This window comes from Melozone crissalis, unplaced genomic scaffold, assembly GCF_028551555.1.
Source record: "Melozone crissalis strain CALT ecotype California unplaced genomic scaffold, PUWL_Pcris_2 ptg000013l_1, whole genome shotgun sequence".
In the NCBI taxonomy this organism is placed as follows: Eukaryota; Metazoa; Chordata; class Aves; order Passeriformes; family Passerellidae; genus Melozone; species Melozone crissalis.
This window is the reverse complement of record NW_026535791.1, coordinates 384309-672666: the sequence shown is the minus strand read 5'-3', so window position 1 is coordinate 672666 and position 288358 is coordinate 384309. Positions and strand designations below refer to the sequence as shown.

The 288358-nt window shown below is 39.6% G+C and overlaps 1 protein-coding gene across 4 annotated transcripts; it reads left to right on the top strand.

Moving 5' to 3' along the window:
• Nucleotides 1-143988: 143988 nt before the first annotated feature.
• On the top strand, nt 143989-279942 carry PDGFD (platelet derived growth factor D). 4 transcript variants are annotated; one of them, XM_054271776.1, is made up of 8 exons: nt 143989-144388; nt 223009-223195; nt 227168-227348; nt 228014-228055; nt 251392-251451; nt 256703-256904; nt 267257-267471; nt 278682-279942. In XM_054271776.1, the coding sequence occupies exons 1-8, from the start codon at nt 144259-144261 to the stop codon at nt 278814-278816; spliced, it is 1152 nt and encodes a 383-aa protein (XP_054127751.1). In that variant the 5' UTR covers nt 143989-144258; the 3' UTR covers nt 278817-279942. The 4 variants fall into 4 exon arrangements, with proteins under 4 accessions (XP_054127751.1, XP_054127750.1, XP_054127753.1 ...); XM_054271775.1 differs by having other exon boundaries at nt 222991-223195; XM_054271778.1 differs by lacking the exon at nt 228014-228055.
• The last annotated feature ends 8416 nt before the right edge of the window (nt 279943-288358 follow it).

The following is a 288358-nucleotide window of genomic DNA, read 5'->3' as shown; positions in this document are numbered from 1 at the left end:
TCAGGAGGACAGCAAGTACAGAGGGTCAGGCTGCAGCAGCCCAGTGGTGAGGAAGCTCAGCTAGGAGTGAGGAGATCAGGGCTCTTTCTGCAGCATTGTTGTTTTATCTCTGAGGGTCTTGCTTGGGCTTCATTTCACTGACAAAGGAAAACAAGAAACAAAATAATATATTTTTTCTTGTCAGAATGGATTGCTTCCTCAAAGGAATGGCACCACTTGTTGACAAACAGAAGCCAGGTGTATAATATATGAGGTTTTAATGTGTGCACTATCTCATGAAATTTTTTTATAGAGTCATATTGCCACTGACAGTAATATTGACATGCATGCTGAAAAGCAGTTGCTTGGTGGAAACAAGGCATAATGAATAATGATAAATATCTATCCTGAAGGCAGATGGTACATGTCAAGTGCTATGTGGGTCACCTTTCTGCTTAGACTTACTTAATATCTCATTGAACATATTGAGGAATGACATAAATAACATGGCAGGCAAATCTGCAGATGATAGCACACATGGTTTTTTAATGAGAAATAAGCATCTACAGTTCTGTGAAGGTCATGGCATGGTGAAATGCATTGTGAGGACAATGCAGGTGAAGCAGGAAAATATAAATGGATATTCATGGGGGGAGAGAAACCTAAAAAGTCGGTAATACAGAGAGATATAAATTCCCAGTTCAGATTTCCTCCAATGAAATATGTGGTGCCTATTCTCTTTCACTAAGCTTTACCACACGTCAGCTTCAAAATTATTCCTCCTTGCATTTACCTCTGCCAAATATTTTGCTGAAGTCATACTATCCTGCTTTCATGTCTATTCTTGCTTCTTTCCCTTTGGTTTCTTTTCTACCTAAATGCTTCACATTTCTAATGCCAAAGCTTTCATATGGCCAAAGAAATTATTTCTACACACCAATTCAGTGGCCAGCATCCTCTATAGTGCAGAACTGCGCAATGCTTCCTCTTCCCACTATCTCCTTTGTTTTATTTGTTAGGCTATGTTAGTCTGAAATGGAGGGAGAATAAAAGCATGTGGACAGAAAGAGCTCTCTCTCTCCAGGGGAAGATATTAAATCATCAAAGGGCCCTAACTGCAGCTCAGAGGCTTTAGATGAGGCAGTCCCATCTCTTCCTTTGGCATCTCTGACATGTTCAGTGTCTTGATTGCTTACGTAAGATTGAAGGCATCTGCTCCTCTCATTCTCCTTGTCCTTGCATAATGATGCTGTATCTGCAATCACACAGGCTATTTCTTTCATGCAGGTGGTCACTTTTCAAAGTGATTACCAGTGATAAATGGGGATTTCTCATTTAGTGCTACCAAGTACTGAGAGCTTACACCTTCTTTGCTTAATCCTAGAAAAACAAGGGCTAGATCAGGTTTTGACTTTGTTCCAAATGTTATTCATCAGGAAAAGCTGTTTTTATGACAGCAGTCATAAGATAAAATCAAGTGATTCCACAAAATAAACATGAAATAAAAATACATTATGTTAAATACCCTGAGCTCTGATAAGTTAAATTCCTCACAATGTGTACATTACTTTATGACTTGTTTTTCTTTCACAAGCATACATGTGGATCTGTGATCAGTGACAAATATACATTTTAGATTTGATAATTGTCTCAGTTTGTAGGCAAATTTCTGATATTTTCTGACCTATAATTTGCTCTTATTTGAAATTATTTCATATTTACTGTCTTAAAATCTTTTACAGATTGGAGGTACTATATTTTGATACACAAAAATGAAAGTCATAGGAGGGCCATTCTTTTCAAATCTGTATCAAAATATGTATTTCATCAGGTTGTTTCATATTTAAAGGGCTGCACTGAAGATATGATAACAGGAAGGGCAGTAGGAACATAGAAAAATTTCTAAACCATAACAGCAGGAATCCAGTTAATGCTTATGAAATTGATGAGATAATTATCACCATCCAGTACAATTTCCCATTAGGGAATAATTCTGTAGCATGTGTGGTGCCAGGGCTGTGAAGTTACCTGCATAGATCAGGAATGGCAAAACTGCAGAGGTGGCACTTCTATGGAACTTCTATGGAGTTGGGAGAGAGTGGGTGTAGAACAGTGCAATGCACTACAAGAACTTTACTTATCACTTACTAAAACCAGATCTGAGCAGTGTCATTCTGCTCACTGCCATGGGAGAGCAGCATTAGGGAAAGCAAGATCAAAACTTCAAAGTAAATAGTCATGGTTTATTTTTATTGTAAGTAATTTTGCATGAAGAATTACTTTGACACATTTTCACAGAGGCCAAAAAGAACTATGAAACTACCCAAATCTATCATTTCAGCTGTCATAGGACACTATCCTTATGTCAGTTATCCTATCCTGAGTCCAACAAACAAAGCATGTTTTGCTAGGAAGACCAATATGTTGTTTGCCCTGTAGACATAGCAGGGCAGCGTGAAATGCCACCAGAAAAACCAGGCAGTATCCTCAGATGTTCACAAGCACTAAACATTCAATTTAGAAGAGGAAGGCCTAGGTAATATTTTCTGATCTAATGCAAGAAAAACCCTCTCCTTCCTGGCCCCAAATCTGGCTATCAACACAGCAGTAAATTTGTCAGGCTGTCCAGCCAGAGCCATGAAAGAAATTTTGCTCTGCCTCATAGCACTGGTAAGTACCCTTCCAATGTCTTCCTTCTGGCTCCTGCCAGTCCTTAGCACTTTGAAGGACCACAGGAATTAATGAATTTGGCCCATACAGTGTATTTAAAAGCAATCCTTTTTGATGCTGGCAGTGGACATGACTGAATCCCTGGAGCATTTACTGCCTCAGTTCAGTGATGACAGTGTTCTGGGTGATGCAAGGCAAGGGCACAGCTTCCTCTCTTCCTTGGCCTGTGAAGGACAAGCAGAGCTCATTTGCCAAGTTGGAATGGTGTTTTGAATATGCATGTAGAAAAAAAATTATTCTGAATTTGTTTGCTTTCTTTAATAGTAAACTGCCCAGTCCCAATATTTTATTTTCATTTTCTTCTGTGGTTGTCATAACACTGAAATACTTAGGAAAATCTTTAAATAGAACTTCACAGAAATAAGAGAGATATTTTAGAGGTCAGTGATTGAGTAATTGTGTACCTTGAGAAAAATGGAAATGTGGCAGTAATAACTCTGATCAAATCCAAATTGATGATGTGGACAGTTAACTTTACAACAAGCAATATGGAATGCCAGGACTTTGTGCCTGGAGCAAAAGTCAGAGAACTCAAACAAATCAAAAACAGTCAAGGAAGAGATATGACGCTCTGTAAAGGGTTTGGAACTGGTTTTTTCCCCAAGTCTGACTCAGTTCAAAGGCCTGCCTTGTTCTTGTTCTTGTTCTTGTTCTTGTTCTTGTTCTTGTTCTTGTTCTTTTCTTCTTCCTCTTCCTCTTTATCTTCCTCTTCCTTTTCTTGCTCTTCTTTTGTGTTTTCCATGTCTCTCTCAGAAGATCACGTAAGTAATGTCTGATGTGAATTATGCTGTCTGCACCCAGAATGATGCAAATCTGACAGAATTCCCAGCACATTTCTGTCCAAGTAAAATATAAGAAGAGCAATCTGTGCTGGAATTCTAGTTCAGCTGATGTCATTTAGGAAAGACTTGCATTTTTCAATTTCTCATCTGACAATTGGGTAGTATCTCCCTAATGCTGTGAACTTCACCTTGTTCATTGAGAATATTGTTTAATGTCTAATTCATTTGTGCCCCAAATTTCAGCATTTTGGCATAGGAATTTGAGGGTTGAATGAAGTCCTCAACATCTCACTCCTTTTCTTTGGATTATGGCTATTTTCTGTCATCTCTCCTGCAGCCCCACTTCATATTTTCGATCTCATTTGTATGGGGCTTATCCCCAGTAGTATGCCATTATCTACTCCAAAATATACCACTTCTAGACTTTGCATAAGCCCTTCTCAGCTGTGATCTAGCACCATAATAATGAAGGGAAAAAAAAAAAAAAGGTGCAAGAACAAGCCAAATTTTCTGGAAATGAACATGACCACTGGTAAAGCAACACTGTCTTGTATCATGCAGCCTTGTTCTCCTTTCTCTCATTCTTCTTAGTACCCCATGCAACCTTTTGGTACGTATTGTTCCCTCTAGTTTGACCCTTCAATTCCAGCCTCTTTTGAATCATTTTGCCCTAAGCTCCCTGGGTTTTGGCAGGAGCTCTGTGCATTAGGTCAGGCTTCTTGGAAATGACCACAAATTGGGCAATCTGAGTTTTCTTGAGGGAAGAAGATCATTGCTTATCTGTATTTTACTTTTTCTATCCTTAGTATTTGAAAACTAAAGATATTATTAGCATTGAATTCCCACATGGGCATAGACAGTATGATTTCATATAACCATCAAATATAGAAGAGTGTTAAATGTTACTTTGAACTTTTTCAATAATATTGATTATTCAGCATCCTTCAGCACCTGCCTCCATTATCTAACCATTCTTAGGCTTGCAAGAATTTATTAATATTGAAACTATCTTTTTTTTCTCATACAAAGTAAGCCAATTATGTCTTTTTCTACTGTATTTGACAAGAAAGGAAGGTGAGGTATGTCTATATGTATTCACAGTGCACTTACAAAGGCCTTCTTTTCCTACTGCTCTCTTTTTATCTATTCTCCTGCTCTATTCTACAAAGATTTCTCCTTCCTCTTTCTCTCCCCGAATGTTGATAAAACAAAACATTCAAAGCCAGCATGTCATTCTCTGAACAATTTCTTGAATCCCAACTTTCTAATCCCCAATTTTAAAACTACTAGGCAAGCAGAGTTCACTGTGAAAGCAACAGGAAACCAAGAGGATGTTTAAGATCTAACTAAGAAAGTTGGAATCATAGTTTTGAAGTGTAAACCTTCCTGTTTCTAAAATAGCTTTTCTAGCAAGATGAAAAATGAAACAGTCTTATATCTGATAAAATTAAATCTTAAGCAATACAGGATCTTGCTAGGAATTTTCCACAAGAATCACTGAACTCTTTAATATATATATTCAATTTTGTGGAATGCCTCACATGATATTTTCTAATGAATGAGTTTTACATCATGAGGTAATAACATTTATCTCCAAAGTCTTGTGTGACTTAAGTAGTAGAAGGAGGTGCCAGAGTGAGACTTGGAAAATTAAATTCAGTTTATGTATAATGGAGCAGCAAAGATAACTTATAGATACTGTCCCATCGCCATGACTCAGCCCTGATATGTGGGAACAGACAAGCTCTACTAGTTTTCTTGGCCCATACAGTGCAATTTAAAAGAAAAGAAAAATCCAGCATGTTACTGTTCCAAGGAGTAAATCAGAACTGAGAGCTACCAAGCTCATTACATGCACGGGACAACAAATTGTAAAATAAGAAGAGTTTTTTTCCTCCTGGGGAAATTGTTAAGGCAGATGGACTGCATGTGCAAAGATGCATCGCAGAGAAGTGATTTCAATGGTTCTTTCCCGTTATCCTGACCAGTAACGTAGCTGGTGGCAGCTCGATGTACTGGACTCCTAGACTGCAAATAAAACTCATGGCAGTTTGTGGTGTGAATATTATTTTCAGCATTTTTTGGGACCTTGGCTTTTTTCTTCTTCCTTTTTTTTTCTTCCTTCTGGAAACAGTAAAGTAGGAAGCTCACATAACTCACAGACCTTGGCTGCAGCTGCACTCAGGATTCTTCTCATTCTAGAAACATCAAAAAAATCTTATCTACCTCCATTTCTCCTCATCACAAAATACTCTACTGTTTCACTCATCTGCACTTTGTCCTCCCCAAAGAAACTGTGATTGATGTTTTCTATCAGTTTATGCTAAACTACCTCCTAGGGTAATTTATTTTCTTAATAAAAGTTCAGAGCTGGTGGCTTGCTACTGCTTCCTTTGTGCTGCTAATCATCTTGATGAGTAGGCAGTCAAAAACAATTCTTTCCAAAAACAGGGGAAAGTGTAGAAAGCAGATACATAGACCTGCAGACAGGATGTTGGCAGACAATTTTTCTTTTTATTATTCTTATGATGACTCTAGAGAACTGCATTGAACTGAGAAGGACACAAAGGCTTTGAATGAACTTCATGGTTCACCCAATTTGTGAACTTCTGTCCTCCTAGAATATATTCAGTATCCTTGCTTAAATGCCTCTTAATAGATTTGAGTCACTTGAAAAAAACCATGGAAGAAAAAAGTAGTAGGTTGAATTCACAGAGAACGACTAATATTCAGCGTAACATTAATTTAGCCAACTGATATTTGAGAAATACAAACATCTCTGTAGGAGTGTTTCTAACAAGGAGCTCAGTTTTCTCAGTGACTCATGAGGTGGACCAACTAAAAAATAAATTAAATAATGGAAATTAAATGCCTGATGGAAAATTGGTGAAATTTGCTGATCAAGAAACTTTAGTTTATTAAATAAGTATGATGGCTGCCCCATTGGTAACATCTTAAAAAGGGGGAAAAGAAAAAGAAAATAATAAAAATATAGATAAGGAATGGACTTCGGGATATTCTAGGATTTTTTAATTATAGTTTTTATTTTTTTCCCAGCATGTCTCATAATGAGCTCATGAAACATTTTTATGCAAACTACAAATGACTATAGGATATGGAATTACTTGTGAATGGATGATCAAAAATCAAATAGCAAGAAAAGCAAGGACAGTTAAGTCCCTATAGGCCACATGTAACTTCCCTTAATTAGTTCTGTAAATCCTGCTATCCTGCTTGTACCAGAATAACCATTCAGAATTGTTTACTGGCAATGCAGACACAAGAAGTGGAATGGGAAGTGTTGTTTTTACTTTCAGGAAAGAGTTATATGAAATGTCATATAAAAGCACTTTTCATCACTTAATAATGAAGTTTGGATTTGTCGGAATCACTCTTCCTTAAATTGTGTATGTATAGATTATGATTAGTCATAAAACTGATATATTTTCAGGTTTCATAAGATAAGATTTCCTTCCTCTGGCAGTGTACACTAGATTAGGATTTTGAAATAAGTCTGCCCTTGACCAGGAGTTTAGAGGGTGAAAGGGTTATTTCCAGTTTAAATTTTTCAATGATTCCATGAAACATTGATCAATTTTTCAATGGAAACTTGGATATAGGTACAATTCATGTGTTCGTGTGTGTGTTTGTTTGGTTGGTTTTTTTGATTGTTTGTTTTAACACACACATATCTATGTCCAGAGGTAATGAGCAGACGCTCCTCCTTTGATTGTGTCAGAGTATGTTCTCAGTGCTGCCTTGGTGCTTCTGAAAAATGACTTTGAGATTTGCAGAGTGTGCAGATGGAACTCAGATAGTGATATATATTTTGTAGACTGTCTCCTTGCTACAGGGAATAATAACTAGTTGCATGCACTTTATGCATTCTGGATTGTAAAGGTGGCTCAAGAGAAAAAAGCTTCTGGTACAATTTTTCAGGATGTAATCCATCCTGCCTTAAAAATCAGCAATTCTTTCCTGAAGATTACACTATATTCTGCCAACAACATTCTTCAAGATATTTTCTGCCAGTCATTGAATGTACAAATAAGGTGTTTATACATAAAAGGCAAAATCCCCCATATTTTTAGTGTCTCCCTGATCATCTCATGCTAAAGTTACAAGCACTGAAAGTCATAAAATTAAATAAAATTACTTGCATGGGTCTGCCTCTACTATATTTCCCAGGAATATATCAGAAGGATGTAAACAGTATTTTCTAACCATTTAAGGCTCACAAATTCTGTCTCATAAAAGCTTTGTAAATAATTAATTAAAAAATCTGCTGTTCTCTACAAGCACTGTAGAAATAAATGTGCCTCATTCTGAAAGCAAAACATTTTCTTATGCTTTAAACAGTAATTCTTTGAAACAGCACAATGCTGAACTGTATAAAATTGTTATTTAGAGACCAATAGGAAGGATATGCCCTGTAAAACAAGGTTTACCCTTCAGTAAGCTAGTTTCTATATCTAAAATCTTAATGTGCAGTTGCAGTCTAAATTTAAGTCAGCGGTTTCTTCTATCTTGTTTACCCATCAAAATGAACTAGAAATGCAATCCACTGTCCATAGAATTTAATCTTTACCTCTTCATGCCCAGACTATGAGTGAAATAAAAGCTCAGCATTGACATTTCTGTTCGTAGTTTTTAATTGCTTTAAAAAATACATGTAGCTGTTCTGTTCAGTTAAAAAAATATAGTGGAATTTTATATACTGGCTGTAGTGTTTAAGCTTGCTGTTTCAGTTATTCAGTTCCCCTAGACCAGACAGCTGTGACATTGTATCATTTCCTAACAGCTGACTGAAAGAGAACTCAAAGGAATTTAAAAACAACATAGATGAGCCTATGCATTTAGCTACAGATGTGTGTATAGAGCTTTTTCCCAACCTGCAATCATCTCCAAGTAATTTTATGAACACTGAATACTAGGTCAGCCAAAGGGATTGTTGCCAAAAAAAAAAAAAAAGGTCCTTCCCTAAATAAAGAAAAGGTCTTCAAAACTTCTTTTTTTCAAATTATGTTTTGGTTAAACATTACTTCTTTAGTGTAAGAAAGACTGGTTTATATATGGATATGAGTAATCTATATCAAGTCAGAGGAGAGGATAAAGAGGATAAAGGTAATGAAATTCCAGATTGGCCCACGACTGAATAACAGATGGAACATAGAAGACAAAAATATTCTTTTTTCCTTGGTGTGCCTTTGTCTCTTATCTAATATGCAAGTTTAATCCAAAATAATCCCAATCCAGCAAATAATAGTACAGAGAGTGACAAAAGATATGAAGCGGAGTTGATTCAGGCACCAGGACACCGTAGGAGGGGGGACATTCAACATGTGATGCAAAACAGCCTCAAAAGCAATGCATAGACTGGGAAAGCCAAGGACAGGTTGATTATGCCACCCTCACTACAATAATTCAGAGGCATGAGTTGAAGCCAGCAGGTGACAGATTCAAATGAAATTAGAAGATATATTTTTATATGGTGCATAGTTACCTTTGTTGTAGGACCTGTATCTATATTTCTATGTGAGACCAAGAAGCAAAAAAAGAAAGCAAAGACTGGAATACACCAAGAAATGCTAAATGCATTATTCATGACAAATGCATAAATAAATTCCATATATGAAATCCCTCGTAGTGTCACCTGTGAACCATTAGCCCCCGGAGGAAGGAAGAGAGTTCAGATGAATTCCCACTTTATCAGTATCAGTATCAGTGTATTCTGTCCCTTTCCTGTGTTCTTCTTTAGGCATCTGCCACTTGTCACTGCTGGAAAAAGAGGACCAGCCTTCATAGTACTAACTAGACATCTGATCTCATCCAGTACAGCTTTCCTTGTGCTCGTACTCCTGGAACATACAGTTGTGTTCTAAATGTGTTTGTGCATTCCAAACTGAAAAATTAAATTTTAATGCACAGTAAACAAGCTGATCCACGAACTGCAAATTGGTGCAGCCGGGGTTGCTATGAGATTGCTTCCTTTTTCTCATCTACCTCTGGGATTAAATAGGAGGCAAAAGATGTTTTCAAGGGTTTAAATGCATACAAGTGCTGCACGCAGTAGGTGCAAAGCAATTTGACCTCCGGTCCTTCAAAGTAAATGAAAAGTGATGTATCAGCATGTGTAACCTGTGAGGACTCTTTCTATTACCCACACCAGCCTGATGCAATGTCACAGTTTTGATACCTTAAATCTTCTGTTAAATTTGTTTGAAATGGTCCTTTACTGCATAAGTGATTAGTGAGGCAACAAATAAATAGGCAAATGAAGATTAAACAAAAGGACAGACATCTTGACTCTGTAAGCTCTATTCCTTTTGTTTTTTTCAAAAGTTGCTGTGAAGTGGAATAACCCCTTTCCAGTGAGATCCATAGCTTTATTATGTAGTTTCTCTACTGATGTATTAGGAAGTACATTACATTCAGTCCCTGAATTACTATGCTTTTTAGATGCTAAGGAGAGTTGTAGAGAACAAAGTTAGCTGCCTCATTTGTCATGTCTTTCTTCCATTACCACCTGTTTGCTGCTACCCATCTTTCATCCACATGAAAAAGAAACTCCTTATTAGTCTCTTAAATCTGCCCTGAAACACCAAAAATGAGACCTGCAAGGACAAAAAGAAATTTACTATTGTGTATAATCTGGGATGCCAGAGAGTCTGGAAACTCCAGACTCAAGGTGTGCTCCCTTCCAAGGCCTGAATTTCCTCTCCTAGTCATAAACCTCCCAAGGTAACAGAAGACTTGACAATATCAGATGACAAAGTAGTTGTCCCTGGAAGGCCCGTGAGGAAGAGAAAACTGTATCAGAGAAAGGTAAGGCTGTTTCTGATTTTATGAAGAAGACAGACCTTCCTGTGGAAAGCAAGTAGTCTGTAAGCTGTTTCAGAGAGTAAGCAGTAAGCTGTTCTCTGAAACAGTGCCATGTGAGTTCAATAATGTCTATCTGTCCCCTCCATATTAGGATTCAAAACATTTCTCATACTGGTACAGTGATGCAGTTGTGAGTGAATGTCACAGTTTGACGCTGGCGCAATGCTAGTGCTCCCATGAAAATACATTCTCTCTGGTATCTGCTGTGAGATGTGACTAGGAATAGAGCAAAACAGGCTCCTACTTAGAAATAAAGAAGACAAAACTTTATTAACTTACAACTATATGTAAAAAGAAACACACAGAAAGAATGAAAACCTTCCAAAAAAAATTTTCTCCTCCCCCCACCAAATTTCCAATACATCCATCCCTCAGATCACCAACTCTCAGTCCATCACTACCCTTCAGATAAGCAATTCTCAGTTCATCAAGGAGTGAGGAGTTCTTCTTGTGCCATAGGCTTCTCCTGGAAACACAGTTGAGACCTCGTGTGTTTCCATGTCACACATGGCACCGTCCAGAGATCATCTGCCATCGAGACATCTTCCTTCCATGCCCAGTGCTCCCACTGCTGCACATGGACCAGAGCTGCTTCTAGGGCTTTCCTTTTAAAGATGCTTTGTCCAGTTACAAAAAAAAAAGCACAGTCTCTCATTTGGGGGTCCCCCCCAAATTTCACCCCCTGGGGCCAAGGGGTCTCAAAAAGAGAGATCTTCTCCTCTACTGAAGATCGAGGGCACCAGCCACCCTCGTCACCCGTCGTCTCTGTTCCCCACACTCCTTCACATAACAACACTGCACTCTCTTGGCTCCGAGCCATTGCCTCCCCCTAAATGCAGTCTCTGTGTCACAGGAAAAATGGTTCTGTCCATGGCTATACAAGAAAAGTCCAGCCAAAGGCCACTACATCACCTCCTCTCACCTAGGTTTCTTCTCCACTTCTCTCGTGGCCCATTTTCTCTTATCTCATCTCTATCTGTCTTCTCATTCAGCTCCAGGAGGATTAGCATCAGAAAGGTTTTCATCATCTAAGAAACGGGTTAAAAATCTCAGGCCCTGCCTGTCCAGAACTCCCATGGCCGCCCTGCCGGGCACCTTCTCATCACACCACCCGCTTCTTCTCAGCTGGCCACCGTGCTATCAAATTTTGAGGTGGCGCAGGCACAGACACCGGCTCTCTCTCTGTCTGTCTCCTGGGGGGAGCTGCTGGATGCCTCTTGGTGCTCCTCCACCCTTCTATCCTGCAAGGGCCTTCACCTCCCCTCTCTGTCCAAGGCCCAGGCCTACTGCACCCAGCTGCATGGCTTCCTCTGCCCTGCCCAGCCCACAGCAGCCGGGCAGGGGAGAGGTCTGTTTCCTCGCCGGAACCCAAGACAGTGAGGGATCTGTCCAACTGCAGAACAACAGAAATTTATCCTGTAGGAGTCAGGCAATGAGAGTCTCCTCCTTTAGGGGATATCACTTAAACTACGTGTAAGCAAACCCCACTTACTGCAGAATCACAGAATATTCTGGGTTGGAAAGGACCTACTAGGATCATCAAAATTCAATTCCTGGTCCTGAGCAGGGCCATTTCCAAGAGTCACAACATGTGCCTGAGGGTATTGTCCAAATGGTTCTTGAACTCTTGAATCCTGTCTCTTGCTGTACATGGAACCATCAGCACACACTTCATAAGGTCACAGGGGCAAAGCATGAACAGCAGCAGATTGTCTTACTCAAGAAATGTTAGGGGCATTTTTATACTTTCCTCTTGCTCCTTTCCCTTTTTTTTTTTTTTAATATCCTTTTTAATTCCATTCAGCATTTAGATGCTTGACAAGAGCCTGGTCCCAAGTGCTGGAAAAGGTTCTGTCCTGAGTATCTGAAATACATTAGCTAAAGTGGAGATTTCAGTAAATTAAGGTGTACAAGTGACAGCCTTAACATCCCTCCTATGGACATCATGCCAGTGCATATGTACACACTTATGCATATGTCTATTCCCTTGGAAAATAACCTCAGCCAATGCTGTGACCACAACAGTAGAAAATAAAGCTGCTGTGCTTAAGCCATAACCCTGCAATTAATGCAGCAGGGAGCAGATTCAGCATCATCTGTCATCTGTGCAGAGTTAAAAGGGGAAGAACATTTGCCTAACTAAAGTACTGGCTGAGCTCCTCTCATCAGACAACAGCAATTTCCTTTTAAATGTTCACAGGCAGGGTAAAATTATTTCCTCAGTTTTCATTTTTTAAATTTTTTTCCCAAAGGAAAGCATTTAAGCTGTAGTTTAAATAAATATGAATATGGTGAAAAATCTTTGCAGCATGCTCTAGCACTCTTGTTTCTACAGAGCTATCACTACCAGCTGAAATATCTCACCTCAGAAGGTAAAATTGTTTCATGAGATAACATTTTCCCTTCAGCCCCATGAAGGCCCAGTGGGCATATTTCTGGATGCACTTGAAAGCAGCAGAACCAGCTGTGCACCTCCATATGTGAAAGGTCTGATCAGAGCAGCCTCATTTTAAAACCAACAGAACTGACAGAAAGCTTGTTTTGCTACAACAGAGCGATTCACCGCTCCAGTACAGTTTAATGCCAAGTTTTTAAATGCTTTAATGAGTCGAGTCGGCTAGGAGTCAGAACATGATGTAGCTGTGTGGCTTTGCTGCAGAGCCTGACATCCCCAATCAGCCATAAATTAATTTTCACAAAGGGTAGAGGAAGATATTCAGAAAGGAGCAATGTGCCCCGATACTGTCAATCTTATCAGTGGGATATTGCATTGACATTCTAGCCATTAGCTGTGAACCTGGTGTAATGATTACAAATTAAGTAATAGAGTGAAACTAAGAAAAAATAAATTTTGGAATGAAGAGCTGAAAATCAGTGAGGTCTGCAAGACAGGAGCAATGTCAAAGACAACTGTGGGAAATCTGGTTTCCAGGACTACATTGGACAAAGAGCTAGTGAGTATCCTGAGATATAAACCCTACTGTGGCAAGCATTTGGCCTCTAGCTTTATGATTTGTAGAGTATTGCTATACGAGTGAGATTAGAATTTTTTTAGATAACAGTTTGGTTTGGTTGGGTTTTTGGGGGTTTTATTTGGATGTTTTTTTTTTTTTTTGAAAAGTCTGGATGATATAAACCAGAACTTTTTTCTATAGAAATGCAGTATTTTTTATGAAACATTTCCAGGGAATTGTTTCTCATGTTTAGAGCAGAATCGCAGATAAATACTTGAAATGGTTACCTACTCAACACAGGACATGGGCCCACTCTGTCTTTGATGAAGCCAGACTTCTACATAGAAGCAAATGAGTGAGGCTAGAAAGAAAACATGTGAAAGGGGGAGCCTGCACCTGTAGTCTCCCCACTTACAGGGCTGATCCTACTGGGACCAGAGGTCTCAGTGTCGGAGCCTTTTTTTTGACTGAATTTTATGTTTTCTGTAAAGGTGAGGTGTTGAAACAAGACCCTTCTCACCATCCAAGAGAGATTGAGGTTAAGCACCTCGAAAATATTTTCAACAAAACGGAGATATGGCTGTACTTCAGGACTTGGATTTAGGCAGCCCTGGACTATAGGGAGCTTAAACAGCATCCTGCCACATAAATACTGCATAGATCCTTAAAAAACACTGCAGTCTCGAGTGGCTTGAAACCAATTGTTTAGTTTTATGGACAGAAACAGTCATTAATTAATCACACTATTTGTCCTTCACCAAATTAAGCTGGTCTGTTAATGGTGCAGAATCAATATAACCCATATAGCAAATTAACTCTATTTTGTGCATTAGTTTCCCACATTTTCTAAAAGCAGGGGAGCAGTAACTTGTTTACTTCTAAAGGAATTAGTAGAAACAGGCGTTTCTTATAAAATCTTAACTCAAACACCCCCCAGTGAATGTGGGTGTGCTTATGAAATACTAAAACTATGAATCTTCCCAGAAAGTATAGGACATTGTCAGTGATTATTCTTTGCACAAAGACATGCTCATTGCTCCATGGTGGCATCTGGTACCTTACAGAACAGAGCCCATCTGCTTGTGAATCATGCCAGGCTGGTAGCCTGGGGATGTTTAACTTCTTGCTTATTCTTGCAGAAGTGCAAAAGCCCCAGGGACAACTGGGAGATCAATGGTCTGATCCATAAGGACCAGGCTCAAGAAGCAGCAAAACCCTGCCTAAGTCCTATCTCTCATTCAGCTGGAAGAGGGCTGGGAACAAAATAGTATTGGCTTTTTAGAGTCCACACACCAGCTGGGATCCCTACAGGGACAATAAAGGCGGCACCAGGTCTCAGGGGCACTAAAAGGTGTCCCAGCATTCAGTCTAAATATGGATTTGATACCAGTCCTTCTGGGTTTGCTGTGGTTCTTTAAATACCATGTTGCTCTGACACCCTTGAAGTCAGCATGCCTTTCAATGACAGTGTCTGCACCAAAGCAAGGCATTCGTGGGGCACCTCCAGCCAGAAAGTCAGTCATTCCTCTCAGCAACTTGTCTTTGTAAGAGTAAAGCCAGACACCTACGTAAGAATAGACTCCTAAACCTGATACTTTACTTGAATGTCCCTCCAGCGGAGAGGGGAACCCAACTTTCTTGTATGATACTTTCCTTCCTTAGGTTGCTTCCAGACCTTATACAACTCCTATTTATGAGACTCCATCCAGTTCAAATTCATAGGGCTGAACTTCTTTCAGAACTTTAATAAAGTTAAGAGTGCCATGGATACTGTAACCTCACAGACATCGTTTGAATGTGGGTTTTATGGAACCGAATAAATGTTTCTACTTGGGCCACCTTTAGCATTACTGAAGACATGACCCTTCATTATCCTGAACTGTAACTGCTAGTATAAATAATTTATGCATCCATTAAGAGAGTTTTCATAACAAAAATAGGTTTATAGTGCAATTCTATTATGTGCAGGCTATTTACAATTGAGACCATAGGGTCAATAGATATTTAGACTTTTTTATGAGCATCTCTTCAGCTAGTGCAGAAAGTTAATGTTTTTGTTGCCTTAATCTCTAATAATAATAATAAAAAAGGGTAAAGAAGAAAATTATTCTTACCGTGAGTTTCTAGAAGACAACTGATTTTTTTACTTTAATATTGCTGCAGAGAAAATCAAGATAAAAGAAATTCCCTGCTCTAACACATGTCTTTAAAAATGTGTGCTACTTACCAACATGTGCCATGTGTCATTAAAGCTCCTTCTGTCACCGGTTGTTTACACAGTTGCACTTCTACAAAACTTGAGTCACAAAAGAGAAGATAGAAATGAAAACTTCATTAAATTAGGGAAATAAAATGAAGTTCAATCCATCCCCAGCTGGATGTGTTTTTGTGTGTGTGTGCATGCAAGTGTGTGTGCATGTGCACATTTTTAGTGTGGCGTTTTTTCATGGCTCTTATCAGAATGTAGAGAACAGCTACTTCTGACACACTTCAGTAGGAGCATGGGAACATTCTGCCTTCTTTACTGGGATCTACAGTTCACAGTCACACAGAAAAAACACAGAAGATAATTTCCTTTTCAGTATACTAATGAGAAGAACTGCTTTGTACTATAATGCATAACACTATATGCACAGTGATTGTAAATTTAATTTTTAACTAACACACACAAAGCTGAGGTTTTGCTTAATTATTCTCTGCATGACCCTAAATAGAGCAACAGACAACTTTTTATCTTCTGCAGATGGTAGAGCAATGCCAATGGACCCACACAGCACACAAGCTCTGTCAGGGACACACAGGATGGACTTGCCCTCCTTGTCATGCACAGATGTCTGAAATACATTCAGGGCACCTGAGACACCTGCAAAGATCTGGCTGACAGAGCACCAGCAGGATCCATGCCTTGCTTCAGCAGCACCTAGACACCTTCTGAAATTGCAGTAAAATGATAGAACAGAGCTAAAGGAGGATTGGGATGGGAATCAGTTTAGGAATAAGTATGCTTAGGTAAGGTAGGTGACTGTATATCAGACATGTTTCTGTGGTCTCAGTGAGATCAGTTCAGCCAGTGCAGCTATGCTGCCCAGCCTTCAACTGCTGCCTCTGAGGCTGTGTCTCCCTAGAGATCCTGTGCCCCATCTGCCAGTCACCAACAGATATCCTGCTTGTCTTTTGGTGTCTCAGATACCCTGCTTGTCTTTTGGTATCTCAGATACCCTGCTTGTCTTTTGGTATCAGTAACCCTCTGTGTTAAGGAAGTTCTTTGCCAGCCATAGGGACAGCTTAGTTTTCTATTTGCACGGTCCCATGTAGACACCTAAAAGTAGGAGTCTGTGATCCAGCTGTGAACTCCTTACATCCTTCAAAGAGAAATCAGCTAGGCTTGCATGAAAAATATTCTGTGGATTCTGAAAATTTTACTTTTTATTATATACAGTTCCTCTAATGTATGCCAAGTTTGGATGTGTAAATCCTTTTCTATGATCGAAATCAGAAGAATGCCTTGCAATGCCAGTAAGCATGGACTCAAGGCTTAGTATCAAAATAATCATGGGATCTCTCCTGCAAAGCATATAACATGTTTCATTAGAGGAAAGGCATTGCTAAGACTGAAAAGAGACTGCAGAGGATTATCAACACTATTTAGGGCTTTCAGCTTCTGAGTCATGAGGCAAGATTAGCGGCACAAAAAGAACAGAGATTTCACAGAACTCCATCCCATCTGGAAAACAGCATAACAGACTCATGTTGAGAAACTCTTTGTTACTGTAACTAATTCAAAAAAACCATGATGCCTTGATGTTGGCTTACATTTGGGAAAGTGCTTTTAGCAGAAGTTCTGCAAATCTTCAAGTACCGCAATATATTCAGACAGAAAAGAGTCATCATTTTTTCAGTGAGGGAGAAAAAACTACAAGGAAAAAATGCCCTCTATTTGTCCTTTAAACCTTTTGATTTTGAATTCCATAAACCTAGGCTGGAGAGCTGACAGTTTTACAGGTAAAAGGGTTTTACTCTGAACTATAAGAAAGGTTTGGTTCTCTTCAGGAAGATTCCTCTACCAATACATTCCTTTGCCAGCATTATTTTTTTCCTTTCTCTCCTGTAGACAGTGTTTCTGCAACAGCATTGGCAGAAGATTTAATTTTTTTCTTCTTTGGCTTCTGGTTTTTTGTTTTTTTTTTTTTTTTCTTCTGTTTCTGGGAATCCTGTTCATAAGTGCAAGAAGAGACATAGACATAAGGAAGAAAAGTAAATGGAAAGAATCCAGAATAAAAGGGGACACGATACAAGAGGGAATGAAGTTTTCTTCCATTCTTCATGATTCTTTTTCTTTATGTCCACACTGAACAGTGATGTCCTTGGATGTCAAAGCTGGGTGGTAGGAGCTGTGCTGGAAGGAGCTAAGACATTAAGTAGTGTTTTCTCCTACTGTGGTTCTAATTGCCAAGCAAAAACAGCATAGAGCCACCAAAAATCACAAATGTAGGATTTGTGCAAAAAAAGATTGCTAGAACCTGTTCATTTTTGTGCAATTCTACTTTTTCAAGTTTTACAAATTCTCACTTAACTGGCTAAGTTGTCATGGGTTTTCTGTCAAAATTACCTTCATTGTCTTTTACCGGCTTCTCTAACAATGGAAAATGGAGACCAAGTCAAGAAATCCAACAAATATTTACAGAAGGCAGAAACTTTACAAATTGAGCATGACCTCTGAGACCCAAAAATAATTTATGAGTTGCTAAGATTGGAGGGCACCTCATGCATAAGAAAGCAAAAGAATAGTGATGTAAGGGTATAAAAAAGCTCTTAGATGTATTTTGGGAGATTGAGCAACACTAAATGCTTAGTTACTGCCTAATTATTTTTCTTTTTCTTTTTTTCTTTCCTTTTTTTTTTTTTTTTTTTTTTTTTTTTTGTTAAAGAAGAAGTCCATTCAAGAATAAAGAAAGAAAAAGAACGCAGGCTGAGGACAAAATCAAATAGCATAGATGAGGGTGACATTAACAAGTGGAAAACTGGCCTCTTGTTCCTTAAAACAACTTCTAAGGATCTAAACAAACATTTATAGGAACTCAGCAAAACTACATGAAATACTGACTTCTTTCTTGCTCTTTGCAAGTTAAGAGGTCCTCTGGTAAATGTCTTGGTTTGAGGAGTTTTGGTGCCATGCCTGACCAGCTGTAGCTGTCATTCTGTGTACCCCTGTGTACCTCTGAGCCATTAGCACAGCACAATTTCTCTTCTGGCACAGAATATTTTCACTGGAAACCTAATGGGAGGGATTAAGGTTAAAACATTCTAAAACCAAAACTCATGGTCATGGATCTGGGCATAATACATTGCCCTAAGAGCTGTGACTGTTACAAAAAGAACTTCTTCAGGACATAAATAGTTCACAACCATTTGTTTTAATGACGCACATTTTTCAAAGCTTGACTAAAGGAAAGAGGTTGCCAAATTTCAAACCACTTATAGACCAGAAGCAATTTTGAGGACTTCATTGAATATTGCAGATTTATTCTCCAAGATGAATTTATGCAGATTTCAATAATAACAACAATATTGGGTAATTGAGAGACTTGGAACAGACTTGATGGATTATCACCTTTTCCTGTCATTCTATGGCACACTACATAAATTTATAAAATTATTAAATTGAAGTAAGATGTGATGGAGAAAATTTCAAATTACAAACACAGCTCTTACTGAATGTTATTCAAAAGTGCAGTGCCACACTCCTGGGTCCCCAGACCTGAAGTGTGTTAGAATTATTGATAAACTCCAATACTGTTTACATAGCTCTTATGGATCTATCAGTGTGACATCTACTGAATGCATTAAAAATCTGAAGAGCTGTCTCATCTGTTTTCACCTCCAAAACAACGGCTTTCTTGAGAAAATTTAGGATTGTACTAGAACAACAACAAACTATACAGGAATGACAAGATACCTTTTAACCCCAACTCATTCTTTATAGCTCTGCTTTTCAGAGTTCTGTAGTACCCAAAGTTTAATTTCTATTCTGTGTACACTGAGAAAGCCATTGGTATGGTGTCCATTTCAAGTAGTCAGTGAGTGAAGAACCTCCCTTCTCTGATGGACTGTAATATCTTTCAATATTATCTTGACTGGAACTTAACAGAAGAGGTGCAGTCTCAGGAAACAAGGATTCTATAGCATCACATAATTGAAATGAAAGGAAAATGGGATTGAACACTCACCTCTAGTTTAAGACTGCTTAACACTTTATTTGGAAAAAAAAGAGAGACCTGAGTAACAATAATGAAGAAGGTTTAAGGAACTTGATCCCAAAATAATCAAGAATTTTACTTTGACCTTTCTTTACACCAAAAAAACCAAAATTCCATCTCTCAGTAGATCAGAATCACCTCAAAAATGGAGACTGTACTTAGGAATTTGTCCAAAAGAAAAGTTTTGGTGGCAATTCAGGCATAAAAAAGTCCCACTATAAAACCCATTATCTTATTCCAGCACTCCAGTTCTCTGTTTCTCCATCTGTACTGGCAAGGGTTCATATTTTGAGTGACATCAGGGAGCACCTCAAAGCACATAGCTAATGGGAAATATAAAACTTGTAATGAAAAAAGAAGGGGAGAGGAGAGGAGAGGAGAGGAGAGGAGAGGAGAGGAGAGGAGAGGAGAGGAGAGATAGGAAAATAAAGAATAAAAGTAATAGAAAGGGAAAAGATGAGTGCTGCTGCTGAACATGTTGTAGTATCAAACCAGAATTTCAGACAGTGATGCACAAATCTGTCAGAGACCAAACTGGTGCGAATAATCTCCATTTTTCCAGCATTCACCATTAAAGACTATCAGTATTCTGACTGAACCCAGAGCTCAAGTAACAAGAACAGCATGAGAACATCACATTACCTGTTCCTCACTGCACATGTGTTACTAGTGTAACACAGCCAGAAATCCTGCTGTTGCCATCACATTAAACCAGAGAAATGCATTTCTAGAAGGCTGTAAGGGAGACAAGGCCCTCTCTTCCTCATGTGCTTTGGCCTAAAGCAATACAAATAGTGGGTGCTGGATTTATGGAAACAGTGTAATCATCACTGGTTTTGTGACTCTCATGTAGAAGTCATAGCAATCAACTAGCACAAAAAATAATTCTTTTATTTTGGTTGCTCTCAGAGCAAAAGTGTTTTGGTGCACATAAGGTACTCTGCACAGAGGTTTGAGATATTGAGTTTAAATAAAAGTCATCATAACTACTTTGACTTCATTGAAACAACAGAAGGAAAATAATAAAATGTGCCATGTGGGAAAAAGAGAAAGAAGTCTGTACGGGGAAGTTATTTTCAGGTTTCTTTTAGGCCATATTCAGTGATAAAAAGCAAAAAACCCCAAACTTAAATTTATTTTAAAAAATCACTTGAGAACAAGCTTTCAAATTAAATTATTTAAATTCCTTTCATAATGAAAGTCTCGTAAAATTAAAATGCATTCATCTCTTCCAGTTGTATTCCACAAAGATTTCCTCTTGACTGATGAAATAGACTTCGCCTTGAAGGACTGTCACATTAACATCCTCATGCATTCTTTTTATGGGAACACGCTGCAGAAACAGTCAAACAGAAGCAGTTCTGTTGTCTAAGAAGATTTAACTAATGTACACAGAGCTTTAATAAGGCCCTGCTGATGTGAGTCCATACCAAGACTAATCAATTTAAGAGAAGCAGTAAGTATTTAGAAATGAGGAAACCCATGATGGCTCAATCATATGTGCTCTATTTTGCTTGGTGTATAAGTGTGTTCCTCATATAATCTCTATGTTTTGGTCTGGAAATTTGCAGAGGTTGCTGTGCCAGCTTGCACAGTTATTCTCCACATCACCCCACTGACAAGTCTGGGTTTGTGCAGGTTTTCCTGTTCTACACCAAGATATCCCTTCTGCAGTGATGCATACTTCAGTAAATAATTTCAAATTATTATTATTATTCAGTGAACCTTTTTCTTTGCTTTCTCTTTTAAACTAATATAAAAGTGCAGATACTATATTTTTCTAACTCTTATATTTTTCTTTCTGCATTGTTTTGCTACGGACCACGATGACTAGAACAAAATACTTTAATACAATTTAAGACTTTTTTTATCATTTTGACTTTTGTACACAGGCAAAACCCCCCACTTACACAATACATTCAGGAGGCGGTAAGTCTTTTGAAAATAATTAAATGCTCAGGTTGAAATTGTCAAAATTGTTTATACTCTATATTAGAAGGAAAGTAAGATATTTCAGTTAGTTTTGTTTATTAAAGCAGGATAAGATATGTCTTCAGAGTAACTCATCAACATAAATTTAAAGTGAAGGACTCTTTTGAGATCCAGAAAAGACAGTTCCAAGTCTGTTGGGAAACAGGGATTCCCAGTCAATGCCACTCACGGACTTGAACATGGGCATCCCCAAGGTGTGTCTCTGCTGTTGAGCTGCCAACATAGATGCTTGCAGGTGGAAAAAGTCACTTGTCAGCCAGCGCTAAATTCAAGGTCTGATAGGTGTTTCTGAAAGAGGCCACCAGTGTTGGGGAAAACTGTGACCTTATTTACACACAGCCCCTACACAGCTTGTTAATGTAATAATTTAGGAGGAGAGTAACCCTGTTATTTAATTCCAGTCATTGGACTTGGGGCCTTTAGGATACACGCACCTCATTGACAAGCAAAATAAATAAAGGACAAAGTAAAGCAGTCCCTGACTTCCAATACGAATCTTCTCCTGAAATTATACATGGACCCTGGCAGATTGGCTCTCCCTCTGGAAGCAGCACACACTTCTGCCTCCTCACAGTCAGATAGCTCAGGTGTTTACTTCAGCAGGATGGTTTCAGTGGCTAACTGATAAGTTAAAGCTGCCAGCTCAGCTGTCTGCTTGCCAGCTTAGGACCCTGGCTGGGGCACCTCAGTTCAGTGAGTAAATCTCAGAAGTAAGCAGACTGTGACATTAGTATCACTCATTCTTTTCCTCCATTATATCTTCTAGGTGAGAGCATTTTTTTCTTCATTTTCTAGTGAAAGCTTTTTTTTTTTTATACTCCTTGACATGTTCTTTGCCTTTTATCTAGTTTTTCTCTTGTCTTAAACATTATTTTCCCTCTTTCTGAAGGGCCATGTTAGATTTCTGCCTGGATATAAAGGCTTGATTTCAGCCATTTGATTAGTGGGCTATGATTTATGCTTGCATAGTGTTTTCAATCGTCAACTACCATAGGAATACTGATTAATGAATCTTTACAACTTGCCTGTGAGGTAAGTCTGGCAAATCTTATTACTGCATTATTTCCTTTTCTTTTTCTTGCTTACAAAGGAGAACAATATGTAAAATGAGACCCCGCACAACCCTTATTCTCAGTTTATTTAGGTTTTGTTATTTAACTTCATTATTAACACTCTTCTGCCTTCTGGTTTTCTAAAGCTTATTTGAATCTCCATCTTTATTTTAAATCTATTTATTTTCTAGTTGTCACATACAGAGGTGACTATTAGAGGTTTATTTTGATCAATTTAATATGCACCTGACTGACTCTGTGGTTGAAACCTACCTGTTATTATCCATAACCATTACAATATCTTTACTTGGCTGGAATTACAGTGTTTCAGAAATTGCTGGTATTCTGTCATTTTTATCAAAGGCACTTTTTCTTATTTCATTTTAAAATGCCAGTTCTTTTATCCTTTTCAACTTTCATGTCACCTTTTGAGCTGCAAGGCTTTTATAAATTGAGTTTGAAGTATCTCCTTAGAAGTCTGTTATTAGTCATAGAGCAGAGTCATCTCTGCTTTTTTGTCTTTAAAGAGAACAATATCTCTTCGCAGCGGTACTTGATAAACACTTCCTACAACAAATAAAACCATACTGCAGCACCATGGACCTTTAGTGATCGGCTTTGTTTTCCTTTGGATGAACCAGAAGAAGGACAGAGCCCAGTGCTGGCAGAGCCAGAAAAAGACACATGTAACACGTTAGGAATGTTGCATCGTGGAGTGTTTTCTTCATGTTATGCTTTTGTGGCTAAGAGAGCCAAGTCACACTTGCTCCCTATCTGCCAGAAATAACAGAAAGAAACTTCATTGTTGATTCTTTTAAAAGACAAACTGTGATAACAAGATGACTAAAGTTTTATTCGCGTTTTTAAAAATAAACAGGCTGGAGCACATGTGGATCATGTTGGTCTGAAACCATGCAATTTTGTGTAAAAAACACATTGTTTTACTATTTATTTTCTTTATTGCACCCATGATCAAGATAAAGTCCAATCCTAAGTTAGTCTGGAATATAAGAGAAGACAGACAAAGAAAGAGCAGAAAAAAATAATGCAAAAGTGAAGTGACTCGTCACACACAGGTCAATGAGTGCCTCTGATTTCAGCAGAAATACTCATTTTATATCCCAGCCTGACAATTTATTGTCAAAGCTAAGGCTGCTGAGGCCATGAAGTCCAAAGCTCTATATCTCCAATGTAGCTGATTTTCCTGCAGGTTGTGTGCAGGGATCATGACTGTGCAGACCTAGTCCTTACTATTTTGGGGGTCCAATTTAAAACACATCTAATTTTAGTTTACTTGTTTATTTTTTAATCAAAATTTTTATTTAGAATTACAGTATTTTTGTGATCAGGTTCTTTAACTTTATTAACAGTAAATCTCAGATGTGGCTCCACACTCCACAACCACTTTTTTTTTTTTTTTGGCTGCAAATGTGGATTCTTAATTATGTAACTAATAATTTTTTTAAGGTGCTTACCTAGGTTTTTCAATTAGGATGAAGGACTTCTGTTTTAGTCTTCTTTAATTTGGATAGAAAGGACAAAAGGATTCCCATGTCTGTGCTGGACTTCTCTTCCGTATGATATCTTTACATGCAAGAGTTGGAAAGCTTGAATAAATGAAGGTTTGTTTAAAAGAATAAGAGGGAGAGAAGGATATAATTTGGTATTTTCCACAGTCTCTTGCCACATTTGCAACACAGGATTAGAATTGAACAAGATATCATGGTTTTCAAGATATCAGATTTTCTGGGAACAAAATACTTACAAGGCACATCACCTGTTAGCTGGCCAAATGTTTTTGGAGTGAGAATGTGCGTGACTATCTGTATGAATGTTCTTTTATTTGCCTTCTTAAATTCCTTGTTTATAGTTCTAGTATGGAATTTTTTAAAAAAGAGAAAAACAGACAAACAAAAAAACAAATGAAAAATTCACAGGCACTCGCTACAAGTGCACACACTTTTGAGATAGGAATGATTGTAGGCATTGACAGAATAATTTCCACAGAAATCCGTGGAAATACAAGATACCAGGATTTTTTCCCAGAATGTCTTTTATGTTCATTGGAGGTTTTTCCTGAATGTCGGCTGGTCCCAGAAGCAGCTGCATTTGTGGCCAGTGAGCACATTAACTTCTTCCTTTAGGGGCTCCCAGCTGCACTCCTCAGCACCACTTCCTGAGTGTTCCCAAGCCCTCTCACTATAAATGCAGCTACACCAATCCTCCTCCTGTCCTGCCAAGACCAGTGCCTCATGACATTTTTGTATGAGCAACATCTTTTATAAATTTTATGAATACATCATTTGCAAATTGTTCAGATGCTACACTGAGGGGCACAGAAGTGTCTTTAAGAGAATTTGCAGCTTTTACTGAAGCAAAACACCATCTGGAATAAACTATATGCTTGCCTACACAAGCCCACTCTGCTTGCTTCTGTCTCCTTGCAAAACTTTGGTATCTCTGTCACAGGCATTTTTATTCCACCTACTATCTGTGGGACTATCTTGCTTCCCTTTAACTGCCAAAAAGTTTGGCATCCAGCCTGAGCTGGCAGGCTGAGCTCCCCTTGAATTCAGTGAAGAGTAAGGGGTCCTCTGGTTGAGGATGACTTGGAGGGGAGTCCCTTTCTGGAAAGATCTGTCACTCTGGCTCACAGAAGTAGCCTGAGCATCTAGCTCAAACACTGTGCCTGCATTAATGGATCCCATACAACATTGCTTTCCAGAGTATTTTACAGTTAAGAACACAGACTTTCCAGTGATAAATTGATGTGAAAATTACATTTACTTGTTATAGAAAATGGTGGCATAGGAAATCTTCACTCAGTTATATATGCTGTCATTTTTCATGTTTTCATAACCGCCACGGAGCAGCAGTTCCTTTGTCTAGCGGAAGAAATGACAAATATCTTAAAAGTCTTTCTCAGAGGCCCCTGGGTCTTCTGTCTCAGCAGACCATTTCTGCCAGGACACCTCAGGCTGAGTGGAGAGATGTGGCATGCTCCCCTTTTAGCACAGGCATGGCTCTTCTGCTGTTATCATCAATAGGATTTGTGAATGCCAACTTTTGCTTTATATCTTCTTCATTCTTTCTCTGCTGAGGCAAAACACCCAGTTGTAAAACACCATAGAGAGTTTTCTCTGGCATCTGCTACCTCTGGTTTCCAGGTGGAGTCAGACTGCACAAACCTCACCCCAATGTCATGCATAGTTGAAGGCACTTAGGAACACAGAGAGGGCTATCAGCCACGTGAATCTCACTGGATTATATTCCCCAGCATTAAAGTGTTAGATATTCATACCAAGGGCTAAAGAAAGAGCTAATTAGGAAACATTATCTTTTAAATATTCAAATTTTACTGAATAAAAAAGTCAGTCTGCTGAAAGATCAAAGGGTTACATTTATTTTATTGCTCTTTATGTTGACTTTGTTGTTCTTATTAACTATATATGTGTTGCTATTTTCTTTTTATCCTGAAATTGTAGTTCCTCTCTCCTTTGGAGAAAAATGTTTTATTTCCCATCCTCTTCTTCCTGGGTGATCATTTGGAAAAGATACCAGCTCACATACAGTGTTGGGGTACGCTGCATTCCCCTGGTCATTAAGCAATGAGAAGTTGTTCCCTTACACCTTAGAGAGTATAATCCAGGGGACACCATTCATACATACAATCAAGGAAGATTCATGTTGGCAGGACCCTTATCCATCGCCCTGAAGGTGGTGAGAAAGAGATCCCACACCCTACATCTCCAGCAGCTTTGCACCTTTGGTCCATCAGGGGTGAGATAACCTCCACGCACAGCCAAGTTACCCTGCCAGGGTGGTCGGGCTGGGGTCTGCCATGAGAGCCAGCACCTCTGGAGGAGAGAGGATCTGTTGGAGCTTAGTCCTGAAACATCTCCTCCCCTCTCCACCAACCCCTGCATCTGCCAGAGCCCAGGTCAGCCTTCTGGGATCCACCAGAGCAACACCATGTCTCCGAAAGCAGGACTTTGCTCCTGTAACACTGCGCTCTCTGCAGTCTTCAGCCATGGGGATTTCCCCCTAATTTCAGTAGGAATGATTCCAAGATTTGGTGCCACAGTGGAGGAACGTGAAAAAAAGAATAATTTTAAAATGCCCTAAATTTATGCATTGTGCTGTGCATTAAAGCATGTAATGACACTGAAGCGTTCCAAGGAATTTGATAACAAATAAGGACCAGTTGTGTAATAAAGGTGCAGTCATTCATATCAAGCCACTGGCAGATCTTGTCAAATATGTTTGAAGTCAACAGAAATGTTCCAGAATATTATGACTTCATTCAAATGCATGAATTTTAGATTTTTTGAAGTATATTCCTTAGAATTTTTCTATTCTGTGTGTTTTGGCTGTTCTACCCATGAGCTGTAAGACATTAAAAACATGGTCCTATACTTCAGAAAATATCTACCAATGAGGGAAAGAAAGAAAGAAAGAACAGCGTCTTGGCTTTCTTGACACAAATATTCTCATTACAATTTCTAGCTCAAGTTCTGAAGATCCAAAATATTTTGGCTCTCCTAACAACTAGAAGCAGAAAAAAATGCAGAAAAGGGATCAAATCAAAATATATGTGCCAGAAAACTAACTTTTAGTTTTGAACAACACTTCTTCAAAAAATCATAATAAAAGAGAAATTTAAGAAAGCATTTCTGTACATTACAGCTGCTGCCAAATAACTTCTCTTCCATGTGAGATATTTCTGTAAGTTTTCGATCTGAGGAGAAGCAGTAACCACAGCCATTACAAAGCTGAGTTACAAAATAATCGATGTCCAAAAGAATAGTAGCAATTGTTTCATAATTAACCACAAGTTAATTTCCATATAACATAATTTTAATGGGTTTAATCTTTAAATATTTAGCAATGGTGGATTATTTGGCATAGGGGTACTCATTGATTTATGTTACACATTTCCATTTTAAGTTTAGTATAGTTCTATATTTTTCTTTAAATTAGGAAATACATTTCTACATTTAAATATTATTTTTTCTTTAAAAAAATAAATAAAAGTGTATTTAATGTAATTATTACACAATTTTAAAAATCTATTTACCTGAATAAATAAATAATCTTCATCCTGCTCTAAGACCAGTTTAAACTTCAGGCAGAAATCATAAAGATTTAATATTCATGCTATGTATTTAATTCTTAATGCCTCAAATTCTTTTTATGATTGTTAAACAAGTTCAGTAACCAGATTGGTGTGGAATACTTGAATTTAAGATATAAAATTTTGTGTTAATTTTGCAGTGTCAGGCTCTACATTTAAACACAAATATGACGAAGAGAAAAACCTCATACAGTTATTTGAAACACCAGTACCTCAGGCAAACTGCCTACTGCACACATTTATATCTTGCTGGATCAAAATAGGAGTTGAACTTGATGATCCTTCAAATTCAGTATATTCTATTATTCCATATGCACTTACAAGTAATTTGTTTAAATTATAGGAGAACTTTTCATCAGTTCAGAAATGTTATTGGAGACTACTAGTCTACCCAGGTTAAACGCTCATGCTGAAGAATCACACCCACTAATATTTCCCCTCAGGTTTTTACATTCAATTTAAGATACAATAGGTCTTCTAAAACAGAGATCTAATCTTAATCTATAGATACAGAAGAGCAGAAGTCCCTGGTCATTCTCACCACTGAAATGTCTTCATTTCTATTATTGTGATGGTTTGTACAAAATAAATTTGGACTTTGTTAACATGAATATTCTTGGCCATAAGCCATTAATATTATAGGGCCATATTATTATTGGGCCATAAGCCTCAATGGCCCTATGAACAAGGATAAATCTCTGCTGTTATTGAAGTAGTATTTGCATGTAGTGAAAAGTCATAGGATAGCACATGAGAATCTGAGCTACTGAGCCCACAAGGGCAGCAGCCAGCCCTAATTACTGACTTGAGCTACTGGCCTTATTTCCTCTGCTCTGAGGGCTTCATATTGCATTAAGTATGAATGCTTCTGAAACACATTTCAAAGATGAAATAAAGCCAGTGATACTTTTGGACTGAAAAAATACAAGGATGATCATTATAAATTCTCAGCAGAGACTAATCACTTTTCAGTCCTGGTTTTTTCCAGGTTTTCCAGTGTCTCACTTTCACCACTGAATGTTTATCTGTCTTCTCTTTCAAAATTCATATTACCTGTCTCCCAGGTTTTAGTTTGCAGAATCACCCAGACTTCAAGCATTACTTTAATAACAATCATTTAGTAATTTTTAAAAGAAGTAAGAGGATACAGACCTAGAACTAGGTTAATAGAGTTCTGGTTTGATTTAATTTCCCCTACTGTACTTCATATGCAGTCCTAAAGTCATAAGATAAAAAGAAGAAATTCTACCAAAGCTAATTGTATAAAATTATTAAGTGTCTGGATTTATCAGTGTTAACTTTGATGTATTTGATAGATTCCCTGACTGACCTGAGCTAAGTCTCACAAGCAGCTGGAAGAACACATTACAAAAAATACGAGACTGGTATAAACCACAAAGCTTCTTCATGTCCTGTCAGATAAACAAAGGAAAAACAAAGGAATCCTGAGGTTTAATTAAACGCACAGCATATCTCCACAGACACACCACAAGCTGTAGAGGGAGGCTGCACATGATTTCTGGTTAAAAGCCAATTCCTATGATCTTCTTGCAGCAGAAATACTCCTTTCAGAAATAAAGAAATAAATGTTCTGGAATTGCCACATGAGAAGAGTCTATACATTACAGAGTTGATGCACTGCCAGGAGTGTTACAATTTCTGGCCACAAGTGACGGCGCTGTGAGAAAGGTCTGCTGGGGGATGAAGCCTCAGAGATGACCCCTTTCAATCCTGCTTTTCTTGTGAAAATGTGGTGACCTGGAGGGAGAGCAGAGCAGCTGTAAGTAGTTCTCTGCCTGCTGTGCTGCACAGAGAAATGCTGGATGTGCTGGCTTTCTACACAGAAAAATGCACTGTTTCGATTTAGACAGGTAAAAATAATAATTGACACATTTATCTGTACATTCTTACCATCTTGTGTTTTTCAAGCAAATCAAGACATTATGTGAGAATGCTTATGAAAAGCCTGTACACTGCTAGATTTCTACTGGTGTAGCTCAGATATTTAAAGCATGTAAAGGGCAATCTTAACAGAAATAATTCATAAAGAGATAATGGGTTGGAATATTTTTGCCTGGTTTCTAAGGAAATGAAGATTTTACAGTCCCTCTTCCCATTAGTTCCCCCACAGTCCCTATAACTTCTGGAGCTGTCAGGCAACTTCAACCACATTTGACAGGAACAGATGTCTCACATTTAAGAACATAAGAAATCCCTCTCAACTCACTGCAGTAGCACATCTACCCATCCCATAGTCCACTACTGCAGGAATGTTAGAGAGCTCATTCCTGCCTGCACCTCCTAGCAATTAATAAATAATTTCCTACATATTTTGATAAAACCAGCAGGAGGGCAGAAGAGAGACCTCAAAATTAATGCCCTCTCTGAAATCCTTTTTGCAATTAAGTTTGATTAGACCTTCCTGGCAGCAGCCAGCTAATCAATAGATGGGTATCATGAGCCAACTACTGAGTGTGCATTTTGTAAATGGTGCCTCTGTCAAGCTGTCAGGGCAGGGAAGGACAGCTTAAGGGAGGATGACTGCTGGACAGGAGCCAGGAGTAAGCATAACAGAGCTGGTGTACCTTGCCATGTTTGTTTGCTCATGCTTTCTGTGTTACTCTTTTAAAACATTTCTGGTGCTGACTGGCTTAATAACAAGGCAATGGCAGTGCTTTCAGAAACCAAGCTAGTTTGCAGTAGGTCATCTCATCCCCTCAACATTAAAAGCAGCACAGCACAGTGAAACATGTCTTCTAACCCATTTGTCTGAACACTTCCTCTCACCAAACCTCAGGAAAAGAAACCAAAGAAGGATTAAAACCAGCAAGTGTATATAACTTAACTGTGAGTTGACTAAGAAGAAGGGTAGACGAGAACAGTCTGGAAACTTGGGCAACAGAAAAAAATACTTGATATATATAAGATATATATAAGAAAGAAGGTAGAAATCTAATGAAGACAAATTAAATGGGTAGAAAGCTGGTTTGGGGGTTATAATCTTTGCTTTCTTGTGGAAAAGAAGAAACACCAAGGCTTCAGATGGATAATTAAAACAGCACAAAACATGGAAACCTGGACATTAGAGAAAACTTTCAGAAAGGTAAAGAGATGCTGTGGGTGTATGTGTTTCTATTTTCAATGAGGTTTTATCCACATGAATCTGCCTTTTTTTTTTTTCAGATCTAGCTTAGAGAAATCTTGTATTCACATAGAATTTGAGAAGAAGTCATCAAAATTTCAAAAGGACATCCTCTTAGACTTAAATCAAACTTTCTGTTAGTCAAGAGGAGGAGGGATTTTTCATCTGAATTGGAAAAATCAGTCATCATCTGGTCCCCTGTGTCATCTGCCATGACAGCTGGTGAGGGCATACACAGTAAGGGGTGCACAATGACAGATGTACCGCATCTGAGTGTGAGTCAAACCTGTTTCACAGACAGGCATCCATAACCAATCTCACTTCCCACCTGCCCCACACCACCCTCTCTGCATAGTCAGATGCTGCTGTGCCTCCTCAGTTTTCCTTTTCTTTCCTTTCCTGTCCTCTGCAAGACAACAGAGGCCCAGGAAAGGGGAGTGGGTAAAGCTACACTGGCCACAGATTCACCACAGTTCATGCTGATGCCTGTGATAGCTCAAACCTCAGACAGAAATAGCTCAAATATTTCAGTGAGGAGCAGTGCTTCTCCTTGTTTTCCAACTGTTTAAAAATATTGGTGGCATACATGTGACTGCATCTGGGCATGATCAGTGTTCTCAGAAAATTGTTAATTAAACACCAATTATTTATGTGAATAAGAGACTACAGGACTTGCAATTATTTGTTGTTCTTGCTATCTAAAAATGTCACCCAAAATTCAACACTTGAATTCCCTCCCCAAGGATACAGCTAAGTTCCCTGGTGTTTTTAATGAGCACACAGTTTAATTGATTTGGAGAATACTTTCCTATTCCCTGCCAAGATCTTTTTTTTTCCCCTTCAATGCAGTGCACCAATTGCTGGGTCAAGGCAAGAATCACATTGACTAGGTCTGTGAATCTATATTACATTATGCCAATACAGTAATTTTTATATACAGCAACCTTCAGAGCTGTTTAGAAGTGAGCACTAGCCAGGTGGGAGTGATGCAGCATTACTGTGGCATTCCTCACCATTACTGTGTGAAACAGTACTGTATTCTTAGCAGACAAAGCCCCTTCTTTTTTTAATAGGTACAGTTTGAGTGGCTGATTATGAACTTAGAGATCATGAGGATCATTGATTTAAGTGATTAATCCATATAGATATCAGTTATGAGAGGTGATGGGTGGAGGCATTGAAAGCACTGTCTTCTTGCTCCTAATGCCACTGTTTCTTTTTTTGCACCACCACAACAGCAGAGATTTTTGGCCCAAGGTGCAAAACTGACCTGAGAAACTGGGAACTGCCTGTGGGTTATTTACTGGGCAGAGGAAATCTCCCTCCACATGGATGGAAGCATATCGGCCCCAGACCACTCCAGTAACATCAGAATTGAATCCCAGCCTTAGGCTCTGAAAGAGACTTCTGAGATGCTTTTAGGAGAATTAGCATTTGTAAGTAAAATGAGGGGTTATGTTTTTATTATAGGCCTTTTACTATGTCTATGGGACCTGTGGAAAATTCTGCTTGTACTGCAGTGGAAATACATATGAAGAAATATAATTGTATTTTGACATGTTACAGGCAGTTAGATATGTTGATAGTTGGGTAGTTATGCATCGTCTGTAAATAAATATCTTCCATCCATCAAGCAAGCGTACAAGCAAAGTGTCACTGGAAAAATACACATTGAATTAATGCAATCTCTGATGAAATGTTTTTCCATCTGTCACAAAATTTGCCATAACAAATGGGAACTCTGTGCAAGCTTTATTTTAATGTATGATTTAGCACCAGGCCTTTTACATCGTAAATAGTTAGTAACAACAGTATTTCAATGAATTTTTACTGACCATTTATTTCAATGTGTAAGGTTTGATAATATCTCTTTCCTCTTTCAGAAAGACTGGGGCAGCATTCTATCTAGCTGGCATGACACCAAGAAAACCTCCTCTTTGTGCTCTTCAGCAGCAGATATGTTCTTAGCAGAGGTTCAGGCATCACAGTGTAAGTTACCACATTATTAGGTATAAGGAAGAAGTCTTTTGCAATAATGGTGGTAAAACATTGGAACAGGTTGCCCAGAGATGTGGTGGATGCCACGTTCAAAGTGAGGTTGTTCAGGTGTCTAAGCAACTTGATTGAGCTGAAGGTGTCCCTGAGCATGCAGGGGGGTAGACTAGATGACCATTAAAGGTCCTTTCCCATGCTAAATATTCTATGATTCTACAAATTCTCCTGGAAGACCACAAAGTAGTGTGTGGGGCAAAGAAGCTTCTTTCTTTAGTCAGTCTGGGTGGAGCAGTTAAAATGGGAAGGCAGACTGTCATTGTGTGTACAGTGTCCAGTTCCCTCTCATCTCTGGGCTGAATGGTGGACGCCCTCCCTCTGCCTCTATCCCAGTATCTTCCTGTGCTTCATTGCTAAATGAGCTGCCACATGAAGAAGACTGCAAGTGCTTCCTGGGTTTAGCTGGAAAAAAAAAGGCAAAGGAGTTTGAGCATATTTCTTCTTGTTTGTCTGGCTTCTCTGCATTGCAAGAAGGCATCAAGTATCTATGGCTGCACTACAGCACCAGTGCATCTTTCCCCAAGGTTACACCAGAAGTGGACTTAATATTTCACCCTTTGGATGGTGTGAAGGAAAGAGATTAATTTACAGGAATATTTCAGTGTTTGTGATTATACTATGACCTGGGCAGTGACAGTATGGCTGACGGTGAGAATCCTAGAACTTCAAAACCTCTAGAGCTATTAATTCTGAAAGAATACTTAAATATCAACAACAGTGGGCAAACACAGCACTACAGTAGTGGCATCAGAGTTCAGTTTAATCAGGAACATTAAACATTCATGCTGTAAAACTCTGGCTCATTGTGTTAGAATGTCTTCTACATGCACAGACTGTAACAAAAGGCTGGTGGGTTTGCTGCAATGTAATCCCTGCAGAAGCAAATAAAATTAAAAATTAGGATTACAGTGTTTTTCAATAATACAGAGTTGCACTTGAATCTCTTTGGCAGTTCAAGCTAGAGAACTGCGTTCAGTTTTCCACAGAGTTCCAGATAATGAGACAGTGGGAAAAAAATACTGTGTTTTATGTTTTGTCTGCCTTCTTATTTAGGTATATTTAAATATTTTAAGCAAAAAGCTTTTTTTGATATTTAAATTTAGTGCTTCTTTGCTAATATCTACTGAATTTATTCTTTGAGTTTGCATAATAAGTTTTTGGCTCTATAAGGGAGGCTATAAATTCAGTATATTGTTTTTTATTTTTAATGCCTTTTCACCTCTGTAATAAGTACAGTTGTTGAGAAATCTGGGAGCTCCAAAGATAAGAGTAGGTTATATATATATTTTAGTAGTTGAGGAAGGTACCCGTTCTAGACTCTGGAAAAACCTTGTGAAGAAACTCATAGATTCATGCAAGGAACCTGCTGAAGGATAAAAATTGTTGACTTATTTCCCTGGTGAATTCTGAACTGAAGAATACAGAGTGAAGAGCTGAGAGGGGAAAAAAGCCAATTCTTATCTACAGGGTAGTTACACTTTTTTTCAGTAGTATGCCTTAGTTCTACTAGAGTAAATCAATGATAAATGTGTGGAATTCCTATAAAACTAGTATTAGTTTATTTAGAGACAGAAACTGATACCCTAAAATACAACAGGTCAGGTCTTTAAACCTCAGTTTGTTTTTTCTTTGCTTGTGTTTGCTGGAGATCCTATTACTGCAAAATCATTATTTTTCCGGTTTTCCTCCTTCTGGGTGATATGCTTTGAAATTTGTTACTGTGTTGTAACTCTTTTTCAACAATTTTTCCATATACTCCTCCCTAGTCATGTTGCTGTCACTACATACTTTTATTTCATCCAAGTGCTTCATTTCATTGAGGCGCCATCCAGGAGATATTTTGAGGACAGACAACGCAGCTGTTGGTGTTCTTGTGCAGAGTGCACTGCAGCTCCAGTCTCACACTGGGGTGTGCCATGGCTCCCTGTCATGGTTTAGCCCTGGCACAAAGCCAGTGCCTCCATGAGAATATCCTCTCCCTGGTGTCTGCTCTGAGATGTGACCAGGAATAAGCAAAGCAGGCTCCAGCTTAGAAATAAAGAAAACTTTATTAACTAAACTACAAGAAAAGAAGAGGGAAAAAACTATAAGGAAAAAAAAAATTGAAAACCTTACAAAAGCACCTTCCTCCTCCCCCCCACCAAATTTCCCAATGCAATACATTCCCCCAAATCACCAACTCTCAGTCTGGCACCACCCTTTAGAATACTCAATCTTCAGTTCATCAAGAGGAGAGGAGTCCTTCTTGCACCATAGGCTTCCCCTGGAAACACGCTGAAACCTCGTGTGCTTCCATGTCACTCAGCACCGCCCAGAAAGTCCTTTGCCATCGTGACATCTTCCTTCCATGCCCAGTGCTCTCACCACTGTGCATGGACCAGAGCTGCTTCTAGGGTTGTCTTTTAAGGATGCCTTGTCTCACTCCAAAAAGGCACAGTCTCTCCTTCGGGACATCTGTCCCCCCCCAATTTTTCACCCCCTGGGGCCGAGGGGTACCCACACTGAACCCTCCTGGTTCTGAGGCACTGCCTTCCCCTAAATGCAGTCTCTGTGTCACAGGAAAAAAAATGGTTCAGTCTATGGCCACACAAGAAAAGTCCAGCCAAAAGGCCACTCCGTCATCTCTCCCCCACTGAAGAGTCTTCTGCACTTCCCTCGTGGCCCATTCCCTCTTATCTCTTATCTCTCTTCTCATTCAACTCCAGGAGGATCAGCATTTGCAAGGTCTCAATCATGCAAGAAAAGGGTTAAAAATTTCAGTCTCTGCCTGTCCCAGAGCTCCGCACTCCCACGCTGCCCTCGCACTTTCCCCCCTTCTCCTCCTGGGCCAGCGCCGCCGCTATCGAATTCAGACGCCGGCTCTCCCTCTCTCTCTCCTGGGGAGGGAATGGTTGCCCGATGTCTCTTGGTCTCTTCCACCCTTTCATCCTTGGGCTGTCCTACCTCATGGCCGCGTGGCTTTTCCCCTCCCCTGGCCCAGCCAGCAGCTGGGACAGGGGGAGAGATCCAAAGCCTTTCCCGACAGAAGTCCAAAGAGAGCCTCCCAGGGCCGAAGCTCTGGTTTTTAACCCCTGTGTGTTCTCAGAGGTGTGTCCAAACCCCACTGGCCACATCAGGTGCCAATATCAAAATCTGATCACCCATTTGTTTGATCACAGCATCCCAGAATTCCCACTTTCTGGTCAAACCAGCACACTCCCCCCATTGCATATACTACAAAGCTTTTTCAAATAAGCCAAGATTCTGGGGAAGCCCTTGTGAATAGCCAGTCCTCTCCTGATGTGCTCTGGGTACAGAGTCATAGAACACAGCCAGATCTGGGAGCTGAGAATCCTTAAAAATCTTTGCTTAAAAAGCTTAGAGGTTTTCTAGAAGTGAGGCCAGAATGGATTTTGTATGGGACCCTGGGACAAAAAGACATTGAGCTATGTGCTCTGCATACATCTTTGCCATTGTTGTTGCCATTGCAACAGCTCAAAGCTTCAGTACTCAGTTCATAGATTTTTTTTTCTGGATCTTTTATGAAGTCTAAGATATGAAAACAGCCGAGCGAACAAGTGAACACCTTCTGAAGAGAAAAACCAGGTGGCAAGTTAAATAAAACAGTTCTGTTAATACAGCCCTGGTGACATTTGCACAATGCACGCAGTGGCACCTGACACTGATGACTTGTATTCCTACACTCTTGGAGTCTTACAGAAGTGGTTGTTTACTGCATCAGGCTGATGTTTTTTATTACCGTAAAGCCAGTGCTTTCTATTTGCCCTTAACAAATGTCATTGTGTTGATTTTTATGTATTCTCCAGTTTATATTATTTGGATTTTGACTCCACTCTTCAAAATCTTCCCACCATTTCAGATTGGTATCATACAGACATTAATGCAAATCACTGAATAAGTAATTCCTTGAAATATTGAGTGGGAGTAATCCTAGGACAGATTCTTCCTGAACATACCAAGACTACCCAGGAAAATAAGCCATTGATAACAGTGCAGTGCATTGAACTAGACGTCAATAAGTAGCATCACAGATGGAGGAAGAATGACAGGAATGATTCAACAAAAGACAATAGCTGGAGCAGCACCAGGCTGTGAAAGGTTTTAATGATAAATAGATTTTATTTAAGAGTAGGAAGCATATGTGAAGAGGGACACACCACTTTGGGCTTCGGGGTTATTTTTCAGCAGTGGCATGTAGAGAAAATTCTTTTCATCAACAAAGTGAATCAAGTTCAGAATGAGAAAAGAACGTGCAGTGGTCAAGTCAAGAGGGTAAAATAGAGTTGCATGAGAAGCTGAAGTGTTTAGAAAGAAAAAGTCTAGGTACTCGAGATACTGGACAAGAAAAACGTATTTATTAAAGTAATACCTAGGAGGAAGCAACCAGCTCTCCACATGTACTTTGCTTATAAGCTCTTTAATAAAGATACTCAGCCTAATTCCAGATGGGTGTTTAGTCATCACAGTATCATGCAGAGATAGTAGCTTGCATGGTACATTTAGCTGTGGATATTTTTTGCCACCTATTTGTAGAGTTGTTTAGCTGCCTGAATATATTTAACTACCTAAGTGAGTTACCTCTGCATGATTTTTCATTATGCAGGATAGATTTGCGCCAAACAACTCAGCAATTGCATAAGAATTGCATGCTTTGAAATGCAGACAAACACAATATTTCAGAATTCTTGCTGAAGTCGCTGAAGTAAAAGCATCAAGAAAAGAGTATTAATTTTTTTCAGTATTAGTTTAAGAGGAAATGTAACTCCATTCTTTTCATATGTTTGTTAACAGTGAAGTAATCTCTCACACAATTAAAATTTTGCAGTGATGTTTACCAAGACTGTACCCTCAGAGAGTCAGGACACTCATACTCTCCCTGTCCACTTCTGGCAGAATAATTGCTAATCCCTGCTTACAAAAGGAGGAAGAAAATTTATTTTTTTAACAGGTAAAATTTAGAAAACCTTTGCAATGCTGTAAAAACAAAATAATATATCTACCAGTTTAATCTGGCAGGAGAATGAAGGGCAATAAGAAAGTTTTTTACAGGTGCATCAGCAGCAAAAGATGAAGACAAGGGAGACTGTGGGTCTGCTGCTGAGTGAGGATGGGGACCTGGTGGCATAGGACACAAAAAAGGCTGACATACTCAATGCCTACTTCACCTCTGTCTTCACTGGTAAGACTGGCCATCAATAATTCAAGACCCCTGAGGCCAGAATGGAAATCTGTAGCAAGGATCACTCCTTCTCAGTGAAGAAGGATCAAGTTAGGGAACATTCAAACAAACTCAAAATATACAAGTCAATGGGCCTTAATGGGATACACCCAGCAGTGCTGATGCTGCTGCACTATGTCATTGCAAGGGCACTCTGGACTATCTTTTAAAGGACTCAGTGATCCTGGGAGGTTCTTGAGTCCCAATCCTCCCTGCTATGGGCAGGGACACCTTCCACTAGACCAGGCTGTTCAAGGCCTTGTCCAAACTGGCCTTGAACACTCCCAGGATTGGGGCATCCACAACCTTCCTGGGATACCTGTTCCAGTGCCTCACCACTCTTACAGTAAAGAATTTCTTTCTAGTATCTAAACTAAATTTCCCCTCTTTCAGTACCCAGTACTCCTTGCCCAGTACTACAGTTCCTGACAGAGTCCCTGTCCAGCTTTCCTGTAGATGCCTTTCAGATACTGAAATGTTGCTACGATATCTCTCCAGAGCCTTCTTTTCTCCAGGCTGAACAGCCCCAGCTTTCTCAGCCTGTCTCCATAGGAGACATTCTCCAATCTGTTTGTCAACTTTGTGTCACCAACAAAGATGGAATGCTGAACAGTACCCTACCTCAGTAGATATCAACCCCTCAGGGACACCACGCATCACTGGTCGTGGACAATGAGGTCTTGACCACAACTCCTTTCACAGAATAGAACCATAGGCAATTATTCTTATTTTCTCCAGTTCCAGAAAAAAATCCTCAGCATCCTATTTATCAATAATTCATTGTATGTGATTAGTGGGTTATCTCACACTGCAATCTTTAATATCTCACTGCTGCTAGTACCAGAAAGGCTGTACAAAAGGCAGCAACTACTACAGTGGATAGGCTGCAAATGGTGTCAAACTTCTGCAGCTCCCAAATACATGAAGTATATTTAGTTGTCTAAGAAGACACAGATGTAAAGTCACTCTTGATTGCTGTGGGGTAAATATAATGCAATTTCACTGAAGCCTTTCATTTATGATGCTGCAACACAGCATGAGCTATGACCTCTAAACTAGTAAAATTAAATTGTTCATCTGAAAAAATGTTGCCAAGCATTGCATGGAAAACATTGCAAAATCAATGCCACTTAACAAATCATATCCGGGTCTCATACAAAACATCTCTAAATAGGGTAACATATAACTTTTATGGCAGAAAATGTGTAATACAGAGCAAGTGCAAAAACAGAACAGTTACTGGTAAGTTTAAATGTGTATATAATTCCATCGTTACCATTTTTTCTTTTAAATATTTCAATGTTGTTTGGGCTCAAAGACCTGAAATTTCAATGTTTTGACTCAATATTTTTAATTTATTTTAAAGCATTGTATCAAGTACTATTTCTTTAGCTTTTATCTACTACTTTTGCTCTACATCACAAATGTAATGGAAATTATTGAGCAACCAGGTAGTGGTATAGCACGGCACAACCACAAAACATATAAATATGTATGCCTAGGGAGTTAGGCTGATCTCTGGATGCACAGATCAATAGCAGACATAACATCAGCAATAAACAGATGTAAGGTATAGGGAACAAGCTTAGCTTTTTCAGTCTTGCTGTCATAGTGACTAAACTTAATTCTGCATGCCAGCTTTACAACAGTGCTGGATGTCCACTCTGGTGTGTATGCAGCATATGCTAACTGTGCTTAGTGGTGTTTAAAATGGCCCAGATTGTGGCAGAACAGAGAACTGGGGAACATAGCTTGGAAACAGCAAGTGGGTCACTGCATATTTCCAGCTCTCCCTCTAGAGAATTTCCATTCGCCTGGCTGGCTGCCCTGCTGCCGTCTGCCCAGGAGCAAAAGAGACAGGAGGGTATTGCAAAAGGTGGAGAGAGCTTCAACCCCTGCTCCCATGAACCTACTCCTTAGGCAAAAAGAGGAGAGAGAGGAAACAGAAAGCATCTAGCAAAACAACGTAACTCTTTCCTAGCTGCACCGAGTGAAGGAGGATGGGAAGGACAGAGAAGGAAGCAGGAGGAGCAGCCAGGACTGCAGCTGGTGCTGAAGGACTGGGTGAAGGGAGCAGACTGGTGGGGACATGGGGAAAGATACAGTTGTGTGATGGCAAGCTATCTAAATGCAGTAATGGGGATCGTCCTTATACATATTTTCCAGGCTACCTTAAACACTGAGTTATCTACTTTAAACACACACCCAGTTTTTCTACCCTGCTCCTCCCTCCTCCTGTGCTCTTCCTTAATCACTAAATAGATATTCCCATTAGGAGCTGTGGAAAGCAGGTTGTTGTCAAGGTAGCTGAATATCTTCTTCTCCCTGTGTGGAATTTTAAGTTTTATATTCAGTTTCTTCTACTTTTCCGCTGGCTTCTGTGCAATGTTCCACTTAATCTGATTTTCTGTTTTAGCAATTTTTATTACTGTTATATTTTACATCAGGGCTCTTATTTATGACTCAGTCATCAAAGTCATGGTTAAATACTGGTAGTCCTCGCCATATTTATGCAAGAAGGGAATCAGGAACTTGCTATTCAGGGATCCCAATAAAAATATGATGGATTGAATTATGCCCTGATTAGTTAAAATTATATGCCTGTCAACAAACAGAAAGTCTGTCTCAGCATTCAGAATACAGAAGACTATTGTGTTCTGGTAAATGAGGCAGATTGATGAAAAGCCTTTCAGACAGATGAGAGAAATCTCCAAATTCATACTTCAGCTATTGCTCCTAATGGATCCCCCAAATACTTGAGTCTCTGGAAAATACTGGATGTTCTTTTATTTCTATTGCTGTAGAGTATGAGAATTTCTATCATTTTTAATATCATGGAAGAAAAGTTAGATTGACAGATTATATTCACAGAATCTTAGAAATGTTAAGGCTGGAAAAGATCATGAAGTCCAGCCATCCACTCAACACCACCATGTTCAGCATTAAACCCTGTCTTCAGAGGCATGCTTTTTTAACATTTTCAGGGCTGATGACTCTACCACTTCCCTGAGGAGCCAGTTCTAATGCTTTGAAACCCTTTCAGTGAAAAAAGTTTTCCCAATTTAAACCTCTCCTGGCACAACTTGAGGCTATTACCTCTTGTCCTATCCCTTGTTACCTGGGAGATGAGACCGATCCCCTCCTGGCTACACCCTCCTTGCAGATGATTAAATAGAGCAGTAAGGTCCCCCTGAGCCTCCTTCTCTCCAGGCTGAACACCCCCAGCTCCCTCAGCTGCCCCTCACAGCACTTGTGCTCCAGAGCCTTCCCCAGCTCCATTGCCCTTCCCTGGACACGCTCCAGCCCCTCAATGTCTCTCTGGCACTGAGGGGCTCAGAACTGAGCACAGGATTGGAGCTGTGGCCTCAGCAGTGCTGGGTACAGGGGGACGGTCCCTGCCCTGCTCCTGCTGGCCACACCTGGCTGATCCAGGCCAGGATGCCATCGGCCTTCTGGGCCACCTGGGCACACCCTGGATCATGTTCAGCTGCTGTTTGCCAGCACCCCCAGGTCCTTTTCTGCCAGGTAGTTTTCCAGCCACTGCCCCCAGCCTGTAGTGATGCATGGAGTTGTTGTGACCCCAGTGCAGGACCTGGCACTTGGCATTGTGGAACCTCATACAACTGCCCTTCTATTCAGCTTGTCCAGATCCCTCTGCAGAGCCTTCCCGCCCTCCAGCAGATCAAGACTCCTACCCAACTTGGTGTCGTCTGCTAACTTGCTGAGGGTGCAGTTGATTCGTTCATCCAGATAATTGATAAAGATATTAAACAGGGCTAGCCCAAATACTGAGGCCTGTGGAAAACCTCTAGTGACCACTAGCACTCTCTGGGTCCAATTTGTTGGACCAATTTATTCCAAAAAACTCAGAAGACTAACCAGATATTTGTTATCAGTAATCTGAAGTCTTGCACTGGTGGACTGCACTTAGGTTCTTTTTACTAACATTTCTGTATGTGGCATACAGTATATATAAAATGAGTCTCAATGAACTAGCTTTAGAATTTTTCTCAAGACATTCTGCATTGTTCCAAAATTGTCGGAATACAATTATGTATATGTTGAGTAAAGTTGTAGTGAATACATAACTTGAATATTTAATATAGTACATGTAAGTTGATGTTTAATTTAGTTTCTGCTTGTCACACAAAGTAAAAATGCATTTATTTTATTTAGAGTGATTCCCTGCAAACCAGCTAAGTCAGCTGAAATCAGTCATTTATTTTTAAAGTATATACGGTGCTCCTTCTGTCCCTGTTTATTCTTTATTTATATATACAGATATAATTATGTGCATGTGTCTGGATGAAACTGTAACTGCATTTTCCTCTGATTGTGAGCTTTAAAATTCTGCCATCTATATTTTGTTTCTGTGATGTCACTTCAGGGACATTTTATGATTTCAGTAAACATTGCCTTGAGGTTCTTGAAAATATACGGCCTCTTTAAACCAAGATAGAACAGATGGAAACTTCATTGCTTAAACAAATGGCTACAGTTTTCTTCAAGGCACAAAATGCTATCATGAACTTGACTGAGATCCTAGGAAGCTGCCAGAAGCTTTTAGTCTTTCTTTGTTGGCAAATGATAGAATTCACAGATTTTGTTCAATAAATGTTTTTTAAAAATCCACTTGTGTCTTTCCATTTTCGTGTTTTCTTTTTTTTTTTTTTTCTGCTTTGAAGGAGAGAACCAGCATTCCTGATTCAGATGACCTTTTGGATTAAATTATTATGAGATAGATTTTGCATGACAACACAATTTTCTTGTTAGCTGTAGAAATTACACTGCAGGTGCAACAACCTAGACTATTTTAAAAGACTTCACATTACTCAGTCACCAATTGTCACAATTTAATCGAGCAAAAAAATGCTGTGAAGAAGTGATATGAACTGCCAAATAAATTTTCTTTGTAACATTTTTCATCCTTGAAAGAAGGCATAGAACTTATTCTTTCATAGCCTGCACCAGGCAGAAGCAGGACTATCATTTTCCCATAATACACATTAATGTAAATCTCAACGCATCCTCTGAGTCAGGATCTTTATTGATCTCGGTTCAGAACATGCTTGTATCTTTGTGTGTGAGAGAGAATAATCCTAGTGCTTCTACAGCTGTTTTAATTTAAACTCCACTGATAAAACACATCTATAATAAGGTCTGCTGGAAGAGTTCCCAGCCCTGACAGTTATCTATAAATTAATGGGAGTCATATACTTGTGCTTGTTTGGAAAATATGTATGACAGCCTAAAGCAGATAACAGAAGTCACATTCTGCTGCAGGATGCTTGCAACAAAGGTAAGCCCTTGTTACAAGTTTCTAGTTCTGGCAACACAGTCATGATGTTAATACAGTCAACAATAAAGTTTGAAGTTTAGTTAGAAAAACAAGCTCAATACATTTCTGTGAATCAAGCATAATTAGACAAATTATCTATGGCCCAGTTTCTAAGTTGCTCTTTATGATACTGGAAGTATTAACTTGATTTTGGCAAAAGTTCAGACTGGATTTCTTTGAACCCTCAAAATATTTGCTAAAGGTCCATACACTTCATGTTCTCTTGGCATTGCTTCAGCACCTGCAAGTTAGTAAAAATAGATGAATCCTTAGCATCACAGAGAGCAGATTTCCCAGGTGATACTTACACACCAAAGGTTTTTACCTCTGTTAGTAAGTTATAAGGGTGGGCAGTATGACATGGCAGCTATATGTATCACCTCTGTTTGTATCCTGCAGGCTCACAGAATTGACAAGACAAGACAAGACATTGAAAGCCAAGACAATTATGCTTTGCCTCAGCTGTGCTTAAAAACCAGGACCAAAGTGTGGAGTGAAAACTGAACAAGGTGACACTGACTGCAAGTGTTTACACAGAAGACAACAGGAAGGCACAAAGGGAATATGAAGTAGCCGTGGGACAGTGCTGGTAAATGTGGTGGGAAGTCGTCATAACATGGTTACAGTCTAGTCAAATATGTGATCAACAGGATTTTTGTGAGGAACGGAAAAAAAGATAGTGAGGCAGCTTTGTTTAAAGGAAGTTGCTTAAAAGCATGAAAGGCAAAGTTGGAGGAAAATATGTGTAAGGTTGATTGGAAATTAACCAGTGCATGAGAGAATGGTAGCATAAACTGATTGAGAATGACAATGTGCCCTCCCAAAACCCTTAGGATTAGGGAGAAAATATTGTGTGAAAAACTTTGAATGTGAGGATAAGCTAAATAGGCTTAATGCAGTAGCTGTTGCCAGTGGAAGGGCTATCCTGCCAAGTATCAGGCTATCACTGCAATGGCATTCTGCATCAATAGCAGAATTCACTTATTTAGGGCAAGAGAAAAGAATATTGTAAGAACTGAGTCATAGAATCATGTTAGTCTAGATAAACTTAGCTATGAAGATGAGGCTTTACCCAGAATTTCATAAAATAAATGAGCATGCACACCAAAGACCTCAACTTTGAGTCCAGGTGACAGGCAGGTTGATGATTTCCACACTGACAAAGAAGACAGTTGTTAAAGATATGTTGGATAAAGACAAATTAATATGAGTTTAGCCATTTTTGAGATTTAGGCTTTGACTACTCTCCCTGTCAGATGTGGGAACAGCGCTGAGATTTTTACTTCAGTAGATTTGTGCTTATTTATATTAGGGGATTATCTGGCTCATTAAGATAAAAATTGGATAGTGTTAATCTTTCCTTTGAAGTGCCTACATGTAAGTTCTGTACCTCATGAACAGCAGTTCAATCTAACCGAAACACATTGAAATACATTAATATGCACACACTTGTTTGTATAATAATTGAGATATTAGGCTCTGCTATGCAGAGCACCTTTAACAGTATCTCTGAGTATTCCTTTAAATTGCCCTATAGTAACAATTTTGATTAGCAGTTAATTTGATGTTTTCTTTAACTCAGAGGGGACCTGATTCCAATCTTAGTTCATGTAGCAGCTTATTAAACAATCCTGAGTGTTGTGTCTCTGTTTTTTGCCTCAGTTTCTCTTAGTGTGTATGAAGAGAATAGCAGTGCTGACTGCACTTGTCAAACATTCTGAGAATAGCTGAGAAGCACTATGTAAGATGTGGGCTCATCATTAGCAGCTTTATTCACACATCAGAGTTGCATCTCCACGTGAGGGGAAATGTCATAGAAGATGAGTTTGTTTCTCATCTATTTAAAAATCTTATAATAAAGTACATAAAAGGGAGTTTGTATTGCAGTTTAGACACTTAAAGAAAAAAAAAAAGCAATAAAAAAAAGTCTTATTCTAGCTTATGTACTTCTTTCTTGAAATATAGCCAAGTCCGAACACTAAACCCTCTGGTTTACCAAAGCCAAATTTCAATCATTAAAAAAATATTCAATGGTCAAAGTTATAGTAAAAACTTCATTTACATTTTGAAATGTTACCATTTTCTCTCTCATCTTTTAAAATTTCCCATGATTTCAAGACCAGAATTCCCATTGTCTCTGTGCACAATTTCAAGTCAAGTGATTGACTTGAAAGAATTTTGGGGTTGTCCAGGTTGTATGATTGAGGCCTTATATAATAACATTTATCCCTCCAAAATCTAAACAAATTAATTGTTTTGAAAAACAGACTGTTTCAAATGGTGTGCTGGAGAATATATAATAGTGGATGTTATATTCATTCTGTTTCAGTCTGCTGCCTGCATGAGAGAGAACACTGGAAGTTGAACCAGCAGACTCATGTGCTTAGGTGGTGATGACAGAAGGAATAGAAAGGTGGTAAAAAAAAAAAAACAGAAAAGTTTTTTATTTTAAATAACAATTAAAATTTCAGTTTTAGAGAATAATCACAATTGATTATACTGCCTATAATTTTGAAAATGGTAGATGTGTCTCAGAAAGAGTTATGGGGTTTATCCAAGATCCAGGAAGTGAATGAAAGGAACACTGGGTTGGGGGTTTTTTTGTCTATTGAAAAAAAAAGAAAAAAACCCAAAAAACCCCAAAAAAAAACCAAAATAAAAAAACCCACTTCAGATACCGTACAGAGAGTAAAAAAGGTAGCACTATCAATCCCCAAGCTAACTTGTAATTTTCATTATAGTTGTACAACACCTTGTCAATAACAGCTGTACAACCTACAGAGCCTATTCCCTTATTATCTGCCATGTACTCCACGCTAACACAAAGTCTTCTTCACTGTGCAAATGTCCTCATTATCCTCCAAAACCATTCTCCTGCATAAGTATGACAAAAATAGAATTTTTACTCCTTAAGAACAGATTAGTTAGGAAAGCCAAAAGCCCACAGTATCTCTACAGCATAGAATTGTACTCACAGCTATATCCTGCTATCCATCATCCTGGGTAACACTTGCAAACACTTCTTATCCAAAGGCAACAGCAACAGTCACCCCATGGGCATTTCTGACTCTTCCCTTTTTATTAAGGCATTATGTTCTTGGCTTACCTTAGGAGAAAGAGGCCAATGATACTTGCTCTGTGACAGCCGAGGGATAAGAATTCCTTCATTCTTCATGAAATGTGACTAATTTTGGCCCCTTCTGGTCTTCCACTGTGGCACACAAAATTTTGGAAGCACAACAACAAAGAACAGAGGCATGTTTGGGGCCTCTCTTTAGAGCAACCATCACTTTTCCTCAGGGACAGGGAATGAGTAGGAACCTTCCAGTGTTTATCTTGTTATTAAGTACTGATCAGTGATTTTTCTTTAAAGTATTAGAAATTGTGAATATAATGGTTTTCATTTCATGTTGCATTTGTAATAATCCCGTGCATTATTCATCAGTGAGTGAAGAGCTCAAGTTCATCAAAGAAGGAAGTAAATAATAACAACTAGTCTGCTCAGTGTTATTTAATAATAGCAAATCTACTCCATGAAGCCAGGAGCAATCACCATTTAATACATTTTACAGCAGCAGAGAAAAACTGATTTATAAACACAGATGCCAGGCAACAATCTAATAGTGATGTCATGTTTTAGAAAGCTGTAGTAATTTTGCGTATGACCCCACTGATCTTTACAGTCATTTTTACAGTCATGGATGGGCAGGCCACTACCACTACGTCATCCATCCAGAGTGATTAGTTCTTCAGTGGCACAGCTGGCATCTTTCCTGGCTGCTGGAAGACAGCATATGAGTGATGCAAAACAGCTTCTGAGGAGCCACAAAATGTAATTTGGCATTATTTCCTGGTTAGGTGGACTGCAAAAGCCATGAGCATCTCTCTGGGAGTTCCTTATCAGAAAGCCAGGCCAGGGACAGTCAGGGTGAACATGACAGCTGAGCACATGAACAGATGTTTGGAAGGTACTCCTGTGGCTGACCAGCATGAGCAATTGGCAAACTTGAGGTTGTTTCTACAAAGCAATGTGAATGTGTTTTACTTCTGAAGGTGGTATTACAAACAACTAATGAGGGACTACAGTGCCATTTTTAATGACTAAAAATAGGTAAGCGTCTCTTAGTCTGTGGAGACAGAACATACAGAAAGACACTGCAGTCATTGCAATGTGACTCGTTTGTGAAAATAAGGAAAATAATAACATACTTTTCAGACAAATCAAGGTTATTGCTGCTATGCTCAAACAGAAACAAACCTTCGTAGTGCTTATTTGGGAAAGAAGGAAGATTCTTGCTTTCTGATGCATCATTAGGAAAATGTTGGATTTGTTGGAGATCTATCAGCCTAAATAGCCAATATGACATCTTTCATTGTGACTATTTTGCAAAGATCTCATTGGCTATTTCACCAAAGTTTTTTTGGTACCTTCAGTTGTTTCTTGTTAATGGTGCCTTTTGTTCCAGTTCAAGCCCATTTTTACCCACTGAAATACCTGTGCTGAATTCCATGCTGTCTAAGAGAGCAGGGTATGGTATATTAGCAGGAAGTTAAGAGAGCTCATTTCCATTCCTACATCTGCCAATATCAGCTTTGTGACCCAAATCACAAGCTCCCAAATTCCCTCACATATTCAGTCTTTAAGGGAAAGTTTGCATGAGATATAGTGCTTTTCTCTCTCTAGTATTTGCAAGTATTATGCCTACTATTAATATAACATAATTTGGGATAGGGTTAAAGGTTGCCTTCCCTCAGCATCCTCATTTTTTCCACGCCAATCAAGAGACATCATATACTTTCAAGTTCCCCAGTTTTCTGTGAATGATTTCTTTTGTGAGAATATGCCTATTATCTATCAAGAGATCAGTTGCTCCCTCATGTGGGGATCTGTTAATACCATGTATAGTTCATATAAACCTTTGTTTACATACCATGAGTAAAATCTAGAGTTTACAAGCTGAGGATCCATTTTAAATGCAAATATGTGAGTAGCTGGGTCTCATAAATGTTATTGCTCATTTCCCTCAAGTGAGCCACCCTGATCCACAGCAGAACAGATGCTTTGCAGTACTGATAGGTCTGGGAAGTCTGAAAACCAAGAAGTAAACTGAGCGTTACTGTCACTGCATACTGTATTTGGGATCACAGTGAGGCTATTCTTGCTGTATTTACAAACGGATGTTTCCTGTAGATGAGGCACTGAATTATGGCTGTCACAATAAAAGTTCCTGGTTTCATTGTTCCACCCCATGCACACATCTGATAATGAACAATAACTGGTATTTTTTTTTTGTATTCCAGGTTTGTTATTGCAGTAAATATGAGAGAGATTGTCAAATTTCAAAGGAAAAAAAATGCCATAACTGTAAAACTTGCTCAAAATTATAACAGCATGTCTGGTATGTCTGGTGAGAAGTCAGGATAAAACAGCTGGTATGACAGGCCAGGCATGAGTATAATTTAGTTGTTATTTCTGACTAGTGTTGCCCTGGGACCACCATATCAACTTCTTCCTCCCAGAGGCACCTCTGATTGCTAGCACTACATCATACCCCTGTATCTGAAGTCTGCAAAAATTGGCTAATTCTGCCTTTGCTGATGTCTCAGAAGATTTATCCTATCATAGAATCATAGAACGTTTTGGGTTGGAAGGGACCTTAAAGATCCTGTCATTCTAACTCCCTGCCATCCACTAGACCAGGCTGCTCAAAGCCCTGTCAGCCTGTTCCTGAACACTTCCAGGAATGGGACAGCTACAATTTCTCTGGGCAGCCTGTGCCAGTGCTTCACCACCCTCACAGCAGAGAATTTTTCAATAATATCTAATTTAAACCATTTCAGTTTAAAGCCATTCACAAATTTCCTATTACTACATGCCCTTGTAAAAAGACCCTCTCCAGCTCTTTCTCATCCACCACTGCTGTAGGCCCATCATAAAACTTCAAATTTTTTGGGCACAATTTTCCTTTAGTAAAGTCATGTTGTTTGTCACCAATAATTTTGTTATTTTCCATGTGCCTTTGAATAGTTTTCAGTAGCATGTGCTCCATGTTCTTTTCCTTCTTTAAAAATGGGGACTATGTTTCCGTATTTCCAGTTTGTGGGAACTTCATTGCCACAATTTCTCAAATATGATGAAGAGTAGCTTAGGCACTTGATATGCCAGTCCCTACAGGACCCACTGATAAATTTCATCCTGTTTAATGGACTCATGCACCTTTAATTTCCTTAGAAGGTTCCTCTTCTCCCATTTCAAAAGGTCTGGCTTTAGTCTTGCCTAATGGGGCAAAACTTTTGCTTTGCTTCAACATAGGCAATATGAGTGATTTCAAGAATACTTTTAAAAGTCCATTTACATTTTTGCTTTTTACTCCTTTTAAATGTCTTTAGATTTGGATTTTTATTTTAGTCACTAGGTAGATCTCCAGTTTGTAGACTCAATCCCTCTGGGGTTTTACTTTTCTATAAGTGGTATTTATTTACAGAAGATTAGACAAAAAATTAATGAAGGCGTTTTATGCACAGCTTCATCCCATTGTTTTAATAAGGCAAGTCTGGTGAGAGATTAGATAAGAAAACCTTGAGTATTGAGGTAAACTCCCATGAGTATAGAAAACATACAAAAAATTGGCTTATAGTTAAGGTTATTGAGAGGAGACTATGTCCTATACAAGGATATATTTGAAAGAGCTGTATTTCTATGCATCTCAGTGTCTTGTATGCACTGGCATACAATCAGTAACTTATATATGCTGGTAAATTATATGTATTATTTTACACATAAAAACATAGAGTAAACTAGAGATTTTGGTTATATTAAATAACCCGATTCTGCTATTTTCCAATCTTATAAAAAAAGAAAAAAATAAATTCAGATCTTTACTTTTTCCACCTGGCAAGATATGTAACATTGACATGCTGCATGGGACATTTCAGCTTTATTTATGTGATGGACAGCTTGTATGAAAATTTCTCTCATAGATTGAATCTGAATATTTTATTGCTCAAGTAGGAAGGAAAAAACTCAGAATGACCTTTGAGTATCATATCTTCTTTAAAGTCAGATTGATGGCTTCCCTTCTTTTCACTCTCCTGTGCCTTTTTCTCAATAATGCATAAAAACCTGGAATAAAATCTCCAGTGTGTAATGCATAACTAATTTTATTTTTTTTACTCCAAACCCTGGCAATTCAAAGCCAAGTAAACACCAGCAGGCTGCATTCACTTACACTATGCATGTTGATGCTAATTGCAGTTCCCTAAACATTTTACATTGTTTGCACAAAATAGCATTGCTCTGCCTTCAAACAGTCAGTTCAGTGACAGCTGGAATGAGTTTATCTCATACTGCTTAGTGTCAGGTGCATTCTTACAGCTTTCCTGTCTCCTTTTGAGGGCTAATTAAGGCATTCTTCTCTCTTGTTTAACATTTACATTTAAACAGCTGCATCTCATTTGGATATAATGCAAAGATGGGCACCTGGCTTTATTTCCCTGAGATAATTCTGGGAGCTTTTTTTTTGCTCCCCCTCCAAAATGGTTATTTTTGTACTTATGTAGGGAAACGAACTGAAGTGGCTGTAAATGGAAGGAGCTGCTCTTCATTCACAAACAGGGTGCATCTTCCCAGGATCCTTCACAGCTAGTCTCCGTAGGATTCTTGGGATGAGAGCAGAATGCAAAGCAGAGTCCTTGAGCCTTTCATCAGCCTGCTTCCTTTGTCAGGCTCTGGTCACCTCAGGGGCTTCTTCCTTGTTACAGTCCTTTTTGCATCTTGGGTTCTTTGGTTGTTTCTTCCCACGTGAACACAGAGTTTGCAGGAAAAGGAAGAAAAGGAACAAGTTCAAAACATTATCCCAGCAGAAAAACATGGCAAAAGTAACCATAGAAGTTCCATAAAACCTCTTGTTCTATGTTAGCAGAGGTCCACGCACAGGCCCAAGTTCTCCATGGAGCACACCAATATACAGAGAAGTGGCCAGGACTGCAGCCCAGCCTTCAGGCATTAAGAATTTTGACAGATTCAGCAGCACCTTGCACAACAATCTTGGTGCAAGGTACAAGCCTGTAAGATGTAGCGCCTTTTGTGGTTCTCTCCATATCTGCAGGTCTCCATCTTCAATGAGGTGATTTCTTAAGATTATGAAAAAAAGAAAGAAAAATATTTCCAAGAAGTTATGGAGAAGAATGGCAAAGATCTAGCTCCATAAATCTCTGTGGGACTAACCATCATCTTTGCTCAACTTTTTATGATATTTTTCTGTCAGTAAAATATATTAATTCTGTGCTTTAAGAAATAGTGTACTAGGCTGCAATAATCCAGATAATAATAATAGTATATATACACACACGAGAGAACTAATGAAATAGGAAAACTAGACTGTGATCATAAGTTTAAGGGCAATATATTTATTGATACAAGTTAATGATGTCATGTTGTTTTTCCTATGCAATTGATCTTAATTTTTTAAAAAGGAACAGGGCAGGAAAAGCCTTCACTCCTTGGGAAACATTCTGATGGGAAGCAGAGGAACACAGGAGATGTGTCACACCTGTGCTGCCAGGGGCCAGCAGGACGGCGGCGCTGAGGCTTGCCCACCTGGGGACCTGGGATAACTGAGGGCACCAACAGGCTGGGACTCCAGCTGTATAGGACTGCACACAGAGGGGACTTTTCAGAAGACTTAATTGTGAAGCTATAGCAAGTAACAGCATGTGTAAATTGTATTTTTTCCCAAAGGGTTTGTAACTGGGCAGGTTATTGAAAATTACAAATGGCACATCTGGTTTGGAGGCTAGAGACCTCCAATGAAATTTTCAAGCTTGTATATGAAATTATGGGACACTAGAGCACCAAATATGAAGAGTAGCCAGGAAACATTCATCTGATTACATATAAATGTCTTTATCTGACCTTACAGTCACTGAACATTCAAAGTACTAAAGAAAGAGAGAGGCATGTCTACAACAGACTACTGAAGTAGTATATGCATTCATTGTAAATTTGTCTTAGGAGAATTATCTCACATACAAACCTCTAAAGGATAGATATTTGAAATAAGGTGAAATTGATATCAAAATTCTACTTGAGCAGCCTCCTTTCCAACCTCCTACTTAAAAACACCCAATGGATATTTACTGAACCACTCTGTGCAGAGCAATGTGAGTCCTGAATATAAAACATTACTGGAGCATTGCATATGGAATTGTTGCATATGCATATGCACCAAGCAATCCTGAGAAGACAAGATGCTTCTTACAACATAGAATTTTATTATTCATTTTTTCACTAAAAAAAATCAACCTTTTATGTTACAGCAGAACTACACTGTCTCTGAGGAACAGGACTGCACTGAAGACAGATTGTTGCTTCTCATAACCCATTTCTGCATACATAAGTTTTCTGTTCCTCAAATATATTAATGATATAACCACAGGGGAACTATCTACACTGATCGCTGTGTAAAAACTGAAGCTTTTTAAACAGCCTATCCTTGCACAAAGGCTTATTATCAACTTGGACAGTAGTGCAAGGTTTGGAACAAGGACCTGGGTTTATTGCCAGATTTTATCATGAGAAAAAATGAAGACTAGATGACTTGGTTGTCATTTTGTTCTTGTTTTAATAGAATATTTTTCCACTGGAAGAGTCAGCTCCTTCAAAACCTTGCCTCAGGAACTTATTGATTTTTACAAATAAGTATCAAAAGGCAGTCCTTAAATCTCTCCATTTAATTCAAGTGATGTTAAAGTGCTTCATGGAGACTAGATGAATAATTTCATTGAATTTGAGTAATTGCATTCAATGAAGTATTTTACTTGGGTTATAATTTTTTTTTTTCAGTTTAAATTCTAAATTACAGCTTTACATTTAAAGGTTGTGCTTTACATTTTCCTCTATCCAGCCTGGTTGATATCTTTCACTGTAAGTCCTTTTTTCACTATTAATAATGGATCCTGACCTTTTCTCTTTTTGATAAACAGTTCAACCTGCATTAAGAATAAAGATGGGAAAAATAATACATGATAATATGTGATCGTTGTTAAAAGATCATGTGGTGTTTTCTTTGAGCCACAATAAGCCATTCTATGGGGCAAGAGATTACATTCCAGTGAAATTTTAACCAAAAAGAAGTTTTTCAGATTTGTTTTTTGCATACACTAAAAGACACATTCTTGAATCTATTTCAGCTCCTGATGTTGTCTGAGCCATACATCACTTCCCCACCCAGCAGAGTTGCCCATTTGTCCCACCAGTACAGGGCACAAGGATGTCGGTGCTATGATATGACCAGAGATCAGATGAGCCCGTGCATACCAGACGGAAACTGGCACTGAGTATGAGAGGCATTTTGTCCTTTCTGGGAAGGTCTCTCAGGCAGCAGAGTTCTTCAGGTGAAGAAGCTGGTTTTAAGAATACAGAAAAGCAAAAGCAAGATGGGGAAGAATGTAGAAAGTGGGAAGATATTCAAGCTTAAAAAGAAACACAGATCTGGGCAGAAAAGAAACTATTTTTAAGCATTACAGGAGAGGAAATTGGTCAGAGGTAGGAAGAATAAATATTGGATATGCAAACTGGGACTAAAAACACTGGAGTGATTCTATGACTAACAGCTGATGAAGGTAGCAGGATACATATGTGGTAGAGAGAAACTAAGCTAAAATCTCTGGCAGCTCATGCCCTCTGATAAAACACATGGGCAAATGGTCAGAGTGTGCCAGGAGGTCAATAAAGTCACAAAGAAACAAGGGAGAAGATGAAGTGAGTGTGATGCAGTAAAACAAATATAGGGCTTGGGCTGTGTGCAGGGAAGAAGACATTAATGTCAGTAAAACACTGACAAGAGCAGTCTGAGAGGACATGAAGGTTTCTTGAGTCAGGAGACCTATGCAAAGATTAGGAACTTCTGTGGGGTTATATGATGACAGCTTGTAAGGTTGATAGATCCTGTGGAGGCCAGACCCTCATCTGAAGTTGTGTGCTGAGTTCTGGTTTTCCTACAGCAAAAACAGTACAGCAGCAAAAAGGTGGTTCCGGATAAAATGGCTTTCAGGAACCAAAAAAACCAAACCAAACCAAACCAAACCAACAAAAAAGTGACACTTTATTTTACTGAAAGATAAAGAGAAGATAAATAATAAAGTGCAAAATAGAGACATGCAAACTAATGAGAAGCATTCAGGTGGCGAATTGAACGCTGCTCTGTACTTTCTTCATTACTTCCCTCTAACAAGGGGACATTTAGGGAAAGGCTGAAGATGAAAAAACTAGTAAAAGGAAGTGTGTTTTCCCTGCTTGGGTTCTACAACACCTGCTCATGAGGCAGTAACACAGCCAGGAGTTCAGCATGACTTAAAAAGGGATGGAACATTTGCATGGATGAGGCCATGCAAAGTTACAGGCTTATAAACTGTAAACAAATAAAAGAATTTTGGAAAGGATAGAAGCCTCCTGCCTCTGGTTGTTTCCCAGCTTTTAACAAAACTATAAGAAAGATGCTTCTTTCTTAGGGGCAGTTTTTGAGATTTCCAGTCTCATAAAACTCAAGACAAGTTTATCATATAATAACATTAAAATACTCTTCTCTGATGTGGGTGATTCTCTATTGTCAGTGATTATAGACTCTTTCAGCTGGCTGTCGGTCACTTGCACATTTCTGGCTATGTCTGGGCAATCCCCATGATGTGCCAGTCACTGACTGATAACTCTTGTCTAGATGTGTGCTCACAAAGTCAACTACCCCTGGTCACTCTTGCTGGGGAGGGCCTTTAACAACACACCATTGGAGCCTGGCTTGTACCCAAAGGCAGAACTGCTATTGTTAGCACTCTGGAATAGGTGTCAGTCATGCATTAGTTGCAAATCTGATCTCTCTCACTTAAATTAGGATGGGTGATCTCATGCTGGGGGCAGATGGTTGCACAGCCATCTACTGCAAGGAGTGCCTCTGCCTTACTCTGGGGAAGGCTTAACACCACTGCAGGCAGCACCTGGGCCCAGCAGGCTCCCCCTTGGTATCCATATCTCAACATATGGCCACATGCACACTAAGGATAGATAGGTGAGGACTACCAAAGGAAAGCATTATTGTAGATGACCCAGCTTTTAAAAGTCTGAACTTTCCGTGGACTCAGATTCAGCAAAGAACTAAATAATGTGAGCTCTAGGAACTGTATATCCTTAGGTATGTTATTAAATCAATGTCTTTCATTCCAGCTCTTCCATCTCTATTTCTAGCTGCTACTTGCAAACCATAATGAAATAAGAATATTCCTTGCTGCTAAAAACAAGCCATTCAGTGCTTCAAAATGATATATGAGCTCCTCAGTGTGTGTGCCAGTACAGGATCTTCTGTTGAGTTAGAAACAGTACATTCCATCCAAGTCCCAGAGGGGTGCCTATTTTGGTGTTTCAATTTAAAGGAAGAGTGAAACTTTGAAACAAATTGCCTATTGTCTCTTTTTGTTGTGCTTTGATTTGCACCACAAAAATGGTCTCAGAGCAAATGACCTGGATTTCTCTGGATGGAACTAAAGGAAGATGTGCTCCTGGGAGTGTACTTAATGCACTCCAGCTGTAAAGGACACCCAGGTCGTGGGACCAGTTGAGTCCTAATATAAACCCACTGAAATGTGCATATCACAGATGTCAGACCCTAAATATCAACATTACTTCTACAGATCTTACTTGTCCACATAACTTATGAATACAGACACAGCAAAAGTCACAAAAGGACCCAGACAAGTGTAAGAGAAATGACTACATAAAAACTATTGTCCTGTTGCTCTTCCAGATTCAATATTCAGACAAAATTACCTTATACTGATGATCTACTTTTCCTCAGAGGTACCAAGGCCTTTATCAACATGATATCTTAGCAATGTAAAAGACAAAAAATGTTGTGAGCACCATTTTAAGGCTCTAGTTTTTCTCTTTTCCCATCATTTTCCCCCCTCTCCATATTAACTTACAGACACCTGCAATTATGATTTTTATAGCACTCCCTTAGCAGGTATATGCTTACTAAAAAGGATTCTCAATTTAGGTACAGTGCTTGGGGGATGCAGAGCATTATGTGACTGCTAAGTATTATTAAGATGAAGAGAAGGCAGATTAATGAGGAAGGCATCCTGCTCTGAGATGAAAGGGGCTCTATTAGCTTTTCAAACAAAACCTTGTCAGGAAATCCTGTTTTTGCAAACATCACAAGCTCCTGATAATTTGTGTAATGCCATCAGAACCAAAACACCTTCCCTGCTCATCTTTAAATGATTAAGCAGGTTACAACAAGATGCTGAGGTAGATGGATGGCATAGTACTTCATAAGACAAACAGAACAGGAAGTACTGATTCCCTGGAAAAATAAAGAGGAGAGGCTTGACTTGACTTTATTGATGACAGTTAGGATTATCACTGAAGTTTTGAAATTTTTCTTTAATTTACTATTTCTTCAGGTTTTACTTTATTAAGAACAAATTTTAATATTCTTGCTTGCAAATACAATTATTTCAAAATATTTAAATTTTACCAGCACAAAAAAACCAAGTCAAGTTAAAAAACCCCCTAACATTTCCTTTAAAACTTTGTGACGACCACTCAAAGATATTTTGGACCAAACTGCTTGTGAAAAACACTGTACAGTCAGAAGGCAAAAGGAAAGTAATTTGAATTAACTTCTTACCTTCTGATTTATCTTTGGAATTCTATAAATCAAAGCTCTGCTGTAGCTCAGTGCTCAGCCACTTCTCACTAGCTTTACAAAGGTACAGCTGGGCACTGTCTCAATTAGCAAATCAGAACCAGACCCATAGGGCACTCTTTCAGTTTGACCCTAATATTCTCACTGGCACTATGGAACATGGCATAGACTGAAAATGTCAGGGAGGACCAGAGACGGGCTGCACTGTACTTTTAAATAACACCTATTCTTCGTTGAAAGAAGAATACTTCAGAACATATGAATATGTTCCTAAAATATGTCAATATTTAGAGATAACACCACAATATTAAACAGAAGTAAAGCATTTTCCAGATATATCTGCAAATAGAGTTTATTATTCATAAGTTACCCAATATGCAAACATTCTTATTCAGCAGGGAATACACCACATGGAGATTTTATTCCCAAGTACATTCATGTAGGCAAGAATTTATTGAAAAAAGGATGGAAGTCTCTGAAAGCAGAAAATAGCAGTGTCTAAATTTAATGATGACTCCATTTCAACTCAGTGGTACTGGGTCTGGAAAAAAGAATCCAAATAACTTTTCTCCATAAAGACCAACATTAATTGAAATGGTAAGTGGAGGTGGAGAGAAGAATATAGTCACAGGTTATAGGGCCAGAAAAGGCTTTTTTCACACAGTCCTACAGTGCCTCAAGATTTTCCAAAGGTAGTCTTATGTTGTACCTTTGATTTCCAATATTCTCTTATCCTTAATGCTAAGAATGGATTAAATAATCTCACTCTGAACTGATCTGACTCCAAGGGAAACATTTAAATTCTGTAATCAAGTTGCTCTTAAAATTTCTCTCAGTTTGGCTGAATGGGGTGAGTGTATTATGACTCTGACTGTAAAAAGAGCCTCACTGGAATCACACTGTGGGTCCTTCAGGGAGCCCCTAACTCGCTGCATCTTCTTGCAGTTCTTGGTCACAAAACGGACCCTGGGCTCCCGTTCCTCATTTCTTCCCTACAGAGCTGCAGTACCAGATCTGCACTCCTCTCAGTCATGCTTTCTGTATGCATGTTAACTCCCTCAGCCATAACTGGCTGCTCCTTATTCAGCTGACTCTTTCCAGGCTGCTCCTTTCCACAGCACAGTCTTCCCACACTGCCAGCACAGTCTGTGCTGCTTACAGATGTGTGATCTACCGCTAAACCCTTACAAGTTTTCAAAACTAATAAAAGTTTCCTAGAAAAGATTTTTATATCATCTTCTAGAAGATTTCCCTGGGAATATTTAATGGGTGTTAATTTTAAAAAAAAAATTGATTTTCTTTTCCTGAAAAGTGTGATCTCTGACCTAAAACTTTTTATTGTTACATTGTAGAAATGAACTTGAAAGTAGGTAATTTGTAGTAATGTCCTACTAATGCTGCCAAGATCTATATCCTTAAGCAAATACAGGTTTCATTCCCGACCCTACTTTGGGATTTCAGATAGTCATGAGTCGGATTTTCCATACTGCTGACACCCAGGCTGCTCCAGTGGCTCAAACCTTGGACACAGCTATGCAGCCCAAGGACCAAGTCATGAAGTTTACATTTCTCAATTGGACTAGTGCTATACCATTCTCTACAATCCATCTGACAGGCATCCTACCTGCCATAATGCTGGTACGGGCTTTGTATCATTGTTGATATGCTTTTTCAAGAGAAAAATAGTCTTGCTACACAGCATAGCTTCTGATTATTCAGGCTTGATAAAATTCAATATTGTGTACCACAAATGGCTGCTTCTGGCAGCTGCTGCTATCAGTTCTTAAAAGTGCTGAAATTAGATGGGAAAATAGGCAATAGGAAAAACAGTCTCTCTCACCCACATTAACACAGCAATGTATTATAGCAGCGGGATGTTCTTTTTTGCCTTACAAATGGCCAGAAAAAAATACAGAAGAAATATTAGCAATTTTCTTTGAGCATTAATTGAATTGATCTAGTTCTGATTACCACAATCTGAAAACAGCTTCTCCAAAGTACAGAGGATCTAATTATTCCCAGAAGAAATGTCCTGTAAATCTGAGATAGAGTAAGTATGTGAATGGACTAAATATTCTTGCAGTTCATAACCCTGTAGGTATCTCTCTTCTTACATGGCAGAAAAGCAAACAGAAACATTAGAGGCACAAGCAGAAAGAACAGCTCAAAAAAAGGGCTGTATCAAGCAGAAAAATGTGCCCCATGTAGCCCCATGAGCTTCTCTTTGAACTCTAAAGATGTTTGAGGATTTAAGAGCATCGTAATGGGTCAGAACAAGGACACCAGGGCACCTCACAAAGAACAGCTTCAGCAAAGAGCAGATTGTTAAAAAAAGGGGTTCCAGATTATCTCTGGCTTGACAAAGACAAGACTGTTTTGTAAAGGCAGCATCTAATGCCATGTGGCTGAGGATAAAAGAACAGCAAGAGTCATTACCACAAGTAGCAAGTCATCAGCTTTCTCAATATGCATGCCCAATCCTTTAATCATTTACCATGCGCATGCATCTTGATGGGAATTCAGCCAAAGTATAACTGTTAACTGCTACAAAATCTTGAAAAATTAGAGCAAATGGTCTGTGCAGGAAGGGTAATGCACAAAAAATATCAATATCTTTTGCATTGGCAGCTGAGCCAAAAAAGCCATGAGAAGAAAACAATAGGAAAGCCATTTGGCCATACCATTTACTTCATTAACATGCTCCCTTTTTGCATGGAGTATTTTCTGAGATGCTCCTACCATGTTACCTGCTAAAAGAAACCCTTCCTAAATGTCCTGGGCACAATATCAGTTCTGAAAAGGAACAGTTTCCTGAACTTGTCAGAATTTGATTAGGCAGACAAAATGATCTTTATTTCATGGTTTAATATCATGCTACTGATATTGTGTCTGTGGTAGAGCTTATGTAAACCAGCACGGCATTTCTGAATTCATTCACACAGTCTGTAGTACAGGAGTGACTACCATTGCTCACAAACCTCATTTCAAAGCCTGAAGTGTCTGGGATACACACCTCTCCAAGGCCTTAAAGGAAGAGACAACAAGAGTAGCATTTCATAAGTGAACAATGACAATAGATTCCCAAACTCTTTGTTGCAGAATAAGAACTGGCTGAACACTGAGCTGAGATCCCATCAGCATCCACCTCATCACATCTTCTAGCCTGCTACTTCCCACATTTGGAGATTCAGATTTCCTTCCATGTCAACAAGGCCCCAGACTGCTCCTAATGATGATAAAAATGATAAACAAAATTATAAACAAAACAATATTACAGGAGCTTCCCTACTAAGCCTAAAACAAATTATACCAATACTTCAACTAATTACCTTCCAAAGGGACTAGGATCTCACAGAATCTATAAAAGGCCAAGAAGCATTTCTGCTGTGAGCATACTCATCTATGTTCTTGTATGCTAGATTACTCTGATCAACAGCAAAGAGAACATTCCTGAGGCATGTGGAGGGAGAATCTAACCAAGACAGTCTATTTCCAGGCATCTGGCCTTGTCTTATAACCACTGAACTGACAAACAATTTTAGGGAGTAATTGGTAGAATTTAGGTTATTAGTATGGATCTAAAGTATTTCACTGCAGAGGTGGCTATTTCTATCTCCTGTCTTCACCTTGGAATAGTGCCCTGGAGCAGCACCTTGCCTTCCTCCCCTTATGCCATGATGGGCTGTCTTGAACCTGTCAAAGTCTCATTCTGACTTCCAAAAGAGTTAGAAGACGACATTAGGTGTGCCGACTGCTGATTTTCTTGGTAAGCTTGAAACATAGCTAGAGGCCAGTTTAGGTAATCTTTGCTCACAGCTGTAGCTCCTTACAGCCTGTTCTCCCATGATCCAAAAATATCAGCCAAGTGTTTGCTTAGAGTTTAATAATTAACCTTAAAAAAATCTACAGAAAGGATCATTGGCTGAAGAAGGGGCATCAAATAATTTCACTCGGGGGATTTTGGTAGTTTGCTTTTCCATACAAAAGCAAAGTTTATAATAAATTTAATTTATACCGAGTTTGATGTGTTCTATTCACAACAGTGACTGGTGTGCTTTTATTTCAATCTGTATACGCCACAGAAGTCTTAATAAATGCACAAACTATAAAGAATTTCCTGTGCTGTAGCAAAGCTGTTCACTTTGATGTGAACTAGCAAAGTGTCTAGTTAGTTCTGTAAATAGAGACTTGTGGCAGTGATGACAATTATTTCAACAGGATTTCCTCAAACAGTGAGAGCTTTCAGAACCATCTCTTATTGGTAAACCCATGACTTCAGTTTGGCTACAACTGATGCTTTCCCACCCAATAATTGATAGGCTGATAGGAAGATAATCCTTTTTTCTTTGCCTCCCCAGAGGCCAAAGTATGGTCACGTGAGTTATTTTAAAAACTTTTTTAAGAAACAGTATATGCACACACTCTTTATTTGGGCATTAATTCAGTAGTATGATTGGTACATGTTTTTCCATTTCTTAACCATTGGTTTTCATTCACCTCTGGGCTGTAGTCCCAGCCTTTCATAGGCTTCCAATAGGTAAGTTTAAATGGCTAAGTTATATATCTGATGGATGCAAAACCAACGTGGTATAATTATCTCTCAAAACACCTTTTTGTGGACAAAGGCAATCAATTTCAAAGGAAAACAAAATATTTCTTCCTTTCTGGGTTTTTGTCCCATATGTTGAATAAAAAAAGTTCAAATTAGTGATTTCTTGCAAGTATATATCCATAAAATTGGTAAAAGAAATAAGTTACTTGTATTTTTTTTTCTGAAAAGAGCACAAGTGGAATGAAAATCCTATTCAAAATGAGACAAAAATAGAGTACTGAAACAGGTAGCCCAGATTTCATCCTTTTTGCATTGAAAAGAAAAAGCCAACTCATCCAGAAGGAATAGGAAGGGAAGAGAGGATTGGAGGGGCAGACACTTGTGATTTGTGCCATTGTAAAAGAGACTCTGACGTGTCTGATCCACTTATAGCACCACACATTGAAGAAGACAAAGAATCCCTTCTGATATGTTGTTTCATCTCAAGAAAGCGGGAACCAAGCCTTCTGCAGAAAAATCTTACACCAGATCCTGGGCAGCAGAAAGAATCTGGGGCTACATTTGCTCACATCTCAGCTGGAAGCAGCCCTCTGGGCTGGAGGGACTGAGCTGCTGTCACCCCTGATGGCCCAGGGACAGCAGTTTTCCCCCCAGACTTCTGGTCTTGAGCACTTGCCTCCTTCTCTTGGAGAACTCTCCTTTGTTCAGAGAGAGTGTTTTCAGTATTTTCTTAGCATGTCCCCCTCATTCTGCCTTGCTTTCTCTTCTGCAAGCTCTGCAGCACAGGCGTGGGTGGGAGCGTGGCCTCTGCCAGCAGCACCGAGGATGAGCAGTCCTGACTCCTTGCAAATAGGAATTCAAAGACAGCATCAAGGCCTTGCTCACAGCAGGAGACCTTTCTCACCCAAGAAGAGCACAAACACCTTAGTTATGCACATGTGGGATTCCTGCATAGGTTCAGCTTTTCTTCCTCTGCCTCACTGAAAAAAATCTACTTTTTTCTAATATCATGCCCAGACAGTAATTGCCATTTGTTGTCCGGACAGATGTAGTCTCTCTAATTCTTAACGTTCTCAAAATCTTGTTTCTGCAGTGCCAACATTAAAGATCAAAAGATTAGCTCAAATATGAAGAGTAGCATAAAGGGCAGATGAATACCCCGAGGTACAAGGAGAGGCAGAGGGAAAAAGAAAGGAGGAATATCTTGGTTCATGGCAGCATGGTTGAAGTGTTTGTCTTTAAAGTGTTCAAAAGAATATAATGGTGATCTAAAGAAATTTCAGTTTTACCTTTCAAGTCCTCAAATATACCCTGAAGCAGAGTCAACTTTCTTTATTGTTAAAGTATCACAATAAATGTTGTATGGTTTAGCTGGATTTGTGGAGGTATTTTCCTTTTTTTTTTTTTGATTTTTTTTTCCTCTTAAATGAACATTCATTATCAGTGTACAAAAATTTTTCAGACAAGGGCTCACAACTATGCTACTGAAATATTTTTTTTGAACTGTGTTCTCCAGATTAATTTTCAAAGGTTGACTTGACCTTCAAAAGACTATGTTATCTGTCCTTTTTCTTGTGATTTGATCAAAGAGGCTTTGCCTCTGTCTGGACAAGCAGAAATCACATAAATATTCCTTTCCCATTTTTTTGTGTGTGTCTTTTCTGCGAGGTTCCACCTTAAATTTTTATTTCTTGCCTTGCTAGACAAAAATTTGTGTCTGCATTCTAACTGCTGACACCAGCTTTCACATCCCTCCTGAAATTTATTCAGCTAATCGTGCCTTTTCAGTTAATACACTTACATGGAACTAATAACATAATCAAAACACTGAGAGGTTCCTTGTAATAAAATATACCCTGCCTCACTATGTTTCTAGTCTGACCTTGACAGTGAGCTTTTTTTTCTTAAAGTAATTAGTTAGATGGCTCCTACTCCCTCCAGAAATTCCATTGCCTTTTGTGATCTGAGGGGTGTCTGAAATAATTGCTTCAGTGTTTTGTCAGTTTTTCAAATCATTGCCCAGCTGGGCTTTTTCTTTTCTTCATGGACACTAGAGTGAGGACTAATTTCTAACACAGATGAGAGCTTCTAGGTGAGGTGAGCAGGATCCATGGCACTGGTCACCAATAAACTAAAGTCATAAAAACCCAGGACATTTGAACCTCAAAATAGCACAGGTGCACCCGAATAACAAGAACCTTAGGCATGACTAAGAATGAAAAAACAGAACTTTTTCCATGCAACTTTTCTTCTAGATAAAAGTAAAAAAATCTGCTGGCTAGAAAACCAAATGATGCACGGTAATTTATAAGGGGTTTTTTAATGGCCACGCAAGGCCATTACAGGGAAATGAGTCACAGTCCCATTTTCTTCTACAGTCTGGACCTCCAAATGGGACCACACTTTCCATGAAGCACTGTGAGAGAAGACAGTTCCTTCTGCTCTTCTATCAAGGATTTTTTTTTTTCCCCAAAGGAAAATAGTGATATTTTCTGTGGAAAAATCTATCTCAAACTGTTTACAGTATAAACAGTTTCATCCTATTTTTCTCTGCCTACCTTAGTACTTTTCCCCTTTCCCAAATTTCTCAGGAAAAAAAGCCTTGAAAATAGAGAAGATGAGCAAGATTCCCTGAGCATATTCTCTTTTTAGTTTTTAGAAATATTTTAGACCTCAAGGAAATTGTATGTCCACATATAAGTAAAATATAGTATTTTACATTCTTGTAGAGAAATTTGCAAAATAGTCATTGTCTGAAAGGACGTCCTCTAGAAAATGTGTAAAGCATCAAAATGTGGTATTTTAGAAAATTTTGTCAGCTTGGGATAAGAGAAACAATACCCTTAGCTTGAAAAACTTAGAGCCAGAAAAGTACATCTCATTCTTTTCTTTCTTCTTTATAAATCTTTTTATTTTTAGAATAGTTCCTAATGTGTGACCCCATCATCTAATGTTACATAACCTGAAACTATTTTTTTTTTTATATTGATCATCTCTAGCCAAAAACTTGAGCAGTAGGCTCTGCTGTTGGATCTGCAATGTAAATGACCTTTTTTCTTTTCCTGTGCTAAATTTCTGATACAGCTGGTGCAAATTCTGTGCAGACAGGAAAACAGAAATCTGTTCTCACAGAAAAAAAAATACAGAGAAATTGAGAATACTTCCCTTATCATTATTTTACATGAAAATGCTACAGTAGTAACAACAGCATAAGTTGACACACACAAAGACTCCAACCCTTTTAAAATTTTCCCTTTACAAAAACATTTTTTGAAAGATGTTTTCCACCACTGAGCCCTTTTTTAAAGGATCTTTGGAAAGAAAATCTAAAAGAGAGTTTGATCATGCATTTCAGAGAATATAAGGCTGAAAAAATTCCATATGCTGCATTTTCAAAACGGCAATAAAATCCAGTTCATATTCCATTTTTCATTAAAGATATATAGAAATGAGTAACACTAGAGTGTTATATATAGGTTGTGCCAGTAAAGCTTTCTTTCTGCCTTTATCGCTTATTCTATGTAGGTCATAAAATTTACAAAAAACCTCAACCCAACTTTCAAAACATGTTATCTCTCAAAATACTTATTAAGTCTTTTAATATCCTTCTTCATTTACAGACATACCTGGTACCCTAGGTCTGCCTAGGTACACCTCTGGGAGACAGAGAGAGAAAACCAAAATATAAGATTTATGCTTTAAAGATTGTGAACATCCATCAAGTACTATATATGTTTAACTTTATTACAAGCTTTCATGCGATAATTGTAGCATTGGGAAGCTTTTGAGATGTTTCATTAACCCAAAAACAACTTTAAAATCTCTGATACAGGCAAATGCTGGCTATTGTTACAGTGCTCACAACATGGAACAATGCTCATGCTTCACTTTTCTGTGGTAAAGTTGGACCAGAGTGACTGAACAAAGCAGCCTAAAACTAAAGCTAAGGATAACACTATTGTGAGATCTCTAGGAAGGCCAACATGGCAAAATTTTGTGAAAGATAGGATACCCCAAACTATTGCTCTCAAAGAAGATTTCCATTTGTTTCAGAATTTCCACAACTTAATAAATAAATATGCTTCATGGAGTTTGAGTGATTGATTTCCTAGCTTTAGCTTTATGCACAGTTTCACTTTTCAGCCTGCCAATTGAGGATCATCACACACAGTACTAACCAACTATTTGTTTTTTAGTGTAGCTACTGGCTGATAGCTCCTTACTGAAAATGCTCCTTCTGTTCCACTTGGCATATAAAGAGAGAAACTTACCCAGTCCCAGGAACAACTAAGAAATTCACAACATGGGGACTGTATCTCACAGATCTTACAAATAATTTGAGCTCCAAGAAATGAAAAAATAAATAAATAAATTCTAAACTTTACAGAAGAAATCCTGAAGACAAGCTGACACTTTCTTTTTTTATAGAGGATGCTGCCTCTGCACTATCTGTAAGTCATCCATTTCTTGTGTTGGACATGACATGTATTTATTTATATTACAGAATGATAAAGTCCAAAAAGTAATTCTGGATTGAGCTAAGCATTCACCTACTTAAAAGGTACTCATGCTTCTCCCTCCACCCCCCAAAACCCCAATTTCAAAATTTAATTTTTAACATTGACAGCTTGGTCAATCTGAAATCTCAGAAGAATTGAAGTAGAACTGAATGAACAAAGTTAGGAGTCAAAATCATCTGTCTTTTAGCACAGGCTTATTCCTCAATAACAAAATTATCTTTCCTCTCTGACACTGGATGTTAGGTGAAGTGGACTCTGCTTTGTTGTCAAGCTCTGATTAATTAGCTTGTGAATTTTGCAATTCCAGAGGCTCAAGCATGTCTGTGTAATTTGCACATTGTATACATAGTAAATAGAGAGTACACTGAGCTCATTGGCAGGTTCCTGTTATTGTCGTATAAAGCTATCTAAACAGAGGGGTTTTTTTAGTGCAGCATTATTAATTCTTTCCCTATTATTGTGTAACACGAGGAACAGAAGGCTTTTATCTCCTTTGTTGGCTGCAGGCTTTCAGCAAAGTTTAAACATGTACTCTCTTCTGCAAGTACAATCTGGTTCAAAACTAAATGCAAACAAATGCAAGTTGAAAAGTGTTCTTCAAGAGAAACTTTCTCTAACAACATCCTTCCCCATAACAATCAGTTCCTGATTAGGACTGACCAGTCTTCACTCTTCATTATGGATTTTGGAGTCTTCCTCTGCCTCATGTTTCTCTCTCTGCAGATATGCCAAGCTTTCCTTTTCAGACACATCCTATTACTGCTCTCCTCCCACTAAAACTGGTGTAAGCTATGCAGAAGCCCCATGTCCCCAGCCCTTCCCCCCAAACCAGGCAGCTCTGGTCCCAGTGTCCCTGTCCCTGTCCCCAGCAGGCTGTCTCCATTACTGGAGAAGCAGCACTATGGGTCAGGGCACCAGCAAGGCTGGAGTTCTTTGGGACTCACCCAGCACTGGCCTCCCACACACGTGCAGGCTTGAGGGAAACCTCTCTGTGCTGCTGAGAAAAGGATGAAAGGGATAATCCTGCCAGCACAGCAAAACAAAAAGGGAGGAAGATGCAAAAATATTTAAGGAAATAAAAAGTAGACAATAAAAAAATTTCCTTTTCCATATAATCCCTTCCTGGAGGCTTTACTGTTAAACATCTGGATTCAAAGCTATATTCCAGGTGGGTTTTTGGTCATTTGACCCTTGTGCATCTCACCCAGCATTTTGCTCGTTGGAGGCACTTGTGTTTGTCTGATGGGTAAATAAAGTAAGTGGCATTAGCATGAACCTGAAATAACTGCAGATACCACCAGTACATGTGAGAAATCACATTAAACTAATTTTAACCCGTGATCCTGCCCTTTCTCAATGGAAGTTCTCTCTCTGTTTAATGAGGTGTGTGTCAAGAGAAATCTGCAACAGACCACTTATCTGATTAAACAGGCAAAAGGTATGGGAATTAAATACCAACAGACATTTCTTCTCATGCCTCAAGCTTAAACATCCTACTCCCTACCCTGAAATATACACTTTAATTCTGTATTTGGTGAGAACAGATGACAGCCTCTGCTGTAAGACTGAGAATCTTGTAAGTAGCATAATGCTTTCAAATAGCCAGGAAGCTGCCTTCTGTTCTGTACTGGTGAGTAGAGGACTCAGTGGGCTGACATACATTTCACAGCTCTGCATATTAGAACTCCAGATTTCAATTATCACTTCAGGTACACATGAATGAGAAAAGAGGGCAAAATTGTAGTGAAAAGCTCTTGCAGGCATAATTTGTGCTTCTTAATGTACTTGGTTATGAAAGAGGAGTACAAATGACCTACACAACAATGTTTAACAAATAAGAGACTAAAATGTTGGTGTGATGATTGGCCTTTGGTTTTCTAGCAAAGAAAAGTCTCCATTACTGTATTCTTGTATATTTTTTCCTTAACACTTTCAGACTGTACTGGAGATTCAGATCAACAATCATAAACATGTGCTAGCCCTCTGTCAGGAATGACTACCAGATTTCACCTCGATGACCATCAAAATCAAAGCACAACAGCTCGTGAAAGAAAAGTGAGTGCAGAAGGAGACCCAAAGAATTTTCAGCATTACTTCCTTTAAATTACCAATACTCTGAGCCATAGATATTTTGTAACCACTGATCAAAGTTTGTCAAACTTCACCTTTGAGATCAAGGGTATGGATTTTCAAATCTTCATTTTTGAGTGTAAGAGAGCTTAGTCTCAAAAAGTCTCATAGTTGAGATGTATAACTATGTGTGTGTTTCAAAGGGAGGGAAAAGTTTGAATGTATCTTTTGAAAATTAGCAGCTTGCCTAATGGTGAGATTAGATTTCCTATTGTTTCCATGTGATTGCTGGCATATCATAATACAAGAATTCTAGACTAATTTTCTGTGCTTTGTTGTTTGTACCAAATTTTTTTTTTAAATTGATTAAAAAGTTATTTATTTTTTTCCCTTTGATTCTACTTCATCTTATGCATACTTTGAACTGAAATCCTTAAAGAGACAACTGTTGGACAGTTTCATCTTACAATGTAGGCTGCCAGAGCAAATAAGCAAATCAAATGAGGAGAAAAAGTAATATAAAAGCCTACTGTTCAAAAATTTTGGCATACCTCATTGTTATCCATCAGCTGGACATAAATTTTTTGGTGCTACACATCTTAATTTTTCATGTGAACAACAGTTACGTGTCTGGCTCTCCATCCTCTAGCAAGTGCACTGAGAGCAGCCTGACTCACTGGATGCCCATGGTGCAGGCATGCACATCTGAACGGAAATCATGGATCTTTTACTGCCAATAGAAATTGAGTTAGTGCTGTCTGTGGAGTATAAATGCAATTCATTGTCTGCTGAGGCAGTCAATAAAGTTTGTTTGATTAGACCTTCACTATAAAGCAGGACAGGACTACTTCAGATACAGACCCCCAGTGAACAGCTTCAGCTACCTAAGTATGGATGTCTCGTGTCGTGTTAGGTGCTGTGGTACATCTCCTGGTGCCTCCCATAGTCATTTCAGAGAGGGGCAGATCTATTGGAACTCTTGGCTCAAACATACCATCACAATTTAGAATTTCATGACATTGTACAACAGCTTAAACAGACCTAGATGCCTCTGGACCCTGGAGTAAAGGCAGATGAATCCCAACTGTCAGGACAGGAGAGCAAGTGAAAATATACATGGCTTCTTCAGCTTAGCTCCAAGCCCTGTAACAGAGTTTACATGTCTCACACAATGGCAGTCAGACCTGAGCCCGTGTCATACTACTGGCCTTTAGGAATTTTCCTACAAATTTTTTTTTTTCCTTTTCTATTGGGTGCTCTAGTCGTTGCTGTTGTTATTGTGTTTTGATACTGTCTAATCAAAAAAGCTAAGTATTAGATCAGCAGAAAGCACAGGAGCAGAATCTGACTTTCAAAAATCTGATCTGAAGCCCAGGCTCTGGGCCACATGGATTCTGTTCCTACTTCTTCCCACTAGTTTCCTATTCTTACTCTTTTCCTGAACACCACTGCAGTGAAAGAGCAACAGAGAATTAGACCCATTCTTCTAATTTTTCTGACTGTCTTTCCTGACCCGAGCTGAGCACACTTCTTGTTTCCAGGCTGGGACACATTTTTTGTGAAGTCATCCTGCTCTCCCTCTCCACTGAGCCCTCCCTGTCTGCCTGCTGCTGTGTTTGCCTGTAAAACACACTCTCCCCTGCTGACTCTCAGCAGGATAACTGCTGGCATAGATTTGCACATTTTCTCTATTGGATAATTACATGGAAAGACTCCACATGACTAACATTACCTGTCTCTAAAGGTTCTCATTTTCCTGGGGTGCTGAAGCTAAAGCTGGACATCCATCCATGATCCCACAGAAGGAATACCAGGGTTTTTTCCAGTGCTTGCCCTTGTGCGCTCCAGGCTTCCCTTGCTGCATGAAGGTTCTGGATCATTCCATGGCACACTAGCTAAAGGCAACCTCAGACAAGGTCTGCTTCATTTCTACAAAAAACATAGTTCCTTGAATGAAATTGAAAAATTCACTCCAGAATTGAAAACATTAATTGGAAGTCCCTAGGAGCAAGTACAGGGGAGCTATGTACCTCCCTCGCTCCCGATTTAGTTGTCACTCACTGTCATAACTCATCTCATTGCTGCAGTTATGCACACAGTGAGGATATCCTTGGAATCACGGTCGTAAAATATGGAAAACACTGATGGACTGATACAAAAATATCTTAATTGGTGTCATATTCCTAGATTTACATTTACCTGTGCCCCTTAATCTGCACAATCACTGTCATGTACAGAAGGTTCATGGAAAGGAGGGATGAATGTTCTGGTAGGGTAGCTGTGAAGAATTTCCAATCTCGGAAAGGAAGCTGAAGCATTTAGATTCTAAACTGGGAGGAGCTGTTGACTCCCTTGAAGGCTGAGAGGCCCTGAAGAAACACCTTGACAAATTAGGGAGATGGGCAATCACCAACCACAAGAAGTTTCACAAAGACAAGAACCAGATTCTGCTCCTGGAACAGGGCAACCATGGCTGTGTGTGGAGACTGAGGAATGAGATGCTGCAGAGAGGGACCTGGGGGTCCTGGTCTGTGCCAAGTTGTTCATGAGCCAGCGGTGCCCTGGCAGCCAGGAGGGCCAACCCTGTGCTGGGGGCATCAGGCACAGCATGGCCAGCTGGGCAAGGGAGGGGATTGTCCTGCTCTGCTCTGCTCTGGGGCAGCCTCACCTCCAGTGCTGGGGGCAGTTCTGGGTGCCTTGTTGTAAGAAAGATATCAAACTATTAGAGGGGAGCCAGGAAGATGGAAAAAGGTCATGAGGGGAGGCCATATGAGGAGTAGCTGAGGTCACTTTGTCTGTTCAGCCTGGAGAGGAGGAGACAGGGGAGACCTCAATTTGTCACAACAGGATACACACACAATCCAAGTTGTGTTCTGTGTGGCATAATCATGTCGAAAGGTCACTGGACTGATAAGTTTTTAAGATTTTCCTGCTAAATAATCCTCTCTTGAGTTGTCCTTAATAGAAGAGATTTATGCTTCATGTATGGAATGATGACAATAAAAAGGCGGACAGATAGAGAAAGTGTCAGGAATATGCTGATATTTTTATAACAAACATCAAATAAATCAATCCACTTACCCTTCTCTTGAGATGCCTTGGATAACTACCTTCAATATGTCAGTGATTTAAAAGAAATTGTGTGACCTTGAGATATAGTAATCCAAGCATTCCACAGTTTCATTCCACCTTCTCTCCCCCTGCTTTGTGCAGCACTGTTTGGCCATGCCTGGCTGTCAGGTCAGTGCAGGGCAGAAGGCCTGACATTCCAAAGGCTGGCACACTTGGCTAAGGCTTCTCTACTTCAGTGTTTCTGTACGTGTTATATAGGCCTGTCACTAAAAAACAAATATACTGGATGTCACTGCAATAATAACTCTGATCCAGTGTGACATTAGGCACATTCAGAATCATGATATGGTGTCTGCTCTGACCACATTGCTCAGTGTCATATGAGGCTTTCACTCTTTACCTACTGAAGTATTAAATATTGATCAAGAAGCATCCCTGTTAGCTCCAAAGGCTCCACAGCTTCTGAATAAGGATACACTAGGATCTCTGCACTCTCTAATCTATTAGGCAATCAACACCAGCCTCTCAGTCTTATGAAAATTTCAATTATAGGTTTTTTGTTATGAGGGGTATTTTTAGGTGATTTTTTTTTAATCTTCTCCAGTTACACTTTTCTTCACCCACCTTAAGTTAATTTCTGTATATGTTCATGGCAAAACAAATTTCAATTTCATGCATCTAGATTTGCTTCTGTAACTGTTTATTTGATAACTGCTGACATGCTTATCCAATCAGAGAACAAATATAATTTCTTTCAGTCTATGAAATTAAATGATGGGGCCCAAATACACAAAATTAACTACTTTCAGATCCTTGGTCCTATTATCTTTTGAATCAGGTGTGTTAAAGTGAAAAATTCATGCAGTGAACAAAGATGTCCAGAGATGATGTGAAGGAAAAAAAATGACTGTTGGCTAACATAATACAAAGTGAGTGTAAATGACCTGGTACTTTTTCATAACTGCTGCTGCTATTCACAGACACCACAGAATCACTGTGATACTGTACAGACAAGGCTGAACTACCTAGCAACCCATCATGGATGTTTCAGTCAATACAGATTACAGTACAGATGCACTGCAAAAAAAGTCCTTTATATATCAGCTGTTTAGGGACTTGAAAAACACACAAAATATTCATGTCAACCTAAGAAAATACTCTAAAGGATTAGAATAACATCATGCCTCTTTGCTTAATGTTTTTGACAATGTGTTAAAAGTGTGGCTAATTAGATACAGAATAATGTAATCTATAAAATTTTTAGCTCTGCATTGGAAAACAGTCTTCTAATTTAGACTGAAGACACTGTTTGCAGAGAAAATTGAAAAGAGATGCAGTAAAGCATATTGAATAACCATCGGTTTCTTAGAAAATTTAAAAAAGATTTTTAGATGGTTACAATTAATCTCGTGCTTTACAGACTAGTAATATTACTAGTAATGACTACCTGTTTTCACAGAAGTTGCCACACCTGTATTGATGCAGGTAAAATCTGAGCCCTACTAGTATTCTGCATCATTTACAATGATTTAGACAGGCAAAATGAGAAGAGTTGATATTGGTAGAAAACATTGGTTATAGCAGCTGGCCTTGATTTTCTTACTCAGAAGCTTCTATTTTTCCCTTCTGCCTCCCTGAGCTTACTGAGACAAATTGGATGTAACTAAATCGTATTATCAGGTCAAACAGACTAGATATGATTATTCATGGATCAGACAATTGTTCTGAGAAAATTTCATTGACATCTAAGCCTGGGAGCTTTTACATTTCATTTTATTTACTTCTGTTCTGCATAGAAATGAATGAATATTACTTATTGACAGAAAGAACCCTTAAAACACTGTGACACAGAAGTCTCTTTCACAGAACTGTCAGAAGAGACACGAGGTAACTGGTAGCCCTTCCTACCCAACATCATCTCTCTGAAGCCAGCAGGCTACAAGTCAGGATGCAGTGCAACCTGGAGAGGCAGAAATGAGGTAAAACTGTCTCGCCCAACTCTGGCAGCTACTGCAGCGGGATGCAAACTGGGAGAAAGCAGAAAGCCCCTAAACTTCATTGTATGTCCATACCTAGTGGTGAAGAGGGAAGATTTCAAGCATCCCTTCTCTTCTTCCTTCAGTTCTCAATACAAATGTGTTGATTACTCATGCAAAGCCACAGTTCTTTGCACCCAGACCCCTCCCACAGTTCATTATTGTTCCTAAGCGCAAATGTATTGAGTACACATCAGAAATTGCTTTATCTTGAAATAGCTGCACTTTTCATCATCCTCCCTTCTCCCATCTTATGTCTGCCTTAATTGCTTCAATCAAAACAGCTCTTAGAAAGAAGCATCAGCTAGACTGAAGGTACTTAGCAAGATTTAGGTCCTTCTGTTTCCTCCCACATAATGTTAGCAGATGAAAATAGATGGCCCTCTACAAACAGATGATCTGTGTATTACCTGACATCATATTCCACTTTGTGACCAGAATGGGGCTGTTTGGAGCTTTTTGTTCCAAAAATTCTAAAGAATGCTCCTTTTCCCTGAATCTTGCATTTTACAAGTGAGTTACCGTTCCCTTAGGTCAGAAAAAGGAAGCTTTGATAGCCAGAGACAGCTGCAACATAGCTGATATAGTATATCCATCATGAGTTTGCTTTAGTCACATAAAAGTTCTGTTGATTTAAGTATTCATGTGTGTCTAATTCTGCTGCATGAGACAGAGTTTTCAGGCATCTGTGTGCAATATATCTTTCTATTTACCTCTTCCATGTTAAATGAGGGAATAGTTTGTCAGTCTTGATCCTGATTTTTTTCCTCTGTAGTGTTCCACTTTGCCTTTTGCCATGCTCACATCCCTGCATCCCACTTTTCAATGCAACTTTATTTTTGCAAGGAAATCTCCTCAATTGTCATTTACAGGTGGTAAGAGAACAACTGGCACTGAAATTTTTCAATTTGCATCACATAGGGCTCTTGGAAGCTTTATAATTCCAACTTAATTTGAATCACATTTTCTAGAGATCAAGTAAAATTTCATACTAATTAAGGGGGGTTCCTGGCTCCTTCTAAGCCCATGCAATTCTGATAAATCAAACCAGCTTCCCTAAATTTAAGTCAGCTGAAGCCTTGGTCCTGACTTTTTCTACTACAAAAAGCTAAGAAATGGGATAAAATACATATAATAACAGATTTCTTGCACAAAGAGATGGAATTTTTAACCTATAATCCAGCCAGGTGTTGAGTAAATCTTCCTTAACTCATATATTGTACCTCTTTAAGTAGAAGAAGGGGCTGGAAGTAACACCACTGATATTGCAAAGTACACTACAGGATTCACTGCGTCATCTAGCTGTATCTTGGGCATTTGAGAAAAAAATGAACTTATCCACATGCCTAAGATTTCACACCAAATTTCATTATATTCCCCATGAAGTCAGTGCAGGTATTGGCTTTGATAACTGCAGAGTGGGCATTTTTATAAACAATGCTTGGAGCTTGGTAGCACAAGTACAAACAGGTCTCTCAGAGATCTGTTGGCTGAATGACACCTGTTGATATCCTAATAATTGCTAATTAATTGCAATATATTTAACACAGCATCTTACACAGCAATAGGTCAGAGGCATATAGCAAGGCTGTGGAAAATGAGCAATGAATTAAGCAAAACATTATTAAAATAATATTATATATAACTCCATACATGTTAGAGAGGTGCTTCAGACAATGAGAATAAATGTAAAAATAAATGTAAAAATATGAAAAAGACATGGTAAAAAGAAAAGGCAGTAATTATCCTAATTAACACTGGTTTTGTTAAAAATAGGATTTCTTTGTATAGTAGGAATTTAAGAGAAAAAGAAAATGACACCATATTTGATTTAGAACAGGCTATACAGGAAAATCTTGAGGTAGGTGTTAGACATACAAAATGAAGTGAGAACAAGTGTATATGGCACCTGGTACTTCCTTCAACAGAGTGCAGTTGAACCTTTTCTAGGCAAAGTAATATCTTACCATGGATGCAAAATATTAACTTCAAAGAGGCAATCATGGGACAAGAGCACTTACACAGCCTTTACTTCTTTTTAGTAACATTTTAAATTAATTTAGACTTTGTATTGTCTGCAATTTCCATGCCTTGGGTATTTTTTTCTAAAACTGGTTTAGCAAAAATATACTATTTGTTAAAAAATATTTTAAAATCAGAGAATATCCTCCCAAGAATAACCATTACATGAAAAGGTCTGTGCCTTTTTAAGGAGACAGTTCCTTCAACAAGGGCTTGATATTCACGTTTCTTTTTCTCTTTTATGGAATGAAATTACTAAAGGACCACTAGAACACATTTGCTGCATGAGAACTGGCTGCTTTACACAATATGAGATGGTGCTCAACTTAGTAATGAGATGCCTTGGGTACTCTGCTAAAGCAATACAGTAATGCAGGACTGGATTAATATGATGCAAGAGTCTGCAGAACTGCCTTGTACACCACCATGGGTCCGAAACCCATGGATACCACAGTCCATAGGGATATTTTGTACAAAACTTTAAGAAGCTTGAGAAAACCTTCAAAGTAAGGAGATGTATTTTGAGTGATAAAAATAAATAATAGCAGAAGTAAAAAAAAAATTCAGAACTGTACCAGTAATAGAAGTGCATACAAAACCCTAAAAAATAAAAGAAGTCTCTTTGAATGTTACTGTAGGAAGTATAAGTATTTTCCCTTGCTCAAGACAAAGTCACTCAAGCACAGCTGCAAGAGAATGGGATTGCACATAGCTCAATCCTGTCAGCCCAGTTACACATAGGAATTGTTTTCCACAGGCCACTTGGAAAGGGAATTATAGCTTCTCTTATATTCTCTTAAGAACTGCTGCACAGCCTTGGGTCAGTCTTGTCCCAGGGATAGATCTTCATCCCTTGATTAATAAAGGACTTTAATGAATCAAGTTCTTGAGTGGAAATTTCAAAAAAGCATTAGGCTTTCATTAATTTCTTAAAATGATTGTTTGCTTGCTGCCTGATTTCTCACATGCAAGACTGCAGAGAGACATATATGCCATCTCGTAACATGTTATATTGCATTTACCTTTTATAATGTTCTCCAACAGGTGCTCAGATTGTGGCCTACATCCAAATCATGAGGTCAATGTCTAACTCATAGGGTCATAATATATATATATTCAATTAATGCAATTTATAGGCTTTAAAGGTAAGACACATTTTAGTGTGCAGAGATATTTGGTGTGGCCAGTAGAATTTTATGCATCCATCCACAAGAGCTGTTAATTGATTTTCTACTTGAATTCCCAAGGTTGCTCAGTAATTTCAAACTATTATAGAAAGATAATTTTCATTATATTTTCAAAGATCTCATTAAAGAAGAAATTTGGGGTTAACATCTTGCTCTTCATTTTCACTAAGCATTTCTGTGAATCTTCTATTGCATTTTTTAAAATGTAAATAACATGCACACTGATTTATAATTTTTGTGCATATTGTCCATATGTATGCAACTGTGTGTGAAAAGGAAGAATTTAATTACTCCAAAGTTATAGTTTATCTGTTAAACATATTAGTTACATATGGATCGCAGAACTGGGATCATAATTTTTTGTGAAATTTGTCTCAGTGTTTTACAATCCCAACAGGCGGCCAACATTGTTAACATTCTGTCAATTTGCATCTTCTGTTTTCATGTTCTTTTTTTATTATTATTTGTTACAATCAAAATAACATTAGACAATCTTTTACCTCTCTTCCTTGCAGCCTCTCCAGGAAAACACAGACTCCCACACACTTACAAACAAAACCAGCACAACTTAATCAAACTGATTTTTTCCGATGAGAAAGCAGCAGAGATTGTCACGGCAAATGCGTTACTGAACTACTGCAAAGCCATGGGGAGAGAGAGTGGTGAGTTATGCCAAGCCATCGTCATTCAGGTCAGGGAGTGGGCACAGGTACCAAAGCAATCCTGAATTCAGGACTGCAATCCTAAATCCTGTTAGCAAACAGCTCATTGCAGCGCAGATCTCAGTGCTTTTCACTGGTATTAATCAGCCTGGATAGACCCTTACGCTGCTTAGCCAGGCTGCCTCCAGCTAGCCAGAGCAGTTTAGTCTGATGCTCACACCACTCTTGCCTGTGCAGCAATGTGTGGTGGTACAGTCTATCTTTAGAGGAGCCAGAAAGAATGAAAATCAAGAAGAGTCATGAGATGAATTTATTTCAGTGATTTTTAAAAGCTCACCACAGTTAAATTACTGTATGAATTTCTTCAGCATATAAATGAAATGTAGCTCTGCAACTGAGGTTTTATTCTTTAAAAGTCCAAGAAAAATGTTATATATATTCAAAGATATCTGCAATTATTTCTGTGCTGAAATTATGAATCTATTATTTAAAAAAAGATAAATATCATTAGTAAGCAGACTACACCCTGTAATGATCATTTTATCATTTAGATGACTCCAAAGTAAAACCTATATATTTTCTAGCCTTCCTCCAGATTTTTATATAATCCTTCTGTCAGGATAACTTTCCTTAAAGTCTGAAATACATCTCAAGGTTTTATTTGCAAAGGCAGGAAAAAAAAATTCTATGCACAGGGAAATTACCTTCCTAGCATAGGCTCACAGCTAATAAAAGTTTCTACTTGCCTTTATGTCTATTCATCAGTATTTTCTAGCTTTTTTCCCTCCTCTTGCTTTTAATTTTTTTTTTATTGCTACTAAATGGTATAAAATACTGTTCTACATGCAAAGTTGTGTATGTGAAGCATTGATCCTGCAAGTGATAGCAAATAATTGAAGTATGTACTGCCAAGTCCTGAGTAATTTGTATGCAATGTAAATCCATACAATCACTTGCAGAAGTCTGTCATGGGAAAAAGCAGAAGTCTAGAAGCTATTCAGAAGCCTTTTTTATCTATCCATCTACCTATCTGTCTGTTTCGACACTTCAGCTTGCAGCAGTGCTCAAAATGATGGCAATAGTTAAATCTGTGTCTTTGCTCCTACTTTAAATCCCAGTCTTAAGAGGATGAGAAGTCAGAAAAATTCCCTCCAGGCTGGTTTGACATATGGTTTCTGACAACACTGCCAGTGCTGAATGGTGGAAGAAAGACCAGATAAAATAACTTTCAGGAGGAATCTGTACACACCTAATCCCACCTAGGACTCCACCCAGACAAGCTTGAAACCTGGGCTCATGGGAATATCTTGTGCTTTGAACAAGGACAACTACAAGGTGCTGCTCCTGTGTCAGGGCAAACCCCAGTGTATAAGCCCAGGCTGGGGATGAGTGGATCAAGAGCAGCCCTGCTGAGAAGCACTTGGGCATGCTGGTGGATGAGAGGCTGGACACAACCCAGCCATGTGGACTCACATCCCAGAAAAGCCAACAGTGTATGCCAGGCTGCATCCAAAGGAATGTGAGCAGCAGGGCCAGGGGATTCTGCCCCTCTGCTCTGCTCAGACCCCACCTGCAGGGCTGCATCAGCTCTGAGGCACCAGCACAGGGAGGACATGGACCTGTTGGAGTGAGCACAGCGGAGGGACACCAAGATTAGAGGGATGGAGAACCTCTCATAAGAGGAAAGACTGAGATAGTTGGCATTGTTTTGTCTGGAAAAGAGAAGGCTCTGGGGTTACCCAGTTGTAGCCTTCCAGTACCTGAAGGGAATTACAAGACAGAAGAAGAGAGACCATTTACAGGGGAATGTAGTGAAAGGACAAGGGGGAATGGATTCAAACTGGAAAAGAGAGTAGGTTAGATTAGATATCAGGAAGAAATATTTCAGTGAGAAGATAGTGAGGCATTGGAAGAAGTTGTGGATGCCTCATTCCTGGAAATGCTCAAGGTGAGGCTGGATGGGGCTCTAAGCACACTGGTCTAAATGAAGTGTCCCAGCCCTTTCTCTCTATTGCATAAAACATTCTGTTTCCTTTTCCTGATGTCCAAGACTATTTCTCACTTTTTTTTTCAGAGAAGCATTTTCATGCCTTCTCCATGACTGCTGCTCCTTATAGAAAGAGTTTCCTGTCAAAGGAAACTTGTCAAAGCTACTTTCTTATCCTTCAAAGCTTCAAAATCATGCCTAGGTATTTTCTGGCTCTATCATTGTAAAATGCCACTGCTTTCTTTCACCCTTACACTTTGACTGTGTATTACAATATTAGGAGATAGAACTCTTTGGAGCAGGAGCCAGCCCTCTGCTGTGGTTGGACTGCAGTTTGGATCTAGATTCATCAGCAGGTGTTTAGGTGATGCCACCTGCAGAAATATTATCACTGTGCTGAACCACGGCGGTGGAGCTTCTAAGGCTCCCAGAAATTAGCATGACATCCTCTAAGCCTTCACAGGCACGGAAATGTCCCTGAAAATTTAACTGAACTGTCAATCTTACTCAGGGTAAACATGGGTATTGCTCCCTGTATCTCACTGAGTTTACCTTGGTCTGAATACATGACTTACTCTGTATGCTTAATGCATTAGGAAAAGAAGCCTGGTTTACTCAGAATAAACTACAGGAGGTTGAAATGCAACAGATAAATCATTAGTAATTACAACTTCATATCTCATTTCTCCTAGAATAACAAATGATTCCTCACACTCATGTGGCCTAACAAGCCTTCAAGTTGACTCCTCATGAGCCAAACTATGACTTTTTCCCAGTACAATTATTAATTTGTTCCTTTGCATTGTACGTGGAGCATCACCAAAAATGATTATTCTTTTAGCAATTAGAATACTGTAGTCATAAGTATTTACTTACGATATCCCTTTAAATTTCACTAAGACATTGAGTCCTTACTGGAATCTAAAATTAATGTGATCACCTCCCTGCCCTAAACAACTTTTAAAGAAATTGTCTGAAAGAAGACACCTGCTGCAGCAGAACAAATCAAACAAGAAAATTTTAGGAGAAGCACCCTTAGCCACTGTTTTGGGCTACACATTTTAAAAGGCTGACAAGAGACAGATGACATCAGAAAATAAATAAGATACTGTTGGATATTTCATATCTAACCTTTTCTTTATTTTTTGAACTGTCATGGTTCAGCCCCAGCTGGCAACTAAACACCAACCAGCCATGGACTCAATTCTCTCTCAGTGGGATGGGGCACAGGATTAGAAAAGTGAGAAAACTGGTGGATTGATATAAAGATAGTTTAATAGGCAAAGCATGGTGTGCAGCCATCCCCAGGAAAGCAGGACTCCATCACACATAGAAGTTGCTTAGGAAGACAAATGTCATCACCCCAAACATCCTTCCATTCTTTCTTCATCCAGCTTTTTATTACTAAGCAGAACACCATATGGCCCTGAGTATCCCTTGGGTGACGTGGGTTCTGCTGTCCCAGCTGTGTGCCCTCCAAACCCCGTGTGCACCCCCAGCCTCCTCACTGGTAGGGTGGGGTGAGAGGGTGAAGAGTCCTTATCTCTGTGTAAGCCCTGCTCAGCAGTAACTAAAACATCCCTGTGTTATCAGCTCTGTTTTCAGCACAAATCAAAAATTCAGTCCTGTAGTAGGTACTATGAAGAAAAATACCTACTCCAGCCAAAGCCAGCAAATTAACCAAGGGAAATAATTTCCCTTTCTCCCCAAAAACCCTTTCACACTTGGAAACCAGTATGAAAAACTAAATAAAATTACAATTAAACTCCCACTCCTTTCCATATTTAACCATAAAAAAAAATAATAAAGTTATAGCTATGAGAAGCCATTCCACACAGCATAATGCTACTAAGTTGCTCTCCACACATAAAGAAAAAAAAGTTTAAAATCACATGGGTCTGATTGCCATTGGCACAAAAGCCACTAATCGCCACTTTGGCAGTATAAAGGAGCTTTGAAGTGGGTACAAATTCTTGTTCTGCATTCTTATTAAGGCTCCTTTCATCTGTCAGAAACATCTAAAAAAAGACAATGGTAATGTCTGTAAAAACTTCCCATCTCATTGTAAAACACACAATCTCATAGTAGCTGTTTATCACAGTGTAAAATTCAGGGAACCTACAACTCAAGAAACTACATCAAAGTAACTGTGTCTTGTCTCCTCTTGTCGGAGAATGACTTAAAGAAAAGGCCATGAGACATACAATTGAGAGAAAAGTAAGAGGGAAAAGTAAAAGCAGTTTCTAACAGTTCTCAGCCTTCTGATTTGTATAAACAATTAGACTCTCTCAGGCATCATTCTATAAACAATGGAGTTCTCAGACTGTCTTCCCATAACAAGCAGAACACCGTCTCTGGGAAGGCCTGCCATCCTGAGAACAGATGCAGAAGTTTTGGGAACACTGGTTTCTGTTTTGGTTTCTGGTTTCTGTTTTTGGTTTCTGTTTTTAATAAACAACTGTAGGTATTCTAAAACAAAGGGAGTGGTTAGAAGTTTCTCTGTTAGCCTGTCATGAAATTGGATTACAGAATATTCATGAAGTTCGTTAGTATTGTTATTTAAGGTGATTGATTGATCAATAAAATCGGAGTTCGATGCATCAATCGGATGGTCGTGTCTCCCCTTCACTTCAATATCCTCTAGCACTTTACACTGAACTGTCTGCCTATAAAAGCAGTGCTAATAGAGTTTTCAGATAAGAATATAAGATGCTGAATCTTATTAGATTCTATTAGATTTGAATAGGGTACCCAGTTGTTATCCCTGGGTCTGGCAGTAATGATCACTTCACTCTACAAAGGCAGCCTTTTTAATAGGAAAGGGCTCTGCTATTTCACCCTCATTTTAATCTTCCTGTCCTATTTCAGAATAACAGGTATCTGTTTTAAACGGGAACATGTGATTAAACCTTTATTAAGAAGTTCTGAATCAAAAACATCAGTAAAGGGATTCTTGTTCTATAAAAGATGTTGATGAGGTGCATGTATGGATATATCTGTAGATATGAGGCATGCACCCATATAGGACAAAACACTTTCAAATGATGTTGGGCATACAGGTGAATAACAGCTGATGTCACTGGAAACCGTCTGAGTGTACAAGCATGAATAAATGCTCTTGCAAGAATCATAGGACCGACTATGCTCTTACTCTTCTCTCATCTACCTTTGTGACCTTTCCTTGGCCTATTTTCTCTAATAATCCTGCAAAGTCTACAGGTCACAAAGCTCAGTGCTGCTTCCAAAGATCTATCACCATCCAGTTGTACTGCAATCCCCTACCCCTGTTCATTCATGGCTGAGACAACATCAAAACATGAGAATATTAAATAGGAGGGTAAAAAGGTTTATTTTCATTTGTCCTGTCCTCCAGCAGTGAGATTGGTTCAGAAAACAGTCTGCAATGCACCAGCCTAACATTGTACCAGGAAACCACATGGCAAGATCCACACAAAACAGCTTGAATTTCCTAGCATCACTTATTAAAAACAAAGAATCAATCTATTAATTTAAAGAAACACCAGAGAAACAAAACAAAAACCCCCATGAATCTGCAATGACCACAAGAAAATAAGACCACCACAAAACAAAACTGAAAGAAACCAGATGTAAATTTGAGCAGCAATCATATTTGAATGAACCCTTACACCACTACAATGTTTGAGAGAGAGCTCTTTGTGTTTGTGTTCTTGCATGATGAATGGTTTTTACAAGCCTGTTTCAGACAGCAGAGTGGGGTGAATAAACTCCAACAGTAGCGTGGGGAGAATGCCACCAGCCAAAAGGGTCTAGGAACAAACAAACAAGTTACTCAACTGAGAAAATTCAGGAAATGATTTTCTACATCATGGACTAGTCTGTCTTGCTGCATTTCTCCTCATCCTTAGCTATAGTTCCTTTGGCTAATATTAACATTTGAAGATAATCTTTCCCTAAGTGATTATTGATTACTACTTTGAGTATCATCTACTCATAGCTGACTACTTGCTGTGCCTGCAATGTGCTATTGCTTCTGTCTGTGCAATGGATAGGTTTCAATCTCAAGAGTTTTTATGCTGATTTTTAGCTGCTGCCAATACAAGGAGGGCATCTAGGCACACAAATGGTATGCTCCATTTGTAGGAATACTCTGATATGAATATTCTATGAGCTTGCTTGTCAAGGAAATTGGTTTTGCATGAATCTTAATTTTAAGTGACTAAAGGGATCACAAATATTATCTTGGTGATTGGTTTTGTATCATTCTTGCAGCTATATTTCTAGTTATATAGAAAGTTTTCTAGTCCCTGGATAACAGTGAACAATTCATCTCCATCCAAGGAACATATGCTTCTCAAATAATACCTGTAGATCATTATTAAAGGCAGAGTAATTGTGATTTAACCAAGCAATATGTATAAAGTTATTTTAATCTTTTCTCATAAATCACTTATGCTAGCCATTTAATCAATTAGGTAGAAGTCCACTAAAGGCCTGCTAATTTGAGAAAAATCTGCTGGTACAGAGACTTACGGTACTTCAAAGTGTTCTCTAGACATTATTTTAGAAATGGCAGATTGAAAAAAAGGTCTTTCCCCAAATAAGAGAGTAGCTCTGCACTGCTTTCAGGAGAATTTGTTTGACTAGCCCATAGCTATCACAGCAAATGAAATTGAGGGGAACCAGAACACTGTAAAACTAGGAATTGTGGGCTTCCAATGCTCTCCAGTAACACAGAAAATATATCCAAACAGTACCTCACTAGCCATATACACTCCAAATTTCAGTTCCTGATCCTGAATTAGTTGAATGGGCTCGGACTGTATATAAATGTTCTTCTAGTGGTTAGCAAGCATATAATCTTATTCTTAGAGAACATTTTATCAAGATAGACTGAATAAAATTGAATGACTATTTCAACTATTCTGTCATTTTCCCCTAAATTTTGGCAGGCTATTCTTTACTCAAAGATTTAGTGGGGCAACATGACAAGTCTCACTGTAGTGAAGGTAAGTAGCTTTTAACAGCAATGTTGAGTTACTCAGGAGAGAAAATTTCAGTCCATAATTAGGGAAATGGAATTCTTTGCTGTCACAGCAGCACTGGAACATCTCACATCTTTAGTTTAAACAAATGTGTGCCACTTATGTCATAGGAAATCTACCTTTCAGTTTGATCATTTTGGATGTTTGCCAGCATAGTATTGAGGGCTTGAAAAGTGAATCTTTTAGTGGTACATAATCCTGGCACCTGGCGTCTTTAAAACCATTGCCTGTCAAGCCAGCAAAACCAGATGTTCCTGTCTGTTTGGCAGTGCTGTTGCAGCAGGTTAAACTCTCTGTATCTATCTTTATGAGAAGGAAAATCTTTATCTTTTTTCTGATCATTATTTATCTAAGAATCATTAATCTGCTTTACAGTTTATATAATACAGAAAATACATGAGCCCCTCTCTTTGGCCATCCACATCTTATAATAAATGTGGTAAACATTCCTTACAGTAATTTTCCTGGGTGCTTGTAAGGAGAACTGACTTCAAATGATCTTCCACTCTTTACCTCATTGTCTTTCTTCTTTTCTTTTTTTTTTACTTTTCTTTCATGGAGTGTGGATGGACTTAGTACAACTTGCAGGTTCAGCCAATGTTATCAATCTAAACTTTAGTCTCAATCAATTAAGATGGTAAAATGCATAAATTTTCACCACTGGCTAAAAAAAAGCAGCTATTCTAAGAGGAGTATTGGCTATAACCATGGTGACATACCAACACAAAACCTCTGCACTGTCTTGTAACTGTGGTATTATAGTTATTTGTAATAGCAACAGCAACCTTTCTTCCTTTCGCATTTCTATTTTCAAGAAAAAGTAGCTTCAGCCATAAACCCCTGGTTACAAAGATGTTTCATTCCCCTGATCATACCAGTAACTTTTCCCAGCATATGGCACTATGAATAAAGAGAATTTCACAGGGAATGTGAGGGCAGCCACAGATTTAATGCTTCCTTGTCTTACAAAAACAGCAGAACCAAACCTGTTCCACAATGTTCTAAATGCATGACTGCATTTTTGTAGTGTCTTCATTTAAGGAATACAGACTTGTCCTGGTATCAACTTCTGAAATCCACTGACTCCAAAACCACCCAGCTGCTACTAAGGTTTTGTATCAAATGCACATTCATTGTGTCTAATAAAATTAATTCAACACCTCAAGAAATAGCTGAAGAAGTATCAGAGCCATTAATGTTTGTCTCTGAGAAACGATGAAGTGAAAAGGCAGCAAAATACTTGGAATGTGAAAAAAAGACTGAATATTGTGTTGTTTTTAAAAAAAGGAGCAAAAAAAGAGATTATGGATGATATATTGACTATTTTTACTCAAATTCCCAGCACATTTTTTAATAAATAAATAATCTAGACATTGCCAAAAAGCTTGCAAAAGACATGCACAATGGCTATCATGTACTTTTGAAGAACACCTTGTGTTAAATCAGTCTATCTTTTATAAGCAAGATAGCAAAGACTCAAGTCTGGACATGAGCTATCTGATGTTTAGGAATTTTTACTCCAGGTAGCTCAAATGATGCTTTCACAACCAAGTTATAAACATATGATCTAGATTTAAACATCATACTTTTTGTTGCTTTTTAAAATAATATATTTTACCAGTAATCAAATAGAAGAATGCCTAGCATAAAGTTTCACCTGGGTTTGGGTTTATCTTTCCCTTCATGACAGGAATTGTGAAATAGAGTTTATGCTTTTGAAATCTGCAAGAAATGTGAAAGTGGGAGTGGAGAATTCAAAGTAATCTTTGCAAATTGGACACAGGGAGTAGAAATAATAAATAAAATTCGAAGGGTGATAAGGGATAGGAGATGATAAGGGATTTTTCCTGCACAAGTGTACAAATTGTACACTTGTGCAGGAAAAATCCATTTAAACAGAATACAGAACAACTGCTTAGAAAACACACTTCAGAGTAGGGTCTGAGATTACAGCAGATGACAGCTGAATATGAGTCAACAGTGCCACACTTGTGAGAAAAAGAAGCATCGTCTGCAGGTCATACTGAAAGCATAAGAATCTGCAATTCTTGAAAAAATTTCATGCTGAGGCAGCTGCAGCATCTGGATCATTTTTGATCAAAACTTTCCAAATAAGAAAGTCCAAAAGATAATTAGAAGAATGATGAAAGGACAGGAAATTCACCTGTCATTTGTTTAGAACAGTTTAGCTCATGGTGTGAGCTAAAATCAGGAAGACTGAAAAAATTAAATGGTTTTGTCTAAAGAGGAGAAGATTGAGGAGGTAGCTGATAACTAAGTATGGCTGCCAAACAGAGAGAATGTCATGCTAATGAGAGCTAAGATAGGTAGATAGGAGATTGAAATTGTACTAACAAAAATTTAAGGAGGACTTTAAAGACATTTTTCCTTTGGTAAAGATAAAGGAAATAAACTGCAAAGAGGAAAGGGAGAAGTTGTTTAAGAATAAGCTAACTGAGCATTTGTCAAGACATATCTTAGAAGGTACAGTAGACTACCTCTCCCCCTCCTATCACCAAAAATGCCTTCTAGTCTTATTTTTCTGTTATACTTTTCCCTCATTCTGTTACATTTCCTTTGTCTGGATATGGATTGGACTATTTCTTCATTTGCTATATAAGTGTTTTATGATATTAGCTAAATCCCATTAAATCATCCCTTGGGAAGAGTTATCAATAATAATATCAGCTTCTAGAAAGTTAATAAAATGTCCATTTCTTTGAGATATGTCACTTCAGCTTTGCAGTTAACCATCCTACATTTGAGCACTGCTGAGCTGTTTACTGTTGTATCTTTGAGATTTGATAGATTTTATTTGATAGATGGTGATTTATTCTTTCAGCATATCAACATTATCCATTTAACTAAATAAATATTACTACAAATGAGTACTAAAATATAAATGGCTTACACTGCTGCATGGATGAAATAATGCTTTCTAGCAGGTCACATTATTGGAATAAAAATAAATTATTATCATCAGTTCCAAGATTCCTGATAATTTAAAAAATATATTCTGTGTTATCATTTATAGGGGTAACTCAAACAAAATTTCACTATTTTATGATCTGAAAGCAAAAGGTAAACTACTAAATATAGTTCATATTGTACAATGGAAATGCCAATGAAAAATGCCTACCTCAAAGAAGAATTTTAAAAGCAAACCTCCCATTTGAGCAAGAGTTTGTCATTTAGAATAGTAAGAGATGCAGTATTGCTTCTTGTGCAGACCACTTCTTTCAATATCAGTTGACTATTTTATTGGTACAATTACAAATCAGTGCAGAAAGGGAATGATGCCATCAGTTATTCATGTCTATAAAAACATTGTTGTGATAGCTTTAAAAAGAGTTAAGTACTGGTCCTTAGGGAAAGCTGGAGTGCCTGTAGTCCAGCCAGTACAATGTAGGCATGAGCGGCACTTAGATGACCCAAAAGTCTACTTGTTGGTGTTTGCATCACTTACCATACACAACATTAAACTCCCTTCTGAAGGCTCTCTTGAGGCGGAAAAATTGTTCGTGTGTGGAATCAATCATCACTCTTTACTCCCAAAAGTGGAGTGGCCAGAGCCAATTAAGGCAATGCTTATGAGGGTGACCCCCACCCCTTGCAAACTCCAAAGTCATTCTTGCTCTCTGTCTGGAAGATTTCTGTTGGGCCTAGGCCCAGGCTATATTGGAGTCCAGACTGACAGATTTGGAACAGTGCCCTGGGGCTGGCACTGGTAGCTTGCCTACTGCAGTCTTTACCCAGCTCCTGAGACACCAGTCAGGACTGGACTGGGTGTCTGATTTCAGACCTCCAGACTGAATCTAGTTTAACTGAGGCATTCACTGGAAAACAGGAAATGGACAGAGATACCTTATGCACAGCCATTTGCAGTCACATATACTCCAGAATGTAAGAGTCCAGACACCACTGTAGTGCCATCATTTCCTTTTTTTTTTACCTGAAGAAAGCCCCAAAACAATATGGGGCTCCTCTGAAAACCTCCAATGTTCACCACTGATTGCAAAAGAAGGTTAGGGGTGTTTTATAGATCCTCTATATCATCTTGCAATGCAGTGCCCAAGTTAAAGGCTCTTGAGAAAACACTTCAGGTCTTACCTTAGACAAATTATAAAAGAATAGTTGTTCCATAGTTCTGAAGCAGCAGAGGAGAATTTACTTTCAGGATTACTCTAGAGTTATGAGTTCTTTCCTGTGAGGGTGGTGTGACACTGGAACAGGTTGCCCAGAGAACCTGTGGATACCCAATTCCTGAAAGTGCTCAAGGCCAGGTTGGATGGCACTTTGGAGAAAGGCCAGGTTGGAGAAAACTGATCTAGTAAAAGGTGCCCTGCCCATGGCATGGGGGTTGGAACTAAATGATTTTTAGGAGGAAGGTCCCTTCCAATCCAAACCCTTCTATGATTCTATGATCCAACTGGAACAGAAGGTACCTGAGAAACTTGAATAAATTTTCCCTGGATGTCTTTCCCTGTTTGCAATAACTACAGAAAGGGACTACAACACTTCATGTAGCTTTTAAATGACAATATAAGGTTACATCTATCCAGTTACATCTAACAGAACAAATAAATGTAACTACTACATTAAGGCCTTGTTCTACCTATAGTCTCTCTGTACAAACCTCCTCTGACATCCTTGGCAGTTGTGTTGTGGACTCAAAGAAATACAAAGAACAGAGGTACAACCTGTTCTGAATCAGTGTGAAACCTTTGCATTAAGGCCATAGTTCCAGTTTCCCCCCAAAGTACTGTGACTTTTCTCAACTGATTTCACAGAGGTTTTCCCAATAACCTTCAGGACTTGGGAGAAAAAGAGCGCTTTCTGAGCACTTCATAATACTGATTTAGTACTACAGACCTCACACTTGTCATTCCAATCTTACTTTACATATTGATGAATATCACACTTCCTCACCCAACTACTAGTAATCTGGCAAAGAATTGCCTGCCATTCCTTTGTTTTCAAAATGAAAAAAAAATCTTTTAAATCTGGCCTTTCTTTGTGTGCCTCTCCTTTACCCGACACTCATATACAGGTGATGTTAAAGCACACTATGAAATCCTTTAAGACTGCATTATCCCTGGGTATGCATAAAAGAAAAAGTACTTTAGTATGAAAAATGAATGTAATATAGAGTAGAAATAATCTCTGAATCTCAATTAACTTGGCTTCTGAAGGATTACAAAGCAAAAATCAAATTTTATTTTATTTACTAATTTATCGCCTTTGGTTAGCATATGCTGTTAAAAAACACCTTGGAATTGCTGTCAATAAGAATTGAAACATCTGTCTCAATAAGGTTCTATTAGGTAGCTGTTGTGGTGTTGCGAGTGTCCCCAGGATGAGATGAGAGATGAGAATTTGACTCCAACTTCTCAGAAGGCTGATTTATTATTTTTTACATTATATTAAAATAAATTATATACTAAGTCTATACTAAAGAAAGAGAAAGGAGTCATCAGAAGGCTACACAAGAATGAAAAATAAAAACTTGTGACTGACCACAGTCCTGACACAGCTGGACTGGGATTGGTCATTAGGTTAAAACAATTCACATGGAACCAATGAAAGACTCACCTACTGCATTCCAAAGCAGCAAAACACATGGAGAAGCAATCAGATAATTATTATTTACATTTTCATCTGAGGCTTCTCAACTTCCCAGGAGAAGAAATCCTGATGAAGGGATTTTTCAGTAAATATCATGGTGACAGGTAGCAGCATACATGTTGGGGCCGACTTTTTTCCAAAAAAGATTTTCACACTGGCAATTAATCTTTTAGCTTTCTGAGTGTTCATTCAGATCATAAAATTATTTAGGAGAAACTGAAAACCTGACAATATCCATTTGCGTTCCTCCTATCCCTGACATTGCTGCAAGTTCCTACTAGTTCCCACTTCTTTGGAAAGGCCATGAATCGGAGTGGCTCATGATCATATTTGCAGAAATCACACAATTACCTAGATATAGGTTTATTCAAAGAATGAAGCCTTCATTAAGAATGTATAAGGCTCTAAAAATACAACAGACACCACCTCTAATAATGCAACGCACAATGTCAATTTGATATGGCATGAAACAGCCTTGTAGAGAAGATGCATTTCTGACTGGCTTTATATGTCTTTTTACCACCATGTTTGAAAATAGGCCTGGATGCAGTACCAGCAGCTTTTTGGTTTCATTCTTTGCAAGATGAAGTCTAAAGATGACAGCAGTAACTCTGAAATGCAAATTCATAATAGCCACATGGAAACCATATAAACTGTATTATAATGTGTTGAAGATATCATAACTCACTTAATTGAATACTCTACCAAACTTCTGAAATACTGCTGGGAGTTGGAAGATCATATGATAAGCAGTGCAGAATTCTTTTATTGCCCTGTCAATCCATCCTCGTCCTCACCATTAAGTCTTCCATTTATTCATTTGTCTCGGTGAGTCCCTGTAAGCCTTTTCATAAAATGGAATCCAGGGATTTTTTGGGCTCAATTTATCATACAGTAGAGTTTGAAACATCATATCTTTCCCAGAAATTTATTGCTGTGTGACTAATAACTTTTTTCAATGACATTGCAAACCCAGCCAAGATAGAAATATCACTAAGTTATGACCATTTGTCTGGGATACAAAACTTCACAAAAATGAGTTGATGCTTTCAGTAGATCACTGCTCTAAGCAAAACTCATTACAATAGACACTAATAACTCAAAGATTAGACTGACCTAGGAAAACTATATTCCTTAGATAGTCTTCTTATGATTCCAGGTCACAGACATGCCATATCAGTTCTATCAATTTGACAGAATAAACAATTCAGGCTTCATGGAAATGTTATGAAGATGTGGTCTTTAAAACACTGTTTTTTGGGAGACATAATTTTCAAAGATAAGAAGCTAAAGCAAATGCTATATTAATGTTTTTAATGCTGATGTTATTTGCATGCATAGAGGCAGAATTTTTCATGTATTTCTATGGCCATGCCAATAATCAGATATAATTTCCTTGACTAACTAGGTATGTGATACAATGAATATGTATACTGTATGTGATTGATATCTACAGTATTGCATGTATTGTTACAGGTGGCATTGTGGTTTCACCTGCTAAACATTTGTAGTGCAGTATTCAGTGCTTGTACAGTCCTTCACCGTGCAAAACCACTTTATGTTAACTGTAAATACCAACCAGGTTAATTAAACCTGATATGCTGCATACTGAATATCGACTTGCAATACAATCAGTAAACAGCATTTCGATCTAGGAAACATTGGTTTTACTCCTGACTGCTCTGGATTCTGTGGTTCTGGACAATGTCTCTTAATGTTTAGTCTTCCTGAGTGACATAATTACAGATTTATAACTGCCTACATAGGCCTTAATTTTAAGGGTTAGTGAGTTCACCTGGCTGCAAGTTCTTCTAGATGCTCCCTGAGATGGAATCATACTGCCCCAAAAACTCACTGTATCCCATTAGAGTTAAAGTAGTCAGTAAGAAAAATTAAATTGCCTAAAGCTCCAAGGAGAAATAGCATAAGCAAAGGGGACTGGTAAACATAGAGGCAAAACACTTAAATATTTAGGTTTTTATCAGTAATTTCATCCTTAAAAGATATATTATTTAATCTAATTTAATAACTTTAGTGCACTTTCTATTACCTTTAGCTTTTTAAAAAAGCTATTTATATTTTTTCTGGAAACTTTTCAGTTTTATAGATGAAAAATTGCTTGATATATGTTTTGTTCTTCAAAAAACTAAGAACAGTCACTTTTTCCTTCCTTCAGTCTCACTCAGTAGATAAATCATTTTGCAGAAAACCTGCATGAAATCTAAAGAAGCACTAAGTTGTCCAAAGTGCAGGCATTAATGGCATCTGCTAAAGAGTTTGACAACTTTTCCCATGTTTCCTACATACAGTTTATTTGTTTATGGCTTATCAGGAAAGTAAGCTTTCTGAAGGTGTTTGAAGTTGTGTTACTGAAGACAGGTAACAGCTGACAGCAAGCAAGCTGACAGATTCTTTGCTTAGAGTGCAAGAGACAGCTTTTCAGCTGAATGATGGAGGCACCTGGTTCCAATGTTGGCCTAGAATACTCCCCCTCAGCAAATGCTTTAGTTTGACCCTCTGCTGTGAAGTAGAATGTTTAATTCCATCCAGGAAATTCAGGAATCAAGTCTGCATACATATTGCCAGAAAATGATCTAACTGAGGAGCTCTGCTGCTGCAAAGAAGGCAGTGGCTTGTTCTCCCACAGAGTGTGCTTTTTACACTCATGTTCCTGGCTGTAGTGGGAAGGAAATCAAGGAGAAAGGTGGTTTACTGGATACAGCCCCTTTGGCACTCCCTCTTTGTTTGTTTAGCCATTCCCTGTTTTGTCTACTAAACACAGCTACAAGCGTCATCTTTTGACATCCAGCTTTCCCCATTCACTGTCCTCCAGCTTTGTCTCAACTGTATTCTGGAAGCCAGGCAACTACATCTTTGTGCTGTTCCCCTGGCTGCCAGGGCAGGAAAGGCCCTTGGGGGCCCTCATGCATGTGCATTGTCCATTTGTACTTTTCTCTTTCTCACCATTAGTTTTTCTGTTCACTGATGAGTTTCAAAACTTGTTTTATGGAAAGGTCAACACCCAAAAAACTATTGTATATACAACACTTGGAGCAGTGATCCAGCAGATCATCAAGCAGATGATGAAGCAGAGAATAAAGAACCTATTAACATCCCAAGTAAACTGTTTGGTGATGCAGGAGCTAAAGATGTCATTGGTGCCAGAAAACATAAGGGGGATGAAGTTCCTCCTTTTTCCTCTCTTTTCCTCGATGTACTAACCATGAGAAAGCTTCACCTTGATCTCACAAAAAGACACACCAAAATCAGATAGTCATGGGACACAAATCTGAACAAAGCCAAGATTTTTAATTTCCTGTATTCAAAAGACTACTTGGAGCACTCTATTCCTGATAACACTTTCACGCAATAGTATCTGAAGCAGCTATCATGTAGGCATAAGGACTAATTGTCAACAGATAATTTATGGGAAAGGTTTTGGTTTGTTCTGCTCACATATTGTCAATTCACAGCCAGATTCCTACTAATGAAGTAAATCAGCAGATATTTTTCACTCTTTAAGTGTGTATAGGATATTCACACATTCACACTAGAAGAAAGTAAATAGTTGTATCCGTTATCCCACATTTAACTGCAGTGGCTCCTTTGGATAGAAAAAAATCAATCAATACCACAAGTTTTCACAGGAGGCATAAAAAGTTCCCAAACTTGTAGTGATTAACTTGAAAATGCCTCAGTGAATACTTTTTCTTTTTCTGTCTTAGGGCTAGTCAAGCAGGATGTTCTGGCATACAGCTGGAAGGACGATAGCCAACACTTGTACTTTTGTGTTCTGGCCCCTAAAAACAGGTGTTCTTAAAAGACAAATGCACTTTGTAGACCTAGAGATTATCAGGGTTATCGGAAAGCAACAAACATTAAGAAAAGTTGTGGCTTATATAACAATACTTCAGTTTTCTACGGAAGAAAAATAAGTAGATCCATTACTGAATTTAAGAACAAGATCAAAATGGGATTTTTGACAACAAAAGTTGAAAGAAGGTTACCTAGCTCCCACAGCACATATAAAAAAAAAAAAGAAAAAAAAAAAGAAAAAAGAAGACATAAGAAGCCACCATGGGAAAAACCAGAGAGGACAAAAGGTAGCATTTCAGTTTGTTGCAGGCATAGACTCATAGTATCATAGAATGGTTTGGCTTGGAAGGGACCCTTGATATCATCTTGTTCCAACCCTGTTGCCATGGGCAGGGAACCTTCACCAGGACAAGGTTACTCAGAACCTCCTCCAGCCTTGAACACTGCAGGGATGGAAAGTACACAAAATCTTTTGATTTATAGATTATCTTTTTTTGAGTACAGATGTATAGTAGAAGATGAACAGGGAGGACACTAGAAAGAAAGAAAGAAAAGAAAAGAAAGAAAGAAAAAAGGAGCTGTCTAAAAGTCATGCAGCTATCACTTAATGTCCAGGCGCTTGATTAGACCTCTTCTTTTTAGGTTGGCCAGATGGATGAACTAACGAAAGGCAAAACTGAAGCAACACATATACTCAATGTATACCCTAACAAGCTCGTTTACAAATAAACTTAAAATTTTCTTTCAGCCTTGAGTGGTGGAAAGCAAAACTTTAGTAAAGAATGATGCTTCATCATTGCCTTGCTTTGCTCGTGAGTGAGTGTAGGAATTAAATACTCTGCCTCAAATTCACATGGAATATTTTCATTTTATTTTCTCAGACATGAAAATAAATATTTGTTGAAAAGCAACATAATGTTTCATTTTAGTACTTAGGATTTTTTCACGTCTATATAATAATTGATACCATGTAGAAACTCATCACTGTACCCCTGATAAGATAGGAAACAAGGCCTTAAAACTCACTATATTGAATTTTCTAAAAGACACCAGTGTGGCAGGCTGATTTTTCATTAAAGTGGAGTAGTATAAAAAACTAAGGAATTACTCATCCTACTGAGGTACTGCCCATGCAGTGCAACAGCTGCCTGTAGTGCTTTGTTTAAAGATGCATCTTTGCAAAGGCTTCCAAACATCCAAAATACAACTCCTTTTTCAATCATTCCAATTTCAGTAGGATCTGCATGCTCCGTTTTCTTCCAAAGTCAGAGGAGAACATGGTTCTGCCTGTAAGAAATCTACAAAAGTCAACAAGACAAGATTCCTCTGATGCTGAGTTGCATTGCACTGGTGAAGTTATTACTCTTACTATGAAGGACCAGGCAGACTGATTAGAACATAATGCAATCATCCTTCACGATGCTCATGCAGGGGGATGAGGAAAGCTGTTTGCTTGCTGGTTGGTGTGCTACTCCCAGAGGTCCGAGGGCAGCTGTATCTCGTGCCCATCTGAAACATTCTGGGTGCTGGCTCAGGCTGTGGAGCCAGCCAGTCCAACCCAAGAGTGCTTAGCACCAGCCCTCTCTATTTACCCAGGAGCAAAGCAGCTGGAATGCCACCAAACTGGGCCATTGAAAGAACAAACAATCAAGCAGTACAGACGATCAAGGCCCCAGTGCTTCAAATAATTTCCCGGCTTGCTTGTTTAGTCCTTGAGTTACCTTGACAGACACACTGTCACAACACTCTGCTCTCTCTGTCCCTGTGACCTCCTACAATGAAAGTAAAATTGACAGATCATGAAGCACATTAATTATGAGCAGAGGCTGGAAACACAGGAGTCATGCTTTTTTTCAACATGCATGCTGAGAACCACCAGTTCTTGAAACCAGCAAGAGCAGATGTATGACAAAGTACTACTCCTTAATGTTGGGTTACTATTGAAAAAAAATGTTTGTTTTCCCCAAGGCTTCTTCTAAAGGAGTTAAGCCTACCATATTGCCTGGAAGAAAAGACTGCAGTTTTACTAGCCTTTGACAACCAAGTAGCCTACCGAGAGAATGGAAATAATAGAGAGGAACCTGGTTTCCATATCTCTTTTATCAATTTACAGACACTATAAATTCCAATTTGCAGCCACAGCTGCAGAATAAAAAGATGCCTGTTTTCTGTATCAGGCATCCTTCACCCATAAATTGTTCCAAAGCTACACTCAGTAAACACAAAATGAAAGGAAAGGTGCAACAGGAGGATTTCGTACTCATGAATTTAATGTGAAAAGTTTCGACCCCACTGCATTTATGGTCTGGTTTGGGAGTCCCAAAGGGAACTGCCCAGGGAAGAGCCCTCACCTCAACATTTCTGGGAAAGCCCAGCTCCTTCTTGAGATCATCTGTACAACACTGAGGTCATTTAAGCTCTCCATCTAAAATAACATACAAATAAAATACTACAGTAACTCATAAGGGCAGCAGAAAGAACAGGCCCTCTGAAGTGTCCAGATCCTATGTGATCAGACAGAAGAAGGAGGAGAACAAATTTTGGATTCTTCTGTCAAAAAACTAGAAGAGAGTAGAACTGTGTTTTCTTTTTTAGTTTTTGGGTTTATTTTTTTTTTCTTTTTGAGAGTTTGTTGGTGTTTTGTTGTTTTGGGGTTTTTTTGGGGTTTTTTTTTTTGACAAAGCATAAAGCTTTTTCCAAGCGAAGAAAAAGTCTTTCCAATGCCACAGCTAGACAAGATCAAACTTGGTTAAAATGTCAACCCATGTAGAAATTAACTGAGCCCTTTCTCTAGTACAGTTTCACAGTGAAAAAAATCATGCAAGAAGTGACCTCTAAAAACCACATATTTGGTTGAATATATAACTTTTGAACATTCAGTTTTAAATATCTTTACTTCTTTTAATCTTTCCTATTATTTTTAGGGGGGAGAGGGGGGAAAAGATATTAGAGCTGCCAATGGCTTACTGAAGAAAAGATTCAAGTGAACTCAGCTGAATTTGTAGACAAGCAATCCCCTTATGGGCATCACAGAATGACTGAAAACTACCACTGGTCTTATAGCTCAAATGCAGCTTCTCAGCATGTCTTTCTCCCTGTGCATAATAAAGTCAGAGACCAATTTTTTTCATGCCAGAAGCCCATAACTCACCCAACAGCTTTCTTCAAATTTACTGCATGGGGTGAAAGAAGGGGCATTGAAAACATGAATTAATCATTGGAGGGGAAAGCAAAACAAACAAAAAAAATGGAAGGGAGGTTTTATTTAGTTTTAGCCTGAACAATAAATGTTTGGGTTAAATTATTTCTGAATATTTCTAAATATGTTACAATTAGCATCTTAGACAGTTTTCATTCTATATGCTGTGCCACTGATTAGATATAACTTCACTGAAATAAAATCAAGCCAGAAATTTAGCCTATTGTAACAGATCTTGTCATTCTCAAAGGAAATTTTCCAATGTTTCCAGCCTATTTGATGTTCAAGTTTATTTTGTCATTCAGTATAGGATGACCTTGGCTACCAGTTAACAAGGGACATTGTCTACTTAATAGAACTGACAAAAGGCACATAAAAGACAGTGAAATATACATAATACTTACTAACTATGACTAAATCCCACAGGGCACAACTTTAAGAAAGAACATTTGTGTTCTGTATTCTTCCATTATGACTGGGGGATTTTATTTCTCCTACAGTGTCACAAAAAACTGGCATGCAAAGCCTCGGTCTCCATGAAGTGTATAAATCTAAATGAAATTTCCTTATGCACTGAGATTACAAGCTAGAAAAAAAAATTGGACAAAACAGCCAACTAACAAAATGGAAATTTAAAAGCTAGACAAGCTAAGAAAATGAAGAATGTAACTCTTGGCAGTATTTGAGAGAAGTCACCTAGAAAGATGGTGAGGAAAACAGACTAGTAGAAGAAACTTGGCTGCACCACAAATTCTGGCCTTGCAAAGGCAGATATCACTTCTCAGTTCCACCATAATAAATGGCACAGTACACAACTAGATAAATGTGATTTATACATATAAAAAATTATTCAACAACAGGAAAATAATCTGCTTTGTGAAAGGAAGGGTTAAAGGATTTCTCTTCCCATTACTTCACATTATTTTTCCTATGTGAAGAAGTGCACTTAAGTATTCCATGGACTACATTTATGAAGGGAAAATAAATCTTTTGGATGTAAGCCCAAATAAAGAAGGAAGAAAGAAGGTACAGCTGACAGTATGTGACCTGGCTTCTTAATGTAGAATGGAGCATAATAACTCAGAGACATCAGAGTCTTCCAAACCCACACTGTTATAGCTGAAGATATGATTTCTGTTAATTCAAATTTTGGTATATCTTCTCTATGTCCAGGGAGATCCAAAGGAGGCCCACTGTGATATTTTATAACCTAAAAGGTAGGTGCAATCTCCAGAGGAGCTGATGGCATTATCTGACGTAAGAGCTGCAGAAGCTTGTTTTCCAAAAACTGCATAATTTAACCAACTATTTTCCTGCACTCTGTTTTCTAGATGGAAATTTTTTAAGCTTCAGACAGAAAGAGGACAAAAGTGTTTATTACATCTGAGAGAGATAAATAATTTTCTGCCAGATGACCTTTATACTTGCATGCATGTGTTGCCCAAAAATTAAAGTGGGAAAATGCAAATTATTTAAGCTGCAGTAAAACCAATATAATTTATTTCCCTTCCCTAAAAGTTATTGTCAAGGCTACAGAGACTTGAAGCAGGTAAAGAAATGAAATTAATTTTAACACTGATTCTATGGCTCAAGTGAGTGAGTTATCACATTCTTATAGGCCCACACTCTCTTCTTTTTAAACAGAGTTTAAATTTTCTGAATTCTACTTCCAGTTCCATGAAGGCTGATGCATACATAAAAATTAAATAGTTGAACAATTATTTGCATATCTAAAGCCTAAAATGTAGCCTAAGTGAAGTTTGAAATTACACTCAAAAGGACATTGCAGTCAACATCTTTAAAACCCCACTGTTTTCAACAATCTAGACTTTGATAGGGTTTAAGACCCTCTTGTAGAGCAAAAAGGGGCATTTTCTATGAGAAGCAGAGATTTTACAAAAACAATTTTAAAAAAATTCATTCCTCTGCAATCTTTGTTTTTTCAGTATGTTTAGCTATGCACATGAAAACATGAAACTTCTTTTTTGCCAGCTTGCTCTTCAAGACTGGCACAGTTACAGGTTTAACCTTCTCTCTTAGACCAAGACAAATTGCTCTATCATTACTATTTTATTTTTATAGTCATTACAACCTAAAATTTTGTCTCAGCAGTGTGGCTTTTTATTGGCCTTTTGAAAACACTGGGTCAGAAAATTCAAACTATAAAGCAGCCATTACTTGGTTATTGATGCTAACCCTTTGATAGGTCTGAGGAAGTCAGGTACTTTACGTCTGGGCCTTTGAACATTTTTTTCCCTTTTCATTTCAGCAAGCATTAACATCAGAGACATCAAGCTAATCCTTTCAGCTTCTAATCAGTGTTGTGGACACTTTTATTTCAGCAACTGAGCCTCTCTTCAGCTGCTGAGAATTTCAGATTGAAATGTTAATGATTCTAAAAGTGTCACTAAGATGACATAGTGCCCCTTTCTGCTGCCTACAGTTTTGTAGGAAAACAAAGTTACTGGAAGTAGCACTTGTTGGTGCAGGGGAAGTACAGCCCTACTGCAACCATCCTACAGGTGTAAACTGACTTTTTGGAAAAGACACTATCCTAAAGTACCACTGTTAGTAGTCAGCATAGATCTGTCTGCTGTGGTCAGTGCCCTCTTTACTCATCCTGCAGGAACTGTCTGTACTTTCTGCTATTCAGTGATCTCACTAACCATGTCCTCTCTGGTGAGCTTCCCTGATGAGCCCAATGAGATTCCCTGAGAATCCCAGACCTCAAGACTAGACGTTTCCTATAGTGTTATTTTACCTTCTCTAGAAGATACCTGTGTTGTCCACCAGAGAGATGCCACAGAGAAGTCAGAGTGAGTGAAAGAGTTATTTTCTGACTGAACATGTTGAAAGTTAGCATTTGTTCTTAAATAATCAAGCTTGGCTCTGCTTTCTGTTCTTCCTCTCTTGTGACCAAACAGCATGAAATAAAAGTGAAGAGAGTGCCTTTAATTTTTTTTTTTGAGCAACATGGAGCTCAAAAAGAATGGATCACACTTTAAACCCCCAGGAAAAGGAAAGAACAAAAACAAAATCAAAAACAAATGAAAAATAAACACAAAAGCAAAAGCAAAACCAAAAATTCCTTTGTTACAAGCCAGGATTTTCATATAAGTCCCAAAGTCCCAGATCTCAAAATCCAAAGAGAATATTAAAGCTTATTATGATTAACCCCCTGCCAATAATTGACAAAAATCACAAGACTTGACAATACTAAAAAAATTAAAAGTTTTGTCCATTATAGAGGTGCACTAAAGAGCTTAAAAAGTTTTCATATTTTTGCAGGGGAATAAACTCTTTCTCTTCTACCTGCAAGAAAACTTTGATTCAGAGTGAAGGGAGAGACAGCTACTAATGAGGCAGAGAAATTACTCATTGTTCCTGCTCATAAAGGCACAGACATTGCTAGAAAGAATATCAAAATAATAATTGTTCAAGATTTCTAAAACCATTAACAAATTTCAAAATGTTACTGTAATCAAGCATTGGTCAAATCTTTTTTGCTTACTTGCTCTTTTCTTATAACAACTCCAGAATACTTCAGTACTGGTGGAATATTTTGACCAACCTGACTGAAAGTATATATGCAAAACACTTAATGCAGAATTATGGAACCCAGAAGCCATTATAAACCCATGATTTTAATCACTATTGTGTGCTGCTAAATATTTTAAAAAGTATTTATAAATAGTGTCTGCAGTCAAAATCAGCAGCAAAACCACTTTTTACAATTCTAAAACAAATTAATTGGTGTAACATCTGCAAAATCTTATCAGCACTGTTTTGCTAAGACTGAGCACTGATAAGCAACTCCACTACCCCTCCGTCACAATTTTTGTACAGAATCAATGTTTAGCAAAAGAAGTGGGATTAGTGATTGTTATCTGCCATATTACAGGCCATTTTGATATATCATGATAGGTCAAGCTCTCAAAATAGACATCATGCTTCTGAGTTTAGAGACTTCTAAATTTTATGATAGCTTTAATTGATACACTTCTAAAGAACCAAGTCCCCTTCATATCACTGATTTTATTATATGAACAAGTGGGGCTGCAATTAATTTTTCTTGATGGGTTAGTCAGGTACATTTCCACTGAAACAAGTGGGCACTGGTGTTTCATTCCCTTCCACTTTACACTGTATATGGTCTACAGCAGAACCTGTCTTCATTTTGCCTGAGACTTTCTAGATGGGTGGTGGTGTTTGTTTAGTGAACGAATTTGGACTTTCTCATAATTTATGTACAAAGACTTCACAGTTCTCAACAAAATAGTAATTTTTATTTCCAAACCTTTCTTGCAGTAATTGCAAAGGAATATGGGTGCACAACACACAGAATTATGTTAATTCTTTCTAGTAACATTTGTCATTGGTAAAAGTGTGTTTTGGATTTATTCACAAGTTCCTCTCTAAGTAGGGGCAGGCCTGGTTTCACAAACCTTCTCAGCAAAACATAAGACACACAGACTTTCTGGATTCATGTTTGAATTTTCTTGAATTGTCACTATTCTGATCTAAAGACAGATCCTGTATTTTTCCCGAGATGGATAATGTTGTTTAGCTTTTTTCCTGCCATTTTTAAATGCACCTTCATGTTCATGAAACAGTCTATTTCAATTAGGTAAATATGTGCATGCAATGACCAGCTTTGTCTTCAAAGCATTTTGAGGATATTCCAGCCTTTTAGAGCATTAGCCTTTTCTTGATTAATTTGGAATTCCAGTATTAACATCTGGTTTATTCTTTTTTAAATAAGGAAAAATTCCTCAATGATCTCTATTGACTGAAGTTTCCAAAATAATGTTTATTTTCTCATCTTTGCAGTTAAATTAAAAGTCAATACTAACACAAGCAATAGTTTGCCAATAAATGCAAACTACTTTGGCCTTTCCTGAGTCCTTCTAAGACAGCTCACTCCTAGAATAAATGACAGTAGCATTTTCAAAGCTGGTAAATTATTCCAATCCTACTGAAGCAGATACTGTCTGGCATGAAGGATCCTAAGACTGGTGAATCTGAACAGACAGGAGTAACTGAGTGAGCAGAATTCACTGTTAAAACTGTGATAAAGAGCTTAAGATAAAAGGAGAGATTTATATTGAAATAGCAGCTTACAGTAGCAGATCAGTTTAATTTACTCCACCATGTAGTAAGCAAAAAGCGTGTAAAAGGTGGGTAGACAGATTTGACTTGTGGATCAATATTCTGTTGATCTCTGGCCACAAAACAATTAATCTCTGCAGTGCAGGACAAAACTAAAGGGGAATTTAATGTCAAATCAGTTAACCACAATCTGAAATTGAAAAAGCAGTATTGATAATGATGGTTAGCACAAGTTCCTCCTATTAAGTGATATCATCCAGTGCATTCATTGTAATGTATTAATTACACAGTGCAGTCAGCTTGATCTCCTAGGCTAACATCATAGCAATCAATTCCAGCAGTGTCTCCACCACTCTGTTAAGAGCTACATTTCCTTAGCAGATTCTTAACTTCTTAGAGAAAAATTTAATTTCAGCTATCTGCCATAAGTTCTCTTTATCTACAGAGCTCGCATTTTGGAGGGAACACAAGTCTTTGGAAAATAAATTTAGACATAATACATCATTATTTTAATATATGTGGAAATTCCATTTGGAGATCAGCTTTATTTGTCAGGTGAGACTTTAAGAGACACAAAAAGATTCAGTCTTCTTAAAAAAGGAAAATAAAAGAAAAGCGTGCAGGGACTGATGGCAGAGGGAGTGATAGTAAAAAAGAGAAAACAAGAGGGAACAGATAATTAAGCTCTTCCAAGAACAGGATATTTTTAAAGGAACAAATACAGACAGTGTGCATATTAAATTAATAATGGAGAAGATTAGAAAAAAACAAAAACACTATGCAATTGTACTAAAATAATAACTGCATGAAATTACAGGAATAATCCAAAGACTAACATTCTTACTTCTGGGCATCCCCTCAAGTAGTTGATACTCATCCCTTATTTTAAAAAAGTGAGATCTTGTCAAGTTCTCTCCTGACAGTTTTACCACGAGTTGTTCACGTGAATAGTTCAAACATTTTTTTTCTTGTCCCTCATCAGAACCAAGGCTTCTCAGTTTTCCTCATGAAACAGGAGTAGCCAAACAGACACACTGAACATGTTGGACTGAGATTTATTCACTTCATTTCAGCCAGCTGCTGGAGCTACCTGATCAAGAAGTAGCACTGAGGTTCCAGTGCCACCATGGGACACAGCATTGCCTTCCCACACAGCCATAAATCAGATCTCATGGCATCAGCTCAGTGCAAGAGAGACCCCTGCTAGAGCCACATCCACTTGGGTGAATTTGGAACAGGGCACCTTCCCTTTGTCACAGACACTGCTGTAAAACTAAGCCAGGTAAAATCAGAACTCATATGGTGGGACACCTCAGTAAATGTCTGCTCTGAAACTAGTCACTCAAGGATCTCCCTCTAAACACACAGGAAATGGGGTTTTTTTAAAGGTTTGGTTCATCTGATCCATTTTAGCTGTCCACAAGCTAAATCTCAGAAGCTCCTGTTGCTCTCCACTGACTGCAAAACAAGGTTCAACAGCCACCTTGGGTCCAAGAAACCACAAGAAATATGAATTTGGTCAGATAAATGCATTGCCTCCTCCTTTCACTGGCTCTCCATGTATCATCCTGTATCTTACTGCAACTTCTCAAAAAAGCATTCTTCCCTATCATTCACTCTTTTTATTTTTTTAAACAACCAGTTATTTACCTGCAACCTCTGCTATTAATGATCCTTGAAATGAACAGGATAGACAAAAATAATATTTCAGGAAGACTTTTTGCATGAGTTAAATGAATTTGTTTTGAAACTGCTTCAGATACAACAATTATATCAGTCATTAGGGACTAAAGAAACATTCTTAACCCACTGTAACTTATTGTCTGCATCTGTAATCTACCTTGAGGAAGAAACATGAACCAGAGCTACAAATACTAGAAAGTTGTAGTGGAAGACCAGCAGAAAGAAAAAAAACGACAACAGATAATGTAAGTATGTAAAGGGGCAGTACTGTCAATTACAACTAATTTTTCAACGAAAAACCCTTTCAGTGTAAATATTCATACTACAAAGGCATACTGCCTCTGCTGTTAAAGAGAGTATGTACATGTTTGTAGATTCACTGGGGGAGGTAGAGATAAAGAATTGTTGATCCTTCATCATGATCTGCCATTATTGACTGTACTAAAAATGAATTATGGCATTTTAAGATACTTACTGATATTGGCAAAACTCTTCCTGAATGAATCACTGCACTAGAAATCAGGAAAGAACTATTTAATCAAGATCACTGGTCCAAATGCAGGTAAAACTCAAATGAGTAATTTCTAAACTGAAGCATATTGGTAAACCAAAAAATTAATTACTCCTGAATGAATTGCAACTTAAATTAAAGTAACGCTACCGAGTACCTGCAAGACATGAACATTCTTAAGTGCATCTTATTCCCACTTCAGAGGCACTTACAGCTCAGCTCTGCAGGGTGCCTTTTTCCCCTAGTTGCCTCAAAATGTCAAAGGAGGTGTCAAACATTTAAGTACCTCTTCCAAAGTGCCAAAGGAGATATTACAAGGGTGTCTCTAGAGTCCAACAGTGATATCAGAGAAGTAACCAGGTTAACTCAGGCAGCTCTCAGCAGAGAGCAATGCCAAACACACTCTTTTACACCAGTTCCTGGTGTATAGCCAGTGGTGATTAGCTTACCAGTTACAGGTTGCAGGTAATGTGAGCTTAAAAACAGCTACACCCACACCTCTGCCAAAGGGGCTTGAGTCAGATGTACACAGGGGATGCCCACAGAAGAAACAGACAAAGCAAACAGTTCAAATTCAAACCCATCTCCAATGCTTAATTTTTAGACTAGATCTCATTGTTTATATTCCAGGTATTTTCCTTTGTTGCCACAATGTGAGCTGGAGACATTAGAAAACATGTGGATGGTTCAAATATTCAATAAAGTTAAGTGATGGATGTAGACTTGTTTTCTCTGAACTCTGTATCAAACCAATTCTGTAAAGACAAGTAGTTCTACTTAATCCCAGAGAATTGCACCCTCTCAGACCTGTAAAACAATCTAAGCTCCTTCAGTGATGAGTTTGCCTGCATATCACTCAGGTCAGAAGCACTTGTCTGTGTTTTCTTGGTTTCTACCTTTTAATGGCTGCACTTTACCCTTTTTGCCAAGAGGGAGCTAGCAAGTGAACTCAGAGCAAGATATTATTTTTGAGTATGAATAATGTTTATGTCCCACCAGTCCAGCAACCATTCCTTTTACACTAATGAGCCGTTAAAATCTGTGTTAGAGGATCACTAATCTTTCAGGAGGTTAACATGTAGCTCATCCAATTCTAACACTTGGATCACAAAAGCAGGATTTTTGGGAACAGAGCATGTTTTATTAAAAAGAAAAGGAAACACATGGAAAGAGAAATGCATTGTTAAGACTTAGGAGTGCCTGTGTTATTTCAGATATTTATACAGGAATAAAAGCTTTGACTCTGATCCCCTTTTTTCCACTGTTTTGTCCTGCAATGACATCAGCCTTCTGACATGATTAAAGTCTTGAAAATGCAGAGTAGTATAAAGTCAAAGATGGGGCAGAGAATCAAACATTAATAGCAGTGACCCATCCTAACAGCACCTCATAAGAGGCGGCATCTGCTGTGTATCTTCAAGACATTAAGCATGGACTGAGAGAGGCTGGCCCCCTTTGGGACAATGGAGGTCACCAAGAGGCCCCCAAAAATGGGGATTCTCCAAAAGGCCAGGTCACCAAGTGAGGCATGGTAGACACAGATAGTGAAGCTGGTACTTAAGACTCTGTAACCTGAGTTTTAGCCACGAGGAAGAAAAATATCTCTAGTGGAAACATGAAGCTCAGAGGGCTCATACAGTGCAGCAAGCAGAATGCCTATGTTCTCAGCAAGTCTCAATTCTCAGCAGTATGCAGCTCAGAAACCAAATCTTCTGCAGAGATAAAGGCGGAATGTGCCCTTGTTTTCAGCAGGAAAAAGAGGGGTGGTTTGGTCTCCTGCCCTCTCCTGATGTTAATATTTGGTTGTGCCCTTGGTGGCCTCAGCAGACATGTTTATCAACAGCCAGTGAAAAAATAGCCTTCAGGTCACAGCGTCTCACAGTCACATGCACTAAAACCTCCTTTTTCAAATGCAATCATTCCTTTTTCAGCTACATCTCATCCTTTGAGATGGATCTTTACGTTTTAATTCACCTATGAAATTCACTGGAATTTTTCACAATATAGAGGAGGGTGCAGGGTACCCAGCTATGCTGCACGTAGTATAAGAAAATTGAAAATCAAATAGGCTTACCAACAGCTCTCTGCTCTCTACAGTAACCTGTCAGCGCCGCTTCTCTGCAGCAAGTGACAGCAACAGGAAATGATGGGATGCTGACTGCTCTCTGCACTGCTGGGACCCAATAATACAGTATTTCCTTTGTGGTACCAGAGGAGCTACCTAGACCTCAGAGATGAATTCTCTAAGGACCCTGCAAAATATTATCAGCCTCTTTCTGAGACATGTGGAAAAACACTGAAAAAATAACTGAGTGATTTCCTGCTGCCTGTAGCTGATGCACAATTTGGTGAGCTCTGCAGAGCTATGCTAAACAGAAGCATCTGTACATTTCCTGCTACTGCTATTCTAGGTTGGCTGTTTCACTGTAGCAATGTAACAAAACACATACCAAATAGGAAAACTGACTGTGGCTGTTATGGAGATGGCTTTATTTTATTTCATATCCTCACAAATTATCACAAATTATTATTAGCAGATCACGGAGGTTTTTTTTTCAGTGCTCCAGTCACTACTCGAAGTTCTTTGTTAGATCATTTCCAATTATCTATTCTGAATGTCAATTAAGAGTGTTCAAAATAGGAAGGATTTTGGCTGGGTAGTGAGCCCACTATCTCAGTTCCCAAACAACCCAAATTCAACTCATTGCAGGCACTCATCAGAAAAAATATGGATCTTTCACGTCTCAAAACTTTTATGGCACAGTGTCTTGATTTGAAGGACAGGTGCCTGCTAAGGAAGGCAGGAGCTCCCCTTGGAATGGAAAAATATGAACTCCTTCCGAATTATAATTATAACCATTTTGAAATTAAGGGGCAAAGATATGGGAATAGGAATAACAGTTCATTAGTAAAGAACTACTATGTATAACAAGGCAAACAAACAACAACTACAGCATCAACACCAAACAGAACCGGGAAGCCAGCGACAGTCTTTCCGCTGCAGCACCTTCCCTGTCGGTGCAGTTCCCATCACAGCCAGCGGGAGCGCTGGTGGCTCCCAGTGGGTGGGGCAGGTGCTGTGATTCCCCCGAGGCTGCAGGGGGCGCTGTGGCGTGGGCACAGGGGGCACGTGGTGGCGGGGGAAGCGTCAGGAAGGGATGGAGGAGGGATGGAGAAGGGATGGAGAAGGGATGACGAAGGGGCTTCTTTTATGGATCTCCAGAGGGCGCCAGGATTGGCTGCCCATCAGTATAGCAAAAGGAGCTGTAGCAGTGTGAGACACAACTGCTCACTTTGAAAATTTAAAAAATGTTTATTAAGCCTTAACAAAAATACAACAAAGGACTACATAAGAAAAAAGCTGCAGTGCTGGGAACTGCCCCGCGTACATACCACACAGCCAGTTAAGCTTCAAGATGGATGCTCAGTCTTTTATACCCCTGGGGGTTGCATCAGCCAGCCCTGGCCCCTCCCAAAGTCTGTCAGTCAGCTCTTCTTTGCCATTTATTGATGGAAACCATTTTCTTGTAACTCGATTGGAGATCAGATGTTGCCATGCCACACCCCCCAAAGCACCAAGCTTGTCCATTCCCAACTGCCCCATGCAAGGGATACACGTGCACACCTTCTTTTTTACCTGTCCTAGACAACCCTGGCTGTCTGATGGCAACAATACAGGGGGGGAAGGGAACTATGGGGAGAACAGAGGACATCTAAACTACAATAACATAACTATACATCACTAAAGCTTTTCTTAAGATTCACACAATAGTTATCTTTTAATTGTGAGAGCCAATCATCTCATTATTAATCTATAATAGCACGAAACCTCTGGAGAAGCAAGCTGGAATGGCAGGACATCTGGCAGGCAGAGGGGGAAAAAGCTGCAGTGCAGCACAAACCCGGGGCAATGGCAGAGGTACGGTGTGGGTTGGGCAGTAGCAGTATAACTCTGGGGTACAGTAAAAGGTTCCTTGGGCTTTTGTCATTGGCCCCGGTGGTCCCAGCTCCTGGTGGGGCATCCACTGGCTCTGGGCTCCCCGGCAGCAGAGCAGCAAAAGAAGCCAAGCGGGCAAGCTCAGTCACAGTGTCAAAGCAAAAAAACAAAAGCCAACAACAAAAAAAATCCACACCCAAAAAAGCCCAAAAGCAACAACAACAAAAAAAAAAAACAAAAAAAAACAAAACAAAAACAAAAAAAAGCAAAACCAAACCCAAAAATAAGCAGGCAAACCCCACAGAAACGGGAGGATCCCCGGTCAGAAATACCAGCCAGGCATGTTCAGTCTAACCACCCACGGAACAGAGCAGACTGCCTCTCGCCTTGCCCCCAGCTCTCCCCAGAAACCCTGGCTCAGCTTCTCTTTGTCACGACAGCCCCAGAACCAGAGAGGACGGCAGGTGGACGACAGCTGCCACCCCTGAGCACACAACCAAGCAAAACAGATCAAACACCCCAAACATGGGATGGGATAATAAACAATCCCCAAGACACATAGCCTGATTTATCATAAGAAAACCAAATCTCTTTATGTTGCAGAATAGAGAGAAAAAAGCATCAGTTCAAAAGCCACTCTGTGCACTTCCCATATGGATATGGCAGTGAACAGTGTGGTAGAAAGAAACCTCTGTTCTGCTGTCTCTTGGTTTCTACAAGTAAGGAGAGGCAAAAGACAACAGCAAATAGATCAAAATTGCCAGAAACTCACAAAGAAGGATGAGTAGACTTAGCTCAGAGGAAAAAAAAAACAAGAGGTGTTTTAATAACACCATGCAACCAAGGAGGGTGAAGATAGAGTGGATTACACTTTCTCATTTGTAAACAAACCTGTGAAGACCATGTCCTTGTTGTGCTCAGTGTCACCTGAGAGAACAAACCAGGGTTTCAGAAGTCCCTTTTGGTCCATGTGCAGGACATAGCAACAGCACCCTGCTCTTGCCTCTGCTTCCAAGTAAAACCGTATGATTGTTTCTGCAAATGCCCTAGCAAAGGGCTGTGGAATGAATGCACATTAATGTCCAGACTAGGCCCTGTCCAGTAGTTGCCCAGTTGCTCTGGCTGCATTATTTTGCTGTTAAACAGCTCTAGCAAATCTTTGAGAGTTACCCAAAACTATGAAAAAAAATTTTTAAAAGTGCCAATAAAATAAAATAAACCCTCAACACTGAGCAGGTGACAAGGATATTTTAAAATATATTTATTTTATAAGAGATAAACAAGACTACTTTGTAGGCAGAAACACCTTCTGTTTCTGTTTCTTCAGAAATATTTTCCTCAAAGCAAGCATGAGTTTCAGCCATTTCTTATCAGAAACTGAAGCTGACTAAATCGTTCAAAGAACATCTGTTTTAAAAATACCCTACATAATATTGTAAACTTCAGTGAAAAAAAAATTAAAAAATCACATGCAACTGGATGTCTAAGAGATTATAAATCTAAGGAGACATGTACAAGGAGAGGTAAATTGCTGTGGTTTAATACTGTAGCTAATTTTGTCAAACTGCCCATTTTGTCTGACACACATTCTACTAGTTATTGAGTTACAGCTTCTTCAGTATATTTATTGATAAGAATCCAATGATTATTCAAGTTGGCTCTAACTGGCATTACTGTTGAAAGACTGTGAACTTCAGTATGACTGAAGCAATGATAAATTAATAAACTGTTTGCTCCTTATTACATGAATGTAATAAGGAGAAAATGTACTGTCTTACTCCTAGACTTCAAAAATTTTAGGAAAAGTAAGCCAAAAGACCTTTAAAGTGGAGTATGGAGAAGGAGGAGGGTGGGGTGGTGGGAAAAGTATCCTAAGTGTAATCTGTCCAGCAGATCTAGAATACAGACAAATGCAGTGAGCTGGCAGCAGTTTATAGTGCAACTCCATAAACAGTTGGCATGTAGATGGCATAACAGTACCACTAGTCAAGTGTAAATCTGTGTGCACTGTGTTCAGACTGCAGCTAAGAAACTTTAACTATCAAGACTACAATGGAACAATGAGTAGGTTTTACTGAAATATAAGCATCAAAGCCCTCTTTCTCTCCATGAAAAAACAAATCCTGATCCTTGTATTACATTTTATGTAGTTTAGAATGCCTTTAGTTGTTTTTCTGTGTTTCCAGCAAATGCACTAAAGAAGACTCATGGCTGTTTTAAGCCCATACACCTTAATTTACTAACCTACCTCACTTATTGGAACTATTGCAGAAGAGGCTGGATCTGTATTTGATATATTGGCAGAAAATACTCCAGTTTACAAAAAGTCATTAGCTGTTTATCAGAATCATGTGACAAGCAAACTTGAGAGGCATGAAGTAAATGAGCAGTTGTTACATGTGAATTAAGTAAAGCCAAAACAAGATGCATGATCCCCTATTCCAATCTTTTCTATAGTTCTTCCTATGATTCTGCTTCCCCTTATTTACCTGAAATAAAGTATACAGACTTTTAATATCCAAAAAGGTTAGGAACTCCTCATGGAAGTCACTCACCAGTTTTTTGGTCAGAAAAAAAGTTTTAAACAAAGTTGTCTTTCCTTCACAGCCTTTGGCTTTTACCTCTTCCCTGCACCACTGACACACATTAAAGGTGTCTCCCTGTCACTGCTTCAAAACCATGAGTAACATTCTGTCACCACCTGTCTAGCTCCTGCAACCTGACTGAAATTGTAATTTAACAGTAGGCAGAGGTGTTGGGTGTTACTGAAGAACAAGGCACTGGAAGGCAGGCAGACATTCAAACCATCTGGCCACACAAACCATCAGTCATTTCTGAGGAAAGGAACTCTGAAACCCTCAAGCTGTGACCCCCAGGCTGTGCCTTCAGCAACCAACAGGCTGTGTTCACCCTGGAGTTCTTCCTGTAGACCCCTGGATTTTGCTGAAGAAGAACCATCCAAGTTTCAAGGTGTGGTTAGTCACTGGCTCACTATCAGAAACAGTGCAAGATAAATGTGGCTTTGGGCAACACTGCTACTTGGAAGTATGTATTTTGCCAAATTTTCCTGCTTTGCATGGAAAAGATACCAACAAGGTATATGAGGAAAAAACAGCAACTCTGGACTACAGAGAAACTTCCAAAATGCTATTCAGAGTCTGAACCCATGTACTTTCAAATTAATCCTGTTCATACCTTCTTCAGTAATAAATATTCTCATAGTTCTCTAATATTCCTCCTAAAACACCTTTAAGTTATACTGGTTTTAAGTCTGGACACTCCAGGTACTTCATCTTACTGTAATTCTTACTTCTATCCTTTATTTTTTTTTTAAATAGTAACTATTTTCTTAAAATGCATTGAGAACAGATGTTTCTAGTTTAAAAATTCAGCTAGTAACTGCATGTGGTAGGGGGAGGGAAGTGGGGGAAAAACCCACTTAAAGACATAGGGAAGGGGAAAAGGGGGGGAAATGCTCATTTCTGTAGCAATCTTAACCAGCACTTACATCTTTTCAGACTTCTAGTCTTGACATGTTAACAATTGTTAACGGGTTCAATTGCAGGCAATTTTTAAAATTCTTTTTGTATTTTTAAGGAGATTGTCTATGTCAGGCAGTGTGAGTGTAGTCTGAAATATGTCTGAGAAAAAATAGCAGCAGCATTAAATGCAGTCTGAGATGATTTAAAGAAACAAAATAAGGGGGTTTGATGCTATTCTATGTGGCTAGCAGTATTTTGATAACACAGCTTGTCTTTTCGTAAGATGTATCATGATCTCTTAGCAGGCAAAACCAAAATCTCTTGCAGTCACTGAGGCAGGCGGATTTGATTCAAGAGATATATCACAGCTTCCCTCAACACAGCCCAGGAACATGGTGTTGGACACATGGAGCTGGCTGTGGACATAGAAAAATCTCCCTTTAACCAAGGCAAAAGGAAGTTTTATCATACTGTGTTTTCATTCATAGTAAGAAAACAGCAGTCACTACATGAACAGCACATAAAAAGCCTGACACGAAGCCAATTAAGAAGTAATATGAAAATTTCTGCTGTCACAAAAAAGTTTCAGATCTCACCTAAAGTGTTTTTGAAGTCCTTAATGAGACTCATCCCTGAAATTCTAACATAAAGAGAATGACTGTAGTTTTTATAAACATATATAAAAAAGCATAAGCTCTTCAATTTTTTTGCCAAAATTCATTACTACTCTCTTGTAAAAATTACAGTGTTCCCTTTCTAAAGTACTTATAAAAAGACCAGAAATTCTGTCAAAGTCTTCTGTAGACATGTTCCAAAGAAAGGCACCATTAAAATAAACTGCAGCTACACTGGTGAGACTCACTAGGAGCAGTCATTCTCCACACTCACATGATTCCTGGACTCCTCAAAGGTCATCAATAAAGAGACATATAAGGACATAATTCACAAAGGGAAGTCATGTAGTACATCCTGTCCCTAGGCACAATTATTTCTGCCTAAATCACTCCTGACCTTGGTTCATTTACCCTAATCCTAAAAAAGGAATGAAACCTTGCGATTTCAATGAGGATCTATTGGGCAAGCTCTGTTCCATTTCCCTGCTCTTCATGTCATCCCATTGGCTTCCCTTGTTTTCTGTTTGTTCAGTATTTTTTCTTTCTATCGGTGGTATTCAATTTCTTCAGCTTTTTCAGTTTTTTCTCTGTCCCTTTGTTTAGATTTCTTCCCTGATTTCTGGATTTCAGTGGGAATAAATTTGGCAAGCTTTGGTCCTTTTCACTGCACCTCATTTCATCTCAGTGCAATTGCCTTTGGGCTCTGCATTTTAAATTTTCTGTGTTTTTTTAAACTGTATTTTTATTTGAGCATATCTCCTTTCCAGAGTGTTTGTTCCCCCTTTTTCCTGCAATTTAAGAAGAAATTCCTTCCAGGAAAGGTAATGTAATCTTGTGATTTCAATAAGGATCAATTGGGCAAGATTTGGTCCAGTTCCCTGCTCTTCATGTCATCCTATTGGCTTTTCTTGTTTTCACTTCATTCACTAATTTTTTTTTTTTTAATTTTTGTAGTATCTCATTTCTTCAGAGCCTTGTGTGAGCCTCTGGCTCTGGAGAAGGAGTGGCAGCTGCCATCTGTCACACCATGACAACCCCTGCCCGCTGTGTGGGCTCAGCCAGCCTACCCTCCCCTCCATGCCCCTCTTCACCTCCCCTCTGGGCCAGCACTCACACAGCCTTTGCTACTCTCATCCTGAGCCCCTCTGTCATAGCAACCACAAGCATTCTCCCTGGTGCCACCATATCAATCGAGGGAGCCACAGCCAGAGGGGAGGCCCAGGCCTTTGGCTGCCTGGAGAAAATGGGCTGTCACTCTTCAGCCTTGTTAAATGTTGTGAGATGGATAAACCCCAGAGCTCAGGCCCATGGGGAAATTGTGGCATTTTCTGGGTTCCCCAGATGGAGAAGGAATTGAGAATCTGACTCCATTTTCTTAGAAGGCTAATTTATTATTTTATGATCTATATTATATTAAAGAATACTATTCTAAAACTATACTAAAGAATAGAGAAGGGATACAGACAGAAGGCTAAAAGATACTAATGAAAAACTCATGTCTCCCTCCAGAGCCTCAACACAGCTGGGCCATAATTGGTCATAAAGTTAAAAAAATTCACGTGAAACCAACGAAACAATGACCAGTTGGTAAACAATGTTCAAACCACATTCCAAAGCAGAAAAACACAGGAGAAGCGAATCAGATAATTATTGTTTTCATTTTTCTCTGAGGCTTCTCAGCTTCCCAGGAGAAGAAATCCTGGGCAAAGGATTTTTCAGAAAATATGATGGTGATAAAAAATGGCCAACATGGTGATCTGATGTCACTTCTGTCTCTGTGGACAGCCTCTTGGGCCAGTGCTGTGGTCACCTCACAGTAGTTTAGCCCCAGAAGTCACCCTTTATTCTCTAAATTTTATGTCACAAGCCATAATTATATGAATGGGTGTTTGTTGCGGTGTGTTGTAATGTCCTGTTTTAGACTTCTGGGTCCCTTCCCAGGTGTGCCTATATCTCTCTCCCTTCCCCCTCACCCCCTTGCTGAGTGAGTCCTGTCAATCAGGCTTAACATTCCAGCAAGGCGTCGTGTGGTTGGTCAAGTTCAAAAGATGCCCCTATGCCCAGAGGTCATTGGCCTGTCTAGGTGTCATCCTCCCCTGAGACCCTGCCCCTTCCCTCCCCCTCCCCCAGGAGCTTAAAAAGGTAATGAGACCATGTGCTCGGGATTCTGTTGGAGCTGTTGCCTACATTCAGACCTCTGTAACCATGGAATAAAGCTCTGGATATAACCCTCCGACAGAATCCGTCTCCTTTTCCTCCTCACCATCGCCTGAAGCCTTCCCTCCTGAGGTAAACGGAGCTCCTACCAAGCCTGGACTTGTTTCAGTGCCCAGCTGCAATCTCCAGCAAGCTAAAGGTGTCTCTGGGGTGATATACCACAGTTGCCGCCTTTGGCCTAGCAGCAAGGGTCAGACTGGCCCAGGCACAATCTACCTGGTAATATTGGGATTCATATTCCAATAGGTGTTCAATCATTTACTACACAATTCCTATATTTTAGTAAATACTGAAAACAGAATGACTGCCATGTTGGCTGTTGCTGCACAGGATGAATTGTATTTAGCTAGAGAATGATGACAAAGCGCTACTCCATTCACAGCCCTATAAGTTGTTTCTTGGCAAGGTACTTTTGTCCTGATCCAAAACAAAGTGCACATTGTTTCTTCTTTGGTCTACTTTTGATTATTGTCAAAATTATACAGATTTACAGACTTTATAACTGCCTTCCAAGGTAAATCAGCACTAATTTTATTTACAGGGATATAAAAGAACTTTAGAAACAGAAAGTTTAAAGTGTCTGCCAATTTGAGATGCCCAGCCTCAAAATCTGGTTTTGCAGGTCTCTTAGCACAATATTTATCATTCATCTCATACTGACTTTGTTTTTGTAACATCTGTGTACCACCAAAATTCCTAGGGATTGGTATTTGTCTCCTTTGAGCACAGGAAAATAGACTACTGACATATATAAAGATGTCTGTCTCTTTAGGTACATAGACAATTGAGTCAGTGGAGAGGGATCAGTACTTCCACAGCAGATGACCCCTTTGATTAAGATGAATAGCAACATTAAATGTTCCTGTTTCTCTCCACTGACTGTAACAAGAGTCTAACACAATCAGTCCTAAGGACAAAGGATGCCTCTTCAGCATCACAGACTGGTGGTTGTGGAGAAAGTTCTCTAACTGCATGAACTGCTCTACTTCCCTAAGCCTTGATTCTGTACACCAATATTTTAAACACACAAGAGGAGGAAGTTCTGGGTGTCACCAGGGCTATTTATGCAGTCTGCATGGGACATTTATTGAATAATACATATAAACAGTAGCATCAAAAGCCTTTTTTCTTCTAATTTATTATTTCTTATTCTACTCTAACATGATCCAGTAAAAAATACTTCAGTACTATGTTTATAGCTCCCATGGGTACTTGTGCCAGCAACACCCTCTATTAGGGATAAAATCTGAGCAGGAAGGGAAAAAGTCAGGACTTTATTATGAACAGATTTCCTCTCTGCATAGTACTGAAAAAATATTCTTTCAGCAGCAAGGTGAATGCAAAGGTCAGTAAAAATAAGCAATAGATTTCTTCTCAGACTTGCCAAATCTACTGTTCTGCCCTTACCATTCTCTCACCTTAAGAACAAGAGAACCTATTCCAAGTTTTTGAAGCCAAATTTCACACAAAGAGATTTAACAGAAAAGATGTGCTTTATTTTTTTCCTAGTAGCTTTGTTCCCAGAAAATTTGACTTTTATTTTCCTATAATGTCTTTCAAACACCACCATTTAGATTACCCAAATCCAAGTTTCTTAGATTATCCTACACATGTCAACAAAAAGTGTTTTTCCTCCCAGGTATGTATAGTGTGTCATTCCCTAGGCACCAAGCAACCCAGTACCCCTTCTGCCCTTTGCATGGCACAAAGTAGAGTGTTACTGTGAGTGGCACAGGTCTTACCTGTTCTCACCTTTGCAAATCTTGGCAGAGAGGTCCCTGCAGATTCTGCTTCTCTGCTGCTGGCATCCATCCCCTTGCACAAGAATATCAGCCTAGCAGTCATTGTCTGTAACCTCTGTCAAAAGGATGCCTGATCCCAAACAGCTTTGAAGCTAAATACAAGGGACAGTAAGATATGGTGTGTGGGAAATTATACCACTCTCACTTTACAGAAGTCCACTTTTCTACTGTGCCCTATTTGGCTGCAGTTCAACATGGGCCACAAATATTTCTTGTCTTCTCACCCCCCATAGTTTTTCCTTCCCTTCAATAAAAACACTATTTGGTAGGAAACAGAAAAAGTATGTGAAACCCAATAGATTTCATAGCCTTCTGACCTGGAGTAAGCCGTTTCCCAGCACCTTCAATTCAGATCTCGCCATTTAATTAATACACATCAGTAGAACAAAACAGTCCTCTTCACCATTAATGGCAACCAGTTTGTGACCAGTTACTTGCAACTTATTTCAGGCAAGCTTATGAGAGGATGTTGGCAGATATATTTTGGTAGTAGTCCTCAATATGGAGGACCTGACCCTGCACAGAATACTTGAAGAATCACTCTATATGCCTGAGAACATTGTCCAAACACCCCAACAGGCTGGGTGCTATGACCACTTCCTTGGAAAGACTGTTCCAGTGCTCAGCTACCCTCTGGGTGAAGAACTTTTTCCCAAAATCTAACTTATACCTCCTTTGACCCAGCTTTGTGCTGTTTCGTCAAGTCCTGTCACTGGTCATGAGAGTGAAGAGATCAGTGCCTATCCCCCCTCTTCTTCCCCTCACAAGGAAGCTGCAGACTGCAGTGAGGTCTCCCCTCACTCTTCTCCAGGCTGAACACACCAATTGACCTCAGCTGTTCCTCATAAGGCCCTCAAGGCCCTTCACCATCATCATTGCCCTCCTGTAGACACTCTCTCTAGTTTAATGTCTTTTTTATGTTGTGGCACCCAGAACTGCCCCCAGCCCTGGAGGTGAGGCTGCCCCAGAGCAGAGCAGAGCAGGACAATCCCCTCCCTTGCCCAGCTGGCCATGCTGTGCCTGATGCCGATGTTCTTCGATGGTCATCTACAATCTTGGCAACTAAAATTCCTAGTTCATTCAACTAGTGGAGTCATAGACTGAATAGGAACACAAGTTTACAACCCTTTACAATTTTCCAGTATCTTCTTTCCTTTGCTCAGTCTGTTTTTTCTCTGGTATAAAATTATATCCATCTTAATTGATCACAGTTGTAATTTAGTTTGATACTTACTGTGTTAATCCTCATGGAAAGCTTGTTCCTCTAACAGCTTGTCCTCTTTAAGATATATATATATACATATATATATATATATATATATATATATATATATATATATGTATATACACAAAAGCTGGAGAAATACAAATATTCTTCATTCCCACAAACATTTTACTAAGTGCTCTTCTGTCTTTTTGCTAGACAAATGAAACAAAGGTTTTATTACTCTACTCAGTGATCATTTCAGATCATGGTTGTCAGCATGATTCATTGTCAAACTGAACTTGCATCAGGCTGTAATTTTGTTTCCTTTGGAATGCTGGTTTCTGCACAAAATGGACATTGCTTGGTGTAGACAGGAATGCTCTTGCTCTGAATACTCTGCAGATTCAGCATGAGGGTGATCCGTGAATTTTTACATTTATATAATTTTGTTTTCTCTTTTATCCCGAATAATTTTCTTATAGATTCCAGGATACGATTTGTTGATTTTGGTTTGGCGTTTCTTTTGTTTCTGTTGGTTGGTTGATCTGTCAGGTTGATCTGTCAGGTACCAAGTGCTTTTTTCCTGACCTTTTTTCCTGCTTTTCACTGACCTATCTGTCATAACCTCAAGTCTTACTTTTATAGCATTAATGGTCACCTCAGACCCCATCATTTTATACAGGAAACTAAGTGTCTTTCTCCTCACATGCATCACTTCACATAATTTCATTTTATTGCCCAGTCACTCAATCTCATAAGCACCCATATGTAGATCTTCATAGTGATCACCTGTCTCTTTTATTTTTAATAGATTCATATCATCAGCAGACTTTGAGACCTCAGAGCTCACACTCTTCAGCTCATTTACGAGTATGTTGTCTGGAGAACAAATGTGCACTGCACAGAAAAGAGCTCTCAGTGGAAGGTACTGTGAACTTTCAACACTTTGGTATGAAAGCATCCACCTGGAAATTTTGTAGGACTGACTGTCAAATGTCAGCAGTTGGAGGATTGCACAAATTGTCATTTGGGTGTTCCCTGTGGAGATGGGTGCACTAGGCGGCAGTGGTGCAGGCAAGAGAAAAGTTCTCCACTCACACATCAGAGGAGGTAAGGAAGTAGTAAATCCCAGATAGGATGGGAATGTTTGTGCAATATGATGACTACATATAGGTTTTTTAAGTGCTGCAGTTATAATTTGTTAGAGTGAGGAAAATACTCTGACCACTTCCCAAAAGACCAGAGCCATTGGAAGTTCAAACAAGACAAAATCCAATCAAAACTAACATTGATGCTTGAAGTGAAGTTATAGACTGTTGCGTCAATACCTTGACTTCACTTCAAGCATCAATGTTAGTTTTGATTGGATTTTGTCTGTATTACTTCATATATTTTGGTTGTGAGTTGGTATTTTTATACAATGATGATCTCACTGAAACAAACTGCATTCCTCTTATGAAAGCTGGTTTGTAGTTGATATTGCCTTTGTCATGCTTAGGGTTTTAAAATAGACAAAGATGTAGACTCAGCTTCAGACATAGGAGTAACTGTGTCTGAACTAATGTTTATGGAAAAGAGTTCAGAATATATATATATACATAAAATTATATATATGAAATTTTAATGTATAATTTTATATATATCATATTATACTGGATACACTTTATAAAGTGGATAAGCTTTATAAAGAGTCAGGATGTTCACAGACCCTTATTTCTACACCTCTGTGGCCAAACTGCAAAGTCATCTTATCACAGCTGCATGAAGCTCTCTATCTATTTCAATCACTTATTTGGTAAATAGTTCCATATTGGAATGAACCCCCATACCAGAATTTTAATATCTAAGAATAATTTTATGCACAGTGTTACTCTCTGGTACACTTTAAGTTAGATATATCTTGGATATAAAAAAGCAATCATTAGTGGAATTTTATTCTGCTCTCAACTCGGGATCCAGTATTTTCATCTTCTGAGCAGAAGGCAAGATACAGTTGTTGGTCTTACTGTAATGACTTATCTAAACAATAACTGAGAGCTTCACATCTCATTATTTCTTACTTTTTCACTATTTCATAGACCTAAATAATCATCTTCCTGATGGGTCAGTTTGTACCCAACAGTCCCAGAACCAATGCTGCAGTCTTTCCAGATGATCTCATTTGAAAGACTTGTTCCACCAAACTACTTAAACATTGCAGCTTTAAATGCTTTGGTAGAGTTTCATAATTTCATAATTAGTCCACTAATTCTTTTGTTATATGATGTTCTTCTTCTGCGAAAACTTTAATCTTAAGGGATTTTGATATTTGTATTAATATAATGGAAGTATGCACAATTTTGTCCTTGTCTTTAGAATTCCACTGAAAAGTGCCATTTTGGGATGGATTGATTAGATTAAATTACAGACCATATTACTAAATATTACATATCCAGCATAAACAATTATTTTGCTCCCTGCTATTTTATGCTGGCCACGAATAATGAATTATTTGTCACTATTTGTGGTGCCAAAGGTAATGTTTTTTTTCACTCAAAGACTACTGATCACATTTTTCATTGCTCCTATTAGTACCTGCAGCAACTTTTCAGTCCTTATTGTCTCTTGTGAGTTTTAATGTATGTCATATCTACAGTGCTAGGTCATCTTGATGGCTTTTTTTTTTGATCTCACAAAGTAATCCTGCACATGGTTAAAGCTGTGTGCTTAATGCATCAGGGCATCCAAAGGCTTCCTCTGTCACACTTACTACAGCACTACTTTTCAGTGACTCCATTTTACTTGCAGGTCAAGGCATTGCTAAACCACAGCCTTTTTCCATTGAGCATTATTGGCCTTCCAGAGCCAGAACCAGTCTAGGTAAATGAGCACAGCTCTACTTATTTCAGTAGAGAAATTCTTTTTATTACCTAATCCATTCTTTCTTACTGTTAAAGCTTAGTAAGGTCATCTAGTGAAGATCCCACATAGGAATCAATTGTCCAGCACAGTTATGAAAAACAAGGGAAATAAAACCCCATCCACATAAAAGAACTCTGGTAGACTCCAGCTGTTCAGAAAATCATTTGTTTTAGTTTGATTATGTGTTATTCCCAGGTGACATTTATGAGCCTCATGTTATTTTTTAATGTCTATAATAATCCAACAGAAAGTGCACTTGAATAAATTCCGCACTGCATTTTAGATGATGTCGCTTTCCTGGGAAAATTGTACCATTCCTCATAGTTTAAAATTTTTCTGAAGTCTGACTTCTCCATTTTCTAGTTCTAAACTGATACCTGTGAACTTCATGCCTTTTTTCCCCCCACACACATTTTCTCTGCTTCTTTTCTGCACTAGATCACAAAACCAATGGTACAAAGATCATGGCAGTGTTACCTATGCTTTGGGAAAGGCTGCCAACTGTCATAGGCAGTGATCAAATTCAAATATTGTTTCAAAGAGTCTTTTTTCCACCCACTCTGTAGAAGCCAGGTTACCTAGAATATGATTCAGTAATGGGTAGTGTTGTAGTCACAGAAAGGGCTTTTTCCTTCTTCTTTGGTTGTGAATTCCTCTCCTGAAATGGGTGTCCATTTTCCAGTGAATCCTAAATAGACATTCTTTAAGGACAGCTAAACCCATGTCTTGCTCCTCTAAGTAAAAGTAATTTTGAACTATAAGAAAGTGAATGCTTCCTATGAAACATATAAATTACACTAATAAAGAAAAACCAGTTCAGAGAATATAAGGGAATTTGTCTATTTATCTATTGGGTTTTCAGGACTGTGTACAAAAATACCCTAATAAATAGTATTTTAAATACTGAGATCCTCTAACAGTAATTCCCAACAAGTTATGGTACTTATAATAAAAATTAAATCCAAAATATATAAAACAATGTGACTTCGTGAGAATATATTGGTGTCTAAAAAAAAGAAAGCATTCAAGCTCAGTGTGCAACAGTGATCAGAATGAAACTCCTATGTGATTTGCCAGGAAGTAATTTACATAGATATTGTAACAACTTGGAATTGTTGGAAGGCTTTTGTTTTTATTATGAGAGTAAATCTGACTAAAGAAAGTAACTTTTTGATTTAAAAATTACTGCCTGGATGTTTTGCCCCAAAATGTGTCTTGTGGGAGTGGTGTTTTAATGAACTTGTGAACTTTTTGCCTTTTTTTCCCCACCCACACATTTTCAAGCCAATGGGGCTTGTTTTTCTAGAGAATTTGGTGCCATTTGAAATGCCTTCTGTATCCTGTTGGGCCCTCAGATGCTACTACAGAAGGGAACAGGCTTCTACAAGCCCTGAGTGGTACCAGTAGGCTGCAATGAGTTCTCTAGAACATTTCTAATCTTACATACATTTTAGATAACTGAATCATACTATGTATGCTACAAATAAATAAAAAGAGTTGGTGTTGCATCCAGAAGAGCTTCTGCATCATTGCCATTTCTGTGCTGCCAAGCTGTTGAGAGCATGAGGTCAACTGAGTACAAGGAGAGCCTCCTCAGACCACTTCAACAAATTTCTCCAGCCTCTGCATCTCTGTCTACTCGCAGGCATATAGAAGAGATGCCACAGTGATTACTCTGTCAGCAGGGCAAGCTGCAGATTTGAGAGCTATAGAATTGCACAAAATATTCCATAATATTGAGACACAGAATGATTTGGGTTGGAAAGCAATTTAATGAACCCCTAGTCCAACACACCTGCTATAGGCAGGGACAGGTTTCACTGGATCATGCTGCTCAAAACCTCAAACAACCTGACTTAATATTTCCAGTGGCGAGGCATCCACAAAGTCTCTCCACAAACTGTTCCAGTGTCTCATCACCCTCATGGTAAAAAAAAAACAAAAAAAAAAAAAACAAACAAAAAAACTTCCTTACATCTATTTTAAACCACCCTTCTTTTGTTTTAGAACCATTGTCCCTTTTCCTGTTACTACAGGCCCTGTTAAAAAGGTCTCAATTTTTCTTATAAGACTCCTATAAATATTGAAGGGCCACAATAAAATTCCCCCTGAAGCCTTCTCCAGGCTAAATAATCCCTGGACACATTACTTCAGGTGCTGTCTCATGAGACAAGTGATGATGGTTAAAATTCTGTACATACTCTGTTCTTCCCTTTCCGTAGTAGCATCTATGAAGGAGTTGTTCTGTCAAACACTTTCCACTACTTAACCTTCTCTTTTTCCCTTCACTTGATAACTTCTCCATTTCTAAGAAATCTTGTTCTTTTGCTTGTAAAGGATGATAATACAGAATCGGCCAAGTAATTAAACCTCCAACCTCTTTGTTTTATAAGTCTTGTGTTATCTTTTTATTTTAGAGGGTATAGTGTACCTCTATAAATATAGCTAAATCAGTAGATTAAATATTCTCAAGTCTTGTTGTGTGAACACAGAGGTCATTTGTTCTGTTGCTGTGCTGATTCTGTAGATTCTCTTAAGAGAAGTTAAAGACAACCCTACTGAACTAGGCTGCTCTATGAGTATGGACTGTGGGAATTCCTGCTCTCTGGAAAAGGCTTCTTACTGAGTCAGGGGCCAAACATTTCAGCCCCCATCACAGACTGACATGTGCCTGGTCTTACCCAGGACAAGAACACAAAGCATCTGCTGAACCTTACCATTAGAGGGACGGGATTAATACCCACATTTCTGCACTGGAATGTTTAAATTTCATGCAGCCCTGGGAAGGTGTCCAAGACTTCCATAATTTGATCATTGATATTTCCATTTATCAGTTTCACCTGAAAAATACTCAGGTTCTTCACTTAGAACCCCCATGTTCCAAAGCTGTACAGGAGGTACACTACTGACCTTTGGAAATTAATAAAGAAAAGATAGTAGGGATGGATTTTTCCCTCTCATAGAGGTGAGGCAGCCCAAAAACTTGGATCTTGACAGTGGTGTCAATCAACCACAAAAAAAAGGAGAAAGTTATCACTTTTTAATCATATATCAAATTTTGTAAAAAATCTATAGGAAGACTAAAATGAAAAATAGCAAAGAGATACACTTGGCACATCTAAAAAACCACCTGGTAGATTTTTAGAGGATTTTGGAAATTGCTTAGCTCTTTGAAAATAATTCATTTTCAGTCACTACACCTTTTTTTTTAATAGCACTTGAAATAATTTTCAATATCTTTAATTTCTTAAGATAATTATGTTTCATATAACATATATCTGAAAAAGAGAAAATATTTATTTACATATATATTTTAAACATTTTTCTTAGTAGCAACTGTGTATTTTTTTTCCATTTATTTTCCCACCAACTGTTTTCTGGGTGGTTTCTTTGGTTTTTTGGTGGGGTGAGGGAGTTTGTTGATCTACACCCTTAGTGTTGCAATATACTGAGAAGCTGGGACACAGAGCAAATCTCTATTAAAAGCTTTCAGTAAGATTTCTCTCTCTACTGCTTCTGTGGTTCCCATTCCACTAAATAATTCCCATTCCACAAAATAACTAAGTGGGTGCTTATACTTAGGCTTGTAAAGTGGTTCAATTTGAAGATGGATGCTGCAAGGTTCAAAATAAGGCTCAGACATTTTTCAGAGTCAGAGCCTCATTATTTTCCTTCTATCTGAGGCATGCTGTATCAAAGGGCCACAGAAAATCATCCAGCAGTAACGTAATCATAGATGCCTGAGAAGACAGGCATGGAAAAGTCCGTAAATAATGGCAAAGCTTTTCTTTAGTTGAAATAGTACAGCTGGAAAAGCCTTTACATAGAGTCTCTTACAATTTTATGGCTTGCCAGTGCTGTGGGATTTCTGCCTCCCTTGAGTGGATGTGTAGTGAGAAAGCTGAGGTGACAGCTATCACTTACTGAAATGCAAGACACTACAGCTAAGCAGTGTGTATGAATTTCTTTTACAAACCATATGTGGCTTTTCTTTGCCTACACAGTTCAAATAAAAATGCTTTATTTGTGAAATTGTCTTATGCACCTTGCATAATTTACACAGTTCAGAATGCCATTTAGCATTCAATGATGATGTACTTTGCAGTTGAGCTAATTTGTAATATGTCTTATAGAGTGAAAAAATAGAATTTTGTATCTTTCCTATTTTATTTTGTATCAAATAAAGTAAGTTTTGCCATGTCTAAGTTTTGTCAGTATCTTCCTACTCTGATCCAAAAAGAAAAAATATCTACATGGAACAGCTCTATATTCTGTGGCAATAAGGATTAACAAATTGCACAAAATTTGTATTGGGGGTATTTTCAGTCAATGAAAAATACCCCCAATAACTAAAAAGTCACACTAAACTTTGGCAGCAAGATGAACATTGGAAAAATGCCATTTACTTATGCCTTAGGGACTCATACTGAAACTCATATTGATATTTCATTTGCTTTGACTTCTAGGAAACCATCCATGTATTGAATCTCAAGTACAAGAGAATACTACAGAGAAATATACTAGAGATTACTAAGTACAAGAAATTTTACAGAATTGCACATTTTTGGGGCTTTCTATCTCATATACACAGGTGACCCCATAAAGAAGTGTTGACTGCAGAGGACTAGAATTTAAAACCGATAGGTACTTGACACAGCTCTTCCACAATCATCAATTCCTCATCATCAATTTAGCACCTTTGAACCTGCATGTACTGCTCTAAAAAAAGCTGTTCAAAGTCTGCCAAACTCACAGGGCCCTGAGAATTTAATAAATAACATTTGAAAGGTAGACTCCTATCTTAGTATTGGAAATGTTTGATAGATTAATGTGACTTGATTAGGAAAGATACTGGAGGAGACAAGGGTAGGAATTAGGTGCCCAAATACTTTCTAGAATCAGCCTCCTCCACTGTATGCTCATTTAAATGTAGATGTTTACATAGTGACTGAGATTGGGACAGTGATTTTTATACCAAATATGAAAATGTAATTCCCAGAAAAATCAGTCATGCTAAACTGCACCAAAGGAGTAAGGAACCTCAATTTCATAAACAGCAACTTGTTTTTGTTTTCTTTCATTGTTCTACTTTAAATTATACAATGAATACGATACTAAATCTGGGCTACTTCTAATTAGGAACATTTTCTGAATGACCAGTTCCAACCACTAGTTTTTTATCCCATTTCACAGCAGGAACTAATTTTATATAATTCAGTCTAACAGATCATTTGCAGTCCTTTTCCACAATATTTTGGAGACTTAGCCTATCTTCATAGAATTTTTGCTTCAGTTTTGTGTGCTAATAACAGATCAATTGTTTAAAGAACTGATTTTTTGACTCAAAAGAGAGCCAAATTCCTCACCCTTTTAAATCTTAAATAGAAAGCAAAGACCAGAGCAAATTTCTTGATGGAAAATACTGTGAAAGCTATGTTGTAAGAAATAAATAACATTAATGCTGAGGGGGTCTTACAGAGCTTGCAATAGAAGTCTCTTTCTATGGTGGTTTGAGATGATAATATACATTAAATTTCATGGTGGATCACACTGCTTTTCTGTGACTTATCAGTCAAGAGTCACAAAATCACTGATTCATTTAGGCTGGAAAAGACCTCTAAGATCATCCAGTCCAACTGTAAACCAAGCACTGCCAAATTCCCACTAAACCATGTCCCCAGTACCACATCTAACCTGGCCTTGATCACTCCCAGGCATGGGGCCTCCACAGCTTCTCTGGACAACTCATTCCAGTGCCTCACCACCTTCACAGCAAAGGATTTCTTCTAATATCTGACCTTACCTTGACCTCCTTCAGTTTAAAGCTATTCCCCTGTCTGCTGTCACTACATGTCCTTTTAAAAATCCCTCTCCAGCTTCCATCTAGGTTGTTTTTAGGTACTACAAGGCTGCTTTATGCTTACTCACAAATCATCCAGTATTTCCTGTTTCCCTCTTGAACTCTAAGCCTCAATACATTTTGTAGCAATGAATGATACTAGTACTTCACTTGCTTATCTGTTTGGTTTTCTTTGATGTCCGCTTCACTCATGTTCATGTGTCTGCAGCTGCACTTACTTCAACATCTCTTCAAGTCCTGTAAATTTGGAGTCGAACTCTGAAAGTTCTCCCCAGAGTATGGGATTAGCTTGGGGAAAGAATAAATTATGCACAAAAGAATTATATTCTTCTCCTGTACATAATAATGCTAGCATGAGAGAAAAATTAGCTTATTAATGTCATATGAAGTCTAAGAGTTTTAAGAGATAGTCCAACCTGGTATCATATTCTTTTCCTCTTTTATGCTGAAGAAATGGTGTTCTCTGAAGTGATGCTGCCAATCTGCCCTTTCCATTTTCTGTTACAGCCAGACTAATTTTTATGTATCTCATGCCCTTTGGGTCTAAAATCTGCTTAGTACTACTAAGAAGCCAAGTTTCTAGGTGCCTTTGAAATGCTAGAGAAGAGAAAGCCAGAAAGATTGTCCAGGGTTCCATTTACCTTGTATCTATTTTAAAAGCGCATTAAATCAAGAGCTTAAAGCACCCTTGCTAATTACTACTCACTATAGTTAACCATGGGACAAGATGGTAAAATAGCCTACTGAATCATTTGGATAGACTGCACAAGGATTTGATCTTCTGTGGTGCTATGTCTTGAATTTCAAATTGCTCAGAAATTTCAAATCCATGATCTAAATCAGCTAAACACTGCAGCCTTTGGGTTCAGGGCTAATACCTGTGTACACAGGATAATAATCTCCTGCCTTCTCAAAAGTTTTGAGCACACTAGCTGGCAAGTATAAGTTGCTTCAGTTATAGGACAGAAAGCCAAATATCTACAATATTACAATGGGATATGGTATCTACCTTGTCCTTGTAAGCAATTAGAATGAGGACTGACTAAAAATTTCACTCTCCCTTGTAAATGATAAATCAGTACCTTCTAAGAATTTTGTTCTCTCTTGCATGCATGACATTAATCCTATGATGCCCCTGCAAAGGTGGGCAAGAAGTATGAAAATAGCCAGACACATTCTTCTGGGGTGGATCTGCTGTCACAGCAGATAACAGCACCTTTGGATACACTTTACAATGCAGGAGGTACTAGAAATTTTCCTACTGTGTACAGAAGCTGGTTTACCCTAAACCTGGCCTTTCGACAGTCCTCATGAATAACAAGGGCAATTAATGAACCTAACTTCAAAGAACAGCATACACAGAACCTCTGTTTTCCAGTTCTTCTGTAAAACAATGACAAGTTATAATTAATAATGCATAACAGAGGTCTTACAGAAATTAACACATCTTGAAAATAGATCAGATACAATTTAAGATGGGGAATGATTGTAATTGCATCAGTTCCACATAGTATATTACAGAAATTGTATTAAAGACATGGTAATTCATTATTATTTTTAGTACTACTAAAAGAACCCATATACAGTTACAAGGTGTTAGCTGAATTTGCATAAGGATACCAAAGGAAATCTAATACTCCAGAAATGCATCCAAGTAGTGTAATCTCTAAAACAACCAGATAAAAATCCTTATATTTGCTGGAATCAGATCCCAAATTTCTATGTGTATGTTCTCCGGTATTTACAACCTTAAAATCATAGACATGAAAATCATAATCTTGCTTACAGGAAGAACGTTAACTAAAAGTCTTTTTCACTTGCTCATTCGTTTACTCAAATACCTAGGGTCCAGCTGGGTTCATCCATGAAAACTTTTCCATATGCAAAAAAATTGGGTCTTAGAGTAATAAAAAATGAAACACTGATGACATCATAAACTGAACACAGGAGAGGATGGCTACAAGGTCTTCATTATGTTGGTGATGGGCATCCAGCTGATAAAAAAAAAGTTTTTGAAGCCCTCTATCAATGTCAACCTGATATACAGCCTACTAATCATATTAGTTCAACTGACTGAATTAGCCACACATTTTTGGCTAAGGGAATGATAATGCACTGTGCTGAATAAGGCTGCTCTATTATCTAAGGTTTAATGGTCTGAAATGACAAATGGTTTGGTTGGAGTTTGGATTTAAACCTAAAAAAATATGTATTGAGGATATTGGTTATATGTGATTTTCTCTTGGCCCACAATTAAACTGAATTTTTTTTTTCCTCTGTAGATTGCTGCTGAAAAGTCATAGCAAGATACCAAGGATACCAAGGAACTGGTTTTCCTCTATATTATCTAGAGCAGAGCTCATTTTGCAACAGATGACACGCGAAGAAAGAGCTGGGCCATGCAAAAAAAAACAAATATAAACAACATAGGAATTTTCTTTTGTCTAGGAATAGCTTCTTTCCTTTAATCAAAAAGAAGTCATATATATTATGAGCTTTATAATGAAGATGAAAACACAGTGATCCACAGTACCAAGATGAATATTGTACCACAACCAAGATGAATTTCCATTACATTAAAGCTCATTATAAAGTTATCCATTTGAAAACATGTTTTACAGAAATCATAGAATTGTTTAAGTTGGAAAAGGTCTCTAAGATAATGAAGTTTAACCCAGCTCTGCCAAGTGCTCCACTAAACCATGTCCCTGTGTGCCACATCTACACATCTCTTAAATACCTCCAGGGATTGTGGCTTCAGGGATGGTGACTCCACTACAGCTGTGGGGTACCTATTCCAGAGCTTGGAAACCCATTTGGTGAGGATTTTTTTTCCTAATATCCAATTTAAAACTCCCCTGGCACAATTTGAGGCCATTTCCTCTTGTCACCTGTTACTTAGGAGAAGAGACTGCACACACCCCACTGAAAACTCCATCCAGCTCCACAGACTTATGTGTATCTAAAGGGTGTACCAGCTGCTGACCATTTCCCTGGGTTATAGTGACTTCACTCTGCTCCTCATCCCTGTCTTCCAACTCAGAGGACTGGGTACTGGGGAACAACTGATCTCAGTATTATGGACTGAGGCAAAGAAGGCATTAAGTTCCTCAGCCTTTGTTGCTAAGTGTTCCTCTGTATCTAGTAAAGGATGCAGATTCTCCTTGGCCCTTCTGTTTTTGCCATTGTATTTGAAAAAGCATTCTTTGTTGTTTTTTGTGGCAGTAGAGAGATTAAGTTTTAGTTGGGCTTTTGCTCTTTTAATTTTCCCCGTCATAACCTCTCAACATCCTCACAGTCCTTGTGAGTTTGCCTGCCCCTTTTTCCAAAGTGTTCCATAAACTCTCCTTTTCTTCCTCAGTTCCAGACAAAGCTCTCTGTTTAGCCAGCCCCTCTGGCTTATCTTTTGGCACATGGGGACAGCCTTCCCCTGTGGTTTTTTAGATCTCCTTGAAGAATGTCCAGCCTTCCTTTACTACTTTGCCCTTCAGGTCTGCCTCCCAAGGGACTCTATCAACTGAACTCCTGAAAAATCTGTGCCTTATCATGCCAGGGCTCATGGGGGCATAGAGCAGCCATAGAGGAGCTGCCTTTCAGAAACTTATATGGGAACATGATGAGAGTACAATGTTCTGATAATGTATCACGTCCTTTTCTTTAATGACTCAAATGTAGTGTGGAAAATACAAAGTAAAGCGCTTTTTAAAAAATAAAAAAGGCAATAAAAATAAGTTCGCCAAAGCACTAAATCAGAATAAAATGAATGAAACCTTTAAATGGCATTTCAGTAACTACGTGCAACAATGGCTATAACCAAAATGAGTAGAGAAAAAATTAAAAAGGCCAAGCATGGGGATTTGTTTGTCCTTTGTACCTTCTACACTGCAAATTAAAGGGAACAAGAGGCAACACTCAAAGGCTAAAAATATGGTCTCTCAGCACAAAAAGAGCAAAAGGATAAAGAGAATGCAAAAGATGACAGCATTTGGATAAAAGCCAGTCATATAAAGATATCAGCACAGAATAATAAAGGACACTGGCACACATCCCAAATCAATTATGGAAGATTAGTGCAGCATAGGCCAATATACCTGCCTTCAGAAAGACTAAGATGTGCATAACAAAGTTCAAGAATAGCTACAAAAAAGGGAAGAAAAATTGAATTTCAGGAGATTGCAGGAAAATGAAGGCAATGTTAATTATAAATAAAAGGAAGGCACAAATGCATTATTATATAATACACATGTTTATCACCTCTGTATGAACTACACAGGTCTAAATTTACTCATCACAGACTCCACCTAAGACAGTGGGTATGGAACATATTGAGACACCTCATCCTGTTACCAGGTAGATTGTCACTTGATGTTCAGTACTTTTGAAAAGATACAAATTGGTATAAGTTCCCAAAAGCTGAATTTACTCAAAATGTGATACATTCTTACTAAACCAAGCATGTTTAATATGATGTATTTCAATTTTTAAAATTGATAATGTTTTATGGAGACTAACAAAAACCTTTAAATAGACTACTGCTCATGAATCAGTACTGCTTGTACATAAGCTTAAGGCCATTTCCATCACTCCCTCAGAAAAGGAAACATGATTGCCTTGGGTACCTTAAAACTTAGGGTAAAGGTAAAGTAACACATAAATGCTGTGCAGGGTAGTTCAACATACATTAAAAATTGGCTAGTGGGGCTATAACTAGCAATTACTTGGACTACAGCTCACCTGTCAATCACATTGAGACTGTGACTGAAAATACCAACAGGAAGCCAAGCATTAAAATCACCTACTGACCAACTGTTATGAACTACCATTGCTGATTTACTTCTTTAAACTATGGCTCTTTCCTCTGGATTATGTACTGAATTCCAAGCTAAGTATGCTCATCTTCCTTGGAGTAATTATTTTTCTTTCTTCATGCTTCTCAAACACTTAACATAAGAGCAAGCCTCCTAATTTTACATCTATATCTCTGTTTACACTATTTAAAGTATAACAGACTTTGAAGGGCATTTTCAGACCAACAGAAAATTGCCCCTTCCACCTCATTTGCTTTTTCTTCTGTATGTTCAGCAACAGAATTGAGAAGAATGCATTATTATTACTTCTGTAGAGTTATTATCGTTATTTTGTTATGAAAACGTTAAGAAAATGTGATTATAAAATAGATTGTAAATCATAGACTGTTGCCTGCCTCACTGTCACAAAGCTACATTACTAGAACTGAGGTCCTTTTCATTACTGATTATGTCCAATGAGGGACATAAGATCTTTCTCATGCAAATATATGACTCTGTGTGTGTTTGTGCAGGTGTGAAGAGGTAAAAGTGTCATCTGTAAGACTACAATAAAAATAGGCACAAAACTTCAATTTCAATTACCTAAACAAATTCCTTCTCTGTTAAAACTGGGAGATTTGATCAGAAAACATTGTTTGAATACTTTTGTAAAATCTGCAGTAAGCCTCCTTTATTTTTTAATCCAAGAAAGAGACTGATCATTTTTCCTTTTACAAATTGTTCTTTTCAGATCTCAGTGACTCAGCTAATTTTGCTCCAGATTAGTTTACTTTGACACTTAGTTCAAAGCAGGGATATTTCTTTCATCAGTAAACAGCTGTAGATGACTTTGTTGAAGTTTTCGCTTTGTGTCTTAGATCTGCACCAGAACCATGATGTGCTTAGTCTAACACACAGCTGTCTGTGTATAGCATCACTATGTGACTCTTTGTTCTGCAGATCTGCAAAGGCTAAATTCAGATATCAAATTGATAAATACAATTAATTCCCACCTCCAGTGACTTTTGATATAAACTAACTGGTAGCAGAGCCACACAAACAGCAGTTCTCAAAAAAATCTTGGTTACTCAGTGAGTAGTCCCACAGTTCTTGTCTAAACTATGGGTGGAGAATGGTAGCAATAAAAATGTGCTGATTTGGTCAGTGTTAACAGAATGATTAAAAAGTTCATGGTCCATTTTTCTTTTTCCTTCCCAAGTAAATCTGCAATAGCAATAGAGATACAATTGTAATGCCTGAGTATCCTACTGTGGCTGAAGATGATGCACTCTTCTGAAAATCAGATTTCCAAAATTAGTAGGCAGTTTTAGCAGTTTGACCTTTATTTAAAGGTCAAAATCAGTTTTCTGGTGTCATGTGGTAAACTAAATCAAATCAGACTCAGAACTGATGCCCCCAAAGCCCTTTTACAATATGTTGGATGTTTATGCCCTGCCTAGGAAGGTCACAAGTTCTCATACACTGTTCAGTGGCTTCATAATGGCTAATAAAGACCTCACATGGCCTATCCCTGCTTAAAATAAATTTTCATTGCAACACAGCCAGAGTGACCCTGCAGCAGAGCCTCTAATGCCTGATCTTACTGACTTACCCCATCCAGGGCAGCTTCTAAGCAAGCCAAGTGCAGATGAAAAACTTTGGAAGGAAGAACAATGGTATCTAATACTGTTTGGTGAGATTGAAAGACTTTAAAATATCCACAAGACTTACACCAGGAAGGGACATGAAAGATGGCTGGCAAGCTTAACATAAACTGTGTCTGAGGAACTGTGAATCAAGCACTACAATCACCTCCTGCCAGACACTGTAATCCCTGAGCTGTTTTAAATGATCATATCACACAGTTTTCAGGGCTTAGTCAAGGTCCTTCTTTTAGACAAGCCTGTCACATCAGCATACAAAGTCATTGCCCCCATGCAATGGGACAGCGCAGCCTTGTCAGGAAGAAACAGAGAGAAAACTTTGTAAGGAATGTTAGCCTAATGAGTTAAACACACTCTTACTTCCATTTGTTACCTGATAATTTTGTGCAATGTGACCCCAGACAAATAATTGCAGTTGATGATTTCCCTATTTCTACAGTGTGCATTCTACAGTGTTAACAAACACCTAGATAGTTTCCCATTCCTGAGGATTAGGCCATTTTTGTGAAAACTCTTGCAAATTAAAATGTCCTTAATAACTCTAGAGGAATGCTGAACATAGCACTAGAGCTGAGACATGCACTGGCACAGGGCTGCCCTGCAAGCTCTGTTGCAGACCACAGGACTGAGAAATGATGAAAGCTTCTCGGGGAGAGCTGGTAAAATTACCTATTATCAATTTGTTCTCTTTTCCTACTGTTCAACTCTCTTTTTAAACTTTAACTGTTTGAGCTGAAATGCAACATTTCAAGTGTCTGCCTCAGGCTGATGTCTTTTCATTCCCACTGAATAACTATTATACTGCTATTAAGATTGCCACGGCAAACTTTCAAAAAGCATTCTGTGCAAACTTAGTTTGGTCCCTTGTGCACAGCTATTGCAAAGACAACTAACAAATAACATCATCTGAGACTATTTTGTTCTTATAGTCTCTGCCTCATTCAGTGCCCAAAACAGAGGTCAGCACAGAAAGCAGGATTCACCTGTACTGCCTCCAGATGTGTGCAGCCCTGAGGTCGACAGCTGAAGTAAACAGTTTGTGTTTCCCTTAGTTTCCCAGAAAAAAAAAAAGGTACTTCAGGGTGCAACTCAGTTTATTCTTAGACACATTAACGCTGTTCAAAAACTGTCAATTTTTGTCTGTGTTACAGACATATTTATGATGAGATGCAGGGTTTTATTTGGCAGTTCATATACTAGGTTTTAATTTGGGTGCTACAGTGTATAGTGAAGTTCATTGTCCCTTTTCTCAAATGGGATTGGGGTGCAAAAAGATTAAGTTTCTGTTAGTTGTAGACTGAGATTTATAATGTTTGGTATTATGTAACACTACACATATTCAAGAAACAGCGGACAGCAACTGTTAACTTCAAATATAGTTATGCATGCTCTGAACTTTTTCTAATGAGACTCTACTGTCTCCAGCTGGGCATCCAGAAAATGAGAAACATAGAGCTGAAGACCAGCTGTGAGAAATCTGGTTTGTGTCATCTGTGTAACAACACACAGGTGGGTGTAGAAACCCTTCCATGACACTCAGCTGCCTCAGGGATTCAGTTTTCTTTTCCATCTACCTCCTGCCCCACTCAATTAATGACTTAGAACACTGCAACAAACAAAGTAAAGGTTTTGCAGGCTATCTCCCTTTGTACTGCAAAGTCATGATTTATCTCCATTAGGTATATTTAATCTTCTGAAAAAAGTAGTTTTCACACATAGTAATTACAACATATGCCAAAAGGTGGCTGAATTAAGTTTCATAAAGTGTTTTATTTCAGAACTGTTCTAACTCCTGATTGGTAATTTAGGTTTTCTTAAGATAAACACCTAAGTCTGTGCTAATCATATGCATTTGTCTTACAAGGCAAAAAGAAGGCCATTGGAGGTAGGGGAAGGGTTAAGGGAACTCAACACTTTTAAGTTAATTATGAAAATGGCATATTGGATCAAGCACCCTCTGGTGGCACCTGATTTTCTCTCAGGCTGCAAATGGAATATACAATGTCTAAATCAGATTTAGCCCTCAAAGTTTTGTTTACCCTCCTAAGGTTTTTTTTAAAATCTATGTTTAGAGCAGATTACTCCGACATTAGTTTATTGAGTGCATCAGTATTTTAAAATGTCCACAATTTCTGTAGGAATGCACAAATCTTTCTTTTCTTTTTATTTTTCTACTGCATGTTTTTATCTTGTTCTGCCATTCCAGAGGTCTCTGGAGAGGCCATGGTATTTAATCTAATACTTCTTGAATTAAAAATCGAGCTCAATAAATGCCAAAATATATTTTACTGTACATGCTACTTCCTAGGAATGCATTGAATTAGTATGCCTTGTTGGGTTCCCCCTCAGGAGACTGATTTAGTCTAATGATAGTGCAAGGTCATTAGCACAGTACCAGCATAAATTCTGCTTAACCAATGCCAGGTGATTAACTAGTTTGTGTTAATGTGTTGTGTGCATAAAACTGTGAACTCAACTCCTCTGTATGACAATGTGATCTCAAGAAAGATTTGGGCAGCTTGAATGTATGCCCACTAATCTGGAACCAGAGATAAGTCATTCTCACCAGTGCCCCTAAGATAAGTTGAAGACTCTCATTGCCATCCAAAGCAGATACAAAATATTTTTTATTAGCAAGCTGATTTAAGAACTACATATATTTAAAAGAAAATCTTAAGCATGCTTCCTGTGCCTTCTCCAATATTTATATATCAATTCCATATGAAAATCTGTCTGCTTGTATATTTTTATCAGTTATATGTGGGTTCTGGTTTTTTTATGATCTAAAACAATCTTCATTAAAGAAACCAAACCCAAACTGTAAGTGCAGAGATACATTTTACAACTACAAGGGTGACTGGAAGGCTGTGCACATGGGTCGGGACAATGCCCAGTATCAATATGAACTGGAGGAATAAATGGATTGAGAGCAACCCTGGGAAGAAGGACTTTCATCAGTGGATGAAAAGATGGACATGACCTGTCAGCGTGCACTCATGGCCCAAAAGGCCAATCTCATCCTCAGCTGCATCAAAAGAAGCATAACCAGCAAGGCAAGGGAGGTGTTTCCCCCCTCAATTCCCCATTTGTGATACTCCACCTGAAGTGCTGCATCCAGGTCTGGATGCCCCAGTGCTAAAAAGACAGCAACCTGTTAGAGCAGGTCCAGAGAGAGACCCTGAAAATGGTCCAAGGGCTGGTGTACCTTTCCCACAGACACAGGCTTACAGAGCAGGCAATATTAAGCCTGGAAAAGTCTCAGGGAGGACTTTATTGACTTCCTTCAATATCCAAACAAAGCTTATAGAAAAAATGAGGAAGACTTTTTACCAGGACCTGTAATGACAGGACACAGGACAATGGTTTTAAAGCAAAAGAGGGGAGGTTCAGATTGGATGCAATACTTCTTTTGGTTTTTTCCATTGTGGGGGTGGTGAGGTACTGAAAGAGATGACTGATAGAAGTTCTGGTAGTCCCACTATAGTAAATGTTGAAAGTCAGGTTGGATGGGGCTTTGAGCAACCTGATACAGTGAGAGTTGTCCCTGCCCATAGCAGGGAAGTTTCCCTATGTGATCATTATTGTTCTTTCCAACTCAAACCCTTCCATGATTCTATGATAAAAGCTCAGAGTTTTGCATTTTTTACTTTTATGTTCTGGATTTTTCCGTTTAATGATGCCAAATTATTGATTGCGAAATGACTGAAAAGGCTTCATTTTGCTATGTCTATGAAATGCAGGCAAATCAAGAGAAAATATGACAAGTTTGCTTTCCAACAACATAACTAAAGTCAGTACTAAGAGGGTCAGCAATGGAAAAATCGTTCTCCATTCTGCATTGCACATTTCTCACTGCTAGCCAGAATCTTCCCTATTTATGAAGTGGTGTTGAAAAATTCTTGAGTGGGAAAGAAAAACAGAAAAAAAAGGGCTGAGGTTCTTGGATGATGAGATTTAGGAAATATGTATATTGCACATGTGTGCCCAGACCTCAAAAAGGAATGAAATTATCCCTACAGGAATGAAAAAAACTTGAAAAAAACCCAAAAAAACCCGCCAGCATCATGGCATGGCAGTTTTGGAACACTGTCAACAATATGAGTCAGTGATGTTCTGTTGAACTCAACAAAGGATTAAATGCAAGTTGTAACTCAGGAGAACAAGAAAATTTTGCATAACTAGAAGGTTCAGTCCTTATAAAATCCTTAAAATATTTCAATAAAGTTATGATTATCTGGGTGGCTGTGTAGAGGAATTCACATAGGACCCATATGTATGATGGCTGCTCAGAACTCCAACCTTGGGAAATTGAGGGGAAGTCTTTATCACCAAAGGAAGATATTTGAGCTCTTATATATATTATGAATTGAGCACAAACTGCAACACAGTAGATGACAAGAAGTTCATGTGCCAACTTTGTTGTTCCAAGACATGAGTTAATGGCTTCAGCATCACGATGCATTTCAGTCTTTATAACAATGCTTGGGTGATATCTCCTAATTTGTTTACAAGATAATTTACAGAATTTGAAAAGTGTTCCCATGCTGAAAACAGGCTGAAGAAAAAAGATGCTGAGGTCAAGAGAAGGCATATACATCTTGCCCCAGAGAAGAGAACACAGAGCAGCCCAGAAGGAATGTCTGGGCAGTATTACACACCATTACTGTTCTTACTAAAACTTGTTGTTTTATTTGTAAAGTATTATCTGCAACATACAGACAGAAAGCGGGAATTATCATGAAAAATTCTGAGTCTGAAACCTCAGATCCTAGAAATACTACCAGTTGTAAAACATTCCCAGAATTTCTCTAAAATTTTAGATGTCAGTTTTCTAACTCAAATGTATTTGAAGACAAAATCTGTCATAATTTTGACAGGTGCAAAGAAATTGATCACAGATATAACACAAGTGGTTAGGTAGAAGATACAAGAGTTTGAGGACAGCTCTTTTACTAAATCCAAACTAATAGTTTCAGATTACTGACATCCAAATATTTAAGACTGAGCACAGGATCCTGATAAACCATTACTGTTCATCCGCAACACAAGATCCAGAAGAAAAAATCAACCAAATTAAAACCAGTCATTAATCACTTGAATTACCTAACACTGATGGTGGGCAATTCTGTGTCTCAAAATACTGTAAAATTGATTTCCTATTTTAAAATCAAGTTTTGATCTTTTCTTTTTCTAAAAGATACCACATTTTTAAGCAAACAAAGCAGAAGGTCAGACAGCAAAACAGTTAAGCTTATTAATGCAAGAAGTCAATCTATATTATGTCAGAAAGGTCTCTTCAGCTTTAAATCTACAAACCTGGGAACAGGGCTACAGAAGAAATACAGTCTTTTTGAAGCTATTGCTTTCTTATTATGAAAAGCTTATGAGAAAACATAGCCCAGTATTTTTAAACCTGAATTTATGTCTAAATGCTGGTTCAACTGACATAAATTGTGGGCAAAAACCCTACCTGACCTCAGGAAGGCAACATTTCCTATTTCATTGTGGATTATATTCAGTTTTTGAAAGCATGACTCTGAATATTGCATGCACACTAGAAGTCAATTGGTACTGTATCTAGGTACCAGGGCAACAGTCTGAGTGACAGGACAGTTTCTCAAAATTTAATATATCAACATGTTCAGCTTGGGATATTGTTTTTCTCCCCTTCCTATGTGCACGTTGGTGCAATATTTCTCTCAACATTTGCAGTGGAAAACTGTCCAAAAGTTACAAAAAGCCAGCAAAATTCATTTAAGAGTTGGGACCAGAAGCACATATATGAAAGGGAGAAGGGCCCAGCATCCTGTAGCAGTGCATGCACAAAAAGGAAAATCAGAAGACTGGATAAATCAAACCTGCCTGCAGCTGTTCTCAAGAATGGGCCAGACAAGTGACTTGCACAGCTGGCTGCTGGAGGAGGACAAACAGCAGCAACACTTGCAGGTCTGTGGCCCAGATCTAATATTCAGTGTTTTAACATGAGGTTCCACAAATCAATGCTACATTTGTAGTGACACCAGGCAGCAGTGCTTGAGCTTGTGTTTTATAGGTCTGGTCACCTAAAATGATCAGTTTCACTGGGGAATTTCTGTCTGTGTTGTCGAATCACTGCCTGGAGGCTCAGGTAGTAAATCTGGTCATAGATCGCTGTGCGGCACTTTTTTTCTTGATGTCATCGTGCCTGGGGCAATTTTCTTAGTAACACATGACTCTGCCTGTGTTTTCTAAGTCCAGACATATAATGGCTTTGGTCTAATTTTCCTTACATTCTTTTGGTCTTCCATCATCGTTACAGTTGTTTACTTAAGACATATTTCAGCAATTTTGAGATGTTTCTCCATCCTATTCTATGTACCTCTGCTCATTCTTACATCTTTGTCACAGATTATAAACTAGGGGATGAGGTCATTGCCCTCGTATATAACCAAAATCACAGTGCCTGAAATTAATCCTTGGTGGTTTATTTTTCTTAGTTGTTGTTTTCCAAGAAACTGCAGAATCACTTAAAAATTTATCTGTGGCTTGTAGTATAGAAGATATGAACATGCTTTCCTCTCTTGCCTTTACAGACTTTCTAGAAGTGATCAATAGACCCCAAGAGTTCCTAAGCACAGCTTGAAACCACTTGACTGGTTTTAGGAAAACATCAAATTTTGCCTTTCAGATTTTCAGTGGTGAAGAACTTTGATACCTCCATAGCTTTCCACAGAGAAAAATGTGCCTTTTACTTCTAACCTTAATTTGTCTGTCTCCAGCTTTCACCTTGATATGTCATTGTCCACTAGACAAAATAGCCTTCTAGAATCAATATCCTACCTCCGGGAGGCAGCTCTGACCCCTCTGATTTTCCCCTTGACAAGCTAAACGGCTTGTGATTTTTTAAGCTTTTCCCTGAGTGGCATATTTCTCAGCCTCCAGCTAACCCTGTGGTTTTCCTCTCAGTGTTTCTCACTTTATTATGATCCTTTCTAAGACTTTATTCATAGGAACTTCAGGCAGCAGTCTAATAATAACAGAAAAAGGCATAATGCCCCTACTTTAACTGATACTCTCTTTTAAAAATAAATATTCAAGGATCCCAGAGAAAACTCACGGATATCTTGGATTTTGCTACTTAATCAACATAGCTCAAATGTTCTGGAAAAACAGTGCATTTGTGCTCCATAGACAAACTGTATTACTCTGGAACATGTCCCAGTCAAAAATGATAACAGAGATGGCTACAGCCCATTTACTTTCTTGATAATCTACCGCCATCATTATTTTCTGCATCAGTGCTTTCTAGAATTAAACACTCTATCCTATAACTATGAATGTATTTTTCCCCTGTACTCTCTTCATAGTCAGTGAAAAGAAACTGGACCTGCCAAACCAACCCAGCATGACTGCCTAAAACCTCTGGGCTAGAGAGTCCTCTGATGGCAACCCAATTCTCTCCATGAACAATGAGAAACTTGCAGCTGGCTAACACCAGGCACTTTCAGGGGACTAAAACAAGATGAGGTGGATGCCACAGGCACTGGGAAGTGCTGCCAGTCGCTATTTTGAAGCATAAGCTGGACCAGGGCTCAGCTTTACACTTATATCCAGTAACTACACATCTGCCTCAATATATCACCAACACTATAAATCATCCTATTGTTACTCCCCCAAAGTTTTTGTCTTCTTCAATAGTCATCAGTAATAACTGCAATTTTCACAGGTCGTTGTTGGAAATGCATGTCACAGCATATGTCACAGTAGAGACAGCCACTATACACAGAGTAGCACCATACAATTTCAGAAAGCACCTGCCCATACAGAGTAACAGCACACTACTCCAAAAGACTTCATGGTCTAGGCTTCATTGCTCTTCAGCCCAACCTTTTATACCCCTGATTGTTCATGCATTGCACCTGTGTGCCCTCTGTTCCCTTCCCTGACTGGTCAGTGCATCTGGGCACTCCCTGTCCCATTACCTCCAATGCTGCTCACCTGCTTTTCACAGCTGTAGCCCATTGGGGAAGAGGCTTGGCTGCAGCCCCACTCCCAATTACACCAAACTGTGTGCCTACAAGTGTAAACCAGTGCAGAAGTAAAAAATTAGCCTAAGTGGCACTCTCTCAAAGAGAATCCATTTAATAATTTTCCCCTTTTTCATAAACATTTTTAAGCCTGTCATTTAAGAAGTTTTGAAAACACTTAGTATGCATGGCTTTCATTTCATATGATTCAAATCATGCAGTACCAATTGGTATGTTATGAAAGCCATAATTGGATGCTATTCTGCTAGTCATCCAGATTTCCAAGTTGGCATGATAAGATTTTCCAGGTTGATAGAAAACAATTATATTATTTTGTTTTTAATTTCCATTAATTAACTTTATTGTGAAGACTTTTTTATTAGGATCCCAATTGAGCTGACAAATCTATAATTAGCTAGATTTCACACTTACACATCAGGCGTGTCCTTTTATGCAGCAACCATGACTTGCTATAGGTCTTCCTATAGAAGCCACCTGATGCTTTAAATTATTCCAAGCACTTGGAGTGCAGATTAGCCAATGTGCTAGAATTTTTGCCAGAAAGCAAAGACCCAGTGATATGCTTATAAAACTGTCTGAGTAGAATCCAAACTTCTCTCTCTTTGATGAGGGTTCTATGACACCTTATTATAAAGATATTTTTCTGTCTTTTATTTAGTCTAGTGGTTTTGAAAGTGAACTGCAGAAGCTGTAGCAACAGTCATAGGAATGCAGGCCTTTCCTCTAACAGTCTACCAATGCATGGTAATTTTGCTTCTCTGTCCCAAAATCTTTCTGTCCACCTGTACATCAAATTGGAAAATCTGGAGGTTTTTTGATACTAGGGCTAAAATAAATATTTGATAATTCATAGAGCTGGGCCTCTGTTTTGGACCCTACAATGTTATTCCCTGTTTTCTGATCTGAGAAAGAGACTTGTCTACTAGAGAAATATTTTTTGCTTTAAGAACAAAGAGTGGCACTATCCCATGCTTTGTACAGGGAGAAACAGAAATGTACAGTGAGCATATGATATGAGTTACACAGGGCTCCTCTTAGCATGTATCAAAGCCACAGGTGGTGGAATCCACTTGCCTGTATCCATCATTGTCTAGTTGATGAGGCCTCATGCTGTTTTGCTTGAGAAGTCTCTAAGCAACCAGGTATCTCTGCTACATAAACAGGAATTTCATCTTATGTACCAAAACAGTATGTACTCTTAAAAATGAAAAAGAAAAAAAGTGCTGAGGAAAGCTCACTTCTGTGCCCTGGTCAGCTTGAGGAAGTTTCAACTTACAGTCTCTATCAAGCCAGGGAGCATGTCAGCCAAACAGCTGTGGACTGTTAAAGACAAAAGTCTCTTTTACTCTTCTATTAAAGTTGGACCTTTGCAGACAGCAAGGCATGGGGCCAGAGAGACTGTCTCTATACCCAGGTCTTGGGAAGACATATGAATTTTATATAAGCAAATTTATATGGATGAATTTCAATACAGAAAGAGAAACAACCTGGGAAATACTGCCATTTCTTGACTGAATTGTGCAATTGCTCAAATACTGTCGAAACATCTTTTGTCTGACTTTTGGCTGGAAGGTAATCTGTCCTTCTTTCTCTTCCACATTAAAACGGCCACTTCCCCAAAGAGAACCAATTACAGATTCCAGCATCTCGAATCCAAAAGAGAAGGAGAGCCTCAAGGCACTGAGAAAGGCAAGACAAGTTGTGGTAAATGTCAGAAGAGAGCTGGGGAGAAGGGATTCTATTGGCATTTTCTGGCATTTACCTTGTAAGGTAACTGGAGAGGCAGACCCATTGACTGGATGAAGAGAGAACATCTCCCAGGCTCCCCCATACTCATTCATTCTGTGTCCTCTATTTGACATTCTGTTTCTATTAGGATGATTGAATTGGCCACCTTCCCTCTGTTCACTAGTTCCCCCCTGAAATGGGCACCTAAAATATAGTCACATCTGCTCACAAATGAAGCACTGTTGGAGTCTTTCCATTATCTACCACATGGGAGCAGGATTAGGTTCACTGTCAGTTTTGGGGAACATGAAAGGGATAAAGGAGCATGAATTATGCATAACAGAATTGCACCCTACTGGTTTCCTAAGACATACAAGATGTTTCAGTCCCATTGTCATCCTAGCATGCTCTTGGAGAAAATGCTTCACACAGCCAGAGGCAGAACTCACAGTGTTAGCAGGACTCGTCCAAGACTCCTGATACAGCACCATATTGACATTCTTCTGCTAATGACGTATGTTTCATGTTGTTAAAGATCTGGCAGCATATAACCGTCTGTTAGACTGGCTAAGACTGCATAAAGTGTTGTAAGAAATAAACTGAGTAGGGAAAATTTATTAGAGAACTGTTAAAACCTGAGTGGGTTCTTTTTTGGGGTTTTTTTTGCATCTTCCTTTTGATTATTTTCATTGTAACTAATGGAAAGAAAAAGAATATTAAACTAGCAATCTGATTACAACCTTCACATACCTTTGGTTTAGACCTAAACTCTTCCAGGCAGTAATACAATATTTTAATGCCAGACCCAATTTAATGAGGGTCTAAATTACTAAGAAGTAACTTTTTATGAAAAGCTTTGGACAGTGCTTGGCATGATAGGAGAAGCCCATATATTTCTCCCAGGGACAACTGCGGATTATTCCCCAGTTGTCCCACTAAGTCTTCCCACCCTCCCTGGCACAGCTCGGAGATTTGAGGCATTCGGCCCAGCGAAGACTTTTACGCGGCCACCGCGGGCCCGAGGGTGACGGGACAGCCGGCTGCGCGGCCCCTGTGCTGGCGGAGAGCCCTTGGCACACAGTTCCCGTCCTATCCAGTCGCCGGGAGCGTTCACTCCGCACCGGGGACAGCCCCCTCCCCGCACCATCCCTCCTGCCACTCTGCCCGGAGTGGGGACGGCGCGGCCGGCAGCTCAGGGAGGGCCCGGGCACCGCTCCCGCCCCCTTCCCGCGGGCCCCCTTTCCTCCCCCGGCGCGCAGAGCGGGGCGCTCCCGCCGCTACAGACCCCGGCTCCGGCGGCTCCCGGGGGCGGTGCGAGGCGCGGTGCAGCGCGGCGGCGGCCGCGGGGGAGCGCGGCTGCGGCAGCCCCCGCCTGCTCCCGGGGCACGGCCGTGCTGGGCGAGGGGAGTGGGCGGCGGTCCCGGCCCGGGCGCTGCGCACCTCTGCCGAGTTTGGCCGGCCCAGAAGGGCAGCCGAGAGTTCAGCATGCAGGAAGTTTTGAGGCAGCTCGGAGAGTAGCGCGGCGGCGGTGACCGCTGCCTCGCGTGCTCCGGGGTTTTGAGCTTTTTTTGCGGGGATTGTGCCTTTTTTGCCCCCCGCCTACAACTCCCCCAAACACACAAGCAACCCGCAACAATCAAAAAGTCCGGTAAGGGGGAAGAGAACACGAGCGAGGGAAGCACCCTCGGCGGGAGAGGAGAGCCCGTTTCTTCGCAGAGACACGGTCCCGCTCGCAGCTGGTCCCAATGCAACTGCTCATCCTCCTCCTGCTCTACGCCGTCGTCTGTGCGAACTTCTGCAGCCGTCAGGGCACCACCGCCCCTGCCCAGAGCGGATCTATAAAAGCCCTGCGGGCTTCCAACATCAGGCGAGATGGTAGGTGTCCTGCTGCTTTATTTATTCCCAGGGACTGCTTTTGCGGGGGTAGCCCTTAAGCGCGCCTCGGGGCTGCCGCTGCCCTGTCCCAGGAGCGAGGGCCGCTCGCCCAGAGGGGGACTGGGGTCGGTCCCGGGAGGTCTCGTCCCGGGGGACTCAGCCAGGTCATGGGGTCGGTCCCCGGGCACCGGTCCCGGCGGCCGGTCCGGGAGCGTGTGGCCAAGTGGCAGGAGGGAGGTGTGGGATAAGGGGGCGACTCTGCCCGGCGGCTGCACCTCCGCGCCGTCACAAACTTCTCGGGGCAACTTCGAGGAGATCTCCGGGGAGTCAGCGGTACCCCCAGCGTCCCCTCTGGGCTGCGGGAGGGGGCAGACAACGCGGAGTGCTCGGTCCCGGCTGCCCAGGAGGGCCCCGCCGGCCGTCCCTCGGCACCCCTGGGCCCGTGTCCCCGTGATGTGCCGGCGGCGGGGCAGAGCGGGGCGAGCGGCCGCTTTGTGGCGGCTCCGGCCGCACCGGCGCCGCTGCGGGGGCTCTCAGGGGCGGTGTGTCGGGGGCGCTGCCGTCGCCCCAGGGCTCCTTGGCGGGAGCGGGATCGGGATCGTCTCCCAGCCCTGCCACAGCCTCGCCGCCTTCGACTGCTCTAAGAGCTGTCGGCGTCCTGCTCGCCGGGTTAGGGGATTTCCTCGCCGGAGGGTCTGAGCCCAGGGCTTGGTGCTTCCCTGGGCACTGCCCCACCAGCAGTGGCCTCGTCCCTTGTGCTGGCCGGGGATGGTGCGCGCCCCTCAGGGCGGCAGCGGGTCTCGGACAGCGTGGGAAGGGTGTTTTCAGCCTGAGCTCCGCTGCGGTTCCCTCCGGAGCTGCCGGCAGGGGATGTCCTGGACAGCCGAGGTGCTGCGAGGGTCTGCAGAGCGGCAGTGCGGGACGCAGGTGCCTCCCGTGAACGTGGTCGTGTGCCGTGGCCCCACGGGGAGCGAACGGGGAGACTGCATAGAGAAATAGTGAAATTCACTCTAGAGGTGAATTTCAGCCCTGGGACTTTCAGTTTGGGAAGAGTGATGGGCTTTTGGCCAGGGCGCAGCCTGGAATGTTCCAGCCTCACGTGGGAGAGCTTGCTTTTGCACATTGCCGTGCACCACCTTCGACGACCGAACGCAGGATATTCTCCTTGCAAATGAACAGAGTTAACATCAGTCTTGAGTTAACATCTTCCAGTTGACAGCAGTTATATATTTTATAAACTCTTTTCAAAAACCCAAGCCCTTGAGCCATTTCCAAGACTGTATTTGCCAGTGTTTATTTTCCAGCATGTATACAATGCATGTAATGGGTATACAGTTGATTTAGGAAGATGTTTTTGTTTAAAGTTTGGAGCCATATTGAATTAAAAATATTTTTTTATTCCTTTCCTAGTCCCTGAAAGAGGACTTAGAGAAGGTGGAGGATATTTTTTCTTACAATGCAAATGTTGAGTCAGGAAGCAGGATAGAATTGCAGTTCTTTCTGATACAGTAGTCAAATTTAATCTCATTAAAGAAAAAAAAAAGTATGTTTTTGCAACAAAAGTACATTTTTGTTATTTCTGTTTCATTCTTTAAAATTATTCTGTGTTTTACCAAGCTTCATGACTTTTTAGCCTGCCATCTTCATAGAACTGAGACCATCACTGAATGTGTCTAAGCAAGCTTGCATCCAGCTCAAACTTCAAACAAGCTTTTTCATTGAAAACTTACATACTTAGAACATCAAAATGTGTGTTACTCTGATCGTCTCTGTATAGTCAATGAAAAAATCACTAACCCCTAATATAAATAAAATTTTCATATTAATGGAAGTGTGATGGGTGTTTTACTCCTCAGAAGACTTCCAATGGTGAAATTACGTCTTGGAGTCATGAAGAGAACAAGCCTTTGAAATGATTAGTTAACTGCTGTCTTTCTAGTTGTGATAATTTAACAATTTGATTAAGCTTTGCACCTTTAAAATTACTGGAGGCAACTTGTAATGGTTGATCTTTGTGGGTACCAGGTGGACTAACACTGGGGCTCTTGGAAGGTGGCAGATATATGTGTAATTACATCCTACTTTTCATCTTTGCTGGGACATGTGGGCCTTGCAGTCTGCAGTGGATGTGCCCATGCCAAAGTCAGACACTTCACTTGGATGTTACGGACGTTCTGAAGAGGTCACTGACTTCATTGAAGTGCAGACCCCTAGCATGCTGCTGCCTTGCTCTCTTCTCTCCCTATCTTGGGAATTTTCTCTGCAAAGGATGGTTTGTTCTGGTGTGGTGTTGCAACGTTTAAAGCAGATCAGCTGCTGATCTCCCTGATTTTACTCAAATGAAACTGTTGCTTGAGTTCCTTGACTGAAGGTCCATATTTGTACAGCCAGAGGTTTTGAGCGGTATTCCAAATGTTGCATGCATGTGATGGGCTCACAAGCAAATGCTTAGACCACAGTTGGCTGTAGGCCACTAATAGTATTTCTGTCTTTTGTAATTCGCAGTGGTGTTTTTGTATTGTTTTGGTCTGAAGCAATTATATGGAACAGCCTGAAAGACATGTGAGTTGTGTTGCTGAGTCAGACAGTATTTTTTGCTTTGTAAATATTTGCAGATATGACAATACAGAATGGATCTGAGAGCATGCAGTACATTGGGGTAAATGTGTTTCAACAGTCTCTCTCAAAACACATAGCAAAGATAAAAAGTAGTTTAATATTGTGCTCTGGGTTAATGATCATGATTATTAGATTTTGAAATTAAAAGAGAAGAGGAAATGAGGCCTATTCAGCTTCAAAAAATATCTTGGGAAGTTCAAGACCACCTGCACATTTTATTTAAAAAAAAGCAACCCTTTGAGTTCCAGTTCCAAGTGGCATAACTTAGTGGTGCTGCATACACAGAGTTTAATATGGAGGCTTGATCTTGCTTCTGGCCAAAACAAACCTTTGTAGTGTGCATGATTCAGTATTACCTTTCTTCTTTCAGACTAAAAGAAGTTGGCCTATTTGTAATTCCTCTTACTTAAGACTGAAGTTGATCTGATAAGAAATCTATGGAGGAGGGCAGCTCATACAAAAACTGCTGTTTAATGACTACCAAACCTAACCAGACAGTACTTTCTGCTGAATATATTAAGAATATAAATAACTTGCTTACCAGACATCCTCTTGTCCTAGTTGAAAGACAGTCATTGATGACTCAGCAGTCCAGTATAGCACTAATCAATTTTTTAAAATGTCCTGGAGGTGCCAGCGACATTTATAGCACAAGTACTGGTAATCACTTAGAGTGTTTATTAATGCTATTAAGCTAAGTACTTTGAAGTTCATCACAATAACGCAGAGGTCTTCCAGATGCTTCCATTGTGCTATTTTGACTCAGTTTCCCCGTTTGCAGTGTGCAGGTAATACTGCCTAATTACAAGAAGTCTGGTATTTTGTTTCTCCTGTTTTGGTTGTTGATGTGTACTCGGAGATGAAAAGTAGAAGATAAAAAGTGCTAAATGATATTATTTACTATATAATGTCTAACTGAAACATTACATGCTTTTTCTTATCAGTTATTGAATAAACATCTGTTTAGTATAGGGAAGTATGCCTAGTCTGTATCTTCAGACTAAGCATCACCATACATACTTTAAACTTCAAACTCCAGAGGTCAAAGAAAAGACAGAACAGAACAGACAGCATAGTGTCAGGTCATTTCAGTATATAAACAACTGAAAGCCATGGAATCAGTATCTTCTGATGTGGATTTGAAACCATAACATCAGATGACTCATGATAAGATTCCACAGTCTTGTGGTTTTCATTAGGAATCCAAAAAAACCTGGAATTTTCAAACTTTGCTTTGCTTGTGTACCACCAAAATACAAAGAAAAAACTGTACTTTACAATTCTGGATAACTGCCCACAGCTTTTGGCTCTTTAAGGCCCAGTCCAAATAAATGTATGCCATTAACTCTTCTTCCCCATATTGGCTGATGCCTAATCACAGGGAAAAGTGTATGGTAATTTGGGCGGTATTCTCTCACCAAACAAATGTTAAGTGTCTGTCCGGGGAGAAGATTGTGTTGTTTTCTGGTTTTTTGTTGTTTGGTTGGTTTTTAAAGAGGATAGGTTTAGATTAGATGCTTTAAGGTCCCTTCCAACCCAAGCCATCTTATGATTCTGTGGTATTAGGAGAAATTCTTTACTGTGGATGTGGTGGGGCCAGATGTGGTTGCCCAGAGAGGTGTGTTCAAGGGGTTTCATGAAGCTGGTCTAGTGCAAAGTGTCCTTCCTCATAACAGGGGGATTGGAAATAGATGACCCTCAAGGTTCCTTTCAACCCAAGCCATTCCATGATTCTGTGATTTTATGTTTCCATGATTTTATGAAGTGTCTCTGGTATCACTAGTGGTCTAGAACATCACTTTTGGAATGCACTTACTGAGTTCTTTTATAATAGGCTTGTATACATTTTTTTAGAGAACTCTGGTAACATAAAATTTTGTCAACTGTAAAATGGCCAAAATAAATTGGCTTTTACAGACTTTATTTCCTTTTTTTCTAGATTTTGTATAGAAATATGTATTTCAGGCTTCATCAGTTTGAAAAAAAAAAAGCCTTACTAATGTCCCTGCAGTAATGTACTTAGGTCTACAATCATCTGACTTTGATGGTGTCTCTTATCTTTATAATTAACAGTTTGGACTGAAATATCAAAGCATATTGCTTGAGAATTCCAACCCTGACTCAGCAGCAAGTAGCATAGAGGAATTCTCTAAAGGAACTTAAAATATGTTGTATCAGGCAGATGTATATCATAGTGTAAGTCACTATAAATTCTTCAGTCTCTTGAAACTTCTTGGTTTTCATTTGGAGCTTTTTAAAATATTACTGTGAAACTGAATTAGGCCAGATAATTCTTAAAGGGCTGGAAGAGAAAACAATAATTGTATTGCTTTGATTTGTAGAAACTGAACAGTGCTGAAAATCTAAAATAACGTCGGGAGTTCTTTTCCACCGTTTTGCCACAGAGATGTTGTGTTTCATAAATCATCTAGGAATAGGCATAAATAGAAAATTCATAGGAGATCATTAGTGCAGTAGTATTCATCATGTGCTTAACTTTGACCACCTTCATAATTCTGCTAAAGTCAAGGGGTTCAGGCCATACAGGACAGTGTAATAAGAAAGCTGGAATAGCTTATATGTAAATGAGGTGAGTAAAAAAACTGAAAAACTGGATATTTTTTATGAAACGAGTGTACCAAGTGTTTGCAAAATTAGGAATCATAGAATTGTTTAGGTCACAAAAGACCTCCAAGACCATCAAGCCCAGCTGTTTACTCAGCACTCTTACAATTGGCCTTGGGCCATTGATCCAGCCTGTCCAGATCCCTCTGCAGAGCCTTCCTACCCTGCAGCAAACCAACACTCCTGCCCAACTTGCTTTTATCTGCAGGTTTGCTGAGGGTGCACTCGCTCCTCTCATCCAGAGCATCGATAAAGGCACTCAGCAGGACTGAACTCTGTTGAACTGACTTGTGAGCAGCCACCAGCTGGATGTAACTCCATTCAGCACCACTCTCGGGACCTGGATAATAGGGCAGTCTTTTATACAGGAAGCAATCCACCTCTCCTAGTCATGAGCATCTGTTTTCTGCAGGATAATTCTGTGGGATGTGGTGTCAGAAGCTTTACTGAAGTGTCTTGGGACTGGCTGAGATGGAGTTAATTTTGTCCACATCAGCCCTCACAGTGCTGTGGTTTGCATTGGTACTTAGAAAGGTGTGGATGACACAGCAGTGTTGTGGCTACTGCTGAGCAGTGCTGGCACAGCATCAGGGCCATCTCTAATATTCTGCCCCTCTCAAGGGGCTGGGAGTAGGAAACATCCTGGGATGGGACACAAATTCAGGTCCAAATTAACCAAAAGGGGTATTCCATACCATATGACATCAGCTCAGATCCAAAAGTTAAAGGAGGGAGGAGGAATGGGGGATATTTGTTATTTTACAATGTTTGCCTTCCAGAGCAGTCACTACATGTGCTGCAACTTTGCTTCCTGGGAAGTAGCTGGATATCACCCCCTGATGGGAAGTAGAGAATAAACTTTTTTCTCTTTGTTTATACACACCAATTTTTTTTTGTTTAGTGAAGTGCTTTATATTAAGCTACAAGTTGTTTTCCATCTTACTATATTACTTTCCTTCCCTTGTCCCACTGAGAAGGGGAGTGATAGAGAGACTTGATGGGCACTTGATGTCCAGTCAGGATAAGCCCATTACATAAAGTCCAGGCAGACAACATCCAGAGCCTTTCCCTCATCCACTGAGTGGGTCACCTGGTCACAGAAGGAGATCAGGCTGGTCAGTCAGGACCTGCCTTTCCTACAGCCATGCTGCTGGGCCTGATCTCTGGTTGTCATGCATGTTCTGCGTGATGACACTCTGTTGACAAGCTGTGCTATGACATTGCCCTTATGGGTGTCACATTTGCTGACCTCCAGTTAACTGGACCTTCCAGATTTGCTAGGACTATTTGCAAATGGTGGAATGTAGCTTGGTGAGCCCTTCTGCCAGCTCTGCATTTGCAGAATAAATATAATTTTCATCTTATCTTCTAATATAGCAAAATAAATATTTGCCTATCACAGAATCACAGAATACGTTTAGTTGGAAGGGATCAAGAATGATCATTGAGTCCAGCTCAATGATTTTAATTCTCAAAAGTTTTTAGCATGATCGCAGCCCCAAAGAAGAGCTACCCTGGCTTGCTCTGGTTTCTATGCACCTGCAGGGATTTGACATCAGAACACTAAAGGAGTCCTAAGAAATACCATGAAGGCTCTTTGTTGGCATTCTCTGTAGTAAGACTCTGCCCACTAATGCAGGGAAATTTAGTAGTAATCTTTTAGTCAGTTGATTCAAGCTGTATTCAAGAATTGCCTCCAAAATTCCTGTAATTGTATCTGTGAGGTTGGTTACATTACACCACATTTTGAATAAAAGAGAGTACTTTTATCATTACTTCTGGTGATTTTCTCTTAGCTTAAATACTGGATTGCATAGTTTGGCAGTTTGTTTCAAATCAGTCTCCTGTTTACAAAGCTAAGGAAGTGTCCTGTTTTGTGTGAAACTGGAGATACTTTCTCTTGGGAGTTTTGGTTTGGCTCTAATATTTTTGGTAGTGAAAAAATGCTCCATGATCTTGAGCTTCCTATTGTACTTGAGTAATCTTCAGTTTCATGTTTCTGTTTTGATCTGTATCCCACGCTGTGAAGGCCAACATCCCATGTTTCTGCTTTGTTAATTAGAGCTCTGTGTAGTTGGAGATGGTGGAGGAGGACACGCTTTTACTGTCTGTTCAAACTTCATGCCAGTGTGTTTTAGCCTTGCTGTGCCGTGGGACTTGATGTTGAGACTCTGTAATGCTATTTATTAAGCACTAGGTCCGTGAAAAACTTGAAAAATAGCCATCTTGACTTTTGTTGCACTAAAATCAATGACAAAACTTCCATCAGCACTTCTTGTGGCAAGGCCTGGCACACAGTTCACACATGAATTAATTCAAGATAAAATAAAATGCATAGGAATTCAGTGAAGAGTTTGTAATACAATCAAAGACTGATAGAAATGTTTAATTTGAAAAAGACCCTAAGATTGAATCCACCACTAAACTATATCCCTCAGTGTCACATCTACACATCTTTTAAATACCTCTAGATGTAGTGACTCAAACGTTTCCCTGGGTAGCCTGTCCCAGTGTTTGACAGCCCCTACAGTGAAGAAATCTTTCTTAATATCCAATCAAAATCTCACCTGGTGTTGCTTAATGACACTTGCTCGTGCCCTATTGCTTGTTACTTGGGAGATCAAGCCCCACCTGGCTACCCCCTCCTTTCAGGGAGTTGCAGAGAGTGATAAGGTCCCCCTGAGCTTCCTCTTCTCCAGGCTTCCCCAGTTCCCTTGGTCATTCCTCATCATATTTGTGCTCCAGACTCTTCCTGAGTTTTGCTTCTCTTTGGACTTACCTCAGCCCCTCATTTTCTTTGTAGTGAGGGGCTTGTGTACAGTACTCAAAGGTAGGATGTTTTGTTTGTCTCCATACACTGAAACAAACCAAACAAATCCTTTGCACTGATAGAGATGGAGGGGTAACTGATGTAGTTACAGATTGTGTAGCAAAAATGCAGAACAAAGCCTGTATTCAAATGTCCAGGGTTTTTTTCTCCTATACTGACTACCTTGTGTGTCACACACAGGATATCCTACAAGTGACTTCAGCTGCAGTACATTTCTAAACAAGACTGTAAGGAAACTTGTCCATATTTTTCAGTGTCTTGCATTGTTTCTGTTTGTTTTTTAAAGAGGCTCCAAATGTGATATGCAGGGTTTTCTGTTATTGTTTCTTTTTGGATCAGTTGCAAAGGATTTTTCTCATAGTTGAATGTATTTCTAATCTGATGTGACTCACAAAAAAAGTGGATTGAGGATGAAGCAGAGACCCAGACTGGCTAGAGAGAAGGAATAAAAATAGATACACAGAACGTTGATCACCAGATGTACTGTGGGATCTAGAAACCCTTTATGTACTGTTCTGCCTTTAATTCTTCAGCCATTTTTCTTGAAAGATAAATCCTTTGCCTTAGCAAACTGGTGGCAGTAATGCTGAGTAAGAACAGCAAGTAGGTGGTGATAATGCCTTGGCATTCTTTGTGGAGATGGACCAACACAGCTTCTTAATCATGATTCCACAGCAGGGATAATCACTGATAGGAGTCATTTCACTCACACATCCAGATGTCAGTAAAAGGGTTTAAGACCTCCTTGCAGAAGCCTATGGGGAATTTTCTGCTTTGAAATTGATAGAAACCCCAAAGTTACGGCGCTGTTTCGCTTTGTAAATCAGGTTGTAAGCCTGTTCCCTTGCTCTGTCAGCCACATTCACATTGCTTTGTTATGTTTCTGAATGTTTGGCAGTTTGCACAGGGGGATGCTGGTTGGCTTTGTCGCTGGCCATATGGTGTGACCTGGGGTTCCTAAACCCCCAGGTATGCATGTATCACTGCTACTCTAGTAAGATGTCTTTGAAATTGTGAGAAGGGGAAAGAGATTGGTTTTTTTCATCCTCCTAATTGAAGAAGACTGTTCTGCACCTGAGTAGGCTTGGCTTTATTTTTGTTTGGAATTAATACTTATCACCCAGGAGAGCTTATTGACATGATATGCATTTCTCACCAGTTCCTGATATTTACAGGATCCTGGAAAATTAAACTCTTCTTTTAAGCAAAATACAAAAGTCTAGCATCATATGTAGCAGTGATCTGGCTGCTCCTGGTATGTGTGTGGTCTGCTGTTACATAATTAGCGTGTGCAAACGTTTGAACCTCCAGGGTCAGTTCTCTGCCAGCACACACACCCTGTTTACAGTATACTCAGGGTGTCTTGAGTGGTGCCGCTGAGAAGTGGCTGCAGTGACAACCACATCTTTGCAGAACCCTTGAGTGATGTTAGGGTGTCTTGAGTCTGTTCTGGGACCTGCATGGCAAAGCTTGATCTCCATACATACAGCCTTGCCTCCCAACAGACTTCAAGAAATGAGGAATTCTCTTGGCCATGTGACAACATAGATACAAGCATCACTCCAGAAATAAACTTGTTTGCACCACAAAGGAACCTCATGCTATACTTCAGCGTACATCTGAGGACTGATCCTGTACCTGTGTTGTTCCCACACTGGCAAGCGAAGGAGGATGAGATGTGGATCAGTATGGCTGTTCCCTGCTCTTTCCCCAGTCTCCTCACCAGTCACAGCACACACAGTAAGCCTTTCCTGGGCAGTGTACATGCACTTGACAATATTTTCCTGCAGGCAATATCACTGTATGTAAAAACCTTTAGTTTCAATGTCAGGGTTGAGCCCTGGCAGCTTGGAGAGGCAGAAGTGCCGCCCACAGCCACGGATGGGCAAAGACTGGAGATCCTTACCAGGGTGCAGCCATCCTTAAAATGCTGTGGCCTTGCTGTCTGTGCTGTCCTACCTCCTGTCTACGTTCCTGCTCAGAGCTGCCACTGTTTTTGCAGACTGAGAGCCATGTGCCATACATGAGGTAAAATAAGAGGGCATGTGAATAGCCAGTTTTGGGGAACAAAGAATTACACAAAATGACAGTGTGATGTCCCGTATAAAAATCAAATATCTTGGTTTTCACATGCTTGCCTGAATATGACTTCAGTGACATGGGAGTTAAATAGCAGTCTCTTCTCTGAAGAAACCCTGGAACAAAACAGGGAAAGCTATTACTCTGGTTTTGTTACTTTGCACTTTTGTTCTCTGGGTTTGGTTTCATCTAGTGCATAAGGATATAGAGGAAGGTCACGAAGAAGAAATCACAATGACTGGATATGTCAGTTCAGTTTATTTTTTTGAAGAATGACTTTAAAGGCCTTTTTATCAATGTGTGCAGGATATTTTTCAAGGCTCGCTCCCTTTTATTTTTGTACAGGGATCTCATCTCAGGATTTGTCTCCAATGACTGTGCCATTTCCTGATTCTTCTGCTGTCTCTTGTGCTATCACCAACCTTTGCAGGATCTAAAGTTAAACCTTGTCAAGCAGATTGCTTTTCAAGTTTACCTTAGGCAAGGGAAAAAGTGTCACCTGTTTTTCTTATCAGAAGTGAGACAAAATGTATTTCTATATATGTTTTTATAGTGAAATGATTGCAAATTTAAGTACATGTCATTGCAGTTTTGACAATGAATTGCTAGCACATCAATTTCAAAAAGGTATTTGCAGGTAGCTTCAAAGGTATTTGGCCAAACCAGAACAAAAATACTGTGAGCTGCCTTGCTTCATTCTAGGGAGGTACCCAGCCTTGTCACCTAATGCAACTTCTCCTTCCCTTCTGTTTCCAAAGCTGGGAGAGAAGCATTTCCTTCAGTTATTTATTATAAATCAATATTGTAGATTTTTTAAATTCTTATTTTATAGTTACTGTAGCTAACACAAAGCCTTTTGTTAAAAGACAAACCACTATGAACTCCACTATATTATCATTTTCTTGCTGACTTGATGTTCTTTCCAGTTAAAAGTTGCTTAAAATTGCCAGATAAAATGGAGGATCTGCTGCCAGCACGTGAAACCAGGCAGTTCTCTGAATTGGTTTTGCCAGAGGTTCCTGTGTGTGCAGCAGCAGCTGGCAGAGCTTTTCACAGGGCATGAGTGGGGCTGGTGCAAGAGCTGACCCCGGGAAACCCAGGGAGCTCCCGCTGGAGGCTTGGCTGAACCCCTGTCAGAGAGCTACCTAAGACATACACTGTGCTTGCTTATCATGGACACCAGCAAAGAGATCTTACCCACAATGATTGCTGAAAAGTTTCACATAGAATGTCCACTTTTTCATGCACATATGCACAGCATTTCTGTTAAAAAGCTGGTAAATTTTGACAGACTGGTGCTGACATCTGGGGCTCAGAAAAAGAAAATTGAGAATAGACTGGCAATACTTGAAGCTCAGGATTTCTAGAACCTGTCAAATCCCCACATTTACTGTATTCAAAACAAAGCACTGCTCTCACAAACTTTTCACTAAATATTTGCTTTTAAAATAAAGCAAAGGAAAGCAGCGAGAAAGAATGAAAGCATCAGAGATATTTTCGTTTTGGTTTTTGCCAGGACATAAAAAAAACCCAAAAAATAAAAGCACTGTCAGATCACTGAACATGTGGGTTTAACCTGAAACATACTTTTTAAAAAAAGAAATTCAAAACCACATTAGGTACAAAGCTGGATTGACTATGCAGCCTTGTTAAATGTTCAAAATAAAGAAAACAGATGAACTAAAAATCTTGAAGTTTTTTTTTTTTTTTTTGTGGTGGTGGTGAGGGCGGTTTTTATGTTTTGGGTTTTTTTGTTAGATGCATTATAGGGCCAGACTCAGCAGGAGTAAAGGGTGAAATCCTGCATATTCAGCCAGGTGCATCAGCAGCCATGTACTGAGTGTCATAAGGAAGATAAAGGAGCATCAGCCCTGCTTCACTTTCCCAGATAATCTTCCCTTGGGTGTACCAACACAGTGCAGTAGAAGGGGAGGGCTTGTTGTAAATGACTGGTAAGGCAAAGAGAAGTTGGACAGTATGCCAAGACTCAGTTCCTGCTGAAGTGACAGCTCCATGTCTTGCGGTGAGTGTGGAAGGGCATCCTCTTGTTTCAGTGTGCCCTGGAAGGGGCTCACTCCTGTGTCTGTATAACTGAAGCCTCATCTTAGCCCTGTGTCAGCAGGTAATCTGATATATTGCCAGATTTCACTTTTCCCGGTTCCTCCATGTGGTACTGCAGCTCTGGCTAAGAAACAGATGTCCTTGATCATTTCAGGGTGATTGGACTAAATGACATTCAGAAGTCCATTCCAACCAATTTAAGGTTAGATGATGCTATGAAAAATAAATTATGTGTTCAGTCTCTGTATTCCTCAAAGAGCTGTGTGGGAGAGACTGTCCATGTGTGCCTCATGTGAGATATATGTATATTTTGTGCGTTTGTTTGTCAGTGCATGCCATTTTTACTTCCTGTGGAAAATGGACACTAGGTGTAGATCCTGTCTTCACCTTGTCCCCATGACTGGGAATAATGGAATTTTAAGCATTGTGTGATTGTATTCAATTTGTAAAAAAGTAATTTACTGTAATTGTGACCTTAATAATGTAGTGTGATTTCAGCTGCAACTCACCTCTTGATAATGAATGGTAAATAAAATGCTAATCTATTTTACAGTTTTTCTGTTGTGAAAGTTCAGGTACTCAGATAACTTAATTAGCACTAATTTCCCCAGTACACTGATTAGTGTCTCAAATTTGTCAATTTTTAGACATCTTTGCTAAAAGTCGTCAAACTGTAATGAAGCTGTTATTGCCACTGTGACTTGAGGGCTGTCTTTTCAGTAATAACTGGTATCTTCACATTCATACTCTATGAACCCATATTTGACTTTCAGTAGAGAAGGAATAGTAAATATAACAATTATGACTTTTCTGCCTTGTGGTATGAAAGGAACATTACAGAAAGCATGAGAGGGAATGTATTCATGTGTGCTCCACTCTAGATTTGCTGTATGAATGCTGTCCTGTATGCAAAGAAACATTTGACTGAGGAATAGAGTATCTAGCATAGTGTCTCATAGATCCATCAGGATCACTCAGTCAATACTGGGACAGCAGCTGATTCTGTCTAATTTTAAGTATGTAAATTGTGAGTTACTCTTTTATTATCCTTTAGTGATTACTGTCTCTGTCCTTATATTTATTCCAGTGATTCCTAAACTGAAAAAGGAATACCTCAGACAGCTCCTCATAAAGCTCCTCTGCTGCAACATGATGGAGGCTTGCATTCATCATGCCAGTGCTGGGGGTGTCAAGTGAAAGTCTTACTGATTCTCTGGAGTTCCCTGGTTTCTAGTGCTCTAAAGGATCCAGTTTTAAGACCTTAACCATATTCTGCCACCTTCTTCCACATCCTGTTTGTCTAAGAGAGTTGGTTCCTGTGCCGGTGTGTGCATAGCAGCTAGTCTGTCTGTGGAAAGGTGATCAAACAGTGTGCAGTCTTGCTTGATTCTAGTGCAAATACCTGTTTCCATAGAGCATTACAAAGATAATAAGCAGTGTCTATGCTGTAATATTTTAGTTTTTTTCCTTTGGCTCTTTCTGCTGGAATAATTTCAGAATAATCCTTTTCTGTTTGCCTCTGTTTTGCAAAGAATTCCTGACAGAGCGAGTGAAATTGTCAGCCAATGATAAAGTTTATATGTCACATATAGTTAGGATTTCTCTCAAATCAGTGCAAAGTTTTATAGATTCATTTAGTTTCACAATCCCTGGTGGTATGCATGGTCTTAAGCTGATACTGATCTCTCAGTACCTGAGACCTAACTCTGAATTCAGGTGTCAGAATGGTACAATTTTGTTAACAGGCCCTACAACCTTTTATTTAAAATCTGTGCAGGACTTCTTATTGTTCTGATAGACATTGAAAAGCGGGTCATGCTTTTTTTGCTTCTACAGTTTTGGACTTACCTGGACATAAAACTTTAGTGCTACAATCCTAAATGTGTTGTTCTTAGATATAATGTTGGTTTATATTTCAATGAAAATCTTTCTAGTCCTCTCTTGTTTTGAAGAATTAGTATCATATGGTGTTGATGAAATTAATATCTTTTTGAAGGTCTGTTTACTTTTTCTGTACTGTTTATATCTGTTGCATTGCCAACTAAATGCTGGTGGTGCTGCTACACTGCAGATTATTCTGCACAAATCTCCATGAAATCTGCAAAATTTTCTTTGTGATTATATATACTTTTCTTTTACCTAGGGCTCCATTGTGTAATAAAAACATTCTTAATAAAAAACTTTTGCTATCTAGCTTGAAAAAGAAACCCATTTGAAATTATGGCAGCTTATTTGAAGATGTGAGCAAAATGTAATACTTAGCAAAATGTAAGACACGTTACTGGATAACTGTAAAAGGCTGTCATTGAAATCTGTTAAATTCTACTTGAAATTTTGCTGTTTTCTTATTTATATATGGAAGTGAAGAACTATTTTTATCTCTGGAGGTCGGCCCAAGTTTTGCAACTATAGCACAGTGAGATGAAGTTCATTAAATATCAGTATGGACCACATTTAGAGTAGGTTGAATAATAGTTTTGGCATTTCTTTTTTTTTTTTCAAAATCTGCAGTTTTCAATTGCTGCTGTACAGAAATTTTGCTTTCATTATTCCTGTTTTCAAATTATCTGAAGTTGTAGAGTAAATATTCATTATTCATTTTGTTTAGTTCACTCAAAATTGAGAAGTTAGTTTGGGCTTATGAAAGTCCGCAGACCAAACAGATCACAAACGGAGTAATTGGTTTTCTCTTTCAGTCTATAAGTAAAACCCAAATGTACGAAGTCAGCACTGCAGAGAAAAACATCCAAAATAAAAATAGGAACACACCTGCACAGATGCTTTAAAAAAGATTTAAATTTTCATTTTATTTTTGGGTCCATGAATCATTTCAGAAATATGGCTGCTATTGGTGAATAGGAGCAGTTGGAGTTAATTAACAGGCAAATTTTCCTTTTACCAAGTCAAACATGTTATGGCAATTCTTTTTCTGATATTTTCAACACAATTAGGTGGTTTTTCTTAGCTGAGAACTATTTAAAATGCTGAGATATACATCTTTTAATTTAATTCTAATTCCTGTATAAATGGAGCTTACCATAGTCAAAACAACTTTATTATGAATATGTTCTCTGACATATTAAAAATCATAAAATTCAGGCTGCACAGTATATGTATGCTTAGAGAAAATAGATTTAAATATTATTTAACATAGCTCATCTTCCTGGGCAGCAGAACTACTTGATCTTGTGCTAAGTTATATTTAATTGCAGACAGTGTGTTCTTGATGGTTGTGTCTTTAAATATTCTTTTAAAACAACCAATAGGGGTCTTTAAATATTCTTTTAAAACAAGCAATCTCAAAAAATAAAAATGAAAACTCAGAATAAAATGAAGAGATAAAGCTAGGCTTCGTACCTGTACCTTTAGAACTGAGCTGAAATCTCAGATGTGATTCAGTCCATCTGCCTATCTCCACAACAGATCAGAAAATCTGTCATGAAGTCAGTCACTGCATCTCAGGTCCTGGCTGCTGGCCTTTGAAAAGTGTGTGTATGTGTATGTACAGCCATCTGTATCTGTGCGTTGGTTTGCTGTGTGCTTAAGGGATTTATACACATTTACATTTACGTTCAGTCTGCCTTTCCTTTTAAAGGAGGCTGAAATGCAACTGGTTGAGAAAAAAAAGTTCATTTTAAAAAACTTTGGTGGTTTGAAAAATGGGACATCTTGCTAAAGCTTCCCTTACAATTGAGGGGGAGAGAAAGGCACCTGCAGAGAACTGCTCATCCCGTTTGTTTTAGATGTCTGCCTTAGGTGGGATGAATTACCTTCTGCATGTGTCTTCTTTTTGTACTCAGAGCAAGTCTAGGGCAAGTAGGTCACTAGCATAGCAGACTCACAAAATTACCTGCAAATATTTCTGGTTTTTTTACTCTCCGGGAAACATGGTTTGGATCTTCTAAATCTATTCAAAATGTTGCATTTTTAGGATAAGATTAAAGATTTCTTCAGTGATGAGCAATGACAATATGTGGTTATAATCTGACTAGTAAGTCGTAACAGTCCATTACTCTGCAAAATGCAAGCTTCAAGAATAAACATCCACTACCAATGCTTCTGGGGTATAATGTGGAGGGTTGACACTACTGTTGGAGTATGAGAAGATTTAGGATTAGATTTGCCTTCCTTTTTTTTTTTCTTTTTTTTCCCCCAGGATCTCAGGCAGTTATTTAATAGACTAAGGCCAGCATATACTTCACAAGATCTTATGTTAGCAATTTTTTATGTGTGCAGAGGTCAACTGAGATTAATACAGCTCACTCCTGTCAGCTGGTTTAGACCTTATAATGGTATATTAGTGTCTGACTCATGGAGAATGAATTTATCAGAGGTTTCTGGCGGGGTCTGAAATCACTGCTTGTAAGGAAGCAGCTCTTGGCCACACCTGGTTGAAGGTACATAGTCACAAAAACAGAGCCAGGCTTTGCTGCAGAGTTGAAAGTGCTGGAGGGAAAGGAGATTGATTGAATACTGTAAAGAACATCATAAATCTTGTTGTGGTAACAATTGTAGGATTATACTTCGGCAGTGGGCTGGTTGCATAAACATGTAAGTGCAAACACGAATTTACATATTTTGAGCGCAGTACCTCTCTACCTTATGAATCTTTTCAGTTGTGTTGGTCTCACTGCTCAACCAGCTCTTTTCCCTTTCCCTCTCCTAAGTCTTCCTGACCAAACCCGCTCAGGCATAGGGCTGACTGAAAGATCTGCACCTGCAGCCCTCCTCCCTGGAGCAGCTGTAGTGCATGTAGGCATTGACTCCTGCATGTGTTCCTGCACCTCACACTGTGTAGTGGGAGATACTTGCTACCCATCTGCTGCTCACATGTTGTAAGATACTGTTTTCCCTTGTTGATCAGAAGATAAGAAGCAAAGTAAATAATCCCAAATATATTTAGAATTTTTTTAGCTTTTTCTTCCATAAATTGCTTAAATGCAGATATAAAATGTCTAAATCTTACTGTGTTAAGGCTTAAACATAACTTATTTCGCTCAAATAATTTGAAGTACTGCAAACCTAAGGCTTTTTACCACATTGGTAGGCTGCCTTACAGAGTTCCAGAAGTGTTTGGACAATACCCTGAGGCACATGCTGTGGCTCTTGGGGATGGTCCTGTGCAGGGCCGGGAGTTGTACTCCTTGATCTTGGTCAGTCCCTTCCAACTCAGTTGATTCTGCAATTCCATTATTCTGTGATTCTGTGAATGTGAGCATTCTAAACTTTTCCCAGTGTTAAGGCATACCATAATGTTCTCCCTCTGGATTGACTGCTGAACAGTGAGGATGAGGCTCCCTGGGAGATATTAATACAGTCTCTCTTCTCTCTCTTTTCCTGCTAGTCTTCAGAAGGCTTACAGAGCTGAAATACCTTTGAGGCTTTATCCTCAATTTAGCCAACAGGTTCAACAGTTATTAGGGAAACTCACAAATGGGAATATAGGCATAGAGCAAATCCACACTGGTGATGTTATTGAGTGCTTATGGATTAAAAATAGATTTTGTGTATACCTAGAAGTCCATTTATGGAAACATTACAGCATGAAATCAGGCTTCAGTGCTGCCTAAACTCTCATTTCACAGGAGTGTGGAATAAACTAGCAGTGACTTCAATGGGAACAGTGTATTGGGAGCTTTCAGAAATCCCCATCCAGTCATATTTTTATTTCCGAGAGAGTTATGAGTATTTCAGATACTAGAATTTAAACACATAAAGGAACAAAGTCAGAGTCATAGAAGGTATGGAATTTCTCTTGTTTTTCAAGCAGAGAAATTAATGTCTCTTTAAAATGGTAATAGTCAAAAGAAATTAATGAAAGCAAGAGCCTGGAAAGATTCTGTTCCATTAAGAATGAACATAAGCTTGTATATCTAAACTTGCCAGTAAAGGTAGTTAATGTATAATTCCTATCTGAAAGTAGAACAGATGCATAATATAAATGGCTGTTTGCATGGGAGAAGTAGTAGAGAGGTAAATCACGTTTTGGATATTAGACTGAGATTTATATTGTGTCAGGAACACCATGAATCTGCAAGGTTTGTTTAGCATTGTGCAGTAGCTCTGAAACCAAAATAATTGCAGCTAGAAACTGAGCATTCTCTGACCATCCAAATACTGTTTCTGGTTCACACATACAGAATTTACAACACAACTAAAATTTCATAACTCAGCATGCTCCATTTCTTTCTTTTCAAGAAAAGACACAGCCAGCTCTTACCCAGCCCTTTACATTATTTTCTTTCAACTACTCATGTTAAAAAAAACTTATTTGCAACTTGAATGTTTGTCTCCACAAATAATTTGTAGTTTAAATGGTATAGCTATTAACTAGTCGTCTTCTCAGAGTTAAGCATGAAAAGCTGATATACACAAACATTCAGAGGGGGATTTGAGTGTTGCTTTTTTTGTCTTACTGCTTTTATTTGGTTAAATTAACTGCACCAAAAAGAAAAAAAAAATGTGTATGTATATATATATATATAAAAATAATTATAGTAAAAGACCTAGTAAGTAGAAATGCAGAAGTGAGAGCATGTGTTAATGGCACAATACAGAAAAGCCATGGGGCTTTTTCTTTGGGGCTCTTTCTTTGACCCTCTTTGGGAATATAGTGGAACCCAGTTTAAATGAAAAACAGTAATTCTGTAGAGGTCTCGTAAGGATTTATTTACTCAATAAATTCACTCGCAGAAGTTCATGTGGTAGAAGTCTTGATTCAGAATATTTCTAAAGGTATTTGATTGCATCTAATGTGAGATAAATGGTTTAATATATTTTGAGCAATGCTAAGAAACTTCCGGACTTGACCATATGCCCTGGAAGATAAAGACATTACTATCTTTGTTTCCAAAGTTCAGTACTGGACCCTGAATGAAATGGAATAGAAACTGTCCTTAAATTAACCAAATGTTTATAGGGCTAGGAGTCCAAATAGAATTTAAAAAAAACCAATAAAGCCATGATCCAAAAGATGTTTTTCTTTGTTATCTAATATTACAGAATTGCTTATGCCTTTTGTTGTTTTAAGTTGCCCTTTGAGGAACTTGGCATAAGCACTATCAGTAGAGAGTTATCAGACTGAATGACTGATTTGACCTGTTTCATCAGAGTTCTTTCTTGGCTTCTATTATTATTGCACTTAGATTAAACAGAAAAGCAAAGGCAGATGTGTGTAATATGTTGGAGATAATGGTTTCTACAAGATGTGGCTGGTTTTCCTCTCATCTGGTTATTATCTGTTGACACACTGAAAAATTCACTCGGAAGTGATCAGAACCAAAGGATTTTAGCATCAGTCCTCTCTTGGACTGAATAGCTGTCCACTGTGGGAAAGGCTAGTTCAGAATGAAGGAGCTGAAGAGAATAATAGCATTTCATATCTAAATTTTAGTCTGCAAATTGAAGGCTTTCAACATGAATTAAAAGTAAAGCTAAGGTACTCCTTTCTCTTCCTGCATCTCTTCATCTTTTCACTTGACATCTTCATGAGGTTCACAATTGTTAGGTGGCTTTTTCTTCCTCCTCTCTGGCTTGGTCTGAAAAATGCTGAGAGTCATGGCTCAAATATAACAACAAATTTAAATTTGTTTAAATTTAGAGTAGATCACTTGGTGTCCTTCACATTTTGCAAACCTGTGGTCTCTCTACCCTAAGCAATAGTCCACTTTAACAGACTTGTTTTGCATTATGTCTGGAGTTTCCTTATCTTGATTGCCTTCTCCCATTCTTCAACTGAACTATTTCTGTCCTTCATTTTCCTGTGCAGCTCATTCCACTTTGTATCCTTCAGTAGGGGTAAGTATCACCTCACACTGTCTACAGGTTGTCTTTCTCTTCTCATGCCTTTTTTATTATGCTTTATTAAACTAATTTTTTCTGGGGTGTAAAGTTTTTCCCATTAAGGAGGATGCATCTGTCTTCTGGCTAGGGTATATTCCTAAGGTAATTTCCTGCTCTTCATGCTTTCTATGAAATCCTTTGCTAAAATTCACGTACTTCATTCGTGCCAGTACTTCACCTTTGTCCCTTTTCTTGCTGACACTGCAACTGAAAGGGTTGCCTCAGTCCAGGTATCTGTATACAGGTCAAGTGAACTCCATCTTAAAAATAGTATATTCTTTGCTACTGCTGGTACTACTTGGGGGCTGTAACAAAGCTGCTTAGCCGCCTTCCTACCATTCTGGCCATGATTTGTGTGTGCTAGGTTTTCATCTGTTTGCTCCCAGATGAACTCTTCCCTCCATGCTGGGTGTTTCTCTTTCTTTGAAATTAACACCATGGTGTATTTATAGAAAATGAGCATGTTGTATACTGATAGGCTGACTCTTGCTAATAGGAAGATGTTCTGAGTAGTTTTGTTTCCTAGTCCCTTCTGGAATGCAGAACTAGCACGCTGGTCTCCATTTTTAGCACATGAGGGCTGTGCTGCTGTTCAAGCAGTGGGCAGCGTATTAAGCGTGGCTGAAGTCTTATAGAGATGACAGATGAATTAGGTTCTGGGTGCTAAGCTATTAAAATGCTTTCCTGAATGACAATAAGTAGTTTTATGAGCAGTGAGCTAATAAAGATTGGTTTCTTTAGGGTTTTCAGACTTTATGATGAGAGCCAGTGTGGATTCCCTGATACCTCGTAAGGGTCCTCTGACTGTGCAGCCTTTTCCTGAACCAGTGTCATAAGCAGAATCCCTTTTTCTAGCTGGCATTCTGTTTTCTCTTAGCTTGCAGAAATACTGTACTTTGCAGCCTATTTTCCCACCTCGCATTGGTTCCAATGGGCTTGAAGGTTAAAAATCCAGTAGTGGGTATTGACAAGGAGGCATGGTGACTTAGTGTGCTTCCATGGATAACCAGCTCTAAAATTCTGTGTGCAAATGTAGGCTTGTACAGGATCCCTTTGGCTATTGAATGCTATTGTGCATGCTTCAGTCAAAGTGCAATTACTAAATTATAGCTCACCAAGTGAACGTGTCACATGCTTAAAAATAGTAATATACTTTGACAAAAAATATATATGACTAAAGAGTTTTTGTGGAAACAGTTTGAAGGCTGGTATCCTACCTCTGTCTAACACAGTTCTTTGTGGAAAGTGGAGATAATGATACTCTTGAAATACCAGGCATCCACACCCCATTGAGGTGATAAGTGTTAGAGCTCTAAAGCTTTGCACCTCTGGGATTTTCCCTTGGCTTGAGTGTAAGAAAGTGAGCAAGATCCTTTGACACTCACAATTTACTGGGTGTTAAATACTTAGAAGAATTCTCCATCAGAGTCACAACTTCCAATAGCCATTTTTTGAACCTCTTGTTTTCAAGAGACATATTTTTTGGCCCTGAATCAAGATAACACTCAACTCCCATCCCATTGACTTCAGTAGCATTCAGCTTCTTTATGTCCATGTGTGTACATCCTAAACAAAGGGCTGATTGCAGAAGTTATATGAACCAGTGGCCTAAAGGTGAAAATCTCCTTCTGAGATGCACTGTCAAATCCTCATACTTAGAAGATCACAGGGCTGCTATTTGCCAGCAGCTAGAACTAGAGGGGCTCTCAGCAAATTTGCATGTTACTGCGGGGTGAAATGTGATCAATACTTGCATTTTTTTTCAGAATTCTCTAATATATTTGATATTATTAGTTGGTGCTTTGGGTTTTTTTCTGTTGAGGGGAATAATGTGTTTTAAGAATGAATGAAGTTAACATAAACAGTATAATAAAAGAAACTTGAATACTATTTTAGGGTGGAAAGACTGAGGAATCTTTCTCTTACACTGAAATCTCTCTCCATGCCATCTGTGTATTACTGTTATTTCCATTGTGGTTGCTGATCACCATGTGGACGTTGAATTGAAACACTGATCTCACCATCTCTCTCATTTCTAAACAAAAGCTGTGGTTTTTTGAGTCTTGGACACCTTTTTCTTGTTTCACGCCACTGTAGCTTGAATGATTCCTGCAGAAGTAGGGTGCTGCAGAGGAGAGGCCTGATGCATTACAGCTGCAATGCTGACAGTGGCCTTTCAAATACTGCCGTTGTGGTGGGCTCACATGATTGGTATCAATGCTGGGGATTTTAGCCCAGGGTAGTTATTCTACCAGAGTTCTTGCAGAACTGGTAAGCAAGTTATAGACCAGAAAAAACCACTAGATTGATTCTGGCATTCTTCGTTAAACAGAGTGCACTGTTTCATCAAAAGGTTACTTCATTGCAATGACATATTTCTGAATAGGGTTAGAATAAAATTTTTGTTTCATTACTTAAAAATCTTTTTAAAAAACATTTAAACTTGCTGGAATCCATTGTTAAGTTATTCCACTGGTTTGGAGTTAATTTAATCTCATTTTCAGTCTGAATTTGTCTAGGCTTGTCTGAACTGTAGCAGCTTGCTGTGCCTCAAATATAAATATTTGTGTTAATGGTAATGAGAATAGAAGATGTGTACTGGCTAAGAAAATTTTCAGTCTGTGAATTTGCTCTAGTGTGAGAGACTATTCCCAGCATTTTAAAGCAATAAAACAACTTGTTCTTTATGTCAGTTTTATATAGTTTTGTCACTTAAGAGGCTGACTGGAATTCAGATTTTTCAAGATAACTTTACACTTTATTACTAAAATTTAAAATAAGATGTGACCTGAAGTCAAATAGCTCTGCTATACTTATGTGAGGTATGCGTCAGGATGGTTTCCAGACTCAGAGCAGCTTATGATATACCAGTGAAAATCATGGTCATAACACAGCTGCTTTGCCAAAAATACATACCTTGCTTTATATCCTGGATCCTCCATGAAGGTTGTTGTTTTGAGAAGAATTTTTTCCCCCATGAAGCTGGATCTGTTCCTTTCCATACAGGAGAACTCTGGAATTGGCTATTTTCTAGCTGATAAAGGGGGACCTCTGTCTCCTGTCTCCTCCCTGTGTTAGGGCATGTTGCATTCCCTCTGATGTCTGCTTTATGTGTAAAACCACGTCTTCCTTTTTCTTTCCTATTATGAAGAGAGATGTTTAAGTTTTGTTTGGGAAATATTTGAATCCAGCCACTGTCTCCAGTGGTGGTAATCCTTCAGATTTGGTGTAGCTTTATGATACTTCATTAGCTCCACATATAACTAGTCTGAGCTGTTACCTCTTGCTTAACAGAAGCAAGGGATTGTGGTTCAGAATGTCATTATGAAAAAAGGAAGTAGTGAAGTTTACTGGAATTTATATTAATCTATTAATTGTTGCACTGAAGCTTTCAAATACTAAGGTAATATTCCAGACAGTTTGAGAGTCTTGCAGAGTCAGGAAAGAGTGAATATCAAGTAGTTTTCCAAAGGAAAATAAAAAGAATAGATTGTGGAAGTGGCAGGCTTCCTGGTTGGAGAATATTTCTAGCATTATCTAACATGCCAGTGAGACAGTGAAACTTTGGCAGAGATCTTTCTGTATACAATGTTAAATATTGTGCTAAGAAATGCTAACATGTGTTGTCAGTTAGTGATTAAGGGAGAAATGCTGATGAAATAGTTTGCCAGAGAAGATGAAAATAGAAAAAGATATCATCTTGTTTACAGGGAGATGCAGTAGAACACAGATTTGCAGTGGGTTCAGCGTCACACACTTGCACAGATGTTCCCTGAGGCTGCCTTACTGATAGATTTTTTTTCCTCACTGAAGAATATCCCCTGAAATGGGGCAGAGTTGGTGACACCGTTCAGTTCATCTCACTCAACAATTTAAGCAGTGTATATGTGAAGCTGTTCATCTGGGCTCTGTCTGCAGGCAGTGAACAGTGACGGGCTCATCCTGAAAAGTCTTTACCACACCTGAGACTGATGTTAAGGCAAGATGATACTAATCCCCTCATCTTTCCTTTTTTTCTTTTTTCCTAACCTTCTGACTGTCCTGTGGGACTGGTTTTGCGCAACAGAAGTCTGCATCTCACAGTTAACATTTCAAAGCACACTAGATGTTTCTGACTTTCCATTCAGTTAAAAACTTTGGTTAGGACATTTCTTTGATCTATGACCTGTCTTCTTCCTTCTGTCCTTATTTTATTTGTCCTAGTCCCCAGGGAAAATATATTAGTTTGCATTATTTTTTCAACTTCCTTTCTTTCTCTTTGTAAATTAATAGGCTAGGCCATGTGTTGCTCTGAAGAGGTTGTAGCACATGAAAGATGTTGCACAACTGGAACCAAAAATGGCTGGAAAAGCTGAAAGCTATGTTAAACTGCCAATTGCTGTGTTTGTGTCTTGTTGCTAGAGAGAAGTTAACACAGTTAATATATGGTAAAAAAAATTGTGTAAAGACACAGTAGAGAATAAATGAAAAATCACTTGCAATGTAGAATGTTTACTGAGAGTCTGTCCCTCATAATTTTAGCATCTTAGGTTAAATTGGACTTTTCCTTGCATGGCACAGGCTGGAAGCTGCTGCACTTTTGTGCAGCAAAAATGGGTTAATGTGAGTGTTAGCAGAAGTTGCAGAATGGAATGAAGTGGAATGAAGGGATTTCAGTAGGTGTGATCATGAATGATCTCACTCCTTCAAATCCTCAGGAGAGCCACACTATAACCAGAATAGATGCTAGATAGTTGCATAAAAGTAATTCTTAATAGGGTTATTTTTGCCCCCAAGGAGAATGGACTGACCTTTCATTCAGAGGTCTGTTACTGGTCTACTACTATTCCATAATACATATGTATTTATTTCTAAGTATACCAATGATAATAGCAAGTAGCAACATTCAGCTAAAGGTCCTGAAGGTCAGGAAGCTATGAGCTGGGGAGAGAAGAACAGCCTGTGCTGTAGCTGGGCTTGGTGAGAGGAAAGCAGGAGCAGAGCAGGAGGAGAGAGGAGCTCCTTGTTCCTGCTTTCCTTGCTCCATTTGCACAGGAGATTGGTGTTAGACCTGACTGTCAGCATCTTGAGGTGCCAGCTGCAGTCAGTGTCAGGGCTGGGGAGGGCTCTGCTGGGCAGAGGATGTGCTTCTGCACCCCATTTGCTACAGTGTGATGCTTGTCTGCTAGGAAATTCCCTGAATTTAAAATATTCAAAGTTCACTAAATGGCTGCGGTGGCAACACTTTGCTGTGAGTAACAGCTGTACCTTTTGACATTGTTCAGTAACACTGCAGTCATTCAATTCTCTCCTTCCATTTTGCATAAAGGAGAGGAGATTGCTGTGCCTTGGGGATAAATGTGGACATTCCTCTTTCTTACCCTTATTGATTTCCTGTTATAACTTGTAGCATAATAGTGGTAATAGCTCGAACACACTGTTTTTCTCAGCAATAAATGATGTGATAAAGTACTGGTCCTTTTGTCTTTTAATTTGCTCTGGCAGCCACATTAAGGCTTTTTACATAGCACAGTGATACTTTTATTACTTTATTCAATTAGAACAGCAGACAACCTGAATGAAGTATGGAGGTACAAATGTAGTTCACATCTGGTATCCAGAAAATCTCACGTCCAGAACTGGGTATTTACTATTACACACAAAATGTCAGATTTAGGCTGTGCTTGGACATTCCAGCTCTTTTGACTGTGGAGGAAACCCAAACATTGAATTAGATGGGGTAGAAAACTTCAGATGGCTTATCCCACCTAGTAAGTTCTTTGGCTGTAGGGACTGCATTTGTGTATACCCAGTGCAACATCGGACTACCTTAAATACGTTTTGCCATCAGCATACATATAGAGCTCTGGATAGCTGGGGAATCTTTCCCAAGGAGCTGGGTAAATGCCTTGGTAGTTATTTCACCTTAAGCTTTATGGTGCTGCACCTGTAGTGTTATAGGTATTCAGATTTAGGTGTAGTTTGAAAGATAAGGCAGGGGTTTCCATGAATTACTATTGCAGCAGACCATGGCATAGTCATGTCTGTGTTCTGCAGTCTCTGACTCGAGATTGATCTGGAAGATACCACTTACGTAGTATCTCATCTCCACAAAAATTCTGGCATGATCCATGTAAACTTTGTATTGTGACTTTGAAGCTAGTACTGTGTAACAAATGAGAAGTGGCTATGTCATCTACATCTCACCCTCAAAGCTGTACAAGCTGTATTGTTCTAATACAATATTTTAATATACTGATGATTTTTTTTAATGTCAGGTTGCTGTAATAGAAGCAGTAGCAGCTACTTCTTTGTACAACTTCTTAAAGAAAATGGATTTTTGATAAATAGCTTTCTTGGTGTTTGTTAAATGAGATTAAGTGATGATATGTAGAATATGATATGTAGTATCTTTGCACACATGTTGTCAGGGCTCATTGAGTGACCTTTAAACTAGATTTGAAGGGGAAAGGACTAAAGCCAGAGGACATCACACTGATGTTTGAGAGATTGTGTGCTAGCAAGGTGATTCTGTCTGCCATCTCAGTGGAAGTTGTGGATGGACATCCAGTCAGCAGTAAAGATGGAAGGGTTGATGATGTGCCTGAGAATGGTCATGCTGGAATTAGGACTTCTTCCCCCAAAAATGCAATGGGATCAGTACCCTGTGAAGTGTATCAGCAGCAATGCACACACCACGGGCAACAAGCAGGAGGAAATAGAAACTGTGGCCTAGCAGGAAAACTGTGACATTGCCTTCACAGAAATATGGGATGACTCAACTGCTGTGCTGCAATGGACAGCTACAAGTTCTTGAGAAGGGATAGGCAAGCAGTGAGAGATGATGGGGTGGTAGCCCTATGTGTTGGGGAGTGTCTCAGTTGTCTGGAGCTTAATGATGGTGACCATAGGGTTGAGCATTTATGGGTAAGAACCAGGGGGAAGGCCAACAGGGCAGCTGTCCTGGTGGAAGTCTGTTACAGGCCATCCAGCCAGGATGAGGCAGCAAGTAAAATATCCTGTAAGAAGTTGGGACAAGTTTCACAATTACTAGCCCTTGTTCTTGTGGGGGATTTCAACTTACCAGAAGTCTGCTGAAAGTAAAACACAGCAGAGAGGAAACAGGGTGTTCCTGGAGGCTGTGAAAAAGACTTTCCTGAAGCTGGAAGCTGGTGAGGGAGCCAACTAGGGAGGGTGTCCCCCTGGACCACCTGTTTGTGAGCAGAGAGGGACTGGTGGGCAGTGGGGTGGTCGGAGGCTGTCCTGGGCACTGCAGTCATGTTTTTGGTTCCAGTTCCTCTGAACTTGGACTTCAGAGGGCAAACTTTGATCCATTTTACAAGGACAGCCGAAAGAGTCCTTGGGAGTGAGCCACAAAGGACGGATGGGTCTAGGAAGGCTGGATGGGCTTTGAGAAGGAAATCTTAAAGATGCAGGAGCAGACTGTCCCCAGATGTCAAAGAATGAGCCTGTGGAGAACGGTGATTATTGGATGGCTGAATGGAGAGATCTGGGTGGAACTTGGGAAGAAAAGGAGAACTTGTAACCTTTAGGAAAAGAGGAAGGCAACTCAAGAGGACTACAAAGAAGTACCATGAGGTTATGCAGGGAGAAAGTGAAAAGAGCCAAAGCCCAGCTAGAACTTAGACAGGATAGTGCCATAAAAGACAACAAAAAATATGTTTTCAAATACCTTCGTAGCAGAAGGGTCAAGGAGAATCTCTATGATTTACTGGATACATGGGGAAATACAAGCTCTCTGGGGAAATGGATGGGTCACCACCCCAGGAGGTATTTGAAAGACTTGGTAGGGACATGGTTTATAGTGGTGAAGTTGGGAGTGTGGGGTTAATGGTTGAGCTTGATGATCTTAAAGCTATTTTCAAATCTAAATGATTCTATAATTCTATTTCATGGTAAGACATATAAACTTTAGCTAATTATTTGTCAACAAACTGCTTGCACGTTGGTGATGGCAGAACGAGAACTGAGGTCACATGCCTTCCCAGGGGCCACAAAGACATTCAGTGCCTAATACAAAGTAGTTTCTGGCTTTCTTGGTGTAGCCTCTTGCACGCAGAGAGCCTCTTCTCAGCTGTGCAAAGACTGCAATAACACAAGGTTGAGCCAAGGAATATAAAATCAGAGGAAAGCTGGAGACATTTACTCTGCTACACTCTCCCTACTTTCAGTAATCAATATCACTGTGGAGGCTTGCTGAGCCATAGTTTGCATCCAAACTATCATATTTTACAGCTTATGATGAATCCATCCTCTACAAATGTCTAATATTTTTTAAACTCATGTAAACCTTTTCCATTTCCTGTTACAGTGAGCTGTACAAGGTAATTATGCGCTGCATGGAAGCTATTTGATTTTGCTGCCTGTAAATGTTCTGCTTATATTGCACAATGTCCATTTTCCTCACTGTGATGTGACTTTCATCCTGTCCCTGTGCAGAGGGTAAGAGGTTTTGGAGAGTGTGGCTCAGAGTACCTGGCTGAGCATGGGTACATGGTGACCATCTTTTTGCCTCTTCTCCTGTGCGAAATTGTGCGTGACCGGATGATTGGCTTCTTTACATGGCATTCCTTGGCTATAGGAAAGCAAAGGAATATCCTTTTCATTTTAAGTTCAACCCAACCATTTCTTGGTCTGCTTTGTTTTGGCAGAAAAAGGTGTCAGTGGCACTTTTGCTCACTTCCTGGAAAGAGACCAAAGTGAAGTTATATTCAACGAAGGGTCTGACCTTCCCCACACCCTCTGTGTTGCAAACATGCTGTCCCATTTTCAGCCTAGGAATAGAAAGGCATTTAACTCTTAAAACCACCAGCCAGTTATTTCAGTTAATTTTAGTTAAGCCTCCTAAACACACTTACTCCTGCTAATTAAAAAAGAGAAACCTAAAGTCACATGTAAAGTATTTTTTAATACACAACCAATTGTATTTTAAATGGTGGATAGCAATAGTATGTAAGGTGAAAATTAATATGCATTGAGATCTGAGTGGTTTCTGTTGTTTCTTTTTAATACAAAGTTGAAGGGGAGGGGTGCGTATTTGAATGCTGGACTGGTTTCTTAGCTTTCACAAGAGAAAGGAGCAGGGAGGAAGTGGCATTCTCTCTTAAAGCCAGTGTGATGTGGTGCTCCTTGCAGAGCTGGTGTGGTTCTTTGTGCAGTAATGAGTCCCTCTGGCATGAGAGGGACCCTACAAATGCAGCAGCATCAACTTTGCAGCGCAGCATCTTCCCAGGTCTGCCAGCATTGCTCAGAAATGCTCAAAAGCCCTAAATGCAAATTTTCAAGGTCCTTCCGAGTTGTTCACTTTTTAGGTGGAATTCCCATTTGTCTCAGGATGGCACTTTTCCTCATTCCTTTTGATTGTTCATTGGAAACTTTCCCACGTCTTCCCACAGCAACCATCTCCAACAGCATGACTAGGCAGCTCAGCTCATGTTGTTCAGGAAAGAATTTCCCTTTCTCTTCTCCTTACAGAAGTAGGAGGGGAGGTGGCAGGTGCTTCATCTCTTTCCTGTGGTGGGCAGCTAGCCAGCAGTTTGTGGAGAATGTGTCACCTTTTGCAAAGATCTAACAGTGGAGGGAAAAATGTCATTGAGAGACCTTTCAAGTGCTTCTGAACCACCACTGGACTAACAGACAAGGATCTCAAATAAACTCTATAGGAATAAAATGCTTGCTGAAAGCTCATGAAACCTTTAATAGAAAATATGAAAAATAAAAAGTTATATTGGGAACGTACTCTCAAAAGCTGCATACCTGTAGTATTTTATGTGTGATAGGTCAAAATGCTAACAGAAAGTTTAACACATAATAAATCCTGTGGCTCTTTAGAGTAATTCCTCTTGAACTTGTAATATTTCTTTAGGTCCTGGATGTAGAATACCTGTTCTGCAGGACTGCTCTGCTACAGCCTGGCTTGCTTTATAGTGGTTTTTTTTGTTTTTTTTTTTATTTTTCACTGATTATCCATGGTGCTGTCTCCTGGCATCTCCCCAAGGAACTTTCTTCCCCACCTCAGAGACTAAATCCTCCCTTAAGTTGATGATTCTCAATGAGATAATTGATGATCTGGTAGGATAAAGGTTGGCTTCGGGAGATACTGCTTTTTCAAGTTCAGGTGGGCGGAGCAGCTGGGGTGTTGGCGAGGAATGGCTCCATGCCCTCCAGAAATGCTCTTAAAGAAATGTTGTCTGTGTTTGTGCAACTCCTTGTGCTCAAGACACACCACACAGGGCCACCCTGGCAGAAGCCAAGAAAATAAACAAAACAGCTAACTCCTGCTTTGTCTTGGGAAGCCAAGATGCTTCAGCAGCTTCTGTTCCCTCAGTGAGGAATCAGGAATTAATTGAGGATCATTGAGTTCAGACGTCCTGCATCGCGTGGGTAGCATTGCAGCGATGGTGATGCTGGAGATCATGAGAGCAGCGAGGGGTCTGTGTCAGGTATCTGGAAGTGCCAGGTGCTGGTTGCCTGTGGTGGCAGCATGGGACGTCAGGTGGAGTTAGGATTGTCCAAGATTCCCAGTTTTGTGGTTGCGACTCTCTCTGCACTGGGAACTGGAGTCGATCAATGAACCGCTTGTCCTCCTTCTGACCCCCCAAATATAGCTGGGCAGCTCAGTGTGAGGAGAGTGGTGGGGTGTGTGGGCACTGTGCCTCTCCTCTCCAGCATCTCAGGAATAGCAAAGTTGGGTTATACCCATATGCTGTGAAGAAAACCCTCTTGTTTTACTTTTTTGGCATGAAGCATTGCAATAGGTTGTTTATACAGGTATGGTGATGAATGATCTCTCGTTTCTGCTAGTGGAAATAAATCAGGCCAGCATTGTTTTAGCTTTTGTGACCCACCGCTGACCAATTCTTGCTGCTGTTTCTTTCCTTGCAGTTCAGAAAGGAGTTGGGATTTTTCTAGTGCCAAACCATGCAATTCAGGCAGACTTTCTTGTCTGACACAGCAGCAGTCTTTTTCTTGTGCCCAAAAACAGTGTTTGACATGACCAAACGTCATTTGTATATTGAAGTTTTAATGAAGTGTTCTGTTTGAAGAAAACTGCTTAGAGTCTTTCCAGCAATTGAATCTCTGCAGATAGTGGCCAGGCTCTCCTGGAGTCTGCCGGACAGCCCTTCATTTCCAGCCCAACTTTGTGGGAAGCTGTTGCAGAGCTGTTCAAGGACAAGCACCCAGGAGGATGTATGCTACAGTGAAGCATTCAGAGCTTCACCAGTGATGGTATTTTATCTCCTTTATGCAGTAATACAGCAGAGCTAAGAAAAGACTGCATGACTGTGTGTCAGGTGAAGCTTTTTTGCCTTCGTTTCTTCTGGATACAAATTAGGCAGTGTAAATTTGTCTTCTCCGAGTGATAAAGGACCTGTGATATTTTAAATTCACAGTTTGAAGAATTTTAACAGAAAGCAAATACTTCAGCAACATGATCTCTGAAAGAGGAATTCTTCACATTGACTTTCTTCATTTTCTTCTTTTTTGCATTTAGTTATAGTGATCATTTACAGGTTTGAATCTGCTTCTATGGGAGCAAGAAGCAGTTTTGAACACCTTTTTCTTATTTATTTAGGTATTATTTCTTCAGTCAATAAAGTCTATGATGTATATGTTTCACTCTTTTTTGCAAGTTTTATCATTTATAATAAAGTAATTATTTAAACAAAAGAACATTGTAATTATTGGCTTAATATGTTTATTTCTAATAACTGCATTCAATGCTTCAGAACTGCAGTGCTCATCCTCTCACCCTGTGCTTTTACTCACAAGATGAAATTAGAAAGCAAGCTATCTCTGAAGCTTTTTGTTTTGGTTCTTCTTTCCTCAACTCTTTGCTGGTTTCAGCTTTTAATGAATTATTCAGTGAACCAAAAATGCTTAAATAAACTGTCAAGAAAGATACATTATCTATATTTGCAGAAGAGACTAGTGCTGTCAGAATCAGTTTCAGCACTTGGTATTCTAGGTGCTTAACCACTGTCTTCCATTTAACTTGCTACTAATAAACCACTTTAGGTATTTGACTTGTTTTGAAACTTTACAACAAGCATGTATTATTTAAATTAGCCAGTGTAAGTAAAACAGTATTAATGTTATATGTTTTAACAGACATAATTCTTCTCATTTTGAGTTTAAATAGGATTATTAGACACAGGTGAATTCAAATGCAATAGCACACTTTAAAAATATAGTGTTTACATTCTCCTTGGTCCTTTCTTAATTGACCTCTACTCACCTGTAGTTGGACAAGAGGCACCCTGGAGAGCCAAGTTCCATCTAGTTCTTAGGTCAGAGACAGCTGAAGCTTGTGCAGGGACTTGAGAACCCTAAGCACCCATTCATGGAATCACAGAACCTTTTAAATGGGAAAAGATCTCTAATGTCATCAGGTCCAGCCGTTTACCCAGCACTACCAGGTTCACCACTAATCCATGTCCCTGAGTGCCACATGTAGAAGTCTTTCAAATACCTCCATGGGTAGCAATTCCCCTGCTTCCCTGACAATCCTGTTCCAATGCTTGACAGCCCTTTCAGTGAGGAGATTTGCATTAATATCTAATTTGCACCTCCCCTGGGGCAACTTGAGGCCATTTCCTGTCATCTTTTCACTTGTTACCTGGGACATGGCATCATCCTCAACCTCTCTACAACCCTCTTTTAAATAAGGTCCCCCCTGAGCCTCCTTCTCTCCAGGCTGAACACCCCCAGCTCCCTCAGCTGCCCCTCACAGCACTTGTGCTCCAGAGCCTTCCCCAGCTCCGTTGCCCTTCCCTGGACACGCTCCAGCCCCTCAATGTCTCTCTGGCACTGAGGGGCCCAGAACTGAGCACAGGATTGGAGCTGTGGCCTCAGCAGTGCTGGGTACAGGGGGACGGTCCCTGCCCTGCTCCTGCTGGCCACACCTGGCTGATCCAGGCCAGGATGCCATCGGCCTCCTTGGCCACCTTCTGGGCACATGTTCAGCTGCTACTGACTAACACTGTCAGATTCTTTTCTGCTAGACAGCTTGTTTTTATTTTTTTTTTTTTTTTTATTTAGATCTCCTCTTCATTGTAGCCTTTCCTATCCTTTATGGGGCTTTAAAATTGTTCTGTTTCAGGAATCATGGATCAACTCCAGCTCGCTTTTTGTTATCATGCATAAAAACTGTTCTCAAAGTGTATCTCAAAGTGTATTCTGCAATCAAGGTACCATTTTAGCCTTCCTTCTTCACTTCCATTCATAGAAAGGAGAGGTTCTGAATCTTGTGTTCTACAGTTCGGATGAAGTCACGTCTTTTGTCAATTTTTGTTCTTCTGTACTATGTGTCATTCTTTCTTCTGCAATACTTTGCTGGGGATCCCAGATGTTCATCAGGAATGGTTGTCTTGTCAGAGTCCCTGCAAAACAGTCAAGCTGGGAAAACAATGGTTGAATAAATTTGATGGATTGAGCAAACATTTAGTGAGGACCAAGGGAGCAGAGGAGTGAGGCTGCAAGGAACATCTAAAGTAGTGCATCTGCCCTCTGTCTCTCTTCTCCATCACTTTGCTTGGGATGAAAGAGCTGAAGCCAGCTGCCTTCTTACACTTAAACACAGCAAATTATAGCAGATGATTCTCGTCCCAGACAGTCTGTGTATGCTCCCCTGCCAGCACAGAAGTGCCACAAATACACTGCAATAGGGCTAGGAGAGCAATCCTATGACACAGAAACAACTTGGTAGCTTTGTCACATAGACCACAGACCTCACTGTGAAATCCAGAGAATGCCGATTCACTGCTACAGAAATTCCTGACCTCATCTGTACCTGGGATTACCCTAAACTGATGCAGACTATTTCTGTTTTACTGTTATTGCTACAGAAATTCCTGACCTAATCTGAAGCTAGGATTACCCTGAACTGATGCAGACCACTTCTATTTTAGTACTATTTTGGCAATAGTTTAACTTCTCACAATTGTCTTATTCTTGTGTAGGAAAGAGGGTACCTGAAAAATGGCACGCTTAGTCTAATGGGAATTTGTTATCCGGTTTTGTCCATTTAAAAGTAAATGGACACCTGTAAGTAAATTTCACCTTTTCTAAGGGTGTATGGAGGTTGAGCTCCTTTCCAACCTCTCTTGGCCAGCTACAGAAAAAGCCTTGAGGTGACAGACATACCTTGGCTTTAGATGACTGTACTTGGTTGGATGAACCCCACCTTGGGTAACATAACATGCATTTATTTTCTACTACTTAGAGGGAGAGAGGAGAGAAAATTACCTGTGTCAGTTCAAGTGGGTAAGTATCTTGGACTCAAAGCGGGAAGAGGGGGAGTGGTCCATTCCGCTCTGGGAGACTTTTAAGCCAGGGATAGTTGCATGATATAAAGAAGCCAGCTCAATCTTTCTGTTCAGAAAGCATCAGCAACCAAGTGTCAGCTTTGCCTTCTTTTTCTGGATTTTTTTTACTTAGAAATCCTGGATCTTTGTAAAGGCCTGCATTCCTCTCTATTACAATGTTGATTTCATTGTGGCTTTTCTAGTTGAGAAACTTTGTTGATGATCTTTCTGTTTCCAAACATCTGAGCAAAGGGTGGCCAGAATATCTGTTTCAGATCTTGTTTAACGGCAGAACTGCCGGCTTTCTCATCGGGGTTGCTCTGAAAGCTCCAGCCTTTCCACCTCTGTCACAGGTCCCAGCTGTCACGCCTGCTGCCGAGGTCTCTGCCAGACCTGAGCCTTGCTGGGGGCTGGCAGCCTCTGCTCTGACCTGGAGCCAATCTCTGCCTCCAGACTCAAGCCCGGTGAGACCAAGAGTGAGGAGAGCTCAGCCCAAGGGCAGGCAGTGAATTTCTTTTGGCCTCAAGGGGGCTTTTGGGGATTTTTATTTTTTTTTACAAGCAGCATACCATTTGCACATTTCAATCCCCTGATAATGCCAGATAGTTGCAGTGAGTGAAACCACAGAAGTGGCCAGAGTTAGGAGAAGCCTTTCAAAAGCAAAACAGTTTCAAGTTGTGGTACTTTGCCAAAATGTGTTAGGCCCAGATTATATCTAAGTCAATATAAAAGATTAAAGTAGGGGTCAGGGACAAGGTCAGGTATCAGGCTGAAGGTTCACTTTAGCTAAGAGGCAGCAATTACAGCCTGTCAATAAGCAAAAAGGACTTGCCAGACAATTCAAAATCTTTGTGAACAACCATGGCTTGTTTTCAGAGGAATATGTGTTACAACTGTAGTTTGTGTTTATGTTCACGAGATGAGAGATTCTTCACATCTTGGTGAGTGATTGGAGTGAATAGTGTGTACTGGGTTTCTCTTCTTGCTTAAATGCATAGAGCTAAACACTCTATACAGTATATTGTCACATGTGAGAAAATTGGCACTGATGCAAAGGCACTTTCCAGTGCTCTAATAAACTAATCATAGGGCTCTCACAGCCTCAGACAGCTGAAATTGCTGTGCTACTCTTGTAGACATCTTTTGCATTTGGGGTCAAGGAAGTGACCTTTATTTGTATGAACAACTCCTGCTGAAAGGAGTGGCCTCAAAGTGGCCTCACTGACATGACGTGAATTCAGGTTATTTGGAGGGAGCAACACAAGGAACTGCAGGATTGTGTTGGTTCCATTAACATCCATTACCTGTGCTCCAAAGAAATTGGTGTCAGTAGCATCAGGGGGGTCATGGTGCCTTGTTCAGTTATATATTAGCATGTGGGAGGGGAAAACAGATTGCAAAGAGGACAGATGGTAAAATGATTCTGGGTAATGAGGGAATGATGAAACTCACTTGAGGTGTAAGGGTTGTTTTTTTAAGGATCTTACACACTTTTTTTTTGGGTGTCTGTTGTACCCCATGTGCTTCTATGGCTTCTTTTAAGTTGTTATGGAGTTGTGCTGAACAGCCACTGTTTCTGAGAAGCCAGAGCTGCAAATGCCCAGTAGGGCTGGTCCTTGCCCCAGGAAGGGAAGCGTAGCCCAGTGACTGTCCTGGGCCTTCCACCAGCCAGCCCCGGGTGACTGCTGTGCTCTGGTGTTCCTCTGTGACAAGTGCCAGAGCTCTTTCCTGCTTAAATTGGTATCCAGCTGGTTTGGGAGATTTTAAAATTACGCATCAAAGCCAGGGAAGGCTTCATCAGTCTTTCTCCACAATGGATGGAAAGAGCTGTCCACCTCTGTAAGAGGGTCCATCCAGTTCTAGCATCAGTTTGTCTGGTGAGTGGTATGAACCATCCACTGTGTATTTCTGGTACTCTGATGACAACAAGGGAAGCTTCCGTCTGATATCGTAGGACTAAGATTTAGCCTTCATTCTCTTTGAGATGACAATAAAGCTGGGTTCTGGCAAGGGCATGAGAGTATGGCTGTGTGGGTGGTTTGGAGCAATGATTTAGATAGTGCCTTGTATGGAAAGAAAACAAATCACAGTAATATTTAAAACTTGCTGGTTTCAGAGGTGGAGATACAGGTTTTCTCTGCAGTTCGTCAATTGCAAAGTGAATAAATTTTAAATATATTCAGTTTTCTTTCCTTTTTTTGAGTAAGATTTTCATTGTTAAAGGAATTAAATGCTTAAATAGTTTTATTTTTAATTTAGTCTCTTAATAGGAATAGGTAGAGACGTTATCATTAAGTTTTGCTTGCTTGAAGGTTTTTTGGTCCCATTTTTAAATAGGAAATGCTCATAAGTTCCCTACCATTTTTGTACTAAAATTTAATACTGCTTTAATGGTTAGCTGTGATCAAGAAGAAACTGCACCTACTGTGCAAGAATTGTTATTCTGAAGCAAAAGACCAGGGTACTTAACACCTTTAACAAAGCTGTTTTAAACATAAGGTAGTAAAAGCTGACTCTGTTATTGCAGTCCCAAATTCTATAGCTGCGTGTAAAAATGTGTGTTAGAACTGTGTCATTGCCTCAGGCAGAGGCATCCCTCTGCTTCGTGATTGATGAATGTCGTCTGTGCCTGCAATGTCCTGTCCTTCAACCCCATAAATGCACTGCTCAAACACAGTGAATTTTCAAAAGTATTGTGATTGTACAAAAAGTATAAATGTTTGAAATATTTGAAATATCTGAATTACATTATAGTGGAAATAACTGTGTGTTATAACTGAGACTCTGCCAGCGTCTCCTCTGCAAGTGTGTTCTGTTTTACATTCCCAAACACATGCCAGACTTCAACCACAATACATTTTCCTTTTATCCTTAACATAACCATGCTATTTAGATATGTACTTTTTTTTAATGGCCTAGTTTTTGCCATAGTTTTTGACACTGCACACAAATTATCCCTAATGCATTTAGGCAGTAGACTGTAACTGAGGTGAGGCTTTTGTATCTTCTCTTTTAGTGCAGAAACAGTCATTATAAGGCAAAAGATGCCAGACATAAACTGGAAATCAAAATACAGTTCCACATTATTTCCTAGGTTCTTTCTCTTTCCTCATTAAAACCTTAAAGAGGCTTGAGTTCCTGACATGAGTTCCCCTTTCTCTTTTTAAGCTGATAATTATGGGGGAACAGTAGTTTTGTAATATTAGTTTGCTGTGAAGTCCTATGCAGATAGAAAATGTCTGCATGCGCATGTTTGCATAAGTAGAGTGGGAGAGGAGTATGGCTGCTTTAAAAGGGATGGCGGCATTCAAAGAGTTAGGGTCAGTGGCTCAGGGTTTGAGAGGTATTTAGTGCACTCTCAGAAAGCTTGCCATTGACACCAAGCTGTGTGATGCTGTTGAAACCGGGAGATTTATTTTCTTGTAGTTTTGTATAATGACTTAACTACATCTGCTGTTTAAAAATTAATACCATGTTTGGTGTCAGGAGTAAATGTACTCTCTAGGTTGAGATAATGGCAGTGTCTAATCTGCGGTGTTTTTTTGCTTTGAAAGAGAATGAATTGCAACAGATCAGACCTATTTTATGCCATCAAAATAGCTATACTTATAAAATTATCTGTAAGGTTTTGTTGCGAACTAAGCAAATTATACCAGAAGGTCGTGAAATTCAGAAGCTCGAAGATTTGTGTTTGGAACTTGAAAGCAGATGAAACAGTGCAAACAAAATAATTCCTATGTTGTACTTTTTCATGTCATTGATCTTAGTTTAGTTGGTAATTGCTTTTAATGCACTGAAGATTCCCTCATATTTTTTCCTTCAGTCTTACACAATGTTCAATATTACAGCATTCATCACCCAAAATTTCAGTGATATTCTTGTGGGGAATTATAGTGGAGCATCTTATTGAGCTAGTACATCGTTTCATCATAGATAATATTTCTAGAAGTTGAAGCTCTTATGTGAAATAAAATAATTTCGTTTTCTCCGATCACAATCACAAAACATTCAGCAATTTAAAAAATGCCTTCAAACCAATAGATATTAAGGGTCTGATTTCAGAAAAAGTTTTTGCAATGTTAAAGGGACAATGCAAGTTTAAATTTTTGTTGTAGTAAAGTAGTTGACCTTTTACTGTTGATAGACTTTTCAGTCCTGTAGGAATGTAGTTTGTAAGTTGGTTACGTTCTGCAAATGTACTGAGGGTGAAAGTATCAATGACAAGGATCAGTCCCTGTTCAAAGTCTGGCCTCTGGTTCCTGCACAAGCGAATAATGTTGCTGTGCACATGTTCCTGATACAATAGAAAAAAGGTTAAGAGGGTGCAGAATTTCTCAGTAAGAAAAAATAAAAGCTGTTTTGCTGAAGTGTGTGGAACAAGCTGACATGAAAATGTACCCAGGTTTTATAAGCCCTTCTCAACTTCAAATATACCTACAAATAGACCTTCTAGTTTTACTATGATAAGTGAGTGCTCTTGGGCTCAGATTTGTATACTGCATGACATGTCTGGAGGAGTTACAAGCTCTTGAAATGGGAATGGTTTGCTGTTTGTTCTGTGTGTATGTATTGAGGGGTGTAGGTAATTGCACATTGACCTTTTGATATAGCAGCCCTAACAATTGCTGCTATAATAATCATCCTCCTTTCAATTCCATGGGAGAATAGAAATTGCAGTTCTACAGATGGCTTCTAATTTTATCTATGAGCTTGTTTAGGGTCATCTATCATTGAAGAACATGCTGTCTCCTCATTGTGGCTTTTAAAAGGTCTGTAGCGTGCTGACTGTATTTGATGACATATGATGCTGAATGCAGACAGATGAAGCCATCACCACATGTGCATCCTGGCATCAGCCAAATTGAGTTGCTTTACGCCTCTGCCCATGATGAGAGGTGGTGGTGAACACTGCTGCTCTTCCAAGTGATGGTGAGTGATGGCCCTGCCCTGAGTGCTGGCCAGGTATGGAGTGGGGCTCCCTTCTGTAAGGATTGTTCCCTGCAACCTTCTTTAAAACACTGTGATGACTGGAAATTATTCATCTTCTGCTGATATGATGTGGCTCAATGTTGCTCAAGGGTGTGGTATTACCTTTAGGGGCATAGATGTCTTTGAGAACAGTACCTGACTTGTCAAAGATCTGCTTTGGTTTGATTTTGGTTGGGTTGAGTTCTTTTGCTTGTTTGGGTTTTGAGTTTGGAGTAAGGAGAGAGCGTGATCTGGTCGTTTGTGGTGACAAGAGAAGTCAGTGTCCTTCTGTGACACTAATTCAAGGTTTAGTGTTCTGGCACTGTGCCTAAATCCATGAGCTGGTTTCTGCTGGAGGTGTATAATCTCAGTGAGCTAAATCCAGAGCTTCTGGCTAAGCCCATATTCAAGTAATAGTTCCATGGCTTTTCTGTAAATGTTAATGGTGTTAAACCAACAGAATGACTTCAGAAAGCTTCAAAGTGGCAGGGGGCAGGAATGGGTGTCCATGTAGTGAAGGAGGGCTTGGCACTGGGACTACACTGTTGGGAGACATGAAGGCAGAACTGTTAACATGGTGGGAACAGAAGATCATGGGCAGATTTTGAGAGGGATCAAACACAATGTGAGAGAGTCAACCATGTGAGAGAACTTCCAGCAAAAGTTAGTGATAGGATAGAAAAAAGTAATGAATATTTTATAAGATAGAAAATAACAGGAAAGGTGCTACATCATGATCAAGGCATAGTGATGCTGACATTGCCATGTGCCTCACTTCAGAGGCCTCAACATTAATGATTACAGGCATTGAGTTATCTTTGTGCTCTGTGCTCCTAGAATTGACTCCAGTAGGTCCAGGAGATAGTGTATTCTGGGGATATCATGGAGAATTTTTGCATTGTGTGCATGCATACTGCCAGTTAAAATACAAGGAAAAGCAGTCAATTACATTTTTCAGGTTACTGTTTTGAATTGCAGGATTTTTTTTCTCAGCTTCTCAATGTCTTCATCTTTCCCTATATCCATCTTAGGACTCCTGAATTAAGAAGTGCAAAAGTGGTCTTTGTTTCCCTGGTATATAGTGAATGTTTTTGTAAAAAAGAAATAGGAACTGCCAAGAGGAATCCAAGGAAACAGCTCTTTCCACACCTTAAAAAAGCTACAGCAAGTTCATTCCAAAAAAAAAAGAGGGTGAAAGAAATGTGGAGAACTTAGAGGAGCTAAGTGAAATTTGGCTTCAATTATATTAATGTTAAAATTTCTTAGATAGCCATGGAGCTATGTAGTGTTGCAGCTTTGGATTTAGTTTCCATTACTGCCATTAGAAGTACTGCTGTTACCCTGATGTAAAATGAACACTGTGGCACTTTCCCATCATTGTACAATACTGCAAGGGTCACTGGAAAGAAAGCCCACACTAAATCCAGGTATTTGCTTCGTTTACAAAGCGCTGTTCTATTGCTGATTTATCATGGGGTAGAAAGTGTGGGGAGGTTTCCCAGCTGTTTCCAGACATCTCCTGTAGGGACTCTCCCCTTCCTGACAGCTGAGGCCATATCCCCCTGTCTGGCATAACAGTTGTACTGACAAACAAGAAAGATAGCCACAGAAAACTCAATGTCTTTAGTGTGTAGCCTTAATTCCCCATCTGTCTAGCATCCTGCAGCTATTAGAGATGGATAATTTTCCTACAGGGTAGAAAATATTCCCTGGAGCTATGGATCATGGGGGATTAGGGGTGCCATTACAAGGCCGCTAGCTGGAGAGGGTCTTCACATCTCAGGCAGGCCCTTTGGTTTGTTATCAGAAATGTGTGGGGTTTTGTAGTGACTTTCCTGATATAGTTTGTCTTAATTTATATTGTTCTCAGTTGCTGTCTCTCAAAGTTTTTCTAGCAGCTGTTTATCATAGTGGAAGTGTATCTCCAGTGGAGAGGAGCAGATGGGCACCTCACTTCAGACTCTCTGGGGAATTAGCTTTGTGAGTCTGTCTTACAAGCAAGTTGGCTTTAGAATTTGCCTTTGTTTTGCATTTGCACTGCCTAGGAGTGATGAGGTTAGCATGGGCCCAGTGAGTGTGTAGAATCTGAGCTTCAAATATATTTTCCTCTTGATTGTCCATGTCCAACACATTCTGTCTTGGGTTAATCAAGTTACTAAATATATTTTAATATGAATTTTGATGCTGTGTCCCTTCTATCTGATACTTCATACGTCCCTGTATCTAGATAAGTTCATGTGCATTTGTGGAAAATTACCTCATAATTTTTCATAGCAATAGTAAAGTAAACTTAACCTGAAAAATTGACTTGAGAGAATCAGGAAACTGCCAGTAAAAGTTATTAATTGGTAGAGAAAAAGCTAATGCTTCATATTTACAGGAATCTTCCTGTTTACAGGATTCAGGCAAAGCACCGAAGGTGCTTAAGCAATATCATGTCAAAGAAGTGAGTACATAAGGAAGGAGTGTGCAGGTTTGGAAGAGGCCTGCCAGGCTGGTAGCTCCATCCTTGTGATCTTGCATGCATGGTTGCATGGCAGAGTGGCTGCAGTTTTGTGTGCAGCAGAGGAGCTGGGCATCGACCAGGGCAGGGCAGTGATGTGCTCACACCCGAAGTGGGAAGGTGGGCAGTTAAATAGCATAGGACTATGTTACTAGAAACAAGGCATTTCATCACTTTTGCTGTTAGAAGGAGTTTATGGAGATGCACTTGTGCAGAGTGATCTCGACAGCTGGATCCATTATGTGTTATCCCAGAGAGGGCCACTCCCTGTTTCTCCCCCTGAAGCACCAGCGGCTCTTCTAATCCGGCACAAGAGCCTGCCTTCCCCACACCCCAAGGCGGCAGCAGCAGCGGACTCACACCTTTTCCCTCCTTAGGTATGCTGCCCCCCCCCGTGGGCAACCAAAGATTATTCCCTCTCTCTCTCACCACCAGAAATAGCAACTCGTCCCATCTGCTCCCTCAGAGTCAGGCAGAGGAGCCTGGAGGCCTGTGAGCTGGCGTGGGAGGAGGGCTGGCTGCTCAGCCAGCCATTCTTTGTGCTGCCCCGGGAAAGGCAGCCAGCTGAATGTAGGCACTGGGTTTGACACTCCAGCTGCCAATTGGGCCATGCTGCTGCAGCACATTCCAGCCATGAGCAGTGTAAAATGATACTCCAGGAGTACAGATGTGGTTTGATGGCTGGCGCTTGCTTCCCAACATTCCTGATCTGTGCAGCATGCTCATCTCACTTTCTCTTTTTTCATTTGATTGAAAAATGATGAATACACTGCTTTTCTGCTGTGTAGGAACTTGGGTCAGTTCTCTCTTTTGGCAGAAGAACAGAGGTTGTGGTACAACTTCCACACGGTATTGCAAGCCTGTAAAGGCATCTGCTATTCTGATTGTGTAGACTGCTTGTGTGCATGCAAACATGTATGCCCTCCGTGCTTTTGTGCTCTGAAAATGCTTTGTATTTTCACACTGTAGGAAGGCAACTATCTGGATACTAGGAGAAACAGAATGGCAGTCACAGGATAGATGAAGTCAGAAGGCACCTCTGAAAATCATCAAGACCATTTCAAAGCAAGGTCAGCTGGAGCAGATGACCTAGGGCTGTGACCAGCTGCATTTTGAATATCTATAAAGATAAAACTCCGCACTTTCTGTGGGCAGCCTTTGTAAAATTTGACCATTCTTGAGACTAAGGTTTTTTTTTATCATGTCTAAATGAATTTCCATGCATTTTAGTTTGTGCCCATTATCGCTTTTTCTTTGATTCTAGCTTCATCTTCTTTACACCCCCATCAGGTATTTACATTCATTGATAAGAGCTTACCTTCTCTGGGCTGAGCAGAACCAGCTCTTACAGCCTCCCATCATATGACAGGTGCTCCAAGACCGTAATCATCTTTGTGTACCTTGGCTGGGTTGTCTCAGTATGTCCATGTCTCCCTCAAGCTAAGGACCCCAGAATTGGGCACAGCGCTCCGGGTGTGTCTCAGCAGTGCTGTGCAGAGGGGCAGGGCTGCCTGCTGGCACTGCTCTGCCTGATGGAGCTGTTGGCCTTTGTCACAGGGACGCATTGCTGCCTTGTGTTGAACTGGGTGCTTACCAGGACCTTCTCTGAAGAGCTGCCTTTCGGTTGTTGGATCAGTCTGTCCTGGTCCTTGGCATTATTTCCTCACAAGTTCTTTGTTGAACTTCATGGGGTCCTTGTCAGCTGATTTCTCCTTTCTTTTTGAGGTCTCTCTGAATGGCAGCAAATCCATCTGATGTATCAGCCACTGCTCCAAATTTTGTATCATCTGCAAACTTTCTGATGCACTCTCCTCCATCATCTAGGTGATTAATGAGGATACTAGGCAGTATTTAGTAGATGCCAGTATGAACTATGGGGTGCACCACTGGTGACTGGCTTTCAGGCTGGTCTGGATTTCATGTCACTGGCCACAGCCCTGTGAGCTTGACAGTTTTCAGTCACACTCACTCACCTAGACTATGCTTCATCTGTTCATAGCTTAAAACTGCAGTTGTTTCCTTGTCCTTTGTTAGCAGATCTCAATTCCTATTCAGCAGGAGGCTTGCATTTTCCCTAGCTTTTCTGTTGTGGATATACTTGTGAAAGCTTTTGCTGTTGCCTGTAATGAGATTAAACTCCAGATTGGCTTTAGTTTTTCACAGCCCCATTCCTGCACATTCAAGCTCTTTCAGCATTTCTTCTGTCCTTGCTTCCACCTCTTACACTCTTTATGTTTGAGTAGGACCTTAACCATCCGTGGAGACTCCCTGCCACCTGCATTTACTTCCTGATTTTTAGGAATGGACTAATTTTGAGCTTGGAGGAGGTGATCCTTGAAAGTCAACCAGCTCTTGGACACCTTTTTGCTCCGGGATGATATCCTATGAAGTTCTTCCAAGCAGATCCCCTAACAGGCCAGAGTTGATTCTCTTAAAGTCCAGGTCTGTGATCCTACTGTTTGCCATGTTCCATCTTCTCAGGAGCCTCACTTTTACCATTTCATGGTCCTGCAGCCAAGGCTGCCCCCAGCCTTCACATTTCTGATCAGTCCTTGTTGGTGAAGATAAGGTCCAGCAGAGCTGGACATAACTAAATAATCCTCAGACACAGGGTTTTTAAAGTTTGTCTGTGAAATGAGTTCCATTTTCCTGAGCCATTGGTATCTTGTATTCATTACTTTTTATTTTTCTTCAATGAATGAAAATTCACAGCACCATTTCCCACAAGTCTTGGTCCAGCAGATTTGTACTGTGGCCTGCTCTGTTTGTGTAGGTGCCATTGCATGAACATTGCTTCTCTCATCCACTAAGTATTATCTTGTATTTCTATGCAGTGGCACTTGGGGAAGCAGAGCCACAGTATGGTTATTCCTGGCCAAAATGTTTAACATTATTTGGAGACTGTGTGGCCTTGAATGTGGAGCATGTGAGCACCATTCTTTCTGAAAAGCCTTTTTAAAGATAAGCCAAAATTAAAGACATTAAATCATGTCTTTTTTCCCTCACATTGCAGAGAGATTAAATTGGTTCTGTTGTCTTTTGTGTGTGCTTGTCACATTGATCTCTTCCTAGCCTGTTAACCTGTGCCAGTATGAACATGTCTTACTGAAACTGGGCTTTGGGAAGAGACGTTAGGACACAAATACCTCAGGTCTTTCATCTGATACTGCTTTTACCAGGTTTAGTTTGACTTTTTTTGCTAGACTTGAATTCTTGCCCAAAGACAAGCCAATGTTTGGCTCTTGCCTTTTTCAGAAAGTGCTGGTGGTGATATAATCAGTTCCTCACTGTCAGTGTGTCACTTTTCAGTTGGCTAGCACAGCAATAGATTAAAAACTTAAGTGGGTGGAAAACCAGCTTTAATGAATTAAGATGGTTCATAATTATTTCTAATGTTACTGTTCTCTGAGGACATAGTCACCCATGAATATGCTGCATTATTTTAAAAAATATTCATTTCCCCAAAAGAGAAAGGTAAGTTTATATAAAAAGCTAACCACTTACCATCTATGTAGATATTTTCATTTACTTTTTTATTGCTAATAAATGTTATTAGCATAGTTCATAAACGAAGAATTGCAGTGAATAATATAATCTTGCCTTTTTCTGTATTTGTCTCCACTCATGGACCTCAAAGTTGAGTGGCTTTGGTGAAGCTGGGGAGAATATTTGCCCTGGATATGTTTAGGTAAGTCAATTTTTTCTTGATAAGAAGCTGTACAGACCATAGGACAACATGGAATGTTGTATTATTCAGTATTATCCCTTTCCCCCAGAACATTTTTGTGACTGTCCAAGCTTTTGTTCACCATCTTTTTGCATGATCAAATTCACTTTTTGTGTCTAGAGGCTACAGAGATTAAAAAACTGATATCTCTTAGAAAATTAAGCTCCAGCATTCATCTTTGGTATCTCTTCCTAGATCTGTGGCACTCCCTCTGGTGAGTACTTGCCAGGAATGCTTTTCCTGGGTATTTATAGCAGTATTTTTTTTGAAACTAAATCTTTTATGATTGACTTTGGCTTTTGGGCTCATTTTTATTCCATATCTCTACTTCAGTTGCACAAGACCTGTGACATGTGCTAATCCAGTGGAATGAGAAGAGTTTTCAGTTTAATATAGGTTTGCACAAGTTTTGAGACTTTGTGCAAGTTTTGGAATATAATTCAAACAACTTTTTCCAGTAGCATCATTGAAGTCTTGCAAATATTTCCTAATATACTCTGATAATTCTTGGCTTCATAACATATTAATCATTAAAGTTATCTAGCTAAGGAAATAACCTGGGTGAAATGAAGTTTAGGTGAATGAGATACTGAAAATGCATCAGTTGGGATATTTCTTAAAGAAAAGTAGGTAGATCAAAGATCTCAAAACAGAAGGAGAGGGAACTGACTGACAGCTCATCTGTCTGTGTATACTCCCTTGGATGAAGGTCTCTGATCCACAGCACTGGGTCACTGAGACAGTGGTTTAAGTCAAACAAGGCTGACCAGTAAGAAATCTCAAAGTTTGTTTTGCAAGTCAATTCAGTGATGTTTTTTCTGATATGAATTTCCAGTTGTGGGCAATTTCCCACAATTAATAGCTTGGAAGTGTGCTTATCTTGAAGAAACAAGTAGTCTTTGATGTTTCTTGCATCATACCTGAGGGCCTCCCTCGTATCTATTCATTCTGCTGACCAGGCCTCAGTCACCTGGAAAGTCATCCTTCTCTCACCTGAAATTAAGCTTATGCTTTCTTGGTTTTCTGGGAGAATTTAAGCAAATGTGTAAGAGTCCATTACATAACTGCAAATTTAGCTTCCTTTAGAGTCCTAAGTTTTAGTAAAAGTAATGAATTCCCAAACTTCTTCATTTGTCATCACTTTTCTATGTAGTTTCCAGCCCTGGGAAGTCACTGAACCTGATACTGTCATCCCATTCATTTTGTTTGGTTTTTTTTGTTTGTTTGTTTTTTTTGTTTGTTTTTGTTGTTGTTGTTTGTTTGGTTTTTTTTAATTTTTAGCTGTTGACTTCAATTTCAGCAGATCTAGGCCAAAAGATTGTTTTACCTGGTAATATGGTAAAAATAGTACTTAATAACCTGAATAACTTAAGGGGCGAAGAAGCCTGTTTTTTTGTTTTCTCCCTTCAGCTAATTCATAATGGTTTTCATCCTTTCTTCTTTGTTACTTCATTATTCTCCCTTCTTCATTTGTAAACTCAAAAGAGTTACAGTAAATATGGGAAAAAATATAGAAGAACCTCTGATTGCTGCTGAGGTTGTAGCTCTCTTAGAAATACCTGTGGTAAGTTTCAAGGAGCTGCAATATTCGGCATGCTGTGATGTGCTGTGCTATGATAGCTACCCTGCTATCAACACTGAGATAGCTAATTTAAAGATAGCTCCAATATGTTCCCTTGAGCTCTGGTGACTCCTGGAGTGTTGACTGTGAATAAGTACTCTGATTACACAGTGAATGAGTATTCTATATAATATATGGGGTATACCCAACAAGATAATGGAAAATAGAAAATGGATAAGGAATAGTGCTTTTAGAGAAAAGCACTATTCTGTAGGAATAGACTGTAGGAAATGAAAAAGGTGAAGGAAATTATGTGAAGGAAGTGCAGGACACCATCATAAGAATTACTGTCTTTTTCTTCTTGTGAAAGGGCAACATTAAAATTCAGACCATCCCAGCAGCTGGAGCAGCATCAGTGCCTTTCAGGAACGGGGAAATGCAATTCAACAGTGCTTGCATTTGTCAGCAGATCATGGGATTGGGAAGGGGGAACCCACATTAAAGATGTCAGCATTTCTGCACTGAAATTCAGGTTCCAGAATAGTGTATTGTATCATAATTATTTCCTTTACATTTGATCCAGTGAACTTTACTCCAGTTTTGCAGTCCCACATCTGTTTTGTTGCACAGCTGTAACTGGTTTAGAGTCCCCATAATAAAAACGAAACCCCTTTTCTTTCAAAGCAGTCTGTAGTTTGGCAGGGAATAAAATGGCTACTTCAGCACTGGTGACAGAAAAATCTGCCTTTCATTGACAGAAATAATTTTCTCCAGACTCTTGTTTAGGCACACTGTCTGCAAATATATACCCTTAAGTACATTAGGGGTTAACATGTAGCATAGAAATACAGTTTAATCTTTTATGCTTTGTAATAATTTTCTTTACTGTGTTTCTCTGTGAATTCTTCTCCCTCTTATGCTGTAGTGTTTCATTCAATTTCATGCATTTCTCTGCTGAAATGCTGTATTGCAGTTTCACTTCTTTATCTTTTGCAATAAAGAACATATTTTTCTTTATAAATAATTTGAGTTTCTCTGCTAGTATTTTTTCCAGAATCTTCATTTCCTATTCTGAACAGAAACTGTATGTAGTAGGATGGTTTTACAATCCAAGAAGTTCTAGAAGCCCAGACCTGACCTGCAAAAATCTCGGGTTTGTAGTTCAGAAATACAACAAAAATAAATTTGGAGAGCAAAATGTTATTTGATGATCCAAACACAGCACCGCCTTTGAATGCTCTCTTCCTACTCTCAAACCAATGCAGAAAACAGGGACAAAACACTTTGCACCATTTTTGTCTTGCATCCTGAAATATTTTTCAAATTTCTCGTTCCTTCTCAAGCTGCAGACTCAGCCTTTGGTGAGAAAGAACGTGAAGCTGCCTCTGGGCAGTGGGATGGCAGATTTCTGCAGCAGTTGTCTTCTTCAGCCATTCCGTCTCCCTCTGCTTTCCACAAGTTCACCTCAAGCCATTCAGCAGGGAATTTACAAGCTATAAAACTGCATTATTCAGTTATGAAGTAACAGCCTCATCATCATGACTTCAGCAAGGGCTCGTAAAAGGCAGAGTCAGATTTATAAGCAGAGGAGTTGCCAGCTGTGTCTGACAGATGGTTTGCAATGACAGACTTGCTGGTTTTTGTAACTCAAGGAGGTAAAATTCTGATTAGGTGTTTATTGGTAGCCTTTCTTTGTAAATTATTAAATGGGTAAAAAATAAAGCTAAATACTTCAAGCATTTTTTGGGGGACATTGGATGTGATTTTCTACATTGCAAATGAACTCCCACGTTCTTTATTGCTTTTGCAAAAGCAGTCATGATGCAGAAAAATGCTGCTCTTCTCTGTCACAGTTTGGTCACTGTCCCGTGTATAGTTTTTCAGTTTTCTGTTATTTTGATGCTTTTTCAATATGGCACCCAAGTAGCATGTTCACCCTGTGGGTTAAGTAGAGGGCTGGGGACTCAGCTGCCTGCCTTTGGAAGGGTAAGAGGCACGTTGCTTTGCCCTCCAGATACTTCTTAACTCTGTTTTTGAAAAACAGAGGCCACATTTTCCTTTTTCCCTTTTTTTGGGAGCTCACCAGATCTACGTGGTCTTTCAAAACTAATTGCCAGTAGCTCAGAAAGTTCATTTATCTCCCTTGAGGCTGTATTTCATCACATTTATTAGTGAACTGAAAAATATTAATGAAGCCATCAAGCCAGTTTTTTTTTTCCTCACGGAAGCATGAAAAAGGGTAAAAGACAATGATACCCCTTTTATTACCCACACATATCAGACTGAGTATTTGGACTATCTTAGGAATTGTTCTAAGACACAAAAACTGTTATTGTAATCTGGACCTATTATTAAGGACAAGCTGGAACAGAGATATTGAGAGGGCTTTCACCTTACTTCAGAATAGCTGTTTCCCATTAACTCTACCAGGAATCTCTAATATTGCAGAAGTTGTTAAAAGGTATTTAGAGATCATTGAATGATCAGGCATTTAAAGATCAGTTTGAAGGTACAGAGTCATCTGCATGAATCTGGAGATCTCAGTAAGTCCATGACTGCCTGCATGGACACTTCTTCTCTTTTACAAATTAGCCCTGTAATATTTCAGCAGTCATGAAATTATAACATATTTAATTAGTAACATTGAGACTTCATGATAATATCAACATAGTTCTGTCATTTTTCCTGATTTCATGAAATCCTGTAGCTCGTGGAAGAGTGGGATGTTGTCTCATTTTGGCACCAGTGGTGTTCTGGTGGCAGTCACAGTTTAAACAGAGACCATGTCTGCTTCTCCTTGCTGTGATTGCCCATCTGTTTCTTCACTATCATTTGCAATTATTTATCTCCAAATTGAGGAAATATAAACATGACTATTCTGGTTTTGTTATAATGGTATTCAAAGTCTGATTCCAGGTATTCAAAGTCTGATTCCACACCATTCTGAAAATAATAGAACCCTGAGTATAACATTATGCAGTGCAAGATTACAAACAAGAATAATTTCAAGAAAAACACTCAATGCATAATGAACTTAGCAAAATTAATAGTTGCTGACAGTTAGTGTTTGCCTGAAGGTCAGAGTGACAAGTCTGGTTGGACAGAGGGACACTGTGTATCATCATAAGCTTCGGGTGGCATGGATGTGTCGATGTTGCCAGCCCATTGCTGCACTGAAAATTATTTAATTCTGAGTTGCACAGACTGTTGTTGTGGGAGGGGGGGGGGGGGTGATGCTGAAATGTGTTTCAAAAGGAAAAAATATTTTGAACATCAAAAGCGGAGTGGAAGCAGCTCTTCAGCAGGTGGCTTCAGAGGTGAGAGGTGTGAGACATGAACAGGGCAGAGATCCATGCTTAGGGGCAATGTGAGCATTGCTCATGGTCCCTTGGAAGTGGTCAGAGTGAATTGTTCATCTCTCGATGGATGCCTGGGAGAAAATGGAGGAAGTCTCCTCTTCTGACTGCTTTTAACCTTTGCTCCAGGAGTGCCTTTTGAATAGCAATATCACAAAGGTACTTTAACACATAAAACATCACGGTAGGAAAAAGAAAAAAGAAAAGGAACAATTGTATGAAAATGCATTAGGGGAGCAACATTCCTAAAAACACCATGTTAAATCAATAGCATTCCTCACCAATGCAACATGAAAATGTGGTGATATTTTAATCAGCTTATACATTACTTTGATACTTCTGACTATCCCATAAATGTTATGACAGTCCTGGAAATATGGGTAGATATTGCCACACACCTTCAGTTTCTCATTGTAATGTAACAGATTTTGTATAAGGAACGATGACAAAGTCTATTGCAGCCCTATCATTAGTATTGTCATTTAGTGGTTCCAAATTACTCCAGTCGCCTTTGTAGACTTTGCAGTTATTTATTATTGATTAGTATCAATTGAGATTATAGAATTCCATAGATACCATAGCACTCTAGTCAAGGGTTAAATTAATAGATAAGGGGATCATCGGTGCAAATCATAGAATCACAGAGTCATTAAGGTTGTAAAAAACCTCCAAGATCAAATCTAACCTGTGACTGAGCGCCTCCATGTCAAGTAGAAAATGACACTCAGGGCCACATCTTGTCATTTCTTGAACACCTCCAGGGTGTTCAAGACTCCACCACCTCCCTGGGCAGTCCATTCCAGTGCTTGCCAGCCCTTTCAGTGAAGAAATTATTTGGGATGTCTGACCTGAACCTCTGCTGGTGCAGTGCGGCTCCATTTGCTTTTGTCGTGTTTGTCCTGTCCTGTTTTCCCACTGGTTGCCTGTGGGAAGAGGCTGACTCCCACCTTGCTGCAGCTTCCTTGGGTTTGTGCCGGTATGCAGGCTGTTTTTGCACATGTGGAGGCTAAAGCTTGTTAGCTTTTGTACAAATTGATGAATGCAGTATGGACACAGGCCCTGCTGGGGGTTTGAGTACAATTAACAATAATGATGCATGCTATTAAAACTTGACATTTATTGAGCACAGACAGACTTTCAAGTCTGCTGCAGCTGAGGGCTTGGGTGTGCCCTCTCCCATGTGGTGCGTATCATCTTCCTGAGCCACACCAGCGCTGGGGAGAAAGCAGGGAAGGCTGCAGGAATTACCAAGAGACCACTTAAACTCCCTTTCCGAGGCAGTTGTCAGGATCCTGGGAACAGGAAGCTCAAATGTTCCCTCCATCTAAAATTCCAGGTAGATGCCAAACCCATTGAGTTCAAGAAGCCTCACTGATTTCAAGAATTTGTCTCTGTTGTTAATTTTTGAAATTGTTAACTGCATTTATCTAAAAGATTGCATACATTTTCCACTGATTTTATAATGGCTTTAATTTAATATAAGACAATTCCTGCTTATTTCTTTCTATAGAAAATGCTCAGAAGTCAGTTTTATGTTGGCACATCAGAAAATGAGACCAGTTGTACTTCAAAACAACACTTCAAAGGTTTTATTGATTTTTGGGGTTTTTTTCAGAGGAATGTTTCGTCAAGGGCTTTCAGTGAAGTTCTTTCTTCAATACTTGTAATATACAGTGCTCTGAAAAGTCATAATATTGTCTTCTTAAATGATTAACCTTTGAGGGCAAAAGCATCAATGCCTGAGGAGTAGAGTACGTTGAGACTGATGTATATTAGTTAGTAGTGCAGGTTTTTCTACTTAGATTTACAGCATTTAGAACTATATCCTGGCAGGAAGCAAGATGTGAAGGCAATTTTCAGGTAAAGGTGCCTTCTCTGGAAGTACGTGTTCAGCTTCTCAGTTTGTGTGGATGAGTGCGAATGTGTGCATATTTTATTCAGTCTTAATCTACAAAATCTGAATGTTGTAATGTGATCAGCACTTCATGGTGGTCTTTGTAAATTTTATACAAGATTACACTCGTGAGTTGCATGTGTTTATAGGTAGAGAAGGGTGAGAGGGAACGAGGGGAAAAAAGCGTTCTGTGGGATATGAGATAAGGATTTTATTGTGAGTCTTATGGGGTCTTGTCTGTATTGCTGGAGATGAGCCATGACACAATTATGCACTTTTCTTGGAAGAGTGCTGATAAACCCTTGTGTAACACCGAAGCAGAGAGGGGTCTATGGTGGAGATGGATCAGGGAAGCTCCTGGACAAACAGCTACAGTGCTCTTTAAAATTATCTGTAGGATTATTGCTCGTATCCATTTGCTTTTAAAGCTACACTCGATTCTCTCATATGGCCTGGAGTTTGTCCTTCTAATTCTGTGCTTGGAGAGAGAGCTCACGAGCTGACCACCATGCCCCTGAGGGCAGCCACCGCTCAGCACACTCCAGAGCTGGCTGGCACTCCACCCACCGTGTGGTTGCACCACCCTCCAAACACCCCCCGTGTGTCTTGGAAGGAAGGTCTGGCTCAGCTCGGGTCCACTCACAATCCCACCGGGCATTCTTAGGAGTGACATCTCTTATGAAGACTTCATTCACTTCCTCCTTTTTCTTTTTCTTTGTCTTTTTTTTTTTCTCAAGATTGATGACTTTGACAGCTTGGGATGAGTATTTCCAAGATGAATATGTGACCTAAGCCATGTTATTTTAATTATTTTCTTTAGAAAAATTATGACCGGAAAATGTCAGGAATTTCTGGGAATAAAGCAGGGGGGAAATAAGTTTGTTTTCTGTTCTTGATAAATGTGTTGACTTTGAGTAGCCATAACTTCTCTGTATTTTGATGAAGGCATGAAATTTGTTGAGAGGTGGTTGGTGGTGTGGATGAGGGGCTGAATTTCCTATAAAAAAGTAGGTTTTGTTGTGCCACTGCTACACATATTCAAGAGAAAAGTTGGGTATTTTTCTGTGCTGAGTGGATACTCTATGGAGCTCCTGTTAGTGAAGCCATGTGGAGCATCTCCTTGTTGAGGCTGAAGATGAATTTCCCTGTGGTCACACCAGGGCTTCTATGGGGAGCACAGGGCTACCTGTGCTTTCTGTGACATCCCAGCTGGCTGGGTGGTGTGGAATAGTGCTGCCTTGTGTAGGGGAAGCACTTTATTTGCTGATGATCACCAGGAGGAGCAGACTGCTCAGGAGGGGCCCCACACTCTGCTCCTCCATCTCCAGGCAGTGGGTGATGTGCTGCCTCATGTCAGGTGTGTTGTCTCCAGCACAGGAATTGGAGCCTGCACCCGTGCATCTTTGGCTTCTACAGCATTTGGGGTCTCTGGTTCACTCCTCACAGCTTTCTCACAGACTTCTGACTCCCAAGTCGTGGTACTCAGAATACCCAAAACTGGTAGAGCCAGGTTGGAAATCACACTCCTCCCATTGAACCCAGCCAGCAGCGATCACTGATGGTGGGAGTCCTGTTTTGGTGTGTGCCCTGTTTGTTTCTAGCCTGTGCAAGTGTTTAGTGGCTTTATCTTGAAGGTGAGGTAACTGATATACACCCCAGGGGTGATTTTAGATGAACTAGGCACTTTGTCTCGTGCGTGCAGGTGAGTTTTTTCCGATGTAAAGAATGATCACATGGTTTGGGGGCTGGCCATCACATTTATGTTAATAAAAAAAAGACAAAGAGCCAAGGTTTGTGATGCCACAGCAGCACCAAATGGTGGAAGGGGGAAAAAAACATAAATCAAGACCTACTCTTTTTAACCTCATTATTCCACCTAAGGTGTGCTAGTTTGGGGAGGTTTATGGATAAGAAACAAGGAGGAAGAAATGCCTGCGTATCCAAGCTTGTGCTACTCAGTGAGAACACAGAATCAAAGCTGGTTTTCAAGAAGTCAGAAACAATATATTTCTACAAAATCAGATAAAGTTGTCAGTGTTGTCAAGTATTGTAGTGTGTATCAGATTGTGTCAAGTCTGTTACAGTCCGAATGCTGTCTCTCTGGTTCTGAGTTAGTGGAGGGGAAGAAAAAGATCTGAAATGTGTGGTCTTGTCCAGAAGAAAAAGAACAGTGAATCTTTTTTAAATTTCTGCAGTCCCCAGTTAGGCATGATCAAAGTACTCCTGAGGTAGTTTAGCTCTCTGCCTCTCACTAAAACTTAATACAGACCATTCACTTCAAGCTGTGTGTGAGAAGCCCCCTGTTACTCCAGTGAGTGCAGTGTATTGACAGCAGGGCAGGCAGACCAGAAAGCCAATTCATCTTCCCTGAAATCCCACTTGCTGTTGTTATAGAAGCTATGTTAAATTCTAGTAGCTGGTTAAAATTTGTGGCAGTGGTCCCCAAAGTCCTCAGCCCTCTTGGTAACACCAGATACTGTGATGGTCCTGGTCAAGGTACCCAGCTGTGATGAAGGGGACTGAAGCAAAGAAGGTTGTTGGACCTTGCCCAGGTGGAGCAGGTCCTTGGTGCTCCCCAGAGTCCCCAGAGTGGGGTTGGAGAAACCAACAGCCCCATGCGTTCGCCTGCAGACTCCTACTTCAAGGTGGGCATTGCTGCGCCAAACAATGAGCATCCTAAAGTGAGATGATTCACGTGCTTCTGCCAGCAGATAAATATCTTAATTAATTCTGAACCCACTGAATGTAAATGGAGCTTATGTGACAGGTTTAGTGGGATTTTCAGCAGCAAAGGTATGACCTTCTTCAGCATTCCAGTCCTGGTTCTGCTAAGGTCACATTTCTGAAAGATAAACCAGTCTTATCCTCTGCCGTCAGTACCATTGGGCATCTTTTTTGTCCTGAGTCTGGCATGAATGAAAAAGAAGAGGAGGTCACTCTGACCAGATGGAGTCCAACACAAGCAGTGTTAGATTAAATTTACAAACTGTTAAGAGCAGTCCTGTGGAGAAGGGCTTCAAGGTACTGGTGGCTAAAAAATTAGAAATGTGCAATGTGCACTCACAACCCAGAAAGGCAGTCATGTTCTGGGCTGCGTCCAAAGCAAAGCAGCATGGCCAGCACGTTGAGATAATACCCACCTGAAGTGCTGCATCCAGCTCTGAGGCCCTGAGCCCAGAAAGAAAAGCATGGGTCTGGTACAGCAGGTCCAGAGAGGGGCCCTGAAAATGATCCAAGGAGTGGAACACACCTCCTATGAAGATAGGCTGAAAGGGTTGGGAATGTTCAGTCTGGGGAACAGAAGGCTAAGGGGAAATATTACTGCAGGTTTTCAACACATAAAGAGGGCATAAAAGAAAAAGAGAAACTTTTTACCTGGGCATGTAGTGTCAGTTCAAGGAGCAATGGCTTTAAACTGAGAAGAGAGTAAGTTTGTATTGGATGTGAGGAAGATATTTCTGCAGTGATATGGTGGGTTTCTGGAACATGTTGGTGAGAGAATTTGTGGATATCCTATCATTGATAGTTTTCAAGGCCAGGTTGCATGGAGCCTGACTGAGTGATGTCCCTGCCAGTGGCAGGGGGTTGGACTAGATGATCTTTGAAAGTACCCTCCAATGCAAACCATTCAATGCAAACAAGTTAGCATAATAGCCAGTATCTGGTCTGGCCTTGTCATTGTAAACTTTCCGTGGTTATTATATGCAGGAGAGTGTAAGGGAGCATAAATGAGTTCCTCAGTGGCTGGTGGGGACATATTTCTAAGTTACATAGCAAACTAATTATGGCAGTCAAGGACTGCAGATCATAGGACATAGTTTATAATCAAGAGTTGATAGCACATAAGAAGTTATGAGTAAGGCATAATAAATTATACAGCCTTTGGAAGTCAGGACAAGTATTGTGTATGTGCTACAGTGGAGTAGAGTGAGTCAGGGAGTGATGTATAGGTGATGTGATGAGGTCAAAGGCATAGGCCTGCGAAAATGATGTTTGCAGGAGTTTTCAGGATAGATATGAATGCTGCACAAGTCCTTGTGATGAAGGTGGAGATGACAGCTTAGACCGCATTTCAGCTTGCTGCAAGACAACAGGTACAGCTTATGCATGGCAAACAAAACAAATAGAGGGCCTGGAGTGAGAAGGTGCTGCCTGCCAACACTACAGACCAGAAATATGGTGGTAGAACCCCAATAAATGAGATGTAAGGGACTACCTGTTTCTTTTTCTCCTTATCAGTACATCTTTTGTCATAGATATCTACTTTATTGGCTACAGCAAAGCTCAGCATGTCAGCTGTTAATTGAAATGAGTTATCCCAGGCTTGGGGTGTGCAGCAAGGCTTTGATGTCTTACTGCCTGGCAGTGATGGTTTCTTAATGGCTGCTGTTGTATTATGTGTAAAAGTACACAGAGAAATCTGTGAGCATTGTAGTGTCAGGTTTGGTGATTTGCTCCATTTTCTTGTTTAGAATTGCAGAATATCAGTGTTTTCAGTCCTCAGAAATGGGACACTTGTACATGATTTGTGATTGTCGCATTAGGAAGGAGCTTGGCACTCTGTCAGCTTGGCACGCTGTTGAGTCTGCAACAAACTCTTGAATGGGGGAAAGCAGGCAAACAAGGAATTTCACACTCTGGCCCCTGAAAACCATGAGCATGATCTTTTAAAATAAATGGTTGTCATACGTTTGGTTTTGAAGCACTTCAAAAGGACTTTCATGACTAATAAAACTTGAAGTTGTTTATATTAGAGTTTTACCTTTGGAACAAAGAAAGTCTTCCATAAAGATCCTGTTTGTTCCTGAAATCCAAAAAACCAAACCCCTTCTTTGGGCTATTTCTTACCTTGGAAAATTTTTTCCCCGCATTGTAGCTCTAAATAACTTTTTAAAAGCTGCTCTTTTTTTTGCTGACTGTAGCATATCAGAGCCGCCTGACCTGAAGTCCAACATGATGTTCAGCTCCATTGTAGAGCCTTGCTTGCTTTGAGTGCACGTGGACATGGGTCTGCAGGACCATTTGCTTCCACCATGACAGCTCTGTCAGATTGGCATCCTGACGTGGCTCTGGACCGCAGGACATAGAGCAAACCAAACAAATTATGAGTGCAGAATGCCACCATCCCATGGTCCATTGCTGGGCTGCCTGAGCTACACACAGTTCTTGCCGCAAGCATGGGCTACAAATACGGTATAGTCCATTATTTAATTTTTGACAATCAAATGCACACAACCTTATCTCTGCTAGGACAGATAATCCTGAGAGGGCAGGGAGTGAATTTTGCATATGTTGTTCATGCTTGTTAGAAAACAAAGAGAATGCAGTGACACTGGTCTCGTTCCAGGCGTTCAGGTCCATATGTAATTTCAGAGACATGAGAGGTCACACCAAGTGCTGTTGAGGGGCTTCAGATTCCTTTGGCAAAGGCCAGGAACTTCCTTCACCTCAGTCTCACCCTGAGCAGGGATGAAGCTCTGTGAATAGCTATCTATTCTCAAGGTCAAAAGTGCTGCTTATTGAATATGGACTTATGAAAACAGCTGTTTAATAAAGTATTTTTTCTATGCTATATGCCTGACTAAGTGTGATCTGAACGTCTTCAGAATATTAAGGAGCAGCTGCTGGGTCCCATAGGACTTTTATCTGATTCACATTATAAAGCCAAGGTGCTGCTGCAAAGGAAAAATTCTGCAAGGGTCCTGGAATTTTTTATAGAGTCACAAAAAACTATCTCCCCTGTAGATGAACTGTACATATTTGTCCTGTAAATTGTAAATTTTTGCTTCATTTGTATAAAATGGGGGGTTTGGAGAAAAAAAAAAAAAACTCACAAAAAGTTTTGACATCTCTATTGCTTTTTTGCCTCTACTACTGCTGTTTTAGGACATTGTCTAGATTGCACAAAATTTCATGATGTTGCCACCATAACTATGAGTTTGATTATTTGTTCTAACCCTCTTTTCTTTACCCAATATTGTAATTGGCTTTTTTTGCTAAGTTGACCCTTCCTCTTTTCTAAATATGTGTTCCCTATGAAGGCTACACTAAAAGCACCTATACAAAAAAAACAGACAATACTGTTTTAGCAACTTCTCCTTCTGTACACATTGACCTTTTCCATCAACAGAACAGCCATTGACACACATGCTCCTTCCAATGCTTAGGATCCAAAGTGGAATGAATTGATACAGTTGCTAATCTATTTTTCTGCCTTTTTGATATGTGTGTGCTTTCAAAGCAGCAAGTAGGAGAAGTGGTTGGGTTCCAAAATGAATTGTGACAAGTAATGATCCTCATACCTGTCAAACACATATATATGCTGTCACACTGGATGAAACTGAAGTAGAGATGTTGTCTGCTTTGCTAGATAATTTCTGGGAAAGGACAGGGTTATTAGCTTGAAGCTACTTTCTCTGCATTCCTTTTCCATCCTTCATTTTACTGATTTGAAAGATATTTTAGATGCCATGGGCAGTCCATGAGATGTGGTTAAATCCTTCTCAGAGTCCATCATTGGCACAGAATTTGGAGAATTAAATTCATACCTGAATTTAGAGGAAAAAGAATACCGTTACTTTTCTGATGTAGTTTTAATTAGTTTTGCTCATTATCCTTGGAGGTATTTAGAAGAAATCAGATTCATGAACATCTATTCCATCCTGCTGCTGGAATCAAGCTGGGGGACTCCTGTGTGTTGAGTTGTTAATATTTCCCTGTAAGTAGCCAAGTGCCATATCTCTATCCCATATGCAGGCATCAGTTATCACAAATATTTGTGTCTGCCAGACTGTTCCTCTCACATGTTCTCACTCTGCTTTTCTCTGGCCACAATTACATCTATGCCATAACTTTTATTTTCTTCTAAAAAACGTCATTATAGAGGTGTTACCACCATTTCTAATTGCCCCAGCCTTGGCCAACAGCAGCCCCATCTGATTTTGGGGATTTTCCAGAGATTGGCTCTGCCAGACATGGGGAAAGCATCTGGCAGCTTCTCACAGAACCCGCCCTCCTACCAAAACCTGGCCACGCAAAATCCAATGCAGCATTTTGTCAGTTAACTCCTGATCTCTGATCTTCACATTTGAGGTTAAGAAAGCGCAATTTCGGCATTATCTGATTTCCAGAGATGTCTCTGATCCCTCTTATTAAGAGACTCAGTCTGAAACCAGTGGGGCTGGCCTTGGAAAATGCTCCCCATGAAGGTCAGGTGCTTGCTGTTCATGTCAGGTTATTCTGCCCATTCTGCCCGTGTTTTACTGCATGACCTTGAAGGGATCAGTAAAGGGCTGCAGCCATAGCATCTTTGGGACCTCTTTGCTAGAGTGGTCTTTAGAATGCTGCCAAATGCTGTGAAGTAAAATTAATAAGGAGAAAGATAAAGACAGCAGAATGTCTTAGTATAATTGAACTCAGGAGTTGGGCAAGCAAGAGAGAGGCAGTAGGAAACCAACCTTCATTCGTTCTTCTGTGCAGAACCATTGTTTCTAATCTAATAGATTTTGACTGTGGGTTATAACCTGTATGCTGTCAAAGTTAAAATGGATGTTCATGATTTTCTGTTTTGATTTTATCGTTTGGGAACTTTTTGTCTAGCAATAATGTATTTGTTGATTCTTGGATACATATCAATACTTACCTTGTCCCCATTTTTCTCCTTCCTTTTTTTATACTGACACTGTGATTATAACCTGTAGATAATGGATTTAGATAGTGATTTGGGTTTGGTGTGACTGGGTTATTGGTTTATTTATTTATTAATTAGATAGCTAACTGCTACGTGTTAATTCTCAACTGCTCTGAAGTCACCTCTTTGGTGAGGTCTGAAAGAAGAGGATCCCAAATTTTGCTTCCTTTGTCTGTGTATTGTACTCTAGCTTCAGCCATGGACTTTCTGAATGAGGGCGGTTCTGTGTGTCCTTAAGACCTGTCTAGGTATCACTGTGGTGTGTTTTAGCAACTTTAGGAACAACGAAGAGGCATGAACAAAAATTATTTTCATACATTATTGAGTTTCTTTTTCACAGTAGTATTCACCAGTTCTTGTATCAGTGATGCATATAAAAACACAGAGAAATAATACTGCTCTGAGCTTTGGTTATGACTAGACTGTTCTCTGTAGAAATTCTCCCTCTTTGGGAATTATTTATCTTAGTGCTCCATAAAGCTTGCTGTTTGTCACAAAAATATACTTAATCCAAATTGCTGACTTTTATTTCTGGAAATTTGGTATTGTGCAATGACTTCCCTGAAGCAAACAGTGCAGGAGAGAGTGCCTCAGGTTCAGATCTTGGGTCCCTGGTCAGTTCTGAGTCTCTTCCTCTAATGTAAGTGTAATATCTAGACATAGAAAATGTCATTAAAAATGTTGCAGGAAAGCCTGATTGTTGTAAGAGAAATGTTCTGAATGATTTGAATCCAGTCACAAATACTTGTAAGACTACAGTAGGCAGAAGATTTTCACATTTTGGTGGTGAAGAAGACCAAAGTAGTTTTGCCCATGTTTTTTCTTTAGCAGAAACGAATGAGTATTGCACAAAACAATTGTATTCTGAAGAGGAGCAGGTTCTTCTTCTTACATGGTGCATAATGCTTAAGCAAGATCAGTAATTTTTGATATTATGAATTCTGTCCATGGCTTCTCTTTAATTTCTTTGCCTGTATTCTATGTATTTTTTTAAGGAAAGGCTTGGAAGTTTTTAAAAGAAATTTTGATATCAATATATGTTTTTAGCAATCGCTTTCTAGTGGTAAATTATTCACAAAAATTTTAAAAAAGGTTGAAATAAAAGTTATTGATGTAATGCTGGAGTGCTTTTCCTTTACAGGTTTAGGAAAATGTCAGTTGAGAACACAGCTTTCTAAATAATAATTGAACCTTTATATTCCAGATCAGATGTCACTTTGAAAGGGAAACGTTAGCATTTTTTCTTCCTGTCTTTCTCTTAACTACTTTTGCACTGCTTTTACCATAAGTACAGCCCCATTTTTCAGCCTTTTTCCTTCAAAAGAATCAAAGTCAAGAGACGATTGCATCTATACTGTTGCCATGGCTGGAATGCAGTTTCTTTTTCTTCAATATTTTAAGCATGTGCTGCAACCCCTGAGTGGACACAGATTATTGAACAATAGTAAGATAATGCAGACAAATCTTCAGTCTCTCATTGTGTTGAAAATATTTGCTTTATTCTGCCTTTAAAGATTAATAGTTTTGCTGGGATACATTCAGTTCCTTTGATGTTTCAATATTAGAAGCTATAGCTCTTTCAGATAATGTTAAACAGAAGTGATATTTCTGTTGAAATCTTGATGGTTGGCAGAATTCTCTCACTAATATGTGAACCAGCTGAAGGGACCTTAATCTGATTCCTTAATCTGTGCACATTAATCGGATTCTCATACTAAAACACTTGGGTTCAGAGAATGTGAGGTGTATTGTGACTGGATTTTAAATGTGCTTTGGTCAAGGTTTTGGATTTGGATTTGATTTTTTTTCCTTGTTTTTTTCATCTGTCAAATTCCCTGGGGAGTTTTTGCATTGACTTTCGTAGCATTTGAACAGGGCACATAGGAGACTGAAAAACACGATTACCTTGCCAAGGAGTTGTTTTCCTTGATCTGTTTAACCAAGCATTGATTTTGCCTCCCCCATGTGCTCTGAATGCACTTCAGAATTAAAGCCTGCTGTTATTAGCAGTTTTTAAGGCAGGGAGCAGTGTGATGTCTTCCTGAGCCTCTTTAGAGAACAGCAGCATCACTGCGCCTAGAAGAGCTTTGCAATCTCTGTGTGTTAATTACTGCAAAAATTTCTTACAATAAAGTAGGTATGATTCTACTTACGAGTTTTGCTAAAACATGGAGTCCAGCCCTGGCATCTCACTGGCATGCAGTAAGGAAGCCTGTTGTTTAAGTCAGGAGTTGTTTAGCTCTTCTCCATTTTCCTCAAGCTTTTCACTTCCAGGAGAAAAGCTCTGGTCCTAGTGGTCTGGAGAGTGTGCTTTGTCTGCCCTTCCTGCACTCCCCAGTCTGGCATGAGAAGAAGGGAGATCTTAAAAAAAATCCACTTCTAAACCTTGCCAGTGGGACCCAGACACAAAACCAGAGAGGATCAGTAAAAATCCTGTGTGCCCAAAGGCATTCTGATTTTTTTCTTTTTAAGCCAATTCAATTAGTCTAACTAAAAATGTTAATTTTTCTTGCGAACTTCCTTTTCTACCCTCAGACCACATAGTGTTTTTCTACTGACAAATGATGGGCATATAATTAGTAACGGATGTGGATATGACTTGCTTTTTACATGTTCTTCTCTTACTTGCCATTGTTGCACTTACCTGGTTTTTGTGCTCCATCTCCAGTTCTTTTCCTGTCCTGCCAGTTGTCATCAGGGCAGCTTTTGCCGAAGGGTTTTATGTAACCATATGGTGCCTAGCTCAGGAAACGCCTTGAATCCTGAGGACTGCAGGTTGCTGCCATGATGCATTTTAAGAGCAGCAGCCATGTCATGGAGAGACATCTTGTCACTGAAGGTGTCCCCAGGCAGATGTGGCTCCCCTGCCAGCCCAGGAGGAAGGCTTCCAGGAGGCTGTGGGCACGTCTGTCCTGCACTGTACACTGCACAGCAGGAACCAGCGGGGTGTTTTTTCCGGAGTATTGTGTATCTGTGGTTTAGTTAGGTGTGAAAACCTTCTGTAGACCTCACTGTGTTCAAAGGGGAAAGCAGATTGAGAAATGTGTTGCCTGTCATCCTGACCAATGATATACAAGCAGTCTGCTGGGGTTTTTTGTGTGATTGCAAAAGGAGGGGAGGGAGGAGATGGAAGGCTCACACAGCAGATGATGTGATTGATCAACATGTTAACTAGTGTAGCAAAATCCCATCTGTTTATATGGTTTACATCTTTCCCAGCTATGAAGCAGGGATGAGGAGAAAAGAAGCACAGACACAAAATCCATCATAAATGAAAAATTGGAGCCCAGTCCTGTTACTGATGAAAGTAGCACAGTTTCAAGAAGAATAAGATCGTGTCTTAAGAAGGATCCTACATGAACATTTGTTAATACTATCCTCCTCAAATTCTGCTTGGCAAGAAAATGGGGCTTTTTCTCTCCCAGTCTCTATTTTTTGTTCAAAATGTATTAAAGCCACTGGGTGTCTTCTGCAATAATCAAACAGAATCTAGATTAAAGGATATTATAACAAGGGAGCCTTTCATAACTAATTGCTACTCAATTGTGATTGGAGTTTTTCAGTTTCTGTCTTCTTAGTTCCTCTCATTCCTGGCAATGGAAGTGAGCGGGATAGTAAAATATACTGAGATTCATCCCTATTCTGTTAGTTGCACTTCTTCCTGTTAAAATACGATGACACTTAAAAAATTATTGGTGCTGTGAGGAGATTCTGTGGAGTCACAGCACCATGTCTGCCTTGCTTCTTTCCATAGTTTCTACGAAAGAAGTAGCTGAAGTGGCTTTAATTCTGAATGAAGCAATGTTTATGGTTTCTGTAATCACTGTTTACTTTCAGTAAGAGAGCTTTTTAAAGTAATGGGAGTAAAATATATTCTTCTATCAATCTGTCTAAACATTAAGAATGCTATGTAGAAAACTATTATAATTTAATCATAGATGTACTCATCTAGGGGGAAGAAAAATCACCAGAGGCATACATGCAGAAATGTCTTAGCTGTGTATGCAGATTCTCAAAAAAAGGGCTGTGAATGTATAATTCTGCCTGCACAGAAATTCACACTATCAACATTTTGACTTTTGTCACAGTATGCTTGCTCCATGGCATGCCTGATTAAAAGCTTTTGTAATCTGTCAGAAAATAACTATGATCTCTTACAAACACAGAATCAGGGGTAATTCGTGTCCAGTCAGCCTGTCTTTGAGATCTCCTGGGTGTGGGCTGGGACAGAAGGTGGAAAGTAAAGACCTGCAGAAGCTGTGATGCTCACAGATATCTAAGAGAGGTGGCAGTTTTACAGTGAAGTGAAGAAATACAATTCTGCCAGAATTGTAGAACAAATGTGATGCTCAAGTGGTATTTTTGGATCTAACCACAATTTGGAGTATAAATAATATGAGTAATGACAAATGTATTGGTTCTCCTTATAAAGTAGTACATTGTCCAGTCTCCCTGAATTGCAGATTTTGTCTGAATCCCAAGGTAATTTAGATTGCTTTGGTGGTATCTCTTCAACACATGACCTCCTAGGACTCCAGTCTTTTTCCCATTTTGTTTGTCAACACCTGCCATATCAGAGCCTTGGTCTTAGCCTGCAGAAAGTAACTGTGTGTTAAAAATATTTCTGCTGCTACCATGATGCTAATAATTTATAGCTCTAACGTGTCTCATATCTTTTCCAGCAGCCAAGAAAACTCCCTTCTCTTATCTGCCACTGTTTAATTTAGAGAGAAACTTTCTTTCATGTTCTCTCACTAACCTTAGATATTTATGGTAGCATCGGTTGCCTTGAAAGTCTTTGTGTCCTGCTCCTTAATTTTTGGATCTGAGAGAAGATAGAGTCTTCTGGCTTCCCCATAATCAGCCATGTGTTATGTTCTGGTAGAAAGCTGTTCTCTGCAAACATTTTTCTCTACAACAGTTGGTGCTGTTTATGAGTTCTTGTCTTTTTGGGGGAGAAAGAAGTTGATCTTTACATCCATTCTATTCATTCTCATTTAAGAAAAAAAAATCCCTGCTTTTTAAAATTTATCTTTTCTTTTTCAAACCTATAGTTGGCTTGAGTTGTTTGGGGTTTTTTTCTGTTAATATTTCTTTTTTTAAAATGGTGCTGCCAGTGGACTTTTTTGAAACCACCTCCTCCAAATTTTTTTTTTTGAGCTCTTGGATTCAGCTCTTGGATTTCTTCATTAATTGTTATAGTACATAAAGACTGATAATTCTGCGTCTTGACAAAACAGCCACATGTATTTGGAGAATGTGAAGTACTCAGCACATATATAATTGATTCCTAGGCTTTTAATGATTAGTTAGCATTCCTTTCAGGGCTTGCTTTTTTTAAAAGCAGTCTTTTTATAGCCATATGGAAATATTTCAGATGATTAAAGAAAGGGAGGAAAAAAATCCCTAAAGTTAAGTATCATATGCATGAATCTGGCATTGACAAGATTTTAGGTGAATTTTGAAATAAGGCCCTGAAAGTATCTATGTGTTTACATCAGTGACAGACATTACATTAGTTTTTAAAGATCTACAAATGGTATAGCATCTGAGTGTTTTTATAAGTGGCAAACTGTGTATTTCAATGTCAAATTCTTATTTCAAAATCTGTGTTTTAGCTCTGTGCAGTAGTGGCAATTTTGTGACCAGGAAAGGAAAAAACCATGATAGGAACAATTGCCTGGGTGAAAGCTCGATTTGGATCACATGAGCAGTACTGGTTTGGCCTGGTTGAGGAGCTGAAATTCTCCTGAATCCCATGGGAGTCCCCAGTGCATGTGGGTGAGACTCTCAAGGGTGCCTGACTTGCTGATCCCAGCAAATTCTAACAGCACTAAAGGTGTGGAAAGAGTGAATGAAAATCAAAAATTTTACTGAATTCAGCTGTTACATTTATGTACAGAAGATAATTTGGAAATGACAAAAAAACCCCAATATATTAATACTTGTGTAAAAACAAATGCAAATGTTTTCCTTTGAATCAAACAACTCAGTCCATGTTGATATAATTAGGAATCTTCCCCAACTTAACCTGCAAATAAAAAAAAACATGCATAAGTTCTTCAATTCTGTTTAATAGGTCAGAGAGGCACACCTTGAATTGTCCCTATGAGCCAATTAAGTTCAATTTCTCGTGAGTTCAGTGTATCACAGTGCTGAGCACTTATTGCTGCTGGTCCTGCTCAGATTAAAGTTTTCTCTTCCCCTTTTCACCTTCTGCTTTGGTCAGATCCTCAGCTGGTGTAAATAGCTGTGATCACTGTAGGGATGCTGCTGATTTACACAAGCAGGTGGTCTGGTTCCAGGCTGTCTTACTGCTCTATGAAAATGGATTTGGTGAGCAAGCTTCTTTTGTAAATGTCTGAGCTGAGTTTATTAACATCTTAGTATGTCTCAGACAAGCAAGGGTTTTTTTGGAGTTTTTTCATTTTATTTCTTAGGGGAATGTTATGTTTATTCTTTCTTTATTACTTAAAGGCTGCATTGGAGAAACAAATTGTCCATTGAGATGGGTTTAGTGGGGCATTTGTTTTGTTCTTGACAGAATGGTTCTCTGCATCCATTAAAAAGTAGGAAGAAAAAAGAAAGGCATTTTATTTAAAGCTTTATGTATGAAATAACCAAGCAAATGTGTATCTGGCTAGACTTGAACTGGTAGGTTGGGGACCACCAGTCCCTTAATTAAAGTGAATGAATCAGGGAAGACTCTCAGCCTTTGCCTTGCAGCTGTAGCAGACAGACCCTCAGCTGGTGGGAACCTGGGGTTCTGCTGGGCTTTTAGCGTCTCTGGATGCTTTTTGGGGAATGTTACCACCTTCTGCATGTCAGGACTGACCCTTGCTGCTCCTGGGCAGGGAGGGAGGGAGGGAAGAAGAGAGAGAGAGAGAGAGGGAAGATTGCCTTCTCTTTGGCAAATATGTGCTGCACAAATCATGGTAGTGTTTGCATACGTCCGTGTGGGCTTAAAAAACTCCTACAGACCTGTAATTGAGAGAAGTGCAGGAATGTGGGCAGCCTGTGCCATTGCATACTCCATCGTGTCCATAGCCCGTGATGCCCCTGTGGAGCGCAGTGAGAGCGATGGCTCTGAAACACTGCCCCTCATTGTGGGCAATGAAGGGGCAAAGACTGGGCTGGCAAATCTGCTGTGTGGGAAGGAGGTGGCATGAACTGTCTTGCTGTGATTCCACCAGTGCTCTTGGGCCCTCCCTTAGCTGGTGTCTGCTCCCTTCCCCTACCGCTGTAGCCAAGTCCAGCATCTCACTGGTCCTTGCAGCTGCCCAGTGCTGCTGTGAGCAGAGAGCAGAAATGGCCAGTCATGGAGCGTATCAGTGTCTGTAACAGCTCATGAGGTTTGCCAGGTGGGAACTTTGTTTTAGTAGCAAATGAGAAATGAAGGTCTAAAGAAGATGGAGCTGTTGTGAGATGGGGAGCGCCTTGAAAATGCAGAAAATAAACCACTTTATTTAAAGTAAGTGAGTACATAGGCCAGCAAATGATAGGACAGTAGTACTAAATACTTAAACTTCTCAAACCTGATTTTAGTAACATGCAATGAAGCTGTCATTCGCCAGAGTTGTCAGCTACTTAATTATAGTTTATACTAGATGTTATTTAAGGTCATACTTGTGTTATTTTCTTATTTACAGTCTAAACTATAAAAAGACCCAGAACATTTCACCCCAGGGAATTCAAAAATGGTTACCGCTATGTTATCTAGAGTGTCTGCTGTAAAGTAGGACTTCTGAAGTCTCTAAATCAAGAAAGGTTTAAATTTTCATCCTTTGATGGACTTTTCTTCCATGGCTTCCATAGAAAAGACTGAGATAAACTAAGGACGAATAAATGAAACAGGTTGGAAGTTCAAACAAGAAAAAGAGTGGTCTCTGGAATTCTTGCCAATAAACAGATAGCAGAAAAATACAGTTTTGACACCAAATTTGTCATTAATCCAGCTTTCATATTTGTTATTCCAAGATTAATTTTTTTTCTTTCTTGTGTCAAACACATGAACGAAAACATTTTTCTCACATAGTATATTCCATTGCTGTTACAAGTAGAGATGGTTTTTTTTGTCTTACTGGGCTGTAATTCTAGATGCCAAAAAAATATGCAAAGCAAATTGAGTAGAAGCCATTTGTTTGGGTAGTCCAAAGAGTGCCAAGGTATCCTTATGCATTTCAAGCATTAGTGTGGAAAACAGTTTTTGCAGGAAATGGTGCAATATGTCCCTGTCTCCCTTCAATAGCTCTGATACAGAGTGTTAATGAAATGATGTGAGAGTACTGTATTTACTGGACTTGCTCACCCTTTTTATCTCCCTTACATAAGCCTCTTATCTGGCTGCTCTTTGCCAAACAGCTGCTCGGAGCTGTGTTTAATAGTCAGCAGGCAGCTGTGCCCTCTGAACAGACAGGACCTCAGCACATGGTGTTCACCCAGATGTGCAGCATCACTATCAGCACGGAACTGGGGTGACACAGGAGTAAAATAGTCCCCTTTGACCTCCCCTTCTAAAAACAGATGGAGGTTAGCCCTTCTCACCTGCAGGCTGCAGGCCTCGGTGGCTTGGTGTTGATCTCTTGGGTTTCACAGCCTCTCAGGGACCCATTCTAGTCATGCCTCAGCCAAGCATCCAAGTCCTACCTGCTGTGCAGACACGTGCATACCACCACTGTGTGCATCTCTCCTTTTTTGCTGTGCAGTCTACATCAGGAAGTGTAAAGCAGAACCTGAGATTGCTCCCTTAAATCCTCTGCCATGATATCTACAGGCATTTTTCTTCTGTATTATGCTTTCAGCTAGGTGGGGGCAAACTGGGTTTGGTTGGTTCACCGAGTCTCTCTGGAAGCTTTAATGTGAAGGGGTGCTGGTGGTGTCTGCTGGTTACCCTTGAGTCATCTCATGTGTCTTCTGAAAGCTGGAGGAGTGAAATGTGTCCCTTTGTGTTCCTACTGGTGAGATCTGTACCCAAAGCTGGCCGAACTTTTCATCGTAACTGCTGCATTCTTCTTTTAGTCAAACATTTCACTGAGTCCACAGTCAAAGATGACTTTGAAGTTTGGATTTGTCTCCAGTGCAACTGCACAGGGGACTCCAGCTTTCCATTTAAAAGTGAGAGTTCATTGAAGGTCTATGAAAGTGAAGGATTATTTAATTACATCCTGATTTGCCAATGGTATACTCAGCCCTGCTCAGAGCATAAAGATACATAATGTCTGCTCCCCGTGGAGTCTTAGCAAAGTTCTGGTTATCATTGCCTCCACACAGGTTTCAGTGTGCTTTCATCTACTCACATAGGATCTGTTGTGCCTCTAATTTAACAAACCTAAGAGTAAGTTAGGCTTTTCCTTTTTTTCCATCAACATCCCCCCATACAGCCTAGAAAGAATGTTTCCAATAACTTCCTCTTGGTAATGAGCCAAACAGCTGTTTTTCCAGAAAGGGCTTGGGAAGCTGAGGTGCGTAAATCAAACCTTTGGAGATAGCTCTTTTTCCAGTTTTGGTTTTGGCTTATGGTGGTCAGGATGTGTCTGTACTGGTATGATAGATGATTGCTGCCCGTGGTATAGCAGCTCCTGAGCTTGTGGGCTATGCTGACACACACCAGTATCATCTTCCCAGCCACTGGTCCTAAATATTGGCAGTGAATGAGCTCTCCTGCACTCCAACCATGTGTAGTTTTGTTCCTAGGTGAAGGACTAAGGAAATGTCTAGATGATCCTTCGGTGCAAGATCATAACAATAAAAGAAAAGCCACAGCCAAGAATTTTATGTGCCTGGAAACTTCGTTGAATTGCAGTATCTATCCACATGACAGCTTTGCAGCATTCTGATGCCAAACCTCCAGAGAAAATCCTAAGCACTTACAGGAAAGATCCCCCGCACTTCAAGTTCTCAGTACTTACAGAATGCATGACTTAATTTACTTTCCGGACTGGGAATTTTGTTTCTCAACATGGGTTTTATCTAAATGATGTAAAGCCGTGCCGGTGGCCCTGCCCGTGTTCTGCCTTCATTCCAGGAAAAGATCTCGATGTCTTCTGCTCTCCTTGCACCAGTGCTGTGGTTTTCAGCACAAGAAAACTGAGACATGGGGTCAAAAAGAGGCTGTGGTGTGCTCTGCTGTGGTCTGAACTGTCAGAGACTGATGACAGAGTGCCTTGGAGTAGAAAGTAGAAAAGCTGCTAGGCCTTTAATTTTTTGGCTTAATCTGGAGTCCTATTCCTTGCGCCAAGAATTTTTCCTGGAGTTTACCTCTATCCATTCCTTGGAAAATGGACAAGCCATCTTTGAAGCAATATCCAGAACCTATCTGTCCCTTGAGAGGAGACAGAAGTGGTCTGAATTTTCTTGAGCAATTAGAAAATCGCAACACAGGCTTCTGTTTCCTTGGAGGAGATTAAGCTGTCTCCTGATTTTGAGAGTGGAGTTCATTTTTTAGCTGTTAGGCTACTCTACAAAAAGGAACAGACTACTAACAATCATATTTTAATGAATTGAGATCTGCTTTTTTAGAAAAAGATTAAGGTAACTTTATGGTATTAGGTATTTAGTGCACCTGCCTTAAAGGGACTGAAGTATCCCCACAAGCTTTTATCTTTGTGCAGTTGGTTGGTGTGTGGACTCTAAGAGACAAATAAACATGCCCATGGCAGATGGAGTCCAAGGAAAAGTCGCCTGTCAGAATACTTTTGCCAGACTTTCCATTGTAAGAAGTGACCTTTCACTTCCTTTCAGAGATTTTAGATCTTCAGTGCTGACATGGAGGGTAAGGAAACATCACATCACAAGAGAAAATTGCCTTGATTTGTCTTATGGAACAGATCTCCTTCTACTGCCTAATGTCCCAACATGTGACCTCCACTCTGTAATTGCCTATCTATCTGCTACAATATGTTCAACATGAGAAGACTTTCCCCTTTTGATTGGATTTTCTTTTTCCTTCTATCAGCATTTTTTTTTCTGTAAAAAAATTCCATGTCTTGTTCAGACATAGAAGTGCTTGAGTGAAAGTTTCTAAAACAGTATTTTAAAACAAATTCTCTTTTAAGACTTGAGCTATGCCAGATTTATGAGGCAAAAAGGCTTTGTTTGCTTGTAAAAAACTGGAAAATGATGAAGGGAAAATGGAAAAGGAATATATTTTTGTATATATATGAATATATATTTTCAGGAGAATTTGAAGGAAGCTTCCCATAAAGGTCTAGTTTCTTGAAGCCACTGCCTAAACAGCAAAATTCAGAGTGTCTAAGTTCACAGTTTGCTGTTTCTTTGCAAAACCTTATGAGCCAATGTCCGGTGTTGGTATTCGTGTTTAATAGCAATTGTGTCTCTAATGGCACCATCTTCTCCAAGGCACTACACGAGTTTTATGTACCAGCCTTCTTGGAAAGATGTTGGCACTCACTGCAAACATCTGCTTTAGTTATCATGTTTCCCTTAAGCTCTTTGCAGCACCAGGAGAACCATTTCCTTCTGTATTTTTTTTCTCACTGTTTCTCAAGGTTTTATGTGTTTTTATGCTCACAATCATGAGGATATATGCATTAGTCTTACTGCACATTATTAGAGCTACACATTCTTGATAGACACATTTTCTTCTTTCATACTTATGAAATCCCAAGGAAAAAAAAATATAAATATACAAACCTTCAGTTTGCTGTTGGTTTAAGAGTCCAGCAGAGGTGCATTGCAACACTACCACCCGTCATGAAAGAGCTAGCAGTTAGCAAAGTGTTTTATACGTTTGCCTAACATATGTTACTTTTCTAAAGACACTTTTGCTTTACTATAACACATTCAGGGTGTTCTTTTGTGTAGAAGAAAATCTCTATCAAGAAGTCAAATAAAAGCAAGTAATACAAGTCACTGCTAAAAGCAAACTGCTCTGAGTTTGGTATCTTTGCAAACATAATTAAGGAGTTGTTTTCTCAGCATTCATCTGTGGAAGTCTGGCAAGGCCTCCACTGCAGCAGACAAAATGCAGTCCTGTCTGTTCTTCATTTCAGGACTATTTTTTCAGTTCTGTATGCAAAATGCAATTATGGTGGTGACCATTTCACAGGGAAAATAATATTGTTAAATGCAAATAAAACTATGCTTATTACAGTGAGAAGCATAGAGGCAGGCTGTCTCTTTGAATTATGTGCCTAGACTTCCTTATCAATTGCTCATTTACTATTCTCATAAGTGGTCTTTGCTGAGGTCACGTTCAACCACAGATTGTGTTCCACCAAGACTAGTGGGGTTGCTCTGCACAGAACCACAGGCAGACTACTAACCCTTCTATTACCAAATGGATGATAGCTCTGAATTGAATTTTAGATGTCTGGAGTGTTTTCATTTTTTGATACCTTCTGTACTGGTGTTGTGCCCTGACTAATTTTGTTTCTTTCAACTAAAGCTCAATTTTGTTTCTTTTATAAATCCTCTATGGATATATTCTTCTAGCAAAGATCTACACACAGCTCAGGGACTTGGAGCGAGCAGATTACATGTGAGGTCTGAATTTAGCTGAACATGCACAGAGAATCTTTTGATATTACCTCTGTGACAGAACTGGTCGTGCTTTAGATTTGAACTGTGATGTTGCTTGGAGCATCTTTCATGCTCCTGATAAAAAGAGGAGGCCTGTTAATAAGAGAAAGAGCAGGTACCTGGAGCTTCTTCTTTGAACTCCAGTGGCAAGTTGATAGTCTTTCATCAGCTCCCATGGGATTTAGGTTCACTTTTTAATTGCTCATTTACTGGGTGGTAAGTAAGATGTTAGGTGGTGTTAGAATGCTGTTCTCTTTTTTTCGGTCTTGATCCAGCAAACTCCTGAAGTATGAGCTTAACTATGGGTTTGTTGTGTTCTTGAAATAAATGGGGTTATTGAAGTTGTATAAAGCTGAAAGCAACTTGAAGTGATGTTTTGGATGGATCCACTGCCTTAATGTACTTCTACATACACGTCCTTATACCGGATTGGCTGTTTCTCAGTTTAGTGCCTCTATTAGAGACAATTTGGATCCTTTAGCTGGCTGGGAGTGTGCTATACCTGTTTTATCACTGACCATCCCAATCCTTTCCCACCTTTGGTTTGCCTTCTTGGAGAACTGCTGGTGAATAGTGATGGGAGCAGAGCTGACTTGCGTGAGTTTGGCCTCTGTCATTAAAAGGACAGAGATATCTAGGACTGGTACTACCATATAGGATTATATTCTGCGTTAGAAAGCAGAACTGTGATGTTGTGTTCACTGTCTAGGATTCAGTTTATCGTTTATATCCATTTAAACAAACAAACTCACAAAAAATAAAAGAGCAAATCCACCCTCTTTTTTAACAAGAAAAATGATCTTACAGTTTTACATCTTCCCAACAAGTTGTGACCAGCTATGGCATACACTATTTTTACAATGAACCGCGTCATCTTTTCATTTGATTTACATTGAACCTTATGGATAACAAAGTTTCTGCTTATTGCAGGAGAGTGGGGAGTAAAAAAAAGCCAGTGACTGCCTAAACAGGCTACCATAAATACAACTCACTTGACATTCCTGTCCCTGAGATGAGCTGATTTGTGGTCTGGATTCAAAAGTGTTTTACTGTTCTTTCTCTGTGGATTCAGCTATGTAGATGAGGCTAATTTTCAACTGGAGGAGCTGAAGAGCTATTATTCTCCCTGAAGGTTATCTCATTTGTTTAAAAACTAGTGGCAAACCCCTGACTGCTGTATTTATTTTTTTTTTTTAAGACAACAGCAGTGGGGGAGGAGAGTTATATCTGGAAAACCCCCACATGCAAAATCCTGAGGTCCTTTCCTGAAATAACAAATACTTTCATAAGTAATGAAATGAACTTCACCATGGTTCTCAGAAACTCTCTCCTCAGCTGTACCAGAGGGATGAGCTCATGAGGTTGCACTCCATGACATTTCAGAGGGTGTATTTTTTGTCATAATACATTCAGAATATGGTATTTTTTCAGCCTTTACTGCTGTATCAAAGTTGGTTAGCCAACTTTCCCAAGGGGAAGAAAGACAGAAGCAAACTTAGAAACAAAACAACACCTTAGGAAATGTGGGAAGTGTTGAAATTCAGAAACCTTAGAAGGGTGGAGCTAAGTATTCCATATTGTTGGTTAGGTCCTTAGACAAGGTCATTTTCTCAATTCTTCTCCTTTCTAAAGGAATTGACACTTACAGACTCTTCTTGCTGGATATATCACAGAACAGATGTCAGATTAGCTATTATCAGTTAGAAATTGCCTTTTAGGTTCGTTGGGATTTTTTAAATTATTATTACCATTTTTTTAGTGAAGGACTTCATTGCCTGTTGAACGATGATGATGATACAAGCAGACTTCTGTCTATAGTAATAGGCATGTCATGACTAGGAGGAGTAGCTTTAAGAGGGAAGTGTTGATGTGTTGCTAAATGTCACAAGGAAGTGCAGGCATCCTGAGAAAACATGGGATGAAATTCATCTTTCTGATTCTTGCTGCTCCTGCCGCATGGCCTCACTGGGAATGGGAAACGTTGGATGCACTGGGCATGCATGGTGAGGCCTGTCTTGAGACAAGCACATTTTCCTGAATATTAAACTGTACATCCCAGTTCCCTCTCTGACACCCAGCTGCACTCCTTGCAGGGTAGGAAGGCAGACACTTTGGAAAATGCAGTTGCCTTGAGCATTTAAATGGGAGCTCCTCTAATTTGGACAGCTGGACTATCATGTATGCCATTATGTTTAAAATTTGTGGTTGCGAAAGAATTAAGAGCGGAAAAAAAGGGAGAGATTAGTTCAGATTAATAAAATATAGAGCAAGCTGCTTCACAATCAGCTCAGACTCTCTACAGGGAATTGCCTCACCGAAAAGGATGTCTTCCAGATTCCTTCCCATTCATCTTCCTTATGAGATAGTTTTTCTCCCCCAGTGCAAGGATGTGTTTGTGGCTTCTGCCATCTAGAATATCTTCCTTCTGTTTATGGCCTAAAAGGCCTTTTTGCCTTGTGACTTAGCACCTGCTTTTATTCATTGTGAAATGATTTTATATGCTTTTTAGTAAATGTGACAGGCAGTGCATTATGCGCTGTCGTGTTTTATTTACTCCCATAAAGCATTATGGAGTACAGTTAGAATGTGACATCCAGGACACGGAGTAGTGCATTGTGTTGTGTTACAGCATGGGACAGTTCAGTGCCTTGAAAGACACACTGTCTTTTCCTTTGCCTATGCCTTTTATTAAGTGAGTTTTATCCCAACTTTTCCCTTGGTGAATGTGTGATTTCCATGAGCTTCCCCAGTGTATCTGATGAGGACAATACTTGCCTGCCTGGAAAGGTCTTATTTTAGTCTCATAGCTTTGTTGATACAAAAGGTACGAGAGTTGCTCACATCTCCTCAAGCTGTTTCCCAGATGCTTGATGATTCATGAGGAGCCAACCTCCTGGGAGCAACTCTGTGTTGACTGTGTTCTATCTGTGAAATCCTAATGAAAATCACCTTAGAAAATTCTGTGGTGTTTGATTACAGTGCTGGCTACACCACTTCAGGTTGTAATTTAGTGCATGGTGAGGAGGGTGAGAGGGAGTCAGGCTGTTTCAGGGCTCCTGAAGAGTCTGCTCCAGCATCACATGAGGGCTCTGAATAGCTTTAGATTTCATCCCATGTGGGCTATAGAAGCAGTATTTATGGCCATTCTTATCAAACATACTTTATTCCATTACGGAGAGGGCTTTTCCTCAGAGTGGAATATATGAATATCCCTTATTTTACTACAGTGAGAATTTTCTCCCCATGCTTCTCTCCAGCCATTCCTCTACAATGACTTTATAATTGCTGCGTTTACCATGGTGGAAATAACAAGTCACTGTGCTTTGATTTGTAAGCTTCATAACACGTGCCGCTCTATTGCTTCATGTACCTGTACAACTTGGATGCTGCAGAGCTGTGCCAGCCATGACATTTCAGCACTGGTCTTGGTCAGGTGTGACTGCCTTGCAGGCAGGGCACTGCAGTCTGCACGATTCAGAGTTTAATTTAAATGAAAAGCTGTGACAGACCCTCTTCTTGATGTATAAGAGAGAAAATAGTGCTCATTCTCAGTTGGTGTGCTGTGTGCACAGATGTTTTGTTTGGGGGTATATGTATGAGCACATTTCACAGATACTGTCCCCAGAACTCTTAATTTCAGCAGGTGACAACACGAGAGTAAAGCCTGTGCTAGGACTGCCCAGGAAAAGGGAACCTTTCCCTCAGAATCATGAACCAGATTGAACCAAGCAGTGAAGTGCATGGTGGCAGAGGGAAAATGACAGTAGTTTGCTGTTCAAGAAAGTAGAGTAATGGACTCTCAGGCACAGGATGAGTTTTGCCATGTTTTACTGCAGTAACTTTTGTTCCAACTTAGGGAATGGTTGTTTTTCACTAGATTTGTTATCATCAAGTCTGGTTTATTTTTATCCCTTTTCTTGGATGTTTTGGATAAAGTCCTGTGAAATAGTGTCCTCTTAGCGTACTGGGTGTTTTCAGAGTTCAGAGGTCCTCAGGATTTCAGTAAGAGCTCAGTAGTGTTGGCTGGACATTTTGTTTCATTCCAGATCAGGGGAAAAAAACCCCACAGATGTCTTTTTTGTCCTTTTTTTAGAGTGAAAGCAAATACAAAACAGACTTCAGCATAGATGTCCCTGATGAAAATTGCAACAAAACTAATAGGTGGGTGGTCTTTATTTTTACCAAATTGGCACTTTTCCAAAGCAAATTGTTTGGTTAAAGCAGAACGAAACAAAACTGACTAGTTCTGCACTTTTTGAACTAGGGCTGTGTTTGCTTAGAAAGGGTGGCTTAGAGTGTGAAAGCATCTTAGAAAGATGTCACAGTTAGGTCTATGGAGATAATTTTATAAGAAACATAGATTTTTTTCTTCTGAGTTTCAGGTTGTTTGGAAGCTAGAATTACTGTGCTGTCAGAAGAGTACAATGAATGGTTAGACAACCGTGCTTTGTTTACAGCTGCATGCAGGGAGGTATTTACAGCCAGGAACCCGTGAAAAGCAACCTAAAAAATAGATGTACTAATCAAGAAGTTTGTACTGTTTGCCTGGACTCTTCGTTTCAATGAACATTTATAAAACAAGTATATTTATTTCATATAAAGAACTTAGAAAAATTCAGTCACACATTAGATTTTATTTTAAAAGTGAAGACTTAGATTAGTGTGTGTGACAGATGGCTGTGGCTGGTTGCTTAGGTTTTGTATTTCCAACATTCACAGAGTGGCCTGGTGGAGATACTTTCCCCTATTTGGTCTTCCTCAGTGGCCAGATTCAGGAGAAGGAACCAGTTTTCTATTTCTATTGCTTGCAGTGGAACTGGAGGTTGATGTGGCATTCAGCAGTGTGGAATGATGTTCAGTTTAGGATAAAGACACCAGAGTCTGTGTGTTTACATGAAAACACGTGTCCAAATTCATGTAGATCCCCATACATCATGTGAGGATGAACCACAGGTAGCTGACCTACAGGTGGAGGCTCAGAGATGCATGTCTTGACTGGGAACTGAAACGTGCTGTCATCTGAATGTTGCCTTGGAGCCTTCTGATCCTCAGAATTTCCCCATACTAAAGTTGTCAATGCACAGAAGAATGGTTGTTTGCAGTTCTTTGATGCAAAATGACCCAAATTCCAGTATCAGAAACAGCTGGGCAGTGCAAGCGCATCGTGCAACTGAGAAGACATTTTGGCGTTTAGAGATCTGGGTCTTGACACAGTTCCTGTAATCCTTGGAGCCATGGATTTACAGCAGTAGAGGATTTGCCTTGGTAAAAGTAAACTTTAGGAACAATTGAATATTTGTTCAGGCAAAAATTGTGGAATTTTAATTAAGTGAAGACTTGGCTATTTGTCTTGAAGTTACCGAGTAAGATGGTTGATGGGATAGGATCTGGCCTCATTTACATTGGTATAAGCATGGAGTAGCTGTTTGAGTAAACAGACCATAGGCAGAAAATGGTTCAAACCATATAAATAAAAACATTATTTTAAAATCATACATGTTTCTGGGAGGAAATACTTAAGCACAGTAAAGAAATATAAATTCACCCATACTCACTTTCCTGCAGTCTTTCATTGCTGCTTTTGTTCAGAGGGCATTGCTCCCCAGAGCACAAAATTTGGGAAGCAGGACTATTTACATTTTTCATTTCAGTCTTTCTTCCTTCATTGTTCTCAAGCTTTTATTAAAGTTTAATTCTGTTTTAAAACCAAAGTGGTGAGAATGAACTTACATAATCAATATAAATGTAACAAAATAATTGTACATTTCTTGTAAAATAAAGAGTCTATATACTTGAGCTCTGTTGTTCTTACTGTTTAATTGGGGATTGAATAAAGAGAAAATACAGTGTACTTCCCATTTAGTAATAACTGCTCCTAGACCCAACATTTTATAGACTTGAAATGCTAATAATAATTGTGCTGTGTTATAAATTGTTGTGTTTTTTGCCTTCCTGTAACTGGAACAACATACTAATTTCTACAAGTTGTGACTACTAACAGAGAGCAATCACCTCACAGACTTGTACCGAAAGGAGGAGACGATCAGCGTGGCAGGGAACGGCTGCATCCACAGTCCTCGCTTCCCCAGCAGCTACCCCAGGAACCTCCTGCTCACGTGGCGCCTCCACTCCCCAGAGAGCACCAGGATCCAGCTGGCTTTTGATAATCAGTTTGGGCTGGAGGAACCCGAAAATGAGATCTGCAGGTGAGTGCCAAGTGAAAGTTTGCAAAGCACTTCCTAAGGACCACCTTTGAGCTCACTGGCGTGGACTGCAAAGCAAAATCAGGGCTTCTCTGGATGGGTCTAAGATGTCCTTGCAAGGAGGACAGACCTTTAAGGGGCCCTCCCAGCTGAAATTGGACTTTGAGTTCATAAATAAACTGAGCTGTCCTGGACCCAAAGCAGTTTTGTCAGGTTTTAGTCCTTCTATAACATTTTAAGCACAAGGTACTTGTATGCTCAAATCCAGCTATCTAACAACATAGGTGCTACTTTAATAGGATTTTGTCCTCTATCACCTCTGCCGCATTTCAGCCAGGCAAGAAATGTCTTTTTCAGTAGGTGAAGGGCTCTAGAAGGTTTGAGTGAGTAGGTAAGCATTTATATTGGGGTGTGAGGGACAGATAAAAATGTATTGAAAAATAGAATTATGTTCAGATTACTTGCTTATCTTTATTTTTACTCTTCACTGGTACAATTCCTTTTAAAAATTTCAAATGTAGGTCCACAAATATCAGTGTACTGATGCATGCTGATGTGTCTGTAAATCTGTTAAAGCCTGCCCTACCATATCCCGGTTGCTTTGGTTCCCCTTTTAAGCAGAAGTGACCTTAAGCTCAGCTGATCTGGCTGATTAACCTAGGTGAATAAACTGTTTTGCATTAGTAAAGTACAGAGGTGAATCTTGCCAGCATTCACTAAAACAGTATAAATCCATGTGTTTATATTTCTTTTATCCAGCTTTCTTTTCTGTGGGAGAAAACAGGCTCAGGATTCCCATGCCCTCCAAAAGGGCAGATTGCTGTGATGCTGCTTACTTGAAATGCCCAAGTCTCAGCCTCCAACTCTGCATGATTGTGTTGTTACTTACACCTTATCTATGCACAGAACTTGGTTGTTAGTGTTTCTGCACACCCAGCCTCTTCTTATCTTATCTTTGTCAATTAATTTGTGTTTGTAGGGCTTGGCATCTCTGCAGGCATTTTACAGGATGGATTTTTTTCCTTATTTTTCTTTGTTAAATTTTCTGCATTACTGATAGAGGGAACCGTTCCCGCAGGTTTGTTTTCCATGTAGCAATAAAAGAATGCAGCCTAAAATTGGCTCTCCATCCCTGCTCCTTGGCAGGTCTGCTCTGGTGATGTTGGTCCAAGATCAGCAGCAGAGTCAGTAACAACAGTAACCTCCCAGTACCCCAAACGCTTTCCCAGATTCAGAGCCTAATGCACACAGAAGCAGCCTGTTAATATTTACATAGTGGATAAACTGTGGCTGACCTTAAAGCACTGCAACTTTGAAACAGAGGGCTAATTTACTGCGGAAAAAAAAATGAAGTATTGTCTGTCAAAAGTCATCAAAGGTGGTGGCACAGTGAGGGAAAGTCAAGCTGTTACTGGCATTATGTGCTTGGAGAGCATCTTGAAAGACAGTCTGCTTGCTTTTTCCAGAGCAGCGAATTTAGAATGCAGAGAAAAGCAAAGACCTTCCATCATCCATAGTGCTGGAGAAATATCACATCCTTTTCTGCAGTAAAACTTACACTAGAATTTCTGGAAGACCTTTGTTTGGGTAGTATTACTTCCAGAGTGAGGAATTTTTTGGTCAGACAGACTGTGATGGCTTTACGTCTTTTAAATACTGTATGCAGTTGGGTGTTTTGCTAATGCTCAATATATTTTTCAAAACTCGATCCCTTCTGCAGCTTCAGTCCCTGACAATCCCTGCAGTGCTGCTTTAGAGAGGCAGCCAGGGCTGTGTTAATTGAAATGAATGCCGAGAGCTAAGCATGTGCTTGAAGGCATACTGGACAAGTAATTCAGGACCTCTGCACCTTACCTTGCTTTTGTGTTTGCTTTTGACCTTAAGCTTTTTTCTCCACAAACTTCCTAGTGTTTTCTTTCAATTTTTTATTAATGCTAATTATTGTAATTTGCATACTATTAAGACTGACCTGATTGAAATTCATTCAGGCTGAGGAATGAAAAGGTATATTTTAGCAGAGCTATATTTCTTCAGAGCTTCTGAAGAAGGAGAGGAAATATTCAAGGTCTTACAGAATGTTCAAGAAGTCCTGTTAGCATTTCCACAGGCACTTGATAAGAAATTATTCTGAAAAGCAATTAAATTACCCAGCCTCTGAGGCTCCTTGGATGCACAGAAGCAACTGAGAATACACCTACTTCCATGATCGTTGCAGCAAAGCCTCTGCTGTGGAAAGCAGATATAATCCTTGAAAGTCCGTGGATTTTCTCTGTTTTTTCTGCTTAATCTGGCTTCTGGCCTCCAAAAATGGGGAGGCCAGTCAGGACAGCTTTCACCAAAGCTTACAAGGTTATCTCCTGCTGAGCACCACAACCCCTTGTGTTGGAATAGGCATTCACAATTCCGTGTTTCCCAGGGGGCCAGGGTGGATCCTTGGTAGCTCTGCTGGGTACCACATCCATCGCCACCAGGGAGTGGGAGATTGAGACAAGTTTGCCTCTACCCGAAACTAAATTTTGGTGTGCTTCAAAAAAAGAATATTTCAGCAGAGTTTGGGCAGATTTAAGTGGTCATAGTGTATCTGTTATTTTCTGTTCTGTGCAATTTGGCGTTGGTGAATATAAAAGCAGCAGAGCTGATATTCTCAAACCACATAGTACTTGTGGTTTTTATCTCTTGGGCTCTCAGCAGAAAAAGAAAAGCAGGTCTGTTATTTACAGAGCTATTCAGCTGCCACAACTGGGCAGGGAGGAGGGTGCTTGGCTCACAGACTTGGGAGGGGGAAGCAGTGCATTGCTAGCAAGAATCACTCAACAGTCCTGAACTCCTTCTTTGGTGGGAGCAGATGCTTTGATAATAGAAAACATTCCTGGTAAAGACCTCCAGGGTTTTAAGGCTTAAGTGTACTGTGAGGATGGCACTCAAGCCGCCCCTCTTGTCATCACCTCTGCCTCTCTGGCAGCAATGTGTGGGGCCTAATTCTGCCTCCAAAGATATTGACAGATATTTTGTCATAGATTTAGTAAAAGCAGAACTTCATTCTCTGTCCCCTTTATTCTCCAACTCAATAACTATATTCATTTATGTATTTATTTATTTATATGGTCATTTATGCCCAAGCAGGCAAATGCACAGACTGGAGCAGTGGGTGGTGCCACTGTGTCCCTTCATCCCTGGGGTTTGGTGCCTTCTGCTCCTGGCAGTGCCCTCTTTGGGCTCAGGAACCACTGCTGTGGCAGGGGTGCCTGGCCAAGATGTGACTTTTCACAGAACAAGATGTGCTGTTGCATTTTCCCTGGTGACAGCATGCAGATGTCCCCCCACTGCAGCACACAGAGCGGCAGCATGCTTTCCTGCTTGAAAGCTAGGCATAAATCTTTCCAAACCAGCTGCGGGAGCAATGTGCCACCTACAAGGGAGGTCCTGAAAAGCACCTTTCAGTGTCATGCACTGCCCTGTGTCCCTCCAGCACCTCCCTTTGCTCCTGGCGCAGTGGCTGCCCCTCTCTAGCGCTCTGACCAACAGAGCAGACTCCTGTGGCTGCTGCTGCTGCAGGGAGTTGGGTGACCACCACAAAGTGCACAAGTGCTTGCAGCTGCTCAGGTTAGGCAGCTTGCCTTAAATAATATTTTATCAGGTCTCTAAATTATTTACCCACCACATGAAATGCAATGCGTATGCTTACTGTATACTAAGCACATGCAAGTGCCTCTTATTGCTGTTTTAACATGGTAGCAAATACTGTCATGTTCCAGGAGCACAGAAATCAGTCATTTGAGCACTCAGGCAGTAGGTTGCAGCTTAGTGTATTTAGTGGCGCACAGACTTGTCCACCATTTGTAATATTTAGTCAGATGTTTTGGAGTGGAGAACAGGGGACAGATGTCTTTGTGTCTCCAGCTGTGCTCCTGTCATTTTGCAAGCACCTTCTGTAACCAGACTTAGCAGAAACTAATTCTTCATACTCTTTTTCAGGTATGACTTTGTGGAAGTGGAAGATGTGTCAGAGACCAGCACAGTTATTCGAGGACGGTGGTGTGGACACAAGGAAGTGCCTCCAAGAATAACATCAAGGACAAATCACATAAAGATAACCTTCAAATCTGATGACTACTTTGTGGCTAAACCTGGATTCAAGATATGTTACTCTCTAGTGGTAAGTCTCCTAGGGGTAATAGGGGTAAGAGACAACTTGCAGTGCAAAAGACCACCAGTTCTTGAAGGCTAGATAGTGTGGCTAAATGTGGGATCAAAACACTAAATGACTGAAAGTAATTTTATTCCAGCAACTGCATTAATGCAGATCAAAGTACTTTTGAGATTGTGTCATTAAATATAAAATAAAGTCAAGTTCAGTTCAAGATTTACTCTAATTACATGTTTCAGAAGCACTAACACTTTCTACACTAAATCTGCACTGCCATTGCCTTGAGAGATGCTGCAGAAATAGCAAAGAAATGGCTGCTCTGTGAACCCCTTTTTCATGTTCATTCGAGGTCAAATAAAAATACCTTGAGGGGTTATGGCTGTGATTCTCAGATAAAGAGTAGTTTATCATGTATTCAATGAAAGTCTGCATGCAAGACAGTGTGCTAAGGCTCAGACTGTATTTTTAATCAGATATCAATGTACCTCTGTGTATGCAGAAGTATTAGTAGTGTATCATGTACTGTTTCAATGAGATTAAAATCTCCTTTTTTTTGTTTTTATTTTGGTTTTGCTTTTAGGGAGCAGGAATGATCAGTACACTTAAGTAGATTTTGATACAAATATGTATTCCTTTGTATTGCCCTGATTAATAATATAATGCTTTTGGTGCAGTGTAGCTCGAAAGAGGCAGATTTTGCAAACACTCAGGAAATGGTAAGCAATAATTTATTATACTGTCATCATTATATTTTCCTATCCATCACACTTCTTATTCCCTTTTTATTTAATCCACTGTCCTTTAACAAGAATAAGAAAGCCTGGAATAGCAATAACGTTGTAACAGGAAAGATTCATTGTTTGAGTCATTTCACTTCCACCTCTTGGCTTTGCATGCATGTATGCCTGTGTATGCTAAAAAGAGTCCATAAACAGCACATTGTCAAGACAGAGCAAAGCTATAAAGATTTTGCTCCCTTGCATTTAAATTGTTAGGCTTCTAGTGGAGTAAGGCATTAAATTGTAAGTACATCCTGAGCTCTAATTTGAAGATAATCTACTAAAACTCAAATTCAGGCAGAACAGTCTATGAAAAACCACTGGGCATAAAAATGAGAGTGAAGCCGCAGCCTTTCTTTATACTGTTTGTATTTCAGCACAGCCACAGAAACTGTGCTGCATTTAGCAAGTTTTATTCCAGAGAACATACAGATAGTCTGATAGTATTAGGCTTTCCAAAAGTGAATGTTATCACTCATAAGACACAGGACTCTCTGCACTACAAAGCTCAGAAAAGGCTACTGTATTTATCTAATTTCCAAACTAGGGAGTAAACTGAGAATTTGCAATCTAGCAAATCTATTTACAAGAATAATCTCTAAGTGCACCCTCTGAATGAAACACTGCCTTATTTCAGAGAAGAGCCCTGGTGATTAGTGGTATTTGTGAGATGGGGGCTGATTTTCAGTTAGCTGCTCTTCAGATTCCAAGCCATGCAACCTAAAAGTGCAGGATTAATTCTGAGCAGAGTCAGCCCTTATTCCATAGTATTCCATAGTCCCCACAGTGCCTGGAGTGCAGTTCAGAGATATCCTGAGCACTGCTGACCCCTGAAGGTTGGACTCGCTGTGTGTTTCTAGTTGGTAAACCAGGGAGCATTAATGAAGCATGCAAAAACACAGGGTATTTCTACAAGATTCAGTTACGGAGCTTTACACTGCCTTTTTTCCTTCCCTTTGTAGCCTTCTGCAACAAAGGGCTACTTCTAGGGCCTTTCTTGGAACATGGTGCGCAAGATATGCACAAATCTCTTAATTCCCTTGCTTTTTCTTGTATTTGGAGTTTGGATGTGTGTGGCAGTTGTTTATTTGTATACCAGACTCTGATAATTTTCCAGAGAAAATAAGTGATTTGGAATTTATTGATCAGCTCCATCTTCTGTGCATCATGCCAGAATGACTGGGTGGATTTCTCACAGTTACTCATGCAGCCAAGCAGCCTTGCAGCCCGACTCTTTGGCCTCTCATTAATAAATCTTCAAGGAAGTCAGTGGAGTTCACTACATTTGATGCAGATCAAGCTTTTACTTAGGTCAGCACTCTACATGAGGCACAAATAAGGCACCAGAGAGCTTAGGAGAAACATCCTTCACTATCTTTGTATACTTTGTGTTTTTCTGTTAACTGCATATTTCAGTACTATTTAGAGAAACAAAAGGGGATTATTTTTCTAGAGAAGACATAAATTAGACTTGCATCACTTTTATCCATTTGCCTTTGTGAAGGCAATAGGAAGTAAACACCCCATGTAGGATGAAAGGGCTCACTGGGATTAGAACTCGGACTGATTCTGGAAAATTAGACCAAAAAGATACAAGGATGATATTTAACAGTATAAGGTTGAAAAGTATATGGATACATGTAAATATTTAACTGTCCCAATATAAGAGAGGGACAGGGGAGAAAAATCTGTATAATAAAGTCTGACCATCTAATTACAGCATTTAGGAACTTTTGCTTGTCAAGGCTGTCTCCCCTGTCTCCCTCCACCTTCTTCCTCCTCTTCCCTCATCTTCTGTGTTTTGGCACCTCTGCCTCTACTCTCCCCTCTGTGGATCTGAGGGACTCAGAGGGCCGGAAGGGGAGCAGTGATGGGGGTCTTGAAGGCACAGGACAGGATCAGTATGCTGCTGCCTGTCCCAGATCTGCTCTTCCCTCACGAAGTTATAGCATTCCCTGGAGTGGGAGCTCCTGGGTGGACCTGACTCCAGGAGTCAGGAGTTGTGTGTGTCCCACTTCCCACTGCTGAAGTCAAATTGCCTAAGAGTCAAAAGTGTCCTAACCTCTCTGGAAAAAGTCCCTCCTCCTGTGTGCTGGTTGCAGGAGGAGGTAGGTGTGCAAAGCTATTCTCTACACTCGACACTTCACGTTCAAAGCCCCAGGTTTGTTGACTTGGTCTGGGTATCCACACAGAGAATTTTTTCCTTTGAACCTCTTTAAAAATCGCCCTTTTCTTTAAGGCTTAGATCTAGAGCAGAAATGGTCTGGAGCAAGAGCTAGACAGCTGTTAGGCATGAGCCTCATGTGATTGCAGATTTTTTTGAAACTCCTCCCTACCATTATCACCTAAAGCCATTATTTCTTAATATTTTTTAATCCTTTTCTTGAATTGCCTTAGAAATATTAAATTGTATTATAGAAGCAACTGAGGTATTCTAGGGTGGTGGGTTTTTTGTTTGTTTGTTTGTTTGTTTGTTTGTTTGTTTGTTTGTGGGGTTTGGGGTTTTTTTGTTGTCGCACATAATCATTCACAACAAACAGTGTAGAAATCTATGAAACAGAGGAGGATACATTTATATTATCCCCTTTTTCCTTCTGAAGTTCTTTCAATGTCATAATTCTGGAAAGGGATGTTAGCAAGATTCAATCCCATGTTTTACAACTTCAATTGCATGGACATTTTGTGTAATAGTGTAGGAACTCATTCAGGAACATGTTTCAACAATAAAGGTGAATGTTTGGAATTAAAATTCCCAACTGTGCATCTAATTTCATTTTAATGAGACAGCTAGAAAATGTTGGATTCCATTTGCTAATTAGAAACATTATTTTAAGTTTATTGTAAAAGGCACATATTTGTTATACATTTATAACAATAAATTCCTATTGCTGTACTAATTGCTTGATTAATCCTAAATGAAATCCATACTTTGGAATTTCGACTAAAATCATTATTGGAAACAAAGACTACCTAAAAAACTAGGAATATATGTATATGTACTTGTATAAGCATGCATGTCTATAAAGGTGTAAGGATACATGTACATCTTTTTTACATACATACACATGTGGTATTAAACAGGAGCACATAAGAGCATTTGTCCCAAGATAAACTTATGCATCAAAATATCAAGGTGTTAAATCATAAGTAGTTGTGGCTTGTTTAAAAATCAAGTTTTTTGGATAAGGGAGCCATAAAAAATCAAGGGAATTGAGGAGGGAGGAACTTTGAGTTTGGATCCATATGTGAAATTTTACAGGGAATAGCTTTCTGCTAAACTCTCTGTATATAGGTCACCACACCTATGATCAAAAAGAGAGCATAGTCACAAACAGGGCTAAGACACCACAATAAAATTCACTTTCCCATGCAAAGAATATTGACCAGTCAAAGTTTGCTCAAATTCTAGGCTTAAACTGTTTAATACTTGCCTGTTAAGCTCCGAAGAAAACAAACAAAATTGGAAGAGCAATCAGAAAATGAAAATGTGAAAAATAAGAAGCTGATCCTGAACTTGTATTCATTGCTATCACTCTGAATTAAGTGACTGGTTCTCTGTGTTTTACTACACTTGTCTGCACAAGTAGTGCAGCAGCAGGCTTAAGGGTTTTTTTAAATAAGTCAATAAATAAATGCCCTTAAGAGTTAACACGATCATAAAAAGACTCACCAGTGGGAATACAGATTCATAAAGATCATAAGGAATGATTAATTCTAAACTGAAGCCAGCCTGGATGGTGCAGGAGTCTGCTGCTGTACATCTGGTTTAGCTTGTCACTTGTTTCACAGAATGGACAGGTAATTCATTTCTGTATCCAGGACAAAATACTCTCCTCAAACTCCATGTAATATATCTCATGTGACAACAGGAGTGATAATGGTGCATCTATACTTTCCCTGCTATTAGATAATCCACAGAAGGAATCCCAGTAAATTGCTGGGAGTACAAAAGATAGGGCATGGAGTGGCCTGGCATGTCTTGGTTAATAAAGTGATTGAACATGAAATAGATTTCACAATGAAGAAAGAACTTAATTGTGACCTTTTGTCAATTCTTCTGCTACTTTCTCTGATTTCAGTTTTGGTTGCCTGACTTTTTATAAATATAACCAATGTGCAAAACAGTTAACAATCTATATGATGAAACTTCCATTTTCTTAAGTTTTGACAGAAAACTATTTTCTGTGTTTTGCTCAAGGCATACTATCCTCATAAAATTATCTCCCAGAGGCTCATCTTTCAGGAGAGAAGTAATTAAGTCCTAGGTTCTAATTAGATAAGGCTTGCTCAAAATCTTTAACGTTACTTCTCCAACTTCACATAAGCAGGAAATTTAAGAGATTATCTATGCAAAATTATTTTTTTTTTTATTTTGGAAGATGTTAAATTTTTTAAACACCAACATAAGATGACAGCATGTTAAAAAGAGATATTATTTCTTGGTGTATCTTGAGATATGGAGTATCTCAGAGCAATTTTATATGGGGAGGAGGAATGCTTTCCATTTAATAAGGGCTCCTGAGAGTCCAGCAATCCTCAACCTGCTGCTTAATTCACAGGACCTAACCTGTCCTTCAGCAAAGTTCGATGAAGAAAGGGAGGTGGCATGGTAGAAAAGCAAAGCAGTGTGTTAGGCTGGCAAATTCTAGTTCTCCCAGTGCTCAGAGCAGAACAAAAGATAGTGAAGGATACAAAAAGAAACAAAAGTGAGAGTCAGCTTGGCATAAGGAAAGGGTATTCTTGGATTCAGAAGGGATGTCTGGATGGTCAGTTTCACAGGCAGCATTGGCTGCTCCAAGGACAGCCAAAGTTTCTAATTAAAATATTCACGCTGACATTTGCACCAAACCCAAGAGCTTTTTCTGCTTTCAGCATCCTGTCACACCTTCCAAAACCCTAAACCTTTACTGACTGACTCCCAAGTCTTGTCCGCCCAGTCTCTTTTCCTCCAGGGTGGGAAAACCTGCAGGTTTTCAAGTGTGAGATGCACCAGCTGAATGCAGCACGAGTCACAGGCAGCCTGGGGGCTGCAGCCAGAGCAGCCAAACCTGACATGACCCAGCACTTCACAGTCAGTTATCCCAGACTGAATTGTCCCCCGGTGTCCCCTAGGCTGTTGTCCTAACGGAATCCTTCTCTTGGCAGGTCTTCTGAAGGTCTGATGCCCCTTCCATGTTTACTCTTGTCTCAGACACTAAGATTGGTCTCAATCCTTCTGCTATGTGACTCTCTAAATTTTAAACTTCATTGGGAGTCTCCCTGTTTTGTGTCTTAATTTTTAAAGGCATTCAAATTTCAGAGGTTTCAGGGAAAAGAGGAATCACCTGCCAGCTTCGCATTAGAGGATGCTGCAAGTACTAGAGGGAAGGAATGATATAGGATTGTCCAGGAATGGCAATGAAACAGTGGCAGCAGCAATGACAAAGGAGGACAGTAAAATACAGTCCAAGTTCAGAAATAAAGGTTTTTGTGGGTAAGGCAAACACACATAGTAGAAGAGTCAAGTCCACAGAGAGAGAGAAGGCAGCAGAAACACCAAAATGCCATGGTGGGAGAGGTAGGTGAAGCCCCAGATGAGCAAATATTCTTGAAAACAAAAGGAAAAATTGCAGAACTGAAGGACAGAGAGGCTATGACTAACAGTATCAAACTGGTCCAAGCACACCATGAAAGAAGGAGCCTTCCCTCCTAATTAGGAAGGTATTCACATGTCACTTGTTCTTTACAGTCACATGAATACGTTTTCACTTGGACTCAAGAGGGTGAATGGCAATAGGGAAACATTTTTAACAAGGAAATGAAGAGAAGGAAGGATTTGGATAACCCAGAAGAGTCCTGGTGGCATAGTTGAGAAGGAAAAGAGGAAAATGGATGGGTGATATTAAAGAGGAAGTGGATTTGAAATAAGAAAGAATGTGTCCAGGAAAGGAGGGAGGGCAGGTAGAAAACAAGACAGAAGTAAGACCATTTTGCTAGATCAACCTCATTTAGCAAAACCTCTGGCTGTGAACTTGAGGACTGGGTTTGAATATATTTCAAATTTGAAAAGAGTTGACTGGGAACGTGAATGAGGAATTGAGTTATGGCCAGGGAAATACAGACCTTCTTGCAAGGAAGATAGCAGAACCAGAAACAGTGGGACCATATAAATACACAGAAGCTCCTGGAAGCTGTCAGACTTCAACTGATAAAACAATTGTTTTAATCAGAAAGGAAAATAGACCTTAATGCCTGTGTTTTCTCAGCTGCAAGCATGTGTGCCTGGCAGTTTTGTTGTTTGAACAGCATGAGGGAGAACTGGCCATTTGCTCTCCTCTGTCCTTGATTTGCTGACAGCTCAGTTAAAGTGTGGCTTCTTCACAGGATGTTGTCATTGATCTGTCTTAACATAGCAGTAGTCCTGCTAATGTCCAATTCCTGCTGAAAATGCTACATCTTAACTCCAGTCATGTGCTATTCACTGGATGAGAATTTACCAAACTCATGGTGGTGGCCAAGAACGAGGAAATGAAGCACTTGTCACCTTCAAAGGACTGTACAAACACAAATGTTTTATTTTCAAATCCAGTATCCTGTCCTGTCTCAAATAATTGATTCTAGCAAAACTTAGAGGCATTTAGGTTCATTTAGGACGGCTTTAGATTTTGCAGAATTGCATTTCCTGCAGTCAGAACTTACCTGTTTAAAGAATTCCTGAGGAAATTATTGACCGAGAGGAAATTTCCACTTATTTCCAGGTAAGTTAGAGGAACAAAAGACACCAACAGGGGAAGATCATCATATGCAGTACAAGAGGGTTACTTACCCTTAGACAAAAACAATCAGAGACTCACAAGCCTCATTCAGTATGACGATGATTTCTTGCAAAATGCAGCAGAAGTAAATTGGAAAATGCAAATTGCAAGAAGCACACATTCATATTAGCAATGAGATCATAGCATGTAAGAGTAGCAGATTGGAGTCACAGGAATGTTGCAGTTGTTGGAAGGTGTGTGTACTGGTAGAACAGTGACTTCAGTATTTTAATTGAATGAGGGGAGCCATGGTATCATAGCAACTGGCCATGATCTTGCCACTGTATTTGACTAAGTGAAGGCATGTGTGAGGATTCACAGTAAATCATCTGCCCTGTTTGCTTTCATGCTGTTGTGGTGTAATCCCAGAAGGAAATTACGCACCACACAGCCACTCACTCATGCCCCTCCTCTCTCCAGCCTGATGGAATGGGGAGGAGGATTGAAGTAAAACTTGTATGTTGACATAGGAACAGTTTAATAATTGAAAATAAAGTAAAATACAGTAATAGTGATGATAATAAACAGTAAACAAAAAGTGATGTTCTGTGATGTGGAATATCCCTTTGGTCAGTTTGGTCAGCAGTCCCAGCTCCCTCCCAGTTTCTTTTGCATGCCTCCTCACTGGCAAAACATGAGACTAGGAGAGAAAAAAAGAGGTTTTGACTTAGGATAAACATGGCTTAGCAAAAACCTAAATCTGTGTGTTTTCAACACCATTCTCTTTCCAAATCCGCACTGTAACAGCGACTGAGAAGAAATTAACTCCAGCCTAGCTGAAACCAGGACACATGCCTATATTGCTTCTTGGTTCATAGTCACATTTTAGTCATAATATATGCAGATACATAAAAAAATCCAGTATGAGGGCTAATCTTTTCCGTATTTGTCAAATGTCAGTTATAGTCAAGCAATCTCTGTTAAACAAAAATACAGAGTACAAGAAAAGCAGACTTCCAATGAGCCACAGTTCATGATACTGGTTGTGGCAAGATTGTTCTATTGGAAAAGTAAAAAAAATTAAACCTATTCCCAAACTTGGGAAACTCTTATGTAGTTGTTTTAGTTACGGAAACAAATCAGTGATTCCTAGTAGTCTGGGAATCTTTAGAATGAATTTTGGCTAGAAAATTGTGGAAGTTATTTAAAGTATTGTTTATTAAAACTACTCTGGGTAAATCTGTGAGTTTTTAAAAAGATTTAATACTTAAGGCTTTTTTTAGAGCTTGCTAGTGTTAAAATCCATAATTCTACTTACCAGGTGTGTTGGACAGCTTTCTCATGGAGTAAAGCAGTATTTTTAATTAACATTACATATGTGTAGGTAGCAGTAAGTTAGGATGGATCCAACACCAAAAATCATAGTGCATGAAATGGAGGGATACATTTTATGTGCCATAATGAGCATAACCTGGGAGGAGGCAAGGACCACCCTGTTCACTGTCTTTGCTTCCCATGTCTGTGCAAATAAGCAGAAAATATAAATATCCTGGAGCTGGTGTTTTGACACTGTAGAAGAGACAAACCAGTCACAGCTTTAATTCAGTTTCTGTTAGAAGACATAGAAAGGCCTCATAGCTAATTTGTCTGCTTGGAGTTGACCATTAAGAAGACCCCAGAAGAGGAGATGGCTAATGCAGTAGCAAACTGAGTCAACCTAAACACCCAGTCAGTGCTGCTGGTAGACTTGTGTTCCTCTTTTGTGTGTGCACTAAAGAGGAGGGTAAATGCAGCCATTCTCCCCTGTTAACTAATCTCAAACAGCACATCAGTATGCATGAGCATGAAGTGAGTTTGTACTGTCAGACTTTTTTAACAGCACTCATTATTAACCTGTCGATCACATGAGCTGTTTGTTTGAAAAGCAGGACAGTTTTAGACCATTGACTTGAGGATGTAATGCTGTCTCTGTAAATCCATCTTCTGTCCTTTGCTTCCACTTCAGCAACAGTTGAAGAATTTTGGCATGTGAAATGTTCGTAACTTGAAGAACTTGGTTTGGTAAATCTGGAGGGTGTTTCCTAAAAGTTTAGTTAAAATGAAAGATTTTTTTGGGAGAAGAGAGAGGCTATGCTTAATCTGAAAAAGTTTAATTCTATTGCAATGCTGCAACGAGGTGTTAATTAACTTTTTCTGGTTCTTCAGTGTGGCAACGCTAATCTGACTTACTACCATGGCCACAAGGGAAGAGGAAATGGCCTGTTCTTCCCAGGCCCTATTCCTGTTGAGCAGCCTCTGCTCGAGATTTTCTACAGAAGATGAAGGTGCACAGCTTAATTTAAGTGTACCAACTGTGTTGGAGAAGAGTAGGAAGTCAGTCTGCTTCCTCTGGAAGTCTGTCAGAAGCAAATACCAAAAGTGGTATGGTGCATTGAAACATGCTAGACCTCCAGCTGCACTGAGGAACTTGTGAAAATCCATCACAGCAGGTGTTGGTTGCAAGTTGTCTTTTAAGTCAAAACAAGGATTGCGTGTCTTCACAGGCTTGTGTAGGGAGAGGCTCGAAGGCACAACTTCATGTTCTGTGCTCCTCCAATACTATTTATTTGACTGTGTGTCAGCACCTTGCAAAGCCTGGCAGCACAATCCTGCTCTTGTACTGTTCTAGCTGAGTTTGGGTTGCAGAGTCTCTTTCAGCCTTAGCACTGTTCAATGTGTTTTTGTCATTCTTGCCAAGCCAGGGAACACAATGCATTGTGTATAATGGGTGTTTAATTGCTTACATAATAAATCTTTGCCTTGTTTGTTGCAGCAGCTGTAACTGCTGTAGACTACTTAACATCTCTGGATCAGATGATACTGATTGTTTTAAGATTACTGAATCTAAATTTAGGCTTTTTTTTTCCCCAGTAATGTCTAATGCAGACAAACCTAGAATTCTGATGTGAAGTGATTCAGTCAACTTTCCTTCAGGACAAGAATTTTCTGTATTGTAAATTTATTACTTGATCATCTAGTATAATTTTTAAATATAACAAGCACATACAGAATATTTAACCATGGACTAATAAATCACTGTTGCAAAGACATTTTTTCTTTCATAATAAGTTTTAATTTCCTTTTGTTTTTAATGCCATACCATTGCCTGCAATTGTACCTCTTATTGATTTATGATAAAGAAATCTGTTCATTTTGTTGTGGGTGTTAATCTCCCTTAGATATTTGCAGTGTGCTTTCATGCTTCTTTGCTTTTTGCTTAGTCAAGCAATGATGTCCATATTTAGCTTTTAATCTTATCCAGAAAATCAGGCTATTTAATCCCCTCAGAGTTTTTGATGTTCTTATCAGAACTACCCCAGATTTTCCTAACTTTTTTACAATGTCTCTCTGGGTCCGGTGGTTCAGGCATCACCAGAGCTGTGTTATGGGTGGTGTTACTGCCAAAAATCATTTTGGCGTCAGTGTCACCTGTCAGGTTTCGCTTCTTAGGCAGATCTGCATGACAGTTGCCAGCCTGTCTACCCTAACAGTGGTAATGTGTCCTTTAATGGGTTTTCTTTGGTCAGCTCAGTCCATCTTTGGGCTCCCAGGTTTCCTAGGCTCCTCCTTCCATTCAGCATGTAATCCAGAAACACATTAGGTTGCATCTTTCCAGAGCAGACCTTTCTTGTGTTGGGTTGTAATATCCATGCAGTGATTTTTGCATGTCCTCAGTGAAGATGGTTGTGCATGCAGTTGCAATTTCCATGGGCTTGGGTGCAGCATCATGACCTAAGGGAGAGTGCTGGCCTCCAGGCCAGGCTCCACCAGTGCCCTAACACCTGCTCACAGCCTGAGACCTTCTCACCTCAAATATAGGCACATCAATTGTAAAATCCCACAAAATTAACTTCTAAAAGACACAAGAGAATCAGGTGGTATTCCAGCTTCCAGTCTGGGACACTGCCAGCAGGGTGGGCTGCATGGTCAGACCAAGACTGATGAGCAAAGGGGTTTGTCTGCTGTGCTGTTTCATTTGGCTGCTCACTTTCCCTGTGCCTGCCAGATTTACCTGGGTCCTCTCTAGTGTTAGAAATTACATGCCTAGAGAATAGAGAACAGCAATCCCAGGTTCCAAACCAGGAAGGTGAAAGAACAAAAATCAGCTTCAGACCACACTGAGCCACTGGTCTGGTGGGTGTGAGAAAGCTTGTTGCTGTTCTCATTCCTGCCTTCCTTCTTAGGTGGCAGTGATGACTGGAGCACTTGGGATCTCCGCACTTCCTTTTAACAAAGCTTAGTTTGGGTCTGACTGTAGCCCCAGGCACAGGTCATCAGATTGTCCTTCCTCCCTGCTGGGGAAGCTGGTTTGCTCTCAGGCTGCTGCTGTTGTTTGCTCAGCACAGTGGTTCTGGCTTCAATAACCTTCACAGCCTACACCACACATTTCCAAAGACAGTCATGGTGCTGTGCAAATTTTGTTTTGTATGCATGCATCTTTATTAAATTTACAGCCTTTGGTTTTGCCCTGAGCACTCAATAAAGTCCATGCATGTCTTCATAATAAAATAGGTGACACACATGGCAGAGTGGTTTTGGTTTGCCCTTACACATGTATATTTACACGCACATCTTTTATTACTTGCAGGGTTCCTGTCATTTTTTTAGACTTGATAGGATAAATCTTAGTTGAAAATTTTTGGCTAAATGGCACTGTTACATAAAATAACTCAGCATGTTGCTGAGCTTTGTGCTACTGAACTGAACACCTCCTCCAGCCCAGGGCTTGGGTCTTGGGTTCTTCATCATTCTTTGCCTGCAACCTCATCTCTGTTTCAACCCACAGATTTCTCTCTATGTTGAACTGATTTTGAACATAAATGGCATGCCAAAAAAAAAAAAAAAATCATATTTCCTATCTCTTGTAATACCAAGAAAAATTCAGTTCTGTTTTCCTCAATTGTCAGTTTGATAACTAGTCAGAGCTTAATTAGAGAAAGTCTGAGCCTGTAACAACACAGGGTCAGATTTTGCAACTCATCTGTAGCACTGAAAGCTAAAAATAGCTTTTAGGTACATGGAATTAGTGTATCTTCTTGTTGAATCATTTTCAGCAGAATCAAATAACAGCCAATTTTTCTGTGACCGGTAATAACAGGGGTTTTTTTCATTTTAATAGTTTTTGTTCAGGAATATAGCTTAATTGTACAAAATGGTGTTTTGTGGCATATAAAACTTTTTTTCCAGGTCCCTTTCCCAACCTGAAGAAGCCTGTTTTTTTAAAATAATACTTCTGATCTTGGCAGCTATTAAAATGCTTCTTTTCAATCAATATTTTTGTCCTGATCTTGTACTTAGGTCATGTTTTGTGAAAAACAGTAATAAACTTTTCCTTAGACTGTAGGAATCAGGCACTATATTGTCTCTTTTTGTGTTCCTGATTCTTGGCACTGTTGTTGTCCAACCATGAAGTTTAAATGCACGCTCTTGCAGGATCAGACCCTCTAATATGGAATCTATGTATCCAGAATTGTCAGCAGAGACTTTTCAATGGGATGTATGTAAGTCAACGCATACGCACAATATTGTTTGCACCCATCATATTTTTAGCATGGCTGGTTTGGAGCTAGCACAGGCCCTGGGCTCTTTCTAATGTGCAATTTGTTGTGGCCACTCTGTTCTACAGGGTAATAGTTGTGTCTGAATGAGTCACACCGTATCTGATCAATCTCTGCCTCATTTTACCACTTAATATAGATGTAGCCCAGAAGTTATGTTATGGAGGTCATCTTTTCTTTCATTTTCTTGTAACTCCTGACAACATTGTAAGTGACACTGTTAACAGCATTTGTGAGACCTGGAATTCAGTGTTTGCAGAATTACGGGTAGGTTTGAAAAATAATTTTGTCTTTGAGGAAAGAAAAATGATACTTAGAAAAAACCCTGAAACTTGAGAAAAGAGCTTAGAAAGTATGAGGCTAATTTTTCCACTGTTGTAGGACAGGGTGAAAAAAAACACCTTGGGACTGCAAAAATTTATCTCACACCAAGGTCTGGCCAATTTTTTTTATTTTGTTTCAATAAACTTGAAACAAAAAAAAATCCTGAAAGAACCTGGGCATCATGAGGACAAGTAGTCTGACTGCTCTGTGTGGTTTGTGTTGCATACTGAAGAGGCCACTAGTGATAGAAATAGGCTGCTGAAAACTCTGCTTTCTCTACAAAAAATAGGGAATTCTCTGTTGGTGTAGGAACCTAAGCCAAGCACAAAGCAATTGCTATTTTTTACAGATGAGGTGGAACTTTTGTGCCTGATTGGAAATGAGATCTTATTTCAAAATGTGCATTGTACTTTCATGTGTGTATTCATCTCTGAGCTGCCTCTTCTCTAAGCAGGCATGGTGCAGACAAGGTCTTGTGTGCTTATCTTCTGCTGATGGTTAGGAAAGAACCTGAGTGCATCAGTCATGTTCTTACTCAGGCCTGCCACCTCTTTTTGCATATGCAGAAAAATTGGCATTATTTAGCTCTGAAGAGAGAGCAAAAAGACCAACTCAGAGAAGATAATGTAAGGCAGCAGAAATGGGGCACTCTGCTCCCTATACATATAATTTATCTCTGTCAGAAGTATGTGAAAATAAACACTGTTTTCTCACCTTAGCAGCAACTTTGTGTGCTGACAGTGCTAGCTCAGTGCTGGTTCAGGTGCATTTTCCAGGTGCATTAAGGAATAGATTAAAAGCAGAGACAACGCTTGTAATAGCAGCCACTGAAATTAGGAGTATTGCATGGGTGTGAGCCTACTGCTGCTGCAGTCCAGGTCTAGTTCTCCTGGACAAAGATGGACAAGGTAGCCAGGAGGGCTGTGCTAAAAACCAGCAGTACAAACTGAACAGTCTGTGGGTCTGGTACTTTAAAAGTGCTGTCTGATGTTCAGGAAATGCTCAAGAGTTTTTATACCATAGAGCAAAGTCTTCCTGCCGCAGTGTGTGAGAGCCCTCCCCAGTGCTTTCTCCTCATAAGCCTGCATTGCTGATGGAGGTGGGCAGCTGAAATGCTTGGCCTGTGCAGACCAGCACTGTAAGGCCAGGATGGCGGGGCTTTGGTGTCATCTTGGCATCTCCACAGATGGGGTATGTAGCTACTTCTGCAATTTATATCAATGCTGATATCACACCCATGCAGTATGAACCTAACTGTGCCTGTTGTCTTGAGAATACCCATCTTCAGTTTCCAGAAGAGCTGCTTGCACCCACAAACATCGCTTTTTTTCTGAGGATAACCCTGTTCTGCACCCATAGGAAGGTGCAGAACATGCTCACACATCCCTGCCAGTGAGGAGAAGCCCTACCTGTGCCCATGTTCCCTGGGAGATGGTGGTTTATGGTGATGTGGTGTCCCCTTGCTGGTGATTTGTGGTAGTGGGTATCCCCTTGGTATGGGGAGAGCATCTCTGTGCCTGGGGAAGATCTCTGTACAGGCATAAGTCACCCATCATGCTGTGCCACTGTGTTACATTTCAAATTAATGTCATGATTTTTTTATCTTTGTTCTATTCAGTCTCTTGGCACCAGTTCCTTTCAGAGTCCGTGTGTGCCATCAAATAGAGTTTATGGCTTGTACCTTTTTCTCCACTTACATTCTTTAAAGTGAAACCTTGTTTTTCTTACCTGCCACTGCTTCTGACCTCTGGTAATCCTACCATTTTTCTTTGTATTGAATGATGTTTACTTCTTTTTATTTTTTTTGCCAGTTCAATTTTCTGTGACATTTTCTATGTCATTAGTATGAAACTGAATTAAACTGTTTGTCTTGATTTTCATCACTTGAATATATTTAGCCTATTATAATTTTACAGCCACCCTTAGTCTATTTTGTTATGCTTATGTTTAGTCAGAATTCAAATAAAATGTGTCACACACTAATTGTGGCCCAGTACACATCCTCCTGGTCCTGAGATTATGGTCTCAGTTTGATGTTTAGAAGGATTTTCAAGGCCTTTTTTTTGGTAAACTAATCCTGAAACTGTTAACATGATTTTGTTAGATTGTTTGCAAAAAGTGGCAAATGTAAGGTGCTCTTTATCTGGTCTTTACTCATAGTATCGCTTAGAATTGATATTTGCAAAATTATGCATAAGATAAATGAGAAACTTAACTGCTCCTAAAGTACTTGTATTTAGCTTTAACAGCAGTGGTGTTTCTGAGGAATAGATCTGGATCTGGAAGTTCAGTTGGAATAGTTTGGATTTTTCCTTAATTTAGCTCTTTGATGAAACTCATGTTAAACAAAATCCCCAATAAGCAGTATCCTGTGCTGTGTGCAGTAAATTAACTGCTTTTGATCACATCAAAAACCTGGAAAAGCTACGAGAAAAGAGTTCTTTTATTCTTCAAAGATTAGGTTTTCTCTCTATTTTTATGATTATTGAACATCTTAGAAAGCTTGGATAGCAGTCCTTTTTTGTTGTCCTAGAAAATGCAATGCCTTCCAGTCAAAGCAGGAGGGTGAACAAATTGCTTTGTTTTGCATTATCTGTGAAACATAACACATGCTCCTGCTGCATGCTTACTGCAGAATTAAACACCATTCTCTGACAGAGAGCTCAAAAACAAATGGATCCTTCACAAAAAATCAATAGGCTGGGGTTACTGCTAGGATAGCTAATGTCCCTTTCCAGTACCCTTCTACATTGTGTCCTCAGCTTCAGAATTAAATTTGCTGAGCTCCATTGGAGTTTTTTGTTATTATTATTATTGCTTCTATGTTTCTCCCAAATCACGTCTGAAGATCTAAGTGTGCATGTCCGAGCACTTTGTACATCCTATTCATTTAATATTCCAATGGAAAACTTGGAATATTAAATGAAATTACACTGTATTTGTTAATGATTATTTTTCTGTGATTATGGACCGTGTTTAAATCTATAAAAAATGCGTAGAAACCGAAGTGGAAAGAAGTCAGAAAATTAATAGCTTGCTCCTAGGAGGTTTTCTCTCATTAATATTTTTCCTTCAATCCCTAGTACTGGGGCCTTTCAGTACATTCCCATTTGGTGTGAGTCACACCAAGAAGGAGGACCTGAAATAACCAGCTGTCACTGCCTTCTGTTAACTCTGAAAGAGTTTTTTGCCCACCTGGACACTACCGGGCAAGTGAAGTATCAGCTTTTCAGTTTTGCTCAGGGCAGAGTCACCTATTACCAGGGAGGCTGCTTCCAAAACCCTGCCAGACAGTATGGCAGGAGTTCACCAAAGTCCTCACAAGGGCACTAGATGCTGACCTGACATCAAATTTTTGGCTCATGGGATGACTCTTCCCAAGCTCTTTTCCCACTCTGATGTGCAGCATTTCCCTGACCAGGACTCCTCTGTATGTTTGCTTCCCACTGCCCTGGCAGAGCCAGCATGGGGCATCTCGAGGGACCAGCAAGCCGTGCAAAATGGGATGCCACCATTTTGCACGGCTTGCTGGTCCCTCGAGATGGCCAGGACATGGCCCAGGTGTGCTTAGACACAGACCCAAGGTGAGCAAGGAGCCCAACTGCCTTCAGACTGCTCCACTGTCACTGCCAAAAGATGGGCACTGCAGACCATACGGCACCAAGAGTCACTTCTGAAAGCAGGTCTGCTTTACATGCAATAGGAATAGAAAGGGAGTGAGGAGCAGATTCAGTGTAAGTGTAATTTACCTGGATTTCATCCCTGGATTGCTGTAAGGTGAGCCAGGGCTCACACAGAGATGGTGACTGGCTGGCAGCCTATGGCATCAATGGCAGGAGAGTGGCCAGGGCACCTTCACACTCCTAAATCTGACCTAGAATGCTTACAGGGCACTCGTCAGCAAAAAAGGTGGTTAAGCATGCAGGAATTTAGGAATAAAACTACACATCTCTTTATCAAAGAAACTCATTCCAGACTGAAGGATAGCCTGGAATGGAAGGAAGTCCTGTCTAACAGATGTAATTGGACCTCAGAGGAGTATCTCACCCAGTGTAATGCAGGAAACTATCCCTTGTGCTTGGATGGTACACGACAGTCAAAGGTCAGGTAGTGTAATGCAGAAGGGACTATCCAGCCAGGGACAGCTTGCTAATCCTAAAAGGTTTCTAAAAGGTAATCTCATAGTCAGTTTTATTTTTGGGGTGTTTTAGAGACCAGAGAACAATCTGCAGAGTAGCATTTTAGTGGTTTTTGCAGCACGCACAATGCTGAAGTTCATTGTTCATGAATGGGAAAATCAGAGTATCGGAGAGGCAAGCTGGATGACCTTGAGCAGCACAGAATTGATTTGCAGTGAAATGGAACAGCCCAAAAATGAGCAAAGAGGTCACTCATGTAGAGATTAATAGCAATAGTATTTGCTGTTAAATGGCATATCACTGGTTATTGAAGAGAGGAAGAGAAAATTTCTCAGTGTACTAGGCATATGACCAATGAGGCTGTAGTTGCATCTCTTCTGGAATACTTTGTACAGTTCTGGTCTCCATGGTACAGAGCAACCACATTTTTCTTGGACTGAGTTCAGGGACAATGGGGAGAAGAGGGCATTTCTTACTAAGGGCCAAGACAGCTTGGCTTGCTTAGTGTAATAAAACGGATGCTGAGAGGAGATATAACATCTCTTCAGAATTACTGCAGGAAGCAAACTTGGGAGAGGAAGAAAAGGATAAAGCTGGTACTTACATAAGTGCAATAAAGATAAATTTAGCTCGGAAGCAGCCAACCAGTCTGAGGGGTTTGGAAGAGACAGCCTAAGAGATAGAGCCTTTCCAGTTTTGTGTCCTGGTGTTTAACTGCAGAATCAAAATTTGCCATTCAGATAAAAATGGCAAAGGAGGAATTGCAGAATATTTACAATGAATGTTAGTTGATTTGTGTTTTGTTTACAATTGCTTAACTGCAGTATGCAGCAGATTAGCTATTAGCAAGTCCCTTGTACACGGATATATGAGGACAGGTTTCTGTGATAAATGGAAAAAATAATGGTAATGCACAATTTGCACAGCTTGGTAATGAAGTCCTTGTGGGTATGAGTAGGAAATTGGATGCTCATAGGCATAATATGGGATTTTATATATTAATTCGCACTAGTATTAACTTGGTTGATAAGGTTGTAGCTACAGATATGTAGTGGCAACTGGGCTTCAGAAACTCAATTTATGTCTTTTTTGAGGGGCAAGAATCACACTATTACACTTGAGATCAGACAGTTTGGTGGCTGTCTGACCTTTTGTTACTGACTTTAAAATACTGTTGTCATGGATGTCCTGCCTTTATGGGACTGCATCAAAAAGCAGGAAAGAAAATTCAATATGATTAAAGTTATTTGTTGATTTCTTAGCTCTTCCAGTAATAGCTGGCGTCAGTGGTAGAATTTGCTCATACTCCCAGTTTGGATACTGCTGCCTTCACATTACAGCTACCTGGATTTGTTAATGCTTGCACTGCCAAATGAAGGAACTTGTTGACATTGGTAATAGGCTCTTTTAGCAGAGGATGGGTTATTAGCTGGAGAGACAAGGTCAATTCACATCTAACCTTTGTTAAAAACACTGGCCTGCACTTAATGTTTCATTGCAAGGCATGATTCCCAGATTATGAGACATCATTGTTGCTCGCTCTCCAAATTCAGTAACTTTTATTTTTATTAATGTCTGGTCACCAGAGCTGAACACTGAGCAGCAGCAGTTTGACCATTACTGTAAGAAAAATGCAGCCTCTGGCTTCCTAGTAGCCTGCTTTAGGTATCTTTCAGCATCCTTAGGAGGTGTTAATAAATATCATTCTGATACTAAATTAAAACCCAGCAATGTGACAAAATGAAAGTATGATACACAAAAAAGATATTTCAAAGTGTAAATCTATATGCTTATATTTATAGAAATTGGAGTGTCCTAAAATGCTGCATGATAAATTGAATTTAATCAGTTGAAGTGTACAAACATGAATGTGTATCACAGCATTTTTTTGAATGGAACTATGATTTTTCTTTTACCTCTAACTTATACCATTTCTGTTATACAGCATGTTCTGAGTTTGGAGTTTATTTGCTTGAAATATGCGTCTCTTTGTATAAGAAATGTAATATCTGTAAATATAATTGTTAGTGAGAATATAAGTATTATTGCTTGTGGTAGGAAAAAAAAGAATTTCCAGATTATTATATTTTGTTGTTACTATATACAAATACAAGTTTATCTGCTTACTGCTTATCAGCTACCTGTCTGAACATAACTCTGAATGCAATAGATACATGTTGACTGTTTTTCAACGAGTATCATTGAGTTTCTGTTTATTAACCTAAATGTTAGGATAATTTTGTCTCTTTTTTTCATCAAGTTGCAATTTACTCTAATTTTTCCTTACAGACCTTCCATTGTCCTTCATCCCTAATTTCATTTCGGGGAGAGCTCACAACTTCCTTTTGTTTCTGTGCTGGACCTCTTTGAACATGCTCCGTTTCACCCATGATTTGTTTCTGCAGGATCATCTGTGTGTCTCAGTACATCCATTAGCCCCGTTCTTCTGTAAATTTCTAGAAACTGCTTTTCTTTTGGATCATTTATAATTATGGTGTCTAAATACCACAAATTGGATGACCACAGGCAGAGCTCAACACTTCAGCTTCTCTGTCTTAACTTTTTCTTAGTTTACTTCATTCTTCCTCTTTCTCATGCTTGTTTCCCCAAGACCATGCCTGCATTTTGACCCTTTCTCCCTCACTTGTCTTCTGAGTAGAAGGGCACAGTAGAGAAGGTGGCTCCTTTAGGAGAGGACCTTACTGAACCAGTGAGCCCAAATCATCAGTCAGGGTGCTGCCTGTAATCTAATTCTTAATCACAACTCCTTTGAGAACCTTTCCCACTCCCTGAAGTGGAGAGCATCACCTCAGCTTTCATGAGCAATAGTTTGTAGTTGTTTTGTCAGGTGAACATTTTTTTTTACCAAAACTAGTCCAGTCACCCCGGAAAACTGCAGATTAGGAAAAAATAGAGAAGCTTATAGAGATGTGAAGCTGCTTCTTTGCGCTGGAGAGAGCAGTCTGTGTGTTGTGCTCATCCTGTGGTTGTTATTGCCAATCCCAGGCATCCTTCCTCACAGTAGTCATGCACCAAGATGACAAAAGACTAATCTACAGTGAAAAAGGCGAAGAATCACAGTACTTCTTGCTTTTAATTTGAGGACCAGGCAGTAACTCAGCATAGCTGGGAGGACTCGGAAGTTTTGCTACATGGGTGGTACAACAAAGTGAGTCATGACAATATGCTTCTCAAACTGGAAAGCTTCCCAGCCACATCCCGGGTATTTTCCTGATGTCTCTCAGTTCCTAATGTCCCTACCAAGCCCCATGGCTTCAGCACAGCAGAGCCTGTGCTGCTGCAGGTCATGGCTGCCAATCATCTTCCTCAGGAACCCGTGCTATCTGGCTCTGCAGTCCCTTATATCATTGACGGCTTTGATTTTGAATCATGATCTCCACTTGCAAAGACCTGGGTGGAACAGGGATTATTCCCTGTGACTCCTTGTCACTTAGTGGCCATCAGTGGTGAGAGACAGGCTATAAAGTCCATCTGCAAAGAAGAGAGTAGCTTTTCTTTGTCCAAAACAGAGCCAGGAACAATACATCAATGTCCATACATATTTAACTCTGGGGACAGACTCAGAATTTGTCTTGCTGAGGTGTAATTTTGGAAGTTAATGTTTGGAAGTAATTTTCCTTCATTGAGTGTAGCTGCTATCAGAAGGTGATTGGTAGTTCTGTTGTTCTGCCTGTATTTTTGCTGCTTGTAGAACAGTTAATTCAATGCTTCGCTGAAGTCTCTAGTAAAGTTTTTATGTTACCAAGACACAAATACAAAAATAGAAGCACTGTTGTCAAGGTGATGTAGCCAAATTATTACCACCCTGTTGTTCCTGATTCAGTAAGAAAACAGATGAGAATTTTGGTGGTTTTTTTAATGTTTGAACTAAAAGTTTTAATGTTGTTTCAAGTAATGAAGAAGCAACAGCAAAACAACAGCCAAAGCAGTCACAGGCAAATTCACATGAACGAGGTAGAATGAATTGAACAGATAGCACTGAAAATAGATTTGTCCTTCAGCTTCTGCTAGGGGCGATGGTGAGAAGGAGGAGAGGGTTTTGTAATGATGAGAACCACTTTGATATTATTATTTGAAATAGCTGCGAGCAGAAGCCATAGATAATAATAATCTCCAAACTGTAGAGGTTGAAAGCACCGCAAAGCCAAGAATGACTGCAGCTGCCTTGAGTGGTGGTGGAACAAAGCCATAGAGTTGTGAATAGTTTATGCAGATTGAATATAATCAGAGTTGAAATGTGCAGTCATCAGGTTTGAGATCCAAGAAGCAGGTGGTACACGTGTCTATATCAGGATTTTGGAGGGGTTTCCTGGCATGAACCAACTCAAAGAATCACAGACTAAAGAAACAGTTTTTATATCCTCATTTAGATAAAAAAGTGGCCCATCCCTTTGAACATAAGACTGCAGTCTTCTCAAAACATTCAGTGAAGCAAATTGTTTCTGTTTTAAAATAATGCTTTAGAACTCAATGCCACTTTTTTTCCTGGAAGTGCTAAATGGAAGCTAATGACAGAGAGGAAATTATTTCCAAGTTCTGCAACTGGCAGACTTTACCAGAGGGTTCATAAGCTTTTCAAATATATTTTTATTTAATTTAAATTGCTACTTGTCAAAAACTGGGCAACCAAATGTGTAGAGAATGTGGCCAAGGGAGGCATATTCAGAATGGTGTATGACCTGATTATAACTTTCAGATCTCTTTACTATTTTTAAGAAAAAAATCTGCATTGAAAATTTCACCAGTTTTTCTTCTGTATTCTTAGCAGAAAATGACCACATAGTTACAAATGTTTTTATTGCTCTGCAGCTTCAGTGGTCACTTAGTGTTGGGATTTCTTAATTTCTTTTAATCTTAAATACTGAAGAAGAAGAAACAGTAACATTTTTGAATAAACAATCCTGTAACTTCTGAGGCATTAAATATTTTTCTATAGCAAATGGAAAACATTAAAAAACCAAGTATATTGATTCTGGATCTGAAAGCAGCTCTCTTCCTTCTTGGGTAAAGGAGCATTTTATTGGCGAATTAGCAAATTATGAGATCAGTTTTTGGTTTTCCATTCCTAAGAAATAATTTAATATATGCAAACATATATATATGTATGGTGCAATACAGGATCAAGTCTAGCAAGTATCAGCTGTGCAGTTTCCTTTCCATTTCCCCTTTCAGTTGCCAGCTTAAAAAAAAGCTTATCAGATACTGACTCAGTATGAAATCGTGAGGACAGGCATTAATCCAGGTTCCTTATACCTTTTCATTATATATTCTATTATCAGAAATTAAAATCTTGGTATACTGTCACTTCAGTCCACTTTCCTTACCTGCATATTCATGCTGATCATTAGCTATTCACTGCATGTGTGTGTTTAATAACCATTCTGTAATGCTGCCTTTTTTTTTTTTCATTTTTCACAGTTTAGTTATCCAATTGGAAATGAATAAAGCTGCCAAAAGATTAAAGAAATGGCTTCTTCATTATTTAGTAGTGATTGCCCATCACTGGTCAGACAAATGGATTGGGATTTAGGTGACCACATGTCAATATCTACAGTTTTGACATCTGTTTCTAAGATCAGCCTCCCAGGTTCCCTTTATAGAGACAATGGAGACAAAAATCCATTTTCAGGGTGCACTGTCATCCCAAGTAAAGCTTCTAACCCAGATCAGATGATTTGCACCCCAGAAATGCCAGGTTTAGTTGATTGGAAATGGAAACAAGACTTGCTTAGATGTTAGCTTCATAGTTGTCCTAAGATAGATGTAATGAATCCCATCCCTGTGCTCAGATTAATCATAAATGCCAAAGATTCTGTGCAATGACACCGTTAATGGAAATGTACCGTGGCTGTTTCTTTTGATGTAACAATACATAGTGCAGTGATGATCATGTGCTGTTCAGCACAAGTACCAAAAGCGGTATACAGTCATGTTAGGACTACTTTCGAGATGGGTTAGAATATCCTGAATTTCACCTGGACTAAGTAGTACCAGGGAAGTAGCATGTTCACACTCTTTCCAACAGATCAGTTTGGCTACTGCATTAATACTCTGGTTGTAGACATACAGAGATGTTGTTTAATATTTATGTTGGCAGATGAATATAATGTCCTTGACCAGATTAGGTCTTGCTATGCAAAGCAGCATAGATCAGGTTGGTATTATTATTATTACTGTTATTGTGGTTGATTATGATGATAATAATAATAACAACAATAACAATAATAATATTCATCCATTCTTGTCCAAGCAAGCTCACGAGGATTTTATAAACATTAAAAAGGGAGGAACCTGAATGGAAGCAGCTTTATTGAGGAGTGACACATAGCAAGGGACTTTTGCATTAAAAAGGGTTAGAAAAAATGACAGATGTTGAATGCTGAAAAATTTTTTAGATTTTGTAATTAATTTAGGATATTGCCTTAATGGTGATTTTTCCTGTGTGTTTCTCCCCTTAGGATGATTTCCAGCATGCAGCCTCAGAAACCAACTGGGAGTCAGTCACAAGCTCTGTCTCAGTAAGTAATTTCTCACTGTTTTGCCCATCAATGGATTGATAGAGTGGCTTGAATCCAAGTCAATAAAATGGCATCTGTACAGAGAAACCATGTATTCACCTTTGAAAGAAGATGAATAAAGTTTTTAATCCAACTGATAAAACTGGACTCAAATAGTATGTTTTTAGGGATAAAAGATTCAGGATATGCCCTTTGCTGTTATAAACACATGAGACTGCCATTGGGAAACATTTCTTGTTTTCAAACTCATCCTGCCAGTATGAAAATACCAGATACAAACCTAAATTTTTAATCAATCATTGAATGTCTCAACTTACATGGAAGACCATACGTAAAGCAGGCTGGCAGGAAAATGGATCTGGCATTTCATTGTCAATACTGAGATTTTTTTTTTTAGTGTTTCCAATAAAATACTATATCTGAAGACAGGTACAGTTACTCCATATTCAGCAGTGAATTGCAGCTTGGGAGAAAAATCAAGAAAGAAAAAAACCCAATTAAGCTAGTAAAAAATTTTAATTTTCTCTTCATTACATCTGATTTGTGTCGTTGGCAAATAATCTGCCCTCTCTGCCATTTCCCAGTGCTGGGGAATGGCACAGTAGCATGAGAATTCATAATATGGGCAGTCCTCTTCTGTGTGCTTTGCTGCCTGCTCCACACCACGTCGTGGTTCTTGTTAACTCCTCTTAAAACACATGAGATGGGGGTAAATGCTTAAAGCAGGCTTGAGACCAGTGTCTGAAGCATTCATGGAAGAGAGCTTATTAATAGTGCCTTTGTGACAGTAGCTGCCTGGAGTAGCTAGTGAATGAGCAGTGAATAAAATATGGGTTAATTCTACTGATAGGGGTCCAATCAAGGCAGCAAGTAGAGAGAAGACTCTGTGCTGCCAAAATTAGAAGATGTTAAGCCAATCTCACTTCTGTTTACTCTTGAATTTGCAAATGACACTTGCCCTTCATGATACGATTCACTGATTGTCTGGAACCAACTGTGCTGAAAGTCTTGAGGAGGGATGTTAGCAGGGGTGAGCTCTACTGGATGTGCCAAGCAGGAGATGATAGAACAGGTTTACTAAAAGACACAAATCCATTTTTCATTCTAATGTGGGCATGGGAAAAACACCTCAGTGTAATGGCATATTTTGTTAAAAAAATATGGTGGGCTGATGTTTGAAAAAGTAAGCCTAGGGCTCCCTCATCAGGTAAGTATGTAAATGAGACTAAGCCTATGGTAAATGCCATGTCAGTTACCATCCTTCGTGTCATAAAATGCACAATATACCAAACAATAACCCAGTATCCCTTTCATATTGAAAAATCAAGTTCATATTTTTTGCTTCTATATTTTTTTTCTTAAAAAAATTTTTAATATGTTGCAGCTAAGTAAGTTCAATACAAATATTACAGGTAGCAATCTGATGCCCAAGGTCACGTGGAAACCTACAGCTAAACCAGAAGCAGAACCTCGGTTTCATTGGCTTTTCTGTGTCATTCCTTATCTAATAAAATATACTTTCTCCAGCACATTGCACCCAAAAGTCCTTTTTATCCTCAGAGAAAATAAGGCAGGGAGATTGAGCAATTTTTCACAAAGGCACCAAGGAAAATGTCTGAGGACATCCAGGTTCTTCCAGAGAGAAAGATTCAGGGATTCTGTTATGGTCTTGAGAAGCAGAAGGTCAACTCAGACCTGTGAGTCTTGGACAAGGTGACATACAATTCTGCTGATGCTCAGGTAGCATGGCAGGTCTGAGTTTCTCCTCTCAAACCCACAAGTAACTCAAAGACTTATTTTAGGATATAGACACATTATAACTCTCAGAATAAAAATTTTTGAGTGAGCAAATTCTTTCTTCCATGTCTGAGGTCATATTACAGAGTTATATTTTGGCTTGGTTTTTTGTTTTGAGTTTTTTCTCAGAAAGTTTAAAAAAATGCTTCTACCCTTAACCTATCACAGCAAACCCAGCAAACCCAGGAAAAAAAAAAAAGGAAACAAAATCTTTACTCCTTATAAGGTTAGTTTCCATTATATGTAAAGTAATTTTATGACCAACAAAAAACTGTGGTGCTCATTGAATTGCCTGTCAGGCTCACAATAGAGATAGGAAAGTGAAAAGAATGAGTGAACAGAAATTAAGGGCAAGAGCACATACAAAAAAAAAGATACCTTTGTGTTGCAGTAAATTAAAAATATACTCAGTGCTTTTAAGAACTGCAAAGGAGGTACATAATGTGGAAGATATTCGCTCCTTGTTGTTTCTTACATTTCTTCTTGCTCCCTCTTTGGATATGATCTCAGAAGTCAGATTATGACAAGCACAAAGCCTCCCAAAGCCAGCGCCTCATTCTTGGCAGGACAAAAGAGGGGCAGTTGGGTTGGCAGCTTTGAAGTTGTTTTTGGGCCTGTCACATGATGTTGCTGCCAGGAGGCTATCTCAGCTGTTGAAATAATTCCTCTTGATTTGGCTGTCACTAAGAAAAAGTTAAGCTTTCTTCTGTGTTTTAGCAAGGCTGCACAAATCTCTTGAGTAGGAGCTTTTATTTGAGAAGAAAATGGGGAATCCCAGCTGCCTGTATGAGTTTGACATGCCCTGCATATTCACAGCTTGACCTCCACTTCTGTAATGAAATGTGCAGTTGAACATGTGGGAAGAAGACTCCTGAACTGAGTAAACCACACACCTGTGGACTGATTTTTATGCTCCTGTTTCTTCAGCATTCTTAGAGCATCTCTCTCACTTTTGAAAGGCAGTCAGGGGCTGATCTTTCCCTATTAGACTGCCATGAGCTCCACCAAGCTCTCCTCAGTAAGAAAGTAGTGTTTAGGTGCCTTTCCCTTTTGTAACTCCAGCCCCTGTGTTAGCACACTGCATGATGCTCCTGCAGCACTGCTTTAGATACCAATGCTGTGTTCACTTTGCTGCTGTGAGCTTTTCTGCTGCTGGGACTTCGCCTCTCTGACAGTCTCTAGTCCCAGCCATGTAGAAGTCAGGAGAAAGGCTTCAAGGTGTGACTTCCTTTTTAGGGGATCATGAATTTTTAGAGAGCCTTGGCACTGCACTAGAAGGGCACTGCAATCCCAGGTGGGCCCACTGAAACTTCTTGGGCTGTTGGTGCTAAGCTGTAAAGTGCAGCTATGCTTTCTTGAATGCACTATTGTAATGTTTGCTGTTTCTTCTCTCCCTGGTTTTTAATGATTTGGACTGTCCATATTTTCAGCAAACATATGCAGGAAAATGTGAGGAGTTGTTAGCTGTGTGATACAGCTTACCATTAAAGAGAAGTGTTTTATTTTAAATTATATGTATATCTATACTCTAAAAGCATTATAGGAGGAATTGAAAAACACAATCCTGCAAACAATTGAGTGAATTTACTCAAATGAGTTGACCCTCCCATTCTGACCTAACTGAGTGAAGTTAATCACAAAGATTAATAGTTTAACATATGCATTTACTTGGGAGATGAGGCAAAACAAATATTTTGGGAAGCCATTAATTTTAACTGGCATATTTCTGGTGCATTCATTCTGGTACTTCAGAGCTGGGTTTTCATCAAAGAATTTAGATTTCTAGGGGTTTCTCCCCAACATTAGAACTTATAAGACCAAACAATTTGTGTGCTGTACTATGCCTGTTTTTGGACAAAATTGATTGTTGTTCTTCAGAAAGTAAGAGATCTGTATTAATACTTTTTCTTGTGCATATTTTACATGCTGTTCGGCCTTGTGCTTGGATAATGGAAAAAGTGATATCAGGATAGTGAATATCTTGATACTAAATTAAGAATTCTAAGAATGTTTCAAGTCCTCTCCAATAAAACTGAAAATGCTGCAATCATTCTGTCAAAGTCAACTTGTGCCAAAGTTCAGTGGGGACACTCAGAAAACAGTACTTGGTCCTTACTGGTGGAAAATAAGTATTCCATTTGGTGTTATAATTGTGAGGATACTACTATGTTACTCATCCAAATATTCATTGTTATATCGCTGAGATCGTAGAATTATAGAATGTTTAGGGTTGGAAGGTTCCTTAGAGATCACCTAGTTTCAATGCCCTTGCAGTGGGCAGGAATGCCTTTCAGTGGACCAGGCTGCTCACAGCCCTCTCCAACCTGACTGTGAACACTGTCAGGGATGGGGCATCCACAGACTCTTTCAGAGCTGTTCCAGTGTCTCATCACCCTCATTGTAAAGAATTTTTTCCTCAAATCTAATCCAGACCTGCCCTCTTTCATTTTAAAGCAATTCCACCTTGTCTTATCACTACCTCCTCTTGTAAAAAGTTTGTCTTCATCTTTCTTGTAGGCTCCCTTCAGGCATTGGAAAGACAGAGTTAGGTCACCCTGATGCCTTTTCTTCTCTAGGCTGAACAATTCCAATTCTCGTAGTCTTTCCTTCATCCCACTAATCACCTTGGTGTTCCCTCCTCTGGACTCACTCCAACAGGTCCATGGTCTCCCTGTGCTGACACCCCAGTGCTGGTGGGATCTCAGCAGAGCAGAGCAGAGGGGCAGAATCCCCTCCCTGGCCCTGCTGCCCAAGCTGCTTTGGATGCAGCCCAGGACACCATTGGCTTTCCGGGCTGCAAGCATATTGCCAGGTCATGTCCAGCTTCTCACCCACGAACATCTCCAAGATCCAAATATCATGGTTTTTTTCTGTTTGTTTAGTAAGTTGTATTTTTGGTAAAATGTCAGTTCAATGTCAATTCATCTTTGTTTTTTAATGCATTTAATTTTGGGTAAAAAAGGGCCATTTTTCCAAGTCTCTAGCCATGCCAAAATTGTTGTCCAAATTGACCAGAAAAAGATTGTCTAGTGGACTTCTTTGCATTTGTCTTTCTCTGCTGTGGTCTCTGATCTGCCTCATGTGAAATAGCAACTGTCATTTCCATTTCTGTGGCCACGGCCATCACAGTGCTTTCAAAAGACATTTTCATTGCATCTTTGCATACATGCAAACCATCATTCCCTTTGAAGACTGCATCTGAATAGTGAAAGTCCACCAGTGGCAGTACTTTTGCTCCCAGCATCTCTCTGGGATTTACTTGGAAATTTCTTGGTATCTCTTCTTAGAAAAAGAAAACACAGGTGTAAGAAAGTCCTGGCCCAAAGACTTGAAAAGATGGCCCGAAGTAACTGTTTCTCTCAGTAATGAAACAAGCTTGTCAGTAACTGTTTTCAGTAGTTTAAAGTGGTGCTGTGATTTATTCCAAGTACACTGAGATGTATGTCACTCTTAGGGGGTATCCTATCCCTCTCCATCAGTGACTGACCCTACGCTCACTGCGGAAGCGCTAGATCAGACCATCGCCGCCTTTGACACGGTGGAGGATCTGCTCAAACACTTCAACCCGGACTCCTGGCAAGAAGACCTTGAGAATCTCTACACAGACAGTGGGCACCATTATCGAGGCAGGAGCTACCATGACAGGAAGTCCAAAGGTAGGAAAATACTTTGGGACATACTTACACATACTTTGGGAAAAGGAAAGGATATTCCGTCGCTCCTCATGGGAAAGTCCATCAGTCAGGTGTTACATTCTGGCGCTCATGTTCCTGTTGGAGTCACAGGGCAAGGTACCACCTATTAAAACCAGGGATAGGTTGTTCAATCCTTAATCAGTTTCCAGTTAGGATCTCACTTGAGAAATCAGACTGAAAACTTCCCATTTTTACGATAAATTCACAAATAAAAACACAAGTCCACATGTAAAGACATATGATTCTAAGCTTTACCCTCTTAATCATTGCTTTGTGTGTAAAGCGTGGGGCTCCTAATTACCTGTGTTATCATCCTTCTTTAAATACCCTGCTTAGGGACTGTTCTCTGTTGAGTGAGGAATAATCACTTTTATCACATTGTGCTTAGGGAAGCATCTGGTGCAGACACCTGTATGTGCAGCTGGTTTTTTTAGGATGTGAACATTTCCCTGTTTTTCATTATGTTGGCAGGGAACATTATTATGGTGTAACATCTTTTTCTGTAATTGAGCAAAGCACACATTTCTGGGTTATGTTTCTTGTTTCCTTCTGTTAGTTCAAATCATCCACCAAATGGTAAAGCAAAGGGGTGTTTAGCTGGCAATACAAAGCCATAATGACAAAGAAACACTATTGAGAAGTCACAGTTGTGCTCTGAGGTAACCATGCACTGAAGGGCCTGACGAAATTGCGCTTCATGTGCAGTATAAATGTAGGAGGTCTGTTAGGATTCTTTAGGATGACAGTCACTGTAGTTTTCACACCAGATCTGGAGTTAAGAATTTTATTTGATTTCTCATGTTGTCATCTATTTTCAAGTTATGTAATCATGTGCATTCTTATTTGTAACTTTAAAATTATAATTCCCAAATCACAATTCCAATTGTGTGCAATCTACCATTTATTTACATCTCAGATTCAATCCCCCCATACCTTAAGCATGTTATAAGGAGCAAGAGAGAACTGTAGTTCAGTGCTTGTAACTTGTTATCAAATTATGAGGCTTTGCTCTTAAAAGGGGTATATAGACTACATCCATATTAGGGAAAACTGTCAAGAAGTGTTCCCAGGCCCTGAAATACTGTCATTATATTGCTAAATTGTCAGCCTGGTCATTGTTGGGCATGAACCAGGATCTGGCAGAGGCCACCTGTCATTTATGTGCCCACCTTGACTTGGAGAGTAAGAGGTAAATGGCGGGAATGTGGGCTGTCCTGTGGCTGTTATCCTTGGAGGAGGAGAATAACCTCAGGCACCTGCAGGTTATTCTGTAGACACAGTACTGGTGTACAGTTTCCAAGACAGGTTGGCTTTCTTTGTTTCTGGGCTCAGCACTTCAAAGGAATCTGTAATAAAGCCCTGAGCACCCATTCAGCAAGAAGTGAACCCCTTTACTTTGCTCCCTTTTGGCACGTCAGAAATTTCAAGCAAGCACCACCATTGTCGGGGAAAAACCTCATCTAAGTATCACTGTGTGACTTTCAAGAGTGTTTTGATCTTCTGTGGGTGTGTGGAACGTGATCTGTGTGTCCCTTATTCATCCAGGCTGGATTTGATGCCAGTAGATATGTATAAAAAAGAAATGAAGGGTCTGTTCTGTTTTTAATAGAAGCTGATTAGGATCCTGTATCCTGTACTGGTTCTGTTATCGAAATATCATTTCATTCTCAGATCCTATTTGGCCCAGTATCCCATATATTTAAATAACCACATAAGTACAAAATAGCATTTGATGCTTTATTGATGCTAATTATGCAGGCTGCAGGTATCAAACTGATCTGATAGTGCTGAGAAAATTTAGATGCATAACATTTTTCCAGTTACAGTTTTAATACTTGATTTAATAGGCTTTTTTGTTGGTGGTGGTTTGGTTACAGGAAAAACAAAAAAGGTTTTATAACAGTTTGCCTTTTGTTTTTGAATTGAAGGCCAAATTCCCTGACTGTTAGCAGCTCTCTGGGCTAAAGTACCTCACCTTAAAGAGAAATCTTTTAAAAATTTCAGTTAAGAATTTTTTTTAGTCATAAACTTCTGACAAGATTAAAGGCTTGTTCTTGGAGGATGTGAGGAGTAAGGAACAGCTTTAACAAATCCTTAAATTAGAAATGTTTGGTGGCTTTTAAACACAGACAGAGTGGATCTCTGAGGAATGTTTATAGGCACTGAGGTAACCTTGCAGCAAAGAGAGCAGTAGATTATATCATAATTTATTTCAGATACCTATCTGTTTCAGCTTACAGCTTAGGTTTTATTTTTTTATCCTAAGTTAGAACAGCCCTGAGGCAGGTAAGAGCAATTTGATGTAATCTCTGCCTATCTTTCATAGCATTTTCAGATCACACCATGTAAATGGTATAAATTAATCACTAATACTTTCACTCCTATCCAGCCTTCTACCCATACCAAACTCTGGCCCAAAATTGAGCTAAGAGAGGCAGTGTTGCTGAATACTAATTTTGACAACAGGGACAGGTGATAAATGAAATTTAAATGCTGTGTTTTCTTAATTCACCAATTAATAATCTACAACTATCAAGGTCAAGCAAATAAGAAGTCAGTATTTCATCATAACTGAAGCTCACAGAATCGCTGAATAGATTAAGTGGGAGGCCACCTCAGGAACTTAAATGTCCTTCTTCAAGGCAGGGCCATCAATAGAAAGTTGCTCATGACCATGTCAAGTAAGGTTTTTAATATCTCCAAGCATGGAGGCTGCTCAATCTCTCTGGAACCACTCTCTGAACAAAAACAAACAAACAAAAGCCCAAAATCTAGTTTTCAGTGTTTAAATAGGTTTTCATATCTTAAAATTTGAGTTCAGAACCTTTTGTTCTTTAAAAGTAGTCTCTGGCTCCATTCTTGCTTCTTCCCATCATTGCTGCGTTGATGCCAATGGTATGAGGCTCAGCAAGGCCTCATACCATTGGCCCTGCATCCTGCTCTTGGGTCACAACAGCCCCAGGCACTGCTGCAGGCTGGGGACAGGAGCTGGAAAGCTGCCTGGTGGAAAAGGACCTGGGGGTGCTGGTTGACAGCAGCTGAACATGATCCAGAGTGGGCCCAGGTGGCCCAGAAGGCCGATGGCATCCTGGCCTGGATCAGCCAGGTGTGGCCAGCAGGAGCAGGGCAGGGACCGTCCCCCTGTACCCAGCACTGCTGAGGCCACAGCTCCAATCCTGTGCTCAGTTCTGAGCCCCTCAGTGCCAGAGAGACATTGAGGGGCTGGAGCGTGTCCAGGGAAGGGCAACGGAGCTGGGGAAGGCTCTGGAGCACAAGTGCTGTGAGGGGCAGCTGAGGGAGCTGGGGGTGTTCAGCCTGGAGAGAAGGAGGCTCAGGGGGCCCTCATCACTCTCTGCAGCTGCCTGACAGGAGGGTGCAGCCAAACTGGGATTGGTATCCTCTCCCAGGCTACAAGTGACAGGACAAGAGGAAATGGCATGAATTTACAACAGAGGAGGTTTAGATTGGATATTAGGGAAATGAATTTCACAGCAATGGTCATCAGGCATTGGAATGGACAACCCAGGGAAAGTGGTGGAGATGCCATCGCTGGAAATATTCAAAAGGTCTATGGATGTGGCATGTGGGGATATGGTTTAGAGATTATTGTGGCAGTACTTGATTTACAGTTGTATTTTTGATGTTTGAAGGTCTTTTTCAGGCCAAAGGATTCTGATTTTTTGTATTCGTACACATTAATTTATGCATATACAAATCAGTCTTTTCCTAGATATCTCTTGCAAGTACCTGAAAGTTGAAGAGTGTGTGGATTAAATCCATATTTATGGTAACTCCATTCAGTCTACAAAATCTGATCTCACACCTCCACAATATTGATGCAATTCTATTAAGTTAAGTGCATTTCTTTCTACTGAAACCAAAATTGCATTTCTATTGAAATTTCTATTGCATTTCGCACTATTGAAGTGAGATATTGGTATGAAATATGCCTCACTAATAACCACATGAAGTTTGATATTTAATTCTGTATATGTTCAGCAAGGTTTGCTGTTAACCACTCCAGTGAAAGCTGACAATAAAATCACAGTGCAATCCAGATGGCAGAACAGGACAGAAAAGAAAGGAGAAGATTTTCACAATTCTGAAATGAGAAGCCTTGTATAAGCTGTAAACTATGGTGTACACCTAAATGAAAATATGATCGTTATTTCAAATAACCTCTGCAGTTGTAAATATACTCATAAAGGTCTGCTACCAATTTCTGCATTTTAGAAACTCTGAAAGTATAAATATTCAGCTTTATGTTCATCCTAAGTTGTTAGCAAAAAGTATTATTTTAAAATAATTCCTTTTACATTTCTGTAATATATTGTAAAATATTGATGATCTCAGTATCATAGTAATTTGGTTATTACAAATATTAAGCATCTCCAGAAAGATAACACTTTTGGGTTATTTAATACTGTTCATGGCAAGAACACAGGTAAAGAAGTAAGCTTTCACAATTAAGCATTCACAAATGCTGCACAATTATGTTGAAGTTCTTCACAGACAGGTTTCCTTTCTTCTAGAGAGTCATGAGGAGAGTTCAGACATGTTTCAAGGAAGCATCTTCATCCTAGTTTAAATTTCTGAAAGCATGAATTTATCTGGCTAATAGTATTAGAAGAGCTTCTAAGAGATACTGTTGCAAGCAGTTCCATCCACCAATTAAACATTATTTAACTTTTCCCACATACTTATTTGCATTTATGTTTTGCTGTTGTTTCTGATTTCTTACCTCCCATTGAATAAGGATTTTTAATTAAAAAAAGATCTCCACCTGTGAAATAGTTTCCATACAGATGAAGAAAGAAAGGAAAAGAACAAGGTCACTGTTTCTCATCATAGAAGTAAATCCAAATGTCATGGAGCTGGTACCCAAAGAAAGGAGCTGGTACCCAAAGAAAGGGGTTGTCTTTAGAAAGGAATGGCATGGGTTTTTTTTGTTTTCCCATAAATAAACCTTGGAAGCAGGAGCACATGTAGATAGATACATTCTGGTAATTTACAAGACTATCCCTTCCTCTAAGCTCATTTTCTTTTTTTGAAAATAATACACAAGAAGCCTTTGGCTATCAGAGGAAATTAATCAGGTGGGACATTCTTGCAATAGCATCTCTCTCCAGTGACAGCTTTACAAGTTAAATAAATAAACACTTGCTGGCATAGCCACACTGCTCTCTGGAAGGGGAATAGTGAGGTCAAACCATGAGTCTTGACGGAATGCTTCTGCTGTTCACTGCCAAATCAGTTCCCAAGATCAGGCAAGTTTCATCATGTCCTTAACAATAGTTTTTAATTGTCATAACTTAAAATGGTCCAGCAAGAAGTTAAAATTTTAATGTTATTTCTCAGAGGTTTGCAAGCAGTGGCCAATAAATTACTGCAAATGTCCATGCACTCTTCCTTGAAAGATTCTGGGATGGCTGCCAGCAAGTTTCAGTGCACCAGACAGGGAGTGCAGGCATCACAAATGCCGAATGCTTGCTCATTCATGGCAAATTTGAATATTCCAAGTACATGGAATACCTTCTTAAATAGCTGATAATTTAAAGTATCCCCTGGGCTTAAAAACCAGAATATTTTTCCTACTCTTCTTCATTTAGGAGCCAAGTTGTCTGTTGCATGCAAACTGCACACATTCCTTCATTTCACAATCTAATTCAGATCTACATTCCTACCTTCCCTCTCTGTGACAAATGACATTTTCCCTCGCATGTTACGCAATGTAATTGTTGGTCACTGCAGTGAAAGGTTTTCTTATTAAACCCTTTTTTAAAATGCTAGTGAAACTTATAGCATGTTATTTATCACTGGAATAAGCTGCTCTTTTCCATTGATTTCAGTGAAGCAGTGTCCAATAGTTTGGCCTGCTTTTGCTACTTGACCTGTACCACAGTTGGTAATTGGTTTGCCTGTCCATAATAGGCCTATATATTTTGCCCTTTGTTCCATGAAAACAGTTATAATCCTACTGAAATCTTGATCTTTTGTTCCTCTAAAATAATCTGCTGTATTGAGGAGATTTGTCTTGGTACTGTGATCCTACAGTAAATGCAAATTGCAAGATCTTCTTAGCTCATTAGAAGGATTTAGATAGCTCCCAAGTTTCCAGGTATATTTAACACATTGCTTATTGTGATATCATTAAGCATGTGCAGTGGAACAGTCAAAACCATCATCCATATGTGTTGAAGTCTAAAAGCCACAGGGTTTGGTCAAAATTTGGTATGGAGAAGAATTATTTTGTCGGTGTCAGAGCATTTAGATGATTTAACCAGTGGAAGATGAGACTAGGAAATTATATTTCATTTGTTATTGCCATATAATTGTGAGAATATCATTATGTTGGTAATCCAAATATTCTTTGTTACAATGTTGAGATCATAGAATGGTTTGGACTGGAAGGGACTTAGAGATCATCCAGTTCCAGTGCCCTTGCTGTGGACAGAGACTCCTTGCACCAGACCAGGTTGCTCAAAACCCATCCAACCTAGAACACTTCCAGGAATGGGGCATCCACAACCTCTCTGGATAACCTTTTCCAGTGTTTCAACAGCCTCACAGTAATGAATTTCTTCCTAATATATAATCTAAACCTATCTTTTTTTTTTTTTGTATGAAGCAATATCCCCTTGTCCTATCACTACTTGCCCTTGTAAAAAGTCCCTCTCCAGCTTATTTGTGTATTTTCCAACTCAAGTTGAGCCACACCATAGCTTCAGTCAGATACAGCATTGCTCTGAATGTCTTTGATGGCTTTTACAGTGCCTATAGTTTACCTGCAGATCTTTAGCAGTATTGACCCCAGCGTTACCCTGTGGGGAACACAAATATTAACCAGCTACCAGTTGTACTTGGAATTGCTGACCATTTTCATCAAGTCTCAGATATTCAAGTTATCTACTGAATTTGTAGTCCACCTATTCCATTATATCTCAGAAATCTGGCTGCAAGGATGCTATGCATCACTTTCAAAAATCAGCAGATGCCTCTGCTGCCTTCACCTCATCCAGCAAGACAGATGTCTCATCAAAGCCAGTTCTGAGGTTGGTCTGGTTAAATCTATTCTGGATGTTCCCAGTCACCCCCATGTCTGTCTGCGTATTGCTTCCAAGAAGGATTTGACCCTTAATTTCATCATAGGCTGACCAGTCTGCAGCTGCCCGAATCCTCCTAGCCTTGCCTTGCCTTGCCTTGTCTTGTAGATGGCTTTGACATGTGGTATAGGAATACCATGGCAAGGTGGCTGCCATCTCTTACACCTTAGCTCTGCTCTGTGACTGATGCATGAAAAAGTGTAGAATGATCAGATGTGAATTTGAAGCAGATAAAGTGTTAAAAGCAACCCTAACAGACCAACTGTCTTATTAAAATTAATCAGTGACCAGCAGCAGAGGTTTTCTTCTCAATCTTGAAGGCCTCCTTTTTCAGAATAAAACTTGGCATTAGCTGTCGTCTCTGATTTCAGTGCCTACCTCTGATTAAGATCATAGAATCACAAAATATTTTGAGGAAAGCTTCAAGGTAAACACATGCCGTAAAGCTATGTGAAATGAGGATGGTTTTATTTAGAGGATTTAAGGGAAGGAAGGGGCAAACATTGGCCCCCAAGTATCCAGTTTAGTGCTCCAGTGCATCTCTTTCATGTTTGCCTTACTTTTAAGCTGTCTCTGATGCAGACATTCTGCAATAATACCTGGTAATTATTTGCATCCAGTCTAAAGAACCTTTTAGTTCTAGTTTTAAATTAAGGACTCCAGTGGTTTCAGACCTTGATAAGTAAAGCAGCTGGATTTCACACCAATCACACCAAGGCTCGGTTACATTTTAGTCACAGCAGTGAAGTGATGCATGAAACTGACTGTACTGTAAAATCTCATTCTTATTTGGATGAGGAAATGGACTAGCTCCAGACAGTAAAACAATCCAAAGACAGGAAAAAATGCATATTAAAGCTTTCAGGAGAGAGAGTTCTTTAGAATAAAATGTGCTCTTTTGTTGGGGGGCAATAAACTGTGGTCTAGAGTTTAGGATTTAATTAGGCAATGGGAACTGTTCTTGTGTGTCAGTGTGATGCTACCAGAGTACAGGATACATTGTTCAGAGTACTCTGCATGCTCACCTTATTCCCATCAAGCACTGCAGTTCTGTAGAGCAGAGTAAAAAAGGGTGTAGGTGTTTACCTCCAAATAAATTTTAATAGAGGATAACTTGTTTGTCTTTTAAATTGTTTATTTAGGCTTTTCTTCTCTGCTTGAGATTTCTCATTTTCATTTTCAACATCACTAAAGTAAGACCTTTCTGCTTATCTGATTATCTTATAGATATTCCCCTGGATTGCTGCAGTGTCAGTGTGGATGATCCAGGCTTTCCCCTCAAGAAATCTCATTAGTGATGAAGGCAGCAAATTTTCAGCCCTCTTCTTCCTTTAGTAGATTTTTCTGTCACATCAGTTGGCTGAAGTGAATAGTAGCCTGCTAGTGCTTTGCTTTACCAGTTAGCAAAGCTGATGGCAAAGGTCCTGGTGAGAATGTTTAGAGGTATGGGAAACACTTCCTTGTGGAAAGAATTAGCCTGAAAGCCTGCAGTGAAAAGAGGTGGCTTTGAAGAATGACAGTGGAGAAGAAAATATAATCTGTTAAAACAAAGAAATCAATATACCCTGGACTTGCCAGTCCTGGCTAAGGACACTCACAGTGTATTTTTCTCTCAGTGCATGAGTATACCACCAGTCCCATTGATTTTGTGCTTACAGCAAGAGGATGATCTATACCTCTTCTGGAGAGATGCTAGCTCTCGGGAGAGAACCACTGAGATTTCATGGGGGAATGTATCATAATTGCTATAAAATAGCAGTTTATCTGCTAAATTCCCATTGACTGAGATAACACCTTGTCAAAAAAGTGAATCTGCTACGATTTTCTATAATGACATTTCTGATATTGATGTATCCTTGTCTCTTGCATTTCAGCCTTTTTGTTATCTCCAAGTTAGGATGTAAAGGTGCATGATGTTTACAAATCAACCACTTTTTCCACAATTAACTTAGTGATGTTGACAAGGCCTGAGTCACAGAAAGTATGAAGTGTCTTTGTTATAAGGTTTCACATATTTGTATTAAAGCACAAGCATAAGTGTTCTCAGAAGCAGAGGTTATGTTGACCTGTTAAACATGCCCTGAAAATCTGATATGTTCACAAACACTAGACTGTTATCTCAGTTCTTATTTGAGCCATCCCTGTTTTCCTGTTGATGCTTCTGTTAGCAAATACTGTTTGGAGTCAAACTCAACATAAGTTCACATGCCCCCCACTCCTGAATGAATTACTGAGCTTTGAACACTTAGTTGGTAGACAAAATACTAAGGCAAAAAAGAAGACAGAAAAGGAAGGAAAAAGAAATCTATTTCTATAGAAATAGTACTCATTAAATTTGTTGCTTTTGTCTGTGTCACAATTGTGGAAAATATATTTACAAAAGTGGTTTTTGGTTTAGTTTTAGTTTTACAAGCCAAAGCTAGAAACAGCGTTTAAACTTACATTTGATAGTCTATAAGTTATTTTTGTGGCTGGCTTTACCACTTGTTTACTTGACAGATCTCACATACTAGGCATTTAAACATCAGTCAACTACTGGCACTCAATGGGCCTATTAATTTTAATTGTATTTATTTGTATGCCTCTTATAGTAACACTTACCAGATAAAATTAATGCTGCTTAGATTGATTTCTCCATCTAAAAATGAAGTATCTAAATTCTATTAATAAACAGTACAGACAGGCAACTTGAGGAAGAAAGTCATGCAGGCTGTCCTAAATACTCTTGCCATGGAAGGGATGAATCACTCCCCAAAAATGTTTCTCTAGTGACCACAGGAAGGGCCTTGGTTTTGCTTATAATAAAAAAAAATAGAACCTAGCATCTAAGTAAGCCAGGTGTAAACAGAGAAGGGAAGAGAGTGTCAGAGGTGGATCTCTTGCCCAAGGATCCAACTATGTGGAGTGACAAAGCAAATAAAATTATCAGTCTTCAGCTTTCAGGACAGTATTTTACTGCAAACCTTCCCTGCACCTTTATAGTCAGTGTGATCTATGCTATGGCAGTCAGTGGGAGAAGGATGACAGCCTGGATGGCCACCTGTAATGATTTAAATTTGGTAGGCTTATCTGTTCAGAAATCACTCCTGTAGTTCACATATTTTTCAACCAGCACCCCATTATTCTGTGTTATTGACTGCCCGGGGAGCAGCATCAGCCAGAGGAATGTCCCGCACTCACCTCACTAATGAAGCTTCTTTTGCATTGCAGTTGACCTGGACAGGTTGAATGATGATGTGAAGCGTTACAGCTGCACTCCAAGGAACTACTCTGTCAATTTAAGGGAGGAGCTGAAGCTGACAAATGTCGTTTTCTTCCCCCGCTGCCTCCTTGTCCAGCGCTGCGGCGGAAACTGTGGCTGTGGCACTCCAAACTGGAAATCCTGCACCTGTGTGTCGGGGAAAACTGTGAAAAAGTATCATGAGGTATTTTCATTCTTTCTTTGACACTTCTTTTGGGTATTTATTGCTTCCATGGAATCTGAAGTCTTTTCTCAGAACTGTGTGTGCTGCTTGTTAAGAGACTATGCATGTATGAGAAAGGGGTGTTGGCAGTATTTATGTGTAAGTTAACTCAGAAGAAGTTGGAGAGAACTTTTGCCACCTCCGAGTGGATGCCACCACAGCGAACTTGGAGAACCACTCATCCTAGTGAACTTTGTTTCAAGAATGAGCCTTATGTTAGACTGATTTTTCCCAGTCAAGGACTAATACAAAGTAAATGTATATACCACTGGAAATACTCTTTTTAGTAGCACAGAGACATGGGTTCCTTGAGATACTTGGCTTCATTTCCTCTTTCTTTAAACTTATGCTCACACTTGGAAATTACAATTAAGTCACTTGTAAACTCTCTTCCCTTCCAAATTTATTACTTATATATTACTAAAGCTGAATCATTCAGCCTTTGCTTTTTTTCCCCCCTCAGCAATTTTTCAGGAAAGCAAAATTTTTGCATAGGAACGATATTACTGCGCCTGAGTGGGCCGCCATGGTGAGAGAGAGACGAGAATCTTGTTTCTTGATCAGAAGGCTGGATTTATTGATATATGATATATTATACATTATAACTATACTAAATAAGAATCAAGAGAGAGGTTTGCAGATGCTAGCTACAGCTAAGAATAGAAAAGAAAGAATCTAAAACAAAGTTGTGTCCAGGGACTCAGTCCCCTAGCTTGCACTGATGATTGGCCCTTAATTATAAACATGCACATGAGACCAATCACAGAGGCCCCTGTTACATTCCACAGCAGCTGATAACAATTGTTTACCTTGTCTTCTGGGGCCCTTTGCTTCCCAGAAGATACAGAAATCTGAAAGAAAGGATTTCTGTGGAAAAATGTCTGCAACAGAACAATGCCCATTATTTAATCCATTCAGGATGCATCTAGAGAGGAAAAAACACAATGAAAGAGTATTTTGTATTCTTACCACTAACACAGTATTTTCAGATCAAGACATGAGCAATGTTTGTTCCCTAAAGTGAGCATATCTAAGAAAGTTACTTGGTAGGTGCCTTCCAGTTGTTGGAAGGTAGGGTAGCTGCATGCCATGCTGACTTAGTTCTGACACATATCTTTGTAAGAGCCTGATTTACCACTTGGCTTAAGGCCCAAGAGAAAATGGACTTGATGGACTTTAAACCTGGATGTAATGCAGGCTCATAACATTAAGGCATTATCTTGAGAGACCCTGGGGCTGCAATGGCAGAGGGTTGTTGAGGGCCAGAGCAGTGTGGTCACTTTTTTCAAAGGTAAGAGATATTTTCTTACACATAACTGCATACTCCACATACTAGGACTGGAGAACAGTTAATATTTTCTCTAATTTTAAACAAGATGCAAGGGATGAGCCTAGTAATTACAGAGCAGAAAGCCTTATCTCAGTGGTAGAAAAGTTAATTGGAAAAAAATTAATAGTATAAAGCACCTAGATGACTATGAGCTGATAAAATTAGCTCAGAATGCCTTATATATGAAAAAATATTTATACAGCGCCACAATATTTACACAAGAATGCTAAAAGGACTGGCATCTCCTGCAGAGAGCAAACAGTCAGCCAGACAAGATCAGACATGGATTAGAAGGTGGTTAAGAGATAAGGAGCAACGAGGTGGAAGAGACAAGCAATTTTCTAAATGGGAAAGGGCTATCTGAGGGTGCCCCCAGTACAAAGATTTCATGTATTATTTCATGTGTGTTCAGTCTGGAGGGAGGTGAACAGAGAGGTGGCAAAAATGACAGGTGGCACAGGAGATAACATACTTGAACAGCAGAGAAGGCTGTGAGGAATTTCAGAAGGTCTTCGTAAATGCTTATAAATGCAGTTTAGAAAAGCAGCAAGCATTAGGATGAGACATCTCAACTATTCATTCATGCAACTCTGGGTGTGTGAGGGGAGGAGGAAGAAATGACGGGTGGAAATTGGGCTAAAGGTCAAGCAGTGAATCACTGTGAAGAGCTTCAGGGAGACAGTTTAGTGCAGTGATAAGAAAAAGACAAGTGACAGTCTTCTGCAGGAATGGAGATGAAGGGGTAATAACACAGTAAATATTGTGGTCTGGATAAATTGTTGGGGGACTTAAGCATTGGTGCTTAAAAGGACAAAGGCAGCACTAGAAAAAATAAATAGAAGCAGCAAGCATACATCATGAGAGATGTAGGGAAAGATATAGATCAAAAACATTTTCAAGGAAAAGTGGCTCAAAAATTCTGGAGCATTTCATTTAGAAAAAAAAAACTAAAGAGAGGACACTGAAAGATAGGAAATAATGAATAGTAGCTAAAGGAAAATTATACCTTCCTAAGTAATCTTTTCGTTAAGAAAAGAACAAGAGAGAGACTGTAAGGAAACGAATTTAAAATTATAAAAAGGAATTGGTGGTTTTTTTTCATGGTAAATCTGTATGGAATTTCAACACTTAAATATGAGTTGTGCATAATTCAGAAGATTTCTGAAAGAACTAGAAGTCAAATATAAACTAAGGAATCCTGGGTTACAGCTGTATCAAAAATTAAGTCAACTGTTGACAGTAGCTAGAAAGAAAAGTTCTGATTATAAATATGTTGTAAAGCACTTTTTTTCAGGTGTTTGGAAACAGGTAGTGTTGGAATACCAGAATATCACACTAACTAGGTATTGCTCAGCATCAGGATATCATGACTTATGACTGCTCCAAATTAATCACGAAATTCAGGAAATTCAACATTCAACATGCACACAAATATATCACTGCTAATTTATTTTCCTGCTCATTTCTACTCTGAAAACCATATGAATTCAAGACAGTGTTTCATCTTTAACATTAAATGGCCTTTTTAAGTTTAAATTTAAATTTTATCCCTTAGGGATGAATTACCAGCTCACTGAGCAGATACTTAGCCTAGTGTCTCCCATTAACATGAGTGGAAGTCATGCAGATAAATTCATGTATGACATACTAAAGATGTGTCCATTAATTTTAGTCCAAAATGTTTTCCACTTTATTATTATTATTAGCCACACACAGTTAATCAGTTTTATTCTTATTCTCCTTTGACACTTTAATTTTACTTAAATACCAGGTGGAAAAGGCACTGAGGAGAGGCCTCTCCACATGCCAGTTTTAGAACTGTAGAGTCAGTTTACTCTCTTAAAAGCCTATTTGAAACCCACTAACCTTATCCAAAGAGCGTTTACTTGCGTAACGAAGGATGGAGCTTTACACTTATGAAATCCCCAGCACCATTAATTTGGTTAAAAAGCTCAGCCTTCTACTGCCTGAGGACATAGGCCAGATTCAAACACAAGTCTCAGTGAATTTGATTTACAGAAGACTCCAGAAGGAAATACTAGGTGTTGGAGCAAAGAAGGTGTTTGTAGTAGATGAGACTTGAGTCCTGCAGACCCTGAACTCCTTCTCTTGCCAGACAGATTTTCCCTATCCTGGAGCTTCTTCTGCTGAGCTCCTGAACCTGCAAGAGCTTTGTGTCCTGCACATGGATATGCTTGTCCTCAAAAGTAAAAGTGTCTCTGGAGATCACTTAAAAGTTCCCTGGCATTTCTGAGCTACCCAGAATTTCTGTGTGAGAAAGACGGGCAAATTTTCCAGAAGCAATAGGCTTCTTTTTGGCTTTGTGGCCAGTGCTGGAGTAGCTGCATGTTGGCAGCCGTGGGGACCCTAGAGTCCAGGGTGTTTCTTGAAAGAGAGGCTTCTAGTCCAGAGAGATTTCAAGGTTATCTTCTCCTTATGCTCTTACTGCTTTTTAGTTCACTCTGAGTTCCTGTTCAAAGCCTCCCAGTGTAATCGCTGATCACTCTGTCCTAGCCTGGCCTCTCAGGACTAATAGCTGTCATGTGGAGCCTTTAATTCTCCCAAGCTGGAGAGTGCTGCTCCAGTTTCCTGAACAGAATGTACAGCTCTTTTCTATCATGTCTGACTGTGGGAAGTGATGCAAAAACAGGGAAAATGAGAACATGAGATAGCCACAATAAGGGGTAACTTTTTCTTTATTGCCCTGGGAGATGTTAATCATGAGATCTTTGGTCTTCTTTATAGCCTGGAAGTTTGCCCTGACTTTACCAAAATACTCAGCAGTTTTCAGAAATGAATGGGGTCATAACTTGGGTAAACAGATAGTTTTATTGGTGGGGTTGGATTTTTTTTTTCCCTTGCAGGAGTCTTGTGATGCTCTGTGGTTTTCCATGGCTTCTGGGTTTGCTTTGGAGCAGAGCAAATACTCTGGACAAATACTCATGACTCACCACATAGTGTCACGAACCCTTCAAACCAAACAGGCCAAGTCCTGGCAGTGTCTAAAAACGTCTCTCAAGCATAGTCTGCCATAAGTGATACTGAGTTATGTTGCAATGCTCTGTGCAAGGGAAGGACAAAGCAGTGCATGGAAGTGGATGCAGCACACCTTAATCAAAGCTCAGCCCTACAGCTGTCTTAACTTTCTAAAGCGGACCTGATATAAAAATGTGCTTCCCATTGCAGTTAATTTCCTTAAAAATGCCTGGAGCTTCTCTTTAAAGAGGTGCAGGCTCTAAACCTGGAGTTTACTCAGCACAGAGAAGGTGTGGGGGAACTCAGGCCAGGACTCAGTTGAGCAGTGGCTGTGGCTGTGCCATCCAGCCAGCATGTCTCAGAGAAACAAGAAATCAGTTTCCCCATCTCATTGCTGTAACTGATGAGATGTGAAATGAGTTTCCCTGGGGAATAAGTGCTTTTAAGGTAGCAACCAGAATTTGTCAGAATGTATAAACTTCTGCAAACACAGTGCTGAGTTGCACACCTAAGGGACATAAAAGGAAAAAAGAAAAGTGGTGATAGCTGATTGCAGCTTTTACCTACTTATTTGTCTCTCCTGTAAATCCTGATGTGTTGTCGACTGTCTATAAGGCGATTCTTCCCCCACCCCTTTTTGAAGCATTATGCTTCAATTCAAGTTTGATCTTGACTGCAGCTTGTCTGGTGCCTTCACAGGACATAGATTCAGTTAATTCTCAGAGAGAAGGTTTTGATCAGTGGTAGGGTGGCAGTTTCATAACCTTTGGTTGCCTTGAGAGAGGCAGTAGGTACCCCAGAGCACACAGCTCTTGTCATGAGTTGCTGGGCATAAAAATAGTTTCAACTGAACCCAACAGTGCAAAGGGAAAATGAGACAGAGGGAATATTATACAGGAGAAAAGAACACGGGAACACAATAGAGAATTAGGAAGTGGAACTTCAGTGAGACAAACTTACTGCAGTGGAGTTAAGAAATGTAACTAATACAATTTGATGGTGCTGGGGCTTTTTTCTTTCCTTCTTTCATTTTTTGGATAAATGAAAAGCAAACGTCAAGGAGGCACTTGAGAGAGAGGACAATAATTCTCAGCCTATCCTTACGCAGGGAAACATAAGAAAACTGGTCAAAAAATGATCCAAATGCTGCTGACAGAACAAAGGAAATTTGCTAAGGGATTAAAAAGAGCTAGAATCATCAAAGCAGTGTGCAAGGAATATGGTCTGATTGTTGTATGTCCTGGAGTTGATAGTACATGTATAAAGGAGATAAAAGGTTGTTATGGTAATAAAGGCATAGAATTAGCCTGACAAAAGAGTTAATTCATGGAATAGTGTACAAGAAGCAGCAATGGGATTTATTTGGAATGCAAGTACAAGGAAAAAAAATGAGTCAGAAATTACTGCTAGGTCACAGGATGAGCAGAGAGAACACAGAAGTGCAGTGAGAGACGAGGTTTATTTTAAACTTGATGAAAAATGAAGTTCTTTGGTTGACATCTGGAAGTTAAGTGAGACATCCTGTAACATGTCAGGACACAGAGGCAGTTTGTGAAGGAGGAACACCTGTGTCTAGTCAGTGAGAAAACAACAGCTGTAGCATAATGCACACATAATTCCTGACAAGATCAGAAAAAGTGAGGGTCTTGTTGATGTCACATATGTCAAAAACATCATCGCTTTAGTGAGTGCTTCAGGTACTTGAGTTTTAAGCCAATTAATTTTTTCCCATGTTTGTTGTATTAAAACCAAGTGTTTCTTATGCATACAAATTAAAAAAATAGAAAAAATAATCCCATCTATATTTAATAATCCCTTAGTTTGCCTGCTACCAGTGATCAGCAAGCCAACTCATTTTTCTTGTCTCCAATAACCTGTATTTATCTCTGGTAAGAAAGAATATATCTTTGGGTCTATGTCATTGGTTTAGGCTATGTTCCTACTAGAGCAAAGGTCCTTGTGCTAAATTATGAAGCACATTCCCATAATACTTGGCTTCTTATACTCAGAGCACAGCTAAACCATGTGTGACCTTTGGATTAGATAACTTTCAAAGACTGCAGAGTAAGAGTTTTTATGTCTATCAGAACTTGGATCTGTGTTGAATGTTTTGCGCTTTTGATGCTTCCTCTTTCATGAATCTCAGACAAATATAATTTGGTTTTCATGTTAGAATGGTGTTATTTTTAGATGTGCAGAAGGAGATTAGATAATGCTGCATAGCAGAATTTTAAAATAAGTTCTGCAAAGTACAAATTTCACTATCTAAAATAGCATCCAGAGCTGCTCACCATCCTCTGTCACAAGAATATGAAGCTAATTAGATATTGGGTGAGCCATAGTCATATTATTGATTTTCTGTGAGCTTCTTAAGCCGATCAGAAAAAAAAAAAAAAGCCGATTTTTGAGTGAGGCTTCATTTTTCTGTTGGTGCTTAAAATACTGGTCAAGAATGTAAAAAAACAATGTTACTGTTGTTACTAATAAGTAAATGATAAGTCAAAAATGCCTGTGGGATAATTTTTTAAGTTTTGACTGGGTTTGCTATCCTGTTTGCTTTTTAATAAAACAGAAATCAGCCATCATGGACTGCCATGGTTAAATGTTGCCTGACTGCAAGGGTCAGTGATACCTGGCTAGGACCATCAGCAAATGCTGAAGGGATGGTTCACCTCATCTGCCTCTACCCATCTAACACTTTGAGTCCAAGCTTTGGGCTCCTTTGCTAGACCCCAGAGCTAGCCCTGCCAGGGGTGGGTGTTTCAGGTGAATCATGCTCTGGAGTTGCTGCTTCATTCTGGCTTCTACTGGAGACAAGCCAGGTATGGATCAGGGTGAGCAATTCTCTCCAGCTGGGTCCTTTTCCTGGCAGTCACTGCCACTCTGCTGTCCTCAGCCCCACATCTTGACGTGTTAAGAGTTCTTGAGTGTTCTTACAGATCTGTTGAGATGATAGGAACCATCAGCCCTGGCTTCCTGTGCTCCACAGGCGACAGGAGAGCACCTGCTGCCCCCAGAGCACAGCCCATACACCTCCTGGAAAGGCAGTCCTCAAACAGGCTGGAAACCCCCTAGTTCCTTGGAGGGCTGTCCAAGTGATGTGTGGGCCTGACTTAAACATGTGTGCCCTAATTCCACTTGAAGTTTTTCTGGTTTCAGCTTCCAGATCCTGTTTTTTTCGTGGCTTTGATCTCATTTAAAGAGGCTTTCAGAAACTGGCATCCAGATCCAGTACGTGATCAATGAGCAAGATTGCTGGCAGGGAAACACGTGTAAGGATTTTCTTTATATTTCCTAGATCACTGCCCCCAAGGAAAGGAAAGTTGCGTGGTGGCTACAGTCATCTTACCTTGAAACTTCTCAGATAGATACTCAGACACATCTACAAAGTAAAATACCATCCAGCATATTGGTGTGCTCCTATGGGCCTCTCTGCAGAGAAAATGCCCTACTGCCCTTTTTCTTGTATTATATATAAGCACCAAATCCAGCTCAAAAGCAGAATAATCTGGCTTGATTTTATTTTAATTATTTTAATAGTTTGATTACCATAATTTACTCGGTGTTTGATGAGAGGGACATGACTGTAGTTACATGCTCTTTGTGAGGCAATGATCTGAGTAGCTGAGGCACTGCAATTTGGTGAGAAGTGACAGACACTGATCCTTTAATTTGAAAACTGCAAGGTTGTTTCTTTTCACCCCTAAAAAAAAAAGAAAACAAACAAACAAAAACAAAAAACAAGCCTTTTGAGCATTCTAGACCTGTCATATCCATGTTTTCTTACAGCTACTGATCCCATGAAAAAATGAGTGATAAAGTGTCCTGAGCATAATTTATTTGAGCTGTTCTCATTAATTCAGTAGTTTCTCAGTTTTAAGGACATGATCATATGATAAATAAACAGCAGATATTTGCAGAATAAAGGGTTGTCTTCCTTCTACTGTGGTCACCAGAATTGGCCTTATTTCTAGATTCTTTTTAATTTCCTTATACTTAGATGAAAATAAAACTGTTAGGTGGGAGTGAGACAGGGAGCTTTGAATATCAGCTCTGTGATCAGCTATTAAAGTAGCTCTGGAGGGGGATCTGGACAGGCTGAATCTGAGACCACTTGTGTGGGGTTTAACAAGGCCAAGCGCTGGGTCCTGGTCACAACAGCCCCAGGCAGTGCTACAGGATGTGGCAGAGTGCCTGGAAAGCTCTCTGGCAGAAAAGGACGTGGGGGTGCTGGTTGACAGCAACTGAACATGAGTGTGCCCAGGTGACCATTGGCATCCTGGCCTGGATCAGCCAGGTGTGGCCAGCAGGAGCAGGGCAGTGACCGTCCCCCTGTACCCAGCACTGCTGAGGCCACAGCTCCAATCCTGTGCTCAGTTCTGGGCCCCTCAGTGCCAGAGAGACATTGAGGGGCTGGAGCGTGTCCAGGGAAGGGCAACGGAGCTGGGGAAGGGTCTGGAGCACAAGTCTCACATCTGAGGGAGTTCGGCGCATTTAGACTGGAGCAAAAGAGGCTCAGGTGGAACCTTATCCCTCTCTCTGAGTGCCTGAAGGAGGGTGTAGCAGGTGCAGGGGGCCTCTTCTCCCAGATAACAAGTGTCAGAACAAGAGGACATGGCCTCAAGTTGCACCAGGGGAGGTTTAGACTGCATATAAGGGAAATTTTCTTTACTGCAACAAGGGCCAAACATTGAAACAGGCTGCCCAGGGAAGTGGAAGAGTTGCTATTCCTGGAAGTATTCAAAAAGCATGTGAGATGTGGTGTTAGGGGACAGAAGTTAGGGGTTGACTTGCTGGTGCTGGGATGAGGGTTGGACCCAGTGATCTCAGAGGTCTTTCCTACCTAAAGGACTCTATGATTTGATAATTTCAGCTGTGTTCAATCACTGTTTTCCTGTCTTGTCTGAGGAAGTGCCTGACAGTTCATTTTCTTATCAGCAAAGCCTATATACTGTGCTAATGCTTCTTGATAAAAAACATAGAGAAAGTCCCTGAGCTGTCAGATGCTCTGTTAACTTAAATACAGTCCACATCTTTGCTCTTATCCCATTGCATACTTTGATTTGTTCTCAGCTGGAAAAAATCAGATCTATCTACCCTATGATTTTGCAAACTGCCAGTCATCTGGATTGGTCATAATTTGCTGGAAGACTTCTTTAAATAAGGAATTTATCATGGGTTCATGTCAGCATCTGTACTTGATTTTTACAAGTACATTTTTACTACATTTTCCTTGAAAAAGCATCTTTGAAGTTGTGCTCTATTTTTAGCTCTGTAATAATTGCAGCAACCTGATTGGGTTCAGTTCCTTTGTGCTTGGGATGACAGTGTGATACAGCAAATTGTCCTAGTGTCCATTAGGATTTATTGCATATATGGATGCAACCAATGTTTGAAATCAATTCAAAGATACTATATTTTTATTGCTAAAAAAAAAAAAAAGTAAAGTTATATTTCTCCATTTCTAACATGGCAAAATAGTTCTGTTTTCCCAACACAGTACAGCAGCATGTCTGTAACTTGCTTAGGCACAGTCCTTCCTTTCAGTATTACATAGGCAAAATATCAATTTCATCACAAAACAGAGAACAAAATAATAGACTCTGTTCAGTGCTTATCACTTTTGTTATATCTCATGACTTTTCTAGCCTCAAGGCATTAATGGCAGAGAACAAATTGTCTCATCCTGAGAGCTGCTAACCTGCCTGCCCTTCCCCACCCACCCTCCACAGCATCTCTGGTTGTCCTTTGGCAAGTGCTTCACATTTGCTTTCTGAGGCTTTCTAATTCTGTTGAAAATGCTAATAGTCTGTTGATCTGGAACACAGCCTCTTATTCCCTGTCATTTAAAAACCATCTCAACTCTCTTTTGATATTATGACATCAGAATACAGAAACTGCTTTGTAAAAAGGAAGAAAAAAGAGGATTGTTGAGTTACAGAGTGATCTCCAGTATGATCTGTTAGGGCAGAAACATGGGTGCTTCAGTGAGGTGCTGAGGTGTTACAGACATTTAGGTCCCACTTCCCAGCTGGCCACTGGCTTTGGGAAGACATGAACTTAACAGACATCTCTCCATCTTTGAGATGGACAAGCAAGAGAAATGCAGCTGATCTGGCAGTCACTTGGCCAAGCCAGCTCCTTTTTACAACTTACAGCCCCCTTCCTAGGGGTCTCAGGATCATCTTGCCTAGATGGAATTTTTTCAGAAATGTCTATTATGATGCATGCTTCCCTAGGAAGTAATTTTGCTTTCTTTTTTGCTTGACATTATTCACATTAAATTCTTCAGAAATCATTGAGGTTGAGGCAGAGATTTTTAAGATAAGCCAACAGAACTCAGATTCCACTGAAACTCAGTAGTATCTCACAGGTATTTTGTGCAAGCTCCTTCATCTCCTTCTGCCCTTCACAAGTATTTAAGTTTTGGACCAAATCTAATGATAGGTGCTTCAGAAATTTCAAATTGCATAAAAAATGTTCCTTTTTCTTAAGAGCAGAAATATTCTACAAGAGAAAGGAGGGGCAGGGCAACTCAAATAGGAATGGGACTGCAAAAATGAGCCAAAGGAAACCTGCTTGGTGGTTCGCATGCAAAGGAGCAACTCTGGACATGGTTAGGAAGCTGCATGATACAAAGATACCTGATGTAGGAAAAAATACAGTCTGTCCAAGCTCCAGGACAAACAATACAGCAGGATGTCAAAGTGTGCAAAGAAAAAGCTGGAAATAAAACAAAAATGTGTCCAAATTAATGATGGTCAGGACCATTAAGGGCTGTTGGTACCCTTGGGGCCCCAACATTCTCATCCTCAGATCTCCAACAGCATTTTCTAATTCAGTGCATTTTTGTTGATCCTCCCAGGTGCTGAAGTTTGTCCCTGAGGCTGGGCATACCAGAAGAAAAGGCAAAATCAGGAACAACATGTCCTTGGTAGACATACAGCTGGATCACCATGAGCGTTGTGATTGTGTCTGCAGTTCAAGACCACCCCGATAAAAAAGGAAAAATAAAGAAAAGAAAAAAACAGACACACTAATTGCATCTTACCGGACATTTACTTTCAAGCAGGATTGCTCTGAGGACCTTTACTCACTAATCATTTGAAATTTGCTACTAGCCTGCCTTTGCAATTAGCAAAAACCATTGCTGTGCTGATTAGTGTCATGGCAACTAAACAGATATATCATACATTTATGTATCAGCATCCAAGGATTTAGGATTGTGGTTATCTGTAGCTAGATTCTGAGGGTTGAGATTTTAAAAGCTCAATTGCAGTCCTTAGGCGCACAGTGCCCACTGAATTTAAATCCCAGGTGTGTAGGTTTCTGTGGTAGTTGGCAGTGAAATAGCATTGTGTTTCTTTTTCACTCACCAGTTCCTACACTCAAATTCTGCTCCCATTTCTACCTCCTCAGCTCTCCTGTTGGTAGGTAGGGTTTTATGGTGGGTATAAATGAGGAGAGAATTTGAGCCTGTAGGAGTGCATAATGGTTTGCCCCACTCTCAGAGGGAACTTCTCAGCATTCTGGCCTGACAGAGTGAGATAGAATGCTTCAAATCCATCATTACATAAAATCACACATCAGAAAAGTCAAATCTCGCTGTTTGTACTGGAGCAAGTCGTGTGCTGAAGTTAGTAGATGCTTTGCCTTAGGACACTGAGGGTGGTAGGGGGTGCCGAGGCTGGCACTTCTGCCATGGTGGCTCCAAGGCAGCCGTCACCCAAGTGCTTCTGCAAGAGGGGGCTGCTGCCAGCTCCCCAGGCAAATACCTGTGGGCTGGGACTGATTTTGGTCACTACCTACCTGATGTGGATTCCAGCCCCTTGCCCAGAGTGGCCCCATGGTTGCCCAAGAGGAGCCCCTCTATGGAAGAAGGAAGACCCAGCCCTCCCCTTGGATCCTCCTCGCAGCAGTTCGAGGAGTGCCGTGCTTCCCTGTGGAGGAGATGGAGATAGGGCACTTGTTTGTTGAAAATATTGATTTGTTTTGCAGTTGTGTTACTGGGAAACAAAACTGTGTTTGAGATTTAATTATCATTATTTGGTTTGCGGTTTCTTTATTTGTTTTTTAACTTTGTCATATATGCATTAATCTTAGTTATCTGAGGTTAGTTGTCTCGTTCCAGCTCTGTGTATTGCCGTGGTTAAAGTGTTGACAATGAATTTCTTTTTTTTTTAATTGCATTTTGCTGAAGCATATTAACTCATTAAGTAATATCTGTCAGTCATCACAAATGTGCATCATTTTTTAACTTTCAGAATATTACTAAATAACCACCTCATAATAAAATTAGCACTTTAAAAGCTACAGCATAGCTTCCTATGCCGTTTAAACTATTACAAAAGTGCTCTAGCTGAAAAACAAAAAAGATCCTTCCAAGCTAGCTTTAAGGATTTTCAAGTGCTGCTCCAAAAATGTAAAAACCAGGCAGATTTAAGTTTTGCAAAGAATTGGAGTTTTGATCATGATTGTAACAGAGGGAATAGAGTGGCACATTTAATGGCTGAGGTTTTATGTTTTATGGTAGACATAGGCTGCATCGAATTATCTTGTCTGTGTTGGCTCTTGTCTTTCTGTCTCTCTGAAAGAGTGAAGTAGGTTAACAATAATGCATTATAATTAGTGGAAAATGGCATGTGCTATAAAATACAAGGCCTTCAAACCAGTATGTTTTAGTACTCCACAGGTTTGTTACAAAAGCACCCTAATGTTCTCATTTTCTCTCTTCATCAGCTCAAGTATTTTGTAAGTGCATTTTGTAATTTTAGCAAAACTTTGCTGAAAGGTCCCTTAGAAATGTTGTGTTACTTTCTGTCCTGTACTTTAACCTTGGAGATTCAGAAAGTGTGGGGGTTTTATTATTTATATTAATTTTTCCTCTCTGGCTCCCAGATGTCTGTTTAAAAATGCTCCTGAATGCTTACTTGGGAAGTGATTCATCATTTTTCAAAGCAATTCACATTTAAAGAACAGCCCTGTAACCAAAGATTACCACCTTCATTTTGTAGTTCAGGACTATTTAAAGAACATCTCATTCTTTTTCTGTCTCTGGCTTAATAACAAGATTGACCTAGCCCTTCCATAAGTTTTAGCTAAGTTTGGAATAAATTTGCATGCAAGACCTTGGCAGTACGGATTGTTTCTGAGATACTGAACTCCTGTTTTGATCTCTGTCTGAATCATGCCTAAGCACTCTGATTTCATAGTTAGCATTGGTTGCAGGATACACAAAGTGCTCTGAGTGGTCCTTTGATTCCCACCCTGCAAGGGAACTGGGCCACAGGCAGTGCTGTGCCAGGTGTGTGCCACACAGCACCGCCTGCCTGCCCAGTCCCACCCCAAGTGTTGTGAGGGGCACTTATGACTCCTAATCAGAGGATTTCAGCCTAGAGGCAGCTGGGAGAGGCTCTCCCATAGTGTGCCTTAGCCCAAAGATTGAAATCACACAGTTTGGGAGCATTCCTTGCTCTCCTTTGACTATATAGAAAGATTATAGATAAGTGAGTCAGATAAAGGCCACAGTGGATGCCTGGGTCCAACAGAAAAATTCACATGCAAAGTAAAAGAAAAATCCTCTTGCTTAATGATGTTTTAACCTTCTTAAGTGTAAGCTAAGTTTGTCACAAATTTTAAAATATTACTCCTGGGACACTTATTAATTAATGGAACCACTCAGTGCTTCTTGCTGCCATACAGACACTGTGCTCCCAGCCAGTGCAGGAGGGTCAATGATGGGCTTTGTGTGGCAGTGTGGGGATGATGACATACATGTGAAATAAGAAAAACTCCCCAAAACCCAAGCCCCAAGATGCAGTGACCCTGGTGAAACCAAAAAACAGCAAAATTTTTCCTTTTTATTTATTAGCAGAAATTGCAAAGGTGTATCTTCATACTGTTTTCCCTCTTTTGTCTTTGTATAATTGTTATGTTGTTTACATACTTAAAGAACAAAGATGTTAAAAAAACCTAATCTGGTTCAGTTTTATTTGTGGAATTGGAAACCCCCCCAAAACAAATACATTTTCAAAGGCAATTCAGAAAGAGTCCTGATTTCAAACCACTTATCAGCTTTTTATTTACTATGTTCTTCTGGGATAGAGCCTACTTTCTCAAGTGCAATCCATGTATATTTTTTTTTATCTCAGTTAAATGCAGCTTTCCTAGCAGTACGTTTTATTTGGTGCAGTATGTAATGTGTCTTATCTTGATGAAAAAATAAATACTGCTTTTGAAAGAAGACACTCTGAGTGATTATTCATATTTGGATGAAGAAAAAATCAAAGACATTTCCACAACTTGACACCATCCATGCTCATAAGGTCTCCTTCTGAATTTTAGCAGTCATTCCCAGGAGCATCAGGGAAGGACCAAAGTGCAGTTTTGGGATAATCGAGTTTGAACCTCCAAGCTGGCAGAGCTGACAGCTTCCTTGTGGAGCAGCAGCAGTGTGACAGCAGCACAGCATTTCTCAGAGCTGGATTAGGACATCCCCCCATATTTGGTGCTGATCTCAGCCCCTGCAGGCTTGGCTTGGCTCCAGGAGAGACATCTGAACTCATCTCGCTTTAGCTGCTCCTTCCTGCCAAAGGAGGCTGCTGCAGGAGCTCTGCTTCTCACCTCAGCAAGGGCAGAGCTGAGCATGCAATGCCTGCAGGGCAGCTGAAGGAGCCTGGGGCCTCTCGAGCTGGGCAAATTCGAGCTGTGCTCCTGGGTTTGGGCATTTCCTCCAGCTTCGCCAGAAGCCGCTTTTGCTGTGTTGCGGCAAATAGTAACCTTCAAAGCTCTGGTAACTACTTTCAATTTAAGGTTCTTGTGTTAAGCCTTAGGCCTTCATTGGATCTTGGACTGAATAAGAACATGAAATTTTTGCCCAATTGATTATTCACGAGCCAGATCCTCTGTCTGATAAGGGAATACAGAGAGCATACAGTAGTCTGGGAACCCAGCTTTTTAGTTTGTCCTCATACATGAGCACCTTTTTCTGTACAGTGATGCTACTGATCTGAAGCAGTCAGACATTCAGATGAGCATATTTATCCCCTTTGGTTTGCTCCTTGTTATTCAGAGAAAAAAAATACTGTATATTTTTTCTTTTTTTTTTTTTAAGGCAGTCAGAAGATACACTTGCTAACATTTGCTAACAAAGGAATAATTTCTCATTTCTCTTGCATACGGTGAACAGGGCCATAGTTAATGGGTAGAGGAGATATTTTTTGCCTTTTGGACAGAAACTCAGCAACTCCAAAATGTTCAAGGATGGCATAAATGTCCTCCCACCTGGCATTGCTACACACCTCCATAACTAATGGCTAGCTAACACCAGCTTGTCCTCAAGGAATGTGTAAGTGAAAGCTTTAATAAATCTGAAACTTGGGAAGCAGCTCTGCATCTCTTCATCTGTAAAAGTATTTGGTTCACAACATCATTCAGGAACTTACCATCACCTTTTTCTAAAAGTAGTGGGTTTTTTAAATGCTCATCTTCTCCTTTTTGAAGAAGAGAATCTTCCTCTAGCTAATTTTAAGAACTGTAACAGCTGTAAAAATACTTGCCTGTAAATTCAGTCAAGATTTCTCTTGCTCTTGTCCAGAGTGCACTGCCCATACACACTGCTGTAATGTAAATTCAGCAGAGGTCCAGTTTGTACTTATTCTCCCAGGGACTCCAGTGCAGCACATAATGAAAATTTAGAAATCAGTATTCCTGTCCCTCATTATAGGAGTTTTAACTTTGTTTATTGACAGTCTTGGTCAAATATGCTGAAATAAACATTCATAGTTTATTTAGTCATTCATTGACAGGCTGTGAAAATCTGCTTTAAATGTTCAAAGTACAAATTCAATTTTCTATTTCTTTTCAAAGAATGATAGAATGGCTTGGTTTGGAAGTGACCTTGAAGATCATCTAGCTCCAAATACTTCTCCTAGAAATGGAATTTCCAAACCAGCAAATGTTCTGCCATGAATAATAGGAGGGAAATATTCTAGGTTCAGTCTGTCTTTTACAACTGATTTGACTTAAGATGGTCTGAAATTCTATTGGCAAAAATTTATATTTCAAAACTGAGTTTATATAACCTGCTTTTTGAAACTGAGTTTCAAAGCCTCATTTATGTATTGCTTATAGAAACTTGCTGTGGCACAGACATGCTTTAATAAAAATGGAAATAGTTATGTAATAACAGTTAATGTATTTGATGCTCCAATTTCAAGCTGACAAAGATTTTTGCTTCACTTGGAAGAATTTCAGTTTCAGAGCTAGTACAAAGCAAACAGGATAAAAATGACTGGGTACCTTCAAATATTTTGACATAAAGGGTCAAATTCTTTGACATAAGGAAAAAACTCTTAACTTTTATTCATTGCATTTCCTTAAAAAAATAATAAGAGCAGAAATCTTAACCTTTTTGTTTTGAGTTTGTAGAGTATCGTCTCAAGTAGGGGATACATCTCAAGTAGGGGATACTGAAATGAGCTCTCTCATTTCAGTCTGAAACCAGTTTACCCTTTCTGAGATGAAGGTGGTCCGGAGAACCACCCTTCATACCAATACAATTCTGTCAAATATTTCTTTGTGCTCCCTTTCTCATCGCTTTTTGTCAAAGAATAAAAAAAAATGTTGGTAATACTGTCCTTCCACTTGCATTTATTATGGGAAGAAAGAGGATTCCCTCCCTCAAAATGGGGCACCATTTTACACTGAGGAATCCCAGGCTGGCTGAGGTGGGAAGGGACCTCTGGAGATGGTCTTGTCCAGCCCTCTGTCCAAAGCAGGGCCATCTACAGCACCATAGCAGTGCTCAGTCCTTTCCAGTTGGGTTTTGAATTTCTTCAGGGATGGAGATTCAGCTCTTTTTACTAGATTATGTAGAGCAAAGGTGAGGCATTAGTTTTGACAAATTGTGTGGAGTCAGAGAAAAGTCTGATGAACCCTTGGACTTGCACTAAGGACTGTGGCTCATGGAAGACTCTTCAGTCTGTGATGACCAGGCCTTTCTCCCTGCCACATATATCCAACAATATCACCAGGATGCTAAATTCCAGGACCAGAAAGAGTATCTTAGGTGCTGTGGGGAGAAGGGCCAAACATCCATGCTGGAGGCTTTTCCCCTAAGGTACAGTAACAATTTTTCAGCTTAAATGACTAAAGATTTCTGCCAGTGCACAAGAGGAGCAGAGGGACACATGGCCCAGGAGGGAGCCCCAGTCACCTCACCACAGCAATGGAGATGCCAACGCCCTCCCTCCAGGCTGCCCTGGAGAGTCTCAGGGATGTGGGATACCCATCACCACAAGCCAAGAGGACAGGGTCCCCATCACCTCACAGAGGGGAGGGTGTCACTGTCAGGGGACCATCATGGGAGGGTGAATGCATCAGCCTCCATCCAGCTGCCAGACTCAGGTGCCACTAACACTGTTCAGCAAGCCATCACAGGGATCCTTTATACACCAGGGAAGGACCGGAGACTGCAGTTATTTTGCAGTTTCCAGACATATTCTCTCATTAAGGCATAGGAAAGGAAATTGTCCAGCTTTCCCAGAATATACAGGTCAGACACAGCACAGAGCCGAGCCCCCAGAGCATCTTCCTGAACTTGCAGAGCACCTGATGTAAGAGGCCTTCATTAAACTGTTCTGATACCCGGCAGATGGCATTCATTGCAACCTTTACATCAAAATACCAACCCTTGGATTCTGTTGCTAATTTATTTCAAAAGGTCAGCAAGGATTTGTGTGCCCTCAAGGAATTGATCGCATTATAGGAAGCTGCACTTTCAGTATTCAAATAACCCCACATTGGCAAAACACTGCAATTTTCTCAGTTCAACTGTATCTGAGCACCAATTACACAACTGATTATTAAATGAAGATAAGCCATGTAGGCTGCATGAAGAAGACTAATTGTTTTTTTCAATTAAAATAAAGGCACTTGGGTCCAAATTAGGACTCTGACAAGAAAAGGTAAGCAAATTAGTTTCACTGGGAAATGCAGCTACCGCATACCTGAAATGTTCAGGAGCAAATGAGTCAGCGATTTTAATAATCAAAATGGAAGTATCCCTTGAAAAGTCCTTCTACATGAAGCTAATTCAAGGAGCAAATGAAAACTAGTCCTTGCATTTTAATATCATAGGTGATTGCAATGAGCTATGGCCAGCATCGAGAGCTTTTTATTTTATCTGAGTTCTGGCTGACAAGCATTTTAAGAAGCTATGCAATGTTCAGCAAATACCAAACTGCTGTTCTTTACCCCTCACAAAAGTGCTTATTGAAAAGCAGAGACCAAAGGGTACTCATTGGATAGACCAAAGCTCCCATGGACACACAAATCTATACATTAAAAAACAAAACAACACAGAATGTTTACAATGATTGTGGGTGTATGCTGAGGGCATTTTCTTGTGGCTGATGTGTTTACAGGCAGCAGTTTGCTTTTCGTTCCCAAAACACCATGTTGAATATTCATGTAGGACCCTACTATAAGTCGGCAAAGTAATAACCCACCTATCAGCTGGAAGTGATAACCCACCTATAAACCATATTTGAGGCATCTGCTAAGTGAAATCTTCCTCCACTGACACCTCCTCCCTTTTCCACTGCATCCTGACACTAAACCAGATTAGCATTACACAAACTGCAGTGTCTGATTCCCGATGACATTGACCTTCAGGAACGTGCAAGTAAACACTTGGCAACTGGTTTGACCAAAGAATCAACCTGACATTTTTAGCTTATCAAAGTGAAGGCTGACACACAATATTGTTATTTACTCTTTATAAAATATATGTAAGCCACAAAATTACAGGCAGCATAAAACAGGAGAAAAGGTGCCTTTAGATAAATGCTGGAAATTTTAAAAGGCCATTTTAAAGCCTTTAACTCAGAGAAAACTTATGGAGGCTGCATGCTCCAGAAAAAACAAATTATCTAGGTGGTCTTTGAAAACTGCAAAGGACCTTATGAACTTTCCTGCATGTAGAGCACCTGATAAGGTACCAAATAACAGAGAAACTTGCTGTACAATAGGGTATAATAAATTACTCTTACGATGTAGTGATTTTTATTATCTCAGGAGGTTTCCAGAGTAATTTCTTTAACTGCATTTTGTTCCAAGCACCTGCTTCTCCTCAGTTTAATAAAAAAACCCCAACAATTCCCTGATCAAATGCATCTTGGGAACTTATCTGTGTATGTATTATTATAGCCACAATACATATAAATTTAAAAAACTTGCATACAAGTATACAAACTACTCCATAACTCTATATTTAAAAATAGGCAGAAAAAGTTCAAATCCTCCACTAAGATAAAATTCATCAGCAGGCAAAGAGAAATATTCTTACACTGTAGGTAGATTTCCTTTCTTTAAAAATCAGTGCAGGTTTTTAATACAAGTACTCTGCAAGACAGTCTCATTTTTCTTTCAGGCTTCCATTGTTCACACAAGAAATCCTGAGATGTCTGCTCAGCACAGTTACTGAAGGTTGTTAGTTGTAGTTCATTGAAACTCTTCAGCTGAATTCCTTTCTGTGAATTTTACAGTTTGGCTTTTCTGCACAAGACTTGAAAGATTGCCAACAGCTACACTTTGTCTTTTGGGTGTTTAAGCCTACATCAAAGAAATGTGCCTTTGATAGAGAAATGCAGTGCATGAGAAAAGAGGAAATGCTACATATACCTCTGCCAAGGTCTTTGAATTTTAGGCATTGCTGTTGACCTCAGATCTCTGTTTGAAGAACCCCGAGGTCTCACTGTCTCAGGATATAGCAAATGGTGAACTGCATGAAAGCATGAACACCCTCCTTTCTTTATTTCACCTGCAAGCAGCAACCTTGAGCTGTGACTCCTAGAAAACCCTCTAGCACTATCAGTTTTATCTACGGTGATAATTACTCTTAGGTTCATAGGGCCGCAACCTACAAAGAGAGGACACCTTAAAGAAGTTATCCAATATGTACTACAGCAGTCTTGACAGAGTGGGAAAAGACACACAAGGATGAATGATGAGTATAAGCCTTCTTTCCTCTAAAAGCAGCAAGATTAGTCTGGCTTTGAGACTCTTTCCTTCCATTCTATGTCATGATTGTAGCCTGTTATCAGTTGGATAATTAATGGAGTCTTTGGCCCAGAAACCCAGCATTGTTAAAATGTCTGGTACTGCATCTCTGGCCCGGCCTTTTATACTCTGACAGTCACAAGGCAGAATCAAGTCGATGCAGGGCAGCTTCCCTGACCATAACACAAATATCTAAACCAGGTCAGGGAAGCAGAACAGAGAGGAAGAAGCACTCCCTTGTCAAGGTCCCCCAAAATCTCACTTTGGTACAACTTGTACAACTTTGGTTCCTAATGCATACCAATTAGCGGGTGGTACCATAAGAAGTGGGGACTGGTGAGGCATGGAAAGAGTATCTCATACAAGGCAATACAGAGGGTTACAAAGCCTTTGTGATGAAGGTTGAAGGCTGGTCCCAGTAGAAGCATTTGTAGATGGAAAGCTGAATAATTGGACTGAGTTGTCACTGGTAACTAAACA

What these genes read in the sequence shown, in the direction of transcription:
- PDGFD (XM_054271775.1), top strand. Translation starts at nt 144,259, where the DNA reads ATGCAACTGCTCATCCTCCTCCTGCTCTACGCCGTCGTCTGTGCGAAC. An exon ending in TTCCAACATCAGGCGAGATG is followed by an intron (nt 144,389 to 222,990) that starts GTAGGTGTCCTG and finishes GACTACTAACAG; the next exon opens with AGAGCAATCACCTCACAGAC. An exon ending in CCATGACAGGAAGTCCAAAG is followed by an intron (nt 256,905 to 267,256) that starts GTAGGAAAATAC and finishes TTTGCATTGCAG; the next exon opens with TTGACCTGGACAGGTTGAAT.